This window comes from Cottoperca gobio, chromosome 22, assembly GCF_900634415.1.
Source record: "Cottoperca gobio chromosome 22, fCotGob3.1, whole genome shotgun sequence".
NCBI classification, from domain to species: domain Eukaryota; kingdom Metazoa; phylum Chordata; class Actinopteri; order Perciformes; family Bovichtidae; genus Cottoperca; species Cottoperca gobio.
Genome location: NC_041376.1, coordinates 15,660,445 through 15,948,802, shown reverse-complemented (window position 1 = coordinate 15,948,802; position 288,358 = coordinate 15,660,445). Strand labels below are relative to the sequence as shown.

The following is a 288,358-nucleotide window of genomic DNA, read 5'->3' as shown; positions in this document are numbered from 1 at the left end:
CACTCTGACGTTACAAGTCAAACATCGCGATATAGTACCACGATGGTCAGGCCTGAGGACTGAGACCGGCATAGACAGAGATGGGCTGTAGCCTGTGTATGTGTGTAGTTGCATATACCTAACCATGCCTTATCAATAGGGGCATCTGTGTAACTTACGATCACAGATCAGCAAATTGTTGCTGCGGAAGGAACAAATCAAAAACTAACTGAATAAATGTATCCATAAGTAACTTCTGGAATACTGTAATTTGAGGTCTATACAGTAGATAGTGAACAGGTGAGTTACTTAGGATGAGACTGATAGATATGATTGGGCAATAAACCAAAATATGTCATCATGAATTATGTTATTATTGGCATGCTCAGATAATTTGCTCATCCAATCAGGCTGTCAATTGTTGAATACCCACTCCTGTCATGCACCTCAAAGCACAACAACAATTTGTTTCTCTTATACTTGTATTGACTGGGAGTATAATGTACTGTACATGTTGACTAGGAAGCAATATAAAGTTATTAATACAGAATATAAACAAATGAGGAAGCAGAAATCAATTGTATCTCAGTGAGTGTAAACAAACCACTTCATCCGTGAAATAAACGTGAAATAATTTGCATTCATTAAAGTAAATGGACAACAACAAGATGGACAACGACATTGAGTGCCTTGTAAGTGAATTAATATAGGGGACTATTTTCACTGTTAAAAAATGAAAAGCCATGGGACTAATTTAAAACCATAAAACACCATTGAAATGTGTGACGATAAAAAGACGGGTTGAAAAGGATTATTTAAAATGGCTAAGATGTACAAGATACTATCACCCGTCAAAACAATAAAACAAACCCAATGACTTTCCTAACATGGCGGGGACACAGTCCAAATAGCCCTGATGGGTAATAAAAGTATCCATGATGGGGAGTGTTTATTTAAGTGTTCCAGGGTGAAGCGTAGGGGGCTTCCTGGTGACGTTGTCCTGTTTGACTTCTCTGATCTGCACGGGAAAGAGAAAGCGCCCTCAGTCGTGGGTACACAAAACACACGCATACACACAGGTTGTGTTTGCTTAGTCACTACCCTTTACTTATTTTTTAGCAGGCGATAAACAAAGTCTTGCGTCACTTGTCCACGGCTGTCTGTCCGGTACCAAGTCTTAGACCTTATTTCCGCTCAGTTGCCCCTTCGTCCGTCAGCAGACCTCTTCAGTGGAACAATCTCAACTCTGCAGTCCAAACTTTGTGAAGTTCTCCTCACACTACACACTCAAGGTCTACAATGTCAAATGGGACTACACTTCACTACTGTCAGTTCTCTCTGCTCTTCTGCTTCTTCTCAATCGTTCCTCTTGCTCCTCTGGTTCCCCCCATTTCCGTTGCTTCCTTTTCCTTCCTCTCATTCACCATAAAAGGATGTCCCGATCTAAGATGAACAGCCAAAGAAAAATAAAACTTCACCACAGGAAGTTGGATCAATTAATTAGCTTGCTTGATGATTGTCTGCACCTCTGCGAGCCTCTGTGACCTTTGGTTATCCATAACCCCCCTATCTATGAGTAAGTTCTTAAATATATTTGTGTGTATCACTGCAGATGCAAAATTCCAGCTTCCAAGTCAAACTAACAACTGGGCAGTTGGATGCATGGGCTTACATCTTTTGTCTGGGTTTATTCCATCAAAGGATGGAGAGTGCAGTTTTGAGCAATGTAATTAATCATGAGTGCCTCGTCTGAATAGAATTGAGAAAACAACTCAAATGGATAAATTAGGGGTGCATGAGCAGATGAGTAAAAGCTTTAGTCCGCCTTGAAACTAAGATATACTGCTGTAAAATAATTGTGACTTCAACAGGAAACAGCGGCAGTTTCTTCACAAACAAAATACAAAATACAACCATGTCACACAGGTAAGTGGAGAGCCCAAGAACTTACAACATAAAATTGCACAAAGTCTATTAGAAAAGTGTTCGCTAATGGAGCTCAATGCCTTAATATGTCCCACAAATAGATTTCCCGGAGATAAGCAGAGCTATAACCTGTCACATTGTGAATAAATGGCATCATTGTAACAGTGCAATTGTAATAATGTTTCTTAAATGCTTTTTTCCAAATATAGACAAGAAATGGCAAGATACAGCAGCTCTTGTTTACCAGGGAATTGACACCCTATTTTAGGCTACCCTTGCATTATATTGATACTGAAGTGCCTTGAAACTGATTTTCCCTGATGATCACATGGCAGAGATACTCCCACAGGGCCTCACAAATGTACTGGCAGCTTCTTTCTGACATAGTTTGTAGGCCTAGGTTTACAAAGTAACAAATTATTCCACTAATTTTGTCGTAAAATTATTTTTTTCTAATTATATAACGCAATTACAATTACTGACATTTAAAAGGGCTCAATACTTTTGTCTTGCTCATAGCATACAATCGAACCCTATTCCCAATTTTTTAACGGATTATAATGTCAGTAGCGGTGTCTCTTTAGCTCAGCCATGTAAAGACGAGAGACACTGACATCATATACAGAGAGATGTAACATTGATGTTTCTAAAATTAAGCTGAAGAAACTTGGTCTCATGAAATATGAGTACTTATATAATATCAAAGAGAGGTTAGCATGTAGGCTACATACAGCATCGTATTGTGTTTTCTTCTTCTGTCAAGTCAGTTTAAGTGCAGTTTACAGGTAGGAGCGCCAGTTGTTGCTGCCTTCCAGTCGTTGGAAGTATTAACAACTCTTATCACTAGGAGAGAGAGAGAGGGCGGTAACATGTGCGTGTTGTATAAATGTGCTTTGTGTCAGGGTCCTGCATCACCCTGTCAGGGTTCATTTCGCAATAATGACTTGCTCGCTGTACGTTATCAATTGCCAGACAAAGCTTTCAGTCTGTTTCCATTTGATGTATCAGGTTAAGCAGTGCAGACAGTGTTCACTATAATAAAATAGCTATGTGTGCATTATTAAGATAATAAATGAAGCCAACTAATGGTCAGTTGGGATCTTTAAACTAAATAATGGATTGAATATAGAATTTGTGAATCACCACCATTTTCTTTCTTTAATTTATATTACAAGCACAGCGTACCCTAAAATAATTCAACTCACCTGAAAGAGTAAAAAAAAAAAAAGCCTGTATGCTCAACAAAGTCACTTCTCAGCCTGTTGGCAGCCTTAGCTATTCAGGCTATGTGTAGTGAACTGAAGTGTCATGTGGATGATAGGTTTTAATTTTCACAGTAGTAGAACAGATACAACATTTCAAACGGGGGTCCCAGGCATTAGGATAAAGTGTACATGCTTTTCTGTCTGTTTCTGACTTTCTGTCATATTGATCCTCTTTTAATATTCGTATTCGTGTTGTTAGTCTGATATTTCTAACGTAATTTGGAAGGCAGCATCATTTTCTTTCAGGTTGACAGAAAGGAGACAGATGGAGTAAAATGGAAACGAGAGATGAGATGAATTCATGATGCTCAATGCGATCCTGTCACTCTGTCTTTAACCATCAGATCGTCACAGGAGGAACTCACGAGGTAATCCTTTATGATCTTCATGGGTGTGCATTTTAGGAAGATGCCACATGTTCCCACAACAAAACACCTTTTGTATAATATACAAAGGGATTTATTGTATTTATATTGTTATCTAAAGCAAATGTATCAAAATCCCCTAAAATGTTAAATCCAAACTTCTGTATGAAAAGTAACATTTTTGTATTTATCTGGGGGCCAAATTAGTTTTTGGATTCGGCCCTCAGGCTGCTGCATCCCGACCCCTGATATATTCTATTGACATTTACTGAAGGAAAACACTGTAGAAATATTAATGTTTTATTTGTGTTGGATCTTAAAGATCCCCTCCATTTAAGAAATGTTTTTTCTGATGTTTATGTCCCCTAAAACCTTTACTTTACTGACTTATTTATGTGCAAAGTTAGCTTTTACAGCATATTGGTTGAAAATGAATGAAATGGAAATTGCTAAAAAATGTAATTGGTATGTGATATATACCATAATGAACATCCTGGTTAAGACCTGCTTCTGCAGACAAACTCCATTTACATTCAACTGAATGTAGAAGTATTTCTGTTCTTGATGAATGAAAACCTTCGACAAAGAAGGGTCATCTACAGTAAATGTACGCCTGTTTCAATTTACACACATTTCCATCCAAACACATTCAATTTAATAATTTCCTAGATGACATTAATTGGCATACAATTTCATATCTATGTGTAACAATTTAAAATTGCTCTTATCCAGTAAACCCAATTGTCCTCTGACATATTTTGATTACAATAACAAATACAAATAAAAAGGGACATGAAAGTGACACGTACATTCCCTCAGGATGCCAATATATAAGATATTTTCAGCGTGTATGCAGAATGGACTAAAAGTGAAAATAAAGTAATCAACCAAGCATGTGGGGACGGCCTTGCTTTCATGCAATTTGTACCTGAACTCACTAGAAATTGACATAAAAATAAATATTTCATGACCCTTTATCATACCGTGATTACTATTTTCTAACGCTATCAATAAATCCATACTCTCTTAGGTTTGTTTCCAACACATTACCACTGTCAGATAATGACGAGTTCAGATCAAACTCAGATTACGTCATGTGTCAGAGCACTGGATGTCCTAACCAAACGCTCAGAGAAACTGATGTAACTTGACTCACAACTTGCCATGCTTTGCCTGTGATGTATGGGGATGTTTCACACTATCCAAGCAGGGCTCCCTCTCCTCCGCTTGATATCACATATACGCTGAATTCCATCAAGTGTGTTGGCGTCTTTTCATCTCTGCTGCAGTTTGTTTCTTGGCATCGGTTATGTTCTTCATGAGGAGCACCTCTAAACTGTCTGACTGTGTGCCAGGTATTTGGACAGGTGCCTAAAGTGGCAGCACGCCGATTCCAGTCCCCTGGGCCTTGCCTGTATTTGATATGCAACATCAGGCGCCTCGGAGGCGACCATGCGTTCACAGGCCAAGCTATGGGACCAAAACTGTCCTTCCTGTGTTCTGACAAGGCCTTCCTCAGGGCTGGTAAACAAGTCTGCTTGTTAGTGTAGCTATTGTAAGCTTTCTGTTGGAGATGTAGGAAACAAAAACTCGCTTTATCCCACAGGCGAGTCAGAAGGTACATGTGCTTGTAGCAGCTTCACTATGCTCTAATTTATGAAATCCTTTATTTCTCTGCGTAAAAAAGTTTATCGTTCCAACTTCTGCAGCGCGACTGTCTCTGCTGCACTTTTTCTTATCACACCAAAGTATTCCTTTAAAACCTAAGGGAATGCACCTAGTTAGTTAAGCGCAACATGGAATCATACTGCTGCTGCTTTCAAGACACTTTCTTCTGTGCCCCAATTTAAACTGCCATGAATTATTGATATATTTATCAAGAAATTCTGACTCGGGAGAAAAGATGCATGTTTGTCATACATCCACATTCTTGAATGTTTCACAATTATTGAATGTGGTGCTAATTAATATCCTTTATATATGGAACTTTTCAATAACAAGTTTACATAGTTCTTTACAGACATTAAGGGTAAAAAATGTATCCATCAACCAAAATGGCTAAATGTCAACATATTACCAGCCACTCTATAGATTATCATTGTTTTTATGGCTGATGAATGCTGCAAATCTACTAGCCAATTTTATATTTTAACACCCTTTGGCTGCAGTACTCTGGCATGAATACTGTATGTATACTTTACATTTCAAGTAATATTCTTATGTATAATATTGCACTTTAAACTCTTTGTCATAGATCCCATTTTCAGCATTCATATTATTTAAATTATTTTATATATTGTAAGAATACATTGTTTTACATATTTCTTATTTTAATTTGTTCACATTTATTGTTGTTATTTATTGTTGCTCTATATTGTTGTTAGATATTGTAGTACAATGCACACATTTGTACATACTTAATTCTTATATCAAATGGTCTTATGACTTCTCATTCTTTATATATATTCTTATTATAAAATGGTAAAGTAACCCAATTTCCCCGCAGGGATTAATAAAGTATTTCTGATTCTGATTCTAATTGTGTACCTATCAGACATAAGAACAGACCAAAAGGCAGTCCTGTTAGGAAATGATATAAAACTAATTAAATGCCAGCGCTTAAAGAAATTAGCCTTTAAAAAAGCCTAGACATCAAATGCCCTCTTACCGTGGTCAGCAGCTGGCAGGCTGGAGACTATGAGAAGTGTGGAGTGAGAGGGGTGACTGTGTAGGAAGGGACTAAATTCAATCCGTGCTTTTAAATTGTAATCATCAATATTTTCATGAAATCAAACCCTAGGCCAGGATTCACATTGCCTCTTCACGCACAAGGGATTGATAGAAATTGATGAATGCGTGTAATCCAGCGTCACTGGTTGTATTTTCATCCCGTTGATTTCAGCCTCACTGTTTACTGTCACAGCTACAGCTGAATTGGTGCTGCTTGTTCACACCAAAAGCCGTCAACCGGAGAATCATTGGGTCCCTTTTATTGAGAAGCCGTTGTCAATAAGGTGTGGATGCCTGAATGTGTATCTTTATTCTCAGTAAAAAAAAAAGATTAGTTTCCCATTGACGGACTGGACATACAAGGAAGAAGTGCAGGGTCAAAACCAAGTTATTAAAACAATTTAAAAAAAGATATATTATAATACCATAAAATATCTGACTATCATAAACACTAAAGGCAAATTAAAATAGTTTATTCGGTTTTAAAAAGAAATACCATAATTTACTCAATAAAATGTGACATATTACAGTGAAATAAAAATCTAAAAAGGGGAAAAAAGTGGGGAGAGAAGGGTCACTTGACTTGGGCCTGTCAGGAAGACTTTATTCATGTTTACTCGTTCATTTACCTCTTTTGCCTCGTCCAACTCAATCAGCCAAATGAGGATGTTCACTCTTTCAGCTAACCCAATCAGATTTTGCCAAAGCCTCTGTGAGCCAATCATATCGTTGCTGTCGAACATTGATACTGTTCTTTTTTCTGCTGCTCTCAGCTGTCATTTCAGTGTCAAACTGATACGCATGGTAAACATTCTCTTTACCTTTTTCAGTGTTTTGTCGCTGCTGTCAAAGCTGATGTCTGATTCCAACCAGGATCTTAGCATCGATATTCTGCTGGAGACCGTATCTACCTCCTCAGGCAGTAGGTGCAGGAAAGCCCCCGCTGAGCTCTATGTGGTGACTCCGATACAGACGAGCCAGGATTCATTCTGCCCCACCTCAAAGATCGCAGCATCACTCCAGCTCCAGATCTCCCTCTCTCCCAGCAACGTGAGTGTGATCCCGCTGAATATTTGCTACTTCCTTCTTGTGACCTGCAAAAGGGCCAAGAAGTGCAACCTTTTTTAAGCTCCTCAGCCCAAGAGGAGTAACGTCTCTTCTCTCCCTCCTTCTCCTACTCACACATTCTCATCTACTTCTATATGAACTCTGTTTCAGACACCCTGATCACAACTAAAGTCCAGTTCTGAATAGTGAAGCCAATGCAGAAGTACATTAAACCTGCATTATTTTAGGGAGCGACTTCACTGGTTGCAAAAAGAAAACAGTAAACATCTTCCTAATGTGTTTATGGCTAGTTTTACATCTTCTTCAATAAAGCATGATGTTCATTTTGTAAATTATGATCGTATTTAGAGTAAAATGGACGATAAAGCAGCGTATGCTTCAGGGCGTGGCTAGGTTGTGATTGACAGGTCGCTACCATGGTATTGTCTGGTTTGAGGTTTTTCCGTGTTTTTGTCTTAGAAATTGTATATAGTGGGTTTTCAGTTGATGAAAGTTAATTGTAACACTTTGCTCTCCTAAAAACATTTGTATTTAGTGTTTGGTCGACTTAGCTCCAAACTCTCATGTTACTGCTGGTTCCAAAGAATCCAAGATGGTGACGGCCAAATCCAAACCAATGAGTGATGTCATGGTGTCTACGTCCACTTCTTATGTACAGTCTATGGTATCAACACCCCTTCAGGAGCCTTGAACATTTTCGATTTGCCACCCACGCCTCCATGTCCCAGCATGCCTCTGTGTTCAACTAGCCCTTCACATCTTCACATCATCTACGACTCAAGCTGCTCAACATTTTCTTGCCGACAAAGCTGCTCCGCTAGTTAGGGCATATATCCTTGAAGCAGCAAATATATCAGCTTCTCTCAGCTCAAAAATCCTTCAAAATATAGACATAAATCTAGTGAGCTTCTTCCTACCAATCCCAGGGTGCCACAAAAAAAAAGCTCTCCCAAAGCCGCTCTCTACACCTCTGAATCAAACACTTGCCTGCACTGTTCTGTTTTAGTAATGCCCTCGCAGCCGACAGGTGCATCATATCGATAACTTTCAATCTTCAATCATTTCAATGAAAACACAGTACATACCCCAACTGCAAATTTCTTCACATCTGCAGCAGTTGCAAAGACGCTGACACTGACCCCTGGTAAATCTACCGGTGGCCCATAATTCCATCCCAGATCCCTCCAGGGCAACAAACCTGACGTGGTTCAAAGACATGCTGACTAATAATCCCTCCACACCAATTAATGTTCAGTGTCTTGCAGCTGAACTGTCTTCTCACCTTGATTCTGTGTTTGTAGACCACCTTCTCATACGTTTTTCTCAGGGTCTTTGGTTTAGGGTCCAAACAGTCTACCTTGGAAAGAAAACTACCACTCCGCTTTAACCTGAACGGTTTCTCAGTTAGTAGACAGAGAGGTAAATGAAAGATACCTTATAGGATTTAATTTGATTACTGATTGATATGAACTACTGAGAAATAATAAAGAAACTGAGATGGCCCAACTTGTAGCTCTAATGCTGGCAATTTTCTTATCTTCCCACAAAAAGCTCAATGTTCTTACAGAAAAATTACTTTTTAGTCCTTTCTGTTTTTTAGCAGTGTGCAGTGAGTGAACAAGCGATGTCACATACTGGCACATCTGGGAGAATATTTTGCAAACAATTGCAAATTGTGATGAACATTGTGTTGTTGTGTTTTTCAAAATACTGTTGTTATTTTAGTGAAATAGTGATGAAATAATCACCCTCCCTGGAGCTTTGATGCTTATTATCAACAATCTCAGGAATAATGAGTGCCACACACACACACACACACACACACACACACACACACACACACACACACACACACACAAACACACATGACACACACACGACACACACACACACGACACCCCTGTGTCATTATTAGATTCTTACTGAATTGCCGTGGCTCACAAAGATGTCAAAAAATATTGTCATGGCGAAGGATTCTTTTTTTTTTTTCAGTCAGGGCCTTTGCATTATTCAAGTCATTTTGACAGGATGGACGTTGATCACAGTTTAGACCTTTTCAGAAGCCTAGTACATACACTCAACTTTTAAACTATTTTAGGAAGATGCATTGAAGGAAAACGTTCTATGTTTTAGCAGTGGCCTGTAATCCATGAAATAAAGTAGAAAAGCCCCTGAAGCAAGAGAGGATGAGTTCTACAGATGGAGAAATAACGGGAGGCCAGAGGAAGTGACAAGAAAAAGGAATTTCCATTTCACAAGGTGCTATTTATTGGCAATTATAGTCAAGTACTTTAGACAGTCTGTGCGTGGAAGTGAGAGTGACACCACTTCACTTCTCTTCAGGCGAGGATAAACACGACTGAGGTGAATGTGAGGGCTTTTCAGTCACAACCACTATCCACCATTCTTAGACCTACAGTTAGCGTAGCCTCATTAAAAGCAAAGGAACAAACCACAGGAAAATCTGGGTTTTCTTAACTACTGTGTGTACTGTAGTGTATCACCCCTATAACTGCTTTACACACACCCAAATTAGCCTTCAATGGCAATACACACAGTACAAAAGCCATAAGCACAGTTTAGGCAGCATTAATCACATCTATAGTATCATGCACACTGTCTCAGGTCATTACTTGCAGCTATTAAAATAAAATAACTCTAAATACTTATATGACAGTCCGATTCATGTTTGCATATGTTTTCTTTAAAAATAACTAACAATTGGATAACATTTTTCATGTGACCTTGATTATACGTAGCCTAATGAAGTATACACACTATATTTGCAATCTGTGGTAAAGCTGACACATGGTTGGTGGTTTGGTTGTTATGATTGTGTCTGTGGAAACTCTCATTGGTCAGATATTACTTGGTGTTACTTTCATAAGGAGAAAAACTGTTCTTAATCCATTATTTCCCGAAGCAGGAGGGGCTACGCGTTTGTGAAAGAGAGAAAAAAAGAGAAGCGCTCAGTGTCTATTATCTCAGTCCTCAGTTCTGATAATTGTGCTCCTATAATGCATGAAGACGGCGTGTCGGGTTGGGTTCGGATGGTTGATTAACACATATTTTAGCGAGTCGGTCGGTGCAGAATGGTTCCAACGATCCGGGTTGGTGCAAGTATCAAAAAACTCTGATCCTCCGCACATCACTACTTGATAGGCTTTGAGTGTAAACATGTCAGCATGTTTAACTATTTTTGGTCTTCTAAATACAAATTCAGGTACATTTTTTCGAGAAACTGCAGGCTTGATTAACGGCGCAAAAAAATTGGGTCAATCATTGTGCAAACCCAAACAGGAGGTGGATGGCGCTTTTGTTTTCCCCGAAAGCTATCAGTAGTCAACCCCAGTTAAGAATGAGTATCAATGTAAGTTATTTGCATTTACTATCCCCACATGTACAGTCCCAGATGTACTTAAGGAGGACATGAAAGATGAGGTTTGTGAAGTTAACTCACAGCAGTGTGAGGTCCGTCCCTACACCCGTCAGCTTCTGTAGCTGATAGCCTCGCCCACCACTAGGCATAATGCCACTGTCCTCATCTGGGTCACTGCCAGAAGCTGACACATCCCCAGTTAGGCAGCCAGCTTGGGAGAGCACACCCTCCATCCACTCTTTCTCAGACCTGTCCATTCTCTCAGCTGGCTGCAATGCACCATTTAGGAAACAGTTCTAAATCAAACCACTTTCTTTAACTTTCTTCCTTGGTTCTCTGGAGGATGTAAGAGCATTATACTGCTTTATGATCTCCTTCAATATATGATCTTTTTTGTGGGGCCATACTTTAATACCACTGTTGCTTTTGCCCCCCAGCTGCTTTTGCCCCCCCAGCAGCTTTGCGTATTGTCTCACTTTCTACATCGCTGAAGTTCTTCCTTTTCACTTTTCTTTCCATCACTTTTGTCCAGAGGATTATGGAGTTTTCTCAGACAAAGTTCATTCATGTTAATTCAAATTATGTGCATGCATCTGCCTTTTACAGGGAATTGAGATTCATCAACATATGCATGTATTTAGGACTTGCACAATCAAATATAACATACCAATGTTCACAGTCTGAATTTTTAATGTGCAAATCTGCACAACAATATGAATGTTTTATGATTATAATACATTGTCTGACACTCGCTCTCATGTTAATGAGTCTGCTTATGTTGTGTTCCGATGGATATTCATTGAGTAAACGATTTTCCAAGGACAAGGACAGGAGTATGCGGATGGCAGTGTCACTCACACAAGCAGAAGAAAAACAGAAATTACAGGTGTGTCAGAAAAGGCTTATCTTCACCAACAAACCAGGATTGCTTTATGTGCAGCATTAGGAACGTTCACTTTCTTGGGCTGTCAAACAAGCATCATATGAACACAAAGTCAATATTTTTTGTTTAAATATTATTTAATACAGGAGTGCCATGCTTTTGTTTTTACTTTTAAGCGCAGTCGTGTGAATGACATAATTCATAGTGTACAACAATCTTAACTTAATTGCTTTCTATAGAGTCAACTGTTTTAATTTAAAACATTTATTTGACCTAATTTCTACATAATTTATGCAAATTAAGATAATGAAGAAAGGTTGCATGACTGCACCATGGTCCTTTCTGGACATCACACACATGATTTAGACTCTTAGATAACATTTATAAGTCAACTAGAAACACAATTATAGCCATTTTCAGTTTTTTGGAGATTAAATTAGCTAATTATGCTAATTACTCTAATTGCCCAACATGCAACACTTACCAACTAACATATTTGCTAAGCCTATAGATAATATTTTAATCATAAAAGTTCATAGGAAACTACATTGCTGGGTTGCATATAGGCTATATACGGGTTTCCAATAGACTATTTAATATGTGTTATACGGGGATGTGAGTGAGTGAACGAGGCAGGGATTTCATACACAGCTAAAGTCCTGATTAAACATACAACCCACATCATTTAAAAAAAAACTTTCAAAACGTTTTACCACTGTGACGACCCCTCCATTCCACTAGGGGTCTCTGTGTTCTGTGCTTGCTGGCTCTTTGTTTGTATAGCAGGATCCGGGTCGTCAGCTTGATGAGCCACACCTGGGCCTGGTGTGGTTCAGGATATAAAGCTCACCACGCTCCCACACTGTCTCCCTCTCTCTTTCTTTGGACACGGCTCTTGTTTTGCTCGTGTTTGCGACACATTTTCATACACACTTGCAGTGTTGCCAAATTGGTGACTTTCTCTCTAAATCTGGCGACTTTCCAAATCTCTTGGCAATTTTTCTTCTTGTCAAAAGCTACTAGTTTGAGAAGTGATGGCCTATTTCAATGGCAAAAAAGAATCGACAGAAGAAAGTTTATTTGTAGTTCTAAACATATTTAGGGTGTTTTTTACACACATTTTGTCTCTCCCACAACGTTATTCCTCTCCTACAGCGTCTATTACAATTACATGCAAATTGCTGATTATGCAAATTAGGCAATGACGTCACTTAGCGACTTTCCTTACTGAGGAGTTGGCTACACTGGATGCTTACAGGATGTTGTCTGGTCTCCCATCTTTGTCGCAGCCTTTGAGCCGGACTGTAACAACCACCATTGATTATATCAATTAGTTCATATAATGTCCAGCATTCACTATTTTCCTGCAGTTTCCTCTGACTATTTCCTACGTATGTTATGCTAGTGCAATGGCCCTTATTAGATGACAGTAGTGCTTAGAGGCAAAGTTTCACTCGAAAGAAACTGTTTCAGTATTTAATCAGGATTGTGAACAGAGAATAGGGCTGTCACAATGTGGGAATACATGTCAAATTCAGTGCAATAGACAGTTTGAAGTAGATTGCCTTTTGGTACAGTAAAGAGAATTCTTAAAATTCCTTTTCAGTAAACAAAGCATTCGTCTAGGGCTACCAACTGTCACGCATTGGCGGTGAGACTCAAGCAATTGACAATTTTCCCGTGCTGTCATGACACACATGTATAACTGATAATGTTGCTGCTCGAAAAGAGGACACACTTGTACACATGTACACAGGTATTTGTGAAAACTGGGATTTTTTTCTCCTTTGTTCTCAAAAGAAATTAAGTACACACAAGCACTGTTCCGTTTGATGTTGGCATAGCAGTCTGTGCCGTGGGAGTGTTGGATAATGCAACATGGAGTGACCTCAGTGCGCATTCTGACGCCTCTGTTCTTCATTATAGTGGAATAATAATTGTACATTTATGTATTAACAAGTCAAAAACTCAGTTTCCCTGTCTACACAAAAAAACACTGACAACTGAGTTTCTGAAAATAATCACCCTGATGGTTTACAAAAGGTCTGTTTTCAGAGACCTGAAAGAGAAGCATCAGAACACACACCAGGCATCATGCATTTGTAATGCAGGTTCACATCCAGTTTGTAATCTTGTTAATCTACTCTCCCCTCAAGAATAACTTTTAATACACTAAATCCAGCAAAAAACCTAATACACTGTTGCATGAAATTCCATTTGTACTTTCTTGTCATAAATCTGACCACTGAGGCCTACACTATTGATTTGGGTTTACAATTACACATATAATGGAAATTATGAAATATCACCACGTTGTAGTAATTTGTTATTTAGAAGAAATACTGCACTGGAAATCCATACAAATTAATAAGACTCATTGAAGCACTTAGAGCAAATATAAGAAGATGCCAATATTCCTTTGAAATCTAATTCGTAAATCTATTCCGTTGAGTCATTATCACCAGTATGCATGTACAGCATGAGAGCCCTTTGAGATTTATTAGCATAATAAAATCACATTAACTGCTGTCACCAGAGACTTTATTTACCGAATTAATTAACTTATTTCTTCTCATTTACTTTTGCAGCCCAGGGAAATATTCTGCTCCCTCAATCCATATGGCATTTTATGCTGACATCACACCTCTGACTTGTGGCTGTGCAATTACTACAACAATTCAAGGATTTCCACAGCTACATTGGTATGCGCCAAGGTACCTTCGCTTAAAGTAATCGCCATCTGTTTTAGCTAAATAACTAAAGCGGTTTGGATATATAATATAGGGAATAAAAGCCCAGGCTAAGATATGTTGATATATCAATTGCTGAAGCACTGAACAACTGTGGCAGTTGCTTCTTACCTCACTTGCTGTACCATATAGCAGAACAGTCATAGCAATCTGTTGAGAGCAGATAGGAGCCCGTCCTTTTCAAGTGCAACAGGCATGACATGCTCATACTGTATCTGTATGGATGATTCAACACAATCCTGGCATGCCATTGGCTGCCTTGTCTTTGATGACAGTCCTACGGCTCTTGATGTATTCATGGTGAGTTAGCTTGAATCAAAATCAAAAGACGCATCCAATGATCTGTCAAGTGCCATTATCGTGTGTCATTGTGATGATTAGAACTAGAGCGGGAAAGAGAAGAGAGCTAATTGTGCACAAATACATTGTCTTTGAGTGTATGTCCGTTGAGGAAGATTAATTCCTTGTTTAGGTATACATTTACAACCTCTCCACAGGGAGTTTGAGTAGTTTTTTGTAATGGATGTGTGATGCAGTTGTTTTTTAGGGCCCTAACACCGGGTGTTGTGAAGTCTCTAATGTATTTCAAAGAATTACTTCAACCAAAAATTGCATTTTTGAGGGCCTCGGGATTCTCGAAAACTCACAAGACTTGGCACACGCATCAGACGTGGTGAACACGGGAAGCTGTTGTAACTTTTAACTAAGTAACAACAAGGAGTATGTTTCACTTAGATTAATCTATATAAACGGATGACTGCATATGAATCCAGAGTCTGTCGGCAACAGAAGGAGATTTTTGTATCGGAGGCGTTCTTGCTTTCCATTTGTAGTTTGTGTAGTATTGACCAAACACGTTTGAGCAGGCTTTGGTTGAATGCAGGTAAACAGTCCCATCAGCTGTCATTTGACAACGATTTAACTTTTCATTAGTTTAAAATTATCTTGTTAAGTTAATTGCTGATTGAATCTTTCTGACCCTGAATAACATGGTGCCAAATTACCCGCCCGACTCTACAGAACAAGGACCCCTTTTCTCACAATCTTCTTAAGGTTTACGACTTAAATATTTGACTGGATGCTGGTATAGCTAAATTGAAACAACAAACTGTTTATTTTTACACATTTTCCAATGTTGTTGCACAAATCCTATTTTGACGGCTGCATGTAAACAGGAATATTAGTGGAATATAAATGTTCATTAGCCAGCTTAGTAGGAATATTGTCATTTTAAGGCCAACTAACGTAATATTTTGTGCATGTAAACTTAGTCTCAATTAAATATTAGGCCAGCAGAAGAACATTTACTCAATTATATTAGATTTATTTAGGGAATAGCAAAATAGGATGAACAACATGAGCATATCATATTATCTGAGGGTGCTTCATTGGATCTAGTCCTGGTCATTATGTTCTCCGTTCCTCCTCTTCTTAATTTCTCTCATTCTCAGCTCCATTCATTTATCCCTGGAAATGTCTACCACTGAATGAAGAGAATTATTTTTTTAAGGTATTATGATTTCTGATCATAAAATGAACTACTAACTCACTTCCTCTCTCACTTTTCTCTCTTTCTTCTCTATTCCTCACTCAAATCCAGACTTCCACTTCACCTCATCACAAATTGTTCATGCATTTCTTCTCCTCAGCCTTACACCATTGGAATCTGAAAAACTTTGAATTTCCCAAATAACTTAATACATGTATAAGCTATGAGCCATATGGAAATACTGTATATCTAACCTTTCAAGTAACTATCATATTAAGAATCTCCATTCTGACTGATGTCTTCATCAAACGTTTTGCAACACAGTGGATGAGTCTGTATCTTTCTCCATCCTTCTTTTGATGAAATGTATAACCTTCTAACCTTTAATTCTTCTGGCTTCAATTGAATCATATAATAGGTAGCAAGGCTTTTTAGGGCTTATTCAGAGAGAAATGTCTCTATGGTTGGGTTACAGGCTTGAATCTCTGACATAAATTATTCTCGCACAACTGGAAAGCTCCTCGACCATCCTGTCCAGGCATGGAGAAAAAGCTGTGTCTTCAGCTTGCAGAGCTTTAAACCATGTGTTCATGGTTCAGAGCCATATTAATATATAGTACATACATATAGTGGCAGAAAGGTTGTTCAGGACAACATTGACAGACCTCACCTTGGCAACTGTGTTGAGTGGAGGCCATTAGCTAGCCATTGGGACCCACTTACAGGGACTCACATGCACGCGCAGCCGGTCCGTTTACCAAAACAAGTACGGAGAAGATGGGATGACAACTCACAGAGGCAAATAGAAAATAGTTGTTTGCTGCTATATTATTGTTCTGAACCTTACAGAGATTGCGGTAGCTTTAGCTATAGCTTTGCATGTGTAGCTCCTGTGCATAGCAGTGCACATACACTGCTTCGCTCTCTAAAGCGGACATGGTACACCCCCACTCCTCCACTCATGACAGATGCACCATCATAGGCTTTGTGCATCACACATTAGATCATGTAGCCCAAGAGAAACACTGTCTCACTATCCCCACAGAACACAAGCTGCTCTGTACATCTGTCTCTAGCTTCATCTGCCATCACAGAGTACATCTTTGAGATCTTCATTTGCTTGATGATGCTTTTCTGTGATTTTTGCATTTTCATAGAAATCCATCTCTTGTATCAGATTAATTTGTGCTTTAATGCAAAAGCTCTCCTTCTCGATATTTCTCTACCCCGACAGCCACTTTACACCATAATGGAGCTGTCCATGGTTCTGAATGGTTTTTAATTATCAATTATCAATTACCTCTTCTCATAGGCTGTGTCTCAACTCATGGGCTGCAGCCTTCGGAGGCTGCATTTGTAGACCAATTACATCACAGCGGCCGCGACAGGGGTGTCCCATTTTGGCGGCTCCTTGAGTTGCAACCGACAAATGAGGTCTTCTTTTGCCAGATTTGCAGTATACATCTGATGTATGCTACACGGCCTCAGGTATCCCAAGATTCATTGCTCACTCAGAGAAGAAAATTCGCCCCTCGACCCAGCAGTAGCGGCAAATGGATATACTTTTAAATGTAAGTATTCGGTTTCAACTCGCTCGAATAGCTAACAATGCAAATGTTATAAAATCAAAGAACCTTAAAATATTACATTTTCGCTAAAATTATAGGTTAAGTTACGGGACGTTAGTGCCGATGCTAGTTAAGCTAGCTGCTCAGCTGCTGTTAGGAGCGGCTGCTTGGCTGCCGGCATTCGACCTAAGTTAGCCTTTTAAAGTAGAACTTTTAAGACCTTAACTTTCAAACCTAAGAGTTGTAAATGTTGATTTATATTTTACATAGATTGTGGCGATTGTATAGATAATGTATACTTCATATTACCTGCTTGGTTTTCTGACAGTTGAATATCACTTAAACAGTCCAGTACAATCGTTGGTATTGAGTATCTATATTTTATTATTTATAATATGTGTACTTATTTTGCAACTTAATCTATTTTTGTTTAGTGGTGTATAGCTAAACCTGCTCTAACATTTTGTTTTAGGGAGAAGGAGATGGAGGCAGAAGAGAGGAGAGGATGGAAAGCAGGGAGAGGATGGACAGACTCTTCTCTCTGCTGGAGAAACTTGTTGACAAATTAAATGTAAATTAAGTGAAATAAATAATATATATAATGATGAATATATTGTGTATTTAATTTACGTGAACTATAAATGAAAAGTAATTAAAACTTAATTGATTTCAAGGTTCAAGAAGGATTTATTTTGTACATATGATTTATTAATTTAGAAAAGGGATTATTTAATTTATAAAACTACCTATCAATGAATGGAAATGAATGATCAAACAAAGAAAATGATTGAATGATTATTATAAAAAAAAGTATTATAAAACAATATAACATTTACAGTATATACAGATAAGGTTTGCTGCTGGACTTGGATGGGCTGCCACAATAAAGTGTCTGGTGTCTCCTGATGCATCATCTAAAATACATTATCGCTAGTGATAAAGCATATCTTCAAAAATGATTGAATATAAAAAAATAAAAATATTATCTCTGGTTCCGTTCTCTGGGAACAAATGTTAAAGTAAGCCGTCAACTGTGCTTGATAACTTCAGAGAGTTCAGTAAGAGTAGGCGATGGGAGCTGCAAAATGTAGCGACGTGAACAACTAGTGACGTACCACGAAGTCCCCCGTAGATAGGACCGTCTCATTTCGTAGACCTCTCGGTTCAGCCTTTGCGGTATACGGAGATCCTGGCCTCCAAAGACCGCGAAGGCTATGTCCTCCGAAGGCCCAAAAGCCCATGAATTGACAAAGTATATCCATTTGCCGCTACTGCTGGGTCGAGGGGTGCCATTTTTCGACAGAATCTTTTTCTCTGGGCGCGCAATGAATCTTGGAATACCTGAGGCCGTGTAGGATACATCAGATGTATCCTGCAAATCTGGCAAAAGAAGATCGCATTTGACGGCTTCTTCTCAAGGAGTCGCCAAAATGGGACACCCCTGTCGCGGCCGTTGTGACGTAATCGGTCTACAAATGCAGCCTCCAAAGGCTGCAGCCCATGAATTGAGACACAGCCAAAGTATGTAAGTACAAGAAGTAACCCTTTTTCTCTTACATTCTTCTTTCTTCTCAGGAGGGGGTGCAGGCTGCTGAAGGCCAGCCAGAATAACAGCGATGTGTTGTATTTAATTTCTCAGAGCTTTTTTAAACAACACGTTGATATCTGCTTGAGTTGTAAAATGTAATAGGTTCTTCCCTGGTCCATGCTACACCCTTCCACCAAATTTCATGTAGCTCGTTATCCTGCTGTCAGACAAACTGAGCCTAAAACAAAAACCTCCTTGGCGGAGGTAATAAACTCTGTCCCAGTGGTAATAGCTTAACATGAAGCTGTGTTGATGTGCTATAATCTGTACTGGGATTTATCTGTTGATGAAAGCTGATATTCTGTGTTTGTATTCCAGGTTATTTGACGCCAGAAACACGGGAAAGGACATTGTCCCTGCTCCAGCTGTCGCTGTTCAGCCTCTCCCTCCAGCACAAAGTTATTTCACATCCACATCCCTAAAAGTGAGAAGCCAGGACCCTCATCTATTGTATGTAACAAATAAATACATGGATGTAAATGTACTGAATTGTTATTACTATTAAAATAATAACCCCTACACCAGTAACACCAGTAAGATATTACAATTCAATTGTAAACCTTTTTATTGCATGAACAAATTAGTCAAATCACAAACAGGAACTAAGATCCCAGTATATATATATATTTGTTTTATCCGCATACGTATGTTTTTATTACAAGCCAGAGAGATGCGGACATTTTAACAGATATAGTAGATAGTTTTATTGTAACATTGGCAGTGAAGGTAAATTGGAAGAAAAGTGAGGCCCTTGCTGTCGGGGAGTGGCGTGGCGGTCTCCCAGTTCTTCCCCAGAGCCTCATCTGGAGAACTGACGGCCTGAAATATCTTGGTGTGCTTTTAGGAAAATAAATTACTGTCCAGAAGAACTGGGAGAACGTCACAGAAAAGATTTCAGGGAAAGCTTTCCAAGTGGAAGTGGCTGCTCCCTCAGATGTCTTTTAAAGGTAGGGTTTTGGTTTTAAACAACCTTGTAGCATCCCAATTATGGCACCGTCTGACCTGTGTAGACCCTCCCTCAGATATTTTAGCAAAACTACAGAAAAAAATGGTGGACTTATTTTGGTATGGTCTACACTGGAAGCCACAGGGGGTGCTGTTTTTATCCAGAGAGGAGGGGGGACAGGGCCTTGTCCACCTGGCCAGCCGAACAGCCACTTTTAGATATATTTTAGATATTTAGATAGATTTAAAAATATCTTACGGGCCCGGCTGATTTGGTGTGGAGAGATGTGACCAGCTGCATTCTCAGACGTGTAAATAACCTGGGGCTGGATGCTGCTCTGTTTTTAACTGATACTAATTTTTTTTAGTTAAATGGGCTGCCTCCGTTTTATCAGGGTGTTTTTAAGTCTTGGGCCCTTTTTAATCATAAAAGGTGTCCAAAGTCGGACTCTCTGCACTGGTTGTTGAAGGAGCCTTTAATTTATAGAGCCAGGCTGGACGTCAGCAGCAGCATCACACAGGTCAGGTCACTAACCCGGCAGGACTGACGCTGCACAGAGCCGACAAAAAGACTCTGTATATGAACTGTGTAAAAAGCATCCACAAGAAAGGCCTGTGCAGCAGACCCTCCACTTTGTGGAGTAACTAACTGGGTGGAGGAAGTGGACCGGGCTCACAGTGGGGTTTTTTTTAAAAACCTCCCCTCAAAAAGCGGACAGCCGACCTCCAGTGGAGGATTTTACATGGTGCTGTCGCCTGTAACGCTTTTATCTCGGTTATTAATCCTGCTGTTTTTAACAAGTGTCCATTTTACAATTTACGTGATACTGTATTCCATGTTTTTACTGAGTGTAAGAAACTTTTAGCCTTTCCCTCTCGGGAAAGGCTAAAATGGCCATATACATCAGTAGAAAAAACAGAGTTGAGAACAGGGAGGGGCAGGAGGCCAAGGCGGAGGGGCAGGAGGCCAAGACGGAGGCGCAGGAGGCCAAGACAGTGTGGCTCTGTAACATCAGGGCAAGACTCTGGCTCAATTTTAGGTTTTACAAACATACCGTGGATCTCGACACTTTTAAAGAACATTGGTGTTTTAAAAATATTATCTGCACTGTGAATAATGAATGTTTACACTTTGCACAGTTTTTTATTGGATAGTTTTTATATATTCATAGAATTGTTATTGTATTTTTTTGATACGTTAATATGATTTTTCGTTACACTTTATTAGTAAACTGTTTAAGAATATGTAAATAAAGTGTTTTTGAAAAATCAAAAAAAAATCTCTTCCTCCCTCTCTCTCTCCACACTTGCCGTTTCTTATGAAACTGTTATGGCTAATGGGTTTTGCAACGTTTTTAGCTTGATTTTACTGTTCGGGAAAAGTCCTGCTCTTTAGCTGCTCAATGTTCCGTTATGTTGCGCTGAGGGGAACGTCAGAGTTGTGCAATAATTCTCAACACTCTTTTAAAGCATTGTCAATTAAAAAAAAATCTTAATTTGTGTAGGTTGGCATTTAATCGGTGCACTTGGTGATCGAGGCTCCAGACCGATGTAGCACAGCGTGAGCTTGCGATCTCTTCAAGTATAAAGCTCAATAAATGTAGTTCAAGACATTGGCCCCTCTAAATGATAAGCAGCCTACGAGGTATGTTTGTATAATGTTTGGGCAACTGCGTTTGAGTTGAATGTTATGTGTGTATATAAATGCTACATGCTACGTACTACACGATTGTATGTTAGCTTGTGCTAAGTGTTAGATGTGTGCCGTTTGTGTGATTTAGCGGCATTGATATATTGTTAATTTCTATGTTTTCTGTTTTAACCCAGTTCTCACGGGTTGACTAGGATGTTAAGGATGAAAATAAAACCCCGTATTTTAAAACAAGACCTCAGCCTCGTGTTCATTACTGGAGGAAGCTACAGTGATCATGTTGCAGAAACTACACCACAGATTTCTAGTCTAAAACATATTGGATCAGGCCTGCCTCTGTTCTTTTCTGTGTCATACAAGTTCTGCAAAAAGGACAGAACTTAAAAATACCAGGAAGTCCTGCAATAGAAAGAGTAATGTTATGTCCTGCTCTCTTTATACAAATGTCAGTTTGATTCTTGCGGTGGGAATTATTAAGTTAGGGCTGGCAGCACTATTTTACTTTGTATTCCTCTTATATCACAGCTACATGTATATATGGACACTAAAATAGTTTTGGCAGGTGAGAATGTGAAAACCTATTAAAACTCAGAAAGCCAAGGCTGCATACTTGTGAAAAGTAAATGTCATAAATCTCAGCTGTCTGCATATATGTTTAAAAAATGAGTCACTGGGCAATTGTTTGAATGGAATTGCATTAGGGTTGTCATCTGCTCATATTTCAGCATATTTTAAACATGCTGTGTAAATGCCCATGCACAGATAAACTGAACAGTGGTGATTTAAAAATTGTCAGAATACAGGTAGTTTCCCGTTCAACCTCATCATGTGGTGCTTGTATTCAGGCATAATTTTCAGGGTAGGAGAAATCATGAAGAATAAAAAGAATGGTAAAATGTTCATGGAATTATTTACACAGTCTCATGTTTTTTTGAGAGCAATCTGTATCCATTATGCGATTTGTGAGGAAATCCAAGGGGGGGAGATGTTTTTGAAGCGTTTTCATTCATGAGTAAGACTGTTCAGCATGGAGACATTCATCACGCAGCCTGGACGCAGTGTCTTCTCTGTTGTCACCCAGGTGCTGCCAGTGAAAGTCCACTTCTGATTTTATTGTTGTTTCAACTATAGACTATTCTCACGTTGCAGAGCTTTCCATATTTATAGTTTAATTTCAGTTATTTTTGTCAATTGGTGAACTAGCAAATCACACCCTGCTGATATCGCTGCAACAGCTGGCAGCTGAAATTAGGACTTTGTTGAGAGAAAAGTGAAGTTCAAGTGGTGAGTACTTATTTCTGTTTTGTAACACTCTGAATGATCCACAGTGTTAAGAGCTTTTCTGTGCACCCCAGCTCACGTCATACCAGGTTAGTGGAGACCGTTGTTCAACAGTACTCATGGTCAAGAGTACATGAATGTAAATCCAAACTAAAATTTAGCTCATAGCATTTCTATTTAGGGTTTAACAATATGGGAAGATCATTTAATAAATATTTTTCTTCCTGTCTCTTTTCTCCTACTTCTTGTTTCTTTTCTCCTTCCTGTCTCTTTTCTCCGTCTTCCTTTCTCTTTTCTCCTTCTTCCTGTCTCTTTTCTCCGTCTTCCTTTCTCTTTTCTCCTTCTTCCTGTCTCTTATCTCCTTCTTCCTGTTTCTTTTCTCCTTCCTGTTTCTTTTCTCCTTCTTCCTGTGTCTTTTCTCCTTCTTCCTGTTTCTTTTCTCCTTCTTCCTGTGTCTTTTCTCCTTCTTCCTGTTTCTTTTCTCCTTCTTCCTGTGTCTTTTCTCCTTCTTCCTGTGTCTTTTCTCCTTCTTCCTGTTTCTTTTCTCCTTCTTCCTGTCTCTTTTCACCATCTTCCTATCTCTTTTCTCCTTCTTCCTGTCTCCTTTCTCCATTTGCCTCTCCCATGCTCTTCCTTCTCCCTGGCTTCCATTCTGTCTCTGTCCTTTTCAGCCAGGAACATAAATCACAAAAAAGAAAAGTTGAGAGCTAAAAACATTTAATTTCGGTTAATCAAATCAAATCAAATGTATTTGTATAGCCCAATATCACAAATTATACATTTGTCTCAGTGTGCTTTACGGGTTACGACACCCTCTCTCCTTAGACCCTCGTATCGCACAAGGAAAAACTTCCTAAAAGAAACCCCACAATTAAAGGGGGAACATGGAAGAAACCTCAGAGAGAGCAACTGAGGAGGGATCCCTCTCCCAGGACGGACAGACGTGCAATAGATGTCGTATGTACAGGATAAACAACATAGTACAAATACAACATTTGACAGAGAATGATGTTGTGTTGAAAAAGAGAAAGTTTGGATGAATCCAGGAAGGACCAGGGCAGCAGGCGCAGCCACAATTCCTGATCCTGACGTAATCAGTGGCAACCTGCCACATGAGACACAGAAACTCCGGGGATGATACCCCGGATGATGAGTTAGTAACATACATTTACTTAAATGCATACAGATAGAGAGGGAGAAGAAGAGAGGGAGGGGAGGAGAGAGGAAGAGGAAGAGAGCAGGGAGGTGTCCCCCGGCAGTCTAAGCCTATAGCAGCATAACTAGGGGCTGATCCAGGGCAAACCTTACATATAACCTAGCAAGGCATTATATTGGAGGTTGATTTATAAAACCAATAGTTTCTAGTATAAGAGCCATTACTGTCCTTATGGCCCTGTCACACATATCCATATGGCGGAAACGTATATGAAAATTAGTCAGATTAGTCAGAGTCCAAATACGTCCAACTTTTCATCTGATCGGATCGGAAAAGTTAACATATACAGATACACATGTCTAACCTTTGATAGCGCATCACTTACTTATACAAAATGTATCAGATGAATGCCCAATGAATGCATAACGTATACAAAAATATGGCGTATACAAAATATCAACAACACGCTGGTTTACGTTGATATAAGGTAAGGCATAAGTAATATTCGTTAAGAGCTCGCTGTGTTATGCTGGGGTGTGTTGTTGAACGCGGATGTTTTGAGCATGTTCAAAATTACCGGATGTACCCAACGTGTGTCTTCAAATTATGCAGACATTACACATAAGTTACGTTACGTTAGACATACGTGAATACGGAATACGTACGTGAATACTTACCTACCTAAATACCTATGTGAATACGTTAGAGGTAGGTTAGATATAGGCTACGTTGGATGACGGTGAGCCCTACAGCCAATTTATTGATAACGAGTGGATAACCTATTCGTAACCTATGTTAAACTTATCCCTGACGACGGAGTAACTTATTAAACGTGTTTCTACAGTACAGGTAGCGTTCCGCTAGCATTTTGGGAGATTATTGGGGTTTGAATATAGTATATAGGGTCCCTGTGAGTAGCTCATCCTAACTTCTTCACAGCACGTCTTGATGAATACATCAACCCATCATCAACCCAGCATCAGAGAGCATGGAGGATGCTGAGAGGCTGCAACAAGAGTACATTCTAGCCATTCTCCAGCATCAGCATGACATGAACCAAATGGCACTTTTCCAGCTCCGTTGGCCAGATGCTCTGATACGTTTTGTATAAGTAAGTGATACGCTATAAATATGTTAGACATACGTATAATAATTTGTTATGTATTCGTTATGTATACGTCAGCTACAACACCGCTGTGGAAAAGTTGAACTCTGACAAATGTTTAGCTACTTTTTATATACGCCGGCAGACGTTTCTGCCATACAGAACTGTGTGACAGGGCCGTATGTCTGGCGTGTTCGAGTTATCGTCTGCGTCCTTCGAACGATCACAACTTACCCTTAATTTATATCAACGTATTGCCGATATTTCGTATATACCAGCATACGTTTATGCCATACGGATATGTGTGACAGGGCCTTAAGACAGTCCCTCTCTTTCTCTCTTACACACACAAAAATATTGCCATTATTCATCAGATCATGGTGCATGAATCTACTTAAAGTGGCCTAACTTATGAACAAGAACAAAACATACATGAAGCTCATGTTTCAGAAGTCAGAAAAAACAGCTGCATTTGCTATGTGATTCTTTGTTGGTCATATCTGCGGCGACAACTTTTTTTCAGACTTCTAACATTACTACCTCCCTCCAACTCGACTAAAGGATGTCACACATGATCATATATTCCCACTGGTTCACAAGCAGTGTAAAATACAGACATACTTCTCAAACCACACCTTCAGCACAATCCACCTCTCTACAGTACATCTAATCACTAGTTTTACCGAAACATGAAAATACACGACTGCCATTAGTAGTAAGCTGTTAACATGACTTATGCAAATGGGGAGAATATATAAAATACACACTAAATTGGTGCTGTCCTAAAGGCTGTAACTAATCTCCTGTTAATCTCATTAAAAATGAAGTGTATTAGATATTAAAATGAAGTCAGTGGCTGTGCTTGACAGACCACTGTGCTTTAGTAGCTCCACCTTGCCTTTAACACACTCAGTGATGCATTACTAAACAAAGGCAGACAAATGATGCCAAAGCCTCTTTTAATTAAATCACAGAGCCGGATCTCTGCTCTGTTGTTACAACACAAGGAGAGCAGAATGAGGCGTGCGAGACAAACATCCCTCTGATATTGTTTATGGCTCTTCTCCTGTTTCCCCCGCCTCCTACAGCATCACCTGGAGAAACACATTGGCAGATGCTCTGACAGCATGTTCTCTCTTTGTGAAAGTTTATAGCCAGTGATGTTGTGTTTAAGCGGAAAAAACTTAACACAAGGCCAGTCACCTCCCTAAAGCTTAGTTTCCCTGCCTTTAGAAACGATAAGGGTGAGTGCTGAAGCTCTGCAGGCACATATGCTTTCTACCATCTCCCTGATGTGTTTATCAGGTGCTGTCGTTGAGCAAAACTCCAGATCAATAAAGCAATTAGTACATCCCATCCCCTGACTCTCACCGGAGAAGATTTATTGGTTGTGACAACAGCCGGGGCTCACAGGGACCTCATCATTTCTACATGGCTGGATCCTGAAAGCCACACAGGTCCAATGGGCTTGATACTATCACAGGGCACTGGTATGCCATCTGAGGGGGGCTGGAATATCAAGGTCTACTCCCCTGTAATATGTGAGACTGGCCTGACCTTTTCCATGTCTCACTAACAAGCCTCCAGCTCTTGAAACTCTGCTATGGAATGGCAGCTCATTCTTGTCAATAGTGACTTGTTGATCTTTACTGAAATTTCTATCCGATTCTAGATATTCATTTTTAAAATAAGTTCAAAGACAAATTTCACCACAGGCAAAATTGAAAAGGCATTTGATTCATTACAAATTTTGAAAACATATATTTTTCAAAATGTGTTATCTTGCGGCCCAAAACTTGTTTTCCTCATAGACTGCTGCCTTAATTTTAACCCCATGCCACAGAGAACCTGCCTGAGAATCATCATGTATGAGAACCATACAGTATTACAGTCTAACCCAAGAACGTTGGTTTGCATATAGACAGTATGGACGTGTCTCTGCAAATGTGTTGGAAAGACAGAAATGTACCTAACAATATTGCCGTGAACTTGTTTGCATTATCTTTGGCGTAAACAGACAGAGAGAGAAGCAGAATAGCTTGCACGGAGAAATGTGTATGAACAGCTGCATACATCATACTCTGTTGCCTGCTCTGCAGCACACATGTACTTTGTAGATATAATGCCACCTGTGTTGGTTCCTGCCTTGCCACACCAGCTGCCACCCGAGTTTCTATTTTTTCTATTTAAAGAATATATGAAAAGTTGTTGCTGGTTTACAAGAGCAAAAATCTGATGTTCAAGACATATTTCTCATACGAATGTAATATACAAATATTCACCGGAGCTTGCAGCTACCAATATCTCTGAAAGTGCACACACGCACGCACGCACGCACACACACACACACACACACACACACACACACACACACGTCCACATTTAAGATCAGTCAGTTTAAAAGTTGGGGGTTGTTGTTGTGCCCCTACCAGTGTTGAGATCAAACCCACGCCCCAGGTCTAATTACATTTTTGTCTCTCCTTTTCTCTGGCTCAATGGATATGAATTATGAAGTTGATGACATGTAATATTCCTCACCAGAAGAACTCCCACATACCCAGTGAAACTTCAAAGCCTTTATATCTATTCTTTAACTCTGAATATGCATGACAGACCCAAACCATATTGTCATTAAAGCGAGTATACTTTTGTCCAGAGGGGGAGCACAGCATGAACATTCTCTATGTATGTATGTATGCAGCAGGCAAAGTCGCATGTTTCAAAGAAAAGTGGGGAAAACACACAGAAGAAGAAAATGACAAAGGAGTCATGGTGAGCCCTCACACACAGAGTTTGCAGAGAACTGACAACATTAACACTTGGGTTTGGTCTTGATGTGCAGGCTTTGTTTGAAAAACCTTCTGCTTTAACCTCTAAAAACCTCTCCTTGCACCTACACCTGGAAACCCTTTCATCTCCGCCTCTTGCTCGTCCCGCTCCTCTCCTGGTCTCATGTAACAAAGATCCCTATTGGCTGAAAGCATTATTTTTTATATATTTTTATTAGAAACCTGTCATTTCAATCAAGTTTGCATAAAATCAGCAGATGGTCTTTCTTTCGTCTGTGAATATGGCAGACGAAGCTGCGCTCCCGAGGATTGTATATTGGATGATGAATTAATGTGAATCACGTTGCCGCCTCCTCCGAGAAATCACTGGGAACGCTGTACACTGAGTCGGGCATCTTTAATTAAGTCCTGCTGAATAAATAACATGTGTTTATAGCTGACCCTGGAGACAGCTGCTTTCTGGCAGCGAGAACAGCTGACCTTTCCTTTTAGAGCTGTGGACGCTGTCTCGTGGGTCTCTCTATTTTCAATATAATAGCCTTTGTGTTTGTTGCTTTGTTATCTGTCGCAGCTCGTGTTAGCGAGTCCTGCTGTACACGGCACTCATCTCTCCATTAGTGAAACAAGTACAAGGCGCCCAGACAGCAGATTCTCTTCCTCAGTGAAATATGTCCCTTCTGAAATGGACTTGTTCATTGTTTTTATAAGCTTGATTTAGTGTCCTTATCTGTGCCGCTAGCTTTTGTGTTTGTGAGTTAGACTTAAAAGCTGCTAAGCTTTTTCCGGCGTGCTCCCTTTCTAGCCAGCGAGAGGAGATAGCTGGCTGTCTTGTTTGAGAGCGGGCACTGAGGACATCCACTGACGAAGGCCGCTGATATTCTGCAGCAATGAATAAAGCCATGATTCACTCCTCTGTGGCTTTGCTCAGAAGCACGCCAAAGCTTCAGCCTTGGGCTGTGGCCTGTAATCTGTTATACTTCAAAATGAGCTAGACAGCGGACTGTCTGTCTCTTGTTTGTCAGTTTTTTGCAGGTCGGCATGTTGCAATAAAGTGCATCTACCACTTAGTAAAGGGGTCATTGCATATGAGCCTGGAGACCTGGAGCTGAAACCTGTGCTTCAACCGACAGGACAATGAGACTGGAAGGCTGACGTCTGTCTCGGATCAAGACATGCTGTTTTTCAAAATGTTAGTTGCTGCATTTTATTGAAAACTGTTATTATAACTGCGTTCCTGGGCTCATTTCTCATTCCTGGCCAGCTCTGTCCTGGGGAGCCCTCTGGACACTGCGGAGGTGGTGGGAGACTAAGCTGTCCTCTCTATGGGACAACATGTCGCACCCGCTCCAGGACACTTTGTCCACATTGTGCAGCTCCTTCAGTAACAGGCTGCGTCGCCCGCGGTGTCTCACAGAGAGATACCGTAGGTCAGGGGTATTCAACTAAAAATTCTAAGAGGTCCAGTTAGAGAAAATATCTGCAAGCAAAGGTCCGGAGAATCATAATGTCTAACTTGCGTTATGAATTAGTGTGATATATATATTGAAGTAGCCTAGTAGCTGTATCAACATCTGCACGTAATGAACAACTGAACAAAGTACAATTTAAAAGCATTTAGACATAATATTTATTGTCACTTAACATTGAACTATACAGATATATAATACTGTAGATATGTATAGTGTTCTTCTCGGGCTGCATTTACAAATAAAATTGAGAAAATAAATAAAATACCTTTTGAAAAATTGTGCATCTTAAAATGAAGTGCTTAATCTTAGAAAAATAAAATAAAGTGTAGCAGCAGCAGTCCCTTTTTCTTTAACTGTTTCACATCTTGATTCAACTGTCTCAACCAATGTTAGAATAAATCAGTCTGAACACATTTGAACAATTGAACAGTTTAACCAAGACTAGCACATCCTGGGTTAAACTGCTCTGTGGCTGATGATGCTGATGATGCTGACAGGTGGACTATTTGCTCTATTTTGTCACAAATCAAAATCACATTGGGCTCTGAGTGCTTATTTTCTGTGCCCTCAGTTCAGACTTGAGTGGGTATGTTTGGTCAAAAACGTTGTGCTTTGTCTCATAGTGGCGTTTCACATCACCACTTTAATGAGCACCACGGTCTCTGAGCATATGAGACGCTGGTGTTGTGCTCCCAGTGGGAAGGATGAACATGAATGAGTCCATTCTGGGTTGAAAGCTCTGTTGACTTTTCTCTTCTTGGAGAGCGCCATGAGTAGTTATTTTTTTCTCCCTGTCTGCCGCTCACTCGTCTCTTCTTCAGTGTTTCTCTTCCTTTCTCCGTCTTCTCTCTCCTGTATCGCTAACTCAGTCTTTCCGTCTGTCACGCGCCTCTCGCCTCTCATCTGTCTGTACTCAGAGTCGCAATGTTTGCCGGTTGGAATGCACATATTTTATTGGCTGAGTAGCATCACGTGAGATGGCTTAACTCGCATGTAATTGGTCTGTGAGTTTCCTGAACCGCTAAACCAGCGTTGTAAAAACGAGAAAAGCTGCGCCAGTTAAAATAGAAGTGCCCAGTCAAAATTGAAAATCCCTTAATAATTTATTGATTATAGGTCCAGATCCGGATAGGTCGGCGTCTGGGTCAAGACTCGGACCGCGGTCCGCCTGTTAGTGACCCCTGCCGTAGGTCCTTTCTCCCTGCAGCAGTCAGACTGTACAATCACCACGGCCCCTGGTAGACCACCACAACAAGAACAGACTATTCATCACCATTGCGCAATATTCACTTTTTATAATTTATTATTGTAAATTACCACTACTCAACCACTTTTATATATTCGCTACCTTCTAATGTTGCTACTTATTTTAATAACATACATGCGTACTTATATTCTTTTTCATTTTATTTTACTTTCTTGTCTTTACTGTAACAATGTAAATTTCCCCGTTGTGGGACGAATAAAGGATTTCTGATTCTGATTCATTCCTCTTGCGTCTAAAAAACAATTAAAGCAAATTGAAGTGGAAATACGAATGAGCTGGGTAATTTCAATCATTTTGTTCAGGCCTCACTCAATATCCGTTCTCAAGAAGAAATTTCTACTTAAAACTTATTTAAAGATTTTAAAATTCATAAAAAATAATTCATTTGGGATTTGTTCTTGGGTAAGAACAGAATCTTGGCACACTCAAGATTACACTTAATGCAATGCTGACATGTTGAATTTATGTATTTTTTTCACCTTTTCTTTGCAAAGTATTTTGGTCTTTTAAAATAAATAAACACTACCATAACACCAAAAATGGCATCCCATTTTATATATTGAATCTTTTTCTTTCTTGTTTTTACTCACTGACGCTACTAAATGTGAAGCTTGTTAGGAGTTCACTTCCTGCAGAAGTTCTTCCAGTTCTTTTTATGTTTGGAGTCATGTGATCCATCCTCTTTACACTTTTGTTTGGGCATTCTTGACATAATTCTTCCAACTTTTCTTTTCAATTTCTGTATGTGCACACGGCCCTGTAGTCTCTTGCTTTTATCGTTTATCATTTATCGTTGTAGATAGAACACAGGTAGGTTTAATTCTGCGGTTGAAAAACACGTCATGAGTCTGACTTTTTCTTAGGATCCTTCTCTAGAAAAGATTTAAGAATTTAGGAAGATATTGGTGAACGAGGCAAGATTCTAATCACTGGCTATGAAGTTAGTTTCATATTATTTTTAAGCTGAGCAAATCTCATCACTTTTCAGTGAGGACTCAGGGTCGTCTAGCAAAAAATGGTGACCCTGGCTCAATTTTTGTCAAAGTTACCCATGAACACACTGCTTTAGCTAATCCAAAATCACACAAGCACATAGTCCTGGTAGATTACTTTGAAATGTCAGCCATTAAAATTGCCTCATGTCTGTGAACTGTTGTAGGAAACCCACACAAATGTGAGGAGAACATAAAAACTCCTTCACTAATGATTTTCAAAATCGACAGCACATTTCCCACAAACAACTGCAGCTTGCAAAGAGGAGCCTGCTGGTTTCCCTCTTCCCTCTCCACAGCAATGAGAATACATAACTGCCCATGGTAACAGATAATGTTATCAGGGAGCGGGAATAAAGTTGTTGCCAAGAGTATCAGAGCTGTTATCATTCGTTATTGCTAATTACACCAACATAATACCACAATCATTAGACAATTTATGCTGCTCTCAGTGTGTTTTCCCCCATAAACCTTCAGTCATTATCTGCATTACACCCTTTAGTGGCCTCTAGTGAATCCCTACAGGTAAGTGAACTCATCCCCATCAAGTCTCAGCAATATGCTCTCTCACAGACTCACCTGTTGTAGGAGTCTGCAGGGAAAAGCTATCGAGTTGAGCTGTTTTCATCAGGAAGACAGCCTGTTTAAAAAAATCAGCATCTTTTTCTCCTCTAAGTTTACAGCTTTAATATAACCTTGTTAGCTTAATCATAATGTAGATAGAGCAGCTATGTGTATGCATAAACAATCAGATGCTTTCATATCACACAAAGGCAGCTCCAGAATGGGAAAAGGAAATAGCTGTGACACTTTAATTCAGCCTCATTGGGTTGCAATCTTCAACCAATGAGAGGACTCAGGTTAGGGAAACTTTTTTTGCAAACATCTGCACTGCTGAGGGGCTTTTGAGCAAGATGTGGATCCTCTACCAGCTGCAGTTCCATGTTTTTCAAAGTGTTTATACCCAACACCAGAACTCTAGGCTATTCGGCCAACCCTCCAGTGATAGGATGCACTTTTTCCTTGCAGGTTTATGATTTACTCTGTAATATGTAATATTTTACATAACAAAATCCTGACCAATGATCCTTTAAATAGGGGAAGCAATTAGATTTGAGTAAATCTCTTTAGTTGCGGCAGCAGGAGTAAGAACAAAGTCACACGTTTTCTTCCTCATTACCAGAAGCCCCCAATTCCTCCCGCTGTAGCTGCTCTCCATGAATCCTAATAACACAATGTTTACATACACTGTACTGTCAGCCTTACCTTTCATAAAGACACTGTATCTCCCAGCTGGCAGTCTCTCTTTCTATGTGGTATTATCCAGCCATTATCAAAACAAATGGCAAGTCCAAGAACAATGGTGGAAAAAGCAACAAGGGCAAGTTTAACCAAGCTAGGATCTACGGCATTACTTTATACAAATACTTAAAGGGATTCAGTTTATGTTTTCGGCTCTGTTTGTCTGTCTGCAGGCTGCCAATGCCCCAACTTCTCAGTCATGTAACTACTTTCACTTTCTCTGCTCGCAGACTAATGCCGTGTGCAGCATCAAATCAGATCACAGTTGCTCACAGAAAGATGGGAAAAGGACAATTATCGCTTGACTCCTTTTTTTTAACGACAATAGTTTGTTCTGCTGCCCCCAGTATTATGTTATATTAAACCACAGTTGCTGTGACCACAAGGGTGCTGTCAAATCAATCACAACTGAAATCTTAAGGATTGCCACATTAACAATTTTATTGTGAGCATGTTAGCATTTAGCTAAAAGTATCAGTGTGCCTACTGTAAGTACAGACTCACTGAGCGTGACTGTAGACGCTTGATGTTGTTATCTGTGTACTCATGTGCTTGCTGTTGCATCTTTTACTTTATTAGCTGGCTGCTTAGTTCATGATACCTGCATAAAGTATAATTCATGCCATAAATGCACTTATTACTACTGTAAACCTCTTCACAGCTTTATTCACCATCCTGAATCACTGTGTGGTGGAAGATTGTAAAAATGACAGCTCCCACACCGGCTCATGTCACACCTCTCGATGAGTGCAAGGCAACGGGGCAACTACACTTCTCTGATATCTTCAGCCGCACAGTGCCTGCCTGTAAATCCCACAAGGGCCATGCTGTATCATGCGATATAAACATAACAGAGTGGATACTGGCTCGAGGCTTTGCGGCGACCAAGGGAGTGCTAGGAACTGCATCAGGATGTGTAAAATCAATAGTGTGACAATGTGTGTAAGCTTGGCAGTGTCAGTCCATCAGCCGGACTAGCCATCACTTGTCTCAGAGAGATACTGAGCTCATTGCTCATCTGGTAAGGGCACTAAAAACAAAACTGGGCAGAGCATTGAAGTTAGCTTAGCTTAGCACAAAGACTGGAAAACAGGGCGAGATCACTAGCATGGCTCTGTCTAAAGGTAATCCACCTTCCAGCATCTCTAGATCTCAGTAATTAACATTACATTAAACTACAGTTAATTTACCTGACGCTTTTGTCCAAAGCGACTTACAATAAGAGCAAACAGTCATGAGGATGCAAGAATCTTGCAAGTACATTATCCTCAAACAGGTACAATCATTTAAGTGCAGAACAATAGCTTCAAAAAAAGCCAAATAAAAGTGCAACATACAGAAACAATAGAATATGAATTCAAGTATTAGCTGCAAATAAGCCAAACCAATATAAATTAACATGTTCTTAACAGAGTCATGTCATTAAAGTCATTGGAAAACTCCAAGAAGCGGCTGGGCCAGACCAAGAAATACGTAACCAAGCGGCAACATCCTGGTCTGAAAAGTGAAGCAGATTAAACCTGCTTTCTCTCTAAAAGCTATCAGGGGGGCGACTCCACTCTATGGGAAAATGTTATTGTCTAAATCGATAGTTTCAAGTCTTTTTTAGCATTATGTTCATTTAGTGAATTATGTTTCATTAGAGTGAAATAGACATTAAAGCAAGGTATGCTTTTTTTTGTAGTTCATTAAAGTTAATTGTAACAATTTGGTCACCAAAAACGTCTTGTTAAGGCCCTGTCACACATATCCGTATGACAGAAATGTATGCCGACGCATACGAAATATCGCCAATAGGTTGATATAAATTAAGGGTAAGTTGTGATCGTTTGAAGGACACAGACGATACGCCGAACACGCCAGACATACACAGTTCTGTATGACAGAAACGGCGTATATGAAAAGTAGCTAAAAATTTGTCAGAGTCCAAATACGTCCAATTTTTCCACAGCGGTGTTGTAGCTGACGTATACATAACGAATACATAACGAATTATTATACGTCAAACATTGATAGCGTATCACTTACTTATTTAAAACGTATCAGAGCGTCTGGCCAACAGAGCTGGTAAAGTGCCATCTGGTTCACGTCATGCTGATGCTGGAGAACGGCTAACATGCTGAACACTTGCTGTTCTGTAGAAACACGTTTAATAAGTTACTCCGTCGTCAGGCATAATCTTAATATATATATATATATATAGCATAACCACCCTGTAAAACCAGGGTAAGTGTTTGATACTTAATATTTATGCTAAATTACTGCTAGGTGTAAGATTTAGACGTATACACATGAGATTGGGCTTAGTCTCTTCTAACTCAAAGTGCTGTTTTCTAGCAAGGTCTTTATTTTAATTACATCTCATTGTTGAAAAGAGGTTGGATGTAAAATAATGTAAGGTCACTTTTTATCTTTGTTGTCAATGTTCATAATGTTGCAAATACAGAACACCTGACGACAGAGTGCTCATTTTTACACCAGCATCTTTGTAAAAATGTATACATTTTTCACACTCGACCCATAAGCCTGTATCCACGCATCAGGGGAGCTTGAACTTCATGAAGCAAATGTATTTGTTATATGCTTATGTCTAATTAGGAAAGCAAGAGGCTGATTCTGTCTTGCAGCAATGTCTTATTTCCCCCACAGAGCCTACGATTTCATGGCCTCCTGCCAAAGCGGTCGTTAAATGAGCATTCAAACCATTTTGTGATCCGTTATAATTGGAAGCTAATGGAGTGGAATGACCTCGTCTGCTCAGGTCGGGGGAAGCATGAGATGAATAATATGACTGGAATACGGTTACTACGAATTGCTGACTAAACTCCAGTGTGACTGAGGAGTGTGTGGGACACTGGCATGGAAAGCACTGCACAGGGAAATGAGTCGGTCTTGGATGGACTTAGTGTTTGCTGCTATAACGCTTGCTTGGTTCCTTTTCAGCTGCTGGTTTAAAAGACGGAGACAAAACGCGATTGTGAAGCTACAGAATTATAATGAAACCGGTTAAATTTTGGAAGGACATCAGGGATGAGCAGAAGGGAGTGACAAATACTAAATACTTTTCTGTACAAATAATTGTTTTCTTGGTTTGCAAACAAATTACGGTTGGTACAATCTTCCTTTCCAAACTGGACAGTTCTCACAGCAATTTCATTGTGATCAGCCATCCTCCAAATTGACTGTGTCTGAAACACATCAGTGGCTTGGACTGTGGAAATTGGGGCTTAAGCAGACCAAATACCCATGTTATTACGACAGGGACTGTTTTTCCGTCGCCCCCCAAAATGCACATCATCCTTCTTTCCTGGTTCAAACGGCTCATTTTCGCGTGTCACTCCCTGCAGGCCAGGAATCCAATTTAATGGATGTATTCACACAAACCTGTTGCCAGTGATGAGGGGAGGGTGGGAGGCAGTGATGTAAAAAACAGGAGCCCTCTCTTCATTTCAATGAAGATCTTAAAATTCCTTCAGGTGTAACTGGGTGGGGCCACTGATGCTTGCAAGTCGACGAAAAGCAGAAGCACCAGGATCTGCACTGTGTGGAGGCAATTATTGTTGCAGTCAGTAGAGCAGAGCCCATCGATCTCATTAACAAGTCTGAAGCCACGTTTATGAAAGAAGCAGCACTGCGAAAATGCATAATTATAAGAGATGTTGATACTTTTGGATCCACAGGGTTACATGCCCAATCAAGACTATGTAGTAGTTTCAAATATAATTACATCTTCACCAGTTACTGTGTGTACTGTAGATTTGTCATTTTCAAAGTATAATACAATTATAACCCTTGAGTCAAAGTTGGTGTATGTTGATGCTACTTATGGCCATAATTTTTCTGCCTCTCCCAACAACACATATAATCACATAGTACACACAACAAGGAGTGTCCACTAAAACACTCAAATACAATACAGTAACGACAATAACTATAATGATTCAACAATTTGAGCCTTAAAGTGACAAGTTTAAGTTCATGCGCCTGTTTATGCAGCCAGTGAAGCATTTAGGATACATATTGCTTCAGGATAAGCATTACCTTTGGAAGTGAGATGTTCTAGTCTTAATACTGCCTTGTCTTTTACCCAAAGGTAGAAGACTGAATAGAGGGTTGGCAGGGTGTGAGTAGTCCTTTAAAATGTTCAGACCTTTCCACTGAATGCGCATGTGGTATGGTTCAGAAATGGTGGGGAGTATACACCCAATTATTTTTGAAGCTGTGTGCACGACTCTGTCCATCAGTTTTTCCTCGCAGTAAAACTGCCATACCATAAAGTTATTGAGAAGGTGAGCACACTTTATATTACCGCTCCGTAGAACTGTAACATTTCAACCTTTAACACTCCAAATATCATAAACTGTGGAAAGAATATAAAAAATAAATCAAAAATAAATTATTCAATAAATTAATTGATATGCCTTTAAATGTAGGCATTAATTAATTAATAAGATGTGATTATTTTTAGTTTTATTTGCTTCAACCTTTTTCTGTTTTATAATTGTTGGCTTTTTTTAATTACTCTAAACAAATTAATTGACTATGAAATATTTAGTCATTTTTCTGTGTAAGTCCTGCAAATAATCGCTAAGTCAACTAATTGTTGCAGCTTTATTGCCATTTTTAAACCCAGGCTTGATAACCCACTAATATTTACAATGACACTGCGAAAACAGGTCAGTGTGTTTAACATGCAAAAGATGTTGACACTTTTCTGAATTACAATAATTCTCTGTTTTTCACCCCAATGACATTTACATATGAGCAATCTGTCAGGGCAGAGTTGCCATCAGCTGCAACGAGCAAGTCATGCACCAGCATGGTAATTTCAAATATCACAAAATAACACCCCAGTAAAAAAAAGATCCAAATAACACAGAGATCCTGTGAGATCATCTTTTTGTGTTTGTATTCGTTTTGATCTCCAGATTTTATGACTAGTCTTTTATTTTTTTGCCTTTTGTATTGTATTCCCCTTAATCAAACGCATCACTGTAATATTTTTTTCTTGTCACTGAAGCCTGAGCGTCTGCGGGTGGCGTTTTCTCAGATCTGAGCACGTGTATGCATAAAAGGAAAACATCAGAGATAAATGTGCCTAAACCTTGAGAGAGAGAGTTGCAATCACTGCCACCACTGCCGGTCCTTTCTTATAGCTCCTATTTCATCAGGTCAGGGGGAACAAGGCCATGTCGCCACTGTGCTCAAAGAGACAATAATGATGCTGTCATTTCAGCAACACGGACAGCGACAATTGGGAGGATGATCATCGGAACTGACTATGCATAAAATCCCACAATTTTTTTCCCTGGCTGCACAAGATGTCAGTGATTAGAAGTGACAGGGGCTTTTTAAGGAACCTTGCAGGCTCTTTTATATCAAAGCTCTGAATAAAGTGTTGTGCCCCTGAGGTTGATTCATGTTTGTCTGTGCTGTGTTCATAGAATGCTGCTTAAAGAAAATGTTTGAGTTGACCTCCTTTTGAAGGTACCGGCATTACCTGGGTTGAACCATTCAAACTTTAGCGCCGGTTAAATCATAGTTTGAACCACGCTGCTGGCGTTGATGGTAATGAAGTCAGTTGGCTTGTTATTCTCAGTCCAAAGCATTGGTACATTACATTACAAAACAGTCATGTTCCCCAAAGGCTATATGCTAATGACTTTGGCTCGACTTTTCATTTGCCGTGTCTAGATGGTAACCCTAGATTTGGGAAAACTCTTTTGCGAAAGTAGCAGCCTGAAGAGCTATCTTTACTTAAACCATTCGAGGTCAATGCTTAATCTTGCGAGAGTTTCGCACATTGAAGTGTACTATCTAGACACTAACCTTTTCACTAATCACCAAAAACTTCAAACCTGCATTAGTTGATTTTTTTTCCCACGTTTGGAAGCAGAACACCTGATGTAAAATAACCTTAAAAAGTTGTTAAAGCAAACATATTAGAAAATAGCCTATTTACGCATCCAGCAGACATGGAGCAACATTAACGTTCTTTGGAGTTATCTTTCTGGCCACCTGGCAAATACAAGTGTTATATTCAGTCTTTTTTTATAGCTCTGTTTTGGTCTCTGCCAACTCCTGAGGAAAATATTTGGCTCTTTAGCTGCTAAATGCTCCACAGTGTTTACTAGCTAGTAGCTCATTTTGAATTAGCTCACATTCTCTGTAAAATCAGCTGGGGGAGTCGCGTTGAAATAGATGTTTGTGGTCTTACGTCTTTCTCTCGTTGATTGTTCACTTTCATTTCCCTTCTGTTGCTAGTTCTAGAAGCTTATGAAAAACAAGCAGACTAACAAATCGAAGTAAGTGACGTGTTCTGTCTGTCTGTCCGTCTATCGACCTCGGCTCTGTTTTAGCGCTACGGACAGCTCCGCACCTACGCACAATAAACAGCACTGTCCAATATCCTGAAAGAGCTAAGCGATAGTCATATGTATCTCGGACAATATTCTTGTTGTTTTTGCTATTTTTCTATAGATACGTAAAGTTTAAACAGAGGGGGCTCAGTGAGGGAAGAAAATTTAAAAGTTTGACGATGAGTAGGCCGTAGGAAAGACTTGACTGATAACATTTGACGACATAAATTCATAGTCGGGGACAGCTTTACTTTTACTTTTCATCTAGTATTGCAAGGTAAACTGGTATTATGCCATCCATGTTACAATACAGTATGTTCTACTGGGAATGTGCACTTGCGAAGTGTTCATTCCTGCTTAGATTAAAATGTTTTGCTTGAGCAGGGATTTAAACTGATTCAATTTGAGATTTTAATTTTGAGTTTACCAACACAGAGCTAACAAACTGAGTCTGAAATGTCCAAAAACATCTATTTCACAGGTAATAAACCCTTTAGATTTAAGTAACAACTTCACTTTTCATCAACACATCAATTTTGTATACTGGTGTGTATTGAGCATTAGGTTGACACTAGGGTGGATCTTAAGTCTTGTTTAGGCTATAACATAGTGTCCATAAAACATAGGTTGGTGGTACTATATCAGTGAACTCACAAGATGCATGACTACTCTAGAACCGAAAGTAGGCCGTTAATGTGACACAGTATCCAGGGGACGGCTCCCATAAGGCATGTAATCCACATTCTGGAGTAACTAATCATTCCCAGTGTGTCCATGACACATCTTTCTTCTCCTGAACTTACTCTACTGCCAACATCAGCAATTTTCAATAACTGCTTCATTTTTTCCAAGATGTTTTTGCCTTCCTATTTTTCACCCCAGCAGTGGACAACATGGCAGCGGTTTATTTTTTACACTTTCTCAATAAATCTGCAGGAACATACGGTGGCACTTTCGATTTTCCCCGAAGCTGCCACTGCAGACTCATGTTGCACTGGGCAACAGACAGTTGAAAAGGGTTTTTTCAAAGCCATAACGGAAGCAACACACACTGCAGAGGTGGCTTTGTGGCTACAGAAGATGTATAAGATTTAAGAGATTGTTTGGATTTAGAAGATGAAGGAGATAAAGGAAAATCCGCACATTCTCAAAGATCAATCCCTATCATTTGGTGGGCACCATGATGACACTTAAATCTGTTGCCTGAGCATCCTATTCCTGACAGTCACAGATCTGAGCCAGTTGTGTTAAAAATAAATAATTTTAAATTAAAAAAGTGCCACTTATACCTCTGACTATGTGTCATCTTTTTAGAATCCTACTCCCAAAAAAATATCTGTGCCAGGAGCCATTTTTGTGTCACTCTATATAAAGAGCAAATTCTGAAATGTAAATGAGGAAGATGCATCTCAGTTTACTTTCTACACTGGATTGTGAGAGATAGTGTTGAAATCTCCATTGACTTTTCAGTGTGGAGATTTAGATTATGTTCAAACAGGGTCATAGCTGCGCCAAAGGGTTGTTTTTTTACTGGTGTTGAAATCTGCATACATTTTTGTTTCTTTTATTTTTTTGGGTTACATGATATTAACATTGTGTTTTATATCACTCTTTGAGCTCTTGCGATATAAAATATATAAAAACAGGCAGGAGCCATGCACATGACAGAGTGTTTTACAGATTGGTATAACAAGCATATGCAACTGAGGCTTCACACTTACAGAAGCTAGTAGGAGGACTCGGTGATTTTAATGAAGTCTACTTATATTACTTTTTATTTTAAGAATTACTACCATTACATGAGTTATTTATTGATTCCCTGAATGTAATGCATGAACGTAAGTAGTAACCAAATGCAATTCAGATTAAAGCATAAGTGCATAATTATTGTATGGATCAATATGTAACATCAGATTAAACAGGATGTGCGACCAACTATCACAGAAGTTCACACAGTATTGTTTCACTCTATGGATCTTTTAGTTTTTTACATAATTAACTATTCCATAATAAAAATATTTAACACTTCAAAGCTACGTGAGTCACAGAGGTATTCACTGGTTATTGATATTTAAAGTATATCAAATAATAATTGAAAAACCCCAAAAGGAAATATCCTTTTGTTGCTCCTTCTGAAACAACTCGTAGAATAAGTGCTGGCGTAGACCAGTATAAAGAGGCATAACATGTACATAGTCAAGTAAAGAACAAGTACCAAATGATTTTATGCAACTTAATACTTCTTCTCCACTTCGACAAACTTTTAGACGAGAACATTGGAATTCCATTACATTTATCTGACAGCTGGTTACTTGGCAGATTCAGATTTTATGCACAAAACATATCAACAAATAAAATATGATTAATTATTATAGATTTAACAATCCAGTAGTTATCCAAATTGGATTCACCTTGAATAGACTTTAAGTAAAATTAAGTATTAGACTTATAATATTTTCTTTGCTTTGAATTAAGTCAAATGTTAAATGAAGGACTTTAAAATATTATGTTAGTAATAGCTTTACTTAATGAATGATGTGAGTACTTCTTCTAACATGCACTGCTAATATGAAGATCATCAATATGAGAACGGATGAAAATAAACCGGAGTTTACTTTCACATCAAGGTCTGCAAATAAATTAAACTGCCATTTAATCCAAGTGTGTAGAAAAAGATGAAAAATCAAGGTTATCTCTGTGAACCGTCCTCATGGCTTAACCTGCTTCCACATTATTGAATCACAACCTCAACATTACCTTTACTTTTTTAATAATTGCTGTTGCCTGGCAGTAAACAATATAACGGTCATCAAGAAGACGAAGCCGGTTTTTAACACATCTTTCTCAGTTTGCCACCATTAACGCCCAGAAACGTGTGGACCATCAAGTGAGTAATCATTCTTCATTTGCGACCTATTATGGTTTATTATATTTTCCAGCCTTAGGGCATGTTTTTCTAGCTCCATGTGATGCATGGACTTCTTAACAATTGTGTTGCTCTTGTTGCTGGAACATAATTTAAAGTATCGTCAATTATCTGTTGACCTTCTGTTATGATGTTTGTTTGTCTGCTGTATTGGAAATAAGAGAAATACATCCTTTACAAATTCACTCTTTCTGCGGCAGGCGAAGAGTGTTTTCATCACCATAATCATATTGATTTTGACAAAACGCTGCGGTGAAAGAGCAATTACACAAAGCCATCATATTCATGATATCCAAGTCTATTGCTTGTAGACAAATAATTATGAAAAAGCAATTATTTTGTTTTGCCTGTCTTTACCCAGACAGTGGCAGAAAAGTATTTTTTGATTGTTTTAGGCATTGATAGTTTGGTTGGTTGGTGGATGTTTTTCTGAGTTATGCTCAGTTTGTGGGTAGCCGTGGTCGCCAGGAGAAGGCACAAATGCAAAGCATAGTCTGTGCCTCCAGCTGTCCAGCTCAAGCAGGATTGAATTGAAGATGATGCATTTTATTTTTTCATGGCACATCATCATTCAGACAGTAATCAGGAGCTGAAGTCTGTCATTTAAATGCTGTTCTTAAATCTCTGCCCAAACATTTCACATAAAAGTGTTGTTCTACATAGTATACCTGTGATGAAACGTGTTTAAGCCCATTAGCTAAAGAATACCACTGCATTTAATTTAATTTAAATTATTATAAATAAATAAAAATAGCTTGAGTTTGATTATCCACCACAGAGATCAAGTAGCCACTTGTATTGTGTTTGCCTCCCACTGTGTTAAGGAACAGTATCATTTAACAGAATCTACAATACAGGAAATGGCTCAAACCACTTTAAATATTGTTTACATTTTCAAGGTTCATACTTGTATTTTGGGTTTCTACTAGAACATGTTTACAATGCTCAATAAACACTTTTTTTTTCTTGTACTGTCTGTCTGAATGTACTGTCTTCACCCTCTGTCCAATTTAAGACCCCCTCCCAAATCTCCCTTGTTGAATCCCATGTTTTCTGTCTTGTCTTATTTCACAGTTTGTGGATTGTTAGGCTCTCCAAAATTCCTAAACGTATGTGCACTGAAAAGGTGATTTATTTATTCTTCCTTGTTAAATGTTTTTACGGTATATTCGGACAGAGGGCGAAGCAAATTTTCCCTTCTCATCATTTTCACAAATTTAACTGTTGGACCCTTTGTGTTTATTCGCCCCAAACAGCTAATGTACTGTACAGACTTTAGCTGTAAGCTAGCTCCCAACGGACACACTGACTATTATCCTCCAGTCACTTTATAATTTCCTCTTCTCTGTAAATTTGTGAAGTGGAATTCATGCTGGTTTCTTGCTAAAGATTAATTATCTAGAATCGCTGCATAATTTCACGCCACCCCAGGTGAAATGGGGTCTAATGGCTCAACTTTCTTACTCCTTTCAAACTTGACAAAACCAGCAAAAATTAGTTAGAAGCTGCTTGGAAATAGGATCCAGTATTGTAGTTATTGGCCCATAAAAAGCAAATGTGTGTGTATGTGTGTTTAGTGTGTCTATGTGTGTGTGTTAATCTCTCCTACCGCAAGAAGTGAAATGAAAACGTAAGAATCAATCTGAATGGGAATCCTGGTGCTCTACAAGTCTAACACATGTGCCATGTCATCACAACATTGCTGCATTCTTTGTTGCATCTCGTCTTCCTCTCTTCATATTTCCTGTCAATCTCTACTGAATGCTATTAAAAACTAAAAGGGCACTTGGAGAGCGCATGGCGGAGGCCCAATGCCAATGATATTCACTTGTCCTCCGTTGGTCCCATTTCCCAAGTTAGTAAGTCGTTCTTCCGACTTCAGTGTGTTCGTGAACTTTAAGTCGTAATATGGACACTACAAAAAAGATCTGTTGTGTTCTATGCTCTGACCGTTTTTAAACGGCACATTGATATCTGTTTCTGGGTTGTTGTTCCGACTTGAGGGGGGGCTAACTTTTTATTTATTTATTCCGACACCACATGAATGCAGCACAAATGCCTTATCTCGCAATGTTAACAAAAGGGATTGGTTGGTGAATCCGCACTGTGAATCAGATCCGCTTGTAAGTTTTACAGATTCTTCCTTGACCCATGCTTCACCCTTCCACCGATCATGAAAATCGAGCAAGTAGTTTTTCCGATATCCTACAAACAGACAGACAGACAGACAGACAGACGTCGCTGAAAACATTACATCCTTGCCGAAGGTACATAATGATTGTGCTACTGCTGTGTGCAGTTCACTGACTATCAAACATGGTTTGTGGCTATTGAAGTCCACATTTTTCAAATAGTTACCTCTGCCGTGTGGAGCCAAGAATGTTGAGCACAAGGTTGCCTCTAGCTTCAAAAGTAACATCAGTAACAGGACAAGAACACTTTGTCTAACTGATCATATGTCACATAATGTGATTCAGAAACACATACAGGGAATATAAACATATACATACATATAAGGCCATAAATGCAGATGTTTCTGTGCTAATGACACTAAAGGTGTCTGACTGCACACATACTGTGAATACACCGCTCTGACCTGTCATACCCTGGAGATAATTGACACACAACTATGAGGAAAAACCTCAACAACCCATTTCAAACTGTTTCTCTCATTAGCACATGGAGCAACACTGGCACCATGCCGCCTGACCTGGTGTTAACTGCCTGTTTAAGCGTCAAATTCCTCCCCACAATGGTGGCATTGCACACATCCTCCCCATAGCAGTAGCTGCTGCAGGGAAGCCTTGGAAATATGTCCCCTGCGGGTTCAACCCATTACGATAAATAGGCACAGTAAAACACACGCTTCTCTAAAGGCTTCTCCCTTATAGCCCCAACCGGCTTGAATGCACCATCGTATTAACTCTGACACTGTTAGAGTTAGAGTTACACTGTTGTGCAGTACTCATCAACAAGCATGGACACAAAAGGTGTGCATTTCCCAAAGGAGATGTTGAATGAGAGATGAAGGCGGGGTCCACCGGAAAAACTGATATCCATAATCCCGGCTATGGTTTAGTGTTACTAAGGGTAGGATCTGTGTTGCAGTGAGCCGTGCATGGGCTTTGTGCTACAATTTGTTGCCTTGTTTGTGATATATTTGACTTTCATCAATTGAGGAGCCTACTCTATCTGTGGGATTAGCCAGCATAGAACCGTGGTGTCAATATGGGATATCATTTCACTGATGGACTCTTGATCTTAAAGTTTATTTTTTTAACACCAGGTGCATCTATTTTATTTTATTCTCACCAAAACGGGTTACTCATATTTTAAACTATGACAAATTACAAACAAGGGAAAGTTGATAAAGGGTGATACATGGTTGTTATTGGACAGCGAAGATATAATGTATAGCATGTGTCTTAAATGTTACAGTGAAAGCGACACCATTTGCTCAAGTTTATGCAGCAACTGTCATTGAAGGAAATAACAGCACACAGAGACTTAATTGATAGTTTAAAGGAGCAGTTTGTAGGATTTAGTGGAATCTAGATTCTGTGGCATCTACCCCCAATTTCTTTAAAAACTCAGAACCTACAGCTTTAGGTGCATCGGCGCCACCGATTCAAGCTGGCACTACAATGCAATATTGCAAAGGTCCCTCTCTAGAGCCATTGTTTGGTTTGTCCATAAATCCTACATACCGGTCCTTTAAACAAACAATACGTGCTGATTTTGGACGAATTCTGCTGCTGTCTGTGTAACTTAAAAAATATTTTCTCACTTTTTACTTTTGTGCATTGTCACATTACTCCCACAAAAATCCACACTTGATAATTTGTATGCATAATGACATCATTGGACCTTCACACTTTTTATGTCATGACCAGACCTACTCTGCCTCTGATTGGCTGGTACTTATTGCCTTCATTGGTTAGGTTCAGGCATGAGAAGTGTTACGGTGGGGAAAAGGTGAGGACCCACGTTGGCGTGTGATTCAAAATATAAGGGGGAGTGAACCGCAATTGAGCCCCCCAATAATCAACACTTTATATAATTTGTGGGTTGTTGTTGTAGTATGTGTTGTTGCTGTTGAGTTGTTGGTATTGCGTTTGTATTGGATCATTATGGAGCCAGCCAACTAGCAAAACAATTGTTATGCACGCCAGCATCATCTTCCCTGTGAGCAAGTAAAGATACCAAATCTAAATCTGTTGAAAGAATAATGTACATCCCACATATTAAAGACTAGCCCCGGTGGCACAGCTCGTGGAGCAGACGACCCACTTTAAAGGCTTTGCCGCAGCAGCCCGGGGTTCAAATCCAACCAGTGGCCATTTGCTGCATGTCATTCCCCTTCATCCAATCTTAAACTGTACTATCATTTAAGGCGTAAAAAGCCCCAAAACATTTCCCCAGCACTCTTCTCAATAACACCTACACACAATCATCAATCTTTATTTTTAAATAGAACATGATATTCAGTCTTAGATGTGCGTGTCAAAGAATTATCAAGGCAAAGATACTTTGAATCCACTGCAGCCTTGCACATCGCCAGAAGCTTTGAGTAATGAACCCATTTTCGAAAGAATTGGCTGAAGTGATTCAGTGCTTCACAAAAGCTTAATTTGCCCATCACTACTTCACACACCTAAGCCATGCCATTATAATCACTCTGCCAGTTTTACATTTAATGTCCACTTGATGGCGCAGTAGAGCAAATGAAGCACCATGAAGCTTCGGCCCATGGGTGCACCAATTGGATAGAAAGCTTCAATGCTTCATGAAGCTTCATTTCGCCATCACTACTCTATTCCAAAAAGCTTACTAAAGTACAAAATAAGGCAAAAAGTAAAACTTTAAACACAAACCAGGACGACACAGGACACACAAGGAGACATCTACAACAAGGGTGACACTTAGATGACGAACAGACAAGGACCACTGGGACAGACAGGAATATATACACACACAAACCCTAAACGAGGGAACGAGACACAGCTGGGACAGAAAGGCAACAACACAGGAGGAAACTAATGAAGTGAACGAGACACACCTGGGGAGAAGGCAAAAACACAAGGGCAGGAAGTAATACAAGGCATGACTCAAGGGGAAGGGAACATTTCAAAATAAAACAGGATATAGAAAATCACGATCATGACAAGAAGTGAGATTTGTTAGGGTGAGGGGTAAGAGTATCAGAGAACTAAAAGGTCTGATGACCTCATTCTACTTAAACAATTCAACATGTGCTTCTGTTTGTTGCAGGGAGAGTGTTTATTTTTGGAGAAATTGGCATTTGTTTCCGAGATAACGAGATGTTGGCTTTCGGACATTTATCGGACTATTGGCGTTTGGGAATAATGGGCCGTCAGGAACAATGGCATGACACCATTTCAAGTCCATTAACGCTCTAATGTAATAACAGCGGTAAAGTGTCAAGTACATTATTTACAGATTTACATTGCAATCACAGTATTGGTGAGAAAAATCGCAATTTTCTTCAAAACATTCAGTCCTATATAGATCCATATTACATACTGATGAGGTGTAATACTTATTATAGATTGAGCATATTGAGTTTATTGGCTACTCTGCAGTCCCCTCAGAGCCGCACAAAGTCAAAGTACAATTTGACCAAAGAAAGGAAGGACAAAGACATAAAAAGAAAGTTGTCCTGCGAGCCAAGTCAGCAAAGACGCTCAAAATCGAATTGTTACATTCTAAGTTTGGTCTTCTTCCTTCATTGCCTTTTCAAATTTCCGGCGCACTGAACAGGCTAATGCATCATAAATGCATTAATATAATCTTTGAATGAGCACTTCCCCCCCAATGATATCAATATGTAATCCAATCTTAAAATCATAAGTATAAACTGACATTCAATACGACGTGACGAGTGACAGAACCCGACCAAAGTAGCTTATTTGTTTAGTGAGAGAGTTTCCATTTCTTTCTCTGTCTATTATGTGAGATAAGAAAGCACTCAATCAGTGCTGCCATTCCTCTCATATAACACTCGACGTGTACAAGGGACATACATAATAGCCTACACATAATGGAAATGGTGTGGGATGAATGTCTTTCAATAAGGCTCATCTAGTTTATAGCATCCATAAAATGTGGTTCCATTCCTCAAAGTTTATTTATTTGACATTTAAGATGCAGGAAGAATGTGAACATATGGTTAAAAGGCTCTGTTTCTGCTACAGTATGACTGTAAGAATGTTCTTATAGAAAGCCTGAAAATAGTTCTCGTCATACACATTTCTTTCTCCAATTTTGATCCGAACACTTTCATATAAATAAAGCTACCTTTGACAGAATTTGATATTTATCCAATTTTCATCTCTTCATTAAGAAAGTAGAATTTCGATCGCGGCTTTCCTTACTGTATAACGTCCGCTAGTGTGTTGTATAATACCTGCAGTGTAAGTGTGTATGTGTGGATATGTTGTGGCGGGAAGAATTGGATAGGATTTGAACAGCCTCTCTTCATTGTTATAATTAACAAATTACAAAAGTAAAGACTTTCACATTTTTCACTAAAAGTAACACTTCAGAGAGCAGACGCTCACAGAGCCAGACAGCCTGCTACACAACACAAGAGTCACAGACTGTGAACAATAACCAGCTCCTTCCTCAAATCTTTTATTTCATATCTAATTTACAAACATGAATACAGGTCTTGAGCTTGTTGAACGAGCCACCAAATAAACATGACTGTGGAAAAGCAAACTGCTAGAAAGCTAATAAGCTGCTCTGCTTCTCACATACAGCATGTAAAGGTGCTTTGTGGATATTTCTACAAAAGACCCTTTTTCTTAATAAAAAATGATACATTTAAAAAGCAGGTTGACGAAACAAAAAGGGTTGCCTTAATGTGATTTCAGTTGGACTTCAATTTCAAAATGTGCATCATTTGAGCACCATATAAATTTAAATAAAGTCGACTAAAATTTGATTTTTTGACCAAAATGAATCACCTTCACTGTAAACAATGAGGATATGGATGGACAAATTCAGCAGACAAATATATTAATACCTCATCTGGTTACCATGATGTGTTGATGTTTATTTCTCTCTTTTTTTCTGTGAAATACAGTTAAAAATCAAGCGTTTACATGTAGAGATATACAGCCCATTACCAAGCCCATTTGGTGTGTCATTTCCAAAAATGTTTTCATCTGATTCTATATAATATGCTTTTTTACTTGTATACAGGAGTGAATCAACAAGTCAGTCAACAATGAAATGTAATACGTATTTTCCTGGCTACAAAATATGTGTTGAAGGGCCGTTATCACTGAGTTTACGAGAGGCTCTACTCTCTTCCCTACTGTTACAGTAGGACAGCGTGCCATGCAGAGACATCAACTCTTATTTGAAGGAGGAAAGAAAAGGTAGTAGAGGACTGATGATTTAGAGCTTTGGGATCCATTTACAGTATCATAATAAAAAAAAGGGAACGTGGACAAAATGCCACTTTCTAGTTGTGCGGGACAACTGTAACGCAGATTAAGATAGACTAGCAGCTGCATTTAATCTGCTTCAATTTGTTTCAAACTGCCTCCTCAAAGCACATTTCCTGAAAATAAACCTGCCTACTATAATAAACGAAGCGTGTGTTTACTGATAACGTTGTGCAACAGCCCTCTGGTCTCAGGTTTATCACTTTCACAATGTTGACAGGCCACTTATTTTTCCCTTTAAATTATCCCGGCTAACAACACACTCGGATGTGATTATTATTCCCCTCTAGTCACTTCTGAAAATCCCTCGACTTTCTTAAGTAATGTTCACACTTGTTAATGTGGTTCAGGCATATTCTGCAGTCAGAAAACAGAAAATCATCAGTCTGTTCTTTTCAAAAACTAAAGAACTGGACGACGTTAGAAGAAGATTCAGTAAGAGTGAAATGTTTGAGACGTGTGACTTTAGAGTTGTTTCTTCAGAATAGCTACTGCCTTGTTATTTTTGTCACTTTCTTTCTGATTTTTCACGGCAGCAACTCTCTTGAACAATGACACAGCAGCTATTAACAGAAAAATGTCACACTCTGTGTGTGTGTGTAATGACTTTACTCTCATGTTTTACATTAACCTCCAACCAGCAAGCAACTGACAGACTATTACTGCAGGCATCCACCAAGAGGTGCAAAAATAGTTTCACAAGGTGCTATGGAAGAGTAAGCATCTGACTAAACTTTAAAAAGGAGCAGATTTTCTACCTGATATCAGCAAAATATAGCAAATTCAATTAGCTTGTGCAAAACCTACAGTTGAAGTCTTGTTAATTACATAATTGACATCATCCTCCTGGATCCATCAAATTCATGTATATTCGCATTATCAACTTTTATCATATGGATTGTCTATGTTGTGATTTTATTATGTTGTGTATTCTGTACACACGACAACTATTGCATGTCTGTCCGTCCCTCTGCATTCGCTCTCCTTGACGATTTATTTCCCCCTTATCTGCTGCAAAGGTCTAAAACAGACATGTTTTATGTGTATACTGTACAGATTGTAAATCCCCCATGAGGTTAATTTATTGTTTGTGATATACAATTGTGTTACAATACAATACAGCGCTTTGCCATCAGTGTCTGATTTATTAAACAACATCCTTGTAACGAAAAAACACTTAAATGCTGCATTTCAAATGTTAGAATCCAGCACTAAATTCATGGCAAACCAATGTCATTGTCATTATGTAGAAACACTAAGATGGTGGTGTGATTTGCATTGAACTGCATCTTTTAAAAAAGTTACACTGACAATTTAGTGAGAAACATGAACTTCATTATTTGACTTCTTTCTCCGTGTTTTCATTTGTATTGCTGCTACGTTTCAACCCCAACACCGTGATTGCGTTCACAATTTTATTTAACTAATAGGATTATTATTTTAAGAACTATGCACAACAGATATTTTTTAAATCAACTTTATTTTTTTCTCCTAGGGATAAAAAAATATGTATATAAATATATATATGTGAACGACCCCAAGCAATGAGGAAGTAAAGGCAGCTCAACAAACACAAGGGTTTATTTTTTTTAAATCTTTTTCTTTCTTTTTTGGTGTTAATGAATCAAGCAACTGGAATACTTGAAGAATTAACTGTCACAGTTACTTGTTTTATATCTATTCAAATGTATTACATTTTAGTATGTAAATCTCTTCATCCTCATATGACCTCTTTCTAATTAGGCGGTAGTGCTTCATCTCCTAAACGCACCAACACCATGTGGAAACAACCAGCCTTCAGCAGCATGCAGAAACATGGACTATCAACCATCAAGGCCCATCAGGTGACAGGAATTCCTTCAGAGAGTCATCGAACCCATCCAATTATACCAGTAATTAAATCAATTTAGCGATTAAGATGGAAGGAACAGGTGGCTGCCACCACACCCAGCTGAGGCTCTGGAAACCCCTTCCTTGAAGTTAATGAGCCAGAGGAGGAGGCATGGTCGCTGGGTGTAAGTTTAAAGGAGTTTTGTGGATTAATTAATATCTGTGAATGGCTCCATGACTTAATATCGTGGAGTAGTCCTACGGGATCTGAAAGGCAGAAACTACAACACGGTGATAACTGGGTCATTGGTATTGGTCAACGGGCTTTTAGGCAACCAGATATATTATTTAGAGCAATTAAAAAATATTCACCCTCAAAAGTTCAATCATACAGACCAACATTTCTAAATATGCACTTGCATCTTGAATGACACGATCCCACGGCGTATACTTATTTTCTATTTAAAGCCAAAGTGAAACTCTCAAGTACCCTTCACTTTGTCAGCACCTCCATTGACCACAGCGTGCTTATCAACACCGCAGAGCCGTAGCTGAATCACCCATGTGTGACTAGCTGCGACCGAGACGGACTACCAGGCCAGGGGGAGATGTGGAGCACAATGACCCCCGAGTGGATAATCATCGGTGTGTGAACGGCGATGGAGCCACACCAGCTGTGACTGTGGTCCCCGAAGAGAGCGAGGGGCCGTCTCTTTCAGGGCTGCAACCTCAGTGCGGCCAGTGCATGTTTTCTTCAAGCTCTGTGGCAGCGCACGCACGCTGACAAATATTTGAAGATACACACACAAGTATACACTGGCTGGTATTGGTGTATTTGAGAGGACACTTGCTCACTACCTTCTACATTACATCATGTGAGACTAAAAACCTATGTGCCTCTAGATTGTACACAGCTCTGTTAACAGCTGTTAAAAGAACCATTATGCATTTATTTTACCTTAAAATATTGATTTTGGTGAAACTGGATCATATTTTATGGAGAAAATGTTCATGTTCATGTTCAAGTTTTCCTCGCTGCTTAAGTAAAGCTAACCGCTAACTGTTGCTAACTGTAAATGCTGGCGGGGAAACAGGTGAATGAGAGAGTTAGGTGACTGGGACAGGTGAAAAAGCCTGAGGGCACATAATGAATGGATGGAGAGTGGCATTGCAGGGGGATGAGGAAGTGAGAATGTAGCTGAAGGGAGACACAGATTGGGAAACGCAGGACTGAAGCGGTGACTGTGTGACACTTTCTTCGAGGCCCTCTCACTGTCAGCTGCTTCGAACAAGTGTTTTCTATATCAGCAGGCTAAAATAAAATTCCTGTAAAGTTAACTCTGCCTCCAAGACAGAAAAAAAAGAGGCAAAAACTTTACCCTAGAACATAATTTCACAGTGAAATTTTGCGAATGAAACCAGGGAGGTAGAGGTTGTTTGTTGTTGTTTTTTGTTCAAATGATTGCTTGAAATACCAAAGACGGATTTGGAGTCGGTGTGTGTTGTGCCTTTGTTATTTGTAGATGCCAGTGAAGAGAGCTGAATCTACTGCTCTTCTCTCTGTAAGACACATCTCAGACTGACTTTCATGCCAAGTTCGGCTTCTTCTGCACCGCCGTGTACCACAGCTCCCTCACTGAAGTCGCAGCAAAAAGGAACAAGATTGAAACAGGAGCTAGAGGGAGACTCCTGAGAACAGCGTGGACTAAGTGAAAATGCTGTAGCACTTGGACTGACGCTTTAAATGTGTGTCACACTCCTCAAAAAAAAGTAAGGGTTCAGCCAAGGTTAGTGCCTTCAGCTGCAGAGCACGCACTTCTCTTAGCAGTTTAGAAAAGCAAATCTCAGTACAGCTTGCTAGCTGCTAAATGATGCAGAGCTTTAGGGAGGAGAAACAATTCAGCTGAATGTATTTTAATCCTGTAGCTCTCATTCAGCATCTTTTCTACATTTGTAAAACAGACTTTAGCCTGTAATGATGGCTGGAGGATGGCCCTCCCTTGCTCTCTGAAGCACTTCTTCACTGCAGTTAGGATGTTAGGAGCCTGCCATTTGGAAGCTAATTCTTCAGGGTCCACGCTTTTAAAGTAAAGTGACAAAATTGAATTGAACTCAACTGTGAAAACAGAATGAAAATGAAAACGGCATTTTATATGGGGGGGGTATAAATATGATTTGTGCGACCGGAGAGTGTATTTCAAATGCACACATTTGTATTCAAGATTGAACTCAAGCACACTGGAGAGTGTACTGGCACTATTATTTGTTTTTTTATTTCCAAGCTGTGGGTACTTATTATTTATACCATCTTACCTGTAGTGCTATTTATCAATCTATATTGTTTTGCTGTGAGGTGCATTATGTTGGAGATATGGGCGGAGAGACGTCTGCCTTCTCTCCTACATAATGGCACTAGACATCACTCGGCTTCTGGTGCTCAAAGTGCCAAAAAATACATCTGAAAAACTCAACAACAATGTCGGTTTACAGAAATCATGACCCCGGTTATTCAAGATAATCCGCACACCTGTCATGGAGGCGAAAGTGAGTAATTTTAGCGCCAGTCTGCCCCTCAGTACAGAGGAAGAAGAAGTACGGCTGCCTGACTCGGGCAGACTCGTCTCTCGTCCCTCCACTCCACCCTTTTTTTCAGGGAAGAAGTATTCTGTCGAAGCAGAGGACGAAAAAAAAACACAAGTTGTTTCTTCGTTGTTTCCCCGACCCAAGCCAATGTACTAGTGCCACAGTAAACACAAAGATATCTAAGCTCCACATGAAGATTATTAGATAGCAGTGATATTTAGACTCTCAGAGTTTCAGCAGTTTGGTCTGATGAACCGACTGACACAGGAGAAAAAAACACAGATTAAATATATCAACACTAGAAGAGAAATATATAAAGCTTTAGAATACAATACACAATATAAAGAATACATTAAAATACTTTCAAACTTAGAATACAATAAATATGACGAACAGGATAACATACTATAGGGTTATAGTTTTTTTAATAACTGATGGTTTTGATGATTGATGCATTTAGATTGTATGGACCCACTTGAGTTTTATTTAACTTTTTTCATTTATAGGTTTTGTGTGAGCAAATCATAATTAATTTCAATTTAATGGAGGATAATGAAAAAAAACGTCTCCGCTGCCACTGATATTTTTCCAAAGAAAACCGGGAAATTTCATATAAATTGAGTTTGTAACTCATTAATCATTTCTAGTGTAGAAGTGGAAGTGAATGTTGTTTCCAGAAGCCTCAGCACTGAACTGGGCGTGCATGCTGTGTTGGCTGCTTCAGGAGCTCAGGCTGCCTCAGCCAAAAGAGGATAGAAAAGAATTTGCTGAGCGATTCTCCCACAGTTGATCCAAGAGGGGAGTTAAGATTCACATTTCCAAATGCCAAGACGTGAGTATTTTTATTGCGAATGTCAGGAGGAAGAAAAGTAGGCTGCAATTGTGTACAGTTTGATGCATAAGGGTTTCAAAATAGTTTTCCCACTTTGAACGAGATAAATATTTAATGTGGGTATAAATATGAATGTGTATGCTGAGCAGTGATCTTTTCAAGCTTGAATTACAGTACATACATTAAAAAGCCTCTTTTAGAACATAAAATGAGTACTTGATTTTAAGTAAGCCCACAATGGTCATTGCTATAAACGTCTCACATTGAGAAAATACTGCAACAAGGTATCAGTAGGAAATCTGCAGATATCTTGAAATGTCCTCTATGGTAAAATACAGTATGTGACAGATTAGATAAGAAAAGTAATTAATCAAGAACCAAGTTTCTGAAATAACAGACATTTTTCTTCTTACCCTCGATTGCATTATCATAAAAGTTGATATTCTCTGTGTTGTATCTGTTTCTACACAGTCACTTCATTCATTCACTGGACTGAATATTGACAAGGCGGATGATAATTCTCCTATTTGTAGAGAGAATTTTGGATCACTGGTACACTTGATAATTAATGTACCTTCTCACTATGGATCTGCTTGTAAATAATAACCAGAGATTTCTTGTATAGGAAGTGTGGTGATTTATATTACACTCACACAGTTAAAGGAAGACTCCACCTATTTTACATATAAATGTAAGTTTACTTGAAATGTACATTAGGCCTACTTGTACAAAAAACAAAACAGTTACATAATGCCTCTGGGATATGAGGTTTCAAAGAATGAAAAATAGCAAACGCTGTTTTTAATGCGTTCATAAATTTGCTCCTACATTGGTTGCTCAGGGTGATGCAGGTTGGATTTCTGGATCAATGAGGGCAAACATGTGAAATGACGTGACTGTGGAGTCGTTTACTTATTATGTCAGAACACAGAGTCAATAGGAAAGTTTTTCTTTGGAGTAAATACCTGAATTTAGAATATATGTATAGTAATAATTTATCATGCAGCATGAGCACCATTAAAAGAAAGTAAGGCCCTGTGCTAACCGTGGGCAATGCAATGCAATTAGTTCTTGCTACTTTTCCTTGTCACTAACACATGTTTTGTCAAATGTTTTTTGTTACTCTGTTCTGTCTGGGGGTTTTTTTGGACAGTTACGTATAGTTAAACCTTTTTTGACTGTGGTGTCGTGCTTTTGGGTCAATTTCCTGCTGATACCAAGAACGGCAAGTAGACTATCCACCCATAATTTCTAAAATAAAAAAGTATTTAATTGTTTTCTTGTCGATTCAACCAGTCATAAAATTGTCACATTGAAATAACATGTTTGACTAATATCTGGTGTGGCAGCGAGAGAACAGTGTCACTTTTAAGATCAGCTCTCCATAAGACGCATTGCAAACACACGAAAGCAGATAATGTTGTCAAAGTAAGAGGACCGTCATATGAGGAAAATGTAGGCTGTGCCTCAAATATTACAGTTACAGTTCTTGAATCAAACCTGCTTAGATGTGGAGTATATCAATAGAGAAGAAAAGGGATCAAAAGTTTCAATAAATAATAAGGCCTAATGACTCCTAATGGCAAAGGTTGTGATTTGTCTGGAATAGGCGTGGTTTAAATATATATTTATATATAATAGTTATTTACAGACTGTGTGGGCTGAAAAACACAAGAAGCCTATTTCTCCTTTACAATTATTGGACAAGACAATGGGTTGTGTGAATTATGCAAATTAGGCAAGGTTAAGTATAAATCACATTTTCTTCTGTATTTGTTCTTATTATGAAAAATTAAGAATATCTATTACAAATTAAATGTCTGTTCAAAATACAGATATGTTTTGTTGCACTGACAAGGACAGAATGTTTGTTTCATTTTAATGCTTATAAATTGTCTTATAAACTGACAGAAAACGTCAGGATGGTTTATTTGTTTAGCATAATATATGTTGCTACTCTGGGCTGGGCATATTATTCATATCGTTATACATTATTTAGGTCTTGTAGCTTGACTTCTTTTGCTTTGATTTTGACCATCCTTTTTGTATCTCTGTCATGGATTACGGCCTGTGGATTACATGTTTGCTCTAATGTAAGCATCTTCAGTGGCCTTGTGCAGACTCCCGAACTGGTACATATTTATTTATAGGTCCATCCTTGGTCTGCTCCCATCTTATCTTTGTGGGTTTATCGCACTTAAAACTAGTAACTACTGGTTGTGCTCAAATGACATCCTCTTACTGTCTGTCCCTAAGGCTCGCACTGAAATAGGCAAACAGGCTTTTATGTTCTCTGCCCCTGAAGCCTGAAACTGCCTGCAGACAGATTTACAGCTAGATTGACTGATCCCAATTAGAGCATTTAGAAATTTAGTGAAGGGTCTGGAGGCTAATTTAATTGGAGTTCTTAATTACTTCCTTTGCTAGATCCGTTTCCTTGTGTCTTCCTCGGATTCTGTAAATTGATCTGTGTGTATCTGTGTGTTTAGTTTTTGTTGTGTTTTAAATGTTTGTGTGCATCTGAGATGTTGTAAACTCAATAGAACTTAAATAAAGGTTTAATAATATTATTAATAATAATAATAATAATAATAATAATAATAATAATAATAATAATAATAATAATGATAATAATAATAATAATAACAATAATAATAATAACTTTAAAAAGTCAGCCAGAGACAGGGTTTTTACCGATCATTAAGCTAACGTTAACGCTAAATCTGCTAGCGACATTTGTCATTTTGGCTAATAAAATCCACAGCCGCCGGCTAAAAATGCAAAGTCTGCTTTTTTCAACCTGTATCATATTATTTCAGGAATTACTAAGAATTACAATGGTAGATCTACAACTTTTCATCATTGTTAAAGTGTAGTTTGACCGGCGTAGAGTAACTGAAGGAGAGGCTTAGTGACCAGTCAGTTATAATATTTTATGGGACCTTCTTTTCCCTCCAACTTGCTCACATTTTTAGTACAGTCCGTTCTTCTCTTCCACAATATGTGTGTGTTTTTCTGTCTCCTCCATCCAGCAAATGATTCGGCACCAGGATCAGCATTTATTTTGGCTCCCAGTTCTTTTCTTCCCCACTTGTGAATCCCAAGCACAGCCCTTCTTCTTAAAGAGAGCAAGCTGAGTGGAAAGTGAAGGAGAGCAATGGTGCCCCGTAGGAGGGAGGAGGGTTGACTGATGATCCATCACTGCTACACAGTTGGTTGTCAGAGTAAAAATGGCCTCAGCCTCACATCCATTCAATCTAAACTGTAGCGAGCAGGCGGGGGCCCACTCCAACTCTTAATGCCGTGCAGTTTTCAACGGAAACCCAAGTGACAGATGTCGACAGGGAGCGTGATGCATGTTTCCCATCGCCCCCACTGGTTGATATTGAGCCTGTATTGCATTCCCCATTCCCTTCTTGTGAATAGTGGTTTTGATTTCTCGGACATTATGCAGTCGGTATCTACCTACCACTTTGTGAAATGTCTTCTTGGATTCTTTTGCCGGATGTGACAGGAATTTATTTTCACTTGACTCACATAGTCATATTAAATTAAGATTTGTGCAGCTGAGGATTTGTTTGTACAGAAACAACAACTGCACAACAAAGGGTACATTTAGGAATAAAGGGATTACAAGCACCTGACATCACCCGTAATTCCACTTGTTATTACAGACAACAAGTATTCCATTGTCTGAAAGTGCAGCGAAATTACTGACATTCAGTTTTATTGGCTGCCACGTTGCATGTAATGATGTTGAATCCTCCCCAGTAGGCTCAATGCTTGTCTGTATATAAGCAGGTTTGAAAGACAGTTTTGACACCATGGTGGGAGGCTCAACCAAATGAGAAAAAAGGGGACAATAATGAAGTGGGGGGGTGCTCATTATAACTACAGACATTGTCTAAGTTTAAAATGGATTCCCATGTCGGCTCAAATTCAAGGAAAGCATGTGAGTGTCTCAATTGCAGCAGCTTATGGTACACAGTGCTGATATGTAATGTATGAGAATCTGACAGACAGGGGGAGAGTACATCTACATGTATATTTGTGATACCTCAATGTGTTGCTGTGCATTCAAATGTGCAGACATCCACTCCTGTCTGCTCATCATGCACTTGCAAATGCATAAAAAGTACTTTTGCATCAACATCTGCTGACGTTTACATCCACTTTTCTTCCCAGTAGATACTTTTTTGACAGTTTCCCAGTTCTCAAAAGAAGCCTACACTGTACAGAAGCCTTCAGGTCGTGACACCCACTCCGGATTACACACAGTGACTTGTGTCTTGTCTGTCTGTCACTTCCCAAGTCTTGCCAGATCAGGCTCTCCTGCATCGGTGGAATCTAGAATGAGGGATCTTGATTCTAGGAGAGAAATGCTGTAGGGGGGTTGCCATGGCAACAGCTCATCCCCCGTCTGTGCAATCTGATCTTGTTTATCAAGCTCTCCTTCTCGTCGGAGGAGCTGAATGGAAACAAACCCTCATGCCTCGCAGCCAAAGGAACAGCGTCAAATCTGAATAGAAATTGATCACAAAAGCAATAAAAAATAATGCTTCTTCAAGGATGCCTGAGAAACTCCAGCCGGAGTGTTTATAAGCCATTAATTTGTACAGTCCATACCTATTGTGGGGGCCACACAGACTTACTCTTCATGGTTAAAGTGGATAACTGTTTTTCTCTGTCTTTAAGTGCTGACAGGGTAATTATGTTGCCAAGCACCATTAACCCACATGGCAATAGTCACTTCTTCTGCCTTTAGCTCAGGCTCTGAAGTCAACTTTCTGTCCGCAGTTTTTTCTAAAATCAATTAGAATAATATAATAATGAGTGAAATTACAATATCCACAATATTTAATGTAACTGTGTTGGGTTACAGCAGTTTTTTACTTTTAGCAGTAACAAAGTATTGTGATACATTACTAATTGCTCCCATCCAGCCACAAGTGAAGTCGAGCATTGATGTTGGGCGATCCAGCTTATGGCAAAGGTGTTGGACGGGGTTGAGGTCAAGCCTTTGTGCAGACTGGTCAACTTCTTTCCCATCTAACTGGGAAAAACGAAGGAGAATTGTTACGTTGAAACAGTCGTCTCAAAGTTGGAGGCACACCATCGTCTACAACTACTGTATGTTTATCCAATATACCTATATAGCTTATCAGATCATTGTACCCCTTTCATAGATGGAACTATTCAACAGTATTTGAATACAGAGAAAACGGTTGTGGATCTGAGCCATGTTGGAAGCCTATTTTAAAAACCATGAATTTAACGAGTGGAAACTGACAAGCCGTCCCTGACACGTCCCAAACTGACGCTAGAGGGGTACTTAGTGCGTCATAGTTTGGGCCACTGACTAAGCCTTGGGAGTGTGAATGTGTTGGAATCCATGGTCTTTAATATCATTGTATGTTGTAGCATTAAAGATTTCCCTTAATTGGAACTAATTTGACATTTTAGCGGTAAAAAAGACAGTGGTATTGTATTGCTTTTCCTCCAGGACATGCTGGGATGGGATAAGCCCCTTGCCACCCTGCATAGGAAATGCCCAAGAGAGTTGAGAGAAAGCTTTAGAGGGATTCAATCATTGGCCATCTGGGGGCGCAAATTTACTCAATTTACTGAAATGCACTCAGGGAATTCTATTCCAAGTTCTGATTCCAATATAATTTTATTCCTATCCTATTTTTAATGTAATAAGCCAGAAAATATAATGACACAAGCATTAAATTTACTAGATTTTCTATACCTATATCTTTAATAAGTTATTTTCTAAGTTTCATAGTAATTGTCATCGGTGTATGATTGGTGTAAAAACCTCTGTATTAATGAGTCTTTCAGTGCCGCACCATAAGCCAGTCTCTCATTTCAGTGTTAACCTGAATACAAACAAAAGTTAGCTTGTGAAAGGCTCCGACTCTTTTCTTGTGCATGGACTGAATTCATTATAGGAAAGATAGGGTTTTAATAGAAAATCATAATATGTGTTGAGGGCACAGGGAGTTAGGCAAGGTTAATTTCATTCTCTACTCGCTCTCTGGCAGCAAACCGCTATCTCTGCTCGCACATTTAAAAGGAGGAGTAATTGAATCATTTGTGTAGCAAAGACATTTGAGCCACACATTTTATAACCAAAGAGGATAAAGTAGGAACTTCTCAGTGACACAGGGTTTCAATAAGCTGCATTCTAAGAGGATGACAGGAGTTAATTGAGCTCAAGGAACTATCATTAGGTTTTTTTGTATAATGAGCATGCAACATACAAGGTCTAAAGAGATATTTCACCTTAGTCGTGATACAAGTAGTTGGAAGTCACCAAATCATTGTGTCATTTTAACTAGACCTGACTGAGCAACTATGTTAACATAAAGAATATCCGTGGGTTAAATAGGCTAAGTAAAGCAGCACATCTCAGATGATTTCAGTTGATAACACAAAGTCTCTCTGGGGCCATTTGCAGTGAGGGCCAACCCGAATGACACCGTAGTAAAGCCCTTATCTTATCTTTCTGAGCGACCCTGATAACTGAACAGACATAATAAAAGAAAACTTCACTCTTCCTATCTTTTTCTAACCTATCACTCCCAACTCCATATACTTATTTGAACCCTGTGGTGTGTTTTTCCTAGGAATAAGTTGTCCCACGTAAAACAAAAGAGTGGAAACTGCTCCTAAAGTTTTCAAACACACACATTTTGTAGCAAAGTTAAAGGAATACATTTAGTAAAATATGCTCATTGGCCTTCTTGTCTAGAGTTAGATGACAAGATCAATAGCACTTTTATGTCTGTGTGGTAAATACGAAGGGACAGCGAGCAGCCGGTTAGCTTAGCTTAGCGTGACTGGAAACAAGGGGAAACAGCTAGCCTCGATGAAAATCTCGAAACCCTCAGATCTAAAGCTCAAATAATGTATTGTGTTTGTTTAAACCAGGGGTCGGCAACCTTTACTATCAAAAGAGCCATGTTGCCCCTCTTCCACCAAATAAGATTTGTCTGGAGCCGCAAAACACATTTGATAACGCAGCTTATAAGTTAGATATATAGTTATACTATATTTGTTGCATTTATGAAATTGCAGAATGACAATAAAGGAAACTGTTGAGATCGTGTTGCTATTTTCACCTGTTTAAACAAAGGAAAACACCAAACTCTTTAAAAGAGAAGGACACAATTCACTGGCATGTTTAGGCCTACTTTGAAATAAATTAAACACAGAACTATGTAGGTATATTTGAGTCCTCCCCACATTTGTTGAATCAAATAAAAATAAAATTAATATAATATAAAAATACACAAAACAATAAAAAATACAAATGAAATCAATAAAAAAGTATCCCGCTTTGTAATAAAAAAACTTATTGCTGCAGCCTAATAGCTTAAAAAGAGTAAACATAAAAAATAGGCCAGTTTGTATTTAATTATGTCCATTTCAGTGTGTTATCATCCACATGGTGGTGGTGTTCATTTCTTTGGCTTTTAAACAATTCACAACAACCTCACAAATGTTTGTTCTTGAAATATCTTTCAACATTACATTTTCTGTTTGCTAATTTCTCGCCACATATCAAGCACACAGGTAAGCCAGCATTGTTGGCAGTGAAAGCAAATGTATCTGTGTACGCAGAATTAAACTCTCTATTTCCCTCCGAGACTTTTCTTTTTTTGGTTTGCATACCGAGTTAGATGGGTGGTCTGAAACTCAAGATGTGTCACCTGCAGGGAAAGACGCCCGTCGACGCAGGAGAATACGATGCATATTTTAGTGGACGAAATATAAAATAGAAATAGCATATATCACCTCAAACTCCAAGATAAGAGGTGTTCCCTTTGAAAGATTGTCCACTGTGCAACAAAAAATACAAAAAAATAAATATTTAGTTCTATGTTTTTTTTTGTTTTGTCAAAGCTACAGGGAGCCACTACAGAGGGGTTAAAGAGCCGCATGTGGCTCCTGAGCCGCAGGTTGCAGACCCCTGGTTTAAACCATAAAAACAGAAAATATGTTAAAAATGTTTTAATTTAATTACATTTTAAAAATGTTTTGGTTGTACAAGTTGTTGCTTAGCTTTACGCTAAACTAAACTATCCAGCTGCTTGCAGCTCAGTGGCTGCATACAGGAGTGTATCTCCAGGGTCTTATGTTCCCCAATTCAATATTCTGCTCTTAACGGGTGGACGGCCCGCCAAAAAACACTTCCTGGTTCATTGTAGAGGTCCAAACGACATCTTGAACATCGTCACATTGATAAAAGCCCATGAACAGCTGTTGCAATCTTTGAAATCAGCTGATCGATTTGTGAGATTTGTTTTTTTCACACGGAGAAAATGTTACTCCCGCTGCCCGCACAGCCAAACGGTTGCTTCCCACATGGAGAGCGGACATTAGGCGTTCAATTGACTTTACTTTTGAGCCAATCGGAGCTTCCATGCAATAACTACAGCCATCAAAGCCAATCAGTCTCAACTTGATAAGAAAGTGCCAGCCCTCTTCTTTTGTTAACGGTGAAGTCAATGAACTGCTCGATCTTTAGACTTGTGACACTCATGGTTTTATTTTAATAAATGTCATTATTATTTATTAATTACAAAATACAAAAAAAACACAAAAATATTAGAAAAAATGTGTTTGTACTTCCCTTACTTTGTGTCATTACTACTGGCAGGGATAATTGGGTATATAATAGTTATTTATGGCCTTTTTATCAATAAATATTATAATATCTCCAAATGCACAGCTTGTGAACGCCAGGTGTTATTCATAGAAAAACCTGTGTAATATGTTAAGTTTTTATCCCTTCTATCTGAAATTTGAAGCCGAACTTCATAACACTTGGTGCTATGTTTTTATTGTGTTTTCCAGACCATACCTACCAGCTATACCCATCTTCAGGCAACAAACGTCAGGCGGAGTGTATTTTCTTCGTTGTGAGTTGCAGATTGTTGGAGATATCGTCTGTACAGCTAGTGTGAGCAGTTTCATAGGAACTATTTTCTTTCAAACCACACCCGCCAACCATATCATTGTGCAGCAGAGAGTGTGCATCTAGTCCTGGATGAGATGCTCTCCTGAGCTAGCTAGTGTTACAGATCAGCCGAGCAGGACTCCATTACTGTTTACATTTGCGCACAAGCCACAAGCCTCTCGTTTATAAGAAGATGCACGCTTCCTTTTGCGCATTGATACGGTAGAAAGAAAGAGAAGAGAAGAGAAGGAGACATCTCTACAGCCGATATCTCCGACACTTACAACAAAACAATCTAGACAATAATATGAATTGTTGATTTAGGTGTGAACTGTCCCTTTAAACAAAACAATGATAAAAAACAAAAACAATGTTATATGTAGGTCAGATTTTAGCCATCGTTTTTTTTTGGATGATTTGGTTTGATGAGATTTTTTGATATTTGGACCACAAGATAAAAAAGTAAATGTAGATGTTGTGGTTATGAGTGGATAACACGTTAGTAACGAGGTAAAACAATATATTGAGTACAAAATGTTTTTAAAGGTCAAATTTGCCCCACAAACTTAAATGGTATGTGTACCTTTCAAGCACAATATGAGGGTTAAGTAAACTTTTCAAAAGGTCAGGGACTTATTTGTCCAGAGCCTTATGTCCCATTCTATGTTCCCTGAACATGCCCACACATACAAACGCACATCGTCTTATACTGCTGTCCCTCCTTTCAGCACAGTCCGTTCTGCACCGCTGTTTCACTGCTTGACAATAGTGCAGCAAAAAGACAAAGCAGACAATATAAATTCAGTAAGTTTTCCTGAAAGCAGTCCTAGACAACGAACAAGTTTGGCTCAGCAATATGAGGCAACAGTGAAACAAGTGAAAGTGCTGAAGTGTGATTCATCTGTAAAAAAGGAGACAAAGGACGGCAAGGTTAACTAGACACATAGCGGACAATTTGTTGCACTTTATTTAACTGTCTGCAAAGGAGGAGAAGCCCAAGTTCAGAGTGAAAACAAAGAGAGCACTGCATGAAATCTAGAGAGGAGGCTGAGAGAAGGATGTTAGCAAAGATGACATCGATCACAGTCTCACCCCATGCATGAGACAGTGTGAGAGGGAGCACTGCTGCAGGTCCCTATTCAAATCATGAACATCATCAGAAAATAACATTAAAAAGGTTAGAAAGATACAAAGTTACTCAATATAATGGTAAGTTATAAGTATCCTTAAGACTCCAAAAGTATAAAAGAAAAATAGAGAAAAACAAGTGAGTTTAACAGAAAACATAATAATAAATCTTACAATGCTGTCAAACATTATTTAAAAGAAAGGAACAAAAATGTAAATTTGTCAAATAAATAATAATTATGCATTCATATTATCTACATTAACAGGTCAGAGATTTACAATTGCATAAATTGCATCAGTAAACTTATATAGTTAATAACATCTTCATTTAAATAATAAAAGAAGCATTGTAGAGGTTTGTGTGGAGGAAAAATAGATTTAATTAATACATATATATTATTCCTCTCTGGGAACCATCACCTTATCGTGGTGGAGAGGTTTGTGTGTCCCTATGAACCTGAGAGCTGTGTTGTCTGGAGCCTAGTGCTCCTGGTAGGGTCTCCCAAGGCAAATCCCAAGGCAAGGCGAGGGGCCAGACTAAGAATGGTTCAAAAACGACTTCATGAAAAAAAGGGAAAGGAAAGGAGAGACCCTGCCCAGAGGAAGCCCGGGGCCCCCGTCTGGAGCCAGGCCCAGAGGGAGGGCCCGACAGCGAGCACCTGGTGGCCGGGTTTGCCACGGAGCCTGGTCAGGCACAGCCCGAAGAAGCTACGTGGTGCCTCCCATCCATCCATCCTGTGGGCCCACCACTCATGGGAAAACGTGGAACGTCACCTCTCTGTGGGGGAAGGAGCCAGGAACTAGTGCGGGAGGTGGATCGCTACCAGTTGGATCTGGTGGGGCTTACCTCCACGCACAGTCTTGGCTCTGGAACCGTATTCTGGATAGGGGTTGGACTCTATTCTTCTCATGGAGTTGTCCAAGGTGTGAGGCGTCGGGCCGGGGTGGGGATACTCACTAGCCCCCGGCTGAGTGCCGCTACGTTGGAGTTTACCCCGGTGGACGAGAGGGTCGCCTCCCTACGCCTTCGGGTTATGGGGGGGGAAAACTCTGACTGTTGTTTGTGCCTATGCCCCAAACCGCAGTTCTGAGTATTCAGCCTTCTTGGAGACCCTGAATGGAGCCCTGGAGGGGGCTCCGGTAGGGGACTCCGTAGTCTTGCTGGGAGACTTCAACGCACACGTGGGAAACGATGGAGACACCTGGAGAGGCGTGATTGGGAGGAAGGGCCTCCCTGATCTAAACCCAAACGGTCGTTTGTTGTTAGACTTCTGTGCTAGTCATGGAATGGCCATAACAAACACCATGTTCGAACATAAGGATGTTCATAAGTGCACGTGGTACCAGAGCACCCTAGGCCAAAGGTCAATGATCGATTTTGTAATGGTATCATCTGATCTGAGGCCGCATGTTTTGGACACTCGGGTGAAGAGAGGGGCGGAGCTGTCAACTGATCACCATCTGGTGGTGAGTTGGGTGGGGGAAGACTCTGTACAGACCTGGTAAACCCAAACGGGTAGTGCGGGTGAACTGGGAACGTCTGGAGGAAGCCCCTGTCCTGGGGATCTTTAACTCACACCTCCGGCGGAGCTTTTCAGACATCCCTGTGGAGGTTGGGGGCATTGAACCTGAGTGGGCGATGTTCAAAACCTCTATTGCTGAAGCTGCGGTGATGAGCTGTGGTCTCAAGGTCTTAAGGAACTCCTGAATCCGACTAACACGCCCTCTATGGTAGAGGCAGAGCTGGAAGCTGATGGGGGATCATCGTCAATTTCTCTGATGGAAGTCACTGAGGTAGTCAAACAACTCCACAGTGGCAAAGCCGCAGGGGTTGATGAGATCCGTCCAGAAATGCTGAAGGCTTTGGGTGTTGAGGGGCTGTCTTGGTTGACACGCCTCATCAACATTGCATGGAAGTCTGGGACAGTGCCTAGGGATTGGCAGACCGGGGTGGTGGTTCCCCTATTTAAAAAGGGGGACCAGAGAGTGTGTGCCTACTACAGGGATATCACACTTCTCAGCCTCCCTGGTAAAGTCTACTCCAAGGTACTGGAAAGAAGGGTTCGGCCGGTAGTCGAACATCTGATTGAAGAGGAACAATGCGGATTCCGTCTTGGTCGTGGAACAACAGACCAACTCTTTACTCTGTGACCTTCAACAGTCACTGGATCGGTTCGCAGTGTGCAGCGGTTGGGATGAGGATCAGCACCTCTAAATCTGAGGCCATGGCTCACAGCAGGAAACCGGTGGATTGCCTACTCCGGGTAGGGAATGAGGCATTACCCCAAGTGAAGGAGTTCAAGTACCTCGGGGTCTTGTTTGGCCGGAGAATCGGAGCAGCGGGGGCGGTATTACAGTCACTTTACCGCACCGTTGTGACGAAAAGAGAGCTGAGCCAGAAGGCAAAGCTCTCAATATACCGGTCGATTTTCGTTCCTACCCTCACCTATGGTCATGAAGGCTGGGTCATGACCGAAAGAACGAAATCACGGATACAAGCGGCCGAAATGGGTTTTCTCAGACGGGTGGCTGGCGTCTCCCTTAGAGATAGGGTGAGAAGCTCAGCCATCCGTGAGAGACTCGGAGTAGAGCCGCTGCTCCTTTACGTTGAAAGGAGCCAGTTGAGGTGGTTCGGGCATCTAGTAAGGATGCCATCTGGGCGCCTCCCTAGGGAGGCGTTCCAGGCACGTCCAGCTGGGAGGAGACCCCTAGGAAGACCCATGACTCGGTGGAGAGATTATATCTCCTCACTGGCCTGGGAACGCCTCAGGATCCCCCAGTCGGAGCTGGAGGATGTGGCCCGGAGAAGGGAAGATTGTGGGTTCCTTACTGGAGCTGCTCCCCCCGTGACCCGATCTTGAGTTGCTGTAACACGTGAATTTCCCCGATGTGGGATCAATAAAGTTCTTATCTTGTGAAATAATGATGTGAAATAAAGAACTCAACTTCAATACAAAATACAACAGAGGCGCATGAAGAGCTATACCACGTACTTTATTACACCTGACAAAGTGAACTGAAACAGCGCCGAGCTCTCAGCGTGAGTGTGTGTGTGTGTGTGTGTGTGTGATTATAATTAGCAATGAAAGAAAACCGGTTGAAAAGCATGAAAAGCAGTGAAGAGGAAAATAACACATGTTCCAAAGAATTTGTGAAGTTGGACTGGCATTTATAGCTTTGAATATGAAAAGTAATTTAATGACTGAGGGAGCGGGAGTCTGAGGAGGAACAGTGTGGCTTGTTGCCGTATTAAACATTAAACTGCACTTTCAAAAGAAATATACAGTATCTGGCTTGTGCTTCCTTTTTGCCCTTTTGATTGGAAGTAAACCTGATAGTTTATCTCGAATGGCGCTCTGAGGGCATTTTACAGAAAGGTTAGGTGACCATTTCGTTTCCTTTTCAACATCTCCTGCAAGCAAGTAAACAAACGTCCTCTCCGCATATCTGAATCCAGCCGTTTATGAGGGAATGGTGACAAATATCCATCATGATTGAATGCGGTTACGCATTTCAAAAAAGAGCCACAGCATCTTCCTGTCAGCCGTTGTGTTTTGACAGCTCCGGAGAATGTGCCACAGGATAGCAGACGGGGATGGGATGGTGTCATATACTCAACAGTCTGACACTGAGGACTCATCAAGTGTCACAGATTCACAAACCGCAGTGTGACAAACCAGTGCAGGCTCATGACAGTGTCAGACTCAACGCAGCCGCTTTCCAGGAACGGGCCACGAGGCTGAAGGTTTAACAACCCAGTGACCCACGTTTATTCTGGCGCATAAAAGAATAGCCCGCTGCAGAGTTCCAGCATGTCAAACTGACATACTGTAGCATTTTATTAGCAGTGATGAATGCCATTTTACTGCATTCTTTGGACATGTGCTAATGGCTAGTTTCATGTCTAGGCCAGAGCTTTTCAAACTGTATGGCAGATACTGAGTGAGGTGAAAGGGTTAACAACACATTCAGCAGTCGCAGGCGGCAGCGGCTGTGACACAGAGCTCATGGAGGCAATTAAGATGCGTTAAAATGATAGCGCCTAATTGCGACAATTTGTAGATAATTTTTTGGTAAAACCGTATTTTCTTCCCTGAATCACAACTGAGACAAATCTGACCCTACAGATATGATACACATGTTTTAAGACTGAGTGTTCCTTCATATTCATCTCTTTTTAAAGTTATAAGTCATCTTTCCAATAGTGCGAATTTTCCAAAATGTGAACAAATATTGCGAATTTGCAATAGCTGCATTCTCACACACACACACACACACGCACACACACACACACACACACGCACACACACACACACACACACACACACACACACATACACACACACACACACACACAGCCCTGTTACTCATGCAAAGACAATATCAGGCACGTTTAAATTAGAGCCAGTTTAATGAATATGAACACTAAGAGCTTGTACTGTACAGTAGATAGTGGTGGGGGTTGAAGGCTTCTCTACGATATCAATACCATCATCTAAAGTGCTTTCAGTGTGTAATGTGAACCTGCAGGCATATCAATTGTGGTGTGGGGAGAATGGTGGCGCTATTTCTGTGCATGTGCTGCCAGCTACAGTATACAGTGTGCCCTAATTGGTTACCCTCGCCTTGTGCTGCAAAAGCAGATGTGAGAGAACACTGAGCTCAACAACTGTCTGACAAGCAATTAAGGATAAGAAAAATTATTTTGAGGTGCAACTTTCACCAAAATGAAATACATATTAAGATCAAAAACTGACATCAGAGTGGGGAAAATCCTGAAAATCGACAAGCCTGCAGAAATACTTTTTATTTTAATGAGAAACAAATCCGACTGTGCTCATTGGTTTCGCATGACATTGAAGGCTTGGTTTCCTAGAGGGGGAACAGGCATGCAGTAGCAACACCAAGCTAATTGCTGCCCTCTGTTAAGGAAATGTAATTATTTAGTAACTTCACTACTCAACTCATTCTCATGCCATAAAATCATTGCTCACTCTGAAGGCTGGTGAGTGCCCGTCTCTGGGACTGTAACTGGGAGAATACTAAATCCTGCATTAGAAGAAGAGGCCACAGTCCAGCTGCAGTTTGTGAGTTGCACAAGACTGCCCTCCAATGGAGGATCAAAGAAGTGCCGCTAAAGAAATCAGACATTTGTCACTTCAAAATGACCAATATTGTTTCCAGTAAAATAGTTTGGCTGTAGAGAGGCTCCATTATCAGAGTCGCCTTATCCTCTAAAGATAAAAGCTATCATATGAAAAAGCATTACAGAGGGCTACATAGATACTGAACTATTTCGCCTTGGGCACTGCTTCCTCATTGATCTCAACCAATCAAATGCTTTGCTTTTGGGCATACAGTGGTTGAGGTTCTGAGGAAGCACTAAACAGCCAGAGTTCAAACATTGTGTTTCCTCTGTTTTCCCGTTATAACAAGTGAATCACACCTTATTTATGTTATTTTCTCAAAATAACAAATGTTGTTTTCTCGAGGTAATAGGATCATTTTCTCGGGAGCTCGAAATAACAAAACTTTCTCGAGATAATGACACAATTATTTTGAGATTTGCGAGGGGCTGTATCTCGTTATCTCGGGAAAACAACATTTGTTGTTTGGAGATAATGATAATGACATAAATAACTTGTGATCTCGAGAAAACTAAGACGATTAACATATCACAGCAAAACGGAGGAAATACAATGTTTGAATCGTGAACGTTGTTCTGTTATCTCGGGAAAACTACATTAGGTATTTTGATCTAATGACATGAATAACTTGTGAACTCGGGTAAACAAATACAACTAACTTATTATCATGGGAAAACAGGTGAAATACAAGTATTGAACCATGGACGTTTAGGGTTTAGAACGTGACCCTGAACCTTACGGAAGTAAGGTTCAGGGTCACGTTCTGACATACATGTAATGGAGTAAAAAGGTACATGTCCCTCTGAGATGTATTATTTTTTAATACCATAAAATGGAAATACTCAATTAAAGTACAAGCAGGAAGTAGTAGAATGTCACTGTTACTTTAAAAACATTTTACTCAAGTAGATATAAACGGTACAATGTGTAGTGAAACACGTTTTTAAAGTCCAAGTACACAAAACGACTTCATTACTTACACTACCTGAGAATTGTACTTGAGTGCAGTCCTTGAGTAAAAGTACTTAATTAATTCCACCACTGGTGTTCTAACTTTCATGCATCCATCATGTGACAAAGTTAACTTTCATTTTCCAGTGAGCTGCTGCATGTTTTATAGTTGACTCACACTTTTTGATAAACTCTTGTAGGTTTATTTTGGAAATCCTAATTATACTTTTAAATAAAAAATGAACGAGATGACGGATGGATTGCAGGCCGCGTCAATTCTAGCTTCATTTTTACATGTTTAGTCATTTAACCCAGGAGAAAACACCCATTGATTGATTCAGACTGAGACTGACGCCTGTGCAACAGATTCTCTCCTCTCTGGGGTGAAGTGGCTGTAACAGTGGCGTGTGCAGCACGGGACCCTTTGTACCTGTCACATCCCATATGTCTGGCAATTCATCTTTCTGTTGATATGATCGTCCCGTCTCATAACTCATTATTTGTCTCCATAGTACTGTATCTCTTACGTGACTGCAATAAATAGGATTCCCAGAAATCCTCTGATGACATTACTCTAGACCAGGGGTGTCAAACTCATTTTAGTTCAGGGGCACATAAAGGCCAATTTGATCTCAAGTGGGCCGGACCAGTAAAATCATAACATAATAACCTATAAATAACGACAACTCCAAATTTTCCCCTTCGTTTTAGTGCAAAAAAGTACATTCTGAAAATGTTCAAATTTAATGAATTATCTTTTTAAAAAACATTATGAACAACCTGAAATTTCTTAAGAAAATAAGTGCAATTTCAACAATATTATGCTTCAGTTTATCATTTACACATGTGCATTACAATTTACAGATCACAGTGTATCTACAAAAGGCACAACATATTTTGTCACAGGTATCTACAGTAGATAGATAGATCCCGAGGGAAATTTAGGAACAGTATTTTATTTTATGATCAAAACAACAAATTTTTGCACTTTGCAAAGTCGCATGTTTGACACCCCTGCTCTAGACCGAGTGACTCATTTCCAATTTTCACGTAATTTGTTCAAAAACAGACAAATGATCGCCCTGAAGAAGCATCCAAGCTCATTGTATACAAATAAAACGTTGTCCTCATCCTGATTTGCAAACTCTGGAGAGATTACATTTTTCTGCTAAATGGATGACTTTTCACGTGGAAGGGTAATTAATCATTGGTTGGGTTCTTTCTCCGGCCCCTCTCGGAGAACCCTGCTCAAAAAACATCTTGACATTTTTGTAATTACACCTTTTCTCTCCCCAGCGCAAAGCTCCTCAGCAGGTGTTGACAAACTGAGGGATCACATTGCCTCAGCACAAATATAACAAGGCTGTGTGTTAACCCATTTAATCCCACTGGTCACAACTGTATTTTCAGGCAATAGATTTACTTCTAAGAGTTTATTGATAGTACACAAAAAAACTTGTGTTAAAGCGGTTTGAGCGGTGTCGCCTGTTCAACAGCTGTTGAAAAGAAGATACAGTCGTGAAAGGGCCTACTGTTGATATACTATTTTAAATAATAAATGTTCCCTTCAGAATTAAGAATTTGCTAGCAGTGGAGGAAATAAGGAACTAAGTACATCTACTTACAATACAGTAATTAAGAGTCGGCTATTTTTATTCCATGACATTTGTCAGTCTAGTAATAAGAAAACATCCAAAATACACATTTAAGTGTTTATTTTACAAACTTTGTCAATTTGCATCTGTAGATTTCTCCTAAATTCACCAAAAGTTGTCATTCTCATTTGGATATTTAAACATAACATTGCAAAAAAAGAATTGTGTTAACGTAAGTAATCAACTGAGGAGGTTTCATGGTTTCATCTATTAGTTAAAATGTTCACCTGTAATGGAATTTTACTGTATATACCTTAAAGGCAGTTTACTAAAATGAGGTTGTTTTTTTTTGCTCTTACATACACCAGACTTTCAAGTTTTATTTCTTATATATATTCTGAAGGTTGTTACAGAGGGGCCTGATTCCTAAAAAAAAGAAATTTTTTATTTGTATGGCTGTTGACAGTATTTTTGTGATTTATGATACTAACAGATATCCAAAACTCCCCGTGTAAAAACTTTTGACTCTGATATGTCAACAAAATGAAACAAGAAAGTTGAACCCGGCTTCATCCAATGTTCAACTTCCTGTTCTGGAAATGTTTGCAAATTAGCATGTTTAATAAAATAATGCATTATTTGCATATTTAAACATACAATTTCAGAAAACTTGTAATACAGAAAATAATCATCTTAATGTAAGTAATCAACTGGGGAAAATTCATGGTGATATCTACTAGTTAAAATGTTTACCCTATTCACCTGGGGTGTCTTGTGTGTCCGTTATATCTTACTTTACTTCACTACAGTTCAGAGGGAAATGTTGTTGTTTTTAATCCCTTCTGAATCTGGAAATGATTTAGAATCGTGATACACCGAAAGATTCACAGCACACATCACACTTGTAAATGAACTTAAGCTGTTCACCGTCTTTTCCATTTAATTTTTTTAAACAATAACACACATTCCTTTGTTTGGGAGTGATGCGGTCATTGTTGACACTGTGGCGAGATGTCAGAGCAAAAACAATAATACAATGTCACCTAATTGTTATTAGCATCGACAAGTGGAGCCTTTTCAACAAGAAGTCTGGAATACGGATTTTGTACGCGTTTATTTTATTTTTTAAAGGTGTGGCACAGAAACCATAAATTAAGTATCAATGAAGCTAATTTTACATAAATACATGACCTCCCCCCCCCCATCAGCTCTTTCCATAGGCATAAACAATTACCTGGCTAATTGTGAAAATGAACGAGGCCCAGACAAAAGAAAATTACGTGTATTCAAACAGGCCTGCTCATTCAGCATGCAGATTTATGCGTGCCATAATTAATTTGCCATTAAGACTGGATTGATGTCGCCTTCATGATGCAGACAACCAAGCCATAATTGCCTCTGGTGGTGCATTTACAGCCTTGCCTCATTACGGAAACAGATGCTAATTTAGCAGAGCGGCTTCAGGTTGACAGGTGTGTGAGTGTTTGTCTCCCAGTGTATTAGGCCATGTGTACAGGTGTTGGAAATACATCATAATATGCAACAGCATCTTCATGAAAGGGGGGAAAATAAAAATATTTTCATTTTTGGTGGAGCATCTTTTAATCGTTATGAATGGCACAGGCAGTAATTGGTGAGTGAGGAGACAGAGACTTGATAGCTTAGGAAAACAAACCTGCTCAATTATTAAGCTGTTTAACTAAATTATTTGCTTTGGGATCACTTAGTTTTTCCTGTTCTTCAATTCATTAGGCTAATTGTAACCGGAAAACCACTCAATAAGTCAAATGAACAAAAGTGATACTTCAAAAGATGTTTATTCTTTGAATAAACTCAATTATATATTCCATGGCAACAGCTATTTTGAGAGAAACTATACACACTCATACAAACATAAACATAAACTACATAATTGTTTCCCACATCAGCTCAGTTCGATCATGACAATGTCTCAGTCAGTTTGTAAAGTTGCCATGATCTCAACAGCTGCCGTGTGTTTGTTCTGTCAGATTGTTGCTTTCTTTCATCGCAGGATGACGACTGTGGAAGACTTGCTGGTGAGTTCAGAGTCCACTTCTCATATACGGCCTCACATCTTCTTCGCCCGTTTCTTGGGTCTTTGGTTAAAGACGGGCGAGGTGCTCATCAAAGAGTCGGGCGAGTGCGAGGCGTAGCTTGTCTCTGACGTCGCGCCTCCGGGAGACGACGCCATGGCTCCACCTGACTCGCTCATGGTGGACATGGGCCCCCCCTCCTCGAAGACATCTCCGCCCAAGACAGCGTGGTGATGGTGATGGTGGTGGTGGCCAGCACCCTGGCCCTCCTCGCCATCCTGCGGCTCCATCTTGACCTGCGGCCACAGTGGGGAGTTGTTGGCCCCGACCCCACCTTATAAGAGAGGAGAACCAATTCAGCAAAAGCAATTTTCAGTCAAAAAATTTATTAAATCCACTGCATTAAAATAGGGGTGTAAGAAAATATCAACACACTTCAGTGCCTATATTATGTTTTGTGATACTGTATTGATTTTTAAATAATAGTTTAAAAAAACACATACTTAAAAACAGTCTATTTACTTTATCTTATTTTTTTTTATCTAAAGAAGCTTGCAAGCTCTTTTTTTATAAAACAATGTTTATTTTACTGATTTTTGCAAAATGTAATTCCTTTGCTCGGATTGCACAAAAGTAGTGCAATGATGTAGGATGTTACAGGGCCTGTGATAAATGCAAATGCAGGTTCTGATCGTAGATTATAATAATATATTGAATCGTAACCCCTGTATCATGATACCTATCGTATTGTCAGATTCCTGAGCATGTAGCTGCCCAAGTGTGAATGATGCTACCCATGTTATTGTGTGGTTCTCAAAATTTCAGCAATATTTCCAATAAACCCTTGTTGCTTCATTCTGGAAAGAATATTTAGCTCTTTGCATTTTTTGTATTTGTTTAGAAGGCGAAAGATAAGAGCAAGGAAGCGTTTGATATCAAACCCGGAGCATTGTGATCAAATGAGTCAGTTAAAGCACTGCACTCACTAAAGTGAAATAAGATGTGTTTAACGTGCAAAGTACTACATTTCTCTCTCGGGGTATAAATCAATCCAAAAATTGGATCCAGTGGCAGACAGAGGGAATATGTGCGTGGCTCTTACCTGAAGTGCTCTTTATCAATCTAGATTATTTTTTGTTGTGATTTGCTGAGCGTTGGAGATAAGATTTGTCTGCCTTCTCTCCGATAATATGGAACTAGATGTGACTTGGATTGTGGTGCTCAAAATGTCAGAAAAATACATTTGAAAAAAATCTAGAAAATTCCGACCCGGTTACTCAAGATAAACCACAGACCTCGTTGTGAGGAGTTTCATGTAGGAACTATTTTCTTTCTACCAAACTACACCCATCAACGAGTGAGCACGAGCCCCTCCTCCAGGCCCAGAGGCGCGCTTCCTTCAGCGTGGCGATACGGTTGGCAGGTGTAGTTTGGTAGAAAGAAAAATTGTTCCTACATGTAACCAATATCTCCAACACTCTGCAACTCACACCAAAAACAATCAAGATACACAGCACTACAGGTGAGAGGAAAACTACACATTTTTGATGTTTGGGTGAACTGTCCCTTTAACTGGTCTCACCTGAGGTGTGAGGAGAATGGTCACCATCCAGGCCTGAAGCCAGCCTCTCGCCGTGAGCCCCGAGGACCCCCATGGGCAGAGCTTGGTCCCCGGAGGCCAGGTCGGCCTCAGGCTCCTCGATGACAGGGAAGGAGATGTCACTCATGGGCTCCTCCTTGATCCTCGGGGGCTTAGAGTCCTCCAGGGCCTTCTCTGGGTTCACCAGTCGTTCATACTCCTCCGACAGATCTTTACTCACCTGGAAGAGGAAAATATTTCATGAGTCCTATTTTACCTGTGACAGCTAGATACAAGACATGCAAGAGTTGAGTCTAGATTCAATACATCGTGAAAACTAAATGAATTGATTTGCCAAAGTGAATGACAGACACAGAGGATGAGCTCTGCTTTCCTCTCGTCAGTTGTATATCTTTAGAAGTTGGCACTGAAGACGGTGAATCGCTCAGTTAGGTTTCTGTCTCATTTCCAGGCAGCTTGCACACAAGTTGCCATATGGTCTGTAGTTCTCACTCGTACAAACTTCTTTATGCTTTCAGAGATGACTCAGCATTGTTGTGGTGAAGCCCTGGACAGCACTGTGCCAAATGAGATTATTATAAATGAGACTATTTTTTCAAATTAATTCTTTATTTTACAAAATGTCAGAACATAGTGCAACATCATTTTCCAGATCCTATGATGGCATCTTCCGGTGGAGGAGGTCAAAGTTAGTGGAGGTTAGTGTCTTCAAATGTCTCATTTTGTGCAACCCAAAGTCCAAAATCCCCAAAAATGTAATTAACAATGATAAAAAAATAACTGAGAAAAGTAGAAAATCCTCATATTGGAGAAGCTTGAACGAGAGAATGTTTGATGTTTTTGCTTAACAAATTACTTTAACAATTAATTGATTATTAAACTTGTTGAGAATCTATTTTCTGTAAATGGACTTTTTGATTTAACCAATGAGAGCATGAAGACGCTCTGCTGCTGGTTTATGTCATAGATCAGGGGTATTCAACTAAAATTCAAAGAGGTCCGGTACGGAACATCATAATGCGTGTAGATAAAATTGAACTATATATATATTGAAGTAGCCTAGTAGCTGTATCAACGTCTGCACGTCATCAACAACTGACTGTTAAATCTAATAAAGAAAGTACAATTTAAAAACATTTTGACAATATTTATTGTCACTTAACATTGAACAGATATATATAATACTGTAGATATGTATAATGTTCTTCTCGGGCTGCATTTAAAAATAAAAGAGAAAATAAATAAAATAGCTTTGTGTTCCAAGCACCTCTGAGGGAACATTCATGAACAGGTTGTTGGGCAGTGAATATAAAGGAGTCAGGATCCTGCTGGATTGATCATATTGGGCTCTGAGATTTTCTGTGACCTCAGTTCAGACTTGAGTGTATGTTTTGTCAAAAAACATTGTTCACTTTTCTCTTCTTGGAGAGCGCCATGAGTATTTATATTTCTCTCCCTGTCTGCCGCTCACTCGTCTCTTCTTCTGTGTTTCTCTCCCTTTCTCCGTCTTCTCTCCCTGTATCGCTAGCTCGTCTTTCCGTCTGTCACGCACCTCTCGCCTCTCATCTGTCTGTATTATTCAGAGTCGCAATGTTTGCCGGTTGGAATGCACAGATTTGATTGACTGAGTAGCATCACGTGAGATGGCTTAACTCGCATGTAATTGGTCTGTGAGTTTCCTAAACCTCTAAACAAGTGCCGTAAAAACGAGAAAAGCTGCGCCGGTTAAAATAGAAGCGCCCCGTCAAAATTGAAAATCCCTTAATAATGTATTGATTATAGGTCCGGGTCCGGATAGGTTGGCGTCTGGGTCCGGACCGCGGTCCGCCTGTTAGTGACCCCTGTCATAGATTCACTGTAAGTCGCTCTGGATAAGAGCGTCTGCTAAATGACCTGTAATGTAATTCTACTCTGCTCACTGCTTTATGATGATTAGAAATAAAAGAAATACAAATGTTAACCAAATTGCAAAAAATGATGTTTAAAAACCATGCAACAAATATGAGTAAGCAATATGGATACAATCCTTTTTCACGGTATATGTAATTTTATGTCACAATATATATATTTACTGAGATGTGATACAATTTCTGGAAGATCAAATGAGAAACTGTGAATAATATAAAACAAGCAGAAATTAATCTTTAACAAATCAATTGAATAAAATACCCGAGGTGCTTCAACACATGCATAAATCCTTTAAAAACGTAATGTTGCCATACAAAGGTCCTGCACATTAATATACAACAATGGCCACAATAACCTAATAAACCCACATATATTAATATAGATACCACAATATAAAAAGTAAGAAAAAAACATGGGCACAACCCTACAAACAGTTATGACCCACTCCTAACCTCACCTGCAGCATGTAGCTGTGATAGTCCTTGATCCGCACTTGCCAGAAGCGCTGCAGGGCCAGCACGCTGCCAATGCCCACCTCATGGAACACTTGCTCTACCACGTCGGGAAAGGGACTCGCTCCTAGTCGAGCCTCCCGGTCCACCGCCACCCGCAACATGCGGGAGAGGCGCAGGTAGTGCTCATGTACCAGGTCGGTCAGGGTCTCCAGCACGCTCTCCTGGGCCAACTCAAAGCCAGCGTGGGCCAAGATGGTGGCCACTGACTGATAGAGGAGCGGCCTGCAGGAGGGCCAACTCAGCTCTGTGACAGGCTCACCTTTACCCCTTATGATGGAAATAACCAGAAGAGATGAAAAGAGATACATGATGACACATCTCCCAGCCCTAAATGTCTGAGGTAATATCAGTGAAATGTTGAGTAATATGTAAAAAAAATGTATTTAAATAAACTTTGAGTGAAATTTGAGCCTGCAATTCAGATGCTTTAGGGAAGTTATTTAAATCATAACAACAGGAGTGCAGCATCTTGGCTCAGCCATACAGTCAGATTTACTTACTTATAGAAGTCACTTTCAGGGTCACTGTGGCGAAGCAAGAAGGGCTGTCGCGGGGCTTTGCTGTCCACAGGTAGCAAATCATCTGGTATGACAGGTGGGGTGGGAGGACGCAGGGGCAGGTTGGTATCAGCCTCTTCCAGCCTGCTGCCACCCTCAGAGGATGAGGAGCTTTGACCCTGGGCCGCTGACAAGAGGCCACGGAGGCGGCGGGTATGCTGACACAGCTGCACTGTGTGGATGGTGAGGCTGCAGGGCTCTGAGGGGATGTCCAACATCGTGGTGGGCCGCGGACGCTGGGCGGAGGGCTGGTGCAAGGGAGGGTCCTGCATCTCCACTGAGCGGAACTCACGCTGGAGCAAGTCAAAGGAGCTGCGACTGGGGGGAGCCCCTGCAGGCCCGGGGATCTCACCCCAGTAACGCATCATGATGAGTGATCAAAGCGGGAAAGACACACGCCAGATCCAAACTCGTATTGAATCCGAAAACTGGAAAGGTAGAAGTTTGAGTGAATATCACAATGGATGAAGTAGGTATAAACAACATCAGAATAAAAAAGAGGAAGCATTGATTCGGATATTCAGACACCACCTTAAATTCATTTAATTCAGTTTACGATTCCGTTTGGCTTTTCACAAAATATTTTTGCTAGGGCTGCAATTAAGGAGTTTGATTATTTTCTCGATCAATCACTTTGTTTAATTCAGTTTACTGTCATAGAAAATTAAAGAAACCAGAAAATATTCACGTTTAAGAAGCTGGAATCAGATCATTCTGACTTTTGTTTTTGTCTTAAAAGTGATTATCAAAATAGTTGGTGATCAATTTAATAGTGACAACTAATCGATTAATCTCTGCAGCTATAGTTTTTACTGACACAAAGCAACTAAAGTTTACATATTCACGGGAAATTCTAGTCTATAGCCGCGGAATATACTAGTGATTGCACTCATAGACAATGTTTTAAGACCTGTTATAACAACGTACTTGTCTTCTGATTATTTCGGCATACATCTGACCAACCTCTAACTCGTTTTAAAGAAAAATACAATTACAACCGATTGGCACTGGCTTTATGAAGTAAAAAAGACACTGGGAATAGCAGGATATGCAATTATAATGGTAAAAAATAAGTACCGGAAAACAATTATGTGTACTTAATGTATGCCGAATATAAAAGTAAATTGCATTGATTCGCATAAACTCTGAAGTAAAGGTTTAACAGCTATGTCTGGATTGCAGGATAGACAACACAGAATGCCAGGTGTCTGACAGGAGCATGAGCATGAGCATACAACAAGAGAGCAGTAAACAACTCATCCATGGAGGAGCAACGACGAAGCTACAAGCCAACTAGCTAGCTAAGTACGTACTACGCATGTTTAGCTAGATATATTATGTACAATTAAAAAATGCAACAACAACTCACATTACACAGGTATGGATGAAACGTCTGTTAATATTGGAAACCAATATCTTTGAAGGAAGTTGGACAGGAACTAGGCATTTTCGTCCTCGTTTCAAATACCTCGGGTGACAGCTGACCGAGATTTTAGTTCCGCACCAAACCATTTATTTCTACTGGTATACAAATTATAAGTTCTATTAAAATACCGTGTAGTCGTTTTTTAAATTATTGTTTTAAACCCTATTTTTGGAACACATTATTTATTTGTTTTTATAGAGGCTTAGAAAACCCGGGCACATTTTACAGTCGCACCAAATAAACATGGCCGCTTCCCCGCCGACAGACGTGTGTTTAGAAAATACAGATGAAAAACTGAACTCTAAAATGGAAACAGACGAGTGCTTGACCGAAGAGAATGGAGGAGAACCTAAAAAGAAAACACTACACAAAAATGAGCCAGAAACAGAGGACACTTTTAAAAAACCGGCTCTTTTCGCAGCTCCTTCCTTTACCAGCAAACGCAGTAATGTCGCTGCTCCGTCCAAACCAGCAGCAGCGGAGACAACACATGTGAAAGAAAATAACGAAGAGGAACTTGTAGACAACACTTGTGCGGATTCTTCGGATGTTGCAGATGAAAACAAAACCACCGAAAAAGGCCAAGAAGAGGACAACAAAGGCGGTAACGACAAGAATGTAGCTCCTGTCAAAATCAAGCTCGAAGCTAAACCCAGTGTGTTTCCTGTTAAAGTACCCCCATCTGGTACATTCCCACCTATCCCATATACAGAGCCGCTTTGGGGTGGCACGGCTCCAGATATCCCCTATGCTCTGGAAATCCTTAAAAACGGCACCATAGTGGACACGGTACCCCTCACAGGGAAAAGCTACATCGTGGTTGGACGTTTACCTGTGTGTGACGTCTCTTTGGAGCATCCCTCCATCTCCAGGTACCATGCAATCATCCAGTACCGCAGAGAGACTGGAGAGGGAGAGTCTGTCGGAGAGGAGACGGGGTTTTACATCCATGACCTGGGCAGCACACACGGCACTGTGGTGAACAAGAACAAGATTCCCCCGAAGACCTACATCAGGCTGCGTGTGGGACATGTCTTAAAGTTTGGTGGAAGCACAAGGCTTTTTATCCTGCAGGTAAATCCTGATGTGGATATACCCGCAGTTATTATACTAACATGCTAAAGCTAGCATAGACAGCTTTGGGACGGGTCACTCAGTCAGTATGGCTATCCAATTCTCTAACCCTAAGGTTCCGATAATAACATTCACATTAATCTTTCATAAAGAAAAAATGCTAGGCAAATTGCTAGTTATAGCTTCTCAAAACATTTTGCATTATGAACTACCTGGCCCTAATGTATATGTTAATAATATACAGTGTGTTGAATATCTTTTTAAGATTTTAAACTTCCAGTTGAAATCTGTTACATTGCCTCATGTGATGTCACCTGAGGCAGCGCTGGTTGTGTCGGAAGACTAAAATGCTAATTTGTAGCTCCCCTGTGTTTAAAGGAGTGCAATGATTCATTGGTGCTGTTCTCTTTCCCCTTCCTCCTTCCACAGGGTCCAGAGTGTGATGAGGAACAGGAGTCTGAGCTAACAGTGACAGAGCTGAGGGAGAAGGCCCGAAAACAGAAGGCAGACCTGGAGAAGAGGATGATGGGAGACGGGTCCGATGATGACGAGAAGGAGGAAGACGGGCAAGACGAAAGCAAGAGGGGCCAGAGCAAAATGTCAAACGACGACTCGGGCTGTTCGTGGGGAATGGGTGAGCCTTTCTGCTGGTTGTTGCGTAGTGACATATTGCTGTGTTCTCTTAAGGGGAGTAACTGAAGAAGCACGTTTATCCCTTTTGTTCCTTTTGATTCCATCTGTCTCCTTAAATCCACCCTGCAGGTGAGGAGGCTGCTCCAGAGGAAGACGAGAACGAGGAAAACCCTTTTTCAACAGAGTTCCAGGAGGACCAGGAAGCTGCCTACCTGAAAGACCCAAAGAAGGCTTTGCAGGGCTTCTATGACAGGGAAGGTGAGAAGAAATATTGTTAATCCACAGATGTCTGCTTCATCTGTTTCTTGAATTTATTGATTTTAACTTTGGCGTACATTATCTTAGGAGAGGAGCTGGAGTTTGAGTTTGAAGACCAAAGCCATGGCAGCTGGCTCTGCAGGATAAAGTGAGTGATGTGAAAACCCTGATTTAGGATTCATACAGCGTTTAAAAACAATGTTTCCTTGCCGCCAGATAGTGTGTATAGAGTCAAATATTGATGTTTCTGTCAGGCTCCCGGTGGACGATGCACTGGGCCGGCAGCTGGTTGCTGAGGTGACCCACACGGGGAAGAAGAAGGAAGCAGCCATCCAGTGCTGCCTGGACGCTTGTCGAATGCTGGAAGCCAGAGGACTGCTCCGCCAGGAAGCAGGTGTGAACTCGGCTCCAGTGGGATGTCTGAAAGTAGAATTATAAACCACTATCTGGAGAAGGTACAGCTTGTAGTTCTGAGGATTGCAATAATAGTTTTCCCCCGTTTTAACATCCTATTTCCAGTGTCCCGTAAGCGCAAGAAGAAGAACTGGGAAGATGAGGACTACTACGACAGTGACGACGACAACTTCCTGGATCGAACTGGCACTGTGGAGAAGAAGAGGCATGGGAGAATGAAAAAGGCGGGAAAGGTTGAGGAGCGGCCTGAGACCTATGAGACTCTGGTAAATAATCTGCTGCCGTTTATCACACACACGACTGATTCAGTACATCTTTAATCGTCGCCTTATAACGGGTTGGGAACCTATGGCCCATATGTCATCGTGGGATGAAGCTTGGAAACTGTGCAGCGCCCACAGAGTCAAAGTCAGTTAATTTCTGAGCTATAAAGTCGTCAAATGCGTTCAGTGTATCAGCAGAATGCGCAGTCGGGAACACAGCGGTGGAGATGTTTGTCAGTGTTTTGAAACACGTAGTGACCAAATTTTCCTTCTGCATCAGAGTCTCCCACAGGCGCTGCTTGGCATCATACATGTCCTTGATCACACGCAGGTTTAACAGTGAGATGCTTCGTTATGTCGCACAAAAAGGCCAGCTCACATCGCCACTTTTCGTCCCAGATATCTGTGGTGTCCTGCTTTCCTAAAACTGACAGATTTCCTCACGCAACTCAAATTCTATTCAGCACTTTCCCTCGCCATCGCACCGCAATGTTCAGAATATGTATTTTCCCGTGGTTGTACCATGCATTGATTTAATTACCAAAACCGGCGGGCCAGTTATGATAGACGTATGATATTTTCTCACGGGCCGGATATAATTGCCTTGAGTTTGACACCCGTGTAGTCAACACTGAAACATGCTCATAAATGAGATAAATAACATACGGGTTTAGTATGGCTCTCCCAGCCAAAAAGGTACCGGACCCCTGCCTTATAATATTCATTACATGCTAAAGTGGAGCAGATAATGTTTACCATTTTCTTAGTTTGCAAATGTTAGCATGCTAACATTTGCAAACTGGCACAAAACACAGAATACATCTAATTCTGATGGGAATGTCGTTAGTTTTGCTGGTGTTTTGGTCATTAACCAAAGTAGTGACAAGTAGTGACCTCAGGGGATCAACCAAGTCAGTCAAATTCATCCAGTGGAGACTAAAGATGTCTGTGGCAAATGTCAGCGTAATCCAGCCAATAAATGTTGCCGTGTTTCAGTGAAATTGGTGAATGACCGGCAACTGACATAAAATAAATGAAATACCCGGCTGTCCTTTGTTTCTGCCACACACCTTATAAACCTGTGTCTGCTCCCTGAAGGGTTAGCAGAGCTGCTCTTTGTACTGAAAATAATAGAAACAATACTTTACTTGCTGCTTTGGAAACAACTTTTATACTGTAAGGTGTATTGATTTAAACTGCACTTGCACTGTAATGCTAACTGTATGTTTCTGTAAGAACATTCATGTATTTAATTTTCATGTAGGTGTCCAAACTGTCAGAGGTGGAGAGGGAGCTGGCAGAGGCTCAGAAAAAGCTCAGTAGTGGTAAAGGAGGTGAGTCATGAAGGCCTGGGTCATCACTGTTCTGTGGACTGATGCCACAATAACCTTTTTTTTTTTTTTTTTTAATGCATCGTGTTTCCTCCCTCCTCTTAGACTCCTCCGGCTCTTCCACTGAAGACCCGCTCGATGCCTTCATGACGACAGTGCGAAGAGAGGCGGCGATGGACGCCGTGGAGCGCAGGAAGCTTCATGTGCACGTAGCCGACTTACGCAAAGATGCTCAGAGGCTCCGCAAACTGGTGGAACTCGCGCGGCCCGCCCAGATGCCCTCACTACTGCCGGGGTTAGACACAGTGCTGATTTTTCGATGATGTATATTTTGAAGTGGGGCTGTACAGTAGATGGATGCTGTCAGCAAAACAAATTTTAGTCTTTGATTTTTTTGTTTTGTTGGTATTTTAAATATCAGTTTAAGTGTACGCTATATTTAGAATATTTTCACTGCTCTACCTTTCTGTCACACAGCCCAGATGGGGAACTGAAGTGGTTATCTATGTCTCTTCAAAGCCACCAGACTCCATTGACAAAAACTGTAATTTTACTTCTCAGAACACAGGCGTCTACCGCTGCAGGTACTTCGTTTGCGTTATTTTGTTACTTTAGTGAATCCGAACTAACTCTTTAAAACACCAAAATCGCAAAACAACAAAAACAAACAACCGATGGAGGCAGCGGTAGAACAAAATATCCGTGTTCTGCGGTGAAAATATTCTAAATATAGCACATACCCTACTTCAAAACATCCCAACTATCCCTTTAAGTACAGATGTGTGTTTTATAGCTTGTTTGAGACATTCTCTGGAGTTAACTGTGATGAAACGTATGAACAAAGTATTTTATTCCAATATATATTAAGCCACATTTAAATATTCTAAAGATATTTTAATGTGTGTTGCTGTGGCAGTGGTAGCTCAGAGCCAGAGAAGCCTAAAAAGACCTTACCGCTGTTCGGGGCCATGAAGGGAGGAAGCAAATTCAAACTTAAGACTGGCACCATAGGGGTAGGTGTTTGTCATCTTTCATTCCTCTGAAAACATTTATTTTCTGTCTTCTTTGCTCAGTATATTTCCTCTATTGATGTTTCCTTCTCTTTTGTAGAAGTTGCCTCTGAAGCGCCCCGACCTGCCCAAAGAGCTCTTCAACATGAAAGAACTTCCACCCAGTGGAGAAGAGGAAGAGGAGGAGGGAGAAGGAGATGAACACGAGGATAATGATGATAAAGAGGGTGAAACTATTACTGAGACTAATGTTGACTCTGAAGAGTCCGCGGCATCCGTGTCTCAAGAGAGGCAGCAAAAACGCAAGTCCCACGAGCCAAAAGGTAAAAAGCCTGAAGAACTGGAAGAAGGTTTTTCTTTTAAGTTAAGAAGGAGGAAAATATTCCCTCTGTATTTTGGTTTTCTTCATAGTGTGTTCATATCACTTGCGGGCCACTGGGTGGCAGTAGATGCGTAATATATACAGTTAGGTCCATAAATATTTGGACATTGACACAATGTTCATCATTTTGGCTCCGTACACGACCACAATGGACTTGAAATTAAACAATCAATATGTACTTTAAGTACTTTTCAGCTTTAATTTGAGGGTATTTACATCCAAATCAGATGAATGGTGGAGGAATTACAACACATTGTATATGTGGTATCCCCTTTTTAAGGGACCAAAAGTAATTGGACAAAGTAACATAATCATAAATCAAATTGTCACTTTTAATATTTGGTTGCAAATCCTTTGCAGTCAATAACAGCCTGAAGTCAGCAACCCATAGACATCAGCAGACGCTGGGTTTGGTCCCTGGTGATGCTCTGCCAGGCCTCTACTGCAGCTGTCTTCACTTCCTGCTTGTTCTTTGGGCAGTTTCCCTTCAGTTTGTCTTCAGCAAGTGAAATGCTCAATTGAATTCAGGTCAGGTGACTGACTTGGCCATTGCAGAACATTCCACTTCTTTGCCTTAAAAAACTCTTTGGTTGCTTTCGCAGTGTGCTTTGGGTCATTGTCCATCTGCACTGTGAAGCGCCGTCCAATGAGTTCTGAAGCATTTGGCTGAATATGAGCAGATAATATCGCCCGAAACACTTTAGAGTTCATCCTGCTGCAGCAGTCACATCATCAATAAATACAAGGGAACCAGCTCCATTGGCAGCCATACATGCCCACGCCATAACACGACCACCACCATGCTTCACTGATGAGGTGGTGTGCTTTGGATCATGAGCAGTTCCTTCTCTTCTCCATACTCTTCTCTCCCCATCAAGTTGATCTTTGTCTCATCTGTCCACAGGATGTTGTTCCAGAACTTTACAGGCTTTTTTAGATGCGTTTTAGCAAATTCTAATCTAGTCTTCCTGTTTTTGAGGCTCACCAATGGTCTACATGGTGTGGTGAACCCTCTGTATTTACTCTGGTGAAGTCTTCTCTTGATAGTTGACTTTGACACAGATACACCGACTGTACCTCCTGGAGTGTTCTTGATCTGGCCAACTGTTGTGAAGGAGAAGGATTCTTCTGTCATCCACCACAGTTGTCTTCCATGGTCTTCAAGATCTTTTGGTGTTGCTGAGCTCACCAGTGTGTTCCTTCTTTTTAAGAATTTACCAAACAGTTGATTTGGCCACACCTAATGTTTTTGCTATTTCTCTGATGGGTTTGTTTTGATGTTTCAGCCTAATGTTGTCTTGCTTCACTGATAGTGACAGCTCTTTAGACTTCATATTGAGAGTTGACCTCAACAAATTCCAAAAGCAAATGCCACACTTGAAATGAACTGTGGCTGCTGTGTTTTCATTGCTTCCTTTTTGGTTACTGTGCGTCAGTGCTATTGATGCAGCATCTCCTAATGTGCTTTACCTCCGGCTCCACAGAAGCAGGAGGCGACAGGGAGCCAGCAGCAGAGCCCGGCCCCAGAAAGAATGTGAAGAAGAAGACAGTGATGGGCCCCAGCTTGGTGGGCACACACACACACACACACACACACACACACACACACACACACACACACACACACACACACACACACACACACACACAGAGTGTCATTTCTTCATGATTTGTCTTCACAGCCACCAAAGCAGCTCTCAGAACAGTATCCAGAGGACGACCCTGATTATTGTGTGTGGGTGCCTCCTACAGGTAAACTATCTGACTTATTGAACCATTGATCCTGTCTTTAGGTCAATGTCAATCTTATCAAGCAGTGTAACCAAAACTCTTGCTCTTTGTTCTGATACGTGAGATATAAGTTCTTTGTCTGAGGCCTCGTGCACGACTTATTTACACGAAAGGTGCAGATGGAGCGCATGCTGCGGGGTTTCCTCCCGGTGAAGCGAATCATTAATTTGCATCGCGTGGCGTTGGCATGAAAAGTGACCTTAATAAATGCAGAATCTATAAGCTTGTTCTGTATATTAATTATTTAAAAATTAATTAATGAAAATGAAATGCTATTAAGGTTTCGAGGAAATCTAATGCAACCCGTCCACACCCAGACGGACCTTTTTGTAAAACTCCAGGGTGAAGATTTTCAGAAACTCAGTTTTCAGTGTAGATGGTTTGTAATGTCGAAATGTTCGCCGTCGTCTCCTTTTGTGAGGCATCTCTAATGAGGCGATGTTATGAGCAATGACTAATAGGTAAACATGTACAGTTCTTCTTCCACTTTTTTTGAGGAATAAAGCGTCAGAATGCGCTATAGGTCACTGATACGTAATCAGACCTCGCTCTTTTTGGAAGAGATCTGTGTGTGTGTGTTTGACCCGTCCTGCCCACAGGCCACCACAGCGCTACAATTGTGTTTTTGCATTTTCATTTGGAAAGAGATTTATTTTAAACTGCTTGTGTGGGCCGGAGGAAAAACCCCGTTTTCAAAAATGCCTCTGCCTCAATCTTTAGACCTAAATATTTGTAATTGGAAAAAAAGTAGGTACCCAGGTTGGAGTTAGGCCTCCTATATATGTTGACAAACACTTGTTGACACTGACAGGCTGTATGTCCCTGGCCTACTGAGCAAAGGAATGAAAAGGGGATGTGGGGGGATTTTTAAAGGACATGGTGAGAGGATGTAAACGGGCTTTCATGGTCCATTTGTGCTGCTGAAATTGCAGAGACATTTTCATTGTTCCCTCAGGAATGCAGATCAAAGTCACTTAAAAATGATAAGATAAGCTTTTAATAAAAAATACAATTTTGAAACAGCTGCTAGATTCAGGGTCATGCTAGGATTGTGATTGGTTTGGTGATTGTAGGCTCTACTTTACTGGGCAATTATGGGACATCTCACGCATTCTATTCCATTTTGAATTTGTATTTGAACATGAATCGGTCTGTAAAAGTGAATCCTTTTGATGCTAAATCTATTTTTTTCTTCACTCGTAGATCAGACTGGAGATGGCCGCACACACCTAAACGACAAGTTCGGCTACTGAGGGAAAACAGAAGAGAGAGAGAGCTCTTGTGTCTCCACTCCAGCAGCTTTTATACTGCAGATAATGCCTGCGATACAAAGCCTCCAGTCTCCTTAGCTCTGACCATTAGCCCTCTCTACACGTCCCAGTCCCCCGTGTGGGGTTCAGCTCAGAAGAGCCTCTAACAGACCTGCAAGGGGCTTGCAGAGGGACATGCAAAGATAATAATGCTGCATCTTTTCATTATCTTTTGGGGATATTTGCATGCTCAGACTGCCATAAACAAAAACAAAGCACACCAATCCAATTCACATTAAACTGGCAAGCTGGGTGAGCAGACACTGGGCAGTCAGCCTTCTGGCACTTCTCACCCACGACAATAATAGAGATGGGAAGCACTTGCATTTCTTATTTGAATTCTATATCATCCAAGCTGAAAATGAGAAATCGCCAGAGCAGGAGCGCTAACTGATCTGAATTCAGCTTTCCGGTTCTTTGGCTGCTCCTCTTGCAGTTAAATCCACCTGACATCCAATCTGTATCCCTGCCGTATTTGGCTTCAGTCGATCGCTGGCATTACATTTTTTTCCCTTTTCTAAAGGAGAGTGTGTAGCAGGGAGGGAGAAAGAGGGAGAGCATTGAAGCAGCTTTTCTGACCATCTGGACACTTGGATGGCTTACTGGATGAAACGCAAGCTGATAATGACTCAAGCTAAGTGGAGTGTGTGTCTACGTCTACACCGACACACACACACACACAGCCCCAACCTTCTCAAAGTTCTCTTTTTAACAAGATTGTCTTTATGAGTGAGTCAGCTATTGGTGTGTTTGCCTAGAGCAGGATTCCTCGCTCTGTGAAATCCCACTCAGTGCTGTTCTGTTGGATTACTGCCATACTCTCCACCCTCTTTCCTGTCTTTTTTTTTTTTTGTCAAAACACAAAGTAAGGAAGCTGTATTTTGTTATATAAATGTTAAATAAAATTGTCTGTACATAACCTTTTGAGTTAAACTTTTTTACACACTTCATGCACTCTGGTATCTTGTTTTCACTCTCCTCGAAATTCTGGGGCCTTCTTCACACGCAACCCAGTTTTGACGTCAGACACACACAAAGAGTGTTTCTCAGGGTATGATCCGGCACAAAGAGGCTTGTGGTGTTTGCTGTTGATCTTTGCCGTGATCTGTGCTGTGACCTACTAATCACTGACGGAGCGCATTCTTCCCTGTCCCCAACACATGAGAGGGTTCCTCTGTCGTTCCACCTGGCAGATCCTTCTCATACACGCTGAAGATGATGTTCCAATGATAAAACGTACACCGATGCACTTTGTCACTAGGACTAAAGGGATAGTTGGGATGTTGGCGGCCGGCACGCCCCCAGGTTGGAGGAACAGACAGGAGTATGAGCACGGAAGCAAAGCAACTGCTGAGGCAGCAGCGAAACATATTTTAGCCACCTTAAAAGAAAATCACTATAAGATTATATGCACCCTATATTTAAAAATGTTCACCACTTTACTTTGCAGTGACAGCTATACAGTCTGTTTCCTGCGGGAAACTGAAGGCATTATCTTTGCTCTCTTCAAAGCCACCAGACTTCAGTGAAAAAACCCAGTAATTTTACCTCGCAGAGTTCGGCGGGGTTGCTGGTCTCGATCGGTTAGTCTGTTTGTGTTATTGTGTGACTGGTTGTGTAAAGTGTACACTTAAACTGATAATAGATTTATTTTTTGGGTGGCCCTTTGTGGCTAAAATGCTTTTGCTTCTGCCCTCGTCCACAGAAGAACATACACATATCTAGCACCTTGAGATTGCTTTTAGCTTGGAAAATGTATTATTATTATTACATGCTTAGCTTATGTGCTGGTACTGCTACCTGCTTCTCCAAACATGTGGTCTAGTGTTTACTGCCTCACAGTATATCTTGTCACTTCGGTAAAAGACTGGTGACATATCACAGTAAAACTTGAGCTGAATAAAACACCTGAACAATGAACAAAACAGCAAAAGGCTTCGGTGCTTCTTGGCAAATAAAGGTATTTTGATGATGAAGAGTGCCGTCAGTCACATGTTTGTCTACTCAGTTGTTGAGGGTTTTCCCTTTGTCACAATATATATTGTATATTGATCCAAATAAAAATCTTAACAAGAGGCCATAGGGTATTTATTGATTCATTTTGTGCAACAACGGACAAAAACCTGTCACAATGTTACATTCATTTCAGTGAAATCTTAGTTACAGTGGTGACATCGTGTTTAATCGATTGATCGGCTCATTTCAGGAGCCAAGAACTACCTCAAGTTTCATTCAATACAACAGGAATGTGATTTCAAGGCATTAAGAGATTTTTAGAAAACACTGGGATGTCTTTGATATACCAGTGGTCCTCTTCTACCTAGAAAGGAATGAGGTACAATATTGGAAAGAAAAAAAATGGCACACTACAAGTAGGCTATGCATAACACAGCACCAATTACACTTGCCAAATGTGCAGCAAACTATTCTCATACTTCCTTATTTCCACATACCTCTCCTTCTGCAAAAACAGTGGAATTCATGCAAGAAAAGAGGATACAAGTACTCGTGACCTGGACTAAAAGTGACAAATTCATTAAGAAACTTACATAGTCACAGGTCTACTATTCAACTACATACATGTCATACATGTTTGTTATAGCTCGTCACGACCTGCATATTCAATAACACATCCAAAGTATTTTCAGACAGACGAATGTGACCACTGGCTATGTTTATCTCAACAATAACAAGATATCTGATGACTCACCTCGACCATGTTTAGTATATAAAGTTACCAATAACCTTATAAGTTGTCCAGGAATCACGTCAAAGGAAGAAACCTTGGAACCATTTGATTGTCTTACATGCATTATTTCCCTTGAATATTGATCCAACCCAGAACTAAAATGGTTGGCCTCGTCCCTTTGTACCACCTTGGCTCCACAGTCCATGTTTGTTTCTTGATCATTCTTCCTCCTAACGCAGGATCTTTTCAGAGACCGCTATACATATGCCGTACCTGAAGTATCCTTAGAAGTGTTTTTAGGCCATTTTATTCTCAAATGTTCCTGTTGATTTCGTCCGGAGAACAGCGATCAAAGTGACAGCGTTACAGGGTGGGATTACCTGAGTGTGCAATAGTTTGACCGTCAAACAAACGTCTTTTCTAGCGGTCAGTTTCATAATAGTCACTCATTGGTCTCGCTGCAGAAAGCCTCAAAAAAAGCAGCCGTCTGAAGAGAGGGGGGCAGAGGATTATCTGGCGGTGGATGAATTGCCTTACGAGCAGGGGGGATCCTCGGACGGGGTCAGAGGGCTGCAGGGGGGCACTGTACTCAATGAGCGGAAGGCGAAGATGGAGGGATCGTAGGTGTACCTGGGCGGAGGACGACTGCCTGTCAGGTTCTGTGGACAGAGAGAGAAGAGAGGTCATGGTGAGTGACAGCCCTGTCAGAAGTAGGTGTTTGGAAGAGGCATGGATCAGCTGCTGTCCTCCACTCATGGCATTATTGGTCAGTTACAGTATCAAGTCATAACAATAGTGTGTGTCTGTGAAAAGGGACTGCAAACCAAACCAGCAGTGATGGGAAAATGACTGCACCTCCTAAGAACATTTTCACACTGATTTGTTTTCGTTCACACCACGGGTTCGGTGGCATAAATGCTTTTCCACTCACAGAGCCATCTCCCCCCTCTGAGCAGAACCTCACTTGTGTTTCTACAAGTCCTCTGTCTAAAATTAGCCCAGGTCATTTTCCTCCCTGCAGGAAACGACAGGAAATTACTTTGTTGGATTTGGCAGTGAGGCAGCACTTTCTCCAGAGTCAGGGGAGAGTTTGTGAGAAGGTGGACTAAGAAAGATTAGGACCCAGAGACATATTCACTGTAATTATGCGCTGATCCAATGGAAACAACTTGAGTGTGTGTTTAATGTGGATAGCTCTATATTCTCATTGTCAACCATTAGCAAACACTTCTCTGAGAACTGAGACAGATGCATCTCTGTAACATTTTCCATTTAGATGCTGCGACAGTGCCCACTGCTACTGGAAAAGTAACCAGTGACATTAATGCATGTGAAATAAGGCCCCATTAACTGTGCATGTGAGGCGAACAGGTGTTGCTATGACTTCAACTAACATCTTAAGGGATTCAGTACTGACAACTGAGTCACAGTTACACGGCAACAATTCCCAATATCACAGAAGAGCTTTTTTATCTACCAATGTTTATACAAAACAGGCAAAAAGTGAGAGGTGGACAAACAAAATTGTAGCCCAAGAATGTGAGATGTTGACTGTTAATGTGTTCGCCATATGGTAGCCGAGAGTCGTACATCAGGATGGTTAGCAATCCCAACTGAGTTGTCCTGTGATCACATCTGCAGTATGATGGACATTTAGGGCCAAGAGGGGTCAAACAAAGTACAAGTCCCAAAAGAACAAGCAGGGCCTTTTTTGTACAGTCATTAAAAGTTAAAGTTCAAACACCAGCAATATCTCACTGAACTGCTTTGACAAACATGCCTTTCTAGGGATTTTATGTTGTAAATTTGCTCTGTTGATCATTAATTTAGGCCACAATCTGCAGTTTATTACACGGATGGATTACTGCATGGGCACTGGCCCAGGGGCCCAAGGGTGGGGGGTGGGGGACTGAACCTGAGCTTCTGTGTGAGGTGATTGTTATTAACATGTGTTGTTGGTAAGTTAAAGGGTCAGTCAAGAGTAGAGACGTTTTATATGCGACCGATATTATTTGGTATATTTGTGGTGAAGAAAGTCAGTGTGGCAGCCTCTCATCATGTCCCCTGTGAACAAAATATGTCTGCTAGGTGGGAGGGTCACAGCCTAGTAGTCCATTAGCATCTATGGCTTATTCACTTTCTTGCAAGCAAGTCTTTGGCTCAGGAGCCACATGCGGCTCTTTAACCCCTCTGTAGTGGCTCCCTGTAGCTTTGACAAAACAAAAAAAACATCTGTATTTTTTGTTGCACAGTGGACAATCTTTCAAAGGGAACACCTCTTATCTTGGAGTTTGGGGTGATATATGCTATTTTTATTTTATATTTCGTCCACTAAAATATGCATCGTATTCTCCTGCGTCGACGGGCGTCTTTCCCTGCAGGTGGCACATCTTGAGTTTCAGACCCCCCGTCTAACTCAGGTATGCAAACCAAAAAAAGAAATAGGGAAATAGAGAGTTTAATTCTGCGTACACAGATACATTTTCTTTCACTGCCAACGATGCTGGCTTACCTGTGTGCTTGATATGTGGCGAGAAATGAGCAAAGTTCTGTGTTTAACACTTTTCAAAGTAGGTCTAAACATGCCAGTGAATTGTGTCCTCCTCTTTTAAAGAGTTTGGTGTTTTCCTTTGTTTAAACAGGTGAAAATAGCAACACGATCTCAACAGTTTCCTTTATTGTCATTCTGCAATTTCATAAATGAAACAAATACAGTATAACTATATATCTAACTTATAAGCTGCGTTATCAAATGTGTTTTGCGGCTCCAGACAAATCTTATTTGGTGGAAGAGGGGCAACATGGCTCTTTAGATAGTAAAGGTTGCCGGCCCCTGGGCTAAGCTAACCGACGCTGTAGCTTCATATTTAACATGCAGATATGAGAGTAATGGAGCGTTCCATTTGAGTACTGAGAAGTTAGATTTCCAAGTTCCCAGTGTGAAATTTCAACTGGAACGCCACCTGAAGTCGAATTTCTGACTCGGAAAGTCGGAGGAACCGCACCAGCCCTGACCTCAAAATCCAAGATGGCTGCTCAACTAAGTAAAGCTGTAGTAATGTACTGCTTATTAGAACTTGTCTTATTTAATCAATCGTACATACATTACATACAGTACTGTCCAACTTCTTTCTGTGGACATTGTACTGTGCAAAATGCCGCATAATGCGTCGCTATCAACTGGTATTGCTAACAATGGCTAACAAAGCTAACCTGGCTAGAACTTGGTTTTCCGACTCGTACTGGGACGCGGGAAACTCCGGGTGTGGCGTCATTCACAGCTTCTATTACCCACTTCCCAGTACAAATAGAACACACCATTATATAATTTTCTTAATTCAACTCTCTGCAAGTAAGCCATCAAGTGTATTTCTGTTTGTTCTAATGCCAAGTCCAAAAATGCCTTAACATCACTTCTAAGCTACAGTATGTAGTTTACCTCAATCAAAATGGTATGCAATCAATCTTTGCCTTGCTCGCCGTCATTTTTTTACGGTGGCTGAAATCAGACTCCATCACTCTTGCCTGCTGCAGCCTGGGAAGCTCTCATCACCCCTCTCTCCTATTCACCTCCAACCCCTAGAGGGGGAAGGCCTCAGCAGCAGCAGGGCCAAAGCTGTGTTTTCCTACTGCTTCCCCCCTCTTAAAACACAACACAACCATGACCGTCGACCTCCTCTACTCCCGTAACAACTCCCATGCTTGAATCCAGTCTCAAAGCCAGGGCCCCAGCCAGATCCAGTGTCTCTTCTGGAAGGTGGCCAGGAAACCCAGGGTTTACAGATAAAAGAGGGAAAGAGAGACAGACAGAGAGAGGTGCGGGAGAGAAAAGATAGAGAGATGAGTTGGATCACTGTACCCCGTGGCACAAAGGGTAGAGAGAGTCAACACAAGCCTCCAAATGGCTCATCAATCCAAAGACTCACTGTGAACTCACTTATAAGAAAAATCCATGAACTGGAACATACCCAATGCCCACAGACGTCACTGACAGGGAAAACAACACTACCGACTACACCAGCGAGGAACAGAGGATAATGAGCAATATCTCCGTGTATCAGCAGAACTAAACAGATAGCAGCCGGACAGGCTAAAAATGGAAAATGACTTCATCCCTGGAAATACACCACAAGGGAACCGACAAACACTCCGCCTCCTCTTCCTCCTCCTCAGCTCCATCTCTCAACAACGCTTGCTTGTTCTTCCTCAAACACTCTCAAAGATCAGTTTTTTGTACGGCTCATCCATACTTCAATATGGAGGATTAGAGCAACCTAGATGCTGTTACAGTTGGTGTGCGTGCGTGTACATAAACAAGTGTGTGATAAGGATCCATTGACACTAACCCACACAACGTGATAACAACGTCACTTTTCTCACCACACTGTGCATCCTTCTGGAGTGCCCTGCTCTGTGCCAAGACGCCCAGGCTTGTTCCAGTCGACTCTCCAACATGCTTCCCCTACCCACTACAAACAAAATCAACTCATACACAGTTGCATTTGGTGGATGATTATTGCAGGTTGTGTTTGGAAAAACCAATTCACAGGAAGATCAGTCGGGACACAATCTTGTGAGGATACCTCTGTGTTTACGAAGATATTTAGGGACTTCTTAGACCACTAATGGGACAAGTGGGAAGCTCAGCTATTAAAGGTTGTTGAGATCGAGAGATCAAACAAACCTGGGAAAGAAAAAAAAAGACACATTTTCATCTGGTTTCTTTGTGTATCACTAGGTATCACTGCAGTAAACAGTGTTTAGCTGGGTGCTGTTTGTAAAAGGAATGTGCTATCAGTTTTTCAGACGTCTCAGGCATGACTCTGGTGCTAGCAGGGCATGGGAACAAACGCTGTAGCCAGATGCTGTCCCAGTATGCAGTTGGATGGACTTCAAGGTGCTGGCTACTAGACAGGCCGGGCTGTTCACGGGGGCCGAGCAACCTTATCACTTCTGTAATGAACACCCTGATCTGGATTGCCTAAAATAAATCTGCATAAAAAGGAAAGGCCGTGTGTGTACATTTAAATGAATACCACTTATGGTTTATTACAGCCACAACATCAGGGTTTTTAAACATACAATAAATTGTTTGCTTTCATCACGAGAAAATACTACAAGAGGGTTTTGTTTATTTATTGTGGGGGAAACTAAAGTGGAATAAAGAAATGAACTCACCCGAATCTTTATAGTCCGCGTTTTCCCGCCGCAGTTCTTTTTCAGCAGCATTTTCTATGGAGAAAAAGAAAGCACAATGACAGCAATGGATGAGCATACAGTTCACAACTTTAAAAAAAAGTTTAAGTACGTCCATGACAATCCAAAACCTGTGTGAAACCTGCACACTTTGTATTGTATAATTCAATACACTTTTATGACTGTGAACCCAAAAAGTAACTTTTATGCTATATGCATATTACTAAAATTCAACCATCTCAAAACCATTATTTTAGCAATAACCCTAATAACAGCAAGATCTGACGTGATAAGAACTGTGCATTGGCCGTCAATGAGCATGTGAGGCAAATCCAGCTGTCTCACTAAACTAAAGAGTCGGTCAATGAAGCTTATGCAATATCCTGTCTCCCACTCCCCTCCATGTCCACGCAGCTCCACTATTCGCAACAAAAAAAAACAGTGGGGGTGGATGGACCACACAATCATCGAATTGTCTCGAGCCGGGGAGGTAGCTTCTAAGGGGGGAGGGAGCGCAGGAAAGAATGGAAACATAAGACTCCTGCTGTTGTGATGTGGGAGAGAGCTGGTGTGCACTTGCCCTCATGCTCACCTCCTGCCAGCTCTTATCTTTTTTTATTTGTATCAATGGGACAACAGTCCATGTAGGTGCAAGCTGCTTGAACAAGAATCCAAAACGGAAATGTGTACTTTGTATTCATTTCAGCCTCTCAAAAAAAAGTTATTAAAGATATATTTTTTATTTGTATGTGATTAAGTGACTCTGTTTTGTTCAATCATAAAAACATATATATATATATATATATATATATATATATATATATATATATATATATATATATATATATATATATATATATATATATATATATATATAATATATATATATATATATATATATATATATATATATATATATATATATATATAAAAAAATATATATATATATATATAAATATAAATATATATATATATATATATATATATATATATATATATATACGATCACTTTAAAAAAGGATCATAAACCTGTGTTTTTTATGTTTGGGCTAAATTACTACACGCCTTCAATGAGCCTACGTTATCTCACGCAATATAACATCGTGAAAGATAATTTTTGTCATCCACCACTCAGAATTACTCTGTCCACCCCCACCCGACACCAACCCCCTCTTAAACCCCACACGCACGCACACACACACACACACACAAACATGGCCAACAGGTCATGACTTGCCAACTAGCAAACTGTTTTGGTTGAGTGTTGTGGTTATTCATGAAAAATGATTTCATTCTGTTATTTCAATGACTTGTGTAAAGAATTTAAATGACCTTGTCGTATATGAAACCTGCTATACAAATAAAGTAGCTTTGACTTGCCTTATCTGCCGTAATCCCTGGTAAAAACTGTAATATAACCACCGTTTATGTCTTAGTATTTATAGTCGTCTCGTATGTTTTCGTTCGTTGTTTTTGTTCTATACTTTGAAATGCATTACTACACAAGGGGATAAGGGATTACCCATTGCAATGAAGTGTCAGCCAGTTGATGTTTATGATGTAACGACATTAACACAAACAAATGGTATTTAAAAGAAACAATGTTATGCTTGGGAAATGGTTGGAAGCAGAGTAATACTAGCAAATTGGCTACACCATATCAAAAATACTGCTCTGGTCCTTTAAACAAACCAGTGTGTATGTTTTATTATATTATGTAGAGTTGCACCATTTGTGTGCAGAGGTCTGACATATTTCTCAAATGCATCTGCCACACAAACTGTTCTTTCATCAGGCTAACTAACAATGGCACTGCCACATCTGAGCAAATGGACATTGATTAACATGCATGAGGGATTATCAGTGACTAAAAGGAAACAAGCTGTTGACCTTTCAATCCTGCCTTAAAAGAAAATTATGAGATCAATATATATATAGTATATGACTAGGGCTCAAGTTTGCCAATCACTGGCCTTAGATAGTCTTGGATCAGTGGTGTTCAAAGCATTAGGGAACCACAATTAAACTTCTCCCAACTAAATGTGTAACAGTGTAATCTGAAAATGATTGATCTCCTTGTTAGTTAGCACATGGAGACATCGTGCAGCAATCACAACTCCTCCGAATGCTTTCATCAATCATCTTCACCAATTCATTTATAACAAAAAAACGTCTTACATGAGGATCCAAATGGAAACCTGTGGTCTAAAAAAATTTTTTTTTATGTTTGACAATCTCTCTTAGATAGCAGTTGTGCTCCTCACATATAACACATAATTCCACTGGTTTTGACACCTTTAAATTGCTTTTTCTTTTTAAAGGTTTAAACAGAACAGCATTTTATAAAAAATAAATGACATGGTGACGATGTAGAAGTTGAGGCAGACTTTGGAAGTTGTCCAGCTAAAGGGTTAATGGGAGACTGGAGCTGAGTCTGCTAGTTACCTCTGTAGGCCCCCTATTGTATTCCCTGCAGCACCTCCCATTCCACTTGACTGAGTGTGCACACACTCTCACACATATACAGACACACTGACACTGTGGCAACAGACACACACTGATACAGCGACAAACTCGCAGATGGGAGGATGCACACATGCAGACACAAAAAGACAGACAGGATAGACGCGTACCCCAGCCCCACACACAAACACACGTACACACACACACACACACACACACTTTCCTCTTTTTTTCTCTTCACCCCTCTCATTGCTGCCCGCTGTCTCTCATCATCTGTTCTTTCCCTCTAAAAACCCCATGGACATATGGACTCCTGAAACCTGCAGTTTCTATCTCTGCACGCACACGCACACAGACACCCTTTCGCATCCACGGTGTGGGCCAACAAGTGTATTGGATTTTAATGATTAGTGGACCAGCTTCTCCATGTCTCATTAGTGGTTGTCGTTTTTCTGTTGTGTATTTAATCCTCTCCTTCTGCCTCCACCCCTTCATCGTTTCCCCTGGCTTGCCAGCCTTTGTGAGAAACGAGGGCGGACATCTGCCGTCCGTGCCTCCCTCTCCTTCATCCCTCTCCAGCCAGACCACCGTGGTGGCGCGCGCCCGGCTAAAGGAAAGGGAAGACTTTGTTTGCTCGTGCAAGCGTGCACATTTGTGTGGCCATGTGTGCGTAGGGTAGCCGGTTAGTAGTATTAGTAATACATCATTGTATTTTTGGACCAAATCCTCGGCCCTACGTTAACAGTTTGAGCTGTTCGGGGAGGGTGTTGAAAGGCTCATCTGCTGTTTGGTACATTTTCAGTGGAAACTTAAATATTAAATAACATGTAATAATTTCACTCAAATTGTCAAGAAATTTACTTCATCTGATGATGAAATGGGTTTTTAGATTTCTAAAAAGGCATCCTGTGAGGGCTTTCAAATATTTGTGGGTAGAACATTTATTTTGCTAATAGGAAACCATTGCCACACCACCTTGTCGTATGTATCATAATGTCGCACTGAGAGAGGGAAGTGAGAGATAAGTCTGGCAGTGTTTTGATAGTCAACTGTCATAATTATGGTGGTAATAATAATCAGTTACTAAGTGCCCTGAAAACTTGACCGCATGGTCATTTTGCAGTGGTGGAAGGTAACTATGTACATTTGCTTAAGTACAATTTTGAGGTACTTTTACTTTACTTGACTATTTTCATTTTATGCCACTTTAAACTTCTATCCCACTACAGTTCAGATGAAATGTTTGTACTTCTTACTCTACTACTTTTACTTGACAGTTATAGTTACTTTACAAATTAGGATAGAAAACATATGACGAGTTTATAAAATATGATGCATTGTAACAGATAACACTACATAACTACATATAAAGGAGTTCAAATCAGCTCCCCCTCAAATCAGCTGCTTATTACACATTAATATATCACTAATAATAACCCAATAAAATAACTGCATAACATCTGCACAACAATCTGCATTGAGTACTTATTACTTTGATTCTTATCAAAACTACTGAATGCATATTTTGGTAAGTCATTTATCAAATATCTTTTTTTGAATACAAGATTTTTACTTCTGGTTGTGTATTTTTACAGTGTGGTATTGTGACTTTTAATTAGGGTAAAGCATGTGAATACTTCCCTCACCATTATCATGTTATTAAGCTAATAATATGATATTAATGCAGTGGCGGCCGTGCATTTCACACCTAGGCCTTCAGTGATGTCCTACCTGAATTATTCCACCTCTTAATACCATTATTATGACACCATGGCTATAGAAACTATACATTTAGACAGAAACGCAGTATAACCGGGCGTTGCATCACCCTAACAACAGAGTTATATTAATATTTCCGAAACATTTAGTTGTAAATAGCAGGCATTCCCAGCAGTACAATGTGCAGTGCCTCTCAGAGGCTGTGAGCCGGGGGTACCACTCGTAGTTAGTGATTTGAAAGTGGCGGACAAACCCTTTTCCCAGCTGTGATAGGCTCGCTAGCGTCAGGGTTGGCCGTTCTCTTCTCACGATGTTTATCTTTTCTTGAAAGGTTTGTCTTGAAAATGGTGTTGTAATTATATCTGCGACCAAATCGATCTCTTCTCCTCCTTCAGCCATTGTGGGTTGAAAAAAAACAGCTTGTAGAAATCTACACAAGAAATCTTGTTCAAAGTTTGCTAGCTCTGCATAGCTCTGCATAGCTCTGCATAGCTCTGCATAGCTCTGCCTTCTCAATAGTGCGTATCCAATCAAAAGACGTGCATGTGCTGACGTTATCGTACGCCTGCTAGCTGGCCCCGGTGTCCCCAACTCGACATCTGATTGGTTAACGCCACAGTTTTGTCTCCGTTCACTTTAAGCAACAGGCGCCCGCACTGTTGATTCTGAAGGCCTAAGGGCAGGTTTCTTGGACCCTGGCAACACATGATGGCTGAAATATGATTGGATAAAAGTTCTAACATAAAGGCCAGCCCTCCAAATCTCGATCTGAGGCTGGAAGCAGCGCAACCAAGAGGAAAGCTATGAAATGAAGAGAATAGACTATGGGGAATAATTTAATACATATTTGTGGAAAGAATATATAAAAATATTCTGATGATGTTTAGGCAAGCAGAGAAGGCCTTGCTGGCCCTGACAGCCCACCACTGTATTAATGTGATGCAATAATTTGACTGTAGACGAGTTAGATGGAACAAACAACTTATTGATGATTTTATTTGGACCCTCGCAATATTGCAGACCATAATAGTTTATATGTGCTCATCAAAGTTCATGGAATGAGATGAGAAGAGTAAAAGACAAATGTCATGAGGAATCTAACCTGTTGCATTTTCTCCAGATCCAGACTGGGCCTCCCTTGCTCCCCGCCGTAACTGTGCCGATACTTTCTATAAGGTGCTGACTGGTCAAAATGGGTCAGAATGATGGGCCGTGCAACTGGCTGCACCACCTGCAGCTGAAAGCGCATGGGGGGTGGCTTGAGGCTACGTGGTGGACTGGAGCTGAAGAGTACAGGGCTGGGGGAGGCAGCCAGGCAAGCATTGGACTCAACCAGAGGCCTGGCAGAGGCAGCCGGTGACACGCAGCCACAGAGGTCCCGCACCTCCTCATCACTGGACGTGCTGCTGTGGTGATCGCTGTGGCGCTGGGGAAGCGCTGAAACCCACTTCCTGTTGTCCCCACAGCTGATACGCTCGAGCTCTTCCTCTGAAGAGTGGCGATCCAGATTGGCATCTAAAAGGAGGCGAAGGCGTCGTAACCGGGCTGGAGAGAGGGGACCCTGGTTGTGCTGCTGGCTGGTGGCCAAGGGTGTGAGGGCACAATTTCTCCGTCTCTCTAGAGGAGTCGATAAACAGGAAATGTCAAAAGAGAAGGTGGAGACGTAGAATAAATCAACTGCTGTATAATGCCATATTATCTGTTTGCTTGAAACATTTAATTATTATGTGTGAGAATCAATAAGTGATGGGGAGGATTTTCATCCATTTACAACTACATTGATTTGGTTGGCACAGGATTCTTACCTCTGTCAATCTGTGCAAGCTCCTGGTTTTCTCCCTCTGAGTCGTCGCTCTCCCCTCCCTCTCCACTGCCATGGTAAGAAATCTGGAAAAAAGAATTGAGCCTGTACTGTAAGTAAAATATGCCATATGGTAAAACCTCAAAACTGAACCCTTACATTGATAAACACTTGTAAAGAGCATTCCACAAATATCCATCTTTTCTCTTTTTTTAACTCAAAATTTGACCTACCGGTAGATTAACTTTGAAGATGTTAAAATAATTATTCTTTATAATTTTACAATTTCTAATGATAACAACATCGTCTGCATTGCGTGGTACCTCCTACAGTTACACTACATGCGTTATAGAGTCTTTAAGTCACAAAAGGCAGGGATTGAGTTGAGTTACATTAGTGTCTAAGTTTCCCACAATCTGAACCAGCATGTCTCTTTAAAATCAATTCCTCATCCGTCTACACTAGAAGCAACAATACAGATACCCTGCAGACTGCAACGCTAAGAGTTAAGTAATGCGCCTCACACTCAGTAATTACCACTCCGAGGCCTCGCTGAGCAGCTGCCATCTGTGCTTGTGGGTGTGTATGCTTTACACACATACATCCACACAAACATACAGTGTTCCTCCCTTCTACTCTCTAGTACACACACACACACACACACACACGCACACACACATACACAATTCCTTTCTTTCTGAAAGAGGGAAAAGAGAGAAAGGAGCCAGGGTCTTAGAGCCCAATAAGGGAAGACAGTATTCAACTCATGTTAAGTGGGAATTCCAATGTATAATTTAACAGACTGTCCACTGTGTATTTTGGTGAAATTAAAATCAAAAGGCTACATCAGTTAGTTGTATCTTACCTTTTTTTACATTTTACATGTCAACTGTTACATTACTGTATATTAAAAATGTAAATATATTTCCTATCATCGTCAACTCCACTAGTTTCCTAAAATAACTACAACATTCATGCATAGGATCCTATATATGTAGTTTATTGTAGATATTCATCATAGTATGTAAGTTTTATGATTTGTAATGAGACATGGCATTGCATGACTTCTCACATCAGAATAGATGATGATAGATAACATTGTAAATAGTCTTCCCATGCAGTCTTGTGGTCCAGCGTTGTATTGAATACTACATTTCAAAGTATTACATCGCACAGTAAGGATAAACATGTAGCCTCATTTACAGTGTTGACACTGTTGTTGAAGGTATTTGGATGAGGCCTGAGTGTAGCCTTCTTGCTTTTTAATGCTACACGAGCTGTGGGACAGATTCTCAATGAACAGTTACAGAGCCAGCGTACCGAGACAAAAAAACTTGGCTCTCAACGAGTCTCGAGCTTGCGTCACTTCATGAACTCCGAAAGGAAAATTACACCGAGGAATAACTGTGGGAAGGAAATGTACTTTGGCAAGTGGCTGGCTCAGGGCTTCAGCTACACCGTACACTTCAGTGAATTATTGTTGGGCAGCATCCATGAAACAGCTGAAATACTACTGAATGTTACTGCTGCAGGATACTAAGAATGAAGTGACGCTGGTGGTTCATACACTTCATGTCATGTTCATGAGTTTAGTCTGAGACATTTCATTCTGTGTTTACACTCAGTGAGATCATCGGGATGATTATTTGATTTTCCTACATACTTTACCTTTTAAAAACTACAGAGTACGCAACTTTAATTTATCTGCTTTGACCTGCGAGTCTAAAGTTTCTCCACAGAGCAATCATTGTCTGTGCAACTGCAGGCAAATATAAGCTGATATTTGGCCTTTCCCCTTACGGATCGTCTCAGAGCGAGTTGATAGATCAGGGAACAACAGAAATGTAGCACATGCGTAGCTCACTTTTACAAGACTTTTTAAATGCATTTCAGGCTCTGGCGGAATATGCTGTACTACCTGCGTGTACATATACACATTAAAACACACACACAACTTTCGTGTGTTTTAGTGCCTCACACGACAGCCTTCTACTTTCAGTGACTTCCTCACTTCTCTGGGACAGAACAAATACTCTATTTGAGAAAAAACTAATTATGCAAAGCAGGTGAGTGTCAACAGACCATAAAACATTCAAATCTGGGAGTGCAGCACAAAGACTGAACATAAGAACAGAAGTATATGTTTATAATATGTTTCACTTCCAATACTGTTTTACACCCTCAGTCAAGCATGGGGGTTTGTAAACAGTGCAAACTTGGTAGAGGTCATAACATTTTATTTCTCAGTTATCTGATAACAGAATGTAAGGAATTGTTCTTACAAATAGCAACTATATTCCATGCAATGTGTGTGTGTGTGTGTGTGTGTGTGTGTGTGTGTGTGTGTGTGTGTGTGTGTGTGTGTGTGTGTGTGTGTGTGTGTGTGTGAGAAGAGAAAGAGAAAGAGAAAGAGAAAGAGAAAGGAGATATGTTTATTGCTTTGGCATACCTAGCTACAACAAATACTAGGCCTAAACTGCATTAACCTGTATGAAAGGTGATTTACCAATAAAGGTTGAATGATTGATTGAAAAGGAAATTAAATCTAGTCAGCAGCAACACTGACGCACAAAATGTACTTGTCTCTTCCAGTTGCTGATTCTTTTTTCCAGCTCCTCTATAATACTGTGGTTAAGCCTGGCTTGCACCACTCCAACCTGGATATGTTGCCTCATACTATAATCCCCGCTGCTAAGCATTGATACTGCCTTTCCAGAAGTTTTTAGAGAACACTCAACTGTTGTAAGCTGGCACCTCACAAGACGAACAGTATTTCTGCAAAAGCACAACGTAATGCAACAGAGAACATACAAGTAACATATTTATGCTACAAGATAAAGAACTACATACGAAGGAGAAAGCAAACTATGTATACATGAAGCACACGGACACAATCAAACGCTCACTCAGGACTACTCGCAGTCACACCCTTCTCCCCACGCGCTTATTAGTCATTAATATCACAAGCGCAATGAAACCATGGAGCTGGAGACGTGGTAACCTAAACACAAGTGTGAAAATAACATTTAAAAAGCTAAATGGACCTATATGCTTCTTCCTGGTGTACTAGAAGTATCTATGCAATAGACATGCAAAACTTTGCACAACAAATATTCAAATTGTGTCTGAGACGACGATTTGGACTGCTGACAGCTATGAAAGCGACATGGGTCTGCATGACAAAAGCTGCACCAAACTGGCTTAGAAACTCTTATTCTCACACTTTTTCCACGTTTTCCAAGTTCCATTACTAAAAAACTTAATTTAGAGGTTTGAGACCTGAGCAAAGTGTTTATAATCTTGGATATTGAAATGCTCATCAATGATGCAATGCAATACCCAGTTCAATCCTCATTCTTTTAATAAAAATATTGAATATTGAACTGAACACAAAACGCAATATAAATATAAAATATGACAGTTACATTTTAAAATGTCGCTTTCTACTGATAAGTACAATTTTGAATAAATGTTTTTAAGCTATATTAAAATCTTACACCAGTGTCTATTAAGGCATGTGATTGCGAACCACTTGATATTACTCAGAGAGCTGATGTACATAAGCAAAGTGAGACTGAGTAAAGCCTAAAAAACTGCTTTTGTGCATACATGCAAAGACAGACAAAGAGTTGTGTGTTTGTGTGTCAAGAACAGTTGAATGAAATCCTTGTCAGTCCCTTGCATCGTTGAGCAGCTTGCTAAGCTGGATCAATGGCAATGTCACAGCGTACACACACTTCCCAGTTCACACACACATCAGCTTTGCACTGTCCTTCCACACTGACATGGCCACTGTCACACTCCATTCCCCCTCTCATGAAAACACACAACACAGGGTCAGACATGGTTGATTCTCTTTCCCTCACACTCCAGTGGATCTTCCTCAAAGTGTAGTATCAGGCTTGATTTGCAGAAGCGCCTGGGATAGGTACTGTAACAGGGCCTAAGAGACCTTTAGCCTCTTTCAAAATGTCCTGAAATGCAGCAGACTTCAAACTCAAACATTATCTAATTAACTTGTGCAGCTGTAACAGTTTCTGAATTTGTGCTGAACTTCCACCTGAAAACGTTTTACCCGTACGGTACATTAGCAACATTTGCTGTGGTTAGCATAACGAGCTGATAGGTGTGCGAGCACTTTGGTAAGCGCAAAAGAAACGGAGGAGCTGGAAGACGCCTGAGGGTTCCCCGTGAGCTACAACAGCAACAGAGAGAAAGTTGTGTATAAGACGAGGACGATGTGTCGTGTCACTCCACGTTTAAAGGAGATGTGAATGACATCGAACATGCCAACGCATCTCCCGGATGTGCCAATCACTGGGACGAGGAAGAGGCAAACAGCTATTTGTATTTTCAATTTCATATTTTAAGAGATGCTTTTCAGCTTTAAAGCCTATTGTGATACGTTTCCTTTTGGGAGAAAGTGTTTGTTCTGTGTTTGTACAGTGTAATACAGAAACGTTGTTTATCTTTATAATGACAAGTCTTTGAAACTGAGGTATGAACCGAACCTTGACTTTTGCATATCGTTACAGTCCTAGTAACTTGTGGTTAGATGAGAGTAAAGAAAAGTATTATTACTACAACAAATCATTAAACTAAATCCACCAGAACCACATTCCTGCTTTATCAATATTCAAACTATTGAAAACAATGGATGTGAATATGTCATAATGAAAACATGGACTGAAACAGGGTTAACACCTGAGCCATCAATGAAAGACTGTTTACTGAGGGCAGACACTTAAAGTAGTACTATGAAATCCAACCTTGGTTTGCTGACGTTCACAATAACAGAAAACATGCTAATAAGCAAACAGATACAAACTGAACTTTTAATGTATTCAACTTATTTGAGCCTATGAACCAGACAACAACAAAGACACACCACAGATAACTTTACTCATCATGAGCAATAATATTCAGCTAGTTGCAAAATGACTTCTGTGGCTGAGACTCTAAGATAATAAGGTCATTTATCACCCAAACCTTCTTTTGTAAACATCCATCACAGCCTACATCATTTCTGGGTTATATTTTTAGTGATGTTGCCATGATCCCAGATCTCCGTAATTAACTTGGTGAATATAGGAATGATGGCCACGGCTACGAAAATAAGACCCAAGTTGTAATACAGCGCAATGATCCATTGAGTTTCCTTCGTTCAAATGGTGATTTGCTGGTTGGTTCTGGCTGACTCTTTTCCAATCCATTGTACTGTATGAATGCAGGATCAGGAAGCTCCCAAACCAGATTCATTACTAGTTTTAAAACAAGCACAGTGTCTACGTTCAAAGAAAGTCAACTGGCAAAAAATGTCACCCAACAATATTTATTTACTTTACATACTTTGATTTAACAACCATTGCTGTCTGAGTCTGATTATCAGTTTCAGAGAGTCAGCTAGAAGAACTATGTTACGGCTATGGCTAGGATGTAAAGAACAGGCCTACTCACTACTCACTTTCCCCCAACATAATAACCACTTTTAGCAGAAGGAATCTCGTCACTAAGCAGAGTAACAAACACAGACAAAAGTAGACAACGGGGATGGCACACTTTCCCCTGTATCCTCAGCCAGGCCTTTGAACGGGCACACTTTGGCACAAAATGGCTGCCATGAGACTATACAGTTGGTTGACACACAATATTGTTGTGGGTGGAACAAGTTAGTGACCCATGCAGGACACAATTCACCCCTCTGCTTACCAAAAAGTGTCATTATGCTAATTGAGCGGGCAGTAACAATTGCAGAGCACTTACATGGATTCGGTTGTGGAAAATTGGAGAGTAAAGATGTAGATGTCGGGACAATTGCCCACAACGAAACGTTTTTTACTGAAATATATATATCCCCCCCATATACATCTAAATAAGCTTCTATTGCTACCCCCCTGTGCAGACCACACATACAGCTATTTCCACCGGGAAACTATAGCCTATCTCTGTGTAGATGAAGAACCTGGACTAGTTTCACAGGTATGCATGTGACACTTCAATAGATTAGCTCTCTTATACACAAGAGAATTCTGGAAAAATGTGTACGTGTAGTGATTTACTTTTACAAATGACAAACAGCCGAACTAACAGTTTATGAGTCATTGAGTCAATGATCTGTGAGGAGGATCTGTGGGAGAGTTTGTTGACATGCCACATGTTTGCTGATGTGATTGTGTAGCAGTGTGGATCTCCAGTTTATACTTGTAAACATCTGGCTTGGAGACCTGTAAGCCATGAAGAGTAAATTCCTTCTAACATGGTAATGAAAGGGTTGAGGTGCTTAGAAGCAGAAACTATCCCCAAGCAAGACAATTTCCAGAGAAGCTGTCAAAGAGAAAGAGCATGTGAAAGAGAAAGGAAGAGTGTGTAAATGAACTCACTATAACCTCTTCCAAGCAAGGTTACAGGCTGAGAGTTCATTATGTTTAATCTGCGTAGTCAACTGGCCTACAAATGAATAAATCACAAGACAAAAGTAAAGCCACGCTCTTCACAAACAAGCTCATTTCTTTCAATCAGCTGTAACGTTACTACACTGTGTTTTAGTTCAGTACGTACTGACAACTAAAGCATATAAAGTACTGTTACAATAGTAATACCGGTAGTATTCCAATAATTTTAACTCAGTCAAACTTACCTTCAGTTGGAAAGGATGTATCTCATTGAGTGAATGTCTTCTTAGCTTCTTCGTCAGCGTCTTTAGCATTTTTTTCTGAGTAGCTTATGGCTTATCCTACAATTACGGTTTATTACGGTTACTGTGACGGTTACTACAACTTCATTAGCTAACATGAGCGACTTTACACATTTCAGAGAAGGCACACGGGACTATCACTTGACTGCAAACTGCCAACCACAAAAAAACAACAGCGCGAGCAGCTGCACACTCTAGCTTCAAGTTAGCTAGTGTCGAAAAAAATGATACACCGAAATTCGATAAACTGCGTAGATGTGGCTTGTTTTCAAAGGCTGTACGTAGCAAACTTGTTATTTTCGAGTTCATTGGAGTCTCCGTTGTTGTGGAAAGTATTTTTCTTATCCTTAGGCCGCTCTGAAAGATGCCCCACTCGCCGTATTGGCCCCTTACTTCCGGGGCTTAATTCAAAGATGTTTGGGAAATTAAAAATAATATCAACTTGTTGGCATTCAGACACGCACACACGCACACTCACACACATACACACAACCAAATGCACACCAGCTGCACGGACACACGGAGTGCTCCTCCAGCTTGAGCGTACTGCCCCCTGATTGGCTGTACTGCAGAGTGATGTCATATTTGTCTCTTGAGGAGGAGGGCTGAGAGTTAAAGCCACATTATCTTGTCTGTTTACTTCCTCTTTTAATACCAGGATAATATTTTAAATGCAATAAAAACCGTCTGAAGCAGACACATATGTGAGATTTGATAAACCAGCCCCTGTTTTTGATCAAGATGAATTTGCAGCCAATAAAACTTTACTTTAACTTCCACTTCTTATAATATGCTGCAAGTTGCTGTGTTGTGTTTGTATTATCCCTGCTTGTATTGACGTCAATATAATCCATTTAAATACTGACATGTTTAACAACATACTTATATCCTTGTCATAGGATGAAAACCACAAGTGTAATTGATAACATTATTTAGGCTATAATAATAACATTATGGCTGTGTTTAATTTAGGGGGTATTGCCTTCCAATGCATTCCAGAATGCCTCACTGGGACACTTAAATGGAATGGAGCCATTGCTAATGAGTTCATTAGTTACAGTTGTGCTTTACAAGAGGAAATGTAAGTCATGTTATTCAATCTATTTAATTTATCTCAAATGGTATTATATTTATCTTCATTTATATCAAACTATAGTTTTCCCTCTGGTGGAAAAGTATTCAGCTCACCGAGACACACTTATTCCTTAACAAGTAAAAGAGCTGCATACACCTGTAAAAGCATGTTGTTAATACATGTATTTAAAGTGTCAATAGTAAATGTACTCAATGCAGGGAAATGGTCCATGTGTCAAATAAACTGAATCAATTCACATGGAAATTAAATAGACAACTATAGTACAAGTTCCTTATATTTGCCACTTGGTTAATTTACACCACTTCAATTCACCAAATGTAAGTCCAAATAATTTGACTTATCTTGATTGTCAGAGGAATATTTCTTTAAAAAAATACATTGTGTTGATTTTGCATTACTGTCTTACATATATTACATCAAAGATGAATGTTCTCCTTCTGCTACTTGGGGTCTCTCAGTAGAAACATGGATAAAAAGTACATTTATGACAGCTTATGTCGCCGTTACAGGCGACCAAATAAAATGGACCGTTACCTTGATTAACAACTCAATAAAATATATAACACAAGTCTAGTTGTTTTTCGATATTTTAATGTGGAAATGTTACACACTATACTTTTAAGTCTTTGAATTGTATTGTCACTTTCATTTATTCACAGGTAATAACCCGATAAGGGAATATATACTGATGACTGTTATAACAGGTTTCAATAAAGACATTGTGGGTGTCTTTAAGGCAAAATGTTATCGTGTGTACATTTTGGGATGTGTGACATGACATCATGTGGGGTCCTGGTCATTCCAGTGGCCAACAACAACCAGACCCTCTCATGAAACTAGAGAGACGCAGAGAGAGACATAGGGAGAAGTGAAGACGAGAGCATGTCAGGTATAATTGGTGTAAATGGAGCATCCAGTTTCAATGATGTCATTCTTTGCAACCACTGTCTACTCTAGGATGTTGAAGCATGTGTGCATATGTTGCATGAATGTCCTGCACTGTAGCTGCATTGTTGTCGGGATTTAAATTTATTTTTAAAACTTTGGTAAAAGTTAATATCCAAAAACTACATTTTGCATTTCATTACACTCATACACACTAAACCAAAATAATCAACACAAAAATCAGAATTTTTAATCATTCAACATATTCCGCAGCGAGCTGGAACTATTTAAAAAAAAAAAAGAGATTAGTCATTGAATGACATTTTTGACACTCATTTCTGTAATGTTTTACCATACCTTGAATTTTCTGTTTCTGCTGGTGTCTTTTTTCTTTGCCTGTTCCCTCCTCTGTCTCTCTCTCTGAGGTTTTCTTCAATTTGTCCTACTTTAATTGTGGGGTTTCTTTTAGGAAGTTTTTCCTTGTGTGGTGCGAGGGTCTAAGGACAGAATGCGTCTGTAAAGACAAATGTTTAATTTGTGATATTGGGCTATATAAATACATTTAATTTGAATTGTGATTCGCTAACACCCAGCAATTATTGTGTCTGTTCCAAAAACTGCAATTGTAAATGTAAAATCAATGTATTAAATCCATTATAGTAACTTTAGTTTTAGTTGTTCCAATGCTCATCTGAAGACACAAACAGAAGGCTATGTCTTTAAAAGCTTCTGACTCTCTTGTTTGTGTGTGAGAAGCATTCTTATTTAACACCTCCGGTCAATGACCTGGGTAACTTTCCAAGGAACCTGTGGCTTGGCTCTAGGTCAAGCTCGATGCAAATCCAATTTGCAGCTGAATTTAGCAACAATAACCAAGGCCTGTGTAACCTGTGTTTCTAAATATAATCAAAATTCAAAATCAAGACAAAAGAAAAAGTACATCATAGTTATGAACATGTGTTATTCTTGTTAAATTATTATAGAGACTAAAAGACTGCTTGACTAATTTGATGGTTTCTTGTCTCGACCTTTTTGGCCACATGAGGGCAGTATTTTTTATCTTTGTAGAGAAGAGGCAAGAAATAAATGGATTACATTGAAGAAAAGGTTCTAGATTGAGTCACAAATCCTTTGAACAGCATTGTGTGGGTATGGTGGAGGTGGGTGGTGTAGTTGGAGTTACTATTACTAATGTGACCTCTGTACTGGATGATAACATTGTTAAGCACTGTTAATACTCCATGATTGCATATACTTCTTGGAGCAGCCAAGTAAACAATAACACTGAGCTGGCTTAAAAGAAACCCTCCAACCTATGACATATAGCAGCCAGTAATCAAAATAATTCATACAATAGAAAAAACAACTTTCATTCAGAGGCTGCCAAATGGTCACCTTGGCTAAAAGTGAATGGGCAGGCATGGAGCTAGACATGCCTGTGAGTCTTTTCATCAATCTATATTATAAGTAGCTTTCTGATGACGTGCTGCTGGGTAACTACGGCTGCTAGTGTCAGTGTTATGGGTTTTTATATTATATTTGCTGTGTATGTTACTTATTTTTTGTTTGTTGTGTATGTTTGTTTTGAATGTTTTGACTTTTATTATTTTTATTGGGTACTAATGGTTTCATAACCACACTGTTTCGGCTCTTGTTCTGTCCCATACATAGAATTGATGAGTTGATGAGGGGGTGGCGGGCAGTGGGTGAGGTTAGAGATGAAGATGTGCTTGTGTAGGGGTTTGTGTTTGAATATGGGTGTGGGTGCGTGGAAGTGATGGTGGCCTGCATATGAGGAGGTGAAAGACAGAGAACTAAAGGATTTGGATTTTTGTTCACTACAATTTAAAAAAGAAAAATATTCAACATGAAGAGAAATAATAACTGGAAAGTGTGTGGGTTTAACTTTTCCCAATAAACGTTACTAGTAAAAAAAAAATTATAATAATTATATTATTATAAGTTATTCTATTAATACACTCCTCTTAAACTTCTTGTGTTCTCAACAAATACAAGCTGACAAGAGCAGGTACAAAATATCTCCTTTATCCAAAATGTGTCATTTTTTCCATATACTGTAACAAAATGAAATGCCCTTCTTGAGTTTGAGCTAAATTAAATCATATCAAAAAATTCTCACTTTACGTCAGGGCCGGAATAACCCACTATGTGGCCAAAGGGGAAACATTTATTGAGCGCCCCTTGGGAGCCCCAGCTCTCTTCCCTGTGAATAAGCAGCCCTTATTTTGTTGTTAAGAATTCGATGATTTTTTGACTCAACACAATTTTTTTTAGAAATATGCAGCATGCTAGCATAATATCACCTGAAACATTTAAGGTATAAGCTCAGGTTTAAGGTAGGGTCCCTTTATATTCTTGCTTAAATTGTGCTTTAATGGTTAGCACACCCACAGCCAACACATCACTACAAAAAGCAATGGTGTTCTGGAGGAGCTGGAATTTGTTAAGTGACTGACTGATATTAAATGTATCTAATTTGTTTGTATACAGTGAATATTTTGTAGATTTTTCACTAGTCTTCATTTTTCCAGTGCCTGCCACAGCAAACACAGCAACAGTGTGAAGCAAAAGTCTTATTTGCTCTCTGCTGGCGGCTCAATGATACTGCACAGATCATGTGCAGTATAGCTTTAGCAGGTTCTATATGTTAGCAAAATAATTGTTTGTAGAGAGCAGGTGTGTGAGAGGTGTTTGTCAATTTTTCTATGACATTGAAAGACAGAAGTACATAATTAGTTAAACCCTAACATTGCATTTCAGGGCGGTACAATCATTTCCTGTCAAAGGTCAAATGTCAGAAATGTTTCTCTCTTCCTCAGTCCAGCATTAGTCACATTTGTGTCGAAGTTATTCCACTGTATTTAACGTTACAGTAAGAGTTCATCTCAAAGTTCATCATTGGCTCATCAGAGTTATTCATCCTTTATTCACGAGGTTTAAATGGTACCATTGAATTTACCATGATTCAGAGAGGACAGATTCACAGATCAGACAGAACAGAGGAGATGAGACGTGATACACTCTGAAGCAGAACCAGAGACCACCTACAGGTGGTGCTATCACACAAGTATTCAGCCATTTTGACCGAGTATTTTCCTGGTTACCAAATATGGCGCAACCTTAAATCCAGGAAACACTGTTTGATTTTACGGCCTTGATGATTGCACAGATCTGAAGAATGCGGGGGCAAGAAGTGATGTGAGCATGCACCAGTGATGTCAACATTTCTCCCTCTCCCTCGTCAGTTGTTTAACTGTGCTGAAATAGCTGATGACAAATCAGCCGGCTGACCTCTGAACGTCATCACTTCTGTTTTTAGCAGTGTATACAGCAAACCTCGGCCCACTTGGCCTTGGAAGTCCTTGTCTTTCTGTTTCCTGCTGCCTGCGTCGCCCACACTCTCCCCTGGATAGTGGAGTACGGCCATAGCTTCTCCTCTCGCCTCCACTCCCCTCCACTCTTCCCTCACCCACTGACCCACTGGCGGAAAGCGTGGGGGCCATCTGTGGTGGAGAGGTTACTTTTAGTCTCCCAGGCTGCTATTTTCTCTTCACTGTCTTTTTAAAAACACAAAGCACAGGCTTACTTACGCAGAGCTTGTCTCACTCTCGTTATCTATCCCGTTGCTTCACAGGTCTTGTTTACACAACAGTGCACTTAGCCCGTGGCAACACACCCTTACAGGAAGAATGGAATCAAATTTAGATATGAGATGATGATTGTTTTCCCAGCTGAATGAAGGAATAAATGGTTTAAAATGGCAGTCTCTCCATTGATGAAGTATATATATATATATATTCAGATTTGGGGTAGAGCTGCTCATGTCAAGAAAGAAAATCAATCAAATGTGGACATTTTATTTATATTTTTAAAACCATAAACATTTTTTGGCGTATGCACCAGTCGAGTTATTCTCATTGGATTGAATAGGTGTCATCTTTGGGTCCGGTATCCAGTTCTTATAATACATCCATGTGTTTAGGCATAATGTTTACCATGTCCACCATCTATTTAATTAGTTAAATTTACCAATTTACTGGTGAGTCTGGTGGGAATGTCGCTGGTTATGCAGGTATTTGATCATATTACACATTTTTAATAAAACATGTATTTCTGATGATGGCGCTAGATGAAAAATCAGCGGATTGACAAAGTCATTTGGTTTCTTTTGCTGGACACCTTGGACATCTGTACCATCTTTCAATATTCTCTGAGACATTTCACAAAAAGCACAAAAATGGCAACCTCAGGGGATGGGCACAATTTGTGAGATTCATCTTCATTCCAGGTACCAGAAATGTCTGTACCAAATTTCAGCGCAACCGATTTCATAGATGCTGAAATATTTCAGTCTGGCTTAAAGTGGTGAACCGGCAGACCAACATTGTTATCCCTAGAGACATGCAGCTTGCATGGGCAGTACAAATATTGATTATAGCAGCTTTAAATAGCTCAAATTACATTACAGGTCATTTAGCAGGCACTCTTATCCAGAGCAACTTACATTGAACTAACTACAGGGACAGTCTCCCTGGAGCAACTGGGTTAACAACAGGGTTAAGTACCTTGTTTTTGTTTGGAAGGCGTACCACTAGGCCACTAAGCCATCACCACCCCACAAACACCACACATTTGGAGATGAGATGTGGTTGAAAAATACAGCACAGGCTTGTCTATCGATATACATGATACAACATACTGTATAATGTGCATTAGGGAATACATTTAAATGCCCTCAAGATATTTGAAAGATAAAGGACACTATGACATTTAAAACAACAAATGCATGTGAACTGTTAAAAGGTTAATATATGGATTTAGCTACTCCATATGTAAAATACTGTACTGTGAACTGAAACTGTTAAAGGCTTGCTTTACAGTTGATAGCATACACAGGGCAATATTCTCTTTTATGTAGACTCTTAATTTTACAGGAATAATTTATATTATGGGAAAATGCTTATTCCAGTTAGAGTTTGCAGATAAACACTTATGCTCAATAATAATTTCCCATAAAACCGAATAATCATATTTTACAATATGCTGAGCTACTCCGTCAAAAGAAACTCTGTTTCTGTTTTGGGATAACACACAATTTTGATATTTAAAAAAAACAACATATGATATTGACTTACTAATAATACATTAAAACACAGCATATGTCATATCTAGAAGCAACACCCTGTGTGTTGACCCAAAACAGACTCACAGATGTCGTAGATAATGTTAAAAAAAAAGCGACACATGCTTTTCAGTGAGTGAAATATCCCTTTATGCTGTAACACATTGGGTTGCAGGGATACATACAAAATACTTAAAGGTGTCATATGACAATATGAAGTAATGATTTTAGACACTGGATGACTTCAGATGGTTGATGACTATAGAGGAAAAAGAGAGAAATGATCTAAGTTGCAGGTTAAACAGTTGATACACTGTTGCTAAAGATAGATTTTTTGACCACAAGTTTGGCCATGTGCCCTAAACCCTGTTGATCTTTCACCCATGACATCACTGAGGAACAAAGTGTGCTTATTTTTCCACACATATCTGAACAATACAATTTAAATCTACAATCCTTTATGTCGGTTTATTTGACTTTTCCTTTTTAACTCAAGAAGTGAACTTTTACCTGCAGGGATATATATAATATACAATCTAATGTGCAACCTTCTCCAAAAGATGTTAGCCACACCATGCTCGCCTTTAAAAAGCACATTTTCCTCTGCAGCATGTTTCTATTTGAGTATTATTCCCGTCATGTTCAATCATGTGGAACAAAGTGTGTTAAAACTCTGAATGGAAAATACCACATCTCTCTCTGGGAACACCACCTTGATTTATGTCCTGCAATCATTTCAAAAGTTGAATGTGAAATTGCTGTCTGACTACGTCAACTCAGTGGATCAGTGTGTGTGTGTGTGTGTGTGTGTGTGTGTGTGTGTGTGTGTGTGTGTGTGTGTGTGTGTGTGTGTGTGTGTGTGTGTGTGTGTGCGTGCGTATGTGTGTGTATCCACTACCAGGTCATTATGACCTGAAAGAGTATATTTTTGATCGCTAATTTTTGTCAAAAATCTTGATGCTGTTGATATTGTAAAATTAGGTCTTTATTGGAAAACATTTATTTTCTTTATGATAAATACAATTGTAAACACATTACAAAGAAGATTCTCCACATATTTACTAAATTATATTTTAAATGGGAAAATCACAAAAAATACAGATATAAAATGTATTCAGTGCAACATATAAAAAAATCCCAGGTAGAAAATTAAAAACTGTATTTTTAAGTTTTTTAAGAGTTTATGACTTTTATTTTAGGTTACAGTTTGAAGATTTACATAAAAACACATATAATATAAATGAGGTGTTTATAAACAAATGTGCTCCCTCTTGACCAGCTACAATAATAAAATGCTGCTGACATTTTTATGCATTCATAACAATATTCCAAGAATATAATAATATAACACAGGCCCGAGCCATTCTTTGCTTAATCGGTAATTCTACTTTTAATACGTACTTTTTAAGGTACATTTTGCTGTTAATACTTCCACCATTGCCAATAATATAACATAATAATACAATATTCTGTTCAGGTGTCTTTTTGTATAATGGGTGCTTTTACTATTGATACTTTAAATACATTTTGCTGATAATACTTCTGTACTTTAACTTAAGTCAGATTTTGAATGTAGGACTTTTTACTTCGAGTAGAATATCTTTAAATTGTGGGATTGCCAGTTTGACTTTACCAGCAATATTCGGACATATTTGATGTCTTTGGAAATCTAAGAATCTGTTCTGTGGGTTTCTTACATAGTTTGGCTGCACAGCATAAGATTGTAATTGTAATGACTCAAGGGGTTAATGCCAAGAAGGATGATTGTGTGTAGTAGATTCAGTTAAATTGTACAGTATATAGCTTTTCATCTGAAATGACCACAACAACCCTGTTTTAGCCTTCTTACACTTTCTCTCAGTATGTTTTAGGATTGAGGTTAAGATCTTATACATTTAAGGCTCTTTGTGGACCCACTTCTCAAATAGTTTTGACATTTAAGTCCCACATAGCTTGTGATCCTCAGGAAATTAGGCTACTAATATTTATTTTATATTAAATTACTGGAATGTATTGCATCCATTTAACTGTGGTCTAGTTATTGTTTTTTGTCATCTTTAATTACTCCATTTGGCTTTCTGATTTAAAATTTAATTTGCTTTGCTGCCTTGTATGTAGCACTGTGTAACCTAGGTTTTGAAGAGTACTCTGAAAATAAAAAAGATTATTATTACCATTGTTATTGGCATTATTATTAGCATTATTATTATTATTATTATTATTATTATTATTATTATTATTATTATTATTATTATTATTATTGTAAACAACAATTTTCACAACATATCACAACTCAGTTATTCATTATTACAGTAAACCATAAAGACCAACAGAGGGCAGCAGAGTGTTTGGGTGCAGTCACTGAGTTCCTCGTACACGTCCTTACCAGCCAAATGCATCTCTATAACACAGGAAATAGAGCTGATTTAATGAGAGCAGTAGGAAACACAGCATGCTACAGAGGCCCTCGTCACTGGCTTGGTATGGAAGCACTGCACTTAGATAGAGGATGAAGCCCGAACGGCCGCGTCCAAGATTAACAGAGGCAGGGGCCCTCAGGGTGTTACTTCCTCCCTTCTCTCTCTTGGCAGTGGCATAATTGCTGAGGTTGCCTAGCGACCGGAAGCATGGAAACAGAAGGTGTCACTTGTTACCTCAGAGCTGGATTTAGCCAAATTGTAAAATTGCCACCGATGTACCATGAGGAGGATCGAGTTACTAAAGATAAACAGCAGAAGGCAGGAGGAGAGGGGGGGATGCAAAGAAATAGAGGTCACTATGAGGACCATGGATTCATGACTATATATTGTTTTACTGGACACTTTTAAATTAGCATAAAAAGGCAAATGTCAAAATGATAGTGGAAAATTATCTGATTAAGAAAGCACCTATGTAAAACAATATAATTTTATAGAAATACTATAATGTCTTCTTCAATACAGCGTGATGTCCGTTTGTAAATTATGGTCCTATTTAGAGTAAAATACACGATAAAGCAGTGTATGCGTTTGGGTGCTCTCTGTGTTTTCGTCTTTAACTCAATTGTTACATATTAATCACCCAAAAATGTCTTGTTCAGCGTTCAGTCGTACATAGCTCCACCCTCTCGTGTCACTGTTGGTTCCAAAAAAGCAACTGGCAACAACCAAATTCAAAATTTCTAAATCGTAGTCCACCAACTAATGAACTGACGTCACGGTGACTATGTCCACTACTTATACAATCTATGCTTGCAATGGGATCACACTCACAAGCTAAAAACAATACCAGCCACAGCAACATCCAACACGGCTGGTAAATACATATATCTATGACTTCACTCGTCATTTAAAACTGTTTGTGAACAAACCACTTGTGTGTGGTGATGAAGATACCACTGTTACAAGACTCTTTCTAGATTTACAAAAGCAAAGGGCAAGAGTTTTTCAGCAGCAGCTGGCATCTCTGATTCCAGCTGTACACTACCTGCCCAGCATCAGACAGCAGACAGTTAGTAACTTACAACATGCAGCATTTAGCTAAAGAGCTGATATTTTCTTTTGGGGATTGAGACCAAAATAGAGCTGAAAGAACAGTGAATACTAGACATACATCAGGTGGCCAGAAACACAATTCCAAATTAATGCTGCTGATGCTCTGTGTCGGTAGCAAGTATCAATGCCCATTGTTGTGTTTACAGCTAGTTGCACTAGTTTAAGCGGCCAAAAAAGAAGAAGAAGGAGTGCATGTTTGATAACTAGGGATAGTTTTAGCTGGATTGAAACATTGCAAAAGTTAGGCTATCAAGCACAAATGATAAACTCTCAATTGTATTCTCAACGAAGAGGGTATTTTTCCTACATTTTACCAAAGCTAATATGCTAGCTAAAATAAAATTAATTAGTATTCCTTTAAATGCAATATGTAGCTGTCCATAGTTAATACATTGTATTAGAGATACTTCAAGAAAATATTATTGACAATACCAATAGGTCAAATATGAACCTAAAGTCAAGTAAATATTATTTGTATGGCCACTCAGAGGGCTTTACACCCTCTATCCTAAGAGTTAATATAATATTAAGTTAATTGAGTCCATCATATAATGTAACATAATATTTAGTGAAATAACTTATATATAAATATATAAACTTATATATATAATATTGTGTGAAATGAGGACTGGATGATAGAAAAGATGCTACGGTTTTAATTAAACTAATCATGTAAATAACTGAATTAGCCTACACTGTTTTGAGGACTGGCAACAATTGCATTGTGTCATGATGTGCATGTTAATGATACCATTGACTGGACGGTCAGTTGAATTAAAGAGCATTTGTTCTCAGAATCATTTCCTGGCAAGATGTTATTCAAAGACTATCCTTCCAATTCAGGATTTATTTTATTTCGACCTGTCCTTTCCTTGTTTATCTGTCTTTTGCCTGCTTCCGCTCTTCTATCCTTATCTCCCCATTATTAGCCTCTCATCCCGTCATCTCCTCCTCCCCGCCCCTTCTTTTTCTCTCTGCATTTTCTCACTCAACCACATCTCCCTCCGATAAACCCATTCTACAATCTGTATCATCACTCTCTCCTTTCTTGTTCCCCATTCATCCCCATTATTTACTTTTCTGTGTCAATTAATGTCACCTTCTCTTAGGCTTCCACTAACTGTTCAAATGTCTCCCCTCTCTACCATATACAGTACCTCCATCTCTGCCTCCATCTCTGGTGCGCACAGAGCGGATGGCGGTGGCCCACTCAGTCCTCTCAGGGAGCAGAAGGTTTGTCCACTCCCACTCAGGCTTTGCGTCATGGAACACAGAGAAATAGAGACAGAGGAGAGAGAACAGATGGGAGGAGGACACACTGGCTGCCTGTTTTATAACATTACTCCTAACAACGCTGTGGTCATCAGTATGACTATGTAAAGAAGCAGGCTATTGTAGACTCATCAAGCAGGCCTATATTTAGGACTGAGCTGAATATAGAAGAGCAGGAACTCACAGTTTTGGTGTGAAAAGGTTAATGTGTCCCACAGTTTGATAAAAGGTTCAAAGGTTCATGAAATATTCTGAAAATATACATTCAAGGTGATATGGTGCTTTATTAGAATTCTAACCTTTTTAGAGAAAATGCTGAGAATACTTCAATGTGTGGCTTATTTCATGCACATAATGATTTTGAGTTTTCAGTTAAGTTAATGGAGTTATTTTTTATTGTTATTGACCTGATATAACTTCTCAGACCATAAGCTCACAGACCTGTTACCTATCCAGAAATCCAATCTGAGGACTTCACTATCACAAGATTGGTGTAACCATAGCGACTTGATGCACATCAGTGCGTGACATCATAACTGACACAATCATTACCATTTACGCAAGTGGAAAGACAATTACAATTCAGACCATTCTGTTATTATTGTTTTTGTCTGTGCCATCTCCTGCCTATGACTTTAAACAAGCATTGCATAAGATTCTGGATGCAAATGATGATAATAAAAACATCCTATAAATGGAACAGAGAATACTGGTAACACAGCACGTTAAAATGCAAATGCTGTTTATTGGATTTACACAAGAATAAAACAAAAATTTGATTTGTCGCGCAGTGTTAACAAGAGATTACATCTCCTCATTGCAAGCCGAACATAAACAATCAAATCTGGGTCACGATGAAAGCAAAAATCCACGCTGGAAAAAAGATTCCCAATGATCTTGGACAGCTGGATTTAGACATACAGACGGATACAAGTTGCTTCAAAAGCTGCAGAGAGAGCCGAGACCAGTGTGTGATGTGATCAAGCAGCATTTTCTGGAACAGCCTCACTGATAATGAATTAGAGACAGTATGTGAGGACACGCTGACAGTACACAGGGTTTTGTGGATAAGTGAGAATGTCTTTTGGTTCAGAGCTGCAATGCAAGCAAAGATGTGGGTGTAAAAATATAATGCAATATTCTTAAAGTCCACAATATCAACCAACTACAACTGTTGCAGATCCACAGCTTGATTTCAGCATTATGAGGGCTGCTAAATTGACTCTCTGAAATTCTGAGCTTTGTGTAATTTTAATCAACTGTGAATTTTTCCATGTAACATATATAATTTCGTTAACGTAAATATATATATAAACAATCCGTTAAGAAACACAATTGTGAAAACCAAACATCACCAGTTTGTATAGAAAGTTTGTAATTTGAAGTTTTCTGTTTTGGAAAATATAACTTTGGTGAGAATTGGTATGAAAAAACTTTTGGGAAATAGACTTAATTTCATTCTTGCCAAGAGGCAGATGAGAAGATCGATAGATTTAATCAAACGATTGAGCCAGTAAAAGTAATTAACTTTAACAATATGTCCTGCATTGTGTGTCTCAGAAAGTGAGTACTAATTCCACTATCTTTCACGTGTAAAGTCGTCAGTCTCCCTGGGACGAAGTCACACCTCAAAGCGCATCAGAAACTCTTGTACTTTCTGTCCCATTAGCTCCAGCAAGATTAAAGCAATGTTGACAGCAGCCAACTGGAGCAAAATACAAAGGTTATATCCAGTTAGAAATATTGGGGACATTTTTCCTTTTACTTACAAATGTGAAGTCATGAGTAAACCATCTAAAATATCCCTCCTCCTCCAACACCAGGCTGGAATTTGGTCACACCTGATTGACCAAAACTGGTCAATTTTGAAACATTTTGAACAGTTAATTTCCCAAACATTTTTTTGTCAAAAAAAGTGTTCTAAGAGCAGGCCGGTTAGCTCAGATGGTTAGAGCGTGGTGCTAATAACGCCAAGGTCATGGGTTCAACCCCCATACTGGCCAGTAAAAGTTATTAACTTTGAAAATATGTCTTTACCTGCATTGTGTGTCTCCAAAAGTGATCATTAATTCCACTGTCTTTCACATGTAAAGTGGGCAGTCTCCCCTTCAAATTGTTGCATGACAACCAGGGAGGTTAGTCACACCTCAATTCGCATCAGAAACTCTTGTACTTTCTGTCCCATTTGGATTGGAGAACACATTTTGTTTCACCAATTAGTTAAACAATGAAACTTTTGAACTGTGGAAAAACAGCTTTGTGTGACCATGTGGCCTAATGGACAAGGCGTCTGACTTCGAATCAGAAGATTGAGGGTTCGAGTCCCTTCGTGGTTGAAAGCTCCTCCAAGATTCAAGCATTCATGGGGGAATGTTACAAAAATACAAAGTTTATATCCAGTTAGAAATATTGGGGACATTTTTCCTTTTACTTACACATGTGAAGTCATGAGTAAACCATCTAAAATATCCCTCCTCCTCCAACACCAGGCTGGAATTTGGTCACACCTGATTGACCAAAACTGGTCAATTTTGAAACATTTTGAACAGTTAATTTCCCAAACATTTTTTGTCAAAAAAAGTGTTCTAAAGCAGGCCGGTTAGCTCAGATGGTTAGAGCGTGGTGCTAATAACGCCAAGGTCATGGGTTCAACCCCCATACTGGCCAGTAAAAGTTATTAACTTTGGAAATATGTCTTTACCTGCATTGTGTGTCTCCAAAAGTGATCATTAATTCCACTGTCTTTCACATGTAAAGTGGGCAGTCTCCCCTTCAAATTGTTGCACTGACAACCAGGGAGGTTGTCACACCTCAATTCGCATCAGAAACTCTTGTACTTTCTGTCCCATTAGGATTGGAGAACACATTTTGTTTCACCAATTAGTTAAACAATGAAACTTTTGAACTGTGGAAAAACAGCTTTGTGTGACCATGTGGCCTAATGGACAAGGCGTCTGACTTCGAAGATTGAGGGTTCGAGTCCCTTCGTGGTTGAAACATTTTGAACAGTTAATTTCCCAAACATTTTTTTGTCAAAAAAAGTGTTCTAAAGCAGGCCGGTTAGCTCAGATGGTTAGAGCGTGGTGCTAATAACGCCAAGGTCATGGGTTCAACCCCCATACTGGCCAGTAAAAGTTGTTAACTTTGAAAATATGTCTTTACCTGCATTGTGTGTCTCCAAAAGTGATCATTAATTCCACTGTCTTTCACATGTAAAGTGGGCAGTCTCCCCTTCAAATTGTTGCATGACAACCAGGGAGGTTGTCACACCTCAATTCGCATCAGAAACTCTTGTACTTTCTGTCCCATTAGGATTGGAGAACACATTTTGTTTCACCAATTAGTTAAACAATGAAACTTTTGAACTGTGGAAAAACAGCTTTGTGTGACCATGTGGCCTAATGGACAAGGCCGTCTGACTTCGAAGATTGAGGGTTCGAGTCCCTTCGTGGTTGAAACATTTTGAACAGTTAATTTCCCAAACATTTTTTTGTCAAAAAAAGTGTTCTAAAGCAGGCCGGTTAGCTCAGATGGTTAGAGCGTGGTGCTAATAACGCCAAGGTCATGGGTTCAACCCCCATACTGGCCAGTAAAAGTTAGTTAACTTTGAAAATATGTCTTTACCTGCATTGTGTGTCTCCAAAAGTGATCATTAATTCCACTGTCTTTCACATGTAAAGTGGGCAGTCTCCCCTTCAAATTGTTGCATGACAACCAGGGAGGTAGTCACACCTCAATTCGCATCAGAAACTCTTGTACTTTCTGTCCCATTAGGATTGGAGGACACATTTTGTTTCACCAATTAGTTAAACAATGAAACTTTTGAACTGTGGAAAAACAGCTTTGTGTGACCATGTGGCCTAATGGACAAGGCGTCTGACTTCGAATCAGAAGATTGAGGGTTCGAGTCCCTTCGTGGTTGAAAGCTCCTCCAAGATTCAAGCATTCATGGGGGAATGTTACAAAAATACAAAGTTTATATCCAGTTAGAAATATTGGGGACATTTTTCCTTTTACTTACACATGTGAAGTCATGAGTAAACCATCTAAAATATCCCTCCTCCTCCAACACCAGGCTGGAATTTGGTCACACCTGATTGACCAAAACTGGTCAATTTTGAAACATTTTGAACAGTTAATTTCCCAAACATTTTTTTGTCAAAAAAAGTGTTCTAAAGCAGGCCGGTTAGCTCAGATGGTTAGAGCGTGGTGCTAATAACGCCAAGGTCATGGGTTCAACCCCCATACTGGCCAGTAAAAGTTATTAACTTTGGAAATATGTCTTTACCTGCATTGTGTGTCTCCAAAAGTGATCATTAATTCCACTGTCTTTCACATGTAAAGTGGGCAGTCTCCCCTTCAAATTGTTGCACGACAACCAGGGAGGTTGTCACACCTCAATTCACATTAGAAACTCTTGTACTTTCTGTCCCATTAGGATTGGAGAACACATTTTGTTTCACCAATTAGTTAAACAATGAAACTTTTGAACTGTGGAAAAACAGCTTTGTGTGACCATGTGGCCTAATGGACAAGGCGTCTGACTTCGAAGATTGAGGGTTCGAGTCCCTTCGTGGTTGAAACATTTTGAACAGTTAATTTCCCAAACATTTTTTTGTCAAAAAAAGTGTTCTAAAGCAGGCCGGTTAGCTCAGATGGTTAGAGCGTGGTGCTAATAACGCCAAGGTCATGGGTTCAACCCCCATACTGGCCAGTAAAAGTTGTTAACTTTGAAAATATGTCTTTACCTGCATTGTGTGTCTCCAAAAGTGATCATTATACTGTCTTTCACATGTAAAGTGGGCAGTCTCCCCCTTCAAATTGTTGCATGACAACCAGGGAAGGTAGTCACACCTCAATTCGCATCAGAAACTCTTGTACTTTCTGTCCCATTAGGATTGGAGAACACATTTTGTTCACCAATTAGTTAAACAATGAAACTTTTGAACTGTGGAAAAACAGCTTTGTGTGACCATGTGGCCTAATGGACAAGGCGTCTGACTTCGAATCAGAAGATTGAGGGTTCGAGTCCCTTCGTGGTTGAAAGCTCCTCCAAGATTCAAGCATTCATGGGGGAATGTTACAAAAATACAAAGGTTATATCCAGTTAGAAATATTGGGGACATTTTTCCTTTTACTTACACATGTGAAGTCATGAGTAAACCATCTAAAATATCCCTCCTCCTCCAACACCAGGCTGGAATTTGGTCACACCTGATTGACCAAAACTGGTCAATTTTGAAACATTTTGAACAGTTAATTTCCCAAACATTTTTTTGTCAAAAAAAGTGTTCTAAAGCAGGCCGGTTAGCTCAGATGGTTAGAGCGTGGTGCTAATAACGCCAAGGTCATGGGTTCAACCCCCATACTGGCCAGTAAAAGTTATTAACTTTGGAAATATGTCTTTACCTGCATTGTGTGTCTCCAAAAGTGATCATTAATTCCACTGTCTTTCACATGTAAAGTGGGCAGTCTCCCCTTCAAATTGTTGCACTGACAACCAGGGAGGTTGTCACACCTCAATTCGCATCAGAAACTCTTGTACTTTCTGTCCCATTAGGATTGGAGAACACATTTTGTTTCACCAATTAGTTAAACAATGAAACTTTTGAACTGTGGAAAAACAGCTTTGTGTGACCATGTGGCCTAATGGACAAGGCGTCTGACTTCGAAGATTGAGGGTTCGAGTCCCTTCGTGGTTGAAACATTTTGAACAGTTAATTTCCCAAACATTTTTTTGTCAAAAAAAGTGTTCTAAAGCAGGCCGGTTAGCTCAGATGGTTAGAGCGTGGTGCTAATAACGCCAAGGTCATGGGTTCAACCCCCATACTGGCCAGTAAAAGTTGTTAACTTTGAAAATATGTCTTTACCTGCATTGTGTGTCTCCAAAAGTGATCATTAATTCCACTGTCTTTCACATGTAAAGTGGGCAGTCTCCCCTTCAAATTGTTGCATGACAACCAGGGAGGTTGTCACACCTCAATTCGCATCAGAAACTCTTGTACTTTCTGTCCCATTTGGATTGGAGAACACATTTTGTTTCACCAATTAGTTAAACAATGAAACTTTTGAACTGTGGAAAAACAGCTTTGTGTGACCATGTGGCCTAATGGACAAGGCGTCTGACTTCGAATCAGAAGATTGAGGGTTCGAGTCCCTTCGTGGTTGAAAGCTCCTCCAAGATTCAAGCATTCATGGGGGAATGTTACAAAAATACAAAGTTTATATCCAGTTAGAAATATTGGGGACATTTTTCCTTTTACTTACACATGTGAAGTCATGAGTAAACCATCTAAAATATCCCTCCTCCTCCAACACCAGGCTGGAATTTGGTCACACCTGATTGACCAAAACTGGTCAATTTTGAAACATTTTGAACAGTTAATTTCCCAAACATTTTTTTGTCAAAAAAAGTGTTCTAAAGCAGGCCGGTTAGCTCAGATGGTTAGAGCGTGGTGCTAATAACGCCAAGGTCATGGGTTCAACCCCCATACTGGCCAGTAAAAGTTATTAACTTTGGAAATATGTCTTTACCTGCATTGTGTGTCTCCAAAAGTGATCATTAATTCCACTGTCTTTCACATGTAAAGTGGGCAGTCTCCCCTTCAAATTGTTGCACTGACAACCAGGGAGGTTGTCACACCTCAATTCGCATTAGAAACTCTTGTACTTTCTGTCCCATTAGGATTGGAGAACACATTTTGTTTCACCAATTAGTTAAACAATGAAACTTTTGAACTGTGGAAAAACAGCTTTGTGTGACCATGTGGCCTAATGGACAAGGCGTCTGACTTCGAAGATTGAGGGTTCGAGTCCCTTCGTGGTTGAAACATTTTGAACAGTTAATTTCCCAAACATTTTTTTGTCAAAAAAAGTGTTCTAAAGCAGGCCGGTTAGCTCAGATGGTTAGAGCGTGGTGCTAATAACGCCAAGGTCATGGGTTCAACCCCCATACTGGCCAGTAAAAGTTGTTAACTTTGAAAATATGTCTTTACCTGCATTGTGTGTCTCCAAAAGTGATCATTAATTCCACTGTCTTTCACATGTAAAGTGGGCAGTCTCCCCTTCAAATTGTTGCATGACAACCAGGGAGGTTGTCACACCTCAATTCGCATCAGAAACTCTTGTACTTTCTGTCCCATTAGGATTGGAGAACACATTTTGTTTCACCAATTAGTTAAACAATGAAACTTTTGAACTGTGGAAAAACAGCTTTGTGTGACCATGTGGCCTAATGGACAAGGCGTCTGACTTCGAATCAGAAGATTGAGGGTTCGAGTCCCTTCGTGGTTGAAAGCTCCTCCAAGATTCAAGCATTCATGGGGGAATGTTACAAAAATACAAAGTTTATATCCAGTTAGAAATATTGGGGACATTTTTCCTTTTACTTACACATGTGAAGTCATGAGTAAACCATCTAAAATATCCCTCCTCCTCCAACACCAGGCTGGAATTTGGTCACACCTGATTGACCAAAACTGGTCAATTTTGAAACATTTTGAACAGTTAATTTCCCAAACATTTTTTTTCAAAAAAAGTGTTCTAAAGCAGGCCGGTTAGCTCAGATGGTTAGAGCGTGGTGCTAATAACGCCAAGGTCATGGGTTCAACCCCCATACTGGCCAGTAAAAGTTATTAACTTTGGAAATATGTCTTTACCTGCATTGTGTGTCTCCAAAAGTGATCATTAATTCCACTGTCTTTCACATGTAAAGTGGGCAGTCTCCCCTTCAAATTGTTGCACTGACAACCAGGGAGGTTGTCACACCTCAATTCGCATCAGAAACTCTTGTACTTTCTGTCCCATTAGGATTGGAGAACACATTTTGTTTCACCAATTAGTTAAACAATGAAACTTTTGAACTGTGGAAAAACAGCTTTGTGTGACCATGTGGCCTAATGGACAAGGCCTCTGACTTCGAAGATTGAGGGTTCGAGTCCCTTCGTGGTTGAAACATTTTGAACAGTTAATTTCCCAAACATTTTTTTGTCAAAAAAAGTGTTCTAAAGCAGGCCGGTTAGCTCAGATGGTTAGAGCGTGGTGCTAATAACGCCAAGGTCATGGGTTCAACCCCCATACTGGCCAGTAAAAGTTGTTAACTTTGAAAATATGTCTTTACCTGCATTGTGTGTCTCCAAAAGTGATCATTAATTCCACTGTCTTTCACATGTAAAGTGGGCAGTCTCCCCTTCAAATTGTTGCATGACAACCAGGGAGGTTGTCACACCTCAATTCGCATCAGAAACTCTTGTACTTTCTGTCCCATTTGGATTGGAGAACACATTTTGTTTCACCAATTAGTTAAACAATGAAACTTTTGAACTGTGGAAAAACAGCTTTGTGTGACCATGTGGCCTAATGGACAAGGCGTCTGACTTCGAATCAGAAGATTGAGGGTTCGAGTCCCTTCGTGGTTGAAAGCTCCTCCAAGATTCAAGCATTCATGGGGGAATGTTACAAAAATACAAAGTTTATATCCAGTTAGAAATATTGGGGACATTTTTCCTTTTACTTACACATGTGAAGTCATGAGTAAACCATCTAAAATATCCCTCCTCCTCCAACACCAGGCTGGAATTTGGTCACACCTGATTGACCAAAACTGGTCAATTTTGAAACATTTTGAACAGTTAATTTCCCAAACATTTTTTGTCAAAAAAAGTGTTCTAAAGCAGGCCGGTTAGCTCAGATGGTTAGAGCGTGGTGCTAATAACGCCAAGGTCATGGGTTCAACCCCCATACTGGCCAGTAAAAGTTATTAACTTTGGAAATATGTCTTTACCTGCATTGTGTGTCTCCAAAAGTGATCATTAATTCCACTGTCTTTCACATGTAAAGTGGGCAGTCTCCCCTTCAAATTGTTGCACTGACAACCAGGGAGGTTGTCACACCTCAATTCGCATCAGAAACTCTTGTACTTTCTGTCCCATTAGGATTGGAGAACACATTTTGTTTCACCAATTAGTTAAACAATGAAACTTTTGAACTGTGGAAAAACAGCTTTGTGTGACCATGTGGCCTAATGGACAAGGCGTCTGACTTCGAAGATTGAGGGTTCGAGTCCCTTCGTGGTTGAAACATTTTGAACAGTTAATTTCCCAAACATTTTTTTGTCAAAAAAAGTGTTCTAAAGCAGGCCGGTTAGCTCAGATGGTTAGAGCGTGGTGCTAATAACGCCAAGGTCATGGGTTCAACCCCCATACTGGCCAGTAAAAGTTATTAACTTTGGAAATATGTCTTTACCTGCATTGTGTGTCTCCAAAAGTGATCATTAATTCCACTGTCTTTCACATGTAAAGTGGGCAGTCTCCCCTTCAAATTGTTGCACGACAACCAGGGAGGTTGTCACACCTCAATTCGCATTAGAAACTCTTGTACTTTCTGTCCCATTAGGATTGGAGAACACATTTTGTTTCACCAATTAGTTAAACAATGAAACTTTTGAACTGTGGAAAAACAGCTTTGTGTGACCATGTGGCCTAATGGACAAGGCGTCTGACTTCGAAGATTGAGGGTTCGAGTCCCTTCGTGGTTGAAACATTTTGAACAGTTAATTTCCCAAACATTTTTTTGTCAAAAAAAGTGTTCTAAAGCAGGCCGGTTAGCTCAGATGGTTAGAGCGTGGTGCTAATAACGCCAAGGTCATGGGTTCAACCCCCATACTGGCCAGTAAAGTTATTAACTTTGGAAATATGTCTTTACCTGCATTGTGTGTCTCCAAAAGTGATCATTAATTCCACTGTCTTTCACATGTAAAGTGGGCAGTCTCCCCTTCAAATTGTTGCACTGACAACCAGGGAGGTTGTCACACCTCAATTCGCATTCAGAAACTCTTGTACTTTCTGTCCCATTAGGATTGGAGAACACATTTTGTTTCACCAATTAGTTAAACAATGAAACTTTTGAACTGTGGAAAAACAGCTTTGTGTGACCATGTGGCCTAATGGACAAGGCGTCTGACTTCGAAGATTGAGGGTTCGAGTCCCTTCGTGGTTGAAACATTTTGAACAGTTAATTTCCCAAACATTTTTTTGTCAAAAAAAGTGTTCTAAAGCAGGCCGGTTAGCTCAGATGGTTAGAGCGTGGTGCTAATAACGCCAAGGTCATGGGTTCAACCCCCATACTGGCCAGTAAAAGTTGTTAACTTTGAAATATGTCTTTACCTGCATTGTGTGTCTCCAAAAGTGATCATTAATTCCACTGTCTTTCACATGTAAAGTGGGCAGTCTCCCCTTCAAATTGTTGCATGACAACCAGGGAGGTTGTCACACCTCAATTCGCATCAGAAACTCTTGTACTTTCTGTCCCATTTGGATTGGAGAACACATTTTGTTTCACCAATTAGTTAAACAATGAAACTTTTGAACTGTGGAAAAACAGCTTTGTGTGACCATGTGGCCTAATGGACAAGGCGTCTGACTTCGAATCAGAAGATTGAGGGTTCGAGTCCCTTCGTGGTTGAAAGCTCCTCCAAGATTCAAGCATTCATGGGGGAATGTTACAAAAATACAAAGGTTATATCCAGTTAGAAATATTGGGGACATTTTTCCTTTTACTTACACATGTGAAGTCATGAGTAAACCATCTAAAATATCCCTCCTCCTCCAACACCAGGCTGGAATTTGGTCACACCTGATTGACCAAAACTGGTCAATTTTGAAACATTTTGAACAGTTAATTTCCCAAACATTTTTTTGTCAAAAAAAGTGTTCTAAAGCAGGCCGGTTAGCTCAGATGGTTAGAGCGTGGTGCTAATAACGCCAAGGTCATGGGTTCAACCCCCATACTGGCCAGTAAAAGTTATTAACTTTGGAAATATGTCTTTACCTGCATTGTGTGTCTCCAAAAGTGATCATTAATTCCACTGTCTTTCACATGTAAAGTGGGCAGTCTCCCCTTCAAATTGTTGCACGACAACCAGGGAGGTTGTCACACCTCAATTCGCATCAGAAACTCTTGTACTTTCTGTCCCATTTGGATTGGAGAACACATTTTGTTTCACCAATTAGTTAAACAATGAAACTTTTGAACTGTGGAAAAACAGCTTTGTGTGACCATGTGGCCTAATGGACAAGGCGTCTGACTTCGAATCAGAAGATTGAGGGTTCGAGTCCCTTCGTGGTTGAAAGCTCCTCCAAGATTCAAGCATTCATGGGGGAATGTTACAAAAATACAAAGGTTATATCCAGTTAGAAATATTGGGGACATTTTTCCTTTTACTTACACATGTGAAGTCATGAGTAAACCATCTAAAATATCCCTCCTCCTCCAACACCAGGCTGGAATTTGGTCACACCTGATTGACCAAAACTGGTCAATTTTGAAACATTTTGAACAGTTAATTTCCCAAACATTTTTTTGTCAAAAAAGTGTTCTAAGCAGGCCGGTTAGCTCAGATGGTTAGAGCGTGGTGCTAATAACGCCAAGGTCATGGGTTCAACCCCCATACTGGCCAGTAAAAGTTATTAACTTTGGAAATATGTCTTTACCTGCATTGTGTGTCTCCAAAAGTGATCATTAATTCCACTGTCTTTCACATGTAAAGTGGGCAGTCTCCCCTTCAAATTGTTGCATGACAACCAGGGAGGTTGTCACACCTCAATTCGCATCAGAAACTCTTGTACTTTCTGTCCCCATTAGGATTGGAGGACATACTTTGTTTCACCAATTAGTTAAACAATGAAACTTTTGAACTGTGGAAAAACAGCTTTGTGTGACCATGTGGCCTAATGGACAAGGCGTCTGACTTCGAATCAGAAGATTGAGGGTTCGAGTCCCTTCGTGGTTGAAAGCTCCTCCAAGATTCAAGCATTCATGGGGGAATGTTACAAAAATACAAAGTTTATATCCAGTTAGAAATATTGGGGACATTTTTCCTTTTACTTACACATGTGAAGTCATGAGTAAACCATCTAAAATATCCCTCCTCCTCCAACACCAGGCTGGAATTTGGTCACACCTGATTGACCAAAACTGGTCAATTTTGAAACATTTTGAACAGTTAATTTCCCAAACATTTTTTTGTCAAAAAAAGTGTTCTAAAGCAGGCCGGTTAGCTCAGATGGTTAGAGCGTGGTGCTAATAACGCCAAGGTCATGGGTTCAACCCCCATACTGGCCAGTAAAAGTTATTAACTTTGGAAATATGTCTTTACCTGCATTGTGTGTCTCCAAAAGTGATCATTAATTCCACTGTCTTTCACATGTAAAGTGGGCAGTCTCCCCTTCAAATTGTTGCACGACAACCAGGGAGGTTGTCACACCTCAATTCGCATTCAGAAACTCTTGTACTTTCTGTCCCATTAGGATTGGAGAACACATTTTGTTTCACCAATTAGTTAAACAATGAAACTTTTGAACTGTGGAAAAACAGCTTTGTGTGACCATGTGGCCTAATGGACAAGGCGTCTGACTTCGAAGATTGAGGGTTCGAGTCCCTTCGTGGTTGAAACATTTTGAACAGTTAATTTCCCAAACATTTTTTTGTCAAAAAAAGTGTTCTAAAGCAGGCCGGTTAGCTCAGATGGTTAGAGCGTGGTGCTAATAACGCCAAGGTCATGGGTTCAACCCCCATACTGGCCAGTAAAAGTTGTTAACTTTGAAATATGTCTTTACCTGCATTGTGTGTCTCCAAAAGTGATCATTAATTCCACTGTCTTTCACATGTAAAGTGGGCAGTCTCCCCTTCAAATTGTTGCATGACAACCAGGGAGGTTGTCACACCTCAATTCGCATCAGAAACTCTTGTACTTTCTGTCCCATTAGGATTGGAGAACACATTTTGTTTCACCAATTAGTTAAACAATGAAACTTTTGAACTGTGGAAAAACAGCTTTGTGTGACCATGTGGCCTAATGGACAAGGCGTCTGACTTCGAATCAGAAGATTGAGGGTTCGAGTCCCTTCGTGGTTGAAAGCTCCTCCAAGATTCAAGCATTCATGGGGGAATGTTACAAAAATACAAAGGTTATATCCAGTTAGAAATATTGGGGACATTTTTCCTTTTACTTACACATGTGAAGTCATGAGTAAACCATCTAAAATATCCCTCCTCCTCCAACACCAGGCTGGAATTTGGTCACACCTGATTGACCAAAACTGGTCAATTTTGAAACATTTTGAACAGTTAATTTCCCAAACATTTTTTTGTCAAAAAAAGTGTTCTAAAGCAGGCCGGTTAGCTCAGATGGTTAGAGCGTGGTGCTAATAACGCCAAGGTCATGGGTTCAACCCCCATACTGGCCAGTAAAAGTTATTAACTTTGAAATATGTCTTTACCTGCATTGTGTGTCTCCAAAAGTGATCATTAATTCCACTGTCTTTCACGTGTAAAGTGGGCAGTCTCCCATTCGAATTGTTGCACGACAACCAGGGAGGTTGTCACACCTCAATTCGCATCAGAAACTCTTGTACTTTCTGTCCCATTAGGATTGGAGAACACATTTTGTTTCACCAATTAGTTAAACAATGAAACTTTTGAACTGTGGAAAAACAGCTTTGTGTGACCATGTGGCCTAATGGACAAGGCGTCTGACTTCGAATCAGAAGATTGAGGGTTCGAGTCCCTTCGTGGTTGAAAGCTCCTCCAAGATTCAAGCATTCATGGGGGAATGTTACAAAAATACAAAGTTTATATCCAGTTAGAAATATTGGGGACATTTTTCCTTTTACTTACACATGTGAAGTCATGAGTAAACCATCTAAAATATCCCTCCTCCTCCAACACCAGGCTGGAATTTGGTCACACCTGATTGACCAAAACTGGTCAATTTTGAAACATTTTGAACAGTTAATTTCCCAAACATTTTTTTGTCAAAAAAAGTGTTCTAAAGCAGGCCGGTTAACTCAGATGGTTAGAGTGTGGTGCTAATAACGCCAAGGTCATGGGTTCAACCCCCATACTGGCCAGTAAAAGTTATTAACTTTGGAAATATGTCTTTACCTGCATTGTGTGTCTCCAAAAGTGATCATTAATTCCACTGTCTTTCACGTGTAAAGTGGGCAGTCTCCCCTTCAAATTGTTGCACGACAACCAGGGAGGTTGTCACACCTCAATTCGCATTAGAAACTCTTGTACTTTCTGTCCCATTAGGATTGGAGAACACATTTTGTTTCACCAATTAGTTAAACAATGAAACTTTTGAACTGTGGAAAAAACAGCTTTGTGTGACCATGTGGCCTAATGGACAAGGCGTCTGACTTCGAATCAGAAGATTGAGGGTTCGAGTCCCTTCGTGGTTGAAAGCTCCTCCAAGATTCAAGCATTCATGGGGGAATGTTACAAAAATACAAAGGTTATATCCAGTTAGAAATATTGGGGACATTTTTCCTTTTACTTACACATGTGAAGTCATGAGTAAACCATCTAAAATATCCCTCCTCCTCCAACACCAGGCTGGAATTTGGTCACACCTGATTGACCAAAACTGGTCAATTTTGAAACATTTTGAACAGTTAATTTCCCAAACATTTTTTTGTCAAAAAAAGTGTTCTAAGCAGGCCGGTTAACTCAGATGGTTAGAGTGTGGTGCTAATAACTGCCAAGGTCATGGGTTCAACCCCCATACTGGCCAGTAAAAGTTATTAACTTTGGAAATATGTCTTTACCTGCATTGTGTGTCTCCAAAAGTGATCATTACTTCCACTGTCTTTCACAGTGTAAAGTGGGCACTCTCCCATTCGAATTGTTGCACGACAACCAGGGAGGTTGTCACACCTCAATTCGCATCAGAAACTCTTGTACTTTCTGTCCCATTTGGATTGGAGAACACATTTTGTTCACCAATTAGTTAAACATTAAACTTTTGAACTGTGGAAAAACAGCTTTGTGTGACCATGTGGCCTAATGGACAAGGCGTCTGACTTCGAATCAGAAGATTGAGGGTTCGAGTCCCTTCGTGGTTGAAAGCTCCTCCAAGATTCAAGCATTCATGGGGGAATGTTACAAAAATACAAAGGTTATATCCAGTTAGAAATATTGGGGACATTTTTCCTTTTACTTACACATGTGAAGTCATGAGTAAACCATCTAAAATATCCCTCCTCCTCCAACACCAGGCTGGAATTTGGTCACACCTGATTGACCAAAACTGGTCAATTTTGAAACATTTTGAACAGTTAATTTCCCAAACATTTTTTTGTCAAAAAAAGTGTTCTAAAGCAGGCCGGTTAACTCAGATGGTTAAGTGTGGTGCTAATAACGCCAAGGTCATGGGTTCAACCCCCATACTGGCCAGTAAAAGTTATTAACTTTGGAAATATGTCTTTACCTGCATTGTGTGTCTCCAAAAGTGATCATTAATTCCACTGTCTTTCACGTGTAAAGTGGGCACTCTCCCCTTCAAATTGTTGCACTGACAACCAGGGAGGTTGTCACACCTCAATTCGCATCAGAAACTCTTGTACTTTCTGTCCCATTAGGATTGGAGAACACATTTTGTTTCACCAATTAGTTAAACAATGAAACTTTTGAACTGTGGAAAAACAGCTTTGTGTGACCATGTGGCCTAATGGACAAGGCGTCTGACTTCGAATCAGAAGATTGAGGGTTTCGAGTCCCTTCGTGGTTGAAAGCTCCTGCAAGATTCAAGCATTCATGGGGGAATGTTACAAAAATACAAAGGTTATGTCCAGTTAGAAATATTGGGGACATTTTTCCTTTTACTTACACATGTGAAGTCATGAGTAAACCATCTAAAATATCCCTCCTCCTCCAACACCAGGCTGGAATTTGGTCACACCTGATTGACCAAAACTGGTCAATTTTGAAACATTTTGAACAGTGAATTTCCCAAACATTTTTTTGTCAAAAAAAATGTTCTAAAGCAGGCCGGTTAACTCAGATGGTTAAAGTGTGGTGCTAATAACGAAAAAGTCATGGGTTCAACCCCCATACTGGCCAGTAAAAGTTATTAACTTTGGAAATATGTCTTTACCTGCATTGTGTGTCTCCAAAAGTGATCATTAATTCCACTGTCTTTCACATGTAAAGTGGGCAGTCTCCCCTTCAAATTGTTGCACTGACAACCAGGGAGGTTGTCACACCTCAATTCGCATCAGAAACTCTTGTACTTTCTGTCCCATTAGGATTGGAGAACACATTTTGTTTCACCAATTAGTTAAACAATGAAACTTTTGAACTGTGGAAAAACAGCTTTGTGTGACCATGTGGCCTAATGGACAAGGCATCTGACTTCGAATCAGAAGATTGAGGGTTCAAGTCCCTTTCGTGGTTGAAAGCTCCTGCAAGATTCAAGCATTCATGGGAGAATGTTACAAAAATACAAAGGTTATGTCCAGTTAGAAATATTGGGGACATTTTTCCTTTTACTTACACATGTGAAGTCATGAGTAAACCATCTAAAATATCCCTCCTCCTCCAACACCAGGCTGGAATTTGGTCACACCTGATTGACCAAAACTGGTCAATTTTGAAACATTTTGAACAGTTAATTTCCCAAACATTTTTTTGTCAAAAAAAGTGTTCTAAAGCAGGCCGGTTAACTCAGATGGTTAAAGTGTGGTGCTAATAACGCCAAGGTCATGGGTTTCAACCCCCATACTGGCCAGTAAAAGTTATTAACTTTGGAAATATGTCTTTACCTGCATTGTGTGTCTCCAAAAGTGATCATTAATTCCACTGTCTTTCACATGTAAAGTGGGCAGTCTCCCCTTCAAATTGTTGCACGACAACCATGGAGGTTGTCACACCTCAATTCGCATCAGAAACTCTTGTACTTTCTGTCCCATTAGGATTGGAGAACACATTTTGTTTCACCAATTAGTTAAACAATGAAACTTTTGAACTGTGGAAAAACAGCTTTGTGTGACCATGTGGCCTAATGGACAAGGCGTCTGACTTCGAAGATTGAGGGTTCGAGTCCCTTCGTGGTTGAAAGCTCTTCCATTTTTCCCCCTTTAATTTTGGGGTTTCTTTTAGGAAGTTTTTCCTTGTGCGATGCGGGGGTCTAAGGACAGAGGATATCGTAACCTGTACAGTCTGTAAAGCACACTGAGACAAATGTATAATTTGCGATATTGGGCTATACAAATAAATTTGATTTGATTTAATTTGATTTGATTTTGTTTCACCAAGCAGTTACACAATTGCACTTTCAAAATGTGCAGAAAGAGCTTTGTGTGACCTTGTGGCCTAATGGACAAGGCATCTGACAATCAGACGATTGAGGGTTCGAGTCCCCTCTCCAGAAACATGTGAGAAGGTGGGCATTTATTCCACTTACTTTCACAAGTGAAGTTAGCCCTCTACCATCTAAAGTATCTCTCTGAGAGTTAATCACACCTGACTGACCATTCAAAACTGGTCCATTTTTGTATATTATTTCCCAGTTTAATTCTCAAATCCTCAAGATCAGGCCGGTTATTTCAAATGAGTGTGGTAGTAAAAAAGCTTTAGGCCTTTTATAGTAATATAACAAATCAATATGTCTACAGCTGCATGCTGCTACTCATAAGCAAAGCGCATGCTCTATAATTTAAGATATTTCCCCTCCACCATCATCAAACTGGGAGCTGGGATTCTTCTGATATTTTTATGCAGGGTATTATTCCAGTGCTTTAAAGGTTAAACCAGATTATTTTTTACAGATGGTAAAGATACGGATGTGGTGAAGTGAATGGACACAAACACTCTAATGAAATCACCTTTTGTTATTTATTCCTTTGATTTACATAATAGTTAATTAGGCATAGTGCTAACACAAGCTGGGGAGTTGTGAACCGGTGTATGATTTTTGGTCCCTCTGACCTGTTTCTGTGAGTCATCGTGTCACCTACGGCGATAGGCTAGGTCACAAGAACAGCAAACAGTTGTTGTGACAGCTAATAATATGCGAGTTGAGGCTTGTTCGGAGGAGGTTGTGTGTGTCTACGGCTGTGGAGCTCTCCACATGCTTCTTAAAAATATGATTATTAATATTTAATTTAGCAACTGCATCAATGAAAAGTGAACAGTATTCGATTTTTCCATTTTCTTACATGTAGTTAGTTACATGGCTCAACACTCCTTCAGCTAAAGTATTGATTATATTACAACTGCTCTAATTGTTCGGCTCAGGCTACAAACGGAAGTAATAGAAACATGACACTCGGATGGACACGCTAATTTTCTCCCCTTTTCCGACGTGTATTGAAGCGAATACATAATAAATAAAATAAACAGGGATTCTGACAATTATTATAATTAATTAATGTACAATTAATATGCTCTCCTCAAAGGCACCAGTAATTTTACCTCGCTGATGGTTGTAAAGCACACTTCATTCAAACTCAAAAGAAACTCATCAAAACCGTCTTTGTAATCTTTCCACTGTTCCAACAATCACCAACTCTGATTTTGAGAGTTTGAAAGAGAAACTGAATATGTAACGGATATAAAAAAGTCGTACCCACCATAACATTTTTACTGTTTACTAAACCAGCTTCCAGTGCTGGCCGGTGCTTCCGTGACGTCAAGAATGCCACTCCAGAATCGTTTACTTTTAGTGGGCCTTCCTGTGTTTAAAAAACCTGCCTATACGCAATCATTTTTTGTGGAAAAAGTTAATACAATAACCCCTGAATAAAATGTGTAATGTGAACACTGTCACTCCTAGTGACCAACACCCATACTGCTCTAATGTATACAACATGTTTTCCGTCATCAAATGTGAATGATCAAATAAATATTAGTTTTTGCCTTAATATGTTTTACCCTAATTCAACTTTTTATTTACTAATCATAGGTTGTTTCCTTTGACTTCATCTGACTTTCAGACAGAAGATAGAGAGATGGACAAAATTATATAACTCTTTGTCTGTGAATAGGGCCGTATGAGAGTTTGTCAAAGTATAGAAATATATGATTGACCAAATAAACATGAGTGAGAAAGGGGGACAGTGTCGAAGCAGTTAACAAGTGCAAATATGAGTGTTAAAATGTACATTTATTTAAGTTAAAACGACTGGGACTGGTAACAGGGAGGCAACACATTTGACATTTAAAGAATTAGTGTGCAATGACAGACTGGTAAGTGTAAAACAAATGTTGAGTTTGTTCTGCTTCCTCCAGTTGTGTTTAAGCAGATTGCGATGTCTTTAGAATATGATCATATAGGATACAACATTGTTAGATTTCCAAGTGACATGTTCATTTCACTGCAGGTTTTTTACATTTAGAGGCTAGAAGTAAACACTTAGGTAGTAGGCAGACAGTGTTGGGAAGTATATTTTGAAGGCAGAATCTTACAAGATAATACTTCAAAACAGCTATTAAGGTTACAGTTCTGGCGTGTCTCCATGTCGACACAGATTCTGCACTCACAAATCTGTCCTTGCAAGCTCCTCAATTTTAATTTATGAATTCAATTCAATTATCAATCAATTGTTTTATTGAAGATGAACTGCCAACTGACAAGACACTGAACCATACCTGTTCAGTTATTGTATCACTTTTGATTACAACCTGAGCTCAAGTGTCAAAAAATAGAATTGAGTGCATAGTTATAAAGAAGCTGGAGAATAATAGGTTGTCAATGAAAAGAAAGAGCATGTGAGATAGTGTGAAGAGTATAAGTGCAATGAAGTGGGAGAAGGAAAGAGTAGCTAACGTCCGGAGTGGCTGTGGAAAGTGCTGAGTGGGCGGGGTGGTGGTGGTGGTGGAGGAGGAGGAGATGAGCTAAAGCTGAAGCTAGTGGTCTCAGCCTTCTTCTCAGAATTATCCCTTAGTGACGCAAGCTCCTCCACTCACATCCTGACAGCTGCTCCCTGCCTGGTTACAGCGCTCCTGTGGCCTGTCCAATAACATTCATGCTCATTTCCGCTTTAGTGCATGGCTTTTCCCCACTGGGTTTACCAATGCAGCTCCATTTAGGCTCATTAGGACATGTTCACTTACCTTTTTTGATTTCATCCAATCTTTGTGGGACCTCAGTGTCGCACACTCACTGAATCTTCTTTTTCTTTTTTGATGAAGAGAAGCTGTGAGGAATAATCAAAATATATTCTTACTCCACTTTGTTGTTACATTGTTGTTACTGAGTGATGACATACTGTATACACCATAGTAGAGTGGATGCTCGAAACATACTGTAGCTGAATGGCCTTCAGTGTTTTTATATTGGTCCTATAACTAGTAACTATAAGTACTGCAGCAATACAGTAATGACATAATTATCTTTCTCTCAATAAAAATCTAAAATGCTGTATGGTTAGTGGAAAATGACAATGACAGTCTGTAAAAACTGGTGTGAAATTTGGCATTAAAATTATAATACTGACCAAAGAATGTTACAACAACAGGTGTATCGCAACTTCAAATATATCATTTATGATACATACTGAAACACGGCAATGAGGTCATGTTCTCACAAGTATTTTTGGGAAATAATTATTACGGTGTGTAATAACATGAAGAGGAGTTTACATTCAGTGATCGTATACATTTTACACATTTTAGACTGATATTATAAAGTAAACAAGAGCAGTTTTGTGAGGATAAATGCTTAAGTCAGCATGCTAAGAGGTCAAATATTATTGAGTGAAAAGAGGTATTAGTAATGCCATTCTTATGTTTTTTTTAAACATGCCCTTTTCTGGAAACCTACGTCCTACGTTGTCACACAAAATACTTTACATTCTGGGGCAGGCTAACTTCTCGTTTTACCAGGGTTTCTCTGCCACCACACAAAAGGCTATTAAGTTACTACTGTCTGAGGGGTTAGGGGACTTCCAAGGTGACATTATTGGTATCGACCCCATTCATCTGCCTCAGTACGTTAAGGGGAGGGGAACAAGTTCACTAAGGTTTTGGGACATTCCAGATTGTACATATCTTTTTCCTTACAGCCCATTCATGAAATCTGAATTAGTTCTCTGAGGAAATGAGACATTATGACCAACAACAAGTAACATTGTCCTCTTTTTTTTCATGATTGGATAAAACCTTCTTTCTTTTTCTCACAGGAATCTAAATTAATTAAGCGTAAGTTAAATTAGGTGAAGCTAGGTCAACTGTAAAGCTGCATGAAAAACAAAAATAGCAGTTGTGGACAGATTTAGGTTGGAACTGATAAAGCCTGCTTAAATAGCAAAAGGAAATATATTACATGACCACATCCACCACAACTGTATTTGACAATCCCATCTTGGTCATACATTCTTAACAGATGCTCATTTGCTCTCATGGAAACCACCAATGACAATACACAATGTCTTACTGCAAAAGGGATAGTAGGATAAACTCCAACTGGCTTCACGACTATTTCACGACTATTTCACCTCAATTTTAAGACACCTCAAGTTCACAGTACATTACATTTAGACCCTTACCGGTAATTCTGGCTGTAACAGTTCCATATTCATCTACTGAACCATATGCCTGTTGTATCCCTAATGACCAAAGTGATTGTGTGCACATAGCTGAAGTCTACTGGTTCTTAAAACCAGCAAACTTTTCAGTAACACGTGACAATAGCTGAATTTACTGTACAATTAAGTGACAGATGCATTCTGCTGAAAAAAGGCTTGTTTGGTGCAGCATGCAGCATGCAGGACATTGGAAAACATTCAACGGACACCTAAAAGGACCTAAACGAAGCTATATGGCTGATAAAGTTATTAATTAATATAGTGTTTTTTGATTTGTGACACCAGCACAAATAATGGTATTTAAATAACATAGAACCAGAAAATGTACAACAATATAAGGCAAGTGATACATCATCAGAAGGAGAATACAATGTATAACCTAATACAAATACAAATAACTAAAGGGTCTCTTCTAATACCTCTAAAGCCTCAATAATGTTCAGTAGTCTATTGTTTTGCATATAGACTACTATGTATTGGCAAACATATGAGATTGCTTATTCGTTTACAGTGGTCAAACTTAAATGAATTAATATGCTTTTAATACCCTTATCATATTGTTTACAGTTGCACTGGAAATTAAATGTCATACATAATTCGTCAAAAGTAAGATGTTGCCAAATTCATCTAATAAATAGGTCACCATATACACCATAAATCAGCGCTCATAATGGTGCAAAGCTGTACTACTCCTTTAAGGGGACCCGGAAGTGCTTGTTAAACCGGACGTACAGATTTCCCAATGTGACTTACCTTGGCAAACAGTTGTTTTAATGCTGTCTTAGTCTAGTGGTTTAAACTCTACAAAATGTTTCTTACAACCGCAAATTGTGAGTAGTTTAATGTATATTGTTAATTTAAGTGTCGCGTGCATGCGCGTGCAGGACTGTCTCAAACGTAGGCAAAATTAACCAGTCAGTTTGCGAACCTTAACGCTAGCTAACTTTATCTGTTAGCTTACTCTCAGTGTTAGTCAACATTACCTAACGTGACATTGTTTTTAACTTTGCTTCTACTTACTTCTGTTGAACTATTTTTATGTCGCTTTCGACCTAAGGTGTTGTGAGTTTCACATGTTGTCACGCTCAGCTTTTATTTAGCGGTTAACTTGAGTTATCTTAGTAGCTAAATATCCAGGTTTACTTTTTCAAGTAACGCTAGCTAAATACTTTCATACATACTAGTTGTCTGTTTGCTAAGCATTAATGGTATTACTCTGCCTGATTTAATACACATCCTCTGCTCTTTTTCATTTCCCAGTGGCCAAGGCAAAATCAAAGTAAGTGGAAATAGTCAGATTTGTCAGTTGTATCATTACAATAGCAAGACAATACCAAATGCCCTAAACTGGCAGAAATGCTATTAAGATCACTCATATTATTTTCTATCAGGGCCGTCTTGGTGCAGATGATGAGCGCTGCAGGGACAGGCTACTTCTTCAACACAAAGAGGAACCGTCTCAAAGACAAAATGGTGCTGCGCAAACATGATCCATTTGGTAAGATATGAATAACCAGCTGCAGATGTAACATGCACAATTAAAACATTGTATTAAGCATTAGTCTCAGCTGCAAAATACAAATTAAAGAACGAATGCATGTTTATGATAATTTGACCAGGTTGTCATGTTTACAAGCCATTCAAAACTGCTACTTGGAATTTTAGCATGGAAACATAACGACCTGTCTATATCTACACTGTAGCAGGAGGCTGATTCAGTCCAGATCATTTAAAATCAATCAATCTCTTGGACATAAACCTATGTCTACGTTGAGAAACCTTAACGGCAGACTATTTTTGTGAAATGAAATTGGAACATAGGCTACATCATACATGCTCTGGGGTCGTTTTAAAGCATTATGTCAAACTGTTCCATGTTTATTATTTTTTTGTATGGTTTAGTGGGGGAAACATTAAAGTTGATGACTAGATGGGATAATCTTCATTTTCACAAATGTCTTTACTATAGATTAGGAATATGTTAAGGTTATAATGGTATTTATCTGGCGTGTGTGTGTGTGTGTGTGTTACACACATCTGTCTCATCAGAAATTATTATTGTTTTTTATCCCATTGCTAAAAAGATAACTGGATGAGCTGTTTGATCTGAACTTTGGGAGTAACTTGTTAGAATTAACAATATTCACAACAATTCCAGTAAAGTAATGTTTTACGAAAAGGACCAGGACAGGTCACTTAAATCATATCTTATAGGTTTGTGAATTTAAAGCAGAAAATCTCAAGGTCTTGAAAGTTTTAGACTGACATTTTTAGACGTGGGTCATTGAAAGTGCTTGACTTTATATATTGTGTGCAAAAATATTTACTGAAGTTCTTGTTTTTTGTTTTACTCAACGTTAGTAGTTACCTTCACTGTAACAGCTCAATTGAGTGTTCACACATTGAAGCCTCTCTTTTTAATTATTGTCTGTGAGCTTCTGTAAAGCCTGCTAGTTCTCATTATAAAAATGATCTGTGTTGTAACAGTATCTTTTGTCCATGTCTCAAACTATGCTGTGTTGGGTCCTTGAAAGTCTGTGACAAGTTCTTGAATTTGATATTTAAGATGGTTTAAGAACCCTGAACCTGAATTTATAATCTGCTTTCTGTCTTTGCAGTGAACCGTCACGTCTTATTCTTTGAGAAGAGGAAGATCAAATCGATTTAATCTTATTCTTTGAAAAGAGGAAGATCAAATCGTTTTAATAATGCACCAAAATAAATGGACAACAAAAGCCTGCTCGGTTTAAACTGACTGTTTTATTGTCATGTGAAAGCGAACATTTCTATTTGGCTGGCTGACGCGTCGTCAAAAGGATTTCTTCTGGGATCTGTCAAAAGGCCTCTACCCTCCCCACTGCACCAGCTCAGCATGATGCAAGCCCCAGTTGAGCTTCAAGAAAGTCTCGACTACCACCGTTTAGACAAGAAACTACAACTCGTGTGTAAAAGTTATGTCTTTCATATGGGCTATATAGAATCCTTAATTACAATTCAGTTAAGTGTTTTGCAACTTTGTGTTTAAACCGGGTAGAATGCCTGTAATTAAACTATTTGTGAAATATGATTTATTTTGGCAAATGTTGAGATGTTTGTCAATTATTAAACTATTGATATTGTCTATAAGTAGGCTTGTCATCACATAGGCACCACTCGTATAACTGTTATATTGTTCGGCTCTATATCGATATAACATTGGTTACATAATACATACACTTAGTAGTTTCATAATATTGTTAATTCTCTGACAACTCAAATCAGCTCATTCCATATGACAGTTGTGTTCTCAGGTCAGTAAGACTCATTCCAGACTTGGTCCACTAATACTGGTGTCTACTAGCTGCTCAAAACAGTTCAGCTGGTAGGTCCTTTTTGAACGGGTAAGATATCTGCGTGCCAACAGTCTGCACACTCACTCCTGCCACCTGATTGGCTCTGCGGGCCATCTCCTCCAGAGGCATTGTGGGATAATGAGCCATGTAAAATGCCAGTGCTCCAATAAAGCTGTCTCCAGCACCCTGTGAAGAAACAATATTACAAGAAAGCTTTATTAAATTCCACCTGTGGTTCAAACTGTTCCACTGTGTAATTCTACAGCAGTGCTCTACTCAGCAGAATCATAAAATCTGAGTAGGCTGCAATGAGTATGTGAGGAGAAATACTACAAACGATGAATCTGTGTAATATGATTTATCTCAAAGCTTTACTGTCGAAAAAATGTTCCATGCTGTATTTAAGCGTATCGGAACACTAGGTAAATGAAAAAATGGGAAGGTGCATTTATCAATTCAATAAACATTCAACAGTAGGGGGTGCTATGGCATTTGTAAGCTGCAAGTCGTGTGTTGCTGCCTAAAGTCTGAACTACTTTTAAATGAGTTACTGAATTGTTACCTTATGTGAAAGTGTGTCTCAGTCAGCTCTTTCAGAGAAACATCTGTATTACGGGCATTACTCACACCTAATAATGTGAGCACAATGATACATTAGGTGTAAGAAGCTCATGAAACAGCATGGCAATTGTTACATGACATCCTTTATTATTTAGAAAAGAAGAATATTTTTCTCTGAACTACAAGAAAAGACAAAAAGTGCATTATTATCCCTCAAAATTATTTGGAAAAAAAAGACTGCTACCTACAACATTCTATATGTGTAATTCCCCAAATTGTTGCTCAAGAACAAATTAACTCTCATTTGTATTTAATGTTTTTTTTCTGAATTAACCTTCTAATCAGTAACTGGAACAAACAATCAAACAAAGAAATCCCCACTGTGTTTTCTGATTGTTTTTCTAAGTCATCGGAATAGCACATGGCTGCATTAACAACTTCTGTTTAAACAGATAAACCATGCATTTTCCCTACTCATCTATTGATAGAGATGGAATGTGGCGTCCACGCCCTGGAGGCGGTTGGCCGAGGGAGGGGGGGGCGTCTGCTGATGGGAAAAGGCACAATGGTATGTGGCGACACGCTCATGTTTAACCACAAATTCCCCCCCAACGCTGGTTCTCACAAGCCCGCTCCATTACTCATCACTGCGGCTCTCAAAAGAGTTCATTGCACTCTCTCTTCTGAGCACCTCTGTAACCCACCTCCCAACACCCCCCCCCCAGCCCTCCAACCTCAAAGTAACCCTTTTGTCAGGGGTAAGCTTGTCTGCTGTGCTGGGATGATTCAGTGACATGAGAGAAACAATCCTAACACTGACCCTGACCCGGCAAAGAGGAAAAGAGAGACAAACAGGGTTCATAGTAGCCGGGGCAGCCCAGACAACAAGCTTTTTTTTTACCAGCACCTAAACTGGTATCAGTTAAAGCATTATTTGTTCAGCCAGATAGATACAAGCAATGTAGAAAACAAGTGTTCTGATTTGACATTTGAAAGGCCATTATTGCACCCCGCCCCCGCTGCACGCAACTGGTGTGACTCCTGGAGAGATGCTGGAAAGAGTGAGATCAGAGCTGAAACATTACACAGGCCTGGTGGATTTCCATGTTTAAAGCCATGGTATGTTTATGTCTCCTGTCTGGTAGCTGGGCTGGGCCACAGTACAAGCCAGCGTTTGGAAATAAGGCTTTGGTGAAGCAGTTCCACTGGTTTGGCTCAGGCCCGTCTCCCAGTTCACACATTTGAAACGATGATACCACTCTTGATGCTTGGGAACCGATGACCAACCTCACAGTGAAGGGGCCACTTTCAACAACTACATTAGGTAATAGAAAACATCTAGGTCATTTATAGTATTTATAGTCATTTATATATATTATTTTTGCACATGCCTCTTCTCATTTTTCTTTTACGTTTTGAATCACCTGTTGACACTCAACTAATCTACAACCAAATCCCTTCCAGAACAACATCTTTGTCTAGTCAGACTACAATAGGGTGGGGTCGAAACAGGTTTCTGAAAGCTAATTCTAGTATTAAGGGCTTAACTGGCTAATAATCAATATCTTTTTGCTGATAGTTCAAATTTGAGAAGTTTTATTTTAATGACACAATTGACAGAAAACACACATTGTGTGGGCGCTTCGAGCTGTTGGGGGTTAGGTGCCTTGCCTTGCCCAGGAGGCGAACTGGTACCTCTCCAGCTACCAGTTCACAATCTGTACTTGGTCCGTTCAGAGACTGGAAGCAGTGACCCTCCGTTTCCCAAGCCAATGTTCTCACCACTCACATGCCCTGCTTGGGGGCCAATGCAACACAGACATATTATCATCTTCTCCGTTGATATGGTGAACTTGTTTCCAAGGTTGCCTATATACACATCTAGATTTGGCGAGAAAAGAAAATTCACTTTCTTATGACTTTCTATGTAATTTCTTAATGAGCCAATACACATCTAAATAAGTACTGACAAAACAAGACTTGTGTTCCAATATAAACTTTAGGTCACTTGACTGTACGGGCCACCCTCCAACCTTTCTCTGTCTAACTAACATCTCCTCCGCTGAGACTGGCATGTGACGCTACTGGATCTAGTGAATGAAGCTCAACGAGGCTGACAAGCGCTACCCCCTTCAGCCTCGCCACCGCTGCCCTCGACACAGTTTGGTGAAGGTTAGATCTCGAGGCCTGTCAATCAAGTGACACAAGCGCTTGCCGCGGATGAGCTGTGATGCTCTTACTGGTCGACTCCGTCCGCCGCGTCTTGACCTCCGTGCCGTTCCTCTGCCTATTCTCCTCTGGTACTCAGATGGAAGTTAGAAATTAGGATGGCAGATGTGTCTGCGAGAAGCTTGCCAAATTATCAAAGTATGATTTAGGAAGTTCTCTACAGTTTGATGTGTTTGTGGTGTGACACTGCAATAAAAGCATGTCATCAGAGAGCCAGTAAACTCTGTTGTGTGAATTAAACCACTCCCAAGAATGTGGAACTTTCATATTTTTGGTTTCAGTTTAATTCAATTGATCAAAAGCGTATAGAATGAGTCTACTTCGTCCAAGAGTGACAAACCTGGCAGAATTTCACTGATAAAACTTTTTAAATACTTCTGAGAGCAGCTTTCATGGTGTGTGTTTAGAAAAAAATAGAAGAAGAAACGGAATGGTTAACACAAGCAGCAATAACCTCCATGACTGAACAGACGGAACAAAGGAGTGCATAGAGAAACTCAGAAGTCCGTCAACAGAAAAACCAAGGACAAAGAAATCTGTATCGCCCACACGCTTTGATTGACAAGTGATCTTTGTAAAGTGCAGTGCAGAAACACCACGGAAATGAGGCAATGAGCACCAAAGACAGACAAAAAGGAAGAAACAGAGCCTATAGAAAATCCCAGAAAGGACTCCGCATTGCTTGTCTTTCATATTATGAGTCTTCTGCGCCCACTGAACCTTTCGAGCCTCCAGAACCTGTGACTGTATTTCTCAACCAGAAGCCTCTTGCGATCTTGACTCCCATGTGCCAGTAACTCCTGAAGCCTACAGCCTTTGTCAATGAAAGGCACCCAGGGGAGAGCAAAGACCAACTGAGGGGCAGCGATGACTCACAGTGGCTTCCACGTCCGGAAGCTTCTAACAAGACTTGCGAACAGCCGGGGACGACTCGTCTGAAGTCATGAGGGAGGAAGATTCAGAGATCCAAAACACATTTAATTGGACCAATTAGGGCTCTCACATCTTTGATCCATCCTCAGTGCTTTATCTTAGTCCTCTTTCAACACTGATCGACATGACTGCACTGGCAGAGGACTGGCCTAACATCTGGGTTGCTAAAGATCAGCTGCTGTAGCACATGCAATCCATTCAAAAATGTAGCACTTTTCTCATGGTGTCATGCTGACCTACAGTTTGCAGGGTTGGGGATTGCGATGCTCAGAAGGTATTTCCTTACCTTTGACTTCCAGGAATGAATAATGCAATTAGTCCTTGCACGTCTCCAGTCATAGGAGACAACTGGGAATAATTTGACTGTCCAGACCCACCATGCAGCTGTAATGTCTGGTTTAGACAGCACTGTCTACCTTTTGCCCTACACAGTGGACCTCCCGGAGCAGTGGAAACCAAGGCCACCCAAGTCCTGCTAGGGCGAAAAGGCGCTGTGTGTGTTGTGTGTGTGTGTGTGTGTGTATATTTATATCCTCATCTAACTGTCCACACAAAAGAGCCAAGGCTCTGATCTCAGCGAGGGAAGCCTGTACTCAATTTAAGACTAAAGGGAGAAAAATGGATAAGGGATGGGGGAGACCCACAGTCGTTGAGTGGATTCACTTTGTTATTCATACAGATTCATGACCCTGACTCAGCCCATAATTGCTTGTGCCATGTAAAATGTGTTATTCCAACAGCTGCAGGAGGAGCAGATGATGAAATAGTTACAGTGAGTGATTTAGCAGCCATATTGGCACATCATTAACCAAGCAAGATCCATCAAAGAGGAATATTCCATCTGGGATGGAAACAAAGTGACAAAATGCATCCAAATAGATGGCAGAAAGGTGGATTTGTCTTTTTTTTTGTTCCTATCAGTAGCGGGTCACGCCACCCGTGGCGCCCAGCTGAACAGTAGCTTAGCTAAAACTGTGAAAAACCGCAAGTGACTCACTGTGTTGTGGATTGAAGGATTGCAGCCTAGAAAAGGGCCTCAATTCACAGTCTGATACTAGTAAAACCGGAGAGCAAGAAAAATCCTGGTGATGACAAGTCTGGAGCCAGTCTCTCATAAACATTACTGTCACTACTGCTAGAGAAAACACAAACAACGCAGCAATAACAGAAGAGGTAATCATAACTGAAGAGGCCAGTGTTACCAGAAACAAGCTCAAAGAAGTGAATAATTATCTTGATAACAACCTGTTGTTTTTTTCTCTCTCTCCAGTAAAAAAAAAAGAAAGGGCCTTACTGGAAGAGGAATTATGATGTCCAAAAGAGTTAAACACTCCAGAATTTATGGGCCCATCAAAAGAAAAGAAGGGGTGGGGTGAGAGAGAGTGTGTGTGTGTGTGTGTGTGTGTGTGTGTGTGTGAGTGTGTGGGTGTGTTTGTGTGTGCGGGGGGACATGCAGCAGGCCCGACCACAGCTTTCTGCTGACTGATGCAAGCCCAAGAGGTGAGTCATGGGAGAGGAAGGGGGAGGATAGGGGTGGTGGGTAAGTTCTCATGGGGGCTACTGTGAAATGGGGAGATTGAAGAGTGTGAATAAGGGTAGTTATGTGTGTCTACTTCGTAATGTGGCGGCATGGAGGAGGTCGCACACCGTTTAATAGCTCAAGCCCTTTGTTCTTAAATGCCAAAGTGACCTGGGTTAACAAGTAGATGCTGCTGTTTAAATCAGCTGCAACTCCTTCAGATTGTGTCTGTAAAATACAGCAGAGCACTAATTATTTTGTCTCTCTGCTACACATACTCAACCAGTGTCAGAATTAAGGTGGCAAACGGGCATAAAGATATTTACAAGTTTAGGCCAACATCCTAATCCTACATTAAGCCTCATTTAGTTGTATGCATTTTTTCTTTTTTGTTAAAGTGCCCCTAAAGTTTTGTAAATTCCCCCACACATATTTTTATTTTATTTCCTCTTTTTACTGCCTCTCTTCTTTGCTTTTTCCTCAAAGATCTTTCGCAATACCTGGTGTGGGTTGCTGGTAAAACTACGACTGCATGCTTGTTATTGTTTCTTTACAATGATGCATGATGAGCAGCATTTGGAAATTACAGCTCAATAAAAGTCCCTTGGGGAACTATTCAGTAAACGAATCCATTACACCAACAATTAAAAGGTTTAATCAAACAAAGAGCTGATTAACACCTCTGTGCTATGACGTATTTGGTTGGTAGAACACAGGCCCCACAAAACCTCAGAGGCAGGAAATGCTAACATAGCCGAGACTCCTGTGACGAAAACAAGCCACAGAGGCCGGTGTGAAATGAGTCAAGCAACGCTAGCCTCTTTGAAAAATTAGAATCCTCCTTTTAGGAGGGGAAACAATGGTCACCACATCCCCAATTCTTAAACCGTTCCACTTGAACAGCACACAGATCTGCACCAGTACCAGGAGTTCATTTGACTATGATGAATGGACAGTCAAAAGTTCTGCGTGACAATGTGTTGTTATGGAAGTGATGTGGAATCTGTCGATTTTCTGTGAAAAATAATATGTTCCTCTGTTATTGCTGAAAGACCATTTTTAAAGACATTCCTTCCAGTGAGAAGTGGGCTGGTTCACTTCATTTTCCATTTAAAACATGTTTCCTTTTCTACTAATATCATTAATGTCAGTCATAACATCTGCTATTGAAATGAGAAATACATAAAGAAATGTATATATATATATAAATATATATAATTACTGATTAATTTTTCTGTTGATTGCCTAACTTTTTTAGCTCTCCACCACATTATTAGACAAATAAAAAATTGACACTTGGCCCTAGATCAGTGGTCTTCACTATTTTTTACGTGAGACCCACATTGGTAGGACAAAGTCAATAGGAGAGCCACTTTTACCGCAAAGTATCAAAAGCTACATCCAGTCATAAAAAGCATGTCTGCTTATTAATCTGTCATCCCACCCAGAACATAAAATATGCAATGCAACCAACCAATACATTCATTAAAAGCAGGATGATGTTGTCAAACTCTGCAAAAAATATTTCAGCTGAAGCCAAAAAACAGTGTTTCACAATTTTTGAGTCTGAGAAGTTTTTTTGCCCGAGCCAAAATCCATGCGATCTCAAAAGATGCCTCAGTTAATCATTCAGCTGTATTAGTTGTCCAGAAAGAGAAGAAGAAAGCTGCTCTATTTTTTTTTTACTAATATCTCTTCCAGGTGCGTACATTTCGTTGAATTTTGGATGCGTCGTTTAGAAATGCGGCTCCAAATTACTTTACTTAAAACCAGAGCGGGTGTGTTTGCACATTAAGCACGAAGGGTTCGACTCGTGGAGGACAAATACAAATTCCTCTGTCCACTTGTCTTGAAATTTTCCTTTGCTCGTCTTGTATGGCTCGTACCTTTCTTTTTTAACGGGAGCAGCTGTTGTCTGTCCACAAACCACATCTCCAGCATCTTCCGCCCGATTCCGCTGTTGTTTGATGCTCCAAAGCCAAATCACGATTTGTTCTGTCCAACTGGTGTGCAATTCTTTAATAAGAAATCGATTCATTTTACGTCTGTAGAAACACACTAGCATGTAATGGTGAAATGGAGTCAACCGGAGCCAAGCTAACGCGAGTATGAAGTGCCAGGTTGGTCGTAGTATCCTTCAATTTAAATGTTCAAATTTAGGGATATAAATATTTTTTTCGCAAATGTCCATATTCATAAGTATGCTTATGATAACATATTTTTAATGAGCTTAAGTTTATTTATTTATATACTAGCCCACAGTGGCGGGCCGTGCATTTCACACCTAGGCCTTCAGTGATGTCCTACCTGAATTATTCCACCTCTTAATACCATTATTATGACACCATGGCTATAGAAACTATACATTTAGACAGAAACGCAGTATAACCGGTGTTGCATCACCCTAACAACAGAGTTATATTAATATTTACGAAACATTTAGTTGTAAATAGCAGGCATTCGCAGCAGTACAATGTGCAGTGCCTCTCAGAGGCTGTGAGCCGGGGGTACCACTCGTAGTTAGTGATTTGAAAGTGGCGGACAAACCCTTTTCCCTGCTGTGATAGGCTCGCTAGCGTCGAGGTTGGCCGTTCTCTTCTCACGATGTCTATCTTTTCTTGAAAGATTTGTCTTGAAAATGGCGTTGTAATTATATCTGCGACCAAATCGATCTCTTCTCCTCCCTCAGCCATTGTGGGTTGAAAAAAAACAGCTTGTAGAAATCTACACAAGAAATCTTGTTCAAGTTTGCTAGCTCTGCATAGCTCTGCATAGCTCTGCATAGCTCTGCATAGCTCTGCATAGCTCTGCATAGCTCTGCATAGCTCTGCATAGCTCTGCCTCTCAATAGTGCGTATCTAATCAAAAGACGTGCATGTGCTGACGTTATCGTACGCCTGCTAGCTGGTCCCGGTGTCGCCAACTCGAAATCTGATTGGTTAACGCCACAGTTTTGTTGCCGTTCACTTTAAGCTACAGGCGCCCGCACTGTTGATTCTGAAGGCCTAAGGGCAGATTTCTTGGACCCTGGCAACACATGATGGCTGAAATATGAAAAGTTCTAACATAAAGGCCAGCCCTCCAAATCTCGATCTGAGGCTGAAAGCAGCGCAACCAAGAGGAAAGCTATGAAATTAAGAGAATAGACAAAGACAATTTATATTCTGATGATGTTTAGGCAAGCAGAGAAGGCCTTGCTGGCCCTGATGGCCCACCACTGCTAGCCCACCATGTATCTACCCGTCCAAGAGCACATTCACCATTGTAGCGCTGGATAGACCGCCAAAACTGGCAACTCCGCAGTGAGTAAGTGTTCCGCTGAGCAAGTTTAAACATCTTGTTTCTGGTCTATATTTGCATCTTTTATCAATTATTATTATCACGTATTTGTATTATTTATAGGCTAATAGAGTGGATAATTTCAGTCTTTTAATGGGTTATATGTAATAGCCCTGCTTGTTTTTATGAAATATCTGTATTGACTCCATAATCATATCTATCACCCCTTTATTTAGCCCACTGCCATGCGAGCCACCAATTAAAGCTTGGCGAGCCGCGCAATGAGTAACACTGCCCTAGATGAATAGTTCACCGTGAGGTCCACATGAACATGTGCACCAGATTTCATGGAAATCCATCTAATAGTTGTCCAGACATTTCCATAAAAAAACACAAATGTCAAACTCATGGTGGCGCCAGGAGAAAAGTCAGGTGATCATCAAAGTCGATATCCTGTGGGAACCATGAATATCTGTTCATAATTTAATGGCACTAGAAATATTACTGTCTGGACCAAAGCGATGGAGCGACCGAATGACCAACTGATATTGACATCCCTATAGACATGACGTGGCTAAACGTGCTAATCATTCTCTGGTTCAAGCCTTTACAAATGTGATGATGTGATAATTTCACTGTAAATGGAATATGTTTGGGTTTTGGGATGTTGGTGGAAACAAACAAGATGCGATGGGCATCACTATCTTCTGACATCTTTTGGACTAAAATTATAGTTTATAGTTTACCAGATTATATAGCCTGTGTATGTATATGTATTGTGATATACCAGTATTGATGATTAATAATACATTTAATACGTTACTTTCAGTTCTCGTTTTGTCTGCCTCCCCCAACACCCCACACACAAATAAGTGTAATTAATTTACCAAAAAAGAGACAAAACTCACAATAAAGAAAGGTAGATTAATTTGACTGAAAGCATTATTATTAATATTTTCTATAGTTATTACTATAATATTGTTATTGTGAATCTATATGCGTCATGCTTACCGTAGTGTCCACTGTTGTGACCGCGGTAGTTTTAACATGTTTCGAGGGTGACTCCTGTGCCTTGACAACCACGCAGCCTTGGGGACCCAAAGTGATGATAACTGAGCCACAGCCTCGCTTCAGCAGCTCCTGACCGGCCCGAAGTGCTTCCTCCACATTAACTACTGAGGAACCAGTCAGCAGCTCAGCCTGTGAGGAAAGCAGAGGAGCAGAGGTAAGACTCTGCAGACATACAGTACTGTATAATCATATAAAACACTCCTTTACACATCCATCTCATTTAGCATAAGATGATAATGGGGCACTATTTCTTAGACGTTTTCTTCCAAACCAGTATTTATTCTTTTCTTGGTCAGGGAGTTAATCTGAGGTTAGGAATTAAAATTAAAGATAGATCAAAACCAGCAGTCGTGTGGGATACTGGGAGGATGCATTATGGAAATTCCCCAAGGCAAACACCCAGTACCAAAAGATGCAGGAAGTCAAAGCAATGCCTTGAATTTAAAACTCTAAAAGGTTGTTTTGCCTCCCAAAAGAACACAGTGAAGTACATCACAACCATTTACTATGTCCAAGGATTCCTAATTAGTAGTCTATTACAAGTATTTTGCTAAATTGCTTTAGTTTACGCTTTTGTATTAACGGCTCTGTGATGAGTCAGCTCTTAATTACACACTGACTGTGGTCAGACAGACTCATTAAACACATTCAGTCTGTTAAGGATTTGCTGGATCCGTCAGCAGTCTGCGGGCCAAACATTTTCAAAGAGTACATTCTCTGACTACGCTGGTTCATCTGGCTCCAAAATGACTAAACAGTGACAAAGCAGAAGTCTACAGCTGATGCTTGAGGAACTTCAAAGAACAACTGAGAACCACATCAGTTCTCTGCAGAGTAAGTGGCACCCTTGATAAAGATAAGCCACATTATGATTCTCTTGTGATTAAAGGCGAGTTTATTTGCAAGCAAAACTGAGAGAAAGTAATGTGACATACAATGTATGTAACACCCTTGTAATGTTAAATCTTATCGGCTACTGTATCAAAACTGATAGTTTTTTCACTTTAAATATTTGTACTATTAATGCTCTATTATTGACTGACTGAAATGCCTTAAATAAACATAAACTCACTGTATGAGGATTTGCCAGGTAGATTTTTATATGCTATGTGAGATATGAGCAAAATAAGAAATATATGATTTAGTATTCAGACTTGAAACAGTGTTGTGAAAATTCAGCCAAAAAAATTGTAATATACTGTATTGTATTTTTTTCTCTAACTCTCATCCCTTACACATCTTTACATGCAGACTGATATAAATAGCCCTACACACACTCAATATAAGATAGAACATCTACATTTACTCCTGGAAATGTAAAACCTTCTGTGTTTGCCAGCAGCGACAGCGAAGTTGTTATGTTTTTTACCTTGTGTGTTTGTGGACAGATTATTTTGGCCGCAAACTTTCGGGTCGAGTTTAGTGATTAGCCTGATTTGATTAGTGTTCCAAAAGTGAACAAAAAAAAATTAAACACAATGTGGAATCCATTTAGACTTCCCCTTTAATTTGCTGCAGCAATTATAGAGCAGGTTTAAAATCCCTCGCTATATAAATACTAGCAGTATGAAAAACATACAGGCATAAAAAAACAAACACAACAGATTTCTTGTTTGTTTATGTTGCCATCATTCTTTTACGAAAGTGTGTGTGAGATCCCTTTCAGATCTGTGGATGATAGAGACGTGGATCCATTTTGGCACGCGAGGTCCTCAGGTGGACATCAAAGATAATTACCCTCACTATAAAGCACTTCAGCGTAGAATGTGGGCTGAGGATCAAAGAGTGCCTGCACTTTATCCTCCTTAAGCCCCCCCCCCCCCGCCCCTCAGCTTGAGCATGGTACAGTGAGACCACACACAAACACACACACACACACCTGTACAAAATGCTTGTCAGCTAGAGCCCCACACGGGAGGGTCAAGGCACGGTTCACACTCGCATTGAATGGGGGTCTGAGGATCCGATACCCCCTGCTTTTGTGATCTGTCAATATGACCAATGACCTTGGACAGTTCAAAAATAAACCGCAGAGTGTATCGGTGCTTTTAGAGCCCCGCAGCCACCCCGGTGTTGTCAGATGCCAAGAGAGAAAAAAGAGCAGTTTTGTTAGTCATCAGCTTCACACCAGGGCAGGGAATCAATCTACCTCCCTCTGTGTGCAAGAATATGAGAAAGTTGAATTATGTCTCTCTCGCTGTCTATGTGTGTGAGCACTTATCTTACACACATACTGCACAAAGCATATGCAGTTTAAAGCGGTTGACATGGTGGGTGTATTATATGTATATCACCAAACGGTGGAAATAAATATGCTGTCATTAGGTAATTCTGTATATTTATAGTTTTTAGAGAGACTTTTCCCTTTTGCTTTACACTGTGTTTCAATTTGAAAGTGAAGTATCTCTTCTTACGTACAGGATGTCTAATTCTTGTTCCTGTAAATGAGTAACTTTATTTCGTATTGGTGTATTTATTATATTGGTACATTTTGAATAATTAGTTTACTTCTACATCAGTATGTCTTGACCAAAGCATTTCACATTGCTATATTTCCTTTACATATATTTACTGATTATAAATGTCTGTTTTATAATTATACCATGAACTGTTCGAGTAGGAAAGTGTGCAGAAATACAGATATTCTGATGTTACATGAACGGAAGTTAAAACATTTACAGCCCTATGGATGGACAAGACATTCTTCGCTGAATTATCAGCACAACCCATGTGAAATTCCATTAAAATATTATTTAAAAAGCTTTATGGTAGATGAAATCTCAACAGCAAAACATTGAATAACATGGCATATAATCAAATATTATATATACAGTAATTCACTTTATTTTCTAACCAATATAAAGATATAAAGATTGAGACCAACTGTAAGTAGTTTTATGCAAAACGAAATAATGACATATTTCAAATTTAAACCATGCAATAAAAAGGAACCTCTTAAAAAAATCTTAAAAAAGACTGTATAAGTAAACTATAAAATTTAAAGTGGAGAAAATATAGTTGCTTCACTACTCCACTTTTCTTTCCAAAAAAATGAAAAGAAAAGCAAACTGCTTTGTTAAAGTACAAATATTTAAAAAATAATGTAATCTTGGCTACATGATTAAATAAAAGATCTGGTCTGGTATCCATCTCACCAGATGCCCTCAAACAATCCAATACTATAATGCAATTCAATCATGAATGAGATTTTTTACGCACCAACATGCGGCTCACTTATTGACACCAGTAACAACTCTGTAACTGGACATTGTGTCAAAACTGATGATGATGAAATTATGACAATTATCTTGTTTGTAGCTCTGATAATAAAGTGTTTTTGTACTTTAACAAAGCAGTGTCCCTTGACTCTAGAAAGGGATTCATTCTTCTTCTTCTTCTTCTTCTTCTTGTGAATTGTTGTGCCTCCATGTGCATCAGGAGCAGCTGCTTTGGGTTTTATTACTGTCAAATCGAAGTAGCGCTTTCCCCCTTTTTATTATTGCACTTTAAATTCTAATTACATAAAGCTACTCAGGTACAGTAGCAACAGTTACTGTAAGTAAAACATCGTTTTTTTAACTTGTAATCATATCATAGAATGACAAATGGTACTTTTAACTGTTTTTAAATCTTAAAAATGTAGAAAGTATTTTCTTCCTTTTCTTTTTGCATTGCATGACATTTTATTATTATCGCTATTTAGGATACTGTATTTAAAGCAGAGAAAAATATCAGGACATTTTAGTGACCTTTCCACCCCTGCATACTGCCTCATATATAACATGACGGCACCTCCATGACCTGACATTCAAAAAGAGAAAACATGTTGCGCTTTCGTCAACTCTCCCTTTCATGTCCCCACACCTGGCTACAGCCTCTCTCTGCCCTGCATCACCACATCAAATAGAGACTCCCAGGCAAACTCACATCCACTTCATCCCCGAGGGGGTGGCTGACTCAGCCAAAGAGCACATCTGCCTTGTTGTTTTTACTACGATTCCCATCTAACCCAGCCCCCCCACCTCAGTTGCTGCTCTGTCATCACCTGACAGACAAGACACAAAGTGCCATGACACTAGTTTTTACTGTAAAAGGGTGCAAAGATACTTATTTCCCTCTTCATACCAGAGCGTTTTCATGTATGGCTAAAGGCTACAGTGGAGTTATTGATGTGCTGGCAGGGGTCATGACCCAGGAGACAAAGTTGAATCACTGTGAAAAGGTGTGTGCATGTGTGGGCGCTCATAACATCTTAAACCTCTGATCTTTTCCCTTTCACAGAGAAGAAAATATTTCTACCTACACGACTCAGGGCTGCACAACAAAGGCTTCCAATGTTAATGTTCAACAAGTGTTGACACATTCAAACAGCAGCTTGTGTTGATTTTAACAATCACCACTTAATTGACCATTCACCAAGATAAAGGTTGTGTGGTTTTTCTAGCCTTTCCAAAACCAAAAAGACAAGTGCAAAGTATAAGGAGTGGAATAAACAGTGTGGTCATCTGCTCTATTGAACGCTGAACTGCAACAGTTAGCATGCCCGGCTAACTAGCTTACTACCTAGAGTAGTAACCACGTTTTGCTTTCATGGCCAAGGAGCACTTCATTAACTAACTATATTAGTTTGTGGGGTTATAGGTTAGGTAAAAGCGACTTTCATGACCTGCAAATCCATTGTGTAGTATTATCCCACTGTGCCGCTTCCAAATGTTATCGACGTTTAAGCTAACATTATATGCTCTGTCCTGCTCTTTATTAGATTTGAGAAAGTTTACGCTCCTAATCCTATAATACTTTTCTCTTGAAATATGAAAAAGTAAAAAATGTGATGAAGTGAAATGATAGGCTTACTAATTAGCTTTACACAGCAATGCAAGAACAATGCTCTTTCTTCATTTCCATGTTTTCTACATAAATCTGATTGCTGACTTTTCAGCTTTAGCCTCAGTCCTTTAGCACAATGTAATGTAAGCCTATGTTGCCATCAAGTGCATATTCAAGGCTACATTTAACAGAAATGTAGTTAGCCATAGTCCATTATTTTAAAAAAAAATGGTCAGCTGGAAACTTTAAAAAAAATCAGTCGGAGAAGGAATTTTCATGCAACTCATGGAGCTAACATTAGCTTAATTACCTAGCTAGCTAACTAGTTAGTTACAGCTGATTAAATCAGCTAGAGACATTTCAGAAAGCATTGACTGCCGCTAGCTGAAAATGCAAACCTTCTTTTGTTTAACTCCATGTGAAATTGAGAACTAATTATTTCCCAAAATGACTACAAATGTTAATGATGATGATGTAAACTGCATGTGTAGGCAGAAACAGAAAGCTGGTCAATTCAGTAGGCCTACCCACAATTTTGCTGTGTGGGACTGATTTCATTTTCTTCTTTTCTTCCATTGTTGATCTCATGCTTTCAAAATATGGCTCTGATAGTTTAAAACATTTACAAGAATGGTGTGATGAATGTGGTTTCCCGGCAGGAGGGTCGTTAAGTATGGCACAGATAGGGAAACTAGGCATGATTTCCAATGCTATTTTAATTCTGCTATTTTATACTATTTTAATTCTGCTATTTTATACTATTTTAATTTTGCTATTTTATACTATTTGTAATGCTACTTCACACTCATTTACATCAACACTGTGATTATTGTACTGTAAATGCTCTGTCTAATCTAACCCTGCTGTGATAAATACTTTGAGAATATGTGTGTGTGTGTGTGTGTGTGTGTGTGTGTGTGTGTGTGTGTGTGTGTGTGTGTGTGTGTGTGTGTGTGTTATCACCTCAGACTCATTACAGCAAAACACATCAGAGGCTCTGTAGAACTCTGTATCCAAGTCAGGAATGGCCGGCGCTGGGTTGAATATTGTCTTTACTGTAACAAGAAACCAAGCAGTAATCCATTTTATTGACCACATTGTTAAACATTATAATCTACAGATCGCTTGGGATAAAATGCAATCATTACCAAAGGTTAAAAAAATAAAAGTGTTCTCAGTTATAATTGTCAGCTCGTCTTTTAAGGGATACAATTGTGACAATGTCCCTCTGTGACACATTTTACAATGTTTTTACAATTTACAATTTTGTGTGATGTTTCTTTTCCATTTGCTAAGCTTCACTGTCAAGGTCTGACATTACCTTAATTAAACTTTCAATGGGAACAAAGGCTAGTGGGCTACAACTGGGAATTGCTCTTGCAGGCAAAGCTCAAGTGGATAAGCTTCTAGAAAAAGACACCTTTTAAACGATTAAATTAGCATTCCCTGAAAAAGAAAATGCTGATGGAAACGGCCTCACATCCTGCAGCTTTTTGTGGTACACTGTAACCCCTGCAGTTATAGGATAGTGTGTGTCAATATGAGGCATATAACCCTATATGTGTGTTAGTGTGTGGGTGAGATGAGTTGTGACCCTTTCTATGTGTGTTGAGGAGCACAAGAGAGGGTGAGAGCAAGAGAGAGCAAGAGTGTTTGTCAGAAGTAATCCTCTGTACGTGTTGCACATCACTGTCTTATGCATATTCATGAGCACAGAGCATTAATGCATCTAATACCATGATTTCTGTGTATGTGTGAGGATAAGCCCAGCTTGACGAAGCGATTAATTCTGATATCTCTGTGTACAAAATAAAGCCTCATGCAAGTGTGTGTGCGTGTGTGTGTGTGTGTGTTTGTGAGGGAAATATATGTTCAGCGTTGGTGACATCAAAGTCTGTTGTGCAAAAGTGTGTGCCTAGTTGCTGTGTGTGCGTGTGTGTTTGCGTGGGCACATAAGAGAGCAGCTGCGTGGGTTTGTGCAGGGCTTTGGCCACCTGGCGCTTTGAGGTGGATGCTGGGCTGCTCGCTAAAAGTGGAAATACCGTCTCTCTGTTTTTCAACACACACACTCATATACTGTATGTGTACCCACATGAGTTAAGGCCATGTCACAAAAAAAGTGCCACTAGGCTCTTTCTGACTCCACTTCTTCTTCTCCCTCTCTGTTAACTGTTTTGCACCTCATTTTTCATCACTTTGGCTTCCAAGACAAGTGCGAGATCTCTGAAATGTGATACCTCAGTTTTTGCATAAAAGGAGGGATCTCTGTCTTCCCCTCGCTTGCTTTCAGTCCTCTGTATCTGTTCCTTATCTCCTTCTTCGCCACAAATTCTGTCCAGCAATTTTTAAAGAATATGGCTGACACTTTCTTACGGTCAACAAAAGCCATGCAAAGACCAAAACTAAATGTTAATCTGTCTCTCTATAGAGTGGTGAAGGAATGAATAATAGCCAGCATTTTTATACTTCAGGTTCCTTCGCCTCAAAGTCAATGGGTTTTTTTGGTTCCCTTCTTGCAATTGAGTTGTATTATGTTCTTACTGCAAAACAATGGCACTAGGGTTTGCTTGGAAAGGGTCCAAGACCACCTCTTGGAAGTGATCTCTGACTGGTTGTTTTGGTCCTCACCAGAGTATTATTACTGCATTCTGCCCACCGAGTTTGATTAAAACGGACTTAAATGTTGGCTTATGAAAGCGGTCTAAATCTATCTTTCTGTTTCTAAATAAAAACAATTCTGTGACCATTTTGTTCTCCTTTGCACAACTGTGGTGTAGACTGACAACAATCTTAAATCTCGATGACTGCATCTGTATACAAACCTGTTTATTTAAAGTATAACAAATATATCTCCCTGTCTTCCACTCAGAAGAGGAAGCAGCAGTTTTTCCTCCCTTCCCCTCGTCACATTTTTCCAATGTTCCTTGGAAGCTCACATGCACAAACATGTGATGCAAATTAAGCACAACAATGGGACTTGCGGTTAATTAGAATAATTATAATAACCAATGTGAAGTACTTTGTTGGCATTTGCAAACATCCATCAGTAAGTTAGTGAAGCACTAACCACATACTGTATGCCATGTAAACAGAATAAATAAAGCATCACTGAATCATGTACAAGGCTTAAGCTGCTTTCACATGATCAGCAGTAAAACACGGTGTCTCAGGAGGTAGAATGGTCGTCCAGTGGTCGGAGGGTCAGAGATTCGATCCCCAGCCCCCGCAGTCAACATGTCGAAGTGTCCTTGGACAAGATACTGAACCCCAAATTGCTCCCGATGGCCAACAGTGTGAGAGTGTGTATGAATGTTTATCACTACTAACAAGCTGATGTGCACCTTGTATGGTAGCATCTGACTCGTAAGCATATGCGTAAGGCAGCTTTACTCAAGCTATTGTCAATAATCATATTAGCATTTGTAGCCATGGACAGAACTAGTAGGAAGTACGATGTTGTCTTCCACTATCTGCACCTTTCGTTGCCACCTGTATCACAGTGTTTGCGTCCCTTCAGTGCTGCTGTCTTATGTATAGGCCCAAAGCTCATGAAGTATACATACAATAAGACTGCTGAGGATGGAAGCCTATCAATATGCACACAAGAGCAGCTTGTGTGAAATCCCTAATACACTGATGCATGAAGGAATCTGCCTCTCTGATGCGAGGAGCTGCTACTGTGGACGTCACATTAACCGGTGTGTTGGTTTCGGGTTGCTTTGCTCTCCAGGTGTTAGTGAAACACACACACATACACATTACCACAGCTGCTGGGACAGATGTGGTAATACTAGGATGTGTGTGTACTGAGTCACGTCTGGCAGGAAAATCTGTGTGCGTACGTGTGTGTGTGTGTGTGTGTGTGTGTGTGTGTGTGTGTGTGTGCGTGTGTGTGTGTGTGTGTGTGTCATGACTCTGGGCTTTTTTTTGTTGCAAGTCTGGTCGCACATGTGCTGGAATAGCAGCCAGTACAGTCCAGGAAACACAAAAATACAGCAGTTTGTTGCTGTGGTGGATTTTGGAGGGAAGGTGGATGGAAAACAAGGGCAGAGGGGAAAACAGGGTAAGACAGAGATAACTCACACACTCTTATGAGCATGCAGGCACACACACACAAAATAAATGAGTCATCAGTGACTATGTGAAAGGGCTTTAAGAGGCTCTAATTGCATCTGGTGAGAAATATAAAAGCGGCTTCTTGCTCAGACAAGGAAGGGGGACGGGGGAGATGGGAGGGGGTGGTTGAAGACGGAAGAAGAAAGAAAGAGTGAAACTACACAACTCCTACCATTTCCTCAGCTCTTAGAATTAATTTAATTCCATTAACTTCTCAGTTAAATGGTAGATGGCAATAAATTACGTATACATACGTTTTCCTTTCAACAAATTACACGCAGGGAGAATGAACTCTTCTTGACAAGTTGTTTCTGAGAGCTGGCATCCACAGTACGTGTGGCTCGATGGTGACATTTGCGTAATTTCTGCGACGCTTCATCCCCCGCACCATTAAATCCTCGCCGCCAAACCCATTAACACCCATTCTCTCCAGAGAACTCCATTTACGCAATGCTCTGTTACGGCAGCATCGAGGACAGCGGCGTCTTTGCCAAGCGTCTTCGCTCGCCTTGCCTCTCTCCTGGTGCCACATGCAGAGCCTAATCCCATGGTACGGTTGACGCTGAAGAGGGGGGCTCGGGGGAAAGAGGGTGGCGCTCGGCGAGGCCATCTGGGTGTCCCATCTGCAACACGGTTATGGCTGCGACTCTTTCGTTCTGGCAGCCTGCAACGAGCGATTACCAGTGACAGGCCCGATGACAGGGGCGAGAGGCTCCCCAGACGTCTCGAATGACGCTGAGGCGTGCTAATAATAGGATGCTGTTAAAGATGATGAGCTCAGTAACCTGGTTATCACCAAAAAGGTGGAGGGAGGAAGGGTCAGCGGGAGGGTGGCGGTTTGAAAAAGGTTTTGCTTGTGCAGGGCAACAAGTATTCTTTTAGTAATATGTATGAGACATGGTGGATGATGTAGAATGTGAGCAACACGGACACAACAAACACTCGTGAAAATATTACATTTATCCACTTCTTAAAATTCAATTGATAAAGTGATATGAGTCAGTGGAAAGCTTCTCTCCTAAGGAAAGTGTAAATGTTGAATACAAACAGAAAAGTCACATTTAAACAGATCTTTTCGTCCTCTACTTTTCTGTGTCATCCAACCACGTCTGAAGGCAAAAGTGTTCTGCTGTTTTGTTGGATACACAAGAAGTGATGAAAGTAAGTTTGTAAAGAAAAAAGAGAGCTCAAGAGAGAAGTTTGATAAGAGGTTTGATGAGTTTCTTTGGACATTTTGATGCTTTTTTAAAGACACATTTTCTTCCTCAGTCACTACAAGGATCCATGGTAACACAATGAATACACATTGACCACAGCGCTCATTTTCCCTCAGGAGCAAACATTTTATAGTCCCTATTAAGCCAACATGGGATTAGTGTTTTAAATAAAAGACTTTTGGTTGGCGTATCACTTTAAATAAGTTCCAAATGTAAAAACAAAGCAACAGATATTTTATGATGCAGTTTATGGTTTGGCTAACAGATGAAGAAGAGTGTGGGTGTGATCCGTTGATAAAAACCCAAATTACTTTTTTAAATCTAAAAGTTACCTGTAACTTCAAAGCAGTTGGTGAAAATAAACATAGTTAATTGAATGCAAATGTAACCACCTGTTCAGTATTATATAAGAATGACATTATAATAATCTTCAATACCGTTTAAGAAGATACATTTCCTCTCTGGTTCAAGAGGAACCTGCATGTGTGGTGTGGACACACTATTACATACAGTGCACTGAAACTCACTGACCTTTGTTCTCCTGAGCCATGCGTAGTGCCTGCAAGGACGTCTGCGGGCTGATCTCCAGCTGGCACACCAGAACCTTTGCATGACTGATGGCGGGAAGAGCTTTGTGCAGCTCCTCACTGCCCAGCAGCATGTTGGCACCAGCCACGATCACAATGGCATTCTCACCTGCCCGCGGACACCGAAAGAGACGTGTGAGGACACAACAGCCACTGTATGATGACTGTGAGAATCCATGGGAACTCTGTACTCCATAAATAGGGCTAAATTGGCAACATGTAATGTGAGAAACCGAGGGGACTAACTGTATTTATTTATTTTTACAGTTTTACACTATGTGAGAGGGCAATATACCAACTGACATTCGGCTTGAAAATTGGAAATATGTACAATGTCACACAGGACGTCAATGTCAAGTTTCCATCAGAATTGTCATGCCTACTTATATCTAGAGCATATACTCAATTTATAGCATATACTCAATTTGTCATCACATTGTAACCTTCAAAATACTTCAAATAAACCCACATAAACCCTAATGCATTGGTTTGTTTTTCTTCTGGAGCATTTCTTTTCATCACTTTAGGAGAGAGCTTAAGACATTGGAATTATTTGACATTTTCACACTAATGCAAAATGGCATTTGCACATTGGTTTACCTGATTGTTTCTTTATTGTACAATCTTAATTAAGCCCTTTCAGATAGACCTCTGTCTTCTTTTAAAACATTGAATTGAAACTTTTAACTGCATAATGATGTGTACTTTAAATAGTAGAAAAAGGATCCAAAGCCAAGAGGGACTCCACATATCAGGGGAGTTTTACATCACCTGACTGTATTTGCTACTTGACAGAAATTGCTCTTCATGTGGAAAGCCTCTGATTGTTGCAGATTGGAACCTGTGCGTGCGTGTGTGAGTGGGTGTGTGTGTGTGTGTGTGTGTGTGTGTGTGTGTGTGTGTGTGTGTGTGTGTGTGTGTGTTTGTATGTGTGTGTGTTTGTATTCAGTGATTATATTCACTTGAACAGTGGTGTGTCAGTGGCGTTACTAAATGCATATGCGTACAAGCGTGTGTGGAAGTGTGTGTGTAGTAGTAGCCTGTTGCACTCTTGGTTGTGAATGTACGAGGCTATTTCTACAACCAAAGAGCTTTTAGGATCTCAGCAGGGTGCTATAGGATAGTGGCAAAAGCATTTACCTGCATCGTTGACAATGATGGAGGCAACTCCTGTGGCTGCATCAGAGGCTTGACCAACAAAGTCTGAGACAGAGAGAAAAGACGAAAGGTGCAAAACAAAGTTTGATAGCATCCGTTATTTGTCTTTCATCAAACACAAATAAAAAAAACAAAATGTCACCATAGTAACCACTACTGATTGCTCGGAATGCATTTGGCTAATTTCACAGTTTTTGGCTATGAAGAGACAAACAAGCCACAAACATCTGGAGTCTAATATGCACACTGAGCACAACTTTTGAAAAGCAACTTTATTTTTAACAAATCGAAATGGTTTAACAACCATTGGCCATAACAATAGAGACATGTTCGAGTATATCCAAAAGCCTTGACTAACAAAAACAACCTGAGCAAACACAGACAAAATAAACTGAATGTGAACTTTTTACAATTCAAAATGGAAATGGCAACCAATAATGCAAGAAAACTGTACCTGTGTGTACACCATTGTCTTTGAAATTCTGAATGTAATTGTCTCCAAAGAAGTCTTTACCAACCTAGAAAAGATTGAAGGCAAAACGATTACAACAAAGAGAGTGTCAAGCGGGGTCAGACTTGGTTAGCGGCAACTTTTGAAAAGTGGTATACTTAAACCTCAGTTGGGTTAGATTTTCGTGCGCCCTGCCAGCATACTGGCATGGTGCCGGCGCCGAAAATGTGCAAAAACTAACACACAAAGTCAACAAACGCACACACGCGCAAACACACGACCAGCTGCGCCAAGCCTTGAAGACACGATAACCCCGCCTTCACGCCTCTTCATGCCCACCTCACTTTCACTTTCTTTCCCTCCTTCCCCTCTTCCCCTGATCCGCATAGGATTGTCCACATCTGTAGCTACTTTGGGTTGTGGAAGGGGTCCCCACCTTGCCCCGAGGCGCCTACATCGAACCCACGCTTTCAAAAAACGTGCCAAAATGCGGGCACTTCTAGATGCCTGTGATAATGGGTTGGGCTGGTATTGGCTGCTTGGCCCCATTCTCTTTGAAGAGTGGCCTTCCGTCTCGGATGTTTTTGACAAGCCCGGGTGTCTATTTTTGGGTTCTCCCCATGCCCGGAGAGCTCCTCCCGCACTGGGTTGTTATCGATCGGGCCTCTTTGTTCTGACAGAGGTGGGGCTTCGGTGCTTTAGTGCTCGGGTTGAAAGGCCACACTGAGCTTACTGATTGGAGACTCTGGGTTGTATGGTATGGGAATAGGCTTGTTTGAAGGCGCGCAAGCGTGGGTGGGCGTATGCATGTGGTATAGTATTGATCAAGAGAAAATGAGGCATGGAGAGTTGATGCGGTGAAATGACTGAAGTGTGAACGAAGCTACAAGGTTTTTGGGAGTTGTTAACTAGTTGGCTGACTACAGTAGCTGATTATTTGTACTGAGTAAGACGTAGATGAGACAAAGGTTGGACAATCTAAATAACTTTTGATACTGAAATGCACACATTCATGCTTGCTAGGATCCAAACAAACACACGCTGCAAGAAAGACTCTACAGCACAGCAGATACCTGATTCCAGTGTCATACCTTGCAGACCATAGTGGTTTTGGCCCCCAGTCTTGCAGCCTGTATGCACTGGTTGGCCCCTTTCCCTCCAAAGCCAATGAAGAACTTGTGACCATGGATGGTTTCCCCGGCTTTGGGTAGCCTTGGTGCCTGGCTGAGGAAAAAACAGTCAATGAGCACGATTTTAAAGGGGTATACATTCACATTCAAAAGACCCTCCAAGAATTTGGAGGATAAAAAATTAAGAGTAATTTCCCTACAGACATGCTTTTCTTGGATTTTTAATTTGCTTTTTTTCACTTCCACAGTCTCTTAACACTGCAAACAAAAGTTTTAAAATGTTCCATCAAACTTTGAAAAATATTTTATTTGGCAGTGTTTGTGTTCTACGTTGAAACCAAGGGGTAAAGGGAGATGTCAAAATGTGAAGATAACCCTTCAGGGCCGAATCCAAGAGGTTTCTGCAGAGTCCACTGAGGATTATATCTTTTGGTCTTGTGAAGATCTTTTACAGAAAGGTCAACAAAGTGCAATCATTGCCGGAATTAATGGAGCATAGGAAACTCCCCCCTGTCCCCCCTATTTTCCATACTTAAACACAAATGCAGTAATAAAACACAGACAGAACATAGAGTTTGCAATAGTCTCATTACTCTGAAAAGCACTCTAGATATTTTTCCTAGACATTAATTCAGATATGCCCATGCAAGTGTCTCAAAATGATGCAACTAGCAAAACCCATAGATGTCTCAACTTGACACTGGCCGCACCAGTAATGCCTGAGTCATCAGGGTTGGGTAAAGTCCCGCCCTTCCACTCTAGGTTGATATGCCACAGGTGGGTGCCCTCAGGAGGAGCTGTCTGTTCCCTGATTCCTCCAATCATAGAGACAGAGCGAGTGGTGAGTAACATGGGAGAGAGACAACAGACTTCATACTATACGTCAGGATGCTGTGGTCTGGCCTCTGGCAGTGCTGGCCCAGGGCCAAAGGGTTTGCGGAAGGCAAAATGTTGTCATAAACTTGTTTTTCACCCTGTTGTTGTTCTTTTTTTACATGTATGTGTGTGGGGGGGGGGGTCTGTGAGAGTGTGTGTTTGGGGGGGGGGGGGGGTCTGTGTGTGTGTGTGTGTGTGTGTGTGTGTGTGTGTGTGTGTGTGTGTGTGTGTGTGTGTGTGTGGCAGGTGTGCTATTACAGTAAGCTCACTCAATCCCAGGATTTCCAGTAATTTAGACGCTGGTGGCAAACACTGGAGGTGGCTATAAATGCTGCTGTTTTTGCACCGGCGTGTTAAAACACTAAAGTGCCCAAAGCTATAACAGGATGTAGGGTCAGTGAGAGCTGAAATGTGGTGAGAAGAAAACGGAACAAAGGTTGAACACGTGTAATTACACACGAATATGTAGAATGGGTAGAAATAGGCTACTCGTGCAGCCATTTTTATACATTGTACACACATATTTCACAGCTCTGTGAAAAAAAGCAAAGCTTGCACATGCATTCTAATCAGTGCATGTATTCTACATATTAAGAGGCTATGTTAATGGGGAAACTCTTTTATAATGGTTACTACTTACTGTATTAATTAGGTGATAGGCTATGTGGTAACTGTTGGGCTTAAAACTGGTAAACACGCAAAAGGCAGAAAACATCACAAAAACAACAATGCGTAATAAATAAAAGATAACAGACGTATCTGAAAACGGAACAAAATGATATTACAAAAATACATCATTGACAAAACATTTACTGTGATAGACTAGCAAACAGTCCTGAAGAAAAGAAAAAAAGAGAATTTGATAAAACTATCACATGTGTATGGTGACTATGACTACCGCTAGTAACCGGTTAGCTTAGCTTAGCACAAAGACACAGACACGGGGGAAACAGCCAGAGTAGCTGTTTCCTAAACTAAGCTAACTGACTGCTGCCAGTGGTTTCTACTTTAGCATACACTCATGACTTTTGGAAGGAAAGCAACTAAGAAAACTTCCTAGAATGTCAAACTATTTGTTTATAGTTTTACTTTTGGGTGATTGGCCTCCATGAAATGCCCCATCACTGATGTTGGTCATTGTTACAACTTCTTCTGTCTTAGATTTGGGGGACCCTCTTGTACAATCTTTGTGGGAACTTTAAAGACATTTTTGAGTAGCGGGTCATATCTTAAATATGCCAGTGTTGCTTAGGAAGGAATGGTAAACTTTGAGAGATGCGTATTCGCTTTCCAGCCAATAGTTAGATGAGAGTATGGATATCTCTGATTTCTGTAGGCTAAATATGAAGCTAGAGCCTGGAGACGGTTTGCTGAGCTAATAAAATAAACTAAGATAATTGTGGCTCTAGCATCTACAGCCATCTTATTATGTAACTCTCAGCAAAACAGCAAATTTCCTAAAATGCTTAACAATTATTCTTATACCTCCTTACAGTAGTAATGGATATTTCAAGTACCACCTAGGTTTTCTGTTACAAGGATTGTCCTCTTAGTGACAAACATCTTATTGGCTAAAGAAGATGATGACAACCATTTATGGTGGAATCTAGTTCTACTTAATCTAGTGGTTTATTCGATGTTCTCTCCTTGTCTTTGAAGGCCTTTTGTCATGTGTAGAGGCTGAAAGGATTATCATGTAAGAAGTGGCATGTGTCTGTGTCCGTCATACACAGGCCACTAATCAAAGTTCAGCCTTTCTATTTTACAAAAGTGCCAAGGAAACTGATTTCTCATTTGTGATATTTGAACTTTACATTTAAGTGTTTATGACATGTATTGAGATATTCACACAATTGTGCTAAATATTGAGCACAACCTTTGTAGATAATAAAACATTGGCCGGCAGCCACCTTAAGCTGGATAACTGACAGGTAAGATAAACAGATTTCCAAATTCTTAAATAAACCCACCCACGCCTCTTCATGCCCAGAGAGACACTTGGCTATTGTTGTCTGTGATGAGTACACCAAACAAACAAGGCAGTTATGTGCTAAAGTGCAACCTCAGTGCGTTTTCTCCCATGGAACCAAAAGGCCAAAGCAGGTGTTCAGTGACGTGAAGTGTTTGCGTTGAGGCTGGCTCTCATTTCCCTCTCCTCCATCTCTATAGAAGTCATTCTCCAGCTGTGGGTGAGCAACAGGGGGAAGTAGACTTGGACAAAAACAAATTGAAATTCTGTTTTCCAAAGTGTGAACTAGAGCGTGTCTTCCCAGTTCCAAACACAACCTTGCAAAGTGAACGTACCGCAAGCAAAATAAAATAAGAATATAGATTGAGCTCAAGCTTTTGCATTTATTAATCAAAAAGTATTATAATTACTGAATAAATAGTATGAATACTACATGGTTGTACTAAACACAAAAGCAATTTTAATCTAAGTGTGGTAACCTTCAGCTCATGTTGTGCCTCAGACATGAAGCTTTTCAAGCCTATGCGCGCATCACTGAGAGACATTTTTGTTCTCCTCTTGTATAAGGTGAATGGACTTAACAAAGAACAGGTTGAGCAAAGACAGCATACCTTACATGGACACGGTAAACTGCTTTGCTCACAAGGTGCAGTGTCGGAGTAGAACGTAGGAGTTTATTTTTGTGTGGTCAGACCATTTGTTGGAGCTACGTGCATGTTGCTATTATTCACTCTGCGGTCAGAAACGGCTTATTTCAGTGGATATAATAAGCCACTTATTGACATATTCTGCGTCTGAATTGGAAACATCACAGCTTTGTTTCAGTTATTTTTTTTTTACATTTACATAAAATGTTGGCAGACAGATATCTGACACAGTTTATGGTATAGAACAATTCTACAGTAGAATAAATATAAAACAACAGAGAATATTTGAGAAAAAAAACAGTTAATACTTGATGGCTGGGTTGTATCATGGATTATTTTTTAACTAGATTAAATCATGACTTTAACAATAATTTAAAATGAAGAAAGATTCAATTTAAACCTTTCTTTAAACATCAGTTAAAAGTAATTTATTTCTCTCCAGTTGATCTGTTTAAGCTACCAGTTTCTTTTTTTTCTTACTGTGCTGTTGTCTGTATTTTTATCTTCTATTATTTGGCCTTATTGCTCCATTAATTTGGCCAACTAGAATATCTCAAAGGAGGAGAGATAAGAGCTTCTTCCCGAGTCATCTTAAGTAACGATAGCACAAAACTTTATATATTTATTTATGCCTAATTATTTATTCTTAATGTATATAATATATTATAATATAATAGTTTATTTAAACTGTTATATTTTGGTTTACATCACAATTTATTAAACAGAGATTCATTTTGAATTGTGCAACATAGCTTTACTAGTTTTAAACCTGGATTTGCTAAACTCTGATAAGAATTGATTTTAGATTAATAAATAAATGATAAATGAATCCCGCCTATAAGTAAAAAATTTTAAACATGACAAGAACACACATGTATATGAATGTGAGCTACACTGTTGAACGTTTCCTAGCAGGGGTTAGGGGAGAAAATACTCACATTTTAGAACCAGTAAATTTCTGCCTTAGAAAATATCAAATGATGAGTCGATTATCATAATTGTTGCAGATTAATTTTCTGTCAATCGTCACTAACCACACTTACAGTTGAGGGCCCACATTTGTGAGCCTGCATTTGAGATTCACTCTAATAAAAAAAACATTAGATAAAGGTGTGTTTACTGTGTTTTGGTAGAAACAATCCTGTGGTACATTGTGGTTCTGCTGTATAATTTGGGAAACTCTGGTTACACTGAGCAGGTGATAAGTGCCTCCACTCAGTAAACTGAGGCAGTAGGGGGCACTGTATGGCTTTGACAATGGGTTAAAAGCCTGAGAGACTTTGCTGTTCCTCCTCTTTGTACACTGCAGATAGTACACATACAACATAACCTTTTACTATATGGCGTTAAAAAAAAAAGGAGCATTGTATGCTCTCATGTGACCGATACATTTAGAACAAAACACCATAGGATTTGTGTTACACTTGTGTGTTTGTATGGCAAGACAGAAGCGGAGAGAGAGTGTGAGATGTGCGTGCGTGTGCCTCCGCTGTCTGTCAGTCAATTGTACTGCCACCCAAACACTGGCTGTTAAAGACAACTGGATTTCTAACTTCAAAGCCATGCATATCACTTTGAAGGGCTGCAAATGCATTCCAACTACCCTCCCTTATCCGCATTCTGACCCCCATCTAAAAAGCCCCAACCCCACAAACACATACACACACGCTCTCCAAAAACAGGCCATTTCCCGTTAGATTATTAAGGGTCTTAATTGACAACGCCTGCCCTTCAAAGCAGAAAGTCAGTGGTTGAATTGCTAATGAGCAACAAAAGAAAATACTTGCCCCCAAAAAAAAAAAACCCAATAAGAGAAGGCATATGTTTTTGATAAGTTGGAACTTGTGAGTGATAATGAAAATGTGACAACTTGTACTTGCTAGAATGCAATGAAACTTTTCTCCCACTGGCACATGTTGTGGTTGTTTATTTAGATCTCCACTTGCTGGCAGCCAGGTGACAGTTTATTTTTCCCGGGTTTCACATAAAAATATAATACAAGCTGTATGACAAAACTGTCGCACACGCTGACAGTAAGACATTCCGGTGGCTGTGGCCCATGAAGACATGACATTATCCTGTATTTACTTGAATGTATCTTTTGAGATTGTGTCATTCCTCACAAAGGTTATGGTAAATGAGGATGACAAATTGTTTTCTAACTAACCCATTGTGCCAGAGTTGATGACTAATGATTTGTGGGAATGGATCCTATTTGGCTCAACAAATCTCACCACGTATGAGGATGATGCAACACTGACATTTCAGTAAGCAGCAATTATACCAGATCGTCTGCACTCTCCGAGTCTCTGAAAGCGGAGTCAGATTTACAATGGGATGGTCACAACTACATCATCTGTCAATGACTTAATCAAGGATTTGGTGGTTGTACAGTAAGAACAATCTGCTGTGGATCAGTTTGTGTTTCTTAATAATATCTTAGAACAGTAGCTGATGTGTTTATAAAGATCCAAAGAATGATCTATTCTTCCGGCAGAAAGGTTTTGCAAAGAAAGATGCACAGACGCCTCCCTATGAAATGAGAAGTCCGCTCACTATTATTGCCTAATGGCCTAAAAGCTGTTGGGCCCCAAACTCTTAGACCAGCAATGTTCCTCACAATATGTTGGGCGTTTAGGACAAGTATTTAAAAAGGCAGCCAGCAACATTATCTAAGTTTAGACCACTTCCTCTATACTGTACTGTGCAGTCCAATTCAAGCCTTGATGGAAAATACCCTTCAGCCCTTATGCCATATTTTCCACAAACTTGCATGTCATAATAATCCTTGAAAGAAAATGGTGGTTTTGGTGGTTAATAATAATAATTGAAAAAACATGTGTAAACAAAGACAATTGTTTGCTGAGCCACAACCTAGTTACTATTGCTATGCCTGTCGAGTTCTTCAGCGACACATGATGCAGTTTACATTGATAACGTTTTTAATAATTATTTTTAAACAAAGGGTCCTTGAATTCAGACACTCTACTGTCAACAACTGGCACTCTTTCTCAGCTATAGATAGTTAGCTGATTGAGCTAACATTCGCTCCATGAGATGGATTGAAATCACTGTCTCTGGCTGACTTCTTAATGTTGCCTGCTGACTCCAAGCGAAAACCTCCAGGTCTGAAAAGTGTAGTCAATACGGAAGTGCCTTAAACTTGCACTCGCTCTAATGGCCGGCAGGGGCGACTCCACTGGTTGCAAACAGAGGTCAGATTGTATAGCAGTCTATGAGAAAATTACCCTACTTCTCATTTATTACCTCAATAAACATTGTCCCAACAAATGTACGGTGTTAATTGCTAGTTTCAAGTCTTGTTCAATACAGCATACGTGGGAGTAAAGAAACAGCATTACTGTAAACTTGTATTGTGGTGTAGAGCTAGTTAGTATTATTAGTATGATCATAGAGATCATTGGTGATCAGTTTGACTAAAGAGTGATTTCCACTTGGACTGTCATCTAAAGGATCTTTAGAGGCTCACAGAGGGAAAGTGTAGAGTAATTCATAAATCACAGTCAGAAAGTCAAAATAAGTTAATATGATTTTGTGTAAAAGAAACATTGTGTATTTATATTGAGATTTTTTAAATAGCTACTGGTCCCAATGCTATAAAATAAGTGGTTCAACCTTTGTGGATATTGTAATATGACATTTCAAACCTAATGTATTTCCTAATATTAAAAACTAATATATATTACAAATATATTAAACAAATCAGTGTTGAAAACCGTATCTACATATTAAACAAAGCCACATGGGTCCTGACCCAAAGGTTGAGAAATATTTTGAAATACACGTCCTAATATGATCATGAACATTTGCCCATGTCCTGCTTCCTTTTGGGCCCACCTGAGGAAGCAGAGGAGTTTCCTGAACCCAGATATAGATAGAGATGTTGTACTCAGCCTTCTCATAAAATATAAGGTTGATTTATGGCCATTAGAGGAAGCACACACAGTTAAGTAAGGGCTAAATTTACTCACCTCACCAAGTCAGTCATACAGGAGCCAACCACCATCACATCACAAACCTCCTCAGTCATGATCTGTTTTAGACACACATTTGTGTTAGTTCAATAGCAACAACACTCATTTCTGGACATGAAATATTGTAAAGATTCTTCATTTGTCCAAGCCTTTCCAACCTATTCATAAACAAGGACAAGATCTAAAGCGTAGCAGACTCCTCGGGGGCATATCAGGCAAAATATGTAAACTAGTTTCCCCACCAGCCTCCTAACAAAAATCACTTGCTATTATTTATCTCCCACATTAGCATGAGCTTGACTGAAACGTGAAAGAAGGTAAAAATAGAGTATTCATAGCTGGCTGAGTTGGACAGGTTCCAATCTTATTGGGGGTGGAGGGGGGTGGGGGTATTTCAATGCTACACCACGTGAATGCATCGCAGCCCAGCAAAGTCTATAATTAATTCAATCCTCAGCTTGTATCAGAGCTAATGCTAGTGTGTTAATCTCTTCAAATCTCTGCCTAGGCAGTGGAAGACTTGGAAAGCCTGGCCGCTGGCTGCAGGATGGCTCAATTCTCTCTCCCACATCTAGCAGCATATTGTCTTCCCTCGGCAGGCATGAAAAGCTAGCCTAGAACCCTCCACTGCAGGAGAATATGATATGAGATCTGCATTGTCCAACCACTTGAAACAGCAAGGAACCCTCTTAAGATTCTCCCTCTCTTGTTGAATTGGAGGCAGAATTATCATACAGTAGCTGACCAACCTGAATAAGTGTTTGTAGGCACAGCTTAATGAATATGAATGAATGACTAAAGAGTTTACGCTAACATTTTGGGAAATTAACTGATCAAAGCATGCTCTCAGAAGAGTGAAGACATATTGTACGTTTGAAACAATTTAACAATGGGTTAAACAATTTAGACCATAAACCATAGCTATAAACAAAATCCAAAAGAAAATGTTGTTGGAGCCATTTAAAAACTACATATGTTGCCTATGTCTGCTTGGGCAGTCAAGGCTTAACTGGATAATGATTGTTATTACAATGACACAGTATGAGCATTTATGTTAAAAAAAAAATGCTTTTCAGAAGTTAAAGTAATGGCTATAATCACAGAAATACTAATTTTACTCTCATTCCACCCAACACAAACACACTTACTTTGTAAAGGCTCGTTTTTATTCACAATGTTATATTTTCTTAACCATATAAGAATACTAAAAAAAAAAACCTGTAGCCATTGAATAAATTACTTTACTTTTTTTAAATGTATGGTCTTTCAATGGAATCATATCGTAATGAAAATATATATTGAGATATCATGAAACATTATTCTGTCGTCTAAATTTAAAATAACAAGCACATACTGACTCAAATGTATCAGATAATCTGATGTGAAATATTTTGAGGGAATATCATTTGAAGATTGCTGTTTTGTGTAAGGGTCCACTCGGAACCCAAATGTCTGTTAAAATAAATTGCGAGTAGTGTTTCCCAACAGCGACGATCAGAATTTTCTTTCTACACCCGATAATTCTGTTTATGGGAATACCCCAGTGTAGTTGAATCAAACTATTGTCCTAATCTGATTACTCTGTATTTTTTTGCATGCATGTAAACATCGTCAGTGTATACTGTCTCTATAATCTCACTTATGTTAGTTTTGCACTTTATTACAAATTACGTATTGACGTATTTTAACGTTCCTAAGTAAATGAGAAAATACTCAGTACTTTTAATTTGCACATTTACACAGGAGTTTACAAAAATAGGCTTTACCATGTGGTTATTTCAGAGGGACTATATTTTTATTGAATTACTAAAAAACACGCTTTATTGTGATATGTGTTGTTATCAAGACATGAAAAGACCTATAATGGGATAAAATGTTTTCCCCAAATTTCCCAGCCGAATAACCACCTACACATGTTTTACTGTTGTTGTTTCCAATGAACACTTAATCATTCTTAGGTATTCTTATTTATTCACCCGTATGAAGGTGGAATTTCCCAGAAGTGATTCAGCCCAATTGCCCTCATGCAGAAACGCCACTGGTCTAGCTGCATGTACTGATATCATTGTACTCATCTTTCATTCATGTTTTCCAAGTTAGATTTGTTCTATTTGTGCAAGACACACACATTCAAGGTGTAATTTTTGCATGCCACATTCAATTACACATATGAGAAATTGTCTATATAAGCATACACATAGTTAAGTAATTATAAGTGCTCAAGCTAATACTTTGTCACATATGTACTAATATTATGAAAATAAGGTGAAAAAAAGTAAAATTGTAGTCTTACTAATGCATAAACTAATGATGTGGAGCGTAAATTTAAGCAACAACCATGAAGTATTGGCTTACTCAGTGTGGAAAAAGTATTCAGATCCTTACAAACTACAAGAAAAAGTACTAATACCACACAGTGAACATACTCTACTACATGTATAAGTACTATATTCAAAACCTTATTTAAGTAAATGTTTGCAGGCTAAGTATTATCATCAAAATGTACTTTAAGTATGAAAAGTAAAAATATTCATTGTGCACTAAAATGTTTTGTGTCAGAGTTTCACTATTTATAGTTTTCTGGATTAATATTACTGCTGCATTATTGTGTATGATGCATTTGATTTACTGTTGTAGATGTTTATGGTTGTGCTCATTTAAACTCCTTTATATACTGTTGTGTAGTTTAATCTATAGCATATTCTATAAGATCATCATGTTTGTAGTGTCGCTGTCCTGTATCTGTATCTCTAAAAGTCAACTTTTCATGAGCTCAGAAAAACAGCCTTGTTTTTCAGCTTTTGACAATGCATTGTTTGCAGCTGATCCAAGATGCTTTTTAAATAGTTATTTTAGCATAAGAATTAGGAGATTTTCTCAGCACATAAAAGGAACACTTCATCTTTTAGTTTATCACAAACATAAGAAATCAACAAATATGGAGATTTGTGTTTTTATTGGACAGGAAGGGGGTGAAAAAATGTAGGTTGTGGAGTAAAAAGTACAATATTTGCCTCTTAGATGTAGTGGAGTAGAAGTATAAACTTATATAAAACGTAAATACTAAAAATATAATACTAAAGTTACATTCCACCACTGGGCTTAGTATGATGTGCATATACATATTTACTGTGCATGTAACGTATCTATCTATAGCTTTTAAAGATTAACGTCACAGTATTACAAAATGGAAATATTAAGATGATTTAAAACGAACTAAGTTAGTTACCTTTGTGTTCAGCTCTGGAGGTACAGGAACACTGTGTGGAATATCACCAAAAAAGGGGAAATGACCGAGGCAGATTTTATTAGACGAACGTTAAAGTCATACAAAGTGTGTTGAGACAAATTGCTGTTGAGAAATAAGACACATTACCTTGCATTCAGATTTTTCTTGAGTTCTTGCACAGCTCAACACTCAACACACAACAGACTAGAAACGGTCAAAGTGCATACTGACAGCTGCTTAACATTATAGCTATTGCCAGACCCAGTATTGTCACTTAATCATACCATGCGCATTTAGTGTTGCTTTAATAATTATTTAGGTATAATCATGGCAGACTAAAAATGCTTTATGAGTTATATATAACTGGAAAATGTTGCCCAGGGAGTAAAAACACTCACTGTGTAAACAGGCATTATTACAGACGGCTAAGTGCAGGGCTATCAAAAGGACCCAAACAAAATGTACCGGAAATGTTGGGAGCATGAAGTAAATATTGGTGTTATTTCTTAAATGATCTGACTTCCAGCTCTTTCAGGTACTCTAACCCACATCGTATGTTGTATCAAAATGGACAATAATGAACAGATTATTTTTCCGAGTAGGATAGTTGTTTAAATGATGGCAATTTGACGCTTTGTTCAGTGGAAAGCTAACAATGGCTAACTATTTCAAGTTTACCAGCATTTACATTCTGACATAATGTGTGGCGTACAGTCTCATCTCCCGAACCACTAAATGTAACAGTTAACGCTAACGGAAGTGTAGGACTTCAGCTTAGTACTAACGTTACATTGTGTATTTCCCCTGCAATCTGCTTACATGGCAGTTTACAGTGAGGGAGAGGGGGCAAGTAGTGTCATAGCTACATTTGTATTCCCGGCCAGTACGGGACACTGCTTGGCCCCTGACGTTACATGGTTTTATCATCACTTCCAGGAACATTGAGGTGGATAAACACCTGTGTATTTTCTCCGAATATCTTGTACCTGAAAGCTTGGAAATCATATAATAGGAAACTGATTCTGACGTCCATTCAAACATTTCCATGATACCAGGAAATGACAGCTAAACAGACAGTTTCTAAATCAATACCTAAGTACTTACATGTTCTCCTAGAACTGAATTATCTACCATAATCACTCAGTTTATAGAACAATAAAAAACTAATCAGCTTTCGGAAGATGACAGAACTTTTTTCCTCTGAAACCTTTGACTGAAAATGTTCTTTTTCTTATGTAATTGTTTAAAAAAAAAAAGTAATTTAATGCTCTTCATGCGATTTTGTATGTGTTGCTACCTTATACCTGAACCTTTTAAATATCATCATTTAGTCAATAGGAAATTAAAGCTAAAAATGAACATTTCACCCACGTGATGTACATTAAAGCATTTCAGTGAATTGTTGCTGTATCTCCACAGACTCCTCACTCACAGTGGATAAAATGAACAATATGTCCCCTGAGGTTGCACTGCACCGGATCTCACCTGAGTTGCGGCCCTTGCTGTCCAGTGTTGTTCGAAACGGCCGTGTTGGACTCGACTCCACGAACTGTCTCCGTGTCACAGACCTCAAAACTGGGTGAGGAGCAGTTCTGTACCATAAGTTGCTAATTTGATGCACAGGGGTCCATTTAGTATGTTTTTGCAGTGCAGTGACGCTGCATTCAAATGAGATGAGAAAGTTGGGTGGATCGTAGGGCAAACCCTCTAAAAATGTAATTACTGTTGCATAATAAATATTTACATATATACACATAATGAGCCATGATTAGAATGTGACCAGTCAGAACTACAGTAGAGTTGTTAAGTGTGAGTGGTGACTGGTTTTGGAGGGGGGGGGTTTCACTGCAAATTAGCATTCAAAAGATTTTCTGTGAATCATAACCGTACCGTTTGACATCATACCAGCCTGGGAGTCTCCTGGATGTTTCTTTAGGTTAATGTTATGAATATAAGTGGTTATAGATTCCATTTTAGTTTTTGAGAATTTGTGTTTTTTATTTTACATCATGGTATAGTTGGGGCAAATTGAGAATGCTCAATCGTTGCTTGATTCATGTAACATTGGCACAATATCCCGAATAAACTAATGACGGTATTATTAGGGTACATTTAGCTCAATCTTGCCAAAAATAGTTGATACATTTAGATATATGAATATGCAATGGAAGCTGTGCTACAATTATTTCCTGTTGTGGCTGGTGTTGAGCCTCATCATTCAGTGGATATCTGTCTTTGTAATCATTTGTACTGAATGATTTACCTTTCCTTTCCAACTACAGGTGATCAAGTTGGGTTTTAACAATGGCGGTCTCTATTGATGACAAACTACTAAGAGACTTTTGATGTCATGTTGTTGTTTGTCAGGATATTAGACAATCCCAGTGAAAATTGGTGCAGTCCAAGTATTGTTTACATCTTTGTTGATACCACCACTGCTTGGTGTTAAAGGTGAAGAATTTTAAGTTCACCTACATGGTGGCTTTAAGGGCAAGTTTCCATCAATAGTTTTTTGTACCGAGAAGATTTCTCTGATTTCCTGAATTCTGAAATAAAAGAAAAGAAAATGTTGTCATGTGTCTCACTAACTACCAAACGTCTCATGAGTACACCTTCATTTATTTATTCACGATTTCACATTAAAATAATGAAAAATCACACTACATCTCACACCTCACAATGTGCATGCAGGTTAAGTCGGAGAACAAAACCTAAATCCTTTTTAAAAGGTCAAGTCATGGCAGTTAAAGTTGATGTGGAAAGGTTGAAGTTTGGGTTGATACATTTAGTCATCAAGTAGTTCTACGTTATTTTTATATAATGTGAAGGCAGAATTCGATGAGGGACACAACAGTCAACTGACATTTCATCAGACAAGCAGCTTGATACCACTTGGGTGCAATGAGTGGTCCCAGCTATAAGGCCTTATTCAGGTAGCTTGACTTTTGTCAGCTTGGTGAGATGACATCTTGCTCCTCCTGTCTTTGTACAACACTAATAGTGACCTGTTTTTATGTCATGCCTATCAAAGCTGAAATCTAGCATTCTGATGTCAAACATGTGAAAATGATCTTGAGTAACCGGGTCATGATTTCTGGAAAAAGACATTTCTTTTGAGTTTTTTATTTTTTTTTGAGTTTTTGGTGCTTTGAGCACCAGAAACTGAGTAACATCTAGTCACATTATATTGGAGAGAAGGCAGAAATCTGTACGGCCGATATCTCCATCACTCTGCAACAAACTATCTAGATTTATAGAAAACACTACAGGGAAGAGACAAATATGTATTTATGATTTTGGGGTGAACTGTCCTTTTTAGACCAGGGTAAGGTCTGTGCCAAAAATAACCAAAACGTGTGTGTGTGTGTGTGTGTGTGTGTGTGTGTGTGTGTGTGTGTCAACAGGCCTTAAAGCGACAGTAATGAGTTATTTGGCTCTGTAAAGAACACAGTGTTCAGTTAATCACCATCAGAAATATGATGTGGTTTAATTCATCCTAGACGTTGCTGATGCTTACATATTCTCAGACTATTAGATTGATTATGTCTGTGTTCATTAACTCCCATGTTCAGATGTACATCTCTGACCCCCGGTCCCTGCTGTGATCGCTTCAAACTTCACATCCCCTATGCTGGAGAAACCCTGAAATGTAAGTAAATGAGTCATTCTCCTATCCACCATTTCAAATGAATCCCAACCGTTTAGTCTTGGATGTTGGTTAAATTGCCACACATTTTTGTTGAGTATTGCGTTGATAAGTTGTTGTTTTGAGAAAATAGTTTCGGGAAAGAAGCTATTAGCAAACATTGTTTGCCTTATGAGGTCACAAAGAAGTGGTAGAAACAGAACTAGAGGTCAGCTAAGGCTCTTCACAGTCTTAAAATCAGGCTTGGCTGTTAATCTTTATCCCTCAATATTCTTCTAGAATGATTTTCAGCAAACAAAAATGAAGGAACAGTCGCTGATTGAACAATTTAGTCAATTTTGAATCCATTTGTTTGTTGTTTTGTACGCTAAAGTGTAAGTTCTGACAGCATTTGAATGTGCAGGTTTGCCACTGTGCTCTGGTTAATTGATTGATTATCTAGAAAAATGGGCCTGTGATAAAAATAAATTAAAAAAATGTTGTAAATAAATGTTATTTCATTGTAATCCTACTTTGGCTAGTTTTGAGAGATGATGTCTCACAGTAGGCTGGCTTGAAGATGAACAGTGCTTTCAGGTCAACACCTGATGAAGTTACCAACACCAGTGGGTTAATTAAAAATCAATTCAACACACATATACAGTACACTTAAAAAAAGGCGAAATGAAAACAGTGGAAATATTCTGACAAGCACTTTAGTCGACTAGAAAGAGGGTTGCCATTGGCAATACCGTGTAAACATTCTGTACAACAAAATGTATTATTAACCAAACGGCACCAGGGGAATGTTTTGTAATTGCAGTTTAAGAAGTAAGACTGACAGTACAAAAACAAGATGAATATTATATAATATTATAATGGTGCTTAATCTGTGAAAAGATACCAGTAAACATGCTGTTCTTGGTGCCACTGAACTTTTACTGGAAGGGTCTCCACATCAGAGACTTTCCCGTGTGAGCATGCATCCTAAAGTTAATTGATTATAATTATGGTTGTTGGTCTACAAAAACTTCAAAACTTAAAAGAAAAAGCTTTGTGAGATAAATGTGAACTGATTCAGCACAAGAGTACAAAATAATCTTTTACCATCTATCAAATACATAATTATCAAAGTAAGTGCACCAATTATTTCACATATTATCATTTATCAGAACTCCAGACAGTCCAAGATACCGTAGCTAGATAGCTTTTGTGGCTTATGAGTTATGAGTTATGAGTTATGAGTTATGAGTTATGAGTTATGGACAAGTCATTTGAACAGATGTCCTACTCGTTGCAGAGCATGCGCAAAATAAAAATGAGTCTTTAACTCTCTGAACCCCGAGCTGTTTCAGACCTTTATTTTTGACAGATTTGACTCTCTGTGGCCTCGTGTTTCACTGCAGTATATCAGTCCTGCACCTCTATGGGAACAGCATGGCGTGGCTAAAAATAGGGAAAACTCAGAATTGATCACTTATTTTCTAATAGTTGGGAAAAAATGGAATCTATATTTACAACATGTTTCCAAGTTCCCACAAGTGTTACTAATATTTGAAGAAAAAAACTACTTATTTTGTGCAAACTGTTTCTTTTTAATAAAGGGATTTTTATGTAATGTCACTTTATAAAACTTTAAAACGTAAAAATAATGTGGTCACATTTTGTTCAATGACCGTCAGAAATGTGAAAATCCGACAATAATGTCTGTTTTTACAGTTTCTGGCTTTTCAAAATCGAGTAATTATTTATTTATGAAAACATGCCTTTTACACCGGTGGTGGGTTTTAGAGTTCAGTTAATGTGCAGGTCTAAATAATAAATATAAATATTCCTACTGTACAAGCTGCGGTGGATGGGGCCTGAGCAGTTTGGGAACATTATACAATTCTAAATCCATAAAGCGTATGTGTAAGAAGTTGTATTTGTCTGTCTATAAAGTTTGCTGAAAATGTGGCTCTGCTTGAGGGGAAAAAAACCCAATGTCTAGCAAGAGGAAGTAGGCTTTGCTTTTTTTTTGCAAAATTTGCAGAAATGATTGTGACCTATATCAAGATGTTTTAACTAAACTCCAGGAATGTGTAGACGTAAGGTTGAAGAATATGCAACACAGGAATAATGCAAAAAGTGCTTCTATTTAGATTTTGGATTTTATATTGTGATAGAGCCATTTAATCCTCCCTTTTTTTACCCTTAAGGTGATATAATCTACCGTGTACAGAATATCATAGTTTAGAAAGGAGTCCTGAAACATTGAAACCTGACAAAAAACGACAACAAAAAACAGGCCATTGGCATGGGAAGACTCGGCAGCTGTTGTACTATTTGCTGTACCTTCCTGTGCTTTGGCCTGAGGAAGAACGTTTGTTTAATCAAGGATGCAGTGCCGCAGGTTGGTGTCTGCCAGTCTATGGACCTGCGTGCAAAAGCAAGGCACACTCTATTAATGCAAGGCCAGCCCCCCTCCACTTCACCACCGTGTCTGGTACTGCTAAACAACAATTTCTGGCCTTTCTTGTTGTACATATTACGCCCTTATGACCTTAATGAAATGTCTGGCTGAAACAGAAGTAAGGCTTTGAGAAGACATGTTATGCAGTGACTAGACTGTACTTTTCATGGCTGTCTCAGGCTTTATGAACAAAGCAATATATAAAAGTCTATGTAACCTGTAAAAGTTGCACTTCCAAGACCCCCCATTTCCCTTTGGAACCATGCCAGTACATCTCTGACAGACTGCCAGTGGTTTGTAATGGATTTACAGCACATGCTCTCCTCTCCTTGTTTGACTCTTCTCCACTGGAAAAATATTTCCATATGTCTACGTTTGCCTCCTCTTGCGGTGCAGGAACGGCAAAAAGAAAAGCAGAACAGTGTTGCAGCACACAAATAGAATTGTGTAAGAGCACAAGCACTGTGTTATGTGATCATATTATGATGGTCTTGTCCTTGCCTCAGCGAGGGCCATTTCCCTGTATGTCATTTTTTCCTTTTCTCTAAATAAATTTTTTAATTCTAATATTTTAGCACTTAATTGTTTCACTCCTTCCAGATTTTGACACTTAAACTAAAACCAAACTTGATTTTTGCTTTTCTTAATATGTGCTATATTAACAAGTAACTATGCAATTATCTCTAAAAGACACACCTGTTTGGTAGGATTAGAGTGGCCTCAATGGTAAATGTCAAGTTTGCTACTTATTGTACACTCTTAGAAATAAGGGTTCCTAAAGGGTTCTTCCTGAAGGGTTGAGGTTCTGCCCAGATTTATTTGCTTCTGAAGAACCCTGTTTTGAAGAAAGGGTTCTTCAAGGGTTCTTTGTTAGCCTAAGGGTTCCATTGAGAACCCTTTTTTTGAATCCAAAGAATCGTTTTATGAAAACAAAGTTCTTCAATGATTGTTGAAAGCATCGGCCTAATGCTGCAAGATATTGTTCCCATGGCCGCAGGCTGACATGTCAAAGTAAAACCAATGTTAGGGGGTTAGGGCCACCCCAACCACAATATGTAATATATGGGATTCAATAATATTTTGCTTCAGCAATAGAATACAATATGGTTATTTGTAGAACCCTTAAAAGACGAGGTGAGACCCTTTATTAGAAGGGTTATCTGTAGAACCCCATGGATGGGTTATGGGTAGCACCCTTAGAATTAGAAAAGGTTCTGGATTGATCCCCCACAAATAGTTCTTGGTAGAACCCTCTGAAAAAGGGTTATCCTATGGTGACAAGCCAAAAAAAAACATATGGTTCTAGTTGGCACCTTTCTTTCTAACTAAAAAGACCCCAGACCTTAAATGCATATAATGCCGTTTTTAAGACAGCCACTGGAAAAAAGCCTAACAAGCTGTTACCTGTCAGATTATGAAGAAGACAATGTCAACGTGCTCCCTGTGCAGTTTTGCTTGTGTCAGCAGTGTTTAAAAAATGACTCTCCATATCTTAAAACTATACAGAATAAGGTGGATTTACATATTAATATTAAGAAATGACACGTTGTTTTACTTTGAAAGAAAATTGCATTTCAGAGCCCAGTTAGAGTTTATGGGAGTGTGAATATATGAAAATAAGATCATATGAGATAAAAGTTAGATTGATCCTAATTGTATTGAATGAATACGTTGGGATCATTTTATAGCATACAAATAAACAAGTCAACTTTTGAAATTCATATATTGTCCATATTAGTGATGATGATTGTGTTTTCCTTCTTTTCTCCCAGGGGATATTATATTCAATGCACAGTATCCAGAATTGCCACCAGATTTTATTTTTGGAGAAGATGCCGAGTTTCTCCCTGAACCCTCAGAACTACCGGTGAGTATCTACACTCATAAGAATAATGAATTCCATGTTTTTGTCGAATACCTTTTATATGTTAATTTATTGCATTCAAAATGTTTGGATTATTTTATTCTTTTGCACAAGAAAACACATTTTTATTATTTTCCACTTGCTAAAGTCTTTTTATTAATTTGCCACGTTGCTCTCCTTTGTGGTCCTAAATGTAAGACGGATGCGTCAAATTGCTGATTACAACTTCACTGATCACCAGAGGGAGTTCAAGCAGTGTTGCATACACCTTCTGTGAAAGCAAGCTAGCCACTATGGGTGTGCACTGTTAAATAACTGGGAATGTTGCAATAACTGGCAGTTGTATTTCATTATGCCATGCCATAAACTCTGTTTTGACTTACTGGTTATCTGAAATCTCTCTCATGCCATGATTCACTAGCAAGCTAGCCTAAACAGCATAGTTTGTGTATGACATGTATGTCAACCTACTCTTTAATAAAGACAGTATAGATTACCCAGCACTCAGATGATTGGTATTATTAACAGTTAATTTACCCGATTATGAGGTTCATGATCTGCTAGGCTTCCAGGAAATGTACCTGTAGGGGATATTCATGGCATTTGTTTTCAAAGAACTTGTTTCCAGTGTTGATGTAAATGTTAACTTTAACCAGATAAAGGTATGAGATAAAAGTATCTAGACTTTGTAAATAATTGCATGTCTAGTATGAGAACTGGCTTTTAAAGACCGATTGCATCAGCACTGTGTAGTTTCAAATAGGGTGTGGTTTAGGTGTTTGTATAGTAATACAAGCTGCTGCACCACTAAAAGTGGTTACAACATGACCATAAATTCCAGATAATCTGTATGGATGTTTTAACCACTTCATTTTGTTATAGGTAAAAATTAATACTCTGTAATAGTTTTTGTTGATTTTACAAATACGTTATTTTTCAGGGGTTTTACAATTAGATTTCACAGTGGATTTTAACAGGTTTTGGACTTGGTCTATGTAAAACACTTTTTCTTCCAACAAGTAATCTCAACACTCCATGAAGGAATAACATACTTCCAGCAAAGTCAAAGAAAACATTGTTTTTCGTACGAAACCTCAAATTTATTTTGTCAGGCGTTCTGGTTCCTCTCAAGACTTTATTCTCCATTTTAAAGCAACCTTGTACTTCTCTGTCTTCCAGACATTGACATTTTTTTAAAGTTGGTTTTATGTACTTGGTGGAGTATGTGGGAACTAAATTATTGCCATTTCACTGATCAGTTCTTATTAGGCTACCAAGTAAAATGACTTTTTGGCGCAACACATCAAAACACAATAATGGAGGAGGCATGTACAAGAGCTTTTAAGCTATTACAAGTTACTGTAAGTGTACACTCAGATGTTTGAATCTTTCTGCAATATCTGCACATGACAACTACTGTATGGTTTTGGGTAAGGAAAGATCTTGGTTATGGCAAGTCAAATATTGCTTAGATATGGGTAGGGTTAGAACTAAAACACCTGGTTATGGTTAGGAAAAATTGTGTTTGTGGTTAATAAAAAGGAAAAAGTTAATTGTAAGTCTGTGGCGGACTAGAACTCCTGTGTCCTGCATGCAGATCAAGCCGTTTTCTCATATGAACTCTGGACCGTATCCGGACTGGATTCTCCGGATTTTACCTTAACTCATATAGCACACAACAGGAGATTGTCAGTGTCAGAAGCGTTGTAACTTACACACTCTTATGGACCGACTCAGCATTTGACGGAGCCCACACACAATAAGTGGCTGATTCTGGACTTAATTATCTGCAAGGGTCTGAACATTTCCAAGGTTGTGGTGACCGATCTTGAGCTATCTGATCATTCCTGTGTTTACTTTGATATCTCCGTGCACACATCTTGAGGACATTATACAACATCTGAAATCCTCCTCCTGCTGCCTGATATTCAACCAACAGGTCTTTTCAAAAATGTTTCAAATTGCATGGCCTCAGATCTTCTACAAATCGTTAACACGTCTTTTATCTCAGGTGTATTCCCACAGGCCCTGAAAACTACATTCATCAAGCCACTCTTAAAAAAAGAACAATCTAGACTAATTATAAATTATAGGCCCATTTCAAACCTCCCATTTTTAAGTAAAATCATTGAAAATGTTGTTTTTCAATAGCTGAACAACTTTTTGACTCTGAACAACTATTTTTATATCTACCAGTGAGGCTGCTCTTGTAAAGGTCTTCAATGACATGCATTTAAACACAGACAGTGGCAGAATCTCAGTCTTGGTATTAACTGACTCGAAAACTGGGTGCGACTTTGTGGCACAGTGCTAAACTGGTTTGAATCCTTCTTAATGTCAGGGACTACTTTGTTTTTATATAGGTAATTACACATCTGAGCAGACAAACATGACATGCACAGTTCCTCAAGGCTCCATTTTGGGGCCTCTTCTCTTTAACATCTACATGCTTCCACTGGCGCAGATAATGGAAAACAAAAAAATAAGTTACCATAACCATGCAGAAGACACACACATTTACATAACCATTTCGCCAGGGGACTATGGTCCAAAACAAGCACTGAGTAAGTGCGTTGAACAAATCAATGATTGGATGTGTCAGAATCTTCTTCAGTTAACAAATATAAAACTGATGTAATTCTTTTTTCGAGCCAAGGAGGAACAATTAAAAGTCAGCGCTCAGTTTCAATCTTCAATGTCAAAAACCACAGACAAGACCAGAAATCTAGGTGTATTCATGGAAAAACTTCAGTAAACTCGATTACTGTAACGGTGTCTTAAAGGTCTCACTAAAAAATCGATTGGACAGCTGCAGCTAATTCAGAACGCTGCTGCTCAAGTCCTCACTAACACCAAGAAAGTGGCTCACATCACTCCAGTTTTGAGGTCTTTACACTGGCTTTCTCTCCGTCAAAGACTTGACTTCAAAATACTGCTGTTGGTTTATAAAGCACTGAAATGGTTTAGGGCCAAAATACCTTCTGATCTTGTGCTATGTTATGAACCATCCAGAACTCTCAGGTTGTCAGGGACGGGTCTGCTTTCTGTCCCTGGAGTCAAAACTAAACATGGAGAAGCAGTGTTCAGTTTTTATGCTCCACATATCTGGAACAAACTCCCAGAAAAACTGCAGCTGCAACTCTCGCTGCCTTTAAATCAAGGCTGAAAACTTTACTGTTTGCCACTGCCTTTTATAAAATCTAATAATTATTCATATCTTGCACTGCACTGTAACTTTTATTCTTATATTTTATACGTGTCTTATTCTACTTTAGCTTGTTTTTATTTCTATTCTCTTGGATATTTTATGACCGTTTTAAATTGTTTTACAATGTCATTTTATAATGGGTCTTCTTTTGCACTATGTCTTTATGCTTTTAATGTTTTTAAAGCACTTTGAATTGCCTTGTTATTGAAATGTGCTTTATAAATAAACGTACCTTGCGTTGCCTTACTGGAAATACTCCCGAGTCTCGTCGTCTCTCCAGTTACACATTTTCGTCAGCATCTTCATGTAAATGACCCTTCTTCTTCACCCACGGCTGTTTGATTTCTTCCGGTTTCACACCACCCGCGATAGAAACGTCATCAACACGACGACTATCACTCCGAACAATAAGCGTCTCTATTCAACATGGGCTCAGTCGGACATTACACAGACTTTGTACTAGGGAGCTAGCAGGATTGTTTGCTGTCCGGTCCGAATGACTCAGACATTTGCATTTTTGCATACAGCTCCTCTAGATAATATCTAGATCATTTCAGGTTGGCAGTGCATGTGTGAAAGGGGCTTCAGATGTGGTACATGTCCATTCACCACCCTGACCTCCACACCCTTACTTTTTGATTCACTACATATAGGGCACTTAACTTCCTGTATTGGTACTGAACGTTGGCATTTAACGTAAATCATGTGGTGCAGAATAATTTGATGTGTACTTGGCTAGACTTTTCATGTATGAAAAAATTATATCCTATTAGTTAAAAATCAATTGAATTAATTACCTTGTACAATTTAGTCTAGGAATGGTCTGTCATCAATGTTACTATTATAGCGATTATGAGGTCTTGATGGAGTTCTGCAGTCTATTGAGTACTTCCTGGTTGTTAAGTTGCTGCCATGCAGTTATCCAGTACTATTTTTGAAGCAGCCTAGCACGGAGAAGCTAAATTCCCCTGCTTGTGTCAGAGTCTGGGAGAAGAGAGGGGAGTATTGCTCACCGTCTAACAAATCCAGCTGTGCACATAAGGGGAAGTACCTCTGCTGAGCCAGTGCTTGGCAGCCGATCGCATGTTTATTTTCCTCACTTATATTCTTGCTGTGTTTTGCCCTTCATGCTTTCATAATCCTCCTTCATCTGTTTCTCAGCCTGAGATCCTTCTCTCCTACTCACTCCATTTGCCTGTACGTTTTCAGTAAGTACAACCCCCTCTAACTCTTTAAAACACTGAATTCCCAGCAATTCCTAACATTTTCCCCATTTCCCCTGGGAAATGTTTACCATCAGGACTGGGCAGCAATGTTAATTTAGAAAGGTTAATTTTATAACAAATGGACCATGTGTAGTTTTGGTGACTCGTACAACAAATAGTAAAGAAACATCTGACCTATTTATTTAAACAAACTGATAACATTTAGCTGATTATTGACAAGTAAAACATAACTTTGTGCTACAGAAAACTGAATTAGTGTTAATAGATATGGGAAGTACACTTGACTTTGGGCCCTCACTAGCAATAAGTTTCAAGCTGTTGTCCTCCAATGGGGGTAAACATTAGGCTAATTTTAGGTCCTCTGTCAGTGGCTGGTAGAATACTTGATGTCTCAGCAACACGTTGCTCTTGTTTACAGCTGACCAAGGGTATCATTAGCTTCTCTGGTTAGCCTTGTGTTTTCCCCTGCTGTCACCAGGCCTTGAGGAGGTTAGTTATCATGCTTCTGTTAAGACAGACAAATGTATTGCTGTTGCAAAATAAAATAAAATGACAGGACTAAAACATTAACATGATACATCCACGGCCACCTTGTATGGTATGGTATCCATATTAGAAATTCTTTAAACAGTTTTGACTTTCATCAAATTATACTTCCAGTGAACAATGGTTTGAGCCAGAACGAGCCCATGTGACAAAGTACCACTTAAAGAATACAATATCCCGTCACTACAACCTCCCTACGCACAATTGTCCAGCATAATACGGAGGGCAGAATCAAAGCTGTTTGCGTGTTCTCATATTTACATTTTTATAAACTGACTCATAGGAACACCGTATTAAGTGAACATGTAAAGTGCCTTTAAGTACAGTTTAAGCATGATACAATTAAATGTATTATTATTATTATTATTATTATTACATTTAAATGTTATAGTGTAAAAATATCTAATACAGCTCTGCTAAAGATGTTTTTTTAAGGAATAATATGCCACTATGTATAATTTCAATAATTTAGTTAGCATGGATAGCTTGTTTTTGCTGTTCACAAAGAATAACAGTGACGAGTCTGTCGGTCACTAAACACTATTGGTTCAGCTGCCTGTGCGTGTCATTTTCCAACCTTGTAGCTAGATAGCAGTTAGCTAAGGCTAGCAGATAATAAACAATAGTCAGAATCCCCCAGTTATACTTTAAGTATATCGCATACATTTTTTAATCACCCTAATCAAGATCTCCAACAATAGTCTGTGCATCCAAAGTGGAGTCTGAGAGCTGTCATCATATTCAGTTTAGATGTTATATTCAGCTTTAATTACCACATGCAGCAGTTTGTCAGCATAATTACCGTAAGTAAAATCTACGTAAGAGTTATTTCCAAATTTAAAAAAGTAGTTTTGTGTATCACTAATGTGAATGATGGTAACATTAGCGACTGGTTTACCAGATAGACTTTGTTACCTTCAAGGAAAATACTAATACAAATATTTATATATAGAATTTGTTTTAATCCATCAATAATGTTATCATTTTTTGAACATTTTAAAAACAGCATTACTTGTATGTCCAAAATAGTATGTCGATTTTGGTATTATTTTGTAGCACTCACTGGGTGTACAGTTTCCACAGTATTGTTTCTGTCAGTTGGGTGGAGTAATGGGCCTTATTGACCTTATTGAGTCAACACTGCTGAACTTCTTGCATGCCACCTTTTTTAAAAGGTGTAGTCACTCAAACATGAAATACAACAGTAACAATAATGGAAAAAAAAATCCTTAGTGGTTATTAAGAAAAGTCCTTTCAACATTTAAACCACAATGCATGACAGATGAAAGAGACGTGAATACCCCAGCAGGATGATGAGAGGCCTTATAATAAACCTTTTATAGCAGTTCCATAAGCCACGGGATATGAGAAAAGTCTGCAACAAATGTATTGAGGTTCACTGTTGCATTGTTGCTACGGTGCAAGGGTTCACTGGCGAGTTCAAATGTAGGGCAGTTCCTCACCTCAGACTGCTTTGATACACGTACTGTAAGGCTAGTTTATAACTGGTCACTCATGTTAACTCTCGCTCTAGCTTCATGAATCTAATGCTGTTAGGGCTGTGGAAAGTCATGTGCAGGTCTAATGGGTTTATTTTGGACAGACAGGGAGCCATTGTTCCGTTTAACATGGAAATAAATCTTAAAGTGATTGCCTTCTTAACTGTAATCATTACTTTACCACTCTGACACAATTATAACCGTACAACCTAAAGATTTAATTGATTCCAGTCGGTAGTTAAAAGGCGGCTTGTAAGAAATAGCTTAATTGCGGTGGACATGTAGAGACTGTAAATTTTTAAATAGTATAGAACATGCAATGTTGATTCTACCATGGGAGCTAAATTAATGTTGTTGGACTAGCCTTAGTGCAGGGTAATGTGAATGCAGTACATACGTACAACTCAGTTCCCAGTAAATTAGGACACACAGATAAAAGTACTGCCTACTAAAATAAATAAAATAAAACAACTTTCATCACCAATTTCTCATTAAACGTGTTAAAGTTTCACAGAAGATTTATTTCCAGACACTGTGGCTTATCAGTGACAACACACAGTCAGTATTACAGGAGAATAGTGATCAAGGGTGAAGTCAACATAAGCCCAGCTGAGAGGAGTTAACCAAACTTGGAGAACAGTGACAGAAATACAACAAAGTAGGTCTACCCACGAGTTACTGGTAAAACTGAGCAGAGAGGAGGAAGTGACAAAGACAGAGGCAGGAAAGGAGGGAGGCAAGGTCGAGAGCAATATTACTTAAACCTCTTACGTATAACATGTACTGTTGCATAACATGGTTATTTTTTTCTTCCCTAATTCAGTAAATGATAAGGATTTTTGTTCTGGCAGTATGGTCATTTTGTAATTGTGCTGCACTGTTCTGTAATCATGTTGATACACCGTACACACCCACATATCGGAGTTAAAAGGTCTTGCAATTGGGCAAATGAAACAATATAAGGAGCCTTGGAAGAACCATACAGATGTGTTTTATTTATTTTTCTTTCAGTAAATACAAATCATGTTCACCTTAGATCACTGACATTGATTTGGATAAACAGCACAAGAGTTATTTGTTTAACCATGGCAAAATAAGGGACAGCAATACATGAGCCACGAATCTCTAAATGATTTTCTGCCGTGAGATAGGAGTAAGTATGTAGCACATAAGAACAGTTATCTATAATTGCACCTTTTATTTTTTACTCACCTAATGCTATTATTTGTCTGCCCCTCTGTCCCCTTCTTTGTGCATAATGTATCATTTGTCTGGTCCAGACTTGTCCGGTGATGCGTGCAGGCACTATCCACATTTTGGGACTTCCCCACAGTTTTGTATCTTTCTGAGTCTGTGTGTTTGCGCCCGAGACCAGGGGGTTAGCCAGCCTCGATGGCCTCTCTAGATACAACATCAACATGTTTCCACTTATCCTGCCTGCAGTACTTGGCTGTGTGGTACAGAGGCAGGCTCTATCTAGTTGCACTGTAAATTCCAGAAATGGTCTCTATTGCATCCTGTGGATTTGTTATTGTTCGGCGCTGTTCCCCCATCTGGGCAGCCATTAATTAGCTCAATTAGTTGCGTTTGGGTTAATCAACTGAGCAAGTTTTAGGTTTAGCATGAACAGAAAAAAAGATTAACATATTTTCAATAATGGAAAGAAATATCTTCTGCTGGTTTTGTTCAGCCTATTCATATACCTATCTACTTATCTCCCCACTTCACCCAGGCTTGAATAATCATACATGTTTCTATTTATAGCTGTAATTGCAATCCAGTTGCCCCTCGAATTCCTTTCATACTGTTCGGGTCAAATTGTTTTGACTTTTGATGGCAGTTAAAACACCCTGAATGCCATTCTTTTAGCCTGTAATTGTCTGATTTTTTCCTTAAAGGTTCAATGTTTAATTCCGAGCCACCTGCTCCAAAGAAATAGGGGGCAGTATTTCACCTCTAAACTGGGTCCATACAATCTCTAATGTTCATATTTGTAGTCGGCATATTTAGTGCATTCTAATTTATTATTTCTATCGTGTATTGCATTTACTCCTGTGTAATGCCTGTCAGTCAGTCAGTGGGCAAGAATAGCAAAATTGATTAGATGTATTTTGTCAAATCTGGGAAGTAGAAGTTGTGAGGCTTAGAAAATAAGGGTGGCGATGGGTGACCACACTTTTTGGGCTTATGAGCTATATTTGAAATGATCTACCTGTATAAAAAAAAATGACGTTGCGTGATCTACCCGCACTACACTGATCAACCTTTTGGGCACCCCTGTTCTAGGCCTATATATCTAATTGTCAAGTACAATGAAAAGACCAAAATTAACAATTAATGTATCCCAACGAGTACTAAAACTATTAAAAACACATAAATGACTTGTTCCTTCATGAACTAATCCTTTTTTTTTTACTAAACTAAATATTTGTGACACATCTAGGGCTGAGTCTAGGTACCACAGATAGGCAAGTTAGAAAGTATAGTGAGAAGGACGTGAAATTCTTGGTTTTGGTCTTTTCATGGGATTTGTTGATGATCGGAAAAATATAGAATGACACCAGCCTTATCCTTTAATGCTTTCATGACAGTTAGGCTCATTGGTCAGTCTTTCTTCCTGCCTTTTTAGAGAAAATGTTGTTGTATGTATTCACAGTAAGAATTGCTTATTTTTCAACTTTAAAAATTGTTTTTTTAAAAGTCCTTAGACAATAAGACATTGTCTGTTATTTAGATATCAGGACAACTCCCACTAAGAAAATGTAGTGTAAAGCCAATTTAATCACTATTCGGTCAAGGAAAAGGAAACATTCGCAACTTCAAGTTACCCCCTGGTAATCCTGAATGCCAAGCATTGGTGAGCGCTTCCTATCTGCTGCTCCATCTCGTCCCCTGTTAATGTTCTAACAATGGACCTCAGACGGCCCATAAAGCAGGATTATATCAACCTGGGCATAGTGTACCAACTGTTGCTGCTCCTGCTTCCTTCCTGCTACAGGGAATAATGCATTCCAGCTTTTATTAGAGTTTATTATTGGCAGGGCTCACTGACAGGTCTGGGAATGGTTTTAATAGGCAGGCTATTTGTTTGCTAGCAGAGATGGCTGGAGGAAAGCAGTTTGGCAATTCCTAAACACCAGCTGATGGATGGGAGAAAACAAGAGACGTAAGTGCCAAGGGACGATAGCTGGGACCATATCAGCCCTCACAGTGGATTGGTATTAGGCTAAAGCAGTTACTGAATCACATTAATAGTAGTCAGAAAAGGGCTATTTCTGTTAACAAGTTGTACTGTGTTGGACACAACCGCCAGATCACAGTAAAAAAAACAAAAAAAACACTGGGCTGAGAATGCCAAGTGTCTTAAACACATGACAAGAGCAATTTAGCATGATCTTAGACTTGGCACTCTCCGGGGGCGAAACAGGGTGTGAGCCCACACTTGAATTAGAGACTAACAGAGATTAATTTAATACTTGGGAGTTTTTTTTAATGCCTTGCACTTTCAAGTCTACAGCGATTTATTGGATCAGGTTGCCAGCATCTATAAAAATCACATTTAAGACGTACAAACAAATATCTTCTGTTGGCCTATATAATTATCTTGCATGTTCAGATGCCAGTCCCTCTCTCATTGGCCTAAGATAAATATTGGATCGGAGATGGCACAGACGGATGGCACAGGATGACATAATTCTGTCAACTTGGGTCTATTCAGTGTGAAGATTTAGGTGTACATTTTGTTCTTAAAGGAAAACACTGTTTCTGTTAAGTTCTTCCCGTGCCCTCAACTAATTCACAATACTTCCTACCTAAAATTGTAACTTAAAGGAATCATTGCTTTGTGGCAAATGTTGACAAATGTCTATACGTCTGATGCAATAACTCACATTTAAAAACAGTAGTTTTGTCTTTATTCAAACAATACTATGTGGTATTTTGTTTTTAGCCGTGCTCGTGGCGTGGCCCAGGGCTACCAGTCAGTCTTCAAACTGAAATATCTATATACCTATTGGATGGATTGTAGTGAAATGTGTGATATTCCCCACAAGGAAACAAACAGAATATGTCAGCCCATGAAATTTGCTGCAGATATTTAAGTTCCCTCCAGGAAACAATAATGACTGGTGGCTTTTCATCATTGGGTTTACATTTGAATTTGTCCAATACTTTGGTTTACCGAACACTTCCAAAACGAATGACCTTCCCATCAGACTCAGATGTACTTTTAGTGCTTATTATCAAATGTCCTCATGCGAACACGCTAAACTAAGATGGTGAACATGATAAACATTATGTCTGCTAAACATCAAGATGTTAGCATTGCTATTGTGATCATGCTGATGCATTGCTGTGCCTAAGTGCAGTGTAGACCCTTATTCTTGTGAAAGGCAGAGACTGTTTCACCTCAGACGCTTAAGGAAATTCCGCGTATCCCGTCAAATACTGAGGAATTTCTACTTGTGCACTATTTAAAGCGCCTTGACAGCGAACATTACTGCCTGGTATGGAAATGCCACCGAACAGGACCGCCAGGCCCTGCAAAGAGTGGTTTGTTCGGCCGAATGTCGAGTAGGCAGTGCTCTACCCTGACTAAAGGATATTTACACTAAGTGCTGCAAGAATAAGGCTAGGAGAATCATTAAGGATCCCAACCACCCGGATAACAGCCTTTTCTCCTCGTTGAGGTCGAGAAGAAGGTACCGGATGCACCAGGCAGCGCTGAGAGTCTCAGGAAGAGCCTCTGCCCTCAGGCCACTAAGATCCTAAATGAGGTCACTGTCTAAGACTGCTACCCCAGTCCCATTCTATTTAAAATCTTTTTTTTAAATGCATCAATGTATTGAACTGACGGGATTATATTACACTGGAGTCGTATCTTATACGATAACATGTGACAAATACATTGATTGATTGAAAGATACCTGACAAGTATATCTCTAATTGAAGTTATTTCAACTCATTAGGACAAAGTTGGCTAATTTTACCCTTATTTTGCATTATTTGAAAATTGTCAATAATATTTCCACGTACCACTTGCACATTCGGTTTAAGACGCATTGCCTGTTTCTTTCTAAACTACTTTACTTAATTTTCTTTCAAGTACACACTTTTCTTAATTTTCCTTTAAGCGCACAACAGTGAACTACCAGTGCTGCTCTCTAATCAGAAAAAGGTTTAATTTGAGCGAATTAATCAATAGGCAGAAAGAACATGAATTTTCTTTTCTTTGGCATATTATTTTATAATATTCCAACTGTGCTTTTTTGACTAAATGGTAATGATAATCCAATATATTTTTAATGTGCCGTTTTTTTAACATTGATATTGAATCAAATCCTAATATCTTAATGTAATACGATTATACATTTCTTCTTAAAGATATAGGCTATTTTCTAAAAAGGAAAGTATCAGTGATTTATGTATTAGAAGTGACAGGTTTTATCATAAGCCAAGTTTCGGTTTAATCATTTGACACAGGTTTAACCAGTACGTTGTGTCAAAATAATTGGATTATAAGGTCCAGATTGAACCAGAGAGTATTGTTGAAGGCTATATCTACCCCCTGTGGATAAAGCCATAAGAAAAATGTTCCTTTCATACAGAGTGATCTAGAGGGCATGCAGATATATATATTTTTCAGTTCATTTCATTTCATCAAATGTTAAATCTCAGCTCTCAAATAGCCGAGATTGCGATTATTGCATCTTTTGTTTTTTTAAGTATCAAATCTGTACATTTTCCGCAGGGCTTATCCTATTCATGAAAAAAACACATAGATTTGTTTTGGCACACACAGCCTTCAGCAGAGCGTATAAAATCAATTCAGTGAAGAGTCTGTACAGACTCACATGTCTACACGCACGCATTGCAACACACGGACATTGCTTTTTGGCTCAGTGCTTCTCTCTTCCTCTATGTTCGACCAATGCTTTGCTGCAGTATTCAAGTGTTACCTTGTTCGCTCAAAGTCAGAACATTCAGTACAAGACAAACCGGTGCAGTGTCTTGTTATTGGCTATAACTGAGTTTTTGCCACAATAGGGATGGCAATGTTGATCGGTGCCTGTCAGTCAGTCACTCCACGGTTTTGGTCCCGGCTAAATTATCTCAACAACTGTAGTCGAACGTTATACAATTGTAATCAGTCAAGGTTACCAGAGGTCAAATCCTACTGAATTTGACTTTTTCTCACGTGCCACCAAGAGGTTTCCTTTTTTTGTGAAATGTCTTGACAACTATTGAATGGATTGTTCTAGAATTCGGTACACATATTCTAAGTCCCCAGCAGCAGAAAGCGTGGCTTTCGACGATGACCTGGACACCACAGACACGTAGTAGTTCTGTTCATACTGTCTGCTTGGGAGAGGCGTTCCACACATGCCCAGTAGTTCGTGTGGTCTATCTGCGCGGTCACAAGAAATTGGTAGTCCGCAGACGTCTGAACTGAGCCTTCGCGTACACCCTCTGATGACGAACTGTACATTACGCAGACCTTCGAGTGCTTGTGGATGCGCAACAGATCGGCTTGAGTTTTCTAAATATACTGTAAAAAGTGTTTAGTTATATTGGCAGAAGTCAACCTAGCTCTTTTTCTGTATCACCCTGCTTCACCTGGAGTCGCCCAATACAAGCTCAGCTGTCAGTCTGTCATTGGCACGAAAACAGCTCTCGAACAGCTAAGGTTAACTACTGAGCATGAGGACACCTTAACTGTAATTAGTGAGGGAGTGTTTCTCCTGCACTCCTGTTCAAACATACAAGAACATTTCTTGTTGCTTTTTCTGAACCACAGTAGTCTTAGGGAAAACAAATCTCTCAGTGTCAGGTATGTGCATCAGAACTGTACTATTTATACAGTAACGCAGTACTGCTGCTCTCTTCACATATTTTATTAGAAATGTTCAGTTTTGTTTTTAGTGTCATTATTACCTACAAATGAAACGAAAACTGAGTCTCAAGCCTGCTATCATTAGCCTTGGCCTACTTGCTTGAGCTCTACAGCTTTTTTTCTTACCCCCCCCTCTCCCACTTCTGATCTCTCCTCCTCCTCCTCAGTGGAGTTTCACTGATATTCTGTGTCACAATCCTGACACAGCACTTCCTCAGTCTCTCCTCAGTTTCAGCTCGCTCTTGCCCCGGAGCGCTGACTGCCTCTTTTGGACAATGGCCATCCTTGTTTGCATCGCCCCCTCGTTTCGGGACTCCCGGCATTGCTGGTAACCACTGGTGGGTGACGTGAGGTCACTGTCTCTTTTTAGCTTGGCCTTGCCTTCGCCCCCCCCCCCCATGGCAAAGGGGTGTGGGGCTGGTCTAGGACACTTTAAAACAATGAAAGCTTTCTCCATCATTGGTCTGATATGGGCTGCCAGACAGACAGGCAAACAAAGAGACAGACATTCAGGAAGACAGGCTAATGCAAGTCAAAGACATCCGGCTTTTGACTTGACACCTTCATGTAGTGGGTATTTATAGTATTTCCAGTGCATATTAATCCTCCATCTAACTTAGTGCACACCAAATGGCTCTCTATTCCGATTTGCTCATCATTTGGATTGACCTATATTTAATTTGCTTTATTGCTACAGCAAGAGAGAAACAGTGATGAACTGTAGTTACACATTGACGCATTGAAATTGGCATTGCAGTCATCAGGTTGCACAGTTTGAGTTTGCAGGCAGTATTTCACTTTCAGAATGAGGTGGGACAGGAATCACTTTCACTTTCAGGACTTAAATCTGTAGAGACCTACATCATGGCCCAAAACTACTAAAAGCTACTTACTACATTTTTTTAATTCAAATAAGTCACATTCATTATTACCTAAATAACGTGTATCAAATCATGTCAATGGGAAAAGGTAGCGATTGTGTAAAACCTTGAGATGTGCTATTTCTTAATTAATTTTCTCGAGGCAGCAAACATCTCTTTAAATGAACAAACACAGTAAATTCAAAGTCCAAACACTGGAGCAAACTCATTTAGACAGTATTGGGATTCTTTCTTGTTTTTATTTTATTGTATTTGTGTGCTGTACTTCTCCATTATGAAGTTTTCACAGCATTCATTCCCAAGAGCTCCGCCATCCATTTGTCTTTATTAGAGCCGGCATGTTTCCTGCAATTTGTGTATTGCACGGTGATGTTCACATTAATTATAAGCGTGTTATTCCTTCGCGCATCAAAGGACAGGTTCCCCTTATTAAGAGAGGAAAACCTTCTGTTCAGCAGAATAAGCCCGGTAGAGATTCACGTTTGGTCTGTTCTGCTTACTCGTAACAGGTGGTTGCATATGATTGCAGTTGAGTCCTGTATATTTGCATATTGGTTGTCTTTCCTCAGTCTGTCGGTTGACTGCTGTTGGTGATTGCTGTAATTGACGTTGTGGGAGGGCAAGTCTTTGTGCACCATGGAGCATTTAGACATGCATGATACATAAAATAATAAGCTCAATTATTGTCCCATGATAAAGATGTTTTGAGTGTGATATATATCCCCATGCTACAAACTGCACCATGCTTATCAAATATATATAGTTACCACTCCGTATGGCAACGGAGGTCAGAAAAGTTGCAGATAGAAGAAGTCAGTCTTTGTACTTTTTCTTATCACTCTAAATCTGGAAACAGGACTTCCTGTAGCACAACCCTTTCCTTCTGATCTGGTAATGGGAAGTACCATTTGTCAGGATTTGGCTGTTACTGGGACATTTGTTTTCTTCCTGTCCTTTTTCCTCTACCATGTTCTTCCCAACTATCCCTACTGCTACTGCAGCACGTGTTCTACCCACTGCACTACTACTGTTTATTAAGTCCTTACCGTTCACCCAATGTTGTCTCAACTGTCATTCCCGAATCTTAATGGGTTTTTCAAAGGGATCATCTTTTTATAGGTTATTATATAACCACATGTGTTCTTACAGTGAATTCAGAATACATGTTTGATTGCTGTCTACCTCCTTTTTAATATTGGAAACAAATGAGTTCAGGGTCAAGACAATTTGTAGTCATCAATAACATTAGAAATGTTCCCTTTGACTAGTGTGTTTTTATCACGATGTTGATGACATTGAAATCTTAAAGGGTAAGAACACTTTGGTATTCTTCATCCTGGACCCTATGTTCCTATGTTTTTGTGTCTAAGTGACTAATGGAGACAACTATTTTTAAAATTGGTCCAGTATTGAGCAAGAGTGCTGCAGCAGGCAACTGCAAAAAAAAAGGCACAATGTAACCGCTCAGGTCAATTCTGCATTGTCAAATTCGACCAATAAAAGCGCTTGTTTTTGCCACTGACAGGCTCAGATTGTTAAGTAGTATTGTATAAGTGTCTGACACCATTATGGAAAGGTCCCTACAGAGAAATAAAACATTTTTCTTTACCTTTCGCTTGATCAGGTCTGTTAAGTTATTGTGAATAACCAAGTGTCGCTTGGAGAAGTTTCGTTCTGAGATGTTGTGGTTCATCCACGTTTTTGAAACCAGCGAAATATTCAGCCATGAAATTAAAAATAATTTAGATAACACTAAGCTACACTTTTCTGTACAACTCAACACACTCTATGACTCTAACTCTAACTCCATAATAAAGTGATAAGGTAAAGAAAAAACGTTTCTCTGTAGGTTATTTTCCGTAAAGTTGTCAGACACTTACAAAAACAGTCTGAGCCTGTCAGCGGCAAAAACAAGCACTTTTAGTGGACGTACGTTGACGATGCGGAATTGCCTCGAGCAATTACATTGCAGCCCGTTTAGCGTCTGCCGTCTGCAGTGTTCTCGCTCAATACTGGACCAATTTAAAGAAAATGTTATCCCCATTAGTCACTTAGACACAAAAACATGCGCTTAAATTCAGTTTAGACGATTTCTTGCCAAATCTGCCACAACATAAAAAAGGAATGGATGCCAAATAATGCTGTTAATCCTTTCAGTTTCATTTGCTTACGGTTATTATGATAATGGTGTATTGATTTTGCATCCTAACATGTTGTTAACTTGTTTAAAAAAAAAAAAAAGATGAATGGCATGTCTTATGTCTGTCCTTATGCCTCTTCTCTGGTGTCTACCTCAGCACTTAGTCCAGTGGGATGCTGGGGACCCAGAGTGTTTGCTCCAGCTGGTGAAGGAGCTCATCCAGCAGTACCATCACTACCAATGCCTGCGTCTGCGCGAAAGCTCCAGGCTGCTCTTTGAGTACGATAGTCTGCTGGAGGATCCCAACTACGGCCACAACATGGAGATTTATGCCGGCCGCAAGAACAGCTGGGTATGCAACTGTTTAATGACTTTTTGTTTGTCATGTACTACATTTTACAAAACGGTTGGTTTTACATAATACTTAAAGGACAGTTTCACTGTTCACGTGTTATTCCTATAGCTTGGTCAGTCTAGAGTTGAGAACATAAATACTTGTAATTGTTAAAGGTTGAGATGGAATGATATGAGCAAGGGTTTGACTTTTCCTACCATGCCAATATTAAAATAAATACTATATATAGGATCCAGTCCTTATTCAAAAGTGCACCTAATTTTGTATACAGCCCTCATAAGACATTTCCATAGAAAATGGCATCTAATAAGGGTTCCAGTTTGATTTTTACAAAATAACTAGTGTCAGACGAGTCAGAATCATGTGGTTTTGATTTGGACCATTTGTGTCCCGTCACAACATGCTGCCCCTCAGATCATTGTGCCATCATGTTGTGTGTCTGTGTAAAGACACATTCTTGAGGTCACATTGATGATAACAGGAACAGTACATAATCTATTATTACTATTTGGTTTGGAACATCATACTACATACATTTGCATATTATTAAAAAAATTGTTTTAATCATTCTAACTATAATAACGCTTCAAAATACAGAGTTTCATATTATTTCCAATCATGTGAATTTGAACATAAATATGTTGACAAAAAATTTATTTAGCTAGTGAACCTAATGACAGCGATAATTAACCAAACTAATGGCCTCTAGCATTACGATGTTTGCTCAATATGTCACAGTGGGACATTAAGCATATCAGGTAAGATATTTTAATTAATTAGGAGCAGTGTCACATATTTGGTGGTCAAAGGTCAAGGTCAATGTGACCTCACATCCATCCCATTCTCTTGAATGCAACATATCTGGAACGCCTTTGGGGAATTTCTTTATATTTAGCACAAACGTCCACTTGTGATGACATTTTGGACAGACATGGATGTAAATTGCAATGTGACTGGTTGGCGGAGGCATACAAACAGGTGGCGGTAATTCTAGTTAATCATGATTCTATCTGCAAATTGTACAATTTTATATATTTACATACATCCCTTTTTTGGTACTGTGTGTTGTACAGTTTGTAAAGTTCTTTACCTCTGTTTCTTGTTCTCCAGACGGGAGAGTTTTCAGCCCGTTTCCTTCTAAAGCTCCCTGTGGACTTCAGCAACATCCCTGTCTATCTCCTTAAGGTAATTAACCATCAAACCCCAAACACATTTTGACTCGTGTTCAAGGTACACACCTACTACACATTACGTACACAGACACGTATACAGACCTGCGGACAGCGCTCAGTCTAGAGATATAAATATCCTTTAGATATAATGTGAGTGTCCCTATTGCTTACGCTCTGTACTTTTTGTTTTTCATTTGTTTACATGTATGTGTCCATATGTTTTGTTTATATGTGTGCAATGATAATGACATGATTTATTTATATGAACTGCAATGCAATTTTGTATGCATGTGTGTGTGTGTGTATGCAGACTCCGATCTTGGGGGCTGTGAGTTGACTAATCAGCAAGCCGTCACTCTAGATCTGCTCTGAGCCGCGTGGTGTCTGGAGGCAGCTTAGCCCGAACACTCTCTCTCTCTCTCTCTCTCTCTCTCTCTCTCTCTCTCTCTCTCTCTCTCTCTCTCTCTCTCTCTCTCTCTCTCTCTCTCTCTCTCTCTCTCTCTCTCTCTCTCTCTCTCTCTCTCTCTCTCACCAGCAATGGCCTTTACCCCTCTCTCACTCTCTCCCTCATCTCTAGTTCTCTTTTCACTCTCTGTCGCTCCCCCCCTCTCCATCTTTGACTGCCTGCATGCTGGAGGCCCTGGCTCTCTGGCCTTTTCCAGCCTGGCCTCTGTTTGTGAAGGGAAAATGATGGTAAACATAAGGGAAACAGCAACCATCATCAGCCTCACATCAGCCTCTGTCCCCACGTTTCTCAGACCTGGAGCACCGAGAGTCGTCCTTTCTCTGCAGGCTTTGAGTGGACTCATCCAAAAGTTATATTTCACAGCTGGTCATGATAGAATTTTTATTTATTTTTTCACCTGTATGTTTTGAGGCTAGGAAAGTTTCTACACTCAGCCCTGAGGGGAAACTCTATTGGTGACATTTCTTTATTTTTATTTTTTTTCAAACATGCATGCTGTCACTTGCTGGAGGTTTCTATGCAAAGGCTTTGAAAAACAAGGCAGACACACTGACACCTTTTACCAGTGGGTGGTGGTAGCAGTGTAGCCATTGACACAATGTTGTCAAAGCAGAACTCTCTGTAATATTTAGTGATTTTATTAGCGACGAAGTCTTGGATATGGATGTACATTTCTGTCACCCTAATCATATCATGTTCTTTGCTTCACATATAGACACACACTCACAGTATTATGCTGTATTTGGCAGCTTGGGTATACATAGTATCACCATGGGTGCGCTTGAAGACTAAGAAAGAGTATCGACTCGCAGAGAGGAAAGTAATGAACATCAGCCCACACCTTGTCCTCCTACGCATTACAGAGGAACGGGATTATGCAGCATATAGGCTGGACTCTAAGAACACAAATGTACTGTACACCAAACCAGTGACCTGAATTCTCAGCCTGACAGTTGTCATGCAATTAGTTCCGTCAGTGAGAATGCCGTCAGAGGTCTATTTCTTTTGTGCATTGCACATTTCTGCACTGCAAATAATTCCACACATACAGTTGTAGCGCTGTTGAAGTGCAATTAATGCACTCCTACAGTTCTTCCAGATTGAACAGACATGCATGTATACCCTATATATTCACTGTAAAGTTAGTTTAAATTACACATGGAATTGTGTGTATAAATGCTGTGCACATGCCCTGCCTCAGCAGTTATCCTCGGCCTGGGGGTCAATGTTACAACCAACCAAGAACAAATCTATCTGAGTTGATTAACTTGAAGGTATTTTGGCTCTTTGCTGAAGTTGATGTACTGTTCTCAAAAGCCACTACCCCCCTAAAGGCCCTGTCACACATATCCGTATGGCGGAAACATATACGAAAAATAGCTCACAATTTGTCAGAGTCCAAATACGTCCAACTTTTCATCGGATCGGAAAAGTGAACGTATACAGATCAGCATGTCTAACCTATTGATAGCGTATCACTTACTTATACAAAATGTATCAGACGAATGCCCAACAAATGCATAACATTATACAAAAATATGGCGTATACAAAATATCGGCAATACGCTGGTGCACGTTGATATAAGGTAAGGCATAAGTAGTATTCGTTAAGAGCACGCTGTGTTACTGCTGGGGTACGTTGTTGAACGTTGAGTCTGAAAATGTTTTGAGCATGTTAAAAATTTACGGACGTACCCAACGTGTGCTTCATAAGTTATGCAGACGTTACACATAAGTTACGTTACGTTAGACATACGTGAATACTGAATACGTACGTGAATACCTACGTGAATACAGTATGTGACTACGTTATTGGGGTTTGAATATAGTATATAGGGTCCCTGTGAGTAGCTCCTCCTCACTTCTTCACAGCACGTCTTGATGAATACATCAACACAGCATCAGAGGGCATGGAGGATGCTGAGAGGCTGCGACAAGAGTACATTCTAGCCGTTCTCCAGCATCAGCATGACGTCAACCAAATGGCACTTTTCCAGCTCCGTTGGCCAGACGCTCTGATACGTTTTATATAAGTAAGTGATAAGCTATCAATAGGTTAGACATACGTATAATAATTTGTTATGTATACGTCAGCTACAACACCGCTGTGGAAAATGTGGACGTATTTGGACGTGTTCGGTGTATCGTCTGCGTCCTTCGAACAATTACAACTTACCCTTAATTTATATCAACGTATTTCCGATATTTCGTATGCGCCGGCATACGTTTCTGCCATACGGATATGTGTGACAGAACAGTATAAGATAGAAAACATCTGACAAGGAGAGGGCTAGATTTGTATTGCAGTTTTGATGCGTTCTGCCTCAAACACGTGTTGTATTTATCAAACAGACGCACGCAGTTTCCGTGTTTTTTTTGTTTTTTTTGTTTCTGCAAGGTGCGATTCTCTCCTTATTGCAAGTGTATTTAAGTGAGGCTTGCACAAATAATAAGATGGTAAAATATTAATATCGGTCGATTATGTATTCTGCTGGATTTGCTGAAGTCTTTTTCCACTATCAATTTTGTGGGGGAAATTATTCGCCTCTTAAGACCAGGTGTAAACACAGCGCAAATTGGATTTACTAGAGCCACAAAGAAGGTTGTAATGGGAAAAAGAAACATAAGTTAACTATAGGCTTGTGTATAATTAAACAGAGATTATTAGAAACAAAAATGAGGCAATTAGGCTGGACGTTAGGGGTGTAACAGTGCACAGAAGTCACAGTTTGCTTCATCCCCGGGTTTGGGAGTTACGCTTCAGTGTGAGGTGCAAATGCAGTATACATTTCTTTTCATTTATACTGAACAGACAGTTGTGGGCTCAATGTTTAAAATGACATGCACTTTTTTATGTTTTTTATGCACCACTTCTTCGTTCTCGGTACTTTGGCCACTGCTACCGGACCAACATTTTTTACCCAAATTATTTACCAGTTTTATTGGTGGTAATGTGCTGTACACAACATATTTGCTCTACCAAGTTATGTGCACCCGTGTAAGACAAAAAGAAAAAGAAAAGACCATGTCCTGTCTGATATTATAAACCACTGTGCAGTGTTTTGATGGCTGTAATTTAAATTGACCGTCCTCGATCATATTTTATCATCTCACTGCTAGCAGCCCCTTGCATTGTTTTAACATAGGACTGTTTTCAGTCTGAACGCCCACTAGGTCCTCAAAATGAGTTATTACCTGTTTAATAGCAGGTCTTTCTATGCAAAACAGTCAACACACAAAATCAAAAAGGTGATGCTTTCAGACAGAATACAAGCCATTAGCCAGGTACTATAGGTAGAGGTCAGTCTGTTGGCCCTGATTTGAATCGACCTCCTCATCAAATCCACGGATGTCCTTGCTTGAGGAGGGAAGGCTTGGCACTGAAGCGGAAATCTGTTCAGACATAGGCTACTCCGCACTGCTCGTGAATGCCGAGATGTTGCTGGTGGGCGCAGAGCTGTGGAGGACGACTGTTACCTGGAGCGAAGCATCCGCGTGGTCTGAGCTCACCACAGTGGACATGTTTACCTTCCTGCATGCACTGCCCAGCCTCAGGGAGGGGGGAGGAATGCACGTTTATTTATTTATTTATTTATTTAAAGGGGGCAGCCCTTCATAGTCAAAACGAAAGAGTGGGAAGGACATTGGAAGCGGAGATAAAGGAAGACAGTGAAATGCACACAGATGGATGTTGGCAGTTTTCTTCCTATTTTAAAGGGCATGTCGTCCTCTTGGGCACCGTTATAGTGTCTCATCCTTTGATCGTACCTTGACCTCTTGGTTGTCACTCGTTTGAAGTTGCTTTCACTCGTACCCTGTCATTTAGCATTGGCCTTTGACCTCCCACTGTATAGGATATTTGTTCATATCGCTTCGCTCTTTAACGTGGTTGCAGTACAATGCGTCTCGTTTGTTTTGGTCTACTTCATACATTCATTCTTGTTATAAGCAGCGCTGCAACTAACGATTATTCACATTATCAATTAATCTGCAGATTCTTTTCTAGATGAATCATTTCATCGTTTGGTTTGTAAAATGTCAGAAAATATTTAGAAAAATGTCCATCCCAGTTTCTGAAAGTCCAAGGTGATGTCTTTAAATGTCTTGTTTTATTAATTCAAGACCCAACGATATGCAATTTAATATAGTATAAAACAGAGAAAAGCTCTATATTTGACAGGCTAAAAAAAACTTCCAACACTTTATACATTTTAGGCTGAATCAATTCCTCGAATAACTCGGATACTGAAATTCAAATTCATGAATCAAGGCTTCAATTAATTAATGACCTGTTTAACTTCCTAACACTAGCTAAGCAGCTTATAATACATCATTAAAATGACTAATGCCAAATTTTTAATCAAAGCAAATATTTAAATAAAAATACAATGATTTCTTTCTTAATAATTTAAACTGTGGGTTTTTAAGCAAATAACTATAGAAGCCAATAACAAAGTAAAAGGATAACATTTTTTGACGTTTTACACTTCAGGATGGTTTTCCAGGACAGTGGTGAAAAAGGTTAGTCCCTTTTAGTTTCTTTTGAGACAAAGGAAACATATTAGATATTCAGGATATTCTGCTCTTGCTTCATGGTACTCCAGGATTTTCCTTAACACAGAGAAGAGCAAATAAATTGTCTCATTACAGATGTGACCTTTTCTTTAAAATATGTCCCTTTTGCATCTCACTAGGCTGTCTGTCTGTCCTCGCTCTGTAGAGTATGTACATGTGCAGCGGCGGCTTGCCTCTAAATGTCCACACTGATCAGCATGGAGTGACGCCACATTCGTGACTGAGCCCTCTGCTCTCGCTTCACTTGAGCTTTGTTTCCCCCACAAGCACTGGCCCATGTCACCAGCTCCAAAGCAATTGCTGTGTGTGTGTGTGTGTGTGTGTGTGTGTGTGTGTGTGTGTGTGTGTGTGTGTGTGTGTGTGTGTGTGTGTGTGTGTGTGTGTATATGTATGTATGTATGGATGGCACACGCGCATGCGCAGAGGCCTCAAGCTGCTGCCATTGATCTAATAGGATGTTTCAGGTGAACAAACTGATATCTGCTTTGTTCGGTGTCATTGTGTGAGATAACCACACAACTATTTTTATAACCTTTTAGCATTATGTCTTTTCCTAAATGTCTAACTGTTGCTTTAAGATATCGTCATATGGCATAACTGTCGTCTTTCCCTGGTTTTAAAGGCTGCATTACAGTAAAGTGATGTTTTTTTTGTAATTTAAGAAACTGTTCCAGCTGTTGCATTATTTACCTTTGCTTCACTTAGTCATTATATCCACATTACTGATGATTATTAATCAAAAATATTGTGTGAATACTTTGTGAAAGCACCAATAGTCAACCCTACAATATTGTCACAATATCGATATTTTTGGTAAAATAAATTGATTTTTCTCCATATCGCACAGCCCTATTTTAAGACCAGATTTGTATTTTACATTTTATTACCGTCTCCAATGCCCAGCAGCCAGCATCCCACTCCTCCAGGTCTGGGCATTCCTGTATCTACATTGTGTCTGTACAAGCTGTGCACGCTTCAACAAGAGCACTTACATCTAATTATTTTTACTCTAATTATTTTTGGTCCTGCATCCTCACCCCCTCCCCCCGTCTACATAAACACAAACACAAACACACACACACAGACAGATACACACACACACACACACACACACACACACACACACACACACACACACACACACACACACACACACACACACACACACACACTTTAACCTTCAGAGCTCCACATCCAGTAACTGACAGGGGAGGTTCAGGGTGAAGCAGAGCCCTGGGCTCTCGGTCTGTCTTTTCATTTGTGGTGCCAGCGTCACTGACTCAAATTATTTCTGTACTTCCTCTACATTTCCTGTCTTGTTTTTTATTATTTCATACAAATATCAACTCTTGAATTAGCCTTAAGCAAATATGCATTCCCAAACTATTTGTTTTGATATGTGATGAATTTACGATGAATTCTCAAATGATGGTTAAATCAGTGGGGGGGATAAATATCCACATCAATCAATCAATCTGTCAATCAAACTGTATTCATATAGCACTTATTTATTTATGAAACACCTTAACAGAAAAAAAGTGTCGACCGTGAAAACACAAAAGTCAAAAACAATGTGACATTTTAAGACCAATGTACGCAAGATAATAAAAATATATTTAAAAGCTCAACAGTAATAGAAGTAAAACAGTGTGAAATCAACACTAGATTCATGCTGCAGCGATTTGAGATCGTGATTGTAATTATATACTATTCAAACTAAAGTGGAGGCCATGTGGGTCCTGACTTTTCTCATTTCAATAATTTTTTCTGCTCCTATTACAACCTACTTCCTGACACTCCTCGAGGCTGTGTTTAACAATGGCACTGTCTTCTACCTCAGGAGCAGGAGGGCGAGAGCGCACATTACCCCCCCCCCCCCCCCCCCCCCCCCCCGTGTGCGGGGGCAAGCACGTCGCAATCTCTTCTTATATGCAGAGGACTCTTGGCATTAGATTTGTCACCATTGTCGAGGCACATGACAACAAGCAGACTGTTTACTTGTGTGTAATAATTCAACCGTGGTCAGACCTGGGATTTATTTCCTATTAATGTAACTACAGTCCTGTATTTATGTTCTATTGTATTTATGTGCTAAACAAAGTACATTTTTCCCAAGTAGTATTACAAAATGATCAGATGAATCTTCAAAAAACAACTTCTGCGTACTTTACACTTGATTCTCTTGAGAATCGGAATCTGCACTGCCAATTTGATATAGAAACAATGAATGTCAGCCATAAAAGCAAGAATGTCATTTATTATAATTTGATAAAAGCTGCCGCCTGTTTACGCTGTGGTGTTTCTCTACATAAATCCAGTTTTGACACCATCACTCAACATTTCCAGAACCTATACTCTCTTTAAGATTGTTCTTATCGTTTTAGTGTTAGATGGGTTATGAAGGGAACAGGAAGCGCCACGTGTAGCACGAGGTCAGCTTTTGATTCATTCAGGGGGCTGATTAAGTAGGTGTTGTTTACTCTAATCAATAGATTTTACCATCCCACTCTTCACCTCTATGTATTCCTATAGGATAGATTTCTGCGCAGAAAGGACATTCAATAACTTTCAATAACATTCATGAATGGACCAGACTCTTGACCAAGCTCCAAAGAACAGTGTTGGGCTTTGTGGTGCCCACAGTTAGAATTGGTTCCAAAAAGAACCAATACAAAATAAACTGATGGAAAATAATAAATAAATGGAAAATGACTCTTGGGAGCCAAAAAATAAAACCCAGCATAACCTCAAATTTGAGAAGCTGGAACCAAAGGGTGTTGTGCATGTTTGCCTAATAAATGACTTAAATTATTAATCTATTATTTACATTTGTTGTCAATCATCTAATAGCTTAATTGATTTTCTTTAATCTTATCAAGTTCTCCTAATACATCAATGGTAATGGATATTAAATCTTTGGGATATTTGCACTATATGTTTCTTATTTCACAACAAATAACTTTTAATCAAATATTTTGGCAAAGACGGCAAACTGTAAAATGCTGTTTTCCCAATATGGGACTTTCATGAATTATGCTTCACTCTCTGACTTTTATGACACTCCTCTGCATTAAGTTTCTAGAACTTGTTTATAGCTAAGTTAAGTAAAATTCTATCAGAATTACTTGAACATGACATCTACAGATTGTGCCCATATCACAATTAACCATGTCTTACCAGTCTTATAAAGCTTAGCAAATGACTGCTAATTTAAAAACACTAAACCCAGATTAAGAGAGCTGCAGAGTGACACAAAGCCACTTCGGCCTACACCACGGAATCACCACCCGCGACGGAGCACCTTGTTGCTGTGTTTGTCTTCTTTTTCTTTTTTTTCCTTGAGGACTTGGTGGCGACCACAGCTTTCCAAGAGATAAGCAAGCTGTTTGCAGCAGCTGCGGTTACCTTACCTTTCCGGTTACCACATAATTGTCACTCCTTTCTCAACCGCTCATGAGGCTTTTTGTTGTTGCGGTTTTTCTGTCCAGTGTATGTCCTCCACTGCGAGGCAGTTGAGCTTTTGGAGAAGTCGTGGCTGAAGATAGCCCACTGCGTCACATGATGAGTCTTTCGCAATTCTCTCCGCAGACCTGGAAAACAATGCTGTGGCCACTACACACACACACACACACACACACACACACACACACGCACGCATGCATGCATGCATGCATGCATGAACCCACGACAGTGCCCATTCTTAAGGCTATGATTAAAATGACCCTCAGTCGGCCATGATCAGCGTAGGGGATTCAATGGCACTTGTGTCTGCTTTGCACTTTGACTCTCTTACTCTTCTGTTGGTTTCACCTGCTGGTTGTGGTTTTGACCACATGACTTTACAACAGCTTAAAAGAACTGTTGTCACTCAGTTGAGTGATGTGAATTGAATTAGCTGTTTCTGGATTATGCAGTCCAAACAGACTGTAGTGTTACCAATTCTGGAAAAACAAAAACATTATCTAATGGCCACCTTCCGTCCATTATCTATTTGTCTTTCTATTCTCGGCCTGTCTGCTACTTTTGGAGAAAGCTCTGGGCCTGTGCGTGACTGTTGAGCATTTTGTGCCAAAGCAAGTGGTTGTAATTTGTGGCCTTGCCGTGCCCTTGCACGGTAAACACTGACTAAGAGCTCAGGAATCTTAAGAGCTATAAAATAATTGCAGGTTACTCCCATAATGCCTAGAGTGTTCTGCTCGTTGCCTCAGCTCTGCCTCTTCGGTCTCATCCCTTTCTTTTTTGCACAGCCTCTACTGATGCTCTGCAAAATGGTGTTCCTGCTGTATCTGTACTTGTACTTGTACATTCTAGTAGTTAATGACACAAGGAAAATGATTTAGTCCCTGAGGTGTCATAAAGGTTTACCAAATGTTTACTGTTGTGCTATAGCTGTTTGGGATGCAAAAAAAAAAGAGTTAAATCTTTTATTTCTGTGGAAACATTGAACTCATTATATGATTAACTACAGTAATTGATCATTTATAGATATGGGTAGAACATTTTTCATTTTAGTATGAAAATATAAATGTCCACATAAATTAATATGATACAGTAAAGGTTGTCAGTAGATGTTCTGTCCTCTTATTTGTGGTGGTGTGTGAAGATAAAAGCACTTTTGCCAGAGACAGTATGCTCTCTGCAGTGTCATAGGAGTCTCTTTGCATACTGTATGTTTTAATAGCTCATTTGAAATGTACATTTACTACTTCAAGCACTGAAAGTGCAAAGAAGATCTACAGCTATGTTTTGAATAAATTCAGGGTAAAACAAAGCATATCAAGAGGCATTCATTTTGTTTTCATAGTGCTTTTTGAAAGTCCTGTTGCTGAGTGATGGCATATCTGTATAGCACTGAGACATGGCATTTAGTAGGAAAGCAAGTTGCCCAAAAGACATCGTCAAGTAATTGCCAGTTTGGGCTTCACTAATGCAGTGTACCACTGAAATCTGAAAAGGCCAGCCAATGCTTCCACGCAGATAAACAATTATGTGGCTTTTAAATGGTGGATGTATTATAGCTTGGTATGCTCTTGAAGAAGATTTTAAATGTCAGGCGTAACGGCTCTAAAGCAAAAATAAGCAATAAGGGACTAGAAATTGTTCAAATATATTCTTTTATTCTCAAGATATTATTTTATCTTTGGATCTTTATGTTATAACTACAAAAATATTCTGATTAATTATCGTGTCATTAGTTGTTTCCAATCAGTAACATTATCAAATGATACCAAATATGGAAAATATCTGCTCCTTGATGGCTTTGAGTCCAAACTGAAGGCAGGAAATGCACACCCTTCTCCTGAGTTTGCTGGCACAGCAAACTGAAACTCCTCTGTTGCAAGATGTTGGATGCAGTTGCAAAAGAGAAGGTTACAGTGGGTCAGTGGGTTGTGGGTTATTATCTAGCGTAAGTGTTACATCAGTCTTTGCGTTGACTTTAGAAGTAGAAGACCAGATCCACTCTGATTTAGGCTAATAAAAAGATCTGTATAAACACTATAGAAACACTACTACTGGCTGTAGTGTGTATTTATCGTAAATATTATATTTATTTTGTAAAAAAATAAATAATAATAATACATAGGAAATACATTATCCATCCATTGGAAATTCCCTGTTAAATATTATAAAGACTTTCATGAATTGAAACCCTGTTTTGTTTCGATGTCAGCCTCACTGTTACCTGTTGACTCTCCTGCAGGTATTCAAGCTTTATTACTGCTAATCCAAACTGAGCATTTCCTACTGCTGCTACATGGCTGTATAAGGGATAATGTACAGTGAGTGGGTCATTATTACCCCTTCTGGGGGGGATTCTGCTCACCCAGTCAGGGTTCATTTCGCTATAATGATCCGCTCGCTGTACATTATTACTTATTACACGGCTACTTACTAAAGAAAGAAATCACAAAATATTGTTTTAGGATTGATTTTCTTGATTTAAAAATTATTGTATTGCTCACTGTGTTCAGAGATGCAACTGTCCGTTATTCATAGCAGCTGTCTGCTATAAAGAAACAACAGACCGTATAATGCCGCAATTGACCAATCAGAATAGAGTATTCAACAAAGTGTGTAATGGAATAATATTGTGGATGTGGCTTTTTGTTTGTTTATGTAAAAGGGACAGTGCATATTGGTTATCATTGAAATAAAAAACATTCTAATTGTGGCGGGTTTAGCTAAACAGCTAATTGTTACCCGCAAAATTAAGAAGAATAACTTTTAACACAGTCATTAGGTTAGTACATCATTTGAGCATTTACCAATTCCCCAGTTAGTAGTTTCACACGCAATTTTGAAGTTGAAAGAGATTCTCTATTGACATTAAGGTGACTTCAAGAATTCCTACAAAATGTGTCCTTGTAAACAAGGTATTTGCTGATTTGTTTCGTTTTATAAAAGTTGTCCAGAACAAGTCCACATTGAAGCAGTCTTAAATGTGCTTGCCATGATTAGAAAGCAGGACATTGAGACTGAATGTACATGTGGTTTATTGATTGAAGTCTTTTATTTTTAGTCAATGAGCCTCCTTGTTGGAGGTCCAGAACTTTGTATCTGATTTGTCTTGTTCACAAGCTCTATGGATTTGAGAACCCTGCTGTGATTACTGCCAGGTGGTTTAACATCTGGTACTCCACAGATGTCAGCCTTCAGAGGAAATGTCACACAAAGTTAAAGGGAGTCTGGATCAAGATGCTCCTGTTAATAGTAACATGCTTTCATCTAATTTATGTTTCCGACTTCCACGAAGAAAGTTCAGATCAGTGGCCATAGCAGTGAAATCAAAGAACACCTGTGTACTAGCGTGTAAACAAACAATCTTTGGAGGAAACTGTCACAGATGCACACAGTATAATGTTTTTAATCAGTAGTTCATGTGACTGGCCTCCCTAAAAAGCACCTGTTGTAGTGAAAGCACTCAAGCTACAAATATATGACTTAACTCTTAAGGTTCCAGGACCTACACTTAATTGAATCACCTCAAAGCAGATCCCTGTTTCATCTGACATGTATGATGTGCTAGAGCGATCTGTGACCTGTGAGCTGTGTACAAAAATGTTGTTATTTGACGAAATTCCAAAAAGTCCCAAGTCCTAAACTTTGAGTACAGTATGATAGTAAACAAGTCATGCTGTGCTTTTCACTTAATGAAATGCCTTTTATTGACCTGCACATTTTGCACACTGCAATTGTTTTTATGTTGACTATCGCATAGTTTTTGTATGATAACTAAATCATCTAACTGGCGCTAAGTAACGTAATGTTAGTTCTTCGTGGATCTCTCCTGCAACTTGATTGGTGCCGTCAGATTAGTTCAAACAAAGTGGATTGAGGGAAGAAAGTGTTGACTTGCAGTGAATGAGTAGTCTCAACGCTAGTTGATTCATAAATTGATTCATGGCACATTTCTTTTAAATAATATATTTTAATCTTTTGTCTCACTGAAGGTGTCAAATATTAAGTCAAAAGGCTTAAGTCCAGATGAAGTTACAAGTCATTGGTGTTAAACTCCAAGTGGAGATACAGGTCTTTTTTATTTTGTCAAATGTGTCGAGTCCACACCTCTGCTATTATGAGTTGTGTCATGTACATTTTTGGTAACTATTCAGATAAATTAAGATTAAAAGTAAATTAAATAATGAATCTTTGGGAATGCACCTGAGTGAGCAGGAGATTTTCAGCTGCAGGTACATGTTAGGATGCACTGCTTCTGGTTCTTTATTCTATGAGGGATGTAGGTGTCATTGTAGTGCTGGTAATGTTTGGTCAAAATAGATGACACCGAATCATGACACAGTATTATTATGTTCAGAAATGTAGTAAACCATATAATGAAATATGAGCCTTGCATTTTATGTGGCCATGGTAACGTGATTTGTTGTCCCAGACAGTATTATGAACAATTGCACTGAGGCACTTTAACTGATGAAGTCTGAGAGTTCAGTGTGTTGGGTTTACGTTGGGATCGGGCCTAAGAAAACATAATGAGAGATAAGTGTTGTTTTCTGGAAATGTCCTGGTTATAGTGAAAAATGGTTTGTAGTGAATTTTAGATAAAAAGTCTAAATAAGAATTTGTTTCAGCCCTGCTCTTGTGTTACTGTTCTGTAATAGCATACAGTAAACCACACTGTACTGATTAATCATACCGACCTTACTGGCGTTGTGCAAAAGTCACTAAGAGTGTGAGGACATCAGAAAATCGCCTGAAAATAGGTATGACTGGACATGTAGACAGCTGGATATACTGTAACCTTCATCTAAACCCTAAACATAGAAAGCCTGTGGAAACCAGTAAGTACTTTATCCATGCTCCAGTAAATATCAATTTGTGGTTAATGATGCCCACACCCTGAAACACCCATAGAGCCAAATGTAAATATTTGAACTTGACCTTTGTGTTATGACATCACCATCACTGTTGAACTCCAGTAGCATATGCTGCCGTCTCAACTTGTTTTTAGTTTCTGAAAAGGTGCCTGTGTCAATATCTTAAGGCAAACCTCAGTTATGTATTTGTATCTATTTATTTTAATTTGTAAAGGACCTTGTACAATATATAACATATAAAATAATATAATTTTTTTGTATTGAACCAGTTAACTATTTTATATTTGCATATTTAAAACATATGCACTAATAATAAGCAAACATTGACAGGGTACATTATACTAAAATACAGCAGTATATCACTTATACCATAGCAAGAGGAATTGGGAAGACTTGTGCAGGCTCTGCTTGATACACATCTCCCACACTCTCCTGTTTTGTTGCACCTGCCAGGGCAGGGCAGTGGGTCCTCGTACGCACATGTCAACATTAACAATACAAGCATGTTTCTAGCCTTAACTGGAATGTCCGGGTAGCACAAGCTAATTTTTTGTTACACCTGTGCGTTTCCTAACCTGACGCGCCAGATAGTTTGTTACACAGAACCATCTGAGAAGCCGTCTTTGAACATTTTTGAAAACTTTCAGAAAATACTTGGCTAGTGATTGGATGGACAATCAAACTCTTGCTGAAGTCGGGAGAAGAGCGAAAATGTCTCGATATTCCATCGGAAAAAGCCTTCGTTGCCGTTTTTTGCTCTTCTGCCAATGAAGAAATACTCTCCAGTTCTGATATAACTGATGCTATTTTACTGTTGTTGTTTTTAAACAAACAGCCGCCGCTCTGTGTTTTCACACACACCTGAACCACGCCCGTGGCTGCCAGTGTCTCCTCAAAGGGTGCTGATTGGTCTGGCTTAGAGGCTGTCAAGATGGATTTTCATGTGATCTCTGACCTGCAATTTTTGCAAGATCTTGTGACATTAGGGCGTGGCTACCTTGTTGTCGAATTAGAACTTCAATGTCTTCACAGTGTGTTTTCAGTTCATGTCTTTTATCAGCGTTGGGTTGTACTTTGCTCCACCCTTTTCATATCACCTCTGGTTCCAAAAAATCAAGATGGTGATGGCAAAATGCCAAACTTGAAGCTTCAAAGCTTTCGTCAAACCGGTTGTTGACTTCAAGGCGGCTACGTCCACTTCTACTTAAGGTGTAATTAAGATTAATAGCTATGCATGTGTGCAGATAAATCATTCTATTAATGTTTTACAAGATTTATTTGTTTGCATTTAGCACATGTAACGTTTATATGCTAAACGTGTATATGAAGTAAAGTGAAAAAGATCGGAGGGTTGTGATATTTGTTTGGATACAGTGGCAGGAGCTTTTTGTGTTGTACATCCTCACCTCTGAGGGTGCACTTCCATCCACTGACCCATCACTTGCGGCAACAACCCTGGTGCTGCGTTGACAGACGGGTTGTCAGAAAGGTCGTGCCCCCGAGGTGGAAGAGTCAGGCGTTCTCCATCATTCCTCGTTGTGACACATGAACAGTGGCACCAGATCCCGGCCGCAACATGAGGTGGTTTGCAACAACAGAAAGCGTGAGCTCCTTGACCTTTAATTCTTTCACTTTGTCTCTGCTTTACGACAGCTCCCGTCTTTCTGCCTTCTCCTCCGTGTTTTTTTCCACTTCCCATTTCAATTTTACTGTTATACAGCACTGCCATGCTAAGCTAGTAATCCTAAAAGGTGAGAATTTATCAGCGACACCTCAGTGCGCACACATCCGATTGATGATTACATACATTCAGTCTATTAAGTCTTCCTTCATCATATCATGCCTAGGTGTGGGACCATATGCAGTGACTAATGCCACAGAATGCCTCTGACGCTGGTGAATTGATCATTGTTTACACATCATAAACATATTCCTCACTGTAACTGAGTCATCTCTTGCCTCGTGATGTCACTGCAAACATGCAATCAGGGACCATTTTTACTCAGTATGTCTCATCTCAATGGTGATGACACTTTTTTTTATTTGTTGTTTTGTACAGTATGTTTGTTTTCTCTGTATTATGTGCATATGCTAAAACTTACATTATATGCAGTATTTACAGTTTTTTATCTTCTCTTTATTTAAGAAGCTGTACTAGCTCTGCATCAGCTCAGGAAATTATGAAATGTCACCTCAGCACCTCAGCATCCTCTGTGGAGAAGGTGAATTAAAGAGAAATCTCAGCCCGGGGAGGGGTGGTCAGAGAGCACAGAGCTCAAATCCACTCCCTAATGCTCCAGTGACCCCAATATGACTCTCTGATACCAAAGGTCGTGCCCGCCTCCTGTCTCCCTCGGCGAATCTGCGATCCGCAATCACCCACCTCCAACCCCCCTCCCACCCTATTACCACCCACACTGCGTCTCCAAACGAAGATTCCCACCCACCTGCTTATACCCCCTGCTGAGCATCAGAGGTTTCCAGCATTACAATCTCAGGAGAACATCCCCTCCTCCTCCTCCCCCTCCTCCTCGTCCTCCTCCTCGTCCTCTTCTTCCTCCGCCCCCCCACACTTCTCCACGCCTCCATGGAATTACTTCTATCTGGCCTACTTTCCGCCCTCGCTCTATATCAAGTTGTACATTATCTATAGGTTTTTTTCCTGCAACACCTCTGAATGTTCTTCTTCCTAATCCTTTGTTTGTTTTTCTGTCTTCAACCCTGATGTTATTCAGCTTTCATTTAACTCTCAATTCCTTGTCCTTCTGCGCGCCTTACACTGCCTTCTGTTGGCTTTTTATTAACACATTGGTGGCTTCAGGGTGAAATTGTGTCCCTATATGTTGCCTGTCTGTGTTCATTTATCTTGGCTGTTGCTTACCCTTGGCTTACCAATGGCTTGAAAAAGCCCCACAATAACGAAGAATCCGACTGTTTCCTGCCCAAGTGTTCCTTCTCCGTCTTCCTTCTCATTTCTCCAAAGCAACTTACAAAAGCGTAAATGAAGGTATCACAGCTAATAGTCTCAAAGTAGCACAATCTGAAAACAAACTAACCAGACGGTTGTTTTCTCAAATCAAACGAGTACACTATCAAACGTCCAATTTTCCATCCGTCCCAGGGCTCTACAGTCATTTTGCTGCATATGCGAGTGCGTGAATGTGAAACATAATGTGGTTGCACTGGGGCACGTGGATGAGTTCTGACCGCAAGGTTGTAAAAATACAGCCATTGCTCTGATGTGTGTACTCAACCAAAGATTGTTTGTGAGTTTTAGTTATTTACAATTTTAGTTACCTTTTAAAAGCGGAACGCTGAATAGATTCAATGAGATATAATGTGCGCATTCAGCACAATGTCAAGATCGAATAAAATGCTTTCAAAGCCCAAACCTATTTCAAAGCCTCAAAAGAATTAGAAACCAATATGCAGTTTGAAAAGAGATGCATTAGCAAAGCAAAGTGCCAAATATAGCCTATGTTTTTAAAATGATTTAGTAATTTCTTACTTAAGTCACTTTACCCCTTTTTTCTTTTGCATACTGTATTTTCTTGTAAAGAAATGGTTGCATTAATACTATTTCTTTAAATAAATAAATGTAAGTGTAGCGTACAGTTTTTGTTTAACAAATGTGTTTTGCAATATTATATCGCATGATTTTAACCAGTAAATAGATACTCAATCCACCTTCTAGGGCTAACTATAAGGAGGATACTGTTGATATTTTGTCTCGTATAGCTCCCACGTGGTATCTCAGATTACAGCTTTGTGTCAACACACGCAGTTAAGATAACAGTGAATCCACTGTCAGCAGTCCATAGTAATAAATATCAAATTGCTGCTGCCTGTCATATTCACGCAGCTTTGTTCTGCAACACCTCTGAAAAGTTTGAAATGCGTGCTGCAGTTTAATTAAGGTAGATTTTAAATTGATAAATACAAATCTTAGAATAGTGCATATAAATGGAGAACATTTTCAAGCTTAAGAAATGATATCCTTCCCTTTTCATGTCTGAATGATGAAATGCATATCAAATATAGAATCCCTGTGTGGTTTGTGCTGAGACAAATCTCCATGAAAAATATATTTTTTTGTCATGAGTCAAATGATTTGTAATTTCAGTAAATGCCTTTATGTCACGGTTATTTAGGCCCAATTGGTTCCAAATAGTGGTAAGGGGCTGCAGTGGCTCAAATGACTGGATTAGACTCATTAACGGTGCAGTGGGACAAAAACACCCTGCAACACTGTCAGTGGAGCAATATTAATGCAATTACAATTATCACCCCCAGAAAATGCTCCAATAACCGAAGCAGTGCGTTAGGCCCTCTGCTCAAAGTCTAGCCTTTTCAGACTAAAGTTTGCAGTGGATGCTCTCGTCATAATAAATTAAAAAAATCAAATCTCCAGTCACATTAGATTGGGAGAAGAAAATAATGAATCCCTCTTGTAAATATAAGATTGAAGAAGTTACACGTAATACTGTCACCACAAGGTTTAGAAGTCAGATGGCACTTGACTTCTGGGTCACACCGTATTGTGTCATCAGTACGAACATATAACATTCATTCATTTCTTGAAATGGACATGCATGCAGTAATCCACATACTTGACTCACCCTTGTGGCTCCCAGCCCTAGCATCACACACTTGATATTTGCACAGACTGTACAGATCATTGCAGTGACATGCTATTAGTGACACACTATCAGTGACACTTGGCCACAGTCACATATATGACTCGTGGTTCGGTGAAATAATGATCAGCTTACTTAAGTGTGTCAGTGGCACATCTATTGGTCATCTGCCAGTTATTGTCACAAGATTAGTAAAGCACTGAAAAAAAAAAAGTCTTAAAACGTATAGATCAGTTGGCATCATTGCAGTAGGATGTCTACATACATTTTTAGCATCTTTCTCCATTTGATTTTTTTTTTTGTCACGTCAGATGGCTCGTATTGACTGCACTGTCGGCCCAGCTGGTTGTATTAACCTATATTTCACCCATGGTTATGACTCAGTAATAGGTGTCTTATTCAATCTCATTTGCAAGCAGTGGAGGCTAAGCTTGCAGGGTTTTAGGGTGGAGACTGGTTAAGTATTTTGCAACACACTCTTGTTTGACTTGTTCGCAATTGTTACAGCTTCTTTTATTTCCATTATACTGGATTAGAGTCCATGGTACAGTGTGATCTTTATCATGGTCTTTTAATAAAGTCAATAACAAAAAGAACTTGGCCCCATAACTGAAAGTGTTGGTGAATTGCTAACTTTACTTAAACTTTACTAATGTACTAATTACCATTACTAACTAGATTACAGTGGATTTGGAGGAACGTTAGCATTATTTCAAAGGCTGCAAATACAGCTGCTAACATTTTCTTTGAACACTTTCCAAGTTTCCAATTGAAATTGTTCTATTTACATGTACTTGAGACAAAATAACGTCAATGGCACATAAACAACATATTTCTGTTTTGTATCAATACTGTAGTTGCGTGTGTTTCACACTGCAGACAGTATGGCTGCATTTACTAAATCAATTAACCTGGGAACATTCTGGATAGATTATCGTTTGTTTCCTCACCCCTCATACAAAAAGACTTGTATGCTCTGAGAGGCACGCACACAAGTATGTTCTTATTCTTCCGTTTGCAAACACACCCCATGCACAAAGCTTTGCTGACGGCAGGGCAGTGTTTAGGTGTTGGCGGTGTTCGACCAACATTGTTCCAGGTGGAGCATGTGTGCTCTGTAATCTCTCGCCTATTGTCCTCATGACAAAATTAAGCCGTGGCACGAGTTACAACTAAGTGCTGAAACTAAGTTGCCTGGTTAATCATCAACCATGGCTGTCTTACATCAGTTTAAGCATGAAGTAAGATTTTCTTGTTTCAGATATTTCAGAAGAGGACATCGGCTCCTCTTGGACATGCGTGCCAATTGGGTTGTGGTGGCTTGTGCTTGCGCTTGCGCATGCATTTTCTGTATTTTGAGGTGGAGGGAGCGGGATCATCATTCCCCCTTGGGTACACCACATCTCTGCTCATCCCCTTCCCCACAAGCAGCGGCAGCACCACATCATTAGGAACAATATCTTCAACTCTCGTTCTCAATCAGAACATTTCATGTCATGCAATGAGACATTTTGGCAGCTGCCACCTTGACCCTGTGCCTTACTGCCCTCAGGGTGTGATGGCGTAAGTCTTCGTCAAATTTATGAAAAGGCCGGCACAAACACATAATTCAGTATGTGAGACATCTATTTACTGTTATTCTGTTGTAGCACTCAACGTATTATTTCACATGTTGTACTGGTCAATGTTTTTTTGTTTACACCGTGTTCAAGGCTCTTGGCATTGAATATAGAAGATTCATTGTTGTGCTGCTTTGTGATGGTTGTAAACATTTCTTACAGGACATTGAAATTTATTTTTGGAAGAAATGCAGCAATGTCCTGCAAAGTGAATGAAATAAGACTCCTGAAAAAAGAGCCGCTGTAGTGTAAACCTATTGATCGGATAGTTTTGGTGAAATCATCCGCGCATCATCAGGACCCACATCCGGAAATCAAATTCTAGTGACTGACAGCAGGTCATTTAGCACTTTAATTCTTATTACGTGTATAGATATGTTCTCTTGTGTAGCAAAGATCTTTACAAAGAAATCATTTAAGAAGTAATTTTAAGCATTATTAGCATAATTAGACTCCACATTGACTGCATGTTTAGAATAGTGACAAACAGGTAGAGACAAGATGAAAAAGAGGCTTCTTGTACAGAAATATTATGGGGGAATTATGCATTCACATTGTTTGGCGGTATGGGAGTGTCACTTAATTAATGGCCCATTTACAGAAAGCAGCTCCATCACGGCAGGGTTGTATAACTCTGGATCGCAGGTTACACAATTGGGCACCGCAGCGTGACGTCAGGCTCCGTTCTGCCAAAGGTTCAAACATTTCGCTGTAGGGATGCCGCGTTCTTTCCGGCACTCCCCAAACGCACTTCCCCCACCCAAATGAATGGGAGGACTGCCGTTTTCACCGCAACACTTAATTTGGTTTAAATGCAGCCTTACTGTCACACACTTTGTAATGAACTTAATGAATGTTAATGTTAAATCACACAGAGTAGGATAATAGCACAAGAGGTCACAGTTTAAACTGCTTTTGACTGTCTTATTGATCAGAATCCACCCATGTTACCATGGTTCAATTATTTACCTATTGCATATTTATATACATCGCTTATACAGATGGCTTACTGCGCAAGTCACGATCATCAGATGAATTTATTAGAAGTTTAGCTTGGGAATTCTTGCTGTAATCCTATACCTATCATAAAAAATGCCTCGGGTTGGTCTGTTTGCTTTCACAGCACAAACGATTTTCATTTCCAAGCAGTCTCTGTCCGGTTGTTTGGTCCACAATCAGTGTTCAATTGACAGCTTTCAATCCAGACTAAATGCACCATATTAACCGGACAACCAGGGTTTGTTTTAACTGTATCAAACAGGTTAGGTGAGAAAGCCCACTAAGTTAGCTTTGATCTGCAAGTGAAGTTCCACTGATCCTCAAAATGTCCTACCTGAATTGCAGCCGCTGCCTTGTACTTATTGTGTGTCCAGCACATGTACAGGGGCACTCAAAGCTGCTCGCCTAGAAGCTGGACATGTCCTTGCACAACAACCCTGCTGTCAGTCAAGTCGCCCCATTACGTTGGGCATGACATTTAAAGTTGGGCGAAGAAGGCGGACAAAGTGCCCTTACCTCCTCCGTACTAGCCCTGCAGTAGAGCCCCTGTGTAGCATTCGCGGATGAGTGTGTTTGTGTGTGTTGTGACTTTGGCCAGACTTGGTCTGGCATAAGGACAGCTGTCACATCTCCAACCTGTCACATGCGACACAGAGGAGATGCCAGAGGCCGGGGCATCAGGAGATACAAGGACGGACACAAGGAAAAGGGTCTGCGCGTTTGTGTGTGTGTGTGTGTGTGCGCATGTTCCTGCACCCATGTGTCTGAAAGAGTAAGGAGGATGGAAGACGTGGGGTGGTGGCCACGTGAAAGGGTTTGACTTGGAGGCACCCTCTAACCTTGATGTCCACGCACACGCTTTCTGAAATCCAGTCCTTGAGCAGTTGAGTCACACATCCCCCCGGGGCATGTACTAAATACTGCTTTGACGTCGAACCACCACCCCTGCAGGACTCCCTCCTTGTCTTGCAGTCCTCTGACCCAGGCCATTTCAGTGCTCATTACTTACCAATGAAGAAGTCTCTTCATTAAGGTCCTGCCTGTGGCTTGTGGAGCAAAAGCTTTTTTTAATGTCCCTTCTCGACTAACTCTTTACATAAGCAAGCAGCAGTTGCCTTCAAGTGTATTTGGTTAAAAGGGCTTAAGACGTCTGTATGTGGGCACAGAAACATTAAAGGCCATTTGGGGGCTTTTATTTCATCACAGAGGGAAGAGCTCTTCTGTTTCAATTTAAGTAATGGTTTCATGGCAGGCAGGTTAAAAGGTCAACTTTTCTTCTCATTAGGCCATCTTTTCACAACTTCCTGTATAGATTTGCAAAGTTTTGGGAGAAGAAAATCATGAGAATTTTTTAAATGCCTCTAAATTACCACCGCACTGCAAGGACACCCCTTCAGCACACTGTGTACTCCATAACCAGAACCAGCTGTCAAGTAAAGCATTTGTATTGCCCCTCTACACTTTAATTTGCTCTAAACATGCCACTTAGGAAGCATTAAAAAAAAATTCTACATAAATTGGCAACATGAAATTTCAGCGGTGCAAGAGCTTCAGAGACAAACAGATTCATTGTGTTCTCAGTAGTCAAGATAAAGCTACAATATTTAAAAATGTCATTGCCTTGTCTGATAAAAGCAATTCTACAGTCACAAATGACTTTTTTTTCTCCATTTAAATTTCCATAATTGTAATGACTGAATCTGTCAGTCGGTCGCTCCACAGCTATGGTCCATACTGAAACATCTCAACATCCATTGGATGGATTGCTATGAAATCTTGTGCAGGCATCCATGGTCTGCAGAGGAAGAAGCCTGGGTGATCCCCTGACCTTTCCTCTTGTGCCACCATTAGGTTGACATTTGTGGTTTTAAATGAAAGGCCTAACAACTATTGGATGGTTTACCGCAAAATGTGGTACACACATTTATCCATACTCAGGATGAATTGTAATAATTTGGTGATCACTTTGGTGACATTTCCTCTTGAGCCTTCAGTAGGTCAACATTTTTATTTGTCCCTTATTTTTGATTTATGACAAAATACCTGAAAAACGAATTCCTTATTAGCAAATTTAAGCATGCTAACATGTTAACTTAAGATGGTGAACAGGGTAAACATTATAGATTTTGAACATCATACCGCTTTGTGGCTGTATTATGCCTGCTGTAAGTACAGAGTGGTTAGTGTGGCAGTAGACTTTTAATACTGTTTATATATTATTTCATTTTTGGCTCATACACTGGAAGAGTATGACAGTGGGTGATTAAACCTGGCTCACGGTGCATTTGTATTACTTCAGAGTTTAATGTGAAAATTAGGTTGTGAAATAATCATGTTTGATATATAGTTATACAAGGCCAGAACAAATATTATTTTCTGCATAGTTTCAGCTCCGTTGCACATTCATTTAGAATGGCAATAGCTAAAAGTTGAAGGGTCTGCCTTTTAGCTTTGGTTTGTTTGTTTCACTGATGCAATATGACTTGTGACAGCTCTTCGCTGTCCTCAGCTGGGACGAGATGAGTCTGAATCACTCCACAAAAAGGCTCTCCCTTCAACATCGCCCTTAGTCCGACCCAATCGAGGGATGGTCCGCTGCAGCCCACACAGAGCTGCCCTGTGTTCTTCTTCTGGCCCTCTCACCTTCCTGTTGGTTCTCATCTGTCTGTTTACTCTGTCCCAGTCCAAAGGAAGCATCCATTAAATCACCTTTAAAGAAGAGAACGGGACTTGACAGCTACAAACTGGAGCAAAACAATCTATTCCCAAACCCCACGCCCACCCCAGCCCCACATCTCCATGCCTGTTCCTATCTGTCCCATATCGTCAGCGGCAGGAGCCGCGAGCGCTGCTGTGAGACAGAGAGCAGTTCTTGTTTACTGATGCACACTTTATTGATGTGAGCTGATTCCATCAGGCAACACTTTTGGATGCCACACACCCCGCTGTCTTTCACCGCCTCCCTTCTACTTTTTATGTCTTTACCCCCTAATGTATCTGCCACGACGAGACAGACTGCGTGATAGTCAGCGGAGTCCGCAGCCATTGTTGTGACTCTCGATATCTGCATGTGCTACAGTATAAATGCACTGAACTGTTTATGAATGACCCTTATATTTGTATTCCATGGTACTTTCAATTTTTCTTTAATCAAACACAATGGTCAAATTCACTAGATTACATGAAGAAAAATTAATTCCACTCCACTTGGAGAGAAAATGTTCAGTGAAGGAATTTCTTTATTCCACCCACTCAGCCGTGTTTTTCACAAACAAATGGTCAGTTTGGTTTTGTGATCAGCAGAGTGTGTGTAATTAGTTAATAAGGCTGATCACGTTTGAGGCTGCCCTGCTGCAAACTGGTTGCACTTTGCCTCTGTCCATCATGTATGGTGGTTAGATTTCCTCTCACCACGGCAGGGAGCGATTATAACAAATGGATGAGTTCAAACCATCTGTAAGACATTTGATTAACGATGCCGAGCCTCTGTCGGCAGACAGGGCCCAGAATGGTACTTGATGTGGAATTGCACTAATGACAGTGCCTGAGAAGTAGCCATGCTCTAGGAAAAACATCACAGAATGAGAAATTAGAACCTTGGAGAGACAGACGAGGTTTGTAGCGAGCAGCTCCGGGTGGCCTCTGCATCCATCTCACACATGATTTGATTGGTGCTTCCAGTCATCAGCTCAGCCTCATAGTGCAGCTGTTGAAGCTAATGTGGCATGAAACAAAACAGATGTTTCTTCTGGTGTCTTTCCTCTTCTCCTCTCCATCTCATTCAACATTTTAAGCACTTGCACACTTGTTGTGCACACATAGATGTGTATGATTCCCTGGTTTGAGTTTGAATCAAATTGGAATCCCGTATTGAATCCGAATGCTTCACATCACCTATAAGGGTTAAAAAAAAAAATGTAATTCCATAAGCTATACATAACTTACTTTTTAAGAATTCAGATTGACTCTCCAACATGTTCTGTAGATCGCTTATTCTATGGGTAAGAGACTACATGGGTGGTGATGGCCTAGTGGTCTAGTGGCATGCTTTCCAAACAGAACACCGGAAGGCTGTGAGTTCAATACCAGGGCTTTGTGCCTCTGAGCCCCAAGTTGGGGGGGACTATCCCTGTAGTTCGTTAACTGTAAGGCGCTCTGGATAAGAGCGTCTGCTAATTGACCTGTAATGTAATGTAATGTAATAATACATGGACACTGGGAACCAAATCTATAGATGGCATTCAATGATGGTAATGGGTGGGCTACATCCACCAATTTGTGTACTTTTAAAAAAGATAATTAGACAAGCATGCCTTTTCATCAGCGAGATGTGAGAATTTGAAAAAATGGCAACACTGAATGCTTTCAATGAGATACTGTCCAAAAGTGTGCGCCATTAATCCCCATTTGAATGATTATTCTCTCTCATCCTTCTCTATGAAGGCAGGCCTTATTTGCCTTGCCTTCAAGTGTGGCTTTTTAACAGGTACTTTTTTGCGTTTATTGGTAACCTGTGTCAAAAGCGGGACGTGAGTGATACACTACTGAAGCGTTCTATCCGCTCAGTCCACATCGACTCTGACCTCCTTTCTGTCAGCTGCAGAAAGAGCTGAGCGGGCCGAGGCCGCTAAACTGTTTTCACCAATCTGATATCAAAAACTGTCTGAACAAAAATAGTTTTCATTTAGGCTTCACAGGAAGAAATCTGCATTGTTTTATTTATTGATAAATAATAAACATAGCGGGCGAGGGGAATCTGCCGATAGTGAAACCAGCTAGCTCATAGTGGGGCCTTGATTATTTATTACCAATGGTCAATAAGTTTACAACATATAAACAGTGGATTTGTATGCCAGAGAAAGAAAAGAAAAGAGACTTGTGAAAAAAAAACACTTGGGGTCCTGTGGGAGTCAGTGTGGATTGATACATTTAATAAAATAGAAGTTGTATCTATTCTGTAAAAGTCTTCCTAAAGGATTGCTATGCAAATTGGCCTTTAATTGTCCAACTCCTACACACTAGTTCATTTGAGGACAGTTTGAGGACATCCCAATGTGTGGGATTCCAGGCTGTGGCTATCTAAATAAATCCTAGCTTCATCTCAATGGTGTTTTGCCTATGGATAGTGGTTTTCCTGAATAACATTACCAACCCGGCTTTGTCTTTCTCAGGACACAGCGTTGGACCCTGGAGAGGACGTGGCCCTTCTCTCAGTGAGCTTCGAGGATGCTGAGGCTACCCAAGTCTTCCCTAAGCTCTACCTTTCCCCCAGCATTGAACAGTAAGCTCCTAACATCAATAAACACCATTTCTATTGTTCCTTTTATGAGTTCATTTAGTTAATGTTTAGATGGAGATAGTTTTGTGTGTACGTAATCTGTGACACCACAATAACAGGACAGCAAAATATGTGGTTAAAGTTAAACAATGAGTGTGAATCTGCTGGATTCTAATGTAAAATGAGGTTATCAACTTTTTCTCTCCAAGCCCCTACTGACTGAGCCACTGCCGGACACTAGAATAATGCCTAATTTGCATATTAAAGCATACAATTTTAAAAATAATTGTCTTAATATACTGTAAATAATCAACTGGGGAAGTCTATTAGTTATAATTGTTAACCTATTCACCTGTATCTACCCTTAACCCTCCAGGATGTATTGTCCTCAGATCATGCACATTCCTACAGTGTTAGGCAAGAATGAGAAAGTCTCCCAAGTTTGTTGCAGTAACTCTCTGATAAAGACAAGATACCTTTAGAATCACAGGGAGGGGCGGGGAAGGTCAGCCAAAGGTGATATGGGCCCACTCGCTTCTGACTTGGAGGATGGGAGATGTAGTGGACGGATTAGTGTGAGTGTGGCTGTGAATCTAGCGACATATTACATCGTCGTGAATAATCCCAAATCCCAGTGTCTGGACTCATCAGTCGGTTCCTCAAAAACAACAAGGGAAGAACAAAAAATTAGATGGATGACACACAGCGTCTGAGCTATGGATGACTGGATGTCTGCAGACATCTGGGGTGTTAACAGTACAGAGACGGTGTGTGTGTGTGTGTGTGTGTGTGTGTGTGTGTGTGTGTGTGTGTGTGTGTGTGTGTGTGTGTGTGTGTGTGTGTGCGTGCGTGTGTGTGTGTGTGTGTGTGTGTGTGTTGTTGTTTGGAATGTTGTCTGTTAGTCTGTGGGCACTGTGTGAGTGGGTACTTCAGCAGTGTGCATATTCTCTTTGTTCAAATCCATTTTTTTGTGTTGTTAGACTTAGTGTATGTGTTTGTGTGCATTTGTCAGTTTGTATGTGTGGGGGGGGGGGGGGTTTGGATGCATGCATGCTTGTGGGTTTTTATATCCCAAATGTATGTGTCTGTTTTCATGTATTTGTGTGCATGCACCAGTATTTGAATGGGCTTTGCTATCAACATAAAATCTTTGTAGGTGTGGATGTAGATAAGAGAGTGAGTGTGTGTGTGTGTGTGTGTGTGTGTGTGTGTGTGTGTGTGTGTGTGTGTGTGTGTGTGTGTGTGTGTGTGTGTGTGTGTGTGAGCGAGCGAGCGAGCAGGCAGGCAGGCCAGGTATGGGCCCACTCTGACCTCAGGGCCCCACGGTCTGGGCATTCGTGCTCGGAATAATCTCAGGCTGATGTTTATTTACAAGCACACGCCCCGTCGCACAAGGTTAAGAGACCTCTGCTCCACCACCACCACTCTTTCTCGCTCTCTCTCTTCCTTTCTCTCTCTCTCATCCTCCTGTCTCACCATGTTCCTATTTCATCCTCATCTTCCATGCTCCTCTGTGGCTCCTCTGTTTTGTCTTTCTCTTCTCTTTCTTATTTTTACAATAATCAAATCCTTCCTCCCCTCTTTTGTCCCCTGCCATTTTTACACATTATCTCTCTCTCATTTACCGTATATATTATCTCACTATCTCCTGCATAATTGCTAAAGAAGATACATGCACACATGCAGGCGCTCCTCTTCTCCAATATTTAACACAATAACTGTGACACCATATCCCCATGCAGCAACTGCAACAAAATACTCCAAACACACCACACAATACAAAGGTCACCTGCTTGTCCTACATATTCCTCGTTTTTTTTTCCGTGCTGTGTATGTTTAAATGCATAGCTAAGCCAGGTAGACTACTATATCTCCTTAACTGCAAATAACGTTTATTTTCTTCATTGGTTAATCTGCCGATTCATTTCTAAATTAGTCAATTAATCGTTTGGTCTACAAAATTAAAAAATTTCCAATGTTTTTCAAAGAGATGTCTTTTAAATGTTTTGTTTTTTTCAGTCCATAACCTATAAATATTCAGCCCAATTTGATACAAATCTGAAAAAAACAGATAACCTCCATATTTGAGAGACTAAAAACAGCATTTCCTGCCATTTTTGCATGAAAAATTACTTTTCAAAATAGTTGGGCATTTATTTGTCTGTCGATCGACTGGTCGTTACAGCTCTACTTACAAGACACGATTCTACTAACCTTGGTGTGGCACAACCTCCAAGATTTTCCATGATTGTTTTTACTGTAGTCTTAACCACTGAATACAAAGATCATACATACATATTCATATTTTTGCTCTCTGTGGCTTAATGCTCTGTCACACATATCCGTATGGCAGAAACGTATGCTGGCGTATATGAAAATTTGTCAGAGTCCAAATACGTCCAACTTTTCATCGGATCGGAAAAGTGAACATATACAGATACACATGTCTAACCTATTGATAGAGCATCACTTACTTATACAAAATGTATCTGACAAATACCCAACGAATGCATAAGATATACAAAAATATGGCGTATACAAAATATCGGCAACACGCTGGTGTACGTTGATGTAAGGTAAGGTATAAGTAGTATTCGTTAAGAGCAGGCGGTGTTACGCTGGGGTGCGTTGTTGAACGCTGATGTTCTGAGCATGTTCAAAATTACCGGAACATACGTGGATACGTACGTAAATACTTACCTACGTAAATATAGTACGTGAATACCTACGTAAATACGTTAGAGGTACGTTAGATATAGGCTACGTCGGTTGACGGTGAGCCCTACAGCCAATTTATTGATAACGAGTGGATACCCTATTCCTACCGTTCAGCTAGCGTTTTGGGAGACTATTGGGAGATTATTGGGGTTTGAATATAGTATATAGGGTCCCTGTGAGTAGCTCATCCTAACTTCTTCACAGCACGTCTTGATGAATACATCAACCCATCATCAACCCAGCATCAGAGAGCATGGAGGATGCTGAGAGGCTGCAACAAGAGTACATTCTAGCCGTTCTCCAGCATCAGCATGACATGAACCAAATGGCACTTTTCCAGCTCAGTTGGCCAGATGCTCTGATACGTATATATAAGTGATAAGCTATAAATATGTTGGACATACGTATAATAATTTGTTATGTATTCGTTATGTATATGTCAGCTACAACACCGCTGTGGAAAAGTTTGGACGTATTTGGACTCTGACAAATTTTGAGCTACTTTTCATATACGCCGGCATATGTTTCTGCCATACGGAACTGTGTGACAGGGCCGTATGTCTGGCGTGTTCGCCGTATCGTCTGCGTCCTTTGAATGATCACAACTTACCCTTAATTTATATCAACCTTTTGCCGATATTTCGTATGCGCCGGCATACGTTTCTGCCATACGGATATGTGTAACAGGGCCTTTACATCTACTGAACGTTCTTGGTGCTATTAACTGGCCGTGTTTTAATGGACACCTTTCTGCACCGAAAATCCACTTGTTTGAAGAGGCTTTCACCAAGAGCGCTGTTATGGCGTTGGAATTGTAGAATACCTCAGGGTTTTGATGTGTGTTTTTTGCATATGTCTGCATGTTTTAATGATGGAGCTGTATGTGTGTATCTGTGTGTGTGTGTGTGTTTGTGGGGGAGACTGACCTTACCACGGTTGCAGACCAGACTGAAGCTGTTGCAGCGGTGTTAGAGGCTCTCCTCCTCTGCCAGTCGCGTGAGGAGAACAGACAGAAGGAGGCTAAAGTAGAGCAGAGAGCAGGAAGTGGGGAAGCAATGGCGCAGGGGATGGAGAAGGGGTGGTTTCTGGCGGAGGGGTTGGATGAAGGAAGAGGGGCTATAAAACCAACCCTCTAAGAAACATCTCCAAATGCAGAGGCTTAACAGTGCTGCACTGAGCCAAGCTCTCATTTGCCACCGCTCTTCCCCTGCCTAATGTTGCCTCTTTGTCTTGAGATCTTTTGCACATATGCATATCAAGGCTGTGTATGAATATGCTCCACTACATGCTTTTGTGCACCTTTTTTTGTCAGCTGTGTGGGCGTGTGTTAATTCATGACCCAGGGCGAAAATGTATGTCTTTTTCTTCACCATTGTTTGATGACAAATGATCGCATGAGTGCGTGCGAGTTTGTGCATGAACGCATTTGTATTGTATTCATCGCGGATGCTACTTAATTTAGCATGCGGATGTGTGAAAGTCAGCCTTTCTGCTGCACTTGTGTTCATGCAGATATTTTTCCTTGTTAGTCCACGTCCGTGTCCTTTCTGACCCTTGTTAGTCTTTGGTCTTGTGTAGCTGCCCATTGTTTCTGCATTGGCTCCATTGAAGAGGAAAACCCATTTGTTGCAGTGTTCCTCTGTTTTTTTTCTCGCAAGAATTTGATAGACAGCGACATTCAGGAGCGTCCACATTAACCCGAGCTACCACAAATGTTCACAATATCATATCATGCCAAAATAAAATTCACATCAAAACAGCTTGGGAAATTGTTTAAATCAGTTCTCACATGAAATGGGGAATGCAGCAGCTGTAGACAGCTACAGAGAATTGGCTCAGCTTTGGTTTTGGCACCACTGGATTTCAGTGTTGGTACAGGCTGTCAGATCAACTACATCTATTCAGTGTCAAAATGTTCTGACGTTCTTAATGTCTGCAATCGTTCTGTCATTGCAGATTTTAATCAATCATCTTATCATTGACTTAATTATTTTGTCTTTGCATTCATCCTTCATTATATATGTCCCTTATACCTAAACTGTCTTGTCTATGCACAGTTTGGTTTAATTCACTTCAACCGTGTTAACAGCACATTTTGAGGATTTAAGTCTATTTTCTTAGTTTGTTTGCGTGTAACTACAGTGGTATTGGTCTCTGAGCACCATGTGACCTTAACGTAATACTGGGCCTGAACACATCCTATGTAGGGATGGGAATTAATATGATTTTTTTCATACCAATGCCATTCCGCTTATCGCTTAAAAATCATTCGGTGGTAATGGTATAATAACACTATTCAACCTCGGTTAGGTACATGCTGCTCAGTTGGGAAGCAGTGGCATTCGTTCATAGAGTGTTGAATTAATTGGCATTCCTGGAATTCTAGCCTATTTTGTGTCCAAGATGTTTCATCATATTGCTGGTGTTTCCACCCTCACTGTTGTCTTTTTTTTTGGTGAAATAAAGCCATGCTTTGGACCGTTTCTTCCTCTCCACCATGACCTTCTCTTTGCATGCTTCCAGCATTGTAGACATTTGACGCATGGCTTTTTGCAATGTGTCAAAACAAAAACATACCGGAACTGATAACCTCGGACGCATACAATTCTGATGGACCGGACAATTTGGAGCCGGTTCTCGATTCCCATCCCCAATCCTGTGTAGATCTAAACCGAAGACTTTTGCTAAAACTTATTTTATTAAAAATAACTGTTGTTTTGTTTCGTAAACACACTTAAAGTCAGTTCCTGTGGACAATTGCGCACATCATTTCAGCTGGAGTTTTGGCACCACTGGATTTCAGTGTTGGCACGGGCTGCCGTATCAACTACATCTATTCACTGTCAAATTCTCTTGGGGTACTTCCTGTCTGCAATTTCTCCGTGTACATGTCTTTCCATCATTATATAATTTTAGCCATCGTTCTTTTGTTCGTCCATTCATCCTACATCCTGCCATCCCTTCCTCCCTTCTCCTTCTCTGCTGTCCTGTCGATCACGCTTTTTTTTTATTCACTTTTTCCAGTTTTTAACTCTTGTCTTCTTTGTCGTATCTCTCCCAACCCACCCTTCCTTTCACATGTCTGCCGCCTGTCTCTTTTCTCTCCATCTTTCTCCATCTTTCTCCATTTTTCTATCACTCTCTCTCCTCTGCTGATCCCTCTGGCTGATCCTCAAAGGGAACCGAGAGAGTGAGTGGGACTTAAAAGAGAGAGAAGAGCTGTGCTCTACCCAGCAAGGTCGTCCCTCGCTCGACTGAAATGCAACGAGGAAGAAAAAAAAACACAACACACGGGAGAAGAGAGCTTTTCCCTCACTCTCCTTTTCTCTTTCCTCCACCTCTCTACTCTTCTCTTTCATCACTCCTGAGTTGTTTGATATCTCACTTTTACTCTCCTTCAGCAGGGGCTCGGATCTAAGAGCTCTGAACGCAAACTCGTAAGCCCCCTGAGCTACACTGTTACACCTCTATTTCTATTCCCTCTTCCTCTCTCTTTCTTGCTCTCTCTGATACTTTTTCTTCCCTGGTCTTCAAACAGACTATCACTGTAATGCTTTCTGCTTTACCGAGCGGCGAGGGGGGGAAAAAGATGTTGAAATACCCCGACAGACACCCACATTTTTACCAATAATGTACAGTGTGCGTAGTCTGTTGCATTGGCTCCTCTCTTTGATGGGACTGTACCACCGTATCTGCTTCTTTTTCTGTAGAAATGATTGATTATGAGAAGCCAAATCACTGTTATTCTGTAAGATTACAGATGCACCTGCTTAAGATTCAGTGTTCATTTGTTATATAATGTTTTTCAGGCCACCTAGAAGAAAATGTACTGTGAAAGGCATGGTGTTACGCTGCGTAGCGCCTATGATTTCTTCCCTCCCTACTCATTTAAACTAGCTGTTTATTTGGAGAATGTAGAGAATGTTAGCTCTGGAGAAATACAAGCCAATTTCTTTCATTAACAACTAGTGTTGCAGTGGAGGTCGTGCTATAATCAGAAAAAAACTAAAAGGGATTCTAGTACGCCAGTGAAACAAAATAGTTATAAGACAGGGCAGTCGTTGGGGTCACTAGTATCAAGTGGGTTGGGAGTGTGTTGGCTTGGATTTATATACCAAAGAGACAAGTCCAATTAAAGATATGAATAGCTATCAGATTCAGCAGAGGTTTCCAGAAGATGCAGATCAAACGTATTCATCTCCGTGGAATTTTTTAACATCAACCTCACACACAAGGCATCAAAGTATTTCTGCTCAACTTACATAGATTCCTTCTGTGGCTTTAGGCAACACCGTTTTTCCTTCATTTACTGAGCTGTATTTAACAGTACACGGAAGCAGTTCTTAAAACTTGGGCGACTAATCAAACCATCAAAATAGATGCGGATTTTATTTTAGTAAGTGACAGAAAAATAAGTAATCTTTCATGTAAAAATGGCAAATATGGAGATTTATTGAAGGTTTTGTACTGACAAAACAAGACATTTAAAGACATCACGTTGGACCTTCACAAACTTGGATGGACATTTTTCACTATTTTCTTACATTTTATAGACAAGACGATTAATGTATTTATCTCTAAAATAATAGTTACATTAATCGATAATGAAAATATTCGTAAGTTGCAGCCATATTTGTCCTTTTAACCGCTGAATTTAATGGTGTTCAACAGCTTAATATGAGAAGCTGCAAGCTGAACGCTTTGTACACTGATCTTTGAGAAAGACAGAAGAGAGATGACGGATTTGTTAACGTCGGACTTTCGCAAATTATTCCAACCCGGCTGTCAGAACACAGACAATCACTGCTGTAATCAATTAATGTTTCACATTTACACACATTATGTTTTACTCTAATATGCAGTAAAATGCTGGCACTGGACAGAACAGGTAAATACAGTAAAGAAAATATTAGATTTTGACCTTCAGCTTTATTTTAGTCGACTCCAATCAATCACAATATGCCCGCGATCGGCATCCGATATTGTTTCTGTTAGGGACATCTCCTTTTTCTCTCTTTTCATTGGTTTTTACTCTACATCGCAGCTTGCATCTGTTTCAGAGAATTTCAGTAATTCAAAATTAATTTGGCTCTGAAACCATCAACAACAACCACACAATGTTTTACCTTTATCCTTTCACACCTTTTTTGTTTTTTAAATGGTCTCCTCTCCGACCATTTTGTAACCAGACCTCATTGCTCTTTTCATTTTCCCTTTTCCTTCTCCTTTACCTGATTGTACTGTGCCCATGAGATGAGTTGGATACATCTCTCCTTCCCCCAGAAAACCTGCTGCATGGCATAAAAGAATCGAGTGGGCACCGTCTCTGCCCCCAAACCAGATTTAGTAGCCCAGAAAATCAACACAGAGAGACAGTTTTAGGCTGCAGTGCACTAATGTTTGTATATCTGCATTTGCCTGTAGGTGTGTGTGTGTGTGTGTGTGTGTGTGTGTGTGTGTGTACGTGTGTGTGTGTACGTGTGTGTGTGTGTACGTGTACGTGTACGTGCATGCCTGCCTGCCTGCCTGCCTGCTGATGTGTGTGTGTATGTGCCTGTGTGGGTGTACAGTTTGTGTGTGTTCCTTTTCCAGAGTCTGTAGAGGTGTTTTACAGCCTTTGAAAATCTTTGCATTGCGATCTGATATTTTTCAAGGTTTTGCGAACGTCTTGTCACAGTCAGAAATTGTCAGTCTGATAAACTAAATTCACCACTAACCCGGCAAACCCACTCAACAGTCTCAGATATCAGTGCAGACTCTTCTCTCAGCACTCTGATACATTTCCCTCCTCCTTGTCTCCATGAACACTTCTGCATTCTGTTTTTCTTTAAGTTTGTGTAAAGGGTGCGTTGTGATGCTGCTTTGTTATTGGAAGTACGTTCTGAATATGTAGGCCATCTTAGATCCCCGGTGATTATTATACAGTGTGTTTATGCTTAATATCTTCACTGAAGTCAAAACGTTAGATCTGACCAGCTTTGGTCTGTAAAAAGTTGTAAAGAGACCAAAACATAAGAATAGCGTGAAAATTTCCAAAAGGATTTTGCAATTTAGTGTCTGTTAATAATAAGTTATGTGATATTAAAATTAAGCAAGATTTCTTACAATAAACACATACATACGTACAGTTAAAAAATAATACAGACTTTATAACACACATTTTCTGCTCTCAATTGTATTACTTTGATTATATTTGCGTGTGTGAGAGAGCGAGACAGATACAGACAGAGAGAAAACTCTTGGCCACTGTAAGCCCCCTCTAAATGCTCTGAAACATCGTCAGTAACAAAGAAATATTAATGACTATTATGTAACAAAAAAGTAAGAAGCTGACAATATAATTTGATCATTTCCCACTTCTGCTTCCACACAAGCAGGATGTCAAATGTGGTTCAAAGAATATAACCTCTAAAGTCTACACAATCATGTGGTCGCCTCTAATGGCGGCATATCCTCTTTGCACATGTGTCAGCACTGTGGTTGTCTGCCAGAAGCCAGAAATTGATGTTTTTATCCAGTTCAAGTCACATTTATACCGTGCACTTTTTTAGATCTTTAGGTCATTTTCAACTATATATTTTAACCAGATAAAGAATTTTAGTCATTGGACTTCTGGATCCTAAGTTATCAGAGAAACTAGCTGAGCACATCTGCGGATTTAAAGGGTTAGAAACCCAGTGATGTACGATAGTAGTAGTGTAGTCACAACCTGCAGAGGGTCATGTGGAGCTCGCATGACCATTAGTACCCACCACACTGCCAAATACATCAACGACCGCCAGTTGAAGGGGTGATAGTGGGCAATGAGAAAATGTTGCCCAATCTTATCGTATACTAGTGGGAATGTGTAATGGTCCCAGCCTGGGGCTCTCTTCTGGGGTTCTCTCGCTTCTCTTTTCTCTCTCTCAAATGAATGATGAATAGAGGATCTACGAAAGATTCTGCACTGTTCTGCCAGGATGGTCACCTCATAACAGAAAGGTTATTGACTCCTATTGCCACGGGCCGGGGGCGCCTTGTCCAGTCGCAGAGGAAGAATAGGGCATTATTTAGTCCAAGCAGTCAACAGGCAGAGTCATATGTGGGCCTCTGAGGAGCCTCCAGGCTTCAGGAAATGAAGAAGGCAATCAAAATGGAAATGTTGCTGCTTTGAAACTACATTTCAAATCTCCAAACAGTTCTTCTTGGCCTTATCTTTCACTTTGGTAATGAATCATGTCTGCCCTCTTTCCAATTGAGCCTTTATCTGCTCTCACGCTGTCACTGCATACACACACACGCACACACACACAAAACCACACTCCAATAAACAAACTGAGTTTCGTCACCATCCACCTGAGTCACGGAGGATAATCTCTTTGGTTGATGAAGTCACAGGCAGCCCCGTCACTGTACAGGATGAGTGTGTGTGCGTTTGTTTACATGTGTGCATGTACCACTGTCTACTGTAAATATGTCATACAGTAGGTTGCATTGCTCAGAGGGGTTGTGTTAGGCAGTATGTCTGCATGATGACTCCAGTGTGTGTGGGTAGTGTTGAGAGCGATGTCACCAGTGGAGACAGAAGCGGGAACTCTTCAGGGTGCCACTTGGAAAATAAAACACCATTATGTCTAGATTCTGAGCCCACCCACAGGAAGCGCTGTATTTAAAGCTCTTACTGGAAGTCTGATAACTTTGGCATAATAATAAAGATACCATAACATTTCAGAAAGCTTTGACCTATTGTTTTATTTAGATTTTGAAACTAAGATGAATATGTATTTCTATTTCCATTTCTATAATAATAAAAATAATATGAATAATAAAAAAAGTTATTTATAGAGCACTTTACATACAAGAGATGTAGCTGAAAGGGCTTTTCATGCAACACATTTAAACAAGGGTAAATGGAAAATAAAATGAGGCAATAAAAACCGAGACCATTAGGAATAAGAATAATTTGTAAATTTGTAAAGAACATAATAAGAGTAACATTATTTATAAGCCTAATTAAATAAATAAAAGCTTTTAAATGTAGTAAAAGAAACTTAAAATTGATTCTAAAAGTGTGTCGATAAAGATTTTCCACTGTCTGCTTAAAGGAGAACTCCACTGATGTTACACATTAAGGTCTACTCAACCTGTGGAAACTCTTCTATAGTTTGTCTGTTTTAAGTATGAGAAAATAACCCTGATGGTGTTGTCAAAGTTATTTCTTTCTGGGGTTGGAGACCACCAATTGTTAACAGAAAACCTGCCTTACAAACCAGGTATGTTGAGTTTCTATTGATTGCATTATGGGGGATGTAGGCTCCAGCATTTCTTCTGAGCTTCACTCATATTTGGAACTAAAATATATTTTCCTCAGCTGTATTCATGTTGATCATTCTTTTTGTGATCTGTTTTGTGTGAGTCCAATACAAATATATGGATCATCATATCACCGGGCTATCCCTCGACTATTTACACACATGTATGTTGGTCCTGTGTCATCTTTGTGGATTGTCATAACTCCTCAAATACGAGGTGCAAGTTTGCATATGTTAACTTGCTGCCTAATTTATTTCTCCCCCTCAGCTTGACCTTGAGATAAGGTGTAGCTTCTCAGAGTTAGATTCTCAGTTTTGGCAACAAAGTGAAATTTATACAGCCTCCCGCAGTAAAACATGGCTCTTGTCCAGGAAATATACTCGTCAGTCAGCATTTTTCAGTTAAGGTCTGTTCAAGGTGGAGGCTGAAAACTTTAGAACTCTGGGTAACCTGTATATGAAGGTCATTGTCTGTAATGCATTATAAACACAGTCATAAGTCATTATAACGCATTTATAAGGCTTTATAAATGTTTATAATCATGCATTCAATTTAACGTTTTATAAAGTCTTACAGGTGGTGACATAATATATACACATAATGTTTTATATGCTTTTTTATAGTTTAACTTTTATTTACTCACTAGTGACTTTGGCGTGGAGGTATAAAGCATTATGAATGCTGAGTTTATAAACCTTGTTATAAGTTGTCATGCTAACTCTAACGCTAACTTTTTATCTGACCTGTTTATATGTTCTGCAGTAAAAATGGATTTAGTAGCCTGAATAAGTTGTAACTGACATTTCAATGACCTTTTAATGTTTTGGTTTTTTAAACGTTGATTTTTAGCCCTAATTAGATTCCCTTGCTGCAACATTTCTTTTAGCCCCAGTTGTAGCTTACTTAAGAATTGTCCTTTTGTGAAATAAAAGCATTGGTCTCCTCGCAGCAGGAAGGTCCAGGGTTTGAATCCACTGATGGATAGAAACAAACTGAATGGGTTTGAAGTCGTTCTATGCGTTGCCTGATGTCTAAGCGTTAGGATTTGGCCCCTAAGAGTAGATCAGTAAGGAACCACTGTTTTTTAGTTCTCGATGTTAGAAGACCCTTTGTTTGATACTAGCGCTGTTGTCTAGTCAGCCTCCATTTAATCGATTGTTCAAGAGGAAAAACCATTTAAATCCAAAATGCTTCACATTTGTTCACATGCCTGACATTGACACGCACGAGTGACGAACACCACCATCAATTTTGTGCCTCTGTCCGCATTTCCATCTGAATGATATGGAGCTATTCTTAGATTTGTGGGAGGATAGATGGGCATCATTGAGATTTTCATTTTCAAAGGCTTCTCTCCTCGTCGCTGCAAGCCATTTTCTATCCACCATTTGTTGGTGCACGGCAAAATGTACAAGCTAATGCTAATTATGTGCACAAAGCCTACTGTAAATGGTGGGTTTGGAGTTCTGGAGAAAAGGATTGTGACAATGAAAATGGATTCATGACAGTTTGCATGGCTCCTCCGTGAATAAGACCGGCTTATTAATATTCAGTTGAGTATCATTTTGCGAAAAGACAAAATTTGGACCATTGATCTCGAGCCAAACTGTTAACGTATCTGAATCATTATGGATGGGTGTGATTCTTATCTTTCATTAATGCCACTTAATTCAGTAGAAACTCCTATATTTGACAGATGAGCAGCGGATGAGAAACCAGCTGTTTTCTACACACAGCAGAACATCATTATCATTAGTTATTTTGCATTCCACGACTATGACTCCAGTCACTGTTGACCTTTTCCTGTTAAGACCTCATTTTCCCATAAACATGTAGGTTTTTTTGGTTATGACAGGTGATGCGCATGATGCTGTGCTCCACCCTCCCTCTTTACTACTCCCACAACTTTTCTTTGGAATTCAACATTGTGCAATTCTCAGAAGTTGGGTGTTAGTCGCAGCCTTTCAGCTTGTTACGATAAGAGAATGTGGAAAAGATTTCCATACACCTCTGAAAAAAGTAAAGTCTTTGTTGCTGCGGATGGATGGTGCAGAGCTGTGGACTCGCAACTTTACTTGGACTCTTCTGCTGCGAGACTACTTGAGACTACTTGAGACTTGACTTGGTGACCCATAACTGTTGCGCTGTTGAATGTGAACTCTGCCAAACCGTCATGAATCATTTATATAATAACAAAGATTCACACAAAAGTCTCTAATGCAGCTGCTGGCACCAGAATAAAATGAAAAAAATTCTAAATTCATTTTTTTATTTAAGTTTTGCATATATTACAGTAACAGGTGAGGTTGTTACTCCTACCCTACTCCTCCCTTTGTTCCCTTATCAGTCTCTCCCTACCACACTCACATCCTCCAAGCCTTACACACACACACACACACACACACACACACGCACACACACACACACACACACACACACACACACACACACATATTTAGATAAACAGGGAGGGTAACAGACAGACAGACAGACAGACAGACAGAATGAAGCTAATGGAATATGAAGTTATTCTAAATTTTCTAAAATTCACAAAATGTATTAGTCTATACACATGAATTAGTATCTTAATAGTTTCCAGCTTATCGCCTGTTTTCCTCCCTGCAGCCGTGTAAAAGATTCTGAAGCACGAATGATTTAAATATGTGCTAGTTCCTGCTTTCAGTTATTTACAGAGCTCCTTTTCATTTTTGTTAAATATTTAAGATTATTATTGATGTTTTCATTTAACAACTGTACTAATTATTGTGGGAGAAGTTCGGAGAAGGACTTTCGGTCGGCACCAAGGTGCTTCTGCAAAACCATACGGCACCTCAGGAGGGGAAGCAGGGAACCATCCAAGCTGTGTACAGCAAGGGTGGGACCCTGCTGACTTTGACTAAGAAGGTTATCGGGCGGTGAAAGGAGCACTTTGAGGAACTCCTGAATCCGACTAACACGCCCTCTATGGTAGAGGCAGAGCTGGAAGCTGATGGGGGATCATCGTCAATTTCCCTGACGGAAGTCACTGAGGTAGTCAAACAACTCCACATTGGCAAAGCCGCAGGGGTTGATGAGATCCGTTCAGAAATGCTGAAGGCTTTGGGTTGCAGTTCGGTGGCCTGAGGATCTCATCGCTGCTCTTTGCAGATGATGTGGTCCTTATGGCATGATCGATCTGTGACCTTCAACAGTCACTGGATCGGTTCGCAACCGAGTGTGAAGCGGTTGGGATGAGGATCAGCACCTCAAAATCTGAGGCCATGGCTCTCAGCAGGAAACCGGTGGATTGCCTACTCCGGGTAGGGAATGAGCCCTTAACCCAAGTGAAGGAGTTCAAGTACCTAGGGGTCTTGTTTGCGAGTGAGGGGACGATGGAGCAAGAGATTGGCCGGAGAATCAGAGCAGCAGGGGCAGTACTACAGTCACTTTACTGCACCGTTGTGACGAAAAGAGAGCTGAGCCAGAAGGCAAAGCTCTCAATCTAACGGTCGATCTTCGTTCCTACCCTCACCTATGGTCATGAAGGCTGGGTCATGACCGAAAGAACGAGATCACGGGTACAAGCGGCCAAAATGGGTTTTCTCAGACCGGTGGCTGGCGTCTCCCTTAGAGATAGGGTGAGAAGTTCAGCCATCCGTGAGAAACTCGGAGTAGAGCCACTGCTCCTTTACGTTGAAAGGAGCCAGTTGAGGTGGTTCGGGCATCTAGTAAGGATGCCACCTGGGCGCCTCCCTAGGGAGGTGTTCCAGGCACGTCCAGCTGGGAGGAGACCCCGGGGAAGACCCAGGACTCGGTGGAGAAATTATATTTCCTCACTGGCCTGGGAACGCCTTGGGATCCCCCAGTCGGAGCTGGAGGATGTGGCCCAGAGAAGGGAAGATTGGGGTTCCTTACTGGAGCTGCTGCCCCCGCGACCCGACCCCGGATAAGCGGTAGACGATGGATGGATGGATGGATGGATGGATGGATGGACTAATTATTAAAAATAACCAATTTTTTGTATGCCACCTCACCTGTTTCAACAAGACATCAGAGGGGAATTTGAATATACATACATATTGAATATATATCCTTCAGCTTAATCTGAATTTATCTTTGGTAACATTACAAAGTTAGAGTCTAGAGTCTTGAGTCTAGAGTTAGAGTCTTGCTTTCTATCCTTCTAAATCTCTATTCTTCTGACATTTAAAATTAATAACATGCGTTTGGGTTCAGGTCTGCAGGTCCAAGTGCCCTTCTGATTTGAACAGTTTTTCCTAAAATGTCTTATTCAGTATCAGAACTGATCCTAGTTTTAGATCAAAACCTGAAGCAGTCATGTATAGAAACACCACATGAGGATTTTTGCACCTTTGCTTTGAGTGTTCTCACTGAGCTGTTGTTTGGCACTCACTCATTATCGATTCACTACTTGGAATTTTTCATTAAATGCCCCGTTTCCATTTAAAAAAAAAGAGGGTTTAGTGTTTTCATACTAAGCATTAATAGACCGGAAAAACTTGTTGGCTTACATTCCCATCTGAAAGACGTGAAGGCGTGACTTAAAGACAGCTCTGGGATGATGTGATGGAATTGGTGGGGTCATGACCTTGGTCTGTGATTCACTGTTGTTGTGCTTTACTTTTACATACATTATTAACATGTTCACATCATAGCCTTTCTGATCAACTAAAAAACAAGCCCCTAGTGGGCTGCTTCTCAACATATGATCTTTGACATTTCACATAATGTTGCATGATGTAGGCTACTTACATGCATCATGCATGCTTAACCTGGTAAGCAGCATTCATCCACTACAGCGATGCTTTTAAAAATAAGATTGCAGAATTTCTAAATGCCCTCCGACGGTCCTGCTCTAATGAAGAATGAAATAAAAATAGAAAACGGCGGAAGAAATCCTCCTCTATGTGTCTTTAAATGAGCATTAAAAGCCAATAAGCGGTTCCTTAAGTCCTTTAACCCGTCCTCAGGGTATTCCCTCTGTATTTGCCCCAGATGAGGAAAAAAAAAAACAAGGGAGTGACTACTTCGGTTGGTTAGTCAGTAGGGAGCTGCAGCAGCAGATTTCCTGATTAAACAAGCATGCACTAATCACTAATGGAGCTGTGCTGCAGGATTGAATCAGGAGGTTGTCAAAAGAATAACCGAACAAGTGAAGGAGAATGAGGAGGATTCACAAGCACCCTTTATTTCTTAATAAACTTCAGGAGGTTGCAGCCAACTAATGTGCTCAGTGTTGCTTTTGGTTTTGCTCAGTAGTTTACAAGCATTTCCATAAAGGCAGGTGGTCACACAAAGTCTCATATTGCCTTAAATATTATTATTGTGGCACAGAGATCATAAGAGTAACGGTATGTTCTGTGTGTTCTAAATATGTGTATCTACACGCTAACTGTTGTCTTTTCTTCAATCAGTGCTCTGGGAGACTCCTCAGCACTTCATATCCCAGCATTCCCCAGTGGAGGATGCCTAATTGACTACGTCCCTCAAGTGTGCCAGTTACTCAACAACAAGGTAACAATGTTTGATATAACTCGTTTGAATTGTACACAGCAAGGTTAAAGATGTGCTGTGTGTGTTGTGTGTATGTCGATGGGGACTAGGGATGCACAATGAATCAGAATGTCATTGGTATCAACAGATAAAGGCTTTAAAATGAAATAATGGCCAGAAATTAAAAAAGATTTCTGCTATGACAGGTCAATATGTTACATAAAAATAAATATGGCACGTTGGACATGTAACATAGTTTGAAGTCGTTTTCTTATTTTGAAAAGCATTGTATTTTATGTCTGCATCTGCCATAGTGCCAAAGTAAGCATAATAACATTTGAATTCAACTATAGAGCTGCTACGAATACTCGACTGATCGATTACACAAACCACAGAAATATTATCGTCAACTATTTTAATCGTTAAAGTAATTTTTCATGCAAAAAAATGCTTATTTCACATGTGGAGATGTTTTGCTTTTCTCTGAATATCTTTGAGTTTTGGACCTCGGACTTTGAGAAACTGTGATGAAAAATGTATCGAGAAAATAGTCTAAAGATTAATCGATAATGAAAATAATTGTTACTGTTCCACTACAGGAGAGAATTCATGTTCCCTTAAATTAGATGGAAAAAATCTATGCATATATCGGTATCGGTATTTGCAATCGACCAAAATTTATTGAAAAAATATATTTGCATTTAACCCTGTGTGCATTTATTGCATATTTATAAGCTTTGGTGCAGCAGAGCTTGTGTCCACTGAGGGATTTGGTGTGTGTGTGTGTGTGTGTGTGTGTGTGTGTGTGTGTGTGTGTGTGTGTGTGTGTGTTAATGTGTGTATGGGTATTCATGCACATGTGTCTGGCATCTGCCGACGTGGGCGTACTGGCCAACCTCCATAGGCTGTCTAAGCACTCCTTGGCCTCTGCAGGTTGACAGGTAGATATGCCGTGTAGACACGATGTAATGCCATTTCCCTCAGGAGAAATGCCCATCCCCCGCTGCCCACACACTCACACACACGCGCTCATACACACGATGCACACAGATACCCTCCATCTATTCCTGTTCACCTGGGCTCTGAGCAGCACAGTCGGGGTGTCCCGGACTGACCTCCATGTCTCTGGGTATTTACCCTGAAAGAGTCACAGAGGCCGCAGCCTATGTTTGGAAAGACATGTTGAAAAGCAGCGCCGGTAACACTTTCTATGTTATAATGCATTAAAATCTGCTTATAGCATTGTATGATTGTAGTTATAAATACTCTATAGATGTTGTCACTCACTGACATTTCAGATTGAATGATATTTTTAACATAGATATGTCTTCCAGACAGCAAGACCCCTAGTGTTTGATAGTGTAACAATCCTCCAGGTGCTGTGTGTGAACTTAATGATCGTGAAACCTTTGTGTCGGATGTTACTTATCATTTGTTCTGGCCTTTCGATGGTCAAGTACACAGGGACTAAAAGAGAAACGGACTCTTGGCTCATTTGCTTTGCAAAAGTATCACTGGGTATTCTTTGGAGTCACTTCCAGCCAAACATAATGAACCTGACTAAGCAGAGATAATAAGTACATACATCAGAGGAACACAGAAGCTGAAAGTGTAAGCAGAAACACAAAGCCATATTCGGCTTATGTCGATCCGTTATTGTTTGTAAGATTTATCAACTGAGGCCGTCAACAGTAAAGAAGAAAGCCGTTAGTCTTTGCGAGGACAGGTTGTGCACTCATTTTGTTCTCTTCAAAACCATCAATTATTTCCTCCCACGTATCCAGATGCTGTGATTGTATTGACACAACTTTACTGCCACATACTTTGAACACAGCTGTGACTGTGACTATGATTGTGCTGGGTGATGGCAGCACCTGGCATCTGCATCATTCAAATATTACTCATGAAAATCAGCTCCAGAAGCTGATAGGCCCCGAGGGGTTTTCAAGTGTCTCAACAGACTACAAGTACACAGAACACCTCACGAATAGTGTAACACATAAAAACAAAATACAAGTAAAAATAGATTTTCAGTCTCAAAGGTGTTTGACCTTTTGGCCTTATGTAGAGGATTTTACTTTTTAGCTGCTTTTGCCAACACATATGTCCACAAAGTAGAACATGTTATATGTTGAAAAAGTAAAGAAAATGCTTTTTAAATAAGGACTAAAGTCTAAATCACTTACACTTTTAACAGCTAACATTTTGTAATGTTACTAAACGACACTGCTCCAACAATAAACTTTAACTTTGGGAAAAAACGTAAAGCAAATACGCCACCAAAGTAATGGCACTAAAGAGCAAAATACATGAATCATTAGGAAGATTAACCTACACAGTGACTTCTTTCTCTTCTTTCAAACGATTTTCTGTTTTTTTCCAGAATGATTTTCCGTATAGTGTTTGGATTTTGATGTGGATCTTATCAGATAACCAAAAGACATTGATTTTTAAAAGGTGATTGTAGTCAGACATCAGATCAGTCTCTCTTTATAAAAGGGAAAGAAAGCAGGGGGTGGTGTGAATGCGTATGTGACCGAGAGAGAGAACAGATTTCTTAATCACACAGCAGGAAGCACTTCCGGCGTTATTGCATCACACTCCCCACAGACACATGTACGAACACAACAAATGGATGAGCAGGCGAGAGGGAGTCCATGGGTGCAGGCAGGTTTGAATACCTGCAGAGCCAGATCACCTGTCTTGCATCACCCGAACCTCCAGGCAGCCAATACAAACACTCGGCTGCAAGTCACGGTGACAGTGGGGGCGGGAAATCCTTTCTCAGTATGGGTGTGAAAGTTCAGTGAGCCACAGTTCCCTTGAAACAGACTCACTCACACACACACACACACACACACACACACACACACACACACACACACACACAGACACACAGACAGACACACACACACAGAGTGTAACTAGATAAACAGCTTATTGAGTATGTGGCCTTGCAGCTTTTGAGAAAGCTCAATTGCCTCCTCCACTGTCCCATGTAAACATAATTGAACACGAGGCTGAGTCACAATGTGCGTCTGTGTTTAACAGCTCTTGCAGATATGAGACCGGTCACACGCACAACTGTGTGTATCAGAGATTACCACTTTCCTCTTTCACAAAATGCCGTCATTCATACATGGTTGATGAGTAATCTCAGCCATGCAGTAGCAGCGGGTAAGAGAGTACTGTCTCTAGCTTTATTCATGATATATCCTGTCCACAAATGAACCTCACAATTTTACTACATGCTTAGGGCTTGGGACAAATAAACAATAACGGCAATAGTTTGTAATACAGACTTTTATTATGCATTTTCAATGCACTGGCAACAATATCACATTATTCTTGCATTGATGGAGAAGAGGCTCTCTTGATGCCGATATGTGAACTCTGAAACTTCTTTCCAAAAGTTCAGGCTGTTGACTGTATTTTCTTCTAATGTCCTCTACTTGTACTGGTTTTAAGAGGTGGAAAGCACAAGACACCCGGGTGGACATTCGGATTTTCACCCCTTTTCCGCACGATGCTCTATTACGCGTGTTGAAGTGAATATTTAATAAATATAATCAACAGGGATTGGAACAATTGTTCTAATGTATTAACATACAAAACATATGTTATCTATACATACAAAACGTACAATTAATATGCTCTCCTCAAAGCCACCAGGCTCCATTGACAGAAACAGTCAATTTAATCCTCGAACAAACTTCATTGGAACTCGCCAGAAACAAAATAAAAATCAATCAAAAGTAAGACATACTCGTCTACTGGCAATGGCAAAGGAGTCCATCGGATATTTTTAGCCGGTTTTTCCCGTGTTTGAAAAACCTGCATATAGACACGCTTATCTTTGTGGAAGAATTGTATAAATATAACATAACAATGTTCCCCGTGCTATTCCCAAGACTGAGGGATTTCTGCTGCCGGTTTCTTCTGTTTTTCAGTTATTTGAGCTTTGCCTGCTCAGGTGCAGTGATATATAACATTCCTGCTAAGGCTCGGTCTCGCTAGGTGAATGGAGCAGGTCACCTTCATGGCTGGCTGGCTGACTGCAGGCTTTCTCACCTGCCCAGGATGCTCAACAGTCAAGCGAGCCCTGAGCTTCTCCTCTTTAGACTTAAAGATAATACTTAATCACACCTGTCAACACACACTAAAGACATGGTGTGTGTGTGTGTGTGTGTGTGTGTGTGTGTGTGTGTGTGTGTGTGTGTGTGTGTGTGTGTGTGTGTGTGTGTGTGTGTGTGTGTGTGTGTGTGTGTGTGTGTGTGCTCACAAGAGGAAAATCTTGTTTTACTGTTGGAAAGTTCATGGATTGATTGTATTTATTTATTTTAAGTCTCTCCACCTTTCTATATTCTAATCTTGACTTGAAACTAGCTCTACAGAGTTTTTCTCCTTTTCTAATGTGATACACGATCGCTAAACATGCGTATGAGATGCATGAAAAACTGAAATGGTTACTTGTTTTTTTAGAGATTTCGAAAATGTCGAGGCTCCATGTAAAGGCGTTGACTGAAATGGAGAAATTATATTAAAATGAACACAGTACCTTGAGCAGACAGTCTTTTCTTGTTGCATTTGACAGACTCTATGGTAGAGCTTTTAACACCAGCTTATTTGGCTGTCAAGTGGTAAGCTAAAGACTTTGTACTTTGTACTGTGACATTTAAATTCGCCTGTACAAAGATTGCATGTAATGCCACTTTTGTGCTCTGAGCCATTTGGTTTCAAAGTGAAAGCAGCCATTAAAAAGTTCACCTCTCTTAATCTCTCTACAGGCCTAGGCATTGTTTACATTCTGGGTAGGTTCTCTGAGAAAGCCTCTCTGCCCGTGTGCACAGTACTGCCAGCGTTTCCTCTCCGGCTGTACACAGACTGAGAGTTAGTTCTGCCTACAGAGGCCTAATTCAGTCAAGACAGACCCTGAAACTATGTGTACAGGGCACATGCTGAGGGGGGGAGGGGATGCAGTTAATTAATGAGATTGAAAACAATATTCTTTTTCATTAAACAGGGTATACATAAATGCTGTTGCTGCAAGGGTATTGTTCCAGGCCGGGGGTCTAAGACCTATAATCATGTAGTAATAATAATAATAATAATAATAATAACGTCGTCTCCCCTCCCGTTGATGTTTTATTTTACTTTCTAATCAAATAATCTGAAAATTCTCTAAAAATCTTTTTAAAATCGGTTGTACCAGATGATCGCAAATACGCATAACTTCTTTTAACTACATTACCAAGCTCAGTGGTTTGACATCAAGTGCCAATAGAGGGTGTTTTAAAGAGCCTGACTCAGAACCAGGCCGGTTATACATTATAGGTTCACACACAGAAAACTGGATTTGCAATTTTCCTTTGTCACACACGTTATATAATATTGTATAGGACGATACAATAACGCCTCCTGGAACCAGCAAAAACAAACATTGGCCTGTGTTCAGACCTCACTGCAATCACCTTGGTGAACCCATGAATGCATTGTGAAGCGCAGCACAGCCCTTTGGCACATATTGATATATGTTGCAATTTCAGTTCTGGGTGTGTCACGCTCTGGATTCTGGGAGTCTTTTAACAATTATTTGGCTTTTGGCACCACTGGAACAACCTATTTGAAATCACAACCTTAAACAACACCTTAACTTTACGTTACACAGCTAATTGACTTTGTTTTGCGAGGCTTAGCTATGCTGATTGAGTCAAACGCTGTTTTGCTATTTGCCATGCATTTTGCCAAATCCATTGTGTGTACTGAAGCGTTCCGTTTGTTCTCTCCAGGTGCAGTATGTCATCCAAGGCTATCACAAGAGGAGAGAGTACATTGCTGCCTTCCTCAGCCACTTTGGAATGTGAGTCAACTACAGAGGACCACATCCTCCTCTGGAGTGACCACAGCACGTGTTCAGCAGTCATTCATTTATCACTGTGTTTTTACAATAAAGTATTTATCGGTGTAAAATAAGACACAGTGAGACATGAATATGTGTTTACTGCAGGGGCGTGGTGGAGTATGATGCTGTGGGATTCACAAAACTCACTCTTCTACTAATGTGGAAGGACTTCTGCTTCCTGGTGCACGGTAGGAAAAGTCACAGACACACATTCATACTGAGGTCTGTTTCTGATCTTGCCTGGATCACATCTGATGCCGTTCCCTTACAATCCTCTTTTTCTCATTTTTACCTCTCTCTCTGTCCCTCTGCTCCTCGTAGTGGATCTCCCGCTGTACTTCCCCAGGGACCAGCCCACCCTCACCTTCCAGTCTGTGTACCACTTCACCAACAGCGGCCAGCTCTATTCTCAGGTGCAGAAGTCGTATCCCTACAGCCCTCGCTGGGACGGCAATGAGATGGCAAAGAGGGCGAAGTGAGTAGATCCTGCATCGTTAGATCTGAAGCATTTTTGGAAATTCTACTATTTGATTTGTGTCTAAACCTTTTGCACATGGGGAGTTCAAATGTAATACATCTATCTATAAACTTAGAGCAACAGAATGCCTTGCTGGTCTTAATGAACTCCACAAAGTCAAGTGCATTCAAGGACTCCCAAGACGAAGTCTAGTGAAACTGTTTCAAGTCAGATAAGGTAATTTACAGTAACGCATATCATGTATGATCTGCATTAGATATATGATACAATAAGACCACATTGTCTGGACTGCACTACACACAGGCCATTTGTTGATATTCATAGATTTTATTCCACCTACGATAAACATGAAATGGTATGACCCCATAAGAGCAAATCTATAGGCGTTGGCTGCAGCCTGAGAAGTGTTTGCTTTTTGCATGCCAAAGGTTAATAACGGCTGTAAATATTTGAAAGATCTGAGTGACAACAGAAGGTGCAGAGCGCAATGCATAATCCCTTTTGCTGATTCTGTGTACTTTCTTTTTTTACCTTAAGACATCCTAATGTCTTCACCAGAATAATCTGCAAACATCTTTGGATTTCGATCTTTTAGTTCCTTCATTTGACTACAAGAGCTTTGGCTCAGCAAATATTGTTTCATGGAAAAAAATGTATTTTTCACTGTATTTTCATATTTCTAATTCTTTCTAACTATGGGTCATGCTAACAGCGTTGGAGAGATTCAGTCTTTGGCAAAAACTATGTTTATCAGGGCAAGCAGCGCAAATCTTTTTTAAGCTTTCCAAATACTCTAAAGTAACCCTTTCAAAATGCTTGTCTCTGAGTCTGAACTTCATATCATTTGAATCACTTGTCTCTGAGCCCAAACAGAGAAACAAGGCCCCTGCAAAAAAAAGACCGATTTTTGTAATATATGACCAACAACGTAATAAGTAAAAGTGGAGTGCACATAAACCTGGCGTTGGCCACATTTTACATAACAGTAGGCATGTAAGCATCAAAGCTTGCACGTGTGTGGCATTTGACATATTTCTTCTACATTTGTTATACAGGCAGATGTCTGCTTGTATTTCAGATTTAAAACTATAAAGACAGTGAAGAGTCTATATACAGTATATTTGTACATGAACTGCTTTGGGCTCGATTCTTAATGTAAACATTATTTTATTTTCTAATACACCAGGTTAGATGGTTCCTTGTACAATTTACAGAATAAGTTCTCTTTTAAAAGTGTATACATGTAAAAAAGGTAAGGTAAGGTTCTCTGATTTCCCCTACTTCCCTTCTAGATGCTAAGATAAACTGCGCAACATATTGAGCCATCAGATATGACAGTGATCTGGCTCAGCTAGAAAGCGACTAAGCATTTTGAACTATTTGATTGAAGTCTAACGTGACACCACGAACACACACACACAAACCTGAACGCACCACCTGTGGCTAAATACCTTGTAGTCTGCTGGGTTTGTTTTTTTTACACCGTTTGATTTTTTACTTGCAGTTGAGTTATGTCTCCTGTGTTTCCCTTGAAGAGCGTGAACACAGAAGAGAGAGAGAGTAGATAACTCACGCTCAGTTGTAATTGTAACAAGTAAACACATTCTGCCTTTCATCTGCACTTTGTTACATGCTGGGGCTGAGACTGACCCAACTGCTTTGAAGCACAATTATTGTCACATTTTGATGTTTATTTGCTGCTCTCTCTCTCTCTCTCTCTCTCTCTCTCTCTGTGTCTCTCTCTCTCTCTCTCTGTCGTCCTCTCTCTCTCTCTCTCTCTCTCTCTCTCGTCTGTCTCCTCTCTCTCTCTCTCTCTCTCTCTCTCTCTCTCTCTCTCTCTCTCTCTCTCTCTCTCTCTCTCTCTCTCTCTCTCACCAGGGCATACTTCAAGAGCTTCATCCCTCAGTTCCAAGAGGGAGCCTTTGCCAACGGGAAACTCTAGTACTCTCACGCTTAATGACATGCCTGGAGAGTTGCCTGTGGGAGTGTGTATGTGAGTGTGTTTGTGAACTATTGTGTACCTGTGTACGAGTATGCACAGACCTACATTTGTGAAATGTGCTGTACTGTAACAGTACAGTGAGAATGACAGTGTGCGTATTGCACACAGACTCTGTGAATGGGTTCCTTTCAGTACATTCACTTGTTATTTTAGTTTTAGTAAGAAGAAAAGTAAGTTTCCTCCACCTCTAAAGGATTATTTGAAAATAGCAGAGACATGGACATTGTGGTCATTGTTTGTCTTGTTGCCAGCTCCCAGTAAAGGGCTTTTGTTTTGAAGACTTTACCAGGAGCATGATGTGACAACCTGTACAATCTGCCTGTCCGACCTGACAATAACTAGCATTGTTTAATTGTATTGTGCCAATGGTACGCCTGGCTTCACGCAGTCCAACCACAGAGGGTTGGGCTCACAACACTCCATCCAGAGCTGCCGTGCTGTGACGGATGTTTGTTGGTATGTAAACAATATGTAAACTGTTAATTACATGCAAGTCACAAAGAACTGTAGGGGTGATGCAAAAGACCTTTGTTTACCATTTGTTGGACTTCACGATTGTTAAGTTTGTCTCTACTATCGATGTTAAAATGATCTAAAATTAGTTTTGCTTTTTAATTGTCTGTATGTTCCATTTGACCGTTTAAAGCCCTGTGACTTCTTTTACTGACAGTCTGACATTACTGTGAACTACTGAATATTTTGTCAAAACTTCTATCCAGTAAAGAATTCTGTTTCCCCTGACAGTGTGTCATTGTTTTGTACTTGGTCTTTGCTTTTTGTTTGTTTTATACACTGAAAACATATTTGCGAGGTGTTTAGATCTCATCCTAAACCACAAGTGTGATCTCATTCTTTAACGGAAATACAGTGCATGTGTTATTTGCTGTTAGACTCAACAACGTGAGTTGACATACCCAGCTACTGTTTCGGAGAAGAAGCCGCTTGCTGGACACAACTCTAAATGAGTTATTTTGTTATAAAAACAAAAAAACATTGGTAGCGGCAATCGGCCAAATTATTATTTTAAACATTGTTTTGCAGGAATTTTGATAAACCAAAGTTCTGGAGAGGCGGAAAGTTACTTTGCAAATTCCCAATGATTCACCATCAATCATAGGGAACATCAATGTCTGCTCCACTTTCCCAAATGGTAAAACATTGAATAGTCGTAGAAGTCAGGGGATCACCAAACGTATTAGGCTTCATCCTCTGGGGACATCCCAGAAAATAAAAATATGTTTGTATAAGACACTGCTCTGGGAAATAAAAAGCATTTTTATTGGAAATCATTTTAAGCAGAACATATGATCTTCATATTTGTGTGCTGCCTTACTCATAAAATTCCAAATGACTCTGTCTTCAAAATATGTGTATAAGGTGCACTTTTATGTCTACACCTTAGTATCTGTACTTCATTTATAAACCGCCGAGATGCTGTTTCTCACAGGCCCCTAATGTGCTTGTGTAATAAGGAGCCACAGCTCTGTGTGTGTGTGCGCTTGTGTGTGTGTGTGTGCGCTTGCATGTGTGTGTGTGTACCCATGCATGGATGTGCACATGCATGTTCTTGAGCGAGGCAGAGTGTGCGCTTGCTTGTTTTCATCATTAAATATGAGGGTCATAGTTAGGGGTCCTTCCTGGCCTAAGGCGCAGCCCTCTGCTATATTTATTGTTGGTAATGCAGCAACTGTCAAGTCTAATTGAGAACTATAGGGTGAATGTATCTGGGGCATTTAATAGCATCAAGGCTCCTAATAAAATAATTAAAAAGCAAGATTCTTTTTTGTGTTTTTCACTGCCCCGCTCCATGTTTCTTGCTCTAACCTTTCCCGACCTGCTTTCAGAACATCTCTGTTGTCAGCCGCGGGACGAGCTGCTCTCATTTTGGAGTTCTGGGGTTTGAAAGGGAGCGAGTTCAGAGGAGGGGTAGCATCTTTAACCAGCACGAGCAAAGAATAGTTTAACTTGACAGTCAACTCGAGACATCACGACTTCGCACTCAAAACAATTGATTTTCAATGGTGGTGAACTTCAGTGTGGATTTAGCCCTGTGTGTGAACCTTAGCCTGCCAAATCGGAATTGAGGTTTTACATGAGTTCAAATAACAACAGTGATTAAATGATTAAAAATGTAAAAAAGGTATTAGCTTAAATTATTCCTTTGACTACAGACCACGACATTGCATTGTGTACAATCTGCCAATTTAGATTGTCAATCTGGTAAAAAAGTATTCACCGTTGAAGTTTTTCCTCGGGCTTTGACGTTGACCCAAGTTGACATAAGCCCTTTAAGTAACTTGTAAACAATTCCTTCCAAAGTGGTTTAAACTGTGTCACTGTTCAAGTCACATTTAGTTAGCCTCCTCCCTCAAAAGTGTCTGCGCCTAAACATGTCTCACCTTTACACGCTTTTAAGCAACTTAACACGGATTTATCCAGTGTAATGATCCTGTGAAGGTGCTGCTCAAGGTACCTTTTGAAGATGTGTTTCTCAGCCCCCTGAATCACAGTGCAGAGGTCTGCCAACCCTCCCAGCTAATACTCCAAATCCACTAATCCAGCCGTCTTTAAGAGATCTCAACGGCAGTCGGATGGAATAATTAAAGGCTGGAATAATTAGCTTGGAATCTGTGGATGGGGGATGATTAAATTGATGAGTGTTTTTTTTTTTTTTTTGTGGTTCACGCTTTGCTGGACTGGGATTCGATTTCAGGAATGATTGAAAATGCAATGGTCATTTCCCCTCGGAGGATGAATGGGCGATTGAGTGGTGTTTCCACTTTGTTTTAACCATTTTTTTTTTTTACTCCACTGTGTAGCTTGCGGTGTGAAGAATTTCACCTCCACCCTAGCCGTGCTGGTGGCCTCTCCCAAGAAGTATAAAATGGATGCTAACAGAAGAGCAGATGTCCTTAGCTCGAGGGAGCTGGCAAACATGAATATTAGCATTAGATTAACGTTTACTGCTCTGGTGACAACCCTATAAGCAGCTAGCTCGGAGGCAGCAAGGACCTGCCAGCCCGGAGAACTGACAAGTGTGTGAAACAGGATCACTTAAAGCTCAGCACCTTCCCGGGCAATAACCCGGAGTTAGCTCTTGGCATCACTCACCCCACTTCACCTCAGAAGTCGGGCTGTAGTCGCCGGAAACTTTTGAAGAGTAGGAAAGTATGTGGAAGGTCGACAGCGTTGCGGGAGTGCTGGAGCAGACGCAGGGAGATTATAAGCAAAAGATGATAACAGAAAAGGAGTGAAAGGATTGACATTCCTGAATCATCACCTTGTGAAGCGAGAAACAGCCGTGTGAGGTAATCACAAACAAGGAGCAACCAAAAGGCCTGAATATGTCAGAGAACGATGAAGGCGGACAGCACCCTTATTCCAGATTGTTTACTATATTCTCCCGTCACCGTGTCCGAATCTGTCAGCCTCGCCTGATTCTTTTTTTCTTTTTTTGTACAGCAGCCTTTTGACTAAACATATTCGCCTCGGAAAAGACAAAAGACAAACAGTTAGCCAAGTGAAAGAGGAAGGAGGGGGTGGAATCACAAACTCTAGTGACTGTGGGGTACTCTGTGTTTTGTCTGTAAGTACAAATTCAGAGTGACATATGAGAAGTTCGCCCCCCCCCCCGCTCATCTTCAGCGTGTTTGGAGGGGAGGGGTTGAAGAGGAGTGTGTGAGGGGGGGGGATTTTGGAGGCTATGCAGCATTTGCAATGCAGCGTAGGGTTGTTGATGCGAGCCATGTTGAGGATGATGGAGCTGAGAGGCTTAACTCATTTTGGAAAGAGAGAGCAGGAGGAGGAGAGCGGAGGGGGGATTTGGGGCCTTTTGTTACAGCCTGTTTGATCTGGGAATTTAAAAAAATGGCCCAGAGATGTCGTGAAAAAGAGAGAATTACTGCTCGGGTCCCTCACTCCATTTTTTTTTTTTACCAAACTCGAGTAGCACAGGGAATTCTAATGCACTCCCAAGTCAAAGCGGCAGATATTTTTTCTCCCCCCTCTTGCTTACAGATAATAACTGGATCTAGTTAAACCCTGATTGTTAATTGCTAATTACTCCTCGAACATGAGAAGCCAGGAGAGCGTAGCTAAGCTGATCAACTGAGTCTTCGCTCTGGAGCTCGTAGGTTTGCTCGTTTTGTCTCGTCTTCGTGTTGTTGAGGCGTTCTGGATGGGCTTGTTCTCGATGGCTTTTGACAAGATAAAGACAGATTTTTGTCAAAGAAGGAGCGGAGGGGGACACCTTCCTCAATTCCCCCTGGGTGTGATCATAGACACTCCATTAAAACCTTTCATGGGTTAACCAAAGCACATCCCGCAGGTGTTTTTTCTCTGGAACACAGCTCACGGTTCCCCTGCGTTAAGCGAGCAGTTTGGCCTCGGCTCAATGTGCTTGATTGTCGAAAAAGATTAGACTCAATTTGCTTAAAAATACTCAAACTGGCACCCTGTGTTTCTCCACGAGAAAGAGGATTCTGGGCTTTAATGGAGGTTTTTAAAGGTAATGTTTAGCATTGAGTTACAAATCTCAGAATCACTTTATCAGATGGTTTTATGTATTTCAGGAAAGCGGCATTTAGATCAGTCATGCTGGGTGGATTATTGCAGGGTGTTTACTGACTTTAATTCACTCCTCTTGTTGTGTGTGTGTGTTCTTTTACTCCTCCTTTGTCTTGCCTCTCGCCCTCAAATTCCTCCCTCTTTTCCTCTCTCCCTCCCTCCTTCCCTCCACCAGCTACCTGAGGAGCTGTCAGTCTGGATTGCGGCGCTGTCGGTTCAGCCTGTCAGGCTGAGGGACACGTTCTGATCAGCCGTGGACACTGATAGACCTGTCAGGTGAGATGACAGCTGCAAGTGAAGACTCGCACAGACAGGTACATGTAATGTGACAAGACTCTTTCATCCCTCCACCACAACCACCACCCCTTCCCGCTTCCTAACAACCCCCCCACCCCCCTTCCGAAAAATAAATATCCATGCATTGGAAGTTGACGAGTTGAGGGAAACTTTTCCTTTGAGCCTGAGCGGATGTGATGCAGCCACGTGATGAAGAGCGGCTCGGGCCATCAGTTCAGTGTGTTATCATGTTCACATTATATCTGAACATGGTCTGCATGAAATAAAACGTAAAAGCTTTCTGTCCTCATTAAAAGCATCTTCTAATAACATTCTAACAAAGAGACACGTACCAGAAATAATCTTTTTCCACAGTATTGAGACTTCACACTGCAGCTGGGACTGTCAGCAGTCACATTTAAACTCGGGCCTCGGCCTCCTAACCAGGGTTATCATTAGAAACTGAAACTAAATAAAAACAATATTAAATAAACTGAAATGACAAAAAATAATGTACATTTATTTCAGTTTTAAGTTTTTAGCTTTAATATAACACTATCGAAAAAACTCTTCTGACATGTAAAGGCTCTGTCACAGAGTTCCGTATGGCAGAAACGTATGCCGGCATATACGAAATATAGTCAATACGCTGGTGTACATTGATATAAGTTAGGGGTAAGTTGTGATAGTTCGAAGGACGCAGACAATACGCTGAACACGCCAGACATACGGCCCTGTCACACATTTCGGTATGGCAGAAAGGTATGCCGCCGTATATGAAAATTAGCAAAATATTTGTCAGAGTCCAAATACGTCCAACTTTTCATTGGATCGGAAAAGTCCACATCGGTGTTGTAGCTGACATATACATAACGTATACATAACGAATTGTTATACGTATGTCTAACCTATTGATACCGTATCACTGATTTATACAAAACTTATTCGACAACGTATTCTTAGCATAGTCAACATGCCGCCCTAGAAGACCAAGAAGAAGGGAGAGGTTGATGATGGGTTGATCAAGACGTGCTGTGAAGATAAGGATGAGCTACTCACATGGACCCTATATACTATATTCAAACCCTAATAGGCACCCAAAACGCTAGCTGAATGCTAGCTGTACTGTAGAAACACGTTTAATAAGTTACTCCATCATCAGGCATAAGTTTAACATAAGTTTAATATGTCTGAATAAGTCGAGACTTGTTGCAGATACGTCGAACATACAGTGCTGCTTGAAAGTTTGTGAACCCCCCAGACATGGTCATTGTTTTTGTACAAAAATGTAAAATAACCTTATTATATGTACATCCAAACACCAATTTGTAAAGCAGACTTTCCAAATAATGGACACAAACAAAGAAAAATTATGTTTTTTCATTATTTATTGAGCAAAAGTGGTTTATCTCACAAAAACTGAACATTTGACATGTGCAAAAATATGTGAACCCTTTTAGTTAGTAGCTTGTGACACCTCCTTTTGCAGCCATTACTTCAACCAAACGTCTTCTGTAACCACTGACCAGTCTCTCGCATTTGCTGTTGGGGATTTTTGCCCACTCCTCCTTGCAGAAGCCAGTTGAGAGAGGTTGGAGGGACATCTGGCATGTACCGCCCGCTTCAGGTCTAGCCACAACATTTCTATTGGATTGAGGTCCGGACTTTGACTAGGCCCATTTTACCTGATTTATAATTTTTCAGGTGCTTCTTGGTGATAGTTTTGATGGACATCCACTTCTAGGCAGAGTTGCGGTCATGTTGAATGCCCTCCATTTGTAAATAATTTGTCTTACAGTGGATGGAAGGAGCTAGAATATTTTGGAGATGGTCTTATAGCTTTCCCCAGACTGATGGGCTGTCAGTACTTTCTTCCTGATGTCCTCGGATATCTCCTTTCCTCTCAGCATTTTTGTTCTGTGTGGGTACACCTTGGCACTACAGTGGTTTGGTTGGTTTCCTCTCTCTTTTAATCTGTGTTGCCCAACCCTTTTCCTAAGGATGTCTCATTTGATGGGTTTGCTTACTTGATTAAATAAGCACCCAAATGTGTTTCACAGAATCTGTTACCTACTTGACTTTACCAATGCAGCTGGGGGTTCACTTACTTTTGCACACACACTAATTCCATATGTCATGTAGTTTTTTGGCTACTCAAACAATTCCCTCTAAACAAGTACATGCAAATGATAAACATAAACCTGATATTTCATGTATAGAAAACTGGTGATGATAAAATAAGAAAATCATGGTAAAACAACAGAAAACTCTAAACTGCTCAAGGGGTTCACAAACTTTTAAGCAGCACTGTAGGTTAAGCATAGGTTACGAATAGGTTATCCACTCGTTATCAATAAATTGGTTGTAGGGTTCATCGTCAGCCGACGTATATCAATGTATATCAACTTACGACTAAAGGCCCTGTCTCACATATCCGTATGACAGAAACGTATGCTGGTGCATACGAAATATCGGCAATAGGTTGATATAAATTAAGGGTATGTTGTGATCGTTTGAAGGACGCAGACGTTACGCCAAACACGCCAGAAATACACATTTCCGTATGGCAGAAACATATGCCGGCGTATATGAAAATTAGCTAAAAATGTGTCAGAGTCCAAATACGTCCAACTTTTCCACAGCGGTGTTGTAGCTGACACATACATAACAAATTATTATACGTTTGTTAAACATTGATAGCTTATCACTTACCTATTTAAAACGTATCAGAGCCTCTGGCCAAAGGAGGTGGAAAAGTGCCATCTGGTTCACGTCATGCTGATGCTGGAGAACGGCTAAAATGCTGAACGCTAGCTGTACTGTAGAAACATGTTTAATAAATTACTCCGTCGTCAGGCATAATGTTAACATAGGGTAGGAATAGGGTATCCACTCGTTATCAATAAATTGGCTGTAGGATTCACCGTCAGCCGACGTTGCCTTTATCTAACGTTCCTCTAACGTAGTCACGTAGGTATTCACATAGGTATTTACGTACTATATTTACGTAGGTAAGTATTTGCATACTGTATTTACGTAGGTAAGTATTCACGTACTATATTTACATAGGTAAATATTCAACTACGTATTCCGTATTCACATATGTCTAACGTCATGTAACGTCTGCATATCTTATGAAGCACACGTCGGTTACGTCCAGTAATTTTGAACATGTTCAAAACATCAGCATTCAAAAACGCACCCCAGCGTAACACAGTGAGCTCTTAACGAATACTACTTATACCTTACCTTATATCTACGTAAACCAGCGTGTTGCCGATATTTTGTATACGCCATATTTTTGTATATCTTATGCATTCGTTGGGCATTCGTCTGATACATTTTGTATTAGGAAGTGATGCGCTAAACATGCGCGTATCTGTATATGTTCACTTTTCCGATCCGATGAAAAGTTGGACATATTTGGACTCTGACAAATTTTCGTATGCGCCGGCATAAGTTTCTGTCATACGGATATGTGTGATAGGGCCTTTACGTAACGTACCTCTACATATTCCCGCATGTCTAACGTACCTGAATTTATGTGTAACGTATGCATAATCTCAGCGTTCAACAACGTACCCCAGCGTAACACCGCATGCTCTTAGCGAATACTACTTACCCCTACCTTATATCAACGTACACCAGCGTATTGCCGATATTTCGTATACGCCGGCATACATTTCTGCCATACGGAACTGTGTATACGAACAGGAATACATTATGCATTCATTGGGCATTCGTCTGATACTTTTTGTATAAGTAAGTGATACGCTATCAATACGTTAGACATACGCTCTGTATACGTTCATTTTTCTGATCCGATCCGATGAACAGTTGGACGTATTTGGACTCTGACAAATTCTGAGCAAATTTTCATATACGCCAGCATACGTTTCTGCCATACGGAACTGTGTGACAGGGCCTTTACCTGGGAAACTGAACACACTTGGCATTCCAGAAGATGCCACAATTAATCCCTGTTTGTTCTTCAGAAGCAGTCTAGTCTTGTAGAATTAAATAACAAAACCATGATTTAAATATTGTTGGAGATCAAATACCATTTAACCCAGCTATTCAGCTCAGGTCTAATGTTAACAAACATTATACCTGGCCCCATTACAAACAAACTTAAGCTACTGTAAAATTACAAGTAAATACATAAAAACTAAAACTAAGCCTTACTGCAACAAAACTAAAACTAGCAAACACATTCGTAAAACTAACTTAAACTAAAATGAAATAAATAAAATAAACGTTGCTCCTAACAGGTGAATCTGAAATGAAAAATGAAAAAACATGAATAAAGCCAAATGCCCAACTCAGTGCTCACACACTGATGTCACACCAGGTCAGTTTCTAATGTGGGGTTACCACTGTGATTAGATTATTAAAGCCTACAGAGCAACAATCTAAAATAAAGCATGGAGTGTCAGTGACGTGTATTATAATGTCACACTAGCAGCGAGATGAAAATGGCAATCAGTATGTTTTCCTCTCTGCACGCAGTGGCCATACTGTACCACACATCAGGTCTCAGTGGCATCTCCACATCAGGTCTCAGCCGCTTCACAACCTCTGTGCAGCTGTAAACTGCTGACCTCTATCTGCTCCTTTGGACCGGTGGGTCACGTCCTGAAGGACTATGGGTAAAAATACAAAGAAAAAGATGCGATAAGAGCAAAGGGTGAGTGAGGGTGGGAGGGAGGGACAGAGGGGGCTGATGGTGGTCGTGGGTGGGGGTGGGGGTGAGACAGTGGGGGATGGCTCATGCCAAGTGACACAAACCCCCCTTGGCAGCCTAATTAAATTTTCCACTTTTCCACACTCACATTAAGCCTCCATCGAGCCGGAAGGAATGGACGCACCAGAGGAGTCGACCCCAGGAAGAAGATCAACCCCCCCCCCCCTCCTTCCCAGTCCTCCCTGCAATTCCACATTTCTGTTTAATCAATGACTGTTCGACCACAAGAGTCTCAATTGATACCTTCCTTTATTTTAATATGTGTCTTTTGCCTTTTTGTTGTTTCATTAAGAAGAAGGCTAAAGGGGAGAGAATAGGGTGAATAGGGTAAAACATTGAACTAACAGATATCACCATGAAACTTCCCCAGCTGATTTCTGACATTAAGATCATTATTTTTTGTATTACAAGTTTTTTGAAATTGTATGTTTAATAATGCAAATGAGGCAGTGTTTTATTAAATATAATAATAGTAATAATAATAATAATAATAATAAGCTTTATTTGTATAGCACCATTCATACAAGAATTGCAGCCCAAAGTGCTTCACATCAAAAACTTAGTTAGTACAAGATTAGACAGAATAAGAGCATTTACAGTACAATAGTGTTGGTGTAAATTAGTCTGAAGTACCATTATAAAAGTAGCAGAATTAAAATAGTATAAAATAGCAGATAAAATAGCAGAATTAAAATAATATAATATAGCAGAATTAAAATAGTATAAAATAACATTGGAAATCATGCCTAGTTTCTCTATCTGTGTCGTACTTAACGACCCTACTGCCGGGAAATCACAGTCATCACACCATTCTTGTAAATGTTTTAAACTGTCAGAGCCATATTTTGAAAGCATGAGATCAACAATGCGCCCCTGTGGTCTTTCAACTACACATTTATCAGAGAAACTTCCTCTTTTTCCCGTGGTAAAACAGTCTATTTGATCTCAGGTTTCTCAAAAATACACACTCTGAAATTTATCTCAGTTACCTTTACACATTCAATGTTAAACCAGGTATAGCAAAAATGTATGAAATCATTTAAATTAGTTTAAAGTGGCACCATTAAAAGGCTAAGATAAAAATATATAAAATATCACCATTAAAAGGCTAAAGTAAAGGGATATAAAATATCACCATTAAAAGGCTAAAGTAAAGGGATATAAAATATCACTATTAAAAGGCTAAAGTAAAGGGATATAAAATATCACTATTAAAAGGCTAAAGTAAAAAGATATGTTTTTAGCTTACTTTTGAAGATATTGAGCGAGCTTGCCTCCCTAATGTCTACAGGTAAAGTGTTCCATAGCTTTGGTGCATAATTGCAAAAGGCTGCATCCCCAATTTTCTTTTGGATGTTTCTGGGAACATTTAATAAACCAGTAGTGGATGATCGCAATGTTCTTGGGGGCACATAGTTTATTAGAGAGTTGGCAGTGTAACTTGGTGCGGTTCCGTTTAGGGCTTTGTATACAAGAAGGAGGACCTTAAAGTCAATTCTAAAGGTTACTGGAAGCCAATGTAGAGTGGCTAACACTGGACTGATGTGGTCTCTCCTCTTGGTTCTAGTCAGCAGCCTCGCTGCAGCGTTTTGGATGAGCTGAAGTCTCTCCGTTGTTTTTTTTGGGAGGCCGGTAAAGAGTGCATTACAGTAATCGAGTCGGCTTGAGATGAAAGCATGGATTAGTTTTTCCGCATCCTTTTGATTTATAAATTGTCTGATTGTAGCTATATTTCTAAGGTGGAAGAATTATGTTTTTGTCACCTTGTTTATGTGGGATTTAAAGCTTAGATCTGAGTCTATGATAGCACCAAGACTTGTAACTTCAGGTTTAATCAAAGGAGTAAGTTTCCCCATGTTATTCAGCATCATCTCTCTTTTTGTTATAGGACCTACTAGTAGGATTTCAGTTTTGTTTTCATTTAATTTTAAGAAATTATTGCTTATCCATTTATGTATTGCTGACAGACAGGTGGTGATGGAGTTAGTAGCTGTAGTATCATTTGGTTCAGCAGAGATGTACAGTTGTGTGTCATTCACGTAGCTATGGAAGCACACATTGTGTTCTCTAATGATGTCCCCCAGTGGTAGCATGTATAGAGAGAACAGTAATGGACCAAGGCAGCTCCCTTGTGGAACTCCAAAGTGGGCATCATGCTTCTCTGACACATGATCTCCAAGCCTGACAAAATACGTTCTCCCTTTGATATATGTTCTGAACCAGTTTAATACACAGTCAGAAAGACCAACCAGTTTTTCTAGACGATTAATTAGGATGTCATGGTCAATCGGGTCAAATGCTGCGCTCAGGTCTAGCAGGATAAGAATTGAGACCTTGTTTGTATCAGAGTTTAGTCTGAGGTCTCTAATTATTTTAGTCATAGCAGTTTCTGTACTGTGGCATACTCGGAAGCCTGATTGAAATTCCTCCAGGATGTTGTTTTCTTTAAGAAAGGAGTTTATTTGGACCAAGACTATTTATTCTAGTATTTTGCTGATGAATGGAAGGTTAGATATTGGCCTATAGTTGGTCAGCGTATTACTGTCTAGGTTAGGTTTCTTTAGCAAGGGTTTTACAACGGCTGTCTTGAAGGCATCTGGGAAGATGCCTGTTAGAAGAGACGTGTTTATAATATTTAGGACGGGACTTGAAATGCTGTCGAATATCCGCTTAAAGAAAGCTCTAGGTATCGGGTCAACACAAAAGGTGGAGGAGTTACATTCATTCACAGTTTTATGAAGCTCAGTTAATGTGATACAGGTGAATGTTCCCATGGTTACATCACAATGTTTGCAGATGTTCTCTGTGTCTGCATCATAAGTGATGCTGGCTCTGATTGAAGTTAGAAGTAAATATGTGATAATGTGCATACATTTCCGGAACAGGGATCTGAACATTGGATGAAGCCAGGTTCAATATTTGTTGTTTCACTTTGTTGACACATCAGAGTCAAAGGTTTTTACAGAGGGAATTTTGGATATCTTTTTGTACCACTCCATAAATCAGAAGAAAATGTCAGCAGCCATAAATAAAAAATCATTTTCGCAATGGTTTTTGAATAAGATGTGATATAAATCAGGCTATAAATAACATGAACAAACCCCTCTGTAACAACCTTCAGAATATAGATAGGAATGAAATTGGAAAGTTTGGTGAATGTCAGAGCTACTGAAGTAGAGATTTCTAGAGTATAAGAAAAAACTCATTTTGAGAAAAATGGCATTTAGAGATATGTATTGTGAAATTCCTTACATTTAGCTAGACACTACAGGTGAATAGAGTTATGATGATTTGTTTTTTCCACTAATCTTGACCAGTGCTGTAGTGTCTCACTTTGAAGAGAGGTTTGTTTTAATGTGTCTTTCTTGATTGACAGGTGTCTCCATGTATCACAGTCGGCCAGTAGTGTTTGCTGTTACTCGTCCATCTTCAGCTCAACACAGGCTGCACGATTCCACCTAAATTTTTTGCTTCAAACGATTGACGACATGGCAGCCTGCTTCAAATCATCCCTTCAGAAACCCATTCGTAATGTCACACACTCTATGGTCATGTTTCTTTGCTCGTCTTCACCACCATACGGTGTCAAAAATTGTTAGATTGATTCTGCTTCAGCTTAGCGTGTAAGAGAAGCCTGGGGGGAAATAAATGAATGATGTTGTGTCCAAGAACATACTGATAATTACTAAGACTGATAGACTGGAAAACAACAATTCCACCTTGTTTCCAAAGATGGTTACACACATTGATTTCTGTCATACGTTTGGAAAGACTTTGTTTTAGTAATTTGAAATGTCAGTCTTCATGGGAAAAAAACATGTTGCACCTCTTCTGTAATATCATGAGACATCATGAATGTGGGTTGATCTATTGCTTTTTAGAGGGTATACACATGACGTCACCATAGGTGGAATGTGGCTACGCCCACTGAGTAGCAGCGTTCAGCCTTAATGTTGCATAATCACAAAAGAAAACATCTAAAATAAATTGCATTATAACTCACATTCACAGACAAAACAATTGTCGTTTGCTAGTCAAGTTTTCACCACATGTACAATATGCTAACGTTATTAGCATAAGCCGATGGCATTTTACCTTACCTAGAGACTAGAGGACTTATCTTCTACTTGTAGATTAACAAATGATTATTTATAGATGTTCTTACTCACTGCTGGATGGTTTCTGTCACTGCATATCCCTACAGAAGAGCATTGTTGACTTTCAGCCTGCATGTACGTTCTTCCAGCCTGAAAAATGTTGAAAGAGAGAAGCTAACACTGCTGTAGCGAGAGACGGTTGTTAAAGGTGATTCCTGGCCACATATCAATGTCCATGGACCACTGACTCTTTGGTCAATTGTAAGGATCACTGTCGAGTCCACTAGCTTAATTTAAGTAGATAATCTTTAGTTTTACTCCTGTTTTCGCCGCAGTTTCCCCCACTAACAGCATACCCTCTATAGAGGCAGCAGTATATGTCTGACCGTCAGAGTGAGACATCTCAACAACTATTGGATGGATTGCAACTAAATTTTGTACAGAGACATTCATGGTTTCCAGTGGATGGATTATAATAACTGTGTTGATCCCTTAACTTTTCAACTAGTATCATTATCAAATGGTGATATCAGCCAGAGGAAGGTTCTGGTTTTATCTTCAGTCCATGTCTATTACAGGATCTAAGTGTATGTTTTATTCCCCACCTCCCCCTGTGATATAGTCCCGTCCAAATGGGGCTTTAGACATGCTTTGTGTGGAGTAGTGTCGTAAAGATGACTTTGAGTTTTTTTGTCATTATGAACAAAGGTAGTGTCCATTAAGCCGTATATATTTAAAAACTTCATATTAAAAAGAGTTTCAAAAGGAGGCAAAAACAATGTCGGCTAAGCTGAAAGAATGGATCTACTTAATGATAGATATTGTGGCTACTTGCCACAAACTTCAATTCACTTCAATGTAATTCAGGTGTCAGACATATGACGGTAGTAAGATATCACAGAGGTATCTGTGGCGCCAATCTGAAATTTTACAACACTGATATCCTCCCATCTGATTTTCCAATGAGGACCCAGATAAAGCGAGCTAAAACTGTGTGAAGATAAGCGTCAGAGTGGCATAGTAGGGACTGAGCAAGATATTGGCACACAAAGAATTCTGTATGTTAACACCAATAAGAAATGCAATATTGCATGTAAAGACAAGCCAACAGTGCTAATCTTCCCTCAACTTTAACTTGGAGTTAAGTGTTCCATACACTGCTTGATGAAGAGACTTAAAAGCAATATGGATAAAACTGTATCTTAACGACACGTCTTTTTTTTTTTCCAGAGAGGTGACTTTCTGCTTTTACAGTAATAGACAGCATGATTGTTCGAGACACTTTCACAACTTTTATCTGCACATGAAGTGATGTGTTTGTGTTTCCAGACTTCCTGAAGAGAACGTTCCATCCACACTTTTAGTTCAATAGGTGATTTCTGGAAAAGAAACACAACAGCAATAAAGCACCGTGGTTGCTCCAAGACAACAACAAAAAAGCAACCGCACGTATTACATCATGAAGATTTAAAGTTAGCTTCTTCTTTTAACTTCCGATCGGTTTGGTTCAAGTCGAGAGCCGTTGAAAGGTGGATGAGAGTTTTTCAGCTGAGGTCGAACAACAGCCGGACGACCAAAACCCATTAACATTCCAAGCTGCACAGCCTGCTCTCAGACCAGCATACTTGTAAATTACACTGACAAGCTTGTAGACGGATTGAGATAAACTTGCCCATTGTGTGGCTGCACTGAGAGGCGTCCCTCAGAAACGCCATTTGATTTGACTGTGCCAACGATGAGGAAAACAACACGTAGGGGACCAAAACAAAATAATACGCAGATATGAAGCCCATTCTTGTCAGGCAGCCAACATTTTCCTTTCCTTGGTTTCTAGTATCGGACGGGGGGGAGACTTTTGTTTTCTTCCACTGAAAATAAGCAGTCCCATAACAGTGGAAGGAACACCATGCTCCTGTTTATTTGCGAGCTGCAGGTGGCTGTGTGAAGCGCTCAGAAGTCCCCCGACCACTCGTGCCCTTTTCTTCTCTCAGACGCTGTTATTTGTTCACTTCTTCCACCCCATGCTCCAACATTTCCCCTTCTCTCTTCTCTGCTGTTTTGGCCTGAGCAGCGTTCCATTCTTCTTTGTCTCGAGGTACAGCGTGTCTGTGACGCACTTCCTTCCATTGTATCAGGAACTGATACCTTGACGCTTGTGAAGTTACTGTCTGAGTGTATCCGTGTGTTGATTGGAAGGTGCTGTATGCTCAGTACAGGTGATTATATGTGTCTCCACTTGGCTATTACTTTCCTGCGGTCAATTTGATTAAACAGCGGTGCCTGGTAAATTACAGAATAAAACACTGCATTTTCCTGTGACAAAATGTGTTTTAGGTTTGCCAGCTAGTGGACCTGCACAATGATACGAAAACAAGTTGTAGCTGAATTGAGTCAGATGAGGTCACATGGTTTATTTCCCTACTGCAGCAGCAAACAAGCATGAAAACAGTTGGTTGCTACGTGATGGCATTTAATAAGATGCTCCCACCCCCTAATTCCCACCTCACGGCTATTCCGGCGCTGCTCTTCCTTTTGGTTTGAGGTCCAGCAAACAATTCTAGTAAAGGATTTGTTTCTCTCAAATCAAATTTGTCTCAGTAAATAATATGGCTAAAATACATGTGTTTACTGTAAAAATATAAAATAACAAAAAGAGGTTCCACATCCAGCAGTGTTGATGTTTCAGGTTGCAACACCTAAACCACATCTCAGCCCTGCAGGAAGTATGTACTCCCACCTTTTCTTTGAACTATACTGACTGATATGTATATAAGTGGAACCTCTTACGGTAATTGATAGTCAGCAGAAAACATATTGGAAGCATAAATATTACCATAGGAAAACCTGGACCTTCCTTCAGATTGATATCTGGAAAAACAATAGTTTTAAAACAATAGTTTTCTTTACTTCCAACGATTACAGGAATAGTTCAACATTTTTCAAATAGTTCAATAGTTTAGTCAAAATATGCTTATTCCCTTTCTTGCCAAAAGACATATGATAAGATTCATAACACTCATGTCTGTCCAGTAAACATAAGGCAACATAGAATCAGGAAATGAGGGGAAATCATGAATTGATTTGTGTCACACTTTTTAAATAAAATACTTTTTAATGTTTTGCCATGAGTCAAGGTATCAAGTGTTTTCAAGTCAAAAGACTTAAGTGAAGTCACGAATCATTGCTGTTAAAGTTCAAGTCAAGATGAAAGTCTTTTTTGATTTCATCAAGTCAAGTCTAGAAGATATCCCATGCACTGCGCTCAGTGCTTATCATATTTATGACTGGAGTCTGACTCGAGTCCTACTCATGTTATTCGAGTCCACAGTTCTGGTCATTAGTCCCTTAACTTTCATGTGCATCCATTCCCAGTTGAAATTCTCACTGAATGCTTGCGTAAATAATTTATTTAGCAAAAACGGATTCAAGCTGAAACCGCACAAGAGGATGTTGTCGTAAATGTGTGTGCTTGTCTTAATATGCAATCCGGATAGAACAAGAGGAAGATGCTGTGGAGCAGCTGCAGCGCTGCCTGCATACCTGAATGGGATTGGCATTATTGAAGGATAATGCAGCCAATGTATTCATATTCTTCTCTCCACAATCCCACACTCCAGAGGTCAAGAGCGATCAAATTATCACTCTGTGCTGTTGTGTTTGACTGCTTTACATGAGTCACCAAGGCAACCGGTAGATTAAATCACTGAAGGGTGGTTACTTTAATTCACAGGAGCTGTCTGCCAGTCTGGTATCCAGCCTCTTTTTAAAAAAAGAAGAAGAAGCTCTTCTTGCACAGCGGGCATGCTGATGAAACTGCTGATTGGATTTCTATTGACAAGAGAGCACAGGTTTGCCACTGCATTGTCAGAGCAAGTCAAGTCATATGGGATTGTTTCAGTAGATTTCATTTCATTGTCAGCAGTGTGGGAACAAGAAAAGAGCAAGTGTCCAGCTTCCTGTACCGTGTAGTGGACTTGGCAGACATGCACTGCTGCTTCTCTTCTGCATTACATCATAAAACAGCACTATCTGTGTACCATACATACCACTAGCACCACAATGAATGCCACTGTCAGTCACCCTGATGGTTCATTAACCCACTCTCTATGCTCCGAGTCAGCACATTGGTGCCTGCGTGTGTCCTGTGCACAGAACCTGAGCTGTGAGATTAGCCATGCTGATCATGTTGAGCTATTATCCAGGTTAGGGTATTACAACATGACAGGCGAGTGACGCTAAAGGGGAGCTAACAAAGGAATTCAAGGGCAAAAAAGAGAGAGGTAAAAAAAGCCAGTAAAAGTGTAACACACAGGGATTATTGGGAATTCTGAACCTGCTGACTCAGACAGTTTCTGTTCTGCTTAACTGTTTTCCTGCTAATTATTTTTCTCAATAATACTGTAAATGTTATTGATTTGAGTAGGTTTACAGTTCATTTGAAAGTGGAGAACGGCTGTTGATCATCAGAAAATGCACCTGAATCATGCCTAAATGTAATCCAAAGGAAGGTGTCACAGATTTACAAACAAAATATGATTAATAATGGTAATGCAGTAGCCAGTGATGGGAGAAGTATTCAGACTCTATTTTTAAATAAAAGAAGCAAAGGTGCGATAGCCAAATGTTCCATTAAAAGTCCTGCATTCCCAATGTTATTCCAGTAAAAGTGTATCATCAGCAAAACATACCTAAAGTAAAGTAAACATGTGCACCACAATGGCTCCTGTCAGGGTTTTATTACTATACATTATATTATATATTATTATTATTTAATGCTGATGCATAGTGTAAGCAGTTTTTCAATGTTGTAGCTGGTACAGGTGGATTTTTTCATTTGTCACTTTTTATAGATTTGGACTTTTTATTTACCAAGGTAACAAAGTATGGAACAGCCTGCACAAAACTATAAATAAATCCAAACAACATAGCACCCTGCAGGAGTGAAGTGCAACATAAATAACAGAAGCAGAACATTCTTTAACCTCGTTTACAGAAAGCTTTCCATGTATTCCACGGTCATAGCAGAATAGATTTAAACATAAATGGACGTTTTGAATAGTTCTTTGTCGAGTACTTCTCTCCATAATTCATTATGCTTGCCCTTATTGTCCAGTGACCTATAATTATTATGTATTATATTCATTATCATTTCTTTTGAAATTTAGTGGAGTAAAAGTATAAAGTAGCATTAAAGGGAAATACTCAAGTACAGTCAAAATTGTACTTAAGTAAAGTACTTTGCTTCTTTCCACCTCTGGTAGTAGCTTAAGGAGAATATGTGATATGTAGGCCTACATGTAAAAACAAATGTACAGCAGCATGTGAACTGTTAAACAACAGGTGTGGTGGAGCCTAAAATGTTTCATTGCCAACCAGAGGAGGAATGTAAATTAGTAAATTTATTAAACTACTTAAGTACAGTTTTGAGGTACTTGTACTTTACTTGAGTCTTTTCTTCTTCTTCTTCTTCCGCTTTCTACTTCTGCTCCATTACATTTCAGAAGGACATATTTCACTTTGAACTCTGCTACACAGCTTTAGTTACTTCACAAATTAAGAAAACAGATGAAGAGTTTGACTATAAGCATTTTCTTTAGTAGTCATTATAGTGATTTTTCACACAAAAACCTTTCAACTTTCAACTTCTCAAGTGTGAAGATTTGATGACTTTCCTTTTAATTAGTTAAATATTATTATTAGCAATTTCATTATTTTAATTATTTTAATAATTGTGTCACATTTGTCACTATTTTCAGTGTTTTTACAAACCAAACAATAGATCAATTATTGGAGAAAATAGTCAGCAGATGAATCCGTAATGAAAAATAATTATTATTTGCAGTGCACCTCAACCATTACAACAGTAAAATAATCTAATTGTATAATATATATTTTAATAGTTAAAGTGGAAAGTACTAACCTATAATACATTTTCCTGATTATTCTTTTACTTACATAACATTTTCAGTAACTGTGTGGTATTAGTACTTTTACTACAGTAAAGGATCTGAATACTTCCTACTCCACTGGTGGCAACAACAGAAAACAATGCACGTTCTTATGATATTATGTTTGGTCATGTGTACGGAAAGGTTATTCTTTTCATTTCAATTAATATTGTTTTAGATGCCAAGCACATTTTGTGCATAAAATGGTGTTTAACCTGCCATTACGTTTAAGTTTGCCTGTAAACAACATGTCAAGCAAATCGGTAAATAAATGTATTCTACGTGGAGCTGGTTCCTTGTGTTGTGTGGTGGAGGAACATTGACGCGTCAGTGGCACACGACCTGCGGATCATCCGAGGTCAGCCTCACTCTGCACTGCAGAACTCAGGTTTTTAATAAGTCCCTGAACCTGTCATTTACCATCAACATCCGTGAAACGAATGACAAATTGGAGCAACACCGTCTGACTGACAGGCATCACTTAACGCTGTTTGTTCCAATGTGTGCGTGATATCTCATTATGTACTTAAAGATCAGAAATTGGACTCATATAGGAACAGAACCTGTCACAGTGCCATACCTTGCTTTACCCAAAATTACGCCGATGGGAGCATCTCAAATGATATTACAGCATTAATTATAGGACTATGGCAGATTAGATTTCCCCCAAGCAATTTAGTAGAAACTGTGTCGCTTAGCAACACCGTTGCCGCTCAAAAGCTTGTGTATTTGGCACATGATAAACATTAATCATTAATTAATAGCATTCAAGTAAAGATTTGTTGAACATCTGTGTGCTTTCTGTCACCGTTTTTAACGAAACCAGTGACTTTAGAGAAGCCTCTCCACACACAGTTACAGATCACCGCACAGGTCAAAAAGCAATGCAGCGAAAATGACACCCACTTTGGAAAGAGTGACATATTGGAGGACTGGAGTACCTACAGTATAATTGACGTGTTCACGTTATGAGCAAGCAGTCCCTTCGTGGCGAGTGGTCACCTCAGAAAACCCCCTGCAGATTATTTCCCCTCGACACAACTTCCCCTGCTGAAACTTTTTGATGGGAGCGACTCTTTCTGGCAAAGATGCGCGCGGCAAACAGCTTTAAGAGAGCTAAATGCAACCAGTTATACAGATTAAAATAGGAACCATAGCAGATTGGATTATGCTTAATACGCCATTTCATATCGTGTAACGTGTCATATTCCGGGCGCTGTGCCCTTGTTTATGAGGTACGTCCGAGTTACAATTAGCCCACATTTCACTGAGATTCCTTTGAAGCAGCCGTGCCGCACTGTTATTATTATTATAGACCTAACCAGTGGGCCACATTTATTTGACCAACTGTATGGGTTCATGCTTCGTTTTGTGCCATCCGTTTACACTCAGTGCCAATTTACGCTCTCCAAATCACGCACAAAGCGTCGCAGCCAAATAACTCAAAGACACAATAGTGTAGAAACGCTGCATGTCCAATCATTTTGAGTGGTCTTTATTAACAGGGACAGTGGCAGATGAAAGCCGCTGGATGTTGAGCTCGCGTGTCTTTAAACAGAAAAAACAACAGGCTTGGTACTGGCGCGTGGCCTCCTCTGCTGTTAATAGACATTCTAGGCTGCTGGGCTAGCGCAGATGCGCTTATCGAAATAATTCTTGCGCAGAAAACTTCCAAGATATGCTGTTATTGCTCTAAACTCAGCCTTACTATGTGAGCGCGCGTGTGTGGCGCGACTTTAATCAGTCGTGCGTGCACACACTCTTTATATTTACGTTTAAATCTTTAATATCTTCGTTTTCATACACTGATGGGCATGAAAACACTGAGAGCTCTGGAGTCCAGAGTGCAGCTCGCGAGGGGAGGGAATCCCTCCAGTGTCTGACGCTTCCTTTACCAAGGAAACCCACACGCGCTCTCTGACGCAACTGTCCATTTTAGGAAACATGCGTCAATGGACCGAAGCAAGTCAGACAAACAGTGGACTCTACAGCAGTCACTGACGTTCGTATCGAAAAATAAATCTCTCCACATATATCTGAGCTACTTTTACTGCATCCCTGCTTTTCCATTATATCTCCAGCCTGCTCTGCGCGAAGGATGGTCACAGCGGATCTTTCTTTTTCACTGCCTTATCCAGACACAACCCCTCCCTGAATGAAGTCGCAACGCCCAGGCTGTGACGTAGGCTCTTTCGTTGGTGTTGAAAAGCCGTTGCAGTTCTTCATAGTGCCATTGAAGTGAGTCATCTCTAGGAAGTGTGGTGAAAAAGAAAAGAAAAAAGTTAGAACTGTTCCGTGAACAGCAGAGAGCTCAGATATAGTGCAGTAGTCGGCAAGGCGACGGAAAATATTTAGCAGATTAGCCAGGCAATCGGCTTGAAAGCGACTGTTAACCTGCGTGAGTCACTCTCTAACTACAGGTTCGCTTGTCTCAACTGGATTTGACTGCTGAAGGTGTGCTACTGACTTTAGGTTGAAGTTTGCGCACCTGAGAGGATCTACAATAGTGTAGTTTAGGTCTACCTGCGGCTCCAGAATAATAAAAGCACAATCAGAAAGAGCCTTTACAAGCAGGAAGCACACGAGAAAATAGTTATTCTAACTGGCAATATCTCTACGATGTTTTAGGGTTAGTTTAGATGAGCATAATTGCACTTATTGCCAACTCTTCTCTGGATATCCCAAATTAACAACGTCTCGAGTCAGAGGATCCTTTTCGTTTTGTGCCTTTTTACTGCGAGGATTTAAAAAAGAGTGGGGCTTTCAGATTCAAACAGTCTACTGAAATCTTCCTCTTCCCTGGACCATGTACCAGGACTACTCCGGGAACTACGACACGTCGTCCCGCGGCAGCAGCACCTCTCCGGCCCAGCAGGAGTCTTTCACAAGCGGCAGCAGCACGATCGGAAGTCCGATCTCTACCTCAAGCTACCAGGTAACACCAGGAAACACCGCGACATCACCTATGAATAATATCCTAATATATAGGCCTCTGTCTTTTACGCGATGTCAAGTGCGAAACATCTGAATAATATCATACAGGTTTGAATGTCATATGGATTTGTTGTCACGGTACCGCGCTTCCACTCGGTAATAGATTTTAAAAGGCAACCGACTTGGAGCGGTTGGGGGAAAAACAGATGAACCCAATGACACAGATAACATCGGTGACTCAACAAATGCAACACTCGATCATTTCACAAGTATTTTGGACTCATTTCATTTGAATGTCGCCATAAGTCTATTTAAACACCATCGGGTGATGTACTTTTGGTCAAATATCAAATTTGCGCACTGGTTGGCGCGCACAGTAAATGGCAAATACGTGGTGATTTTGCACATATAAATAAAAGTACATATTATTTCTTCAGCTACAGTTAATCAAAACTAATATTCTAACGTATATGTTACACCAACATATGTAAGATGACTTGTGTGCTGTGCAGAAACTGGACATTGAATTTATTAGATTTCCAGATCTCTATTTTAGATCCACTATCCCTTTCCAGCGGTCTCATCTCTACTATCCGTGCGTAAAATTGTAACATTTGTGTGTGGGGGGGCGGCATTTGACGCGCATTATAAGGACGACAATTCCTTCAGAACATGCCATAGCCTGAGCTATTTACACAGCGCTAGTAAACGGGGTAGAGATACAGCCTATAATGGAGAATGCAACAGGCGAGTACTGCTTTATATTGGCACAAGGGTTAGGGTCTAATTTGCCGTCGTTTTGGAGAGCACCAGAGACATGTGCTTTTGCAAAATGTGATATAAGTTCAGTTAAAGTTTATATTTGTGGCAGATATTTCTCTTATTGGACTATGATAAACGACATGAATCAGATTGCAGTCTGTTTGTTTTTTTGACGGGTCTCGCGCAGATCAATCAAAAGCCTGTATTTCCTTACCGAGAAAATGCAACAAAAAAACTAAAACGCATCAGTGAGATATACCTTGCATACTGTATAGTCTACTGTAGGTGTGCCGGTGTAACGTTATTAGGACGCCGTGCCAACATATTCCCAAATAATGGGATCTAAATCTGGGAAGAGGCATGTCGTTTCCTCGCAGACAGCTCTTGCCACTTCTGTGGAAAAGCTTCGGCAGGCTCACGCAACATTGCGTTAACGATTTTTGGCCCATAGCCATCATTGCTCCGGTTCCCTGTAATCGCACACTGGCTGTCTGTTTCCCATTACAGCGGGCTGGAACATGACCTCCCTATTTGGTTTATTAAGACATCAAAATAAGGCGTTTTTCTGTTTTATCAGACCAACATATCTGTGTTGAGATCAGGAGTTACAGAACACACTGGGTCTTCTCTATATGTACTGTAATGACTGAACTGAATGTTCCTTTACACTCCATTGCATACAATTTATTTTTAATGCTTTTATTTTGAAGCCAAACTTGCAAAATAAATGTCTGGCTTGTTACAGCTGGCTGCTCCCCCCCTTACTGGAACTGACTGCGTTCCTCGTGTGCTTAACAAATCCCATACACAATGACTCACCAGATAAACAAAATTCCGATAGACTGCCGGGATATCCGACGGATAGTCGGGAATATCGGGGATGTAGGGACGTGCGTAATTTACGCACAAAGGCAGGCTGGCAGACCGGCTGTTTGTGGACTCTGAGGACATGAAGTAATACTGATCTGACATCATTGGGTGATAATTACAGTCAGCTCACACATACGTGTAAATTGTAGATATTTTTACATCTTTTAGGAGGATTTGATCCATAATTCGAGGGGTTATTGACATAATCTTTTTTCCTTAGACCAGAAACATCACAGTATGGCTTGTGACATAATCACAACTAAGGGCAAATGCATAATTGTGCTTTAAATAATATTTTAACGGTTAATTCCAACTTTTAAATCACAATTGTTGTCACTCACCAGATTTTGTATCTCAAAAACCCTCTGGAACAGCTTTTCTTCTGCACAATAGAAGAAGGTCTGTGCCGCCATCCGACCCATTACATTATGTATCTCTGGAGTCCAAAGTTATATGTATATTTACCATCCTGCCAGTGCAGACATGTGTAGCACTTCCAGTGTTTTGTCTCATGGTTATTGTAGTAAAGTGAGATACACTGGACACCTTGGGCTTTCCCACATGATTCACAGCATGTGTCACTGTTCCACTCCAGGGGTTACATACACAGTGCTTTGCCTATGTGGATTGAATCATTGCTATCAGCTTGTAATGTGGAAAGTGTGTGAATTTGATAATGGCCGGTGGTGGTGTGTGTCTCTGCGATTTTGCTGTCAGTGGAACGAGGCAGGGCTCATACACAGAAGTTAAGATGCTTATGGGAATAAGTTGCTGTGCATTGACCCAAACCAGCAGCAGCAGAAATGCTTATCATATTTCTCTCATTCCTTCTCTTTTCAGAAGTACAGGGTCGACATGCCCGGCTCCAACAGTGCCTTCATCCCCACCATCAATGCAATCACGACCAGCCAAGACTTACAGTGGATGGTGCAGCCGACCGTCATCACCTCCATGTCCAACCCTTACTCCCGTTCCCACCCGTACGGCCATCACCTGCCCAACGGGCCGGGGATGCTGGGGCACAACACGCTGGCTCGGCCCGGGGTCATCCGATCCATCGGGGACGCCAGGGGCCGACGCAAGAGAGACGAGCAGGTGAGGGACCCGGGCTGACAATGTGGGGGTAACAGGACTGCAAAAAGGCCAATAGGGTTTTCTGTTTGTTTCAATAGTTCGACTATAATTTCTTTTTATGAAGCTGGATTTTGATTCGGAAGCTCTTTTACAAAGCAATGTGTTTGGTCTGAAAACAAAATAACACTTTCTGTGTCTAGAATGCATTATAAACATACTATAATCTGCCTATAGCCCTGTATAATTATAGTTATGAGCAGTCATAAAAATTCATAATGCTTTTTATAATGACTTATTAGGTCAAGTATCATAATACTTGCTGGCCACTCATTGACTTTTCTGTCATCAGTGTATTATAATTCCCATAGTTTTTGTATATTATAATATTTTTATAACACATTCGAATTTGATTATACATTTCTGTAAGTGGTCATTGTTTGCTTTAAATTGAGTCAGAGAGTCACAAAAAGTCAGTGAGTGACCAGCAATTACAAAGTATTATGATACATGACCTTATAATGTGTTATGATTATTGTTATAAAGCATTATAAATATGTACAGTGCTATAAGCAGATTATAATGCATTATAGACATGGGAATCATTTTTAAAAATGCTACCATATCTTCATTATTTATAAGTAAATAAACATGTTTGTTCAATGTCGAAGAAGCAAGTTGAGTTTATTTTATAGGCCTATAAATTCTCTGTTGTCGTATCATTATTCTGCTCACAGCCAGCCTGTAGTACCCAGCTCCTGTTTGTACTCTTGCTCTTCGCTTCGTATTGATTGTGTTTGTGCCTGTCAAACGGCTTATTTGACCTGTTATGTTTCCTTCTTTACCTGCCCTTAGCTCACCCCGGAGGAAGACGAGAAGAGGAGGGTGAGGCGTGAGAGGAATAAGTTAGCTGCCGCCAAATGCCGCAACCGCAGGCGAGAGCTCACAGAGATGCTGCAAGGGGTGAGTAGAAACCTGAAAACTGGAGCCATCGCATCACATCACCCTTTGTTACTGGGTTGCACTTTAATCGCATTAAACAACCACAAATCAGTGTCTGAGCGTCTCGTTCCTGTGGGTCATAAACAACCTGATTTGGGACACAATTCACCATTTAATAGTTGATGCAAAAAAAAAATGTAATGGCAAAAAAAAGCAATAGAAGAAATGATTTTCACACAGGAACAAAAAGAAAAACGTTGTTGAAGTCACACTTGTTCAGACGTCTGGAAGGAGTCCAGGCTTTTTGATGAGCGATTGAACTCCACACCTAAATTTAAAACCTTGCACTACTGGTTTGACTCTCGCTGTGTCTCTGAGTGAAGAGATGACAGGCAATGAAAAGCTTTTTGTCTCGGGCAGCTGTAGACAGAGGTAGGGCTGTCTCACAGCATCTAAATGGACTAATTAGTGGAATTACAGTGAGGTTGAGCTTGTCAGGCCTTAAAAAACCCCCAGGAATGGAATTTGCTGTAGGCAGCTGTCTGCATGAATGAAGGACATTTTGTAAAAGGGGCCAATTGCTTGTCTCACGATCCCACATAGAGACAAGCTGCGTGCACACACACATGTACAAACACACACACACACCACAGCCATTGCTTTGAGGGGGGAAAAAAACGCCTTTCCGTCTTCACACGGCTGTTAAAAAGAAAAAATTCCTAATAAGGAAGTGTCACTCTCCAGCGAACAGAACGAGCAGTATTCCTATCACTTCTCCTCTTTGAGTGACTGATATAATTATTGAAGTGTCTGGCTGGGCAGATCCCCTGGCTCCTTGTGTACACTTCCTCATACCTTTGCCCGTGAGTCAAAGTTCTCAGACTTTCGGCTTATCTTTACGCCTGATTTCTACATCTGACAAGCTGCTTTTGTTGGATCCGTCTTAGTTTTTTATGTGACACATTAATGACTTGCTGTTGTGTCTCGGAGATATAATCTGAATCAAACAATGCACAGTCATTATGGGAAGCTCGAATTGTAGCAGAAGGCTTCCAGATTACTGTTGCAAGTCTAAATAGTCTGTGACAAATTGTTGATTGTGCTTTTTTCTGTGGTTAGTGAAACTGTAGTAAATAAACAGTGCCCTCTTTTGGCGCTTTGGAGGAACACTCATATAATCTGACAGCCTGATTTGTGGAAGAAACTTGAAATTATGGCTTTATCACATGTCACATTTTATGCAGCCATGTTCTCAATTTCTGGGCAAAATGTCAGTGAATATTCGAGAAAAAGCTGTTGCAGTATCTGTTCAAACTATACTGCTTATGGCCCAAGGCAGGCCTATTCCTGCAACAATGTTTTATTCAGTTTGACTCTTAACTTAAAACAAACTAAATAGTTCTGTGTTTAACAAATATTAATAATCAAACAATATATATATATATATATATATATATATATATATATATATATATATATATATATATATATATATATATATATATATATATATATATATATATATATATATATATATATATATATATATATATATATATATATATATATATATATATATATATATATATATATATCATAAACAGATTTGTTTTAATCAACACAATGTTCCATTTAACATCGTATTTATTTATTTTAACACCTTTTTTTCATATTTATTAATGAGCAAAGGGCAAGATTGTGGTCGATTTGGGCCACCTATAGAATAGGCCTGGCCAAGGGAATATAATACTGTTGGAATAAAAAATGCCCCCCCCCCCCTAAAATAAAAGGAACCTTCTCATATTTAGTGCTCAACCATATTTCCTCTTCTCTTCACAGGAGACTGAAAAGCTGGAGGAGGAGAAAGCAGACTTGCAGAAGGAGATCGAGAGCCTTCAGAAGGAGAAAGACAAGCTGGAGTTCATGCTGGTCGCCCACAATCCTGTGTGCAAGGTCCCCATCGACGAGCGCCACCCAGCATCAGGGCACCCGCAGCACCCGCAGCACCCGCAGCACCCGCAGCACCCGCAGCACCCGCAGCATCCGCAGCATCCGCAGCACCCACAGCACCCACAGCACCCACAGCACCAGCAGCACCAGCAGTGCGCCCCCCTCCCGCTGACCATGCGCCCCAACATGGGCCCCCGGGCTCAGATAAACCACGTGGTAGTGAAGCAAGAGCCGGATGACAGCGAGGATGTGGGCAAGCCCCAGCGCTCCGTCATCAAGCCCATCTGCCTGGGTGGAGGCCTTGTGAGTGGAGGGATGTACTGCACAGATGGAGACAGCCTGAACACGCCGGTGGTGGGGGCATCCACCCCGGCCGCCACACCCAACGCCCCGAGCCTCATATTCACCTACCCGAGCATACTGGAGCCCGAGAGCCCCTCGCCCTCCTCCGAGTCCTGTTCCAAGGCCCACCGGCGGAGCAGCAGCAGTGGGGATCAGTCGTCAGACTCCCTCAACTCGCCCACCCTCCTGGCCCTCTGAGCGGGGGCTCTGCTCGGCACAGCTTAGAAACAAATACTATGGCTGACGGCAAGCATGAGGATCAACTGCCCCCCCCCCCCCCCCCTTAGTGTCTTTTTAAAGACCCAAGAGCACATTCAAAAGTCCAGACCAAGGTGACCATGTGAGCCGTTCTCCACAGGGAGACCCACAAGGGCTACGCCGCGTGTTTCTTCTTGTTCTGCTTTACTGTAAGAAAACAAATTATAGAAATTAAAATATTCATAAGAGTGTTTGCACCAATCCTAAAAAGTGTCGCCCCTTTGCCATTTCATCTCCAGAGTGTCGACTGTTTTACTGGGAAGACCATTCTGAAGAAGAAGATAAGTCTGGCATTCGTGAGCTGATGTGACTAGAGAGTGCGTTCTTAATATATATTTTTTAAAATGTTTAAAAAGCCATGCGGCCGATACTTGCACTCCGCTAAGACGAATCGATAAATCACTAAACGAGGTCAGCATTCTACTGGAATTTCTACTGGAGGAGAGAACGAGACAATGAGCAAAGACGTCCTCTCATCTCCTTTTCCATTTAGATTCGTCCTTTCGTAACTTGGACCTTGAGTCAGGAATCGCTACTAAGAGTGTGTACACATTTCCGACGCTATTTCCATCTTTTTAATTGTATTTATGGCCTGTGCTGATTACATTTTACAAAGTGTTTTGTTGAGACATTGTCCTCTCCTTAATCTGCCTGTAGAAAAGCAAAACGGTCATCCACACGGTGGCCAAAGCCCTCCTCAGTGTTGCAAAGGATACGAGCCAACTTTCAATCAATGACTAGTTCCTCAATACTCTATACCTTCTCTTTTGCCATAGTGGCTTGACTTTACAGTAGTATTGGTGTGCTTTTCCTCAGTGATTCTGTACCTGAACTTTACAACCTGTTTATGACAAAGTGTATGTGATTTACATTGATGTCAGGGATATCTCTCATGTGTAGTAGAACGTTGCACGAGCGCGGGCTGTCGTACGGTCTCGTGTTGCAGAGGTGGTAATATATCGCTTCATCGTGTCACATCGAGGAAGTCTTAGACGTTAAAGTTTGAACGAACCCCTCCTGCGCCGGATTCTCTCTGACCTTCTTTCTGTGGTTCTCTAAATAAAGGTCTTACCTTTTTTCAACACTGCCTCTCAGGACAGGTCAGGTTTCAAAAGAGCCAAAAAAGGTTTGTTTGACACATCCTGTAATTCGTCCGTCTTTGTCTAAAAAGGAGGGATTTTGCTCAAATTTGAAAAAAGCCACTGTGGTCTAGACTGTCGCCAGCTGCCAATGATGTCAACCCTGTTTATACTGTGTTTGTAAATCTGTCACTTTTAGTAAAGAAATGATGTTTAAATTGAAGTCAGATGTGCTGATTTACGGATGTACGAACATTTGCCAACATGGAGGTACTCTGTAGAGACTTGGTGGAAGCCGTGTTGGCTTTAAACAAAGGGCCAGACGCAGTTAACTTTTTGACAAAAAGGAAGGGATAAATGAGAAAACTCTTTTTACAGCTGGCCTGGGATGAAAGAGGGGACACCTTGAAGTTCTATGAAGCACTTCTTTTTCATTTTTACATGAGTGTATCTTAAAGGGATGAGGGTTTTCAATACTGTGCACTGAGAAGGATACACAGCGATATTTGGGACTTTTTTGTTTACTTCAAACATTCCTAATGAATATAATGTCAGGGGTCAAAGGGCGGGGGGGTGTCATCTTTGCTCGAACCCTTTTTGTTATCAATAAAAATTCATAAAAGACTTTTGTTGTGCTGGATGCAGAAAATGGACTTTGCAATTCAATACAAGCTGCTGCTACTTTGGAAAGAACATGTAGGCTGTTTATCTTTAGATGGGTTTAACATCGCTGGCTGTGATGTCACACGGATGCAACGGGGAATCTTTCATCCCGTACGACAACATAAAGCGGTGAAATGATAACCAAAAACATTACTGTGGGCGAGTGATATGTCTGTATGTTGAAATATTCTGGAGCCCCTCGACACACATAGGAAAGCCATTGACTGTAGATCTGCTGTACATGTCATCTACTGTCTGTCGCCTGTTTTCAACTACTATTACTTCTTTTCCAAACGCTTTAACTGTTTAGAATGATTCAAAATTAATAAAAAAACAGCAATATGTATAGCAGTGTTTGTTAATTTAAATGAATAATAATAAATAATAATAATTTTCAACCTGAAATTGTCCTATTTCATTCATGGGAATGCACTTGCAGTAGTTTAAAAACTATTGTTGTGTTTTGTTTGTGTGTATTTCAGTCTACTGGTTCAAAATATCAGCACCCTGTTTATCAATCATTGTGATCATTTAAAAAAGAATAAAGAGCATTTGACATTATTTTACTTGCTTGTTGGAATTGAAAGACAACAAGCTAAAGCACAGGTTAACAGCAAGTAGCTGGTCAAAAAAAAAAAAAGACAAGAGCCAACATAGACAAATACAATTTAACATATTTAATCAAACCTTTAATCAAATGACACATCACATAGATAGCAGAAAATATTCTATAATGCGTCCAGTTGCCAGAGATGTAAAACCTCCGAGGGAGATTTATGCTTTGGAATTGTTCTTATTTGGAAGAAATTTGAAAATGTATCTTAAAAATAACTTCCGATATTATAATAACCGAAATTCCATCCAGCCCTAGTGTCTGGATATTTGGGAGACACACAAGGACTTAATGTGAACTATATTAACATTTAAAGAAATACTAGCTGGGAAAAAGTGTGAC

General features: G+C 39.8%; 7 protein-coding genes and 38 non-coding genes across 48 annotated transcripts; 42 read left to right on the top strand and 3 right to left on the bottom strand.

The window, feature by feature from the left end:
- Positions 1–74,539: 74,539 nt before the first annotated feature.
- Positions 74,540–81,747, bottom strand: supt7l (SPT7 like, STAGA complex subunit gamma). Of its 2 annotated transcripts, none has more exons than XM_029460089.1 (5): positions 81,634–81,747; positions 79,319–79,803; positions 78,761–79,085; positions 76,378–76,615; positions 74,540–75,129 (listed from the first exon to the last, which is right to left on the bottom strand). In XM_029460089.1, exons 2-5 carry the CDS (start codon positions 79,741–79,743, stop codon positions 74,831–74,833), a joined length of 1,287 nt encoding a protein of 428 aa, XP_029315949.1. In that variant the 5' UTR covers positions 79,744–79,803; positions 81,634–81,747; the 3' UTR covers positions 74,540–74,830. The 2 variants fall into 2 exon arrangements, with proteins under 2 accessions (XP_029315949.1, XP_029315948.1); XM_029460088.1 differs by lacking the exon at positions 81,634–81,747 and adding an exon at positions 80,745–80,903.
- slc4a1ap (solute carrier family 4 member 1 adaptor protein) lies at positions 81,016–90,186 on the top strand. Its single transcript, XM_029460087.1, has 13 exons — positions 81,016–81,875; positions 82,305–82,509; positions 82,638–82,766; positions 82,854–82,914; positions 83,021–83,160; positions 83,286–83,446; positions 84,708–84,777; positions 84,880–85,069; positions 85,691–85,787; positions 85,885–86,107; positions 87,651–87,733; positions 87,849–87,918; positions 89,161–90,186. Exons 1-13 carry the CDS (start codon positions 81,045–81,047, stop codon positions 89,208–89,210), a joined length of 2,310 nt encoding a protein of 769 aa, XP_029315947.1. The 5' UTR covers positions 81,016–81,044; the 3' UTR covers positions 89,211–90,186.
- Positions 90,187–91,338: 1,152 nt separating this feature from the next.
- Positions 91,339–110,370, bottom strand: LOC115027059 (uncharacterized). Its single transcript, XM_029460090.1, has 5 exons — positions 109,773–110,370; positions 103,140–103,221; positions 102,437–102,951; positions 97,135–97,188; positions 91,339–92,615 (listed from the first exon to the last, which is right to left on the bottom strand). The coding sequence occupies exons 1-5, from the start codon at positions 109,839–109,841 to the stop codon at positions 92,490–92,492; spliced, it is 846 nt and encodes a 281-aa protein (XP_029315950.1). The 5' UTR covers positions 109,842–110,370; the 3' UTR covers positions 91,339–92,489.
- Positions 110,371–123,687: 13,317 nt separating this feature from the next.
- Positions 123,688–123,761, top strand: trnai-aau (transfer RNA isoleucine (anticodon AAU)). Its single transcript has one exon. It is a non-coding gene; the product is annotated as a tRNA-Ile (tRNA).
- A 260-nt stretch (positions 123,762–124,021) lies between these two features.
- Positions 124,022–124,094, top strand: trnar-ucg (transfer RNA arginine (anticodon UCG)). Its single transcript has one exon. It is a non-coding gene; the product is annotated as a tRNA-Arg (tRNA).
- Positions 124,095–124,351: 257 nt separating this feature from the next.
- trnai-aau (transfer RNA isoleucine (anticodon AAU)) lies at positions 124,352–124,425 on the top strand. The gene has a single exon. It is a non-coding gene; the product is annotated as a tRNA-Ile (tRNA).
- A 387-nt stretch (positions 124,426–124,812) lies between these two features.
- Positions 124,813–124,886, top strand: trnai-aau (transfer RNA isoleucine (anticodon AAU)). Its single transcript has one exon. It is a non-coding gene; the product is annotated as a tRNA-Ile (tRNA).
- A 387-nt stretch (positions 124,887–125,273) lies between these two features.
- Positions 125,274–125,347, top strand: trnai-aau (transfer RNA isoleucine (anticodon AAU)). The gene has a single exon. It is a non-coding gene; the product is annotated as a tRNA-Ile (tRNA).
- A 260-nt stretch (positions 125,348–125,607) lies between these two features.
- On the top strand, positions 125,608–125,680 carry trnar-ucg (transfer RNA arginine (anticodon UCG)). Its single transcript has one exon. It is a non-coding gene; the product is annotated as a tRNA-Arg (tRNA).
- Positions 125,681–125,938: 258 nt separating this feature from the next.
- On the top strand, positions 125,939–126,012 carry trnai-aau (transfer RNA isoleucine (anticodon AAU)). Its single transcript has one exon. It is a non-coding gene; the product is annotated as a tRNA-Ile (tRNA).
- A 386-nt stretch (positions 126,013–126,398) lies between these two features.
- trnai-aau (transfer RNA isoleucine (anticodon AAU)) lies at positions 126,399–126,472 on the top strand. The gene has a single exon. It is a non-coding gene; the product is annotated as a tRNA-Ile (tRNA).
- A 256-nt stretch (positions 126,473–126,728) lies between these two features.
- On the top strand, positions 126,729–126,801 carry trnar-ucg (transfer RNA arginine (anticodon UCG)). The gene has a single exon. It is a non-coding gene; the product is annotated as a tRNA-Arg (tRNA).
- A 258-nt stretch (positions 126,802–127,059) lies between these two features.
- trnai-aau (transfer RNA isoleucine (anticodon AAU)) lies at positions 127,060–127,133 on the top strand. The gene has a single exon. It is a non-coding gene; the product is annotated as a tRNA-Ile (tRNA).
- A 387-nt stretch (positions 127,134–127,520) lies between these two features.
- On the top strand, positions 127,521–127,594 carry trnai-aau (transfer RNA isoleucine (anticodon AAU)). The gene has a single exon. It is a non-coding gene; the product is annotated as a tRNA-Ile (tRNA).
- Positions 127,595–127,853: 259 nt separating this feature from the next.
- Positions 127,854–127,926, top strand: trnar-ucg (transfer RNA arginine (anticodon UCG)). The gene has a single exon. It is a non-coding gene; the product is annotated as a tRNA-Arg (tRNA).
- A 258-nt stretch (positions 127,927–128,184) lies between these two features.
- On the top strand, positions 128,185–128,258 carry trnai-aau (transfer RNA isoleucine (anticodon AAU)). Its single transcript has one exon. It is a non-coding gene; the product is annotated as a tRNA-Ile (tRNA).
- Positions 128,259–128,645: 387 nt separating this feature from the next.
- Positions 128,646–128,719, top strand: trnai-aau (transfer RNA isoleucine (anticodon AAU)). Its single transcript has one exon. It is a non-coding gene; the product is annotated as a tRNA-Ile (tRNA).
- A 259-nt stretch (positions 128,720–128,978) lies between these two features.
- trnar-ucg (transfer RNA arginine (anticodon UCG)) lies at positions 128,979–129,051 on the top strand. The gene has a single exon. It is a non-coding gene; the product is annotated as a tRNA-Arg (tRNA).
- A 257-nt stretch (positions 129,052–129,308) lies between these two features.
- On the top strand, positions 129,309–129,382 carry trnai-aau (transfer RNA isoleucine (anticodon AAU)). Its single transcript has one exon. It is a non-coding gene; the product is annotated as a tRNA-Ile (tRNA).
- A 387-nt stretch (positions 129,383–129,769) lies between these two features.
- trnai-aau (transfer RNA isoleucine (anticodon AAU)) lies at positions 129,770–129,843 on the top strand. Its single transcript has one exon. It is a non-coding gene; the product is annotated as a tRNA-Ile (tRNA).
- Positions 129,844–130,102: 259 nt separating this feature from the next.
- Positions 130,103–130,175, top strand: trnar-ucg (transfer RNA arginine (anticodon UCG)). Its single transcript has one exon. It is a non-coding gene; the product is annotated as a tRNA-Arg (tRNA).
- A 257-nt stretch (positions 130,176–130,432) lies between these two features.
- Positions 130,433–130,506, top strand: trnai-aau (transfer RNA isoleucine (anticodon AAU)). Its single transcript has one exon. It is a non-coding gene; the product is annotated as a tRNA-Ile (tRNA).
- A 387-nt stretch (positions 130,507–130,893) lies between these two features.
- Positions 130,894–130,967, top strand: trnai-aau (transfer RNA isoleucine (anticodon AAU)). Its single transcript has one exon. It is a non-coding gene; the product is annotated as a tRNA-Ile (tRNA).
- Positions 130,968–131,353: 386 nt separating this feature from the next.
- trnai-aau (transfer RNA isoleucine (anticodon AAU)) lies at positions 131,354–131,427 on the top strand. Its single transcript has one exon. It is a non-coding gene; the product is annotated as a tRNA-Ile (tRNA).
- Positions 131,428–131,814: 387 nt separating this feature from the next.
- On the top strand, positions 131,815–131,888 carry trnai-aau (transfer RNA isoleucine (anticodon AAU)). The gene has a single exon. It is a non-coding gene; the product is annotated as a tRNA-Ile (tRNA).
- Positions 131,889–132,146: 258 nt separating this feature from the next.
- trnar-ucg (transfer RNA arginine (anticodon UCG)) lies at positions 132,147–132,219 on the top strand. Its single transcript has one exon. It is a non-coding gene; the product is annotated as a tRNA-Arg (tRNA).
- Positions 132,220–132,477: 258 nt separating this feature from the next.
- trnai-aau (transfer RNA isoleucine (anticodon AAU)) lies at positions 132,478–132,551 on the top strand. Its single transcript has one exon. It is a non-coding gene; the product is annotated as a tRNA-Ile (tRNA).
- Positions 132,552–132,810: 259 nt separating this feature from the next.
- Positions 132,811–132,883, top strand: trnar-ucg (transfer RNA arginine (anticodon UCG)). The gene has a single exon. It is a non-coding gene; the product is annotated as a tRNA-Arg (tRNA).
- A 256-nt stretch (positions 132,884–133,139) lies between these two features.
- On the top strand, positions 133,140–133,213 carry trnai-aau (transfer RNA isoleucine (anticodon AAU)). The gene has a single exon. It is a non-coding gene; the product is annotated as a tRNA-Ile (tRNA).
- Positions 133,214–133,473: 260 nt separating this feature from the next.
- trnar-ucg (transfer RNA arginine (anticodon UCG)) lies at positions 133,474–133,546 on the top strand. The gene has a single exon. It is a non-coding gene; the product is annotated as a tRNA-Arg (tRNA).
- Positions 133,547–133,804: 258 nt separating this feature from the next.
- trnai-aau (transfer RNA isoleucine (anticodon AAU)) lies at positions 133,805–133,878 on the top strand. The gene has a single exon. It is a non-coding gene; the product is annotated as a tRNA-Ile (tRNA).
- Positions 133,879–134,265: 387 nt separating this feature from the next.
- Positions 134,266–134,339, top strand: trnai-aau (transfer RNA isoleucine (anticodon AAU)). The gene has a single exon. It is a non-coding gene; the product is annotated as a tRNA-Ile (tRNA).
- A 258-nt stretch (positions 134,340–134,597) lies between these two features.
- On the top strand, positions 134,598–134,670 carry trnar-ucg (transfer RNA arginine (anticodon UCG)). The gene has a single exon. It is a non-coding gene; the product is annotated as a tRNA-Arg (tRNA).
- A 258-nt stretch (positions 134,671–134,928) lies between these two features.
- Positions 134,929–135,002, top strand: trnai-aau (transfer RNA isoleucine (anticodon AAU)). Its single transcript has one exon. It is a non-coding gene; the product is annotated as a tRNA-Ile (tRNA).
- A 258-nt stretch (positions 135,003–135,260) lies between these two features.
- trnar-ucg (transfer RNA arginine (anticodon UCG)) lies at positions 135,261–135,333 on the top strand. Its single transcript has one exon. It is a non-coding gene; the product is annotated as a tRNA-Arg (tRNA).
- A 258-nt stretch (positions 135,334–135,591) lies between these two features.
- Positions 135,592–135,665, top strand: trnai-aau (transfer RNA isoleucine (anticodon AAU)). The gene has a single exon. It is a non-coding gene; the product is annotated as a tRNA-Ile (tRNA).
- A 260-nt stretch (positions 135,666–135,925) lies between these two features.
- On the top strand, positions 135,926–135,998 carry trnar-ucg (transfer RNA arginine (anticodon UCG)). The gene has a single exon. It is a non-coding gene; the product is annotated as a tRNA-Arg (tRNA).
- A 257-nt stretch (positions 135,999–136,255) lies between these two features.
- Positions 136,256–136,330, top strand: trnai-aau (transfer RNA isoleucine (anticodon AAU)). The gene has a single exon. It is a non-coding gene; the product is annotated as a tRNA-Ile (tRNA).
- Positions 136,331–136,588: 258 nt separating this feature from the next.
- Positions 136,589–136,661, top strand: trnar-ucg (transfer RNA arginine (anticodon UCG)). The gene has a single exon. It is a non-coding gene; the product is annotated as a tRNA-Arg (tRNA).
- Positions 136,662–136,919: 258 nt separating this feature from the next.
- Positions 136,920–136,992, top strand: trnai-aau (transfer RNA isoleucine (anticodon AAU)). The gene has a single exon. It is a non-coding gene; the product is annotated as a tRNA-Ile (tRNA).
- Positions 136,993–137,252: 260 nt separating this feature from the next.
- trnar-ucg (transfer RNA arginine (anticodon UCG)) lies at positions 137,253–137,326 on the top strand. Its single transcript has one exon. It is a non-coding gene; the product is annotated as a tRNA-Arg (tRNA).
- Positions 137,327–143,805: 6,479 nt separating this feature from the next.
- On the top strand, positions 143,806–146,190 carry mrpl33 (mitochondrial ribosomal protein L33). Its single transcript, XM_029460957.1, has 4 exons — positions 143,806–143,953; positions 144,384–144,402; positions 144,515–144,621; positions 145,742–146,190. The coding sequence occupies exons 1-4, from the start codon at positions 143,932–143,934 to the stop codon at positions 145,789–145,791; spliced, it is 198 nt and encodes a 65-aa protein (XP_029316817.1). The 5' UTR covers positions 143,806–143,931; the 3' UTR covers positions 145,792–146,190.
- Positions 145,865–180,479, bottom strand: rbks (ribokinase). Of its 2 annotated transcripts, none has more exons than XM_029460955.1 (10): positions 180,397–180,477; positions 180,250–180,280; positions 177,018–177,079; positions 169,495–169,627; positions 168,407–168,470; positions 167,935–167,997; positions 166,739–166,903; positions 161,838–161,929; positions 155,988–156,176; positions 145,865–146,641 (listed from the first exon to the last, which is right to left on the bottom strand). In XM_029460955.1, the coding sequence occupies exons 3-10, from the start codon at positions 177,074–177,076 to the stop codon at positions 146,468–146,470; spliced, it is 939 nt and encodes a 312-aa protein (XP_029316815.1). In that variant the 5' UTR covers positions 177,077–177,079; positions 180,250–180,280; positions 180,397–180,477; the 3' UTR covers positions 145,865–146,467. The 2 variants fall into 2 exon arrangements, with proteins under 2 accessions (XP_029316815.1, XP_029316816.1); XM_029460956.1 differs by having other exon boundaries at positions 146,502–147,560; positions 180,397–180,479.
- Positions 180,480–180,656: 177 nt separating this feature from the next.
- On the top strand, positions 180,657–257,642 carry babam2 (BRISC and BRCA1 A complex member 2). 2 transcript variants are annotated; one of them, XM_029461416.1, is made up of 12 exons: positions 180,657–180,784; positions 181,669–181,828; positions 183,822–183,898; positions 188,099–188,193; positions 204,740–204,934; positions 206,048–206,122; positions 231,910–232,019; positions 248,441–248,540; positions 254,309–254,379; positions 254,527–254,609; positions 254,743–254,896; positions 256,778–257,642. In XM_029461416.1, exons 2-12 carry the CDS (start codon positions 181,692–181,694, stop codon positions 256,839–256,841), a joined length of 1,161 nt encoding a protein of 386 aa, XP_029317276.1. In that variant the 5' UTR covers positions 180,657–180,784; positions 181,669–181,691; the 3' UTR covers positions 256,842–257,642. The 2 variants fall into 2 exon arrangements, with proteins under 2 accessions (XP_029317276.1, XP_029317277.1); XM_029461417.1 differs by having other exon boundaries at positions 180,691–180,735.
- A 21,090-nt stretch (positions 257,643–278,732) lies between these two features.
- fosl2 (FOS like 2, AP-1 transcription factor subunit) lies at positions 278,733–287,808 on the top strand. Its single transcript, XM_029460631.1, has 4 exons — positions 278,733–279,467; positions 281,939–282,193; positions 283,025–283,132; positions 284,951–287,808. Exons 1-4 carry the CDS (start codon positions 279,339–279,341, stop codon positions 285,599–285,601), a joined length of 1,143 nt encoding a protein of 380 aa, XP_029316491.1. The 5' UTR covers positions 278,733–279,338; the 3' UTR covers positions 285,602–287,808.
- The last annotated feature ends 550 nt before the right edge of the window (positions 287,809–288,358 follow it).

Excerpts from the sequence above, each read along its gene's own strand:
- fosl2 (XM_029460631.1), top strand. The coding sequence starts at position 279,339 with ATGTACCAGGACTACTCCGGGAACTACGACACGTCGTCCCGCGGCAGC. Across the intron at positions 279,468-281,938 it reads TCTCTACCTCAAGCTACCAG|AAGTACAGGGTCGACATGCC; the intron begins GTAACACCAGGA and ends TTCTCTTTTCAG. Across the intron at positions 283,133-284,950 it reads TCACAGAGATGCTGCAAGGG|GAGACTGAAAAGCTGGAGGA; the intron begins GTGAGTAGAAAC and ends TTCTCTTCACAG.
- babam2 (XM_029461416.1), top strand. The coding sequence starts at position 181,692 with ATGAACAATATGTCCCCTGAGGTTGCACTGCACCGGATCTCACCTGAG. Across the intron at positions 204,935-206,047 it reads CCGGCCGCAAGAACAGCTGG|ACGGGAGAGTTTTCAGCCCG; the intron begins GTATGCAACTGT and ends CTTGTTCTCCAG. Across the intron at positions 248,541-254,308 it reads GCCAGTTACTCAACAACAAG|GTGCAGTATGTCATCCAAGG; the intron begins GTAACAATGTTT and ends TGTTCTCTCCAG.
- LOC115027059 (XM_029460090.1), bottom strand. The coding sequence starts at position 109,841 with ATGCTAAAGACGCTGACGAAGAAGCTAAGAAGACATTCACTCAATGAG. Across the intron at positions 103,222-109,772 it reads TACATCCTTTCCAACTGAAG|ATTTCTTACCATGGCAGTGG; the intron begins GTAAGTTTGACT and ends TCTTTTTTCCAG. Across the intron at positions 92,616-97,134 it reads CGCGGACTATAAAGATTCGG|AACCTGACAGGCAGTCGTCC; the intron begins GTGAGTTCATTT and ends CTCTGTCCACAG.
- mrpl33 (XM_029460957.1), top strand. The coding sequence starts at position 143,932 with ATGTTTCTTACAACCGCAAATT. Across the intron at positions 144,622-145,741 it reads GCGCAAACATGATCCATTTG|TGAACCGTCACGTCTTATTC; the intron begins GTAAGATATGAA and ends CTGTCTTTGCAG.
- supt7l (XM_029460089.1), bottom strand. The coding sequence starts at position 79,743 with ATGATGCGTTACTGGGGTGAGATCCCCGGGCCTGCAGGGGCTCCCCCC. Across the intron at positions 76,616-78,760 it reads ATCACAGCTACATGCTGCAG|GTGAGTAAAGATCTGTCGGA; the intron begins GTGAGGTTAGGA and ends TTCCTCTTCCAG. Across the intron at positions 75,130-76,377 it reads CCATTCTCCTCACACCTCAG|GTGGGGTCGGGGCCAACAAC; the intron begins GTGAGACCAGTT and ends CTCTCTTATAAG.
- slc4a1ap (XM_029460087.1), top strand. The coding sequence starts at position 81,045 with ATGGCCGCTTCCCCGCCGACAGACGTGTGTTTAGAAAATACAGATGAA. Across the intron at positions 86,108-87,650 it reads CAAGTCCCACGAGCCAAAAG|AAGCAGGAGGCGACAGGGAG; the intron begins GTAAAAAGCCTG and ends CCGGCTCCACAG. Across the intron at positions 87,919-89,160 it reads TGTGTGGGTGCCTCCTACAG|ATCAGACTGGAGATGGCCGC; the intron begins GTAAACTATCTG and ends CTTCACTCGTAG.
- rbks (XM_029460955.1), bottom strand. The coding sequence starts at position 177,076 with ATGACTGAGGAGGTTTGTGATGTGATGGTGGTTGGCTCCTGTATGACT. Across the intron at positions 156,177-161,837 it reads TTTGCTGTAATGAGTCTGAG|GCTGAGCTGCTGACTGGTTC; the intron begins GTGATAACACAC and ends CTTTCCTCACAG. Across the intron at positions 146,642-155,987 it reads TCACAACAGTGGACACTACG|GGTGCTGGAGACAGCTTTAT; the intron begins GTAAGCATGACG and ends GTTTCTTCACAG.